Here is a 274,075-nt window from a genome sequence, read left to right as displayed (position 1 = left end):
AATAATAATAATAATAATAATACATTTTATTTATATAGCGCCAACATATTCCGCAGCGCTGTACAATTTATAGGGTTCAGATACAGACATACATAACAAAGAACGTCATTTCACACAATGGGACTGAGGGCCCTGCTCAAAAGAGCTTACAATCTATGAGGTAGAGAGGGTGACACAAGAGGTAGCAGGGGCGGCATTGCTTATACAGTGGTCAGACAATTTTGTGCATTAGGAATTGTGATAGGCTTGTCTGAAAAGATGCGTCTTTAGTTTGCGTTTGAAACTGTAGAAGTTGGGAGTTAATCTGATTGTCCGGGGTAGAGCATTCCAGAGAAGTGGTGCAGCTCGGGAGAAGTCTTGTATACGAGCATGGGAGGTTCTGATAATAGAGGATGTAAGTGTTAGGTCATTGAGTGAGCGGAGAGCACGGGTTGGGCGGTAGACAGAGATGAGGGAAGAAATGTAGGGAGGTGCGGCATTATGGAGAGCCTTGTGGATGAGAGTAATAACTTTATATTTTATTCTATAATGAATAGGCAGCCAATGTAGCGACTGGCACAGACCGGAGGCATCGCTGTAGCGTCTAGCCTGATAGATGAGCCTGGCCGCTGCATTCAGAATAGATTGTAGAGGAGAGAGTTTAGTGAGGGGAAGACCGATTAGTAAGGAATTACAGTAGTCAAGGCGAGAATGAATCAGAGAGACAATAAGTGTCTTTAGTGTATCTCTGGTAAGGAAAGGGCGTATTCTGGAGATGTTTTTGAGGTGGAGGTGACATGAACGTGCGAGTGATTCAATATGAGGGGTGAAGGAAAGGTCTGCGTCAAATATGACCCCAAGGCAGCGGGCATGCTGCCTAGGAGTTATAGTAAGGCCTGAGACTGCAATGGATATATCAGGGACAGATCTGTTAGATGGTGGAAACAGTAGTAGTTCAGTCTTAGAGAGATTTAGTTTCAGATAGAGCGAGGACATGATATTAGAGACAGCAGAGAGACAGTCACTGGTGTTCTGAATGAGTGCAGGGGTGATGTCACGGGAAGATGTGTATAATTGGGTGTCATCAGCATAAAGATGGTACCTGAAGCCAAATCTGGCGATGGTTTGTCCAATGGGGGCTGTGTAGAGAGAAAAGAGCAGGGGGCCGAGGACCGAGCCCTGAGGAACCCCAACAGCAAGGGAAAGAGGGGAGGAAACAGAGCCCGCAAATGATACACTGAAAGTGCGGCCTGAGAGATAAGAGGAGAACCAGGAGAGCGCAGTGTCATTGAGGCCAACTGAGCGGAGCATAGTGAGGAGAAGTTGATGGTCAACAGTGTCAAAAGCTAAAATACAATGAACAAAATAAGGACTCTGTCCTTGCTAAGCACTTCTCTTGCTATTGTATTGCATTTACTAAATTCTGACCATTGGCTTCCCTTGTTACTACTCTATTGGATTACGATTTGGTACTGCTTTGTCTCTATGGTTTGTCTCTTGGCTTGCTGACTCTGCTTCTGTTTCGTTTGTTGTGTCATGTTCTGTGTAACACTCATTCAGAGAAGGGACTGTCACCAAGTTGTCCCTGTCATTAGGACAGTCGTAGCAAATAGGTAGGGACAGGGGTTGGGTCAAGTATAGAACTCACTGTCTCTGTCTTCCCCCTCCTCCCTGGTTTCAGCAGCAGCACTAAGGAATTGCTCAACTAGCAATCCCCTTACCCTGCATTCATGGCCTTATTCTTTGGCAACTGGCAAGATGGTTAGAGAAAATCTTGAAAACGCTGCAAAATGTTTAATTATTTATATGCACAAAAACGTTTAAAAGTTTTATGGTTATTTTCATTGGAAGACCCCCTTAAGTACTTAGCTAAAACATACAAAAATAAATGAGGTCGTTTTAATGTGGATAAGATAATGAGCACTTTAGGAATTAATATTATCCTGATCCATCATATGTAATAACTAAAAATAATGAGAAAGTAGATAAAATTGTTGCGATAAAGATAAAAATAATGTTCACAATAAAAGCAAAGTCACTGCACGATTTTAACCATATGGACAGCTAATTAATAGAACGAAATGAATAAGAGGCTATGAAGGGGTTAAACATATAATGTGCCTAGTTTAATATATGGTCTCCCATGCTGAGCTCCCTTCAATTAGAGGAAATCATTTGAAAACATGTTCGAATTAAATTAGCATTAATGGCGCTAATTCATGTTAATGAACTTACGGTTGGATGAGTAACGAATCCGCACTTAATTACGTTACATAGAAAAGATGCACATGTCAGCAACAGAATACCGGTCCGAAGCATTATCATTATCATAAAGTTATGCCTGAGTGTGTAAATCTTGCTAGGTGAACCTCTAGTAATAGTCTTACACAACTGTGGGTGACCCCTTTATAGTAGATTCATACTTAAAAGGGGTTATGGTTACTTAATTTTTCAGAATGTGTTGCAACCAGGTCTGGCTGTAGATCGGATGGCGTCCTGCTTGTTATGTCACTCACCTGTCATAAGAAAAAGTTGCAGGGTGAAGGACTTGGTGCCCAATTACCGCTTATTGCGTCTTTAGTCCATCCACATGGTCCTAATGTTCACAGATTTGCTACAAATCCTGCTCACACCTCAAATCTAATGACCAAAACTAGCTGCATGAAGATCCATATGATGTTTTAAGGATTATTCCAGTTCCTGTTATTCCAGTTCTGTGAGTCTCTGACCCCCATACGCCTGCTGACAAGTTGTTTGAAAAGTGTGCAGTGTTCATGCAAGTGCTGTGACCCCTTCACTGTTTACATCATACACCAACTGATTCATGTGTATGTAAAACATATCCTCTCCCAAGGTTGCACCTAGCAAAGACTGCGCTCCACAGCAAACTTTTCACTTGGGGGCACCCCCCTGGCATAGTTCTCCCTTTCCTGCCCCTCACACAGTGTAATGCCCCAATACACACTATAATGTCTCAAGGTGGCCTCCAGACAGTATAATTTCCCATAGCGGCCGCTCCACATAGTATAATGTTCTACAGCTGCCTCTCCACAAGGTATTATGTCCTAAATTGGCCCCTGCACACAGTATTATGCCCCATAGTGGCCCCTGCATGCAGTATTATGTCCATAGTGGCCCCTGCACACAGTATTATGCCTCATAGAGGCGCCTGCACACAGTATTATGTCTTACATTGGCCCCTGCACTCAGTATTATACCCCATAGTGGCTCCTGCACACAGTATTATGCCCCATAGTGGCCCCTGCACACAGTATTATGCCCCATAGAGGCCCCTGCATACACTATTATGCCCCATAGTGGCCCCAGTACATAGTATTATGTCCCACATTGGCCCCTGCACACAGTATTATGTCAGACAGTGGCTACTCTGCACAATATTTTGCCTCCAAGAGCTATTATTATACAATGGGATATTTTCAGACCCCAGAGTATAATGCTTAGAGGCCCAGAGAAGAAATCCTCACTGATTTCGGCCCTCTTCAATGTCGGCACAGGTGTCACATGGGCAAGGCCAGCATCGCAATGCAACCAAATCCCACATCACTTTATAGGATGATCCCTATGTGACACTCTTCTAGTGACAACCGTTGGATGCAACTACACATTTCTATATTTCATTCTATACCAATTCTGGAGCATCTTATCTTACAATGCTATGTTGGGCTATTAGGGTGCATTCACACTGAGTAAACGCTAGCTTATTCTGAACGTAAAACACGTTCAGAATAAGCGGCGTCTAAAGCAGCTCCATTCATTTCTATGGGAGCGGGGATACGAGCGCTCCCCATAGAAATGAATGGGCTGCTTCTTTCACTCCGTGCAGTCCCATTGAAGTGAATGGGGAGTGCCGGCGTATACGGCAAGCTCTGCTCATGCCGGAGCGTACACGCCGGCACTCCCCATTCACTTCAATGGGACTGCACGGAGTGAAAGAAGCAGCCCATTCATTTCTATGGGGAGCGCTCGTATCCCCGCTCCCATAGAAATGAATGGAGCTGCTTTAGACGCCGCTTATTCTGAACGTGTTTTACGTTCAGAATAAGCTAGCGTTTACTCAGTGTGAATTCACCCTTACTCTGTTATTCCTCCTGGAACTTTCAAAGAAAACATTCTGTTGTCACGTAATTTGTAGATTTCTAGAAACAATAACAGAGAAACGCTATAATACCAAGTTCTAAGGGAAAGTGCTGTTGAAGTATTTCATAAAGAATATACCGGGAAGTATTTCCTAGAGCAGACATGTCCGGAGTGTCGGCAGGTCCTCTTTAAGAAACATCTATTATATTACTATCCTTTCAAAATCCTAGATAAGGCCTCATAACAATAGTTCGTAGATTAACCTGCCTGATGTTTGGCGCTGCGTTTTCCTTATCTATAGACCGCTGATAATATTTATCCTGTCATCTTCTATGTGAGATTTTTGGATGCGGCGAGCCATAAGATTTAATAAAGAATTGCTTTTTATAAAGAGCAAATGCCAGGAAACTGGTGAGAAATCGCAACGTCACTGTGGAATTGTAACACAGATAGAGCGCTCCAAATAACTTTATTATCAATACCAGACTCATCTGTAGTGACCTTTACTGATGGGAGTGCAGATAATTGATTTATACAGCTGAATAATGAGATATGACATTATGATATCTGCAGCCGTGGCCATTGATTGTATAGTCCTAGGACTCGTGGTGACTATTAGGATAAAGTGCTGGAGGGAACACAGACAATAAGAAAGCGATTGCCGGTAAATGCTGAATGCAATGGAATTAACCATTGGATCAAATATCAAGTAATTCCTAGAACTGTTGTATCGCACCGTACGCTGCCACTGGGCAAATAAATGCCTGGAATTATTATGTGACATCGACTCTAAATACATTACGTGGACAAAAATATTGAACACCTACATATTACACCTAGAGGAGCTTTTATGATATCTCACTGTAAAAACATAGGTATTAGCATAGATTCTGCGCTATTTCTTCTATGGAGTGTGTCTGTAGGAATGTTTTGCCCATTCATGCAAAAAAGTTTTCGTGAGGTTAGACACTGATGTTGGTCCAAAGGACCCAACTCCAGTTGCGTAAGTAAGAATAGCGGGGCGCCGTGGCGATCTTTTAACATGGCCCCCCCCCTGCCTGACGCCAAAGACCCTGACCGACCGACCTTCCCCTGCGTACTATTATGCCCCATAGTGGCCCCTGCACACAGTATTGTGCCCCATAGTGGCCCTTGTACACACAGCATTATGCCCCATACTGGCCCTTGTACACACTATTATGCTCCACCGTATGACTCCAGAGTATAATAATTGGAGACCGAGGCGGATACCAGCATAAAAAAAAACTGTTACTTACCTCTCCCTGGCTCCGCTACACTCCTTGGTGGTGTCGGCCATCTTCAATGACATGTGGGACATCACATGACCCGGGAAGCAGGCCCCTGGTCAATGATGTCAGGGACGCCACACAAGTAGGCCTGAAGTCTACCTAGAGCCCGGAGAGGTAAGTAACAGTGTGTTTTATGTTCCCTTACCTCTCTTCGATCCTCCGATCATAATCCTCGAGGGTCTGCCTAGGCCCCACAAGTATAATAATAGTGTTTGTGGGGCCCGCGGCGTCACTTACCAATCCTCCAAGTAAATAGGACCCATTACTGTCTGGAGAAACTCCAGCCTGTAACGGCCTAGTATAAAAAAGCAAATGCAGCGATAGCGGCTGTTGCCAGGCCCCTAATGTCCTGGGCCCTGTGGCAGCTGTTACTGCTGTTACCCCGGTAGTTATGCGCCTGCCCAACTTGTAATCGCCCAATCATCATTCCAGTTTATCTCCTAACAAAGCCTTTATGGATCTTGCTTTGTGCAGTTGCTGGAATAGAAAAGGGCATCCCCCAAACTATTCCCACAAACCTGAAAGCGACAAATGCCCAAAATGTCTTGATATGCTAAAACAATAAGATTTTACTTTACCGGATTTACAGTAGGAAACCTAGGCCAACCTGTGAAAAACAACCCATAGCATTATTCCTGCTCCACCAACCTTTACAATTGGCACAATGCAGTCAGGCAGGCATCATGCTGCCAAACCCAGACATTTTTAGGGGTTGGCAAATAGTCCAAGGCCATCTATACCTTCAGCCTGCAGCTCACAAAGTCCCATGTTTTTCAGTACCATTTTAATACGTTATTGACATGTCAGAGCCAAACTAGGAATGGAAACTAAGCAAAAATCTGGTATAATGGAAAAAGTTGCATCTGTTTTGTGTTTTCAGCCAGTTCTTCACTTTGATTTACAAAGACGAATACAACACACTGACATGGGAGTAAATCTAGGGCCACACAGCGACTCTGGTGACTCCCATCGCATGACCAAAAGATCGTCGTGTCGCCCTGTGACTCCTTCACTCATCTTTATGAATGGAGTCGTATTCCGATCCCAGGGTTTTTTTGCAGGGCAACATGGCGATCTTTGATCACATGACAGCAGTCCCAGCCAAAGTCGGCATATGTAAGTCCTAGCCTAACCAAGTTCATCATCTTTCCCCACTTCATTCGAGTCCCCCAACTTGGCTTATTAATCAAAGTTAATGGCTCCAAACTTACTTTATGTTCACATCTGTCACAAGTGTCTGCTTTTGGTGGATCCATTAAAAAAAATCTCTTTTCACCTTCAGCTTTGACTTACTCCAGTCCTCCTGTCGCAAAGCATGGAGCCTCAGAGTAAGCCTTGATTCTGCTTTGTCTCTTAAATCTTGCAAACAAGCCATTAATACCTCCTATTGTTTCCAACTCATATTCATTTCTCCAATGCGCTCTTTCCTTAGCAGTGAGTTTACAATATGCTAAGCTCCATACCAACATTATCTCTTACCCAGTGCTTAAATTGGGAAAAAATTTTTAGGGGGAACGTTCTCCCCACTCCCCCCCCCCCCTCCAATTTATGCACCATAGTGGCCCCTGCACACAGCATTATGCCCCATAATGGCCCTTGCACACAGTATTATTCCCCATGTTGGCCCTTGCACACAGTATTGTGCCCCATCTGGACACCCATGAACAATTATTATACTCTGGGGTCTTTTCAGACCCCAGAGTATAATAATCGGAGACCCAGGGGAGGATACAAACATAAGAATCACTGTTACTTGCCTCTCCCTGGGTCTGGTGCACTCCCCGCAGATGTCGGCCATCTTTAGTGATGTAGGGATGTCATATGAGCAGGGCCTTGCATTGCTACGCATAAGGACACAAACCCCGTCCATTGTGACAACGTCACCAAGTAGGTCTGAAGCTTTCCAGAGCTAGGAGAGGTAAGTAACATTGTTTTTTTTATGTCCTGCATTCTGCATCAGAAACATTTCTTTTTACCAGAATGCTTTAAGACTAGAGATGAGCGAACAGTAAAATGTTCAAGATTCGATATTCATTTCGAGTAGCCCCTCAATATTCGACTACTCGAATAGAATATCGAATCCTATTATACTCTATGGGGGGAAAATGCTCGTTTCAGGGGTAGGCAACGTTCGATCAAATTATACTTACCAAGTCCACGAGTGAGTGTCGGGCTGGATCCTCTGAGAAGTCTTCTCCGTGCAGCGTCCCTGCGGCATCTTCCGGCTCTGAATTCACTCTGCCAGGCATCGGGCCTGGGCAGAGCCGACTGCGCATGTCCGCACTACAAGCGGGCATGTGCAGTCGGCTCTGCCCAGGCCCGATGCCTGGCAGAGTGAATTGAGAGCTGGAAGACACCGCGGGGACGCTGCACGGAGAAGACTTCTAAAGGTAGGAGAAGAACCAGCGTTGATTGGTCGACTGTATAGCATTCTGCCAATCAGTGCTGGTTCTGCATCGAACTTTTCCATTCGAATAGCGAGTACAAGTATTTCGAATACCGTAGTATTCGATCGAATACCTACTCGATCGAATACTACTCACTCATCTCTATTTAAGACGTTTTTTTAATTATGCCGGAACTGAGTTCCAATGCATTCCGGCCCAATTTATCCACTGCTCCTACCTAGACTATAATATACTTCCCTGTGGCCTCCCACCTAAAGCTCTTGCTCCCCCTCCAGTCCACCTCCTACTCTTCTGACTGGATAATCTACTTTCCCCCACATTTCTACTCTCCCAATGTTCAGGAAAATCAGTGTAAAATTTTAACACTGAGATGCAATACTGTCCACTTCTCTATTACATTTCCCAATTCCATTCACTATTCCATTGCTCTTAAGAAATGTTTATCTTGTGCTCTTCATGGAAGTCTCTATGATTTCTCCCACACATCTGCCATGTACTATACAGTACATTACACTGTACTCTACAATTGCATCTGTCAAGAGAAACATGAAAGCCCACTTCTTTAGGACAGTCTACATCCTTCAGAATGAAATGTGCAGTACAAACAAATGTACTGAGCTCATATTGAATAGTGACAATTCCTTCCAGAATGGTGATAAATCTGTCAACCACGCAGGCTAAAACAATGTGTTGCAATCTGGAGTTACTAGGAAACCCTTGCTGTGTGTGGGCGAGCATTATCCTGCTGAAAATTTCCAGTTAGAAAACCTGCCATTAGAGGCAACACAAGCGGCCATAGGATGTCCTGCACATATCACTGAGTAGTTAGTTCCCTTCATATCACTACTAAAGGTGACCTACTCTTACATGCAATGGCTCTCCAGATCATCACACCAGCAGTTGGGGCAGTGTGTCACTCCACTGCAAAAGCAAGACTGAAGTGCTCACTAATAGAGATAGGCAAAACTCTCAAGATTCGTTTCTTGTTCGGGTGGCTCAAGTCCCTGATTTGTTTCAAGCTTGATATGAACCACACCTTAGGGCTCGTTCACACGTGAACAAAGGGGCGGATTTCGCTTCAAAATCCGCCCCTTTACAATGGTGGTCTATGAAGTCCGCCGGGCTTCTTTTTTTCCACTAGCAGCGGGCTGCTGCTAGCGGAGAAAAGAAGCGACATGTCCTTTCTTCAGGCGGAAGACGCGGAGCGCTGGACCGCGGCTTCTGGCTAGCGGCAGCACCCTCCTATGTCGGCTCATTCATTTGAGCCGACATAGGAGGGGAAAGCCGCGACCGCAATGGTCGTGGCAGGCGGGTTTTGACCAGAGAGAGTCGCGGATCGCCGTGGCTCTCTCTGTGTCAAAACCCACGTGGGCACCCCACGTCTGAACTAGCCCTTAAATTGGTTTAAAACATAGTGTAGAACACTGTCAGGGCTCCTAGGAACCTATCTATAAAACCTAGTGTAGAACACTGTCAGGTATGCTAGGAACCTATCTATAAAACATAGCGTATAACAGTGATGGAAAACCTTTTAGTGATCAAGTGCCCAAACCGCAACCCAAAACCCACAAAATTTTCACAGAGTGCTAACACGGCAATTTAAACTTTAAGGGGTATTCCCACCTCACATACTCATCAGTCTTTACTGCTGTAAAATCTTCTTTCTTCCTGGTTTCTTGCATTATTTGGTGAGCGGGGTTTCACATGCAACCTGCCGTTTAGCTCTGCCCACCCATATTGGACTATGAAGTACAGGCAGCAGCAACTCCATTCTGTGTTACATACAGAGACTGCCTGTCTCTGCCATAATGAACACAATTGTATTAGCTAGCCTGATAACTGGGAGAACAGAAGAAATGAAAGCAGCTCCTCTCCCCTATCTGATAGCAGGAAGCTAGGTCACGTGGTGTAGACACAGGAATAGCTAGATACACAGGCTCGCTCCCTGCACTTAGCCCCTCCTCCCTCCCCCCTGAGAGCAGCAGATACATCACTTGACTTTTGAGCAGATAAGTCAGGGCTGTGGCCACAAAGAATTGAATAAAGTAAGATGGTGGACAAACAAAGCAGTTTTGCTGAAGCAATGTATTTAGGAAAAGTCTTACATTCACATTAACAAGCAGTATAGATAGGATCCTTGTGATGGGACAACCCCTTTAATACTGAGCGGATTCACAATTGCGGACCACCAATTGCAGTCATGTGAATGGGGCTTTACAGAGCTTTCAATAATATAAACAACTTTGTACTGAAATGTAACGCTATCTGCATTTTGTACTTTGAACAATTAATTTTCACTATTTGCATTGCACAGGATCTGTGTTATAGTGACCGTGCAATGTTCTTACATCCTGTACTAATATCACTTCTGCTATAAAACAGATGCTGTGTGATATAAATAGTGAGGGGACCCCAGACAGTAATATATGCTCTGCAGTGGCCCCCCTAAAGTATTTTATGCTGCACAGTAGGCCCCACACAGTATTATATTCTCCACAGTACCACAGTAGCTCACACACACACACATTATACGCTCCATAGTAGCCCTCCCCAGGATTATATGCTCTACAGTGGCACCCACAACAGTATTATATGCTTATAAATATGCCCCCCCCCCCAGTATTATATGCTCCTCAGTACACTCCCACACAGTATTATATGCTCCTCAATACACATCCTCCCCATCTTATATGCTCCTCAGTATGTATTCCCTCAGTATTATATACTCTTTAATACACCCCCCAGTCTTATAAGCTCTTTAGTACACCCTCCCAGTCTTATAAGCTCTTTAGTACACCTCCCTTCAGTATTATAAAACATAGTGTAGAACACTTTGATACCTGTGTCTGGATAGTGGACAAGGAACCTGTGAGAGCTGCTTTTTTCTTTTCGGAGGATTAAACATACTAGTGATCTGTCTTTACCATCAAGCACCTGCCCGCTGTGTGTGCATACTTTGATGTAGCCAATGCTTTCAGGACCGGTCAATGATTTCTCACCAACAGGTACACTACCTAATAGTAACCCCTGAGAGTCTTTTTACAGGGCAGCAAGGGAAGCACTTGTACTCTCTCTTATGCCATGACCCAGTGTGTAATCCTCACTATATACATTCCTACTTTAGACATTCACATGCAGATTCTTGCAACAACCCAACGTTTCTACCTAGGTGCATTATTTTATTTATTTTTTGCCAATGAGCCTAAAATCAGTTTTACATATGATGATAAGAAGTCATTGCACCTTTTAGCTCTGGGTGGAGGTAAACATAGTTCTTATGGCTTTGAACTATAGGACCATATAATGCTTCCAAACAGTGAAACATTTATAAGATATTCCCCCCACGGTCCCATCCCAGAGGATACGAAATGGAACGTGGCAGATAAGATACAGAGTTACATTAGGAACCCCAGAGGTTGTAAAGAACTATATTACAGTAGTGTGCATGAGCCCCTATTGTTTGAACATCTCATGTCCTATAAATCTTTATGCTTCAGTGTTGAACACTCTGTCCAGTCATTAAACATAGTGATATATTGCTAAGTAGTAAAATATAGATTTGTGACATCGTCCATGACTTATCACCAGTAATCATGGAGACATTAGAGAGATGAGATTGGTTTATGTTGGGATATCTCATTACGACTTTACCACTGCCAAGGGCTCTTGATATATTAAATATCTAAGATAAAGGAATGTTCTGCAGCATCGCCATGGTAGACAGTGTACTCTCTGCACATAAGAAAACAGTCTGTTCTTTGCAGAGATTCTCAGGAGTACCTGCTTTGTGCTTCATTCACTTTTAATAGGTTTGCTTGGCTTTGCCTTTTTTTGGTCCTAGAAATAAATTAATCTCCGCTTAAATGAAGTATGATTTTTCTGGTGTGTGATGTAGGTAACAAGATAAGATAATCCTTTAATAGTCCCACCGTGTTACAGCAGCATGATAATACTGTAATATATTACAGAAGAAGACTCATAAATTGAGAAAAAAAATAGGAATCAATAGCAGCTAAGGAAGAAAAGAAAGAAAGAAGACTTCAGGGTCATTTAGTTTTCTGTGCGGAGTGATCTTCACTTGGTCTGATGTAGATTATACAGCCTGACCGTGGTTGGGAGGAAGGACTTGCGATAGCTCCTTCTCACACTTGGGATGAAGCCGTCGGTCACTTTCAGTGCTGCCAAGTGCCATCAAGGTCTCATACATGGGGTGGGATTTATTCTCCCGCATGGAGCTCACTATAAAAAAAAATATAGTAACAATGCAATCTCATGGATTAGAAGTTAATGGAATATCTGGTTCCTCTCTGAAAAAAGACGTTTCTTAGGTTCTCTTGCTTTTATTTTGGGTCATATACTTGTTGTATTGTACCTTTGTGAAGCCAAGATGGATTTTATTAGTGCAGACAATGGTGGAAACCTGGAGGCCGGGAGGAGTAGTACTAGAAATAAGAGTTGTCACGGCAGCTAGAGGATTCAACCAAATTCTCCAGTTCGCCTCCTGGGTTGGTACAAAGCTGAGGGGTCCTGCTGTGTACCTGATGGTGGTGTTAGCTTTCCCTTAGGGCGCCACCTATTGGTCTTCAGCACTCCGGAGCCAGATGGGAGTTTTAATGTCCATTGTGCTAATACAGGAAAGACAACTCAGGAGACTTTAGGTTGCAGGAAACACATCACACATGACTTTACTTGCAAACCTTGCCCTTGTTCCACTTATCTTTATACAGCACTTTCTGTCATTCTGTCATATGCATCTCTATTCCCTGTCTCAGGACAGTTGTACAGGCTCTCTCTATGTAACCTTCCTCCAAAGAAACTAGGAAATTACTCCAACAACAAACCCCCACATATCTCCATAAATGGAAAAAAAAGTTATTGCTCCCGCAATGCGGTGACACAAAATCTAATTATTTTTCTACAAAAGTAATAAAACAGATAATAAAAACTATACTTATTGGGTATTTGGGTATAACCTGAACCTTACTGACCTAAAGAAAGTCAACAAAATTTAGAATGTAGAAAACAACGACAACATTGCACTTTCTTTTCACATTCTCGAGGAAAGAACTTCATAAAAATTATTTTTATGCCATATTTACCATAATATTTTACCAATGACAAATATAACTTATCCTTCAAAAAAACAGTACATAGATGGAAAAATAAAAGGCATTAGATCAAAAGTGATTATGAAAAAACCCCCAAAAAAACTAGTAATTAGAGATGAGCGAATAGCATTCGTCGAATACCTCGCTCCCATAGGAATGCGTGTAAGCGGCCGAACACCAAGGAGTTAAGCGCAGTGAATATTTGATGCACTTAACTCCTTGGTGTTCGGCCGCTTACACGCGTTCCTATGGGAACAAAGTATTCGATCGAATATTATTCACTCAACACTACTAGTCATGAAGGCCCAAAAGGCCTTGTCATTTAGGGGTTAATATCCGAATGGCAATTCTCTTATGTAATCCAGTCAATGACACAGATGGAAGCCTTGGAAGCAGCTAAGCAAGACAATATATTGCTTTCAGATGTCAAAAACCATAATACAATTTTTGATTAACCACTTCAGTACTGGGCCAATTTCTGATCTAAGACCAGACACAATTTCGTTTTGTTTTTTTTTGTATGTGTGGTTTTGAGGATTCTAACATTTTTATCATTTGGGTTATTCAATTAATTTATGCATCTTTTTTCGGTGACACGTAGGGCTTTTTTTATGTTGCATATTTTTGCATATTTTTTTTTAATTACCGTATATACTCGAGTACAAGCCGAATTTTTCAGCACAGTCTTTGTGCTGAAAAAGCCCCCTCGGCTTATACTCGAGTCAGCAAAAAAAAATATTTTTTTTTTTTTAGGAGGGGTTTTTTTTGACCAGCCAAAATATCAATGTATAGAATCTCCCATAAAACAGTGCAAAAAAAAAAATCTTAAAATTCTAAATCCCTCCTTTCCCTAGAATACATACAAAAGTAGAAAATGACTGTGAAACACATTATACACATTAGGTATCCCTGTGTCTGACAGTGCCCGGTCTACTGAATATAGGGGATCTGCAGTGCTACTGTTCTGTCGGGAAGGGGTTAATAGGAGCACTGCAGATACTCTATATTCAGCCAGGCTTAATTAAAGTGGGGAGAAAAACCCCAGTCCTCAAGCTCAGGGAAGGGGCAGACAGATAACCAAAACACCCCCTCCCCTTCCCCAGCATCTACTGCACCCAAAAACTCCGACCATATGGGAAAATATAAACAAAAGAGGGAAAATATATTGTTTTTTCACTTTTCATTGTTTTTAATTTAATAGTACAAAGTGCTACTAAAAAAAAACTATAAAATAGTTTTTCTTCAGTTACGGTAATTTTTATTTTATATTGTGTTGTCGGCGGTGGGGCTAGAACTCGTGTTATTGGCCTATTTTATTTATTCTTTATTATTTTACTTTAATTTTTTACTTTTCTACTTTTTTCTTATCTTCATTCTATCTTAATTGTTTACATTGTGTCCCCATAAGGCCATAATAGACCTTTGGGGGCATCTGATTTATTTATTTTCTGTGGGGGAGGTTGATTTTCCCTGTAACTGGGGCGGTTACTTATAGCCTCAGTTACAAGAGGAATACAGCCCCCTGCCCATAACTACAAAGCTGATCTGGGTCCTATAGGACCCAGCAGCAATAACAAACTCGGCGGATCATGTGACCGCTAGGTCAGAGGGCAGCCTCATCATGGTGACACCCATAGCTGTATATATAGTGCTTATTGAGCTCCGGTCGTAGTTACTAGAGATGAGCGAGTAGTATTCGATCGAGTAGGTATTCGATCAAATACTACAGTATTCTATATACTCGTACTCGATCGAACACTACTAGCTGTTCGATTCGATGCAGAACCAGCTTTGAATTGGAAGAATGCTATACATTGCCAATCAACGCTGGTTCTTCTCTTACCTTTAGAAGTCTTCTCCCTGCGCAGCGTTCCCGCGTCCTCTTCCGGCTCTGAATTCACTCTGCTTAGGCATTGGGCCTGGGCAGAGCCGACTGCGCATGCGCAGTCGGCTCTGCCTAGGCCCGATGCCTAGCAGAGTGAATTCAAGGCCCGGAAGAGGACGCGGGGACCCTGCGCAGGAAGAAGAATCCAGCCCGACTCTCACTCATGGACTTGGTAAGTAGAATTTGATCGAATGTTGCCTACCCCTGAAACGAGCATTTCCCCCCATAGACTATAATGGGGTTCGAAACCCGTTCGAACAGTCGAACAGTGTGCGGCTGTTCGAATCGGATTTCGAACCTCGAACATTTTAGTGTTCACTCATCTCTAGTAGTTACTGGTAGGTCCTTGCAGAACAAGAGAGGGAGTGCCTGGACGTATATAGTCTATGGGCGGTCCGGAACAGGTTAAAGGGATTTTCTCGCGAACATAATCAGATTTTTTATTTAAAGACAAACATTTTAGCAAATATTGCACAACATCTATGGGTGGAAATGGCATCCACAGGTAACACTGAGTGGGTGAACAAAAACAAGGTCCATTTTTAGTGGCAAGACCAAGCATCAAAATGGGGTCCCATCTGCAAAACCAAAAATCAAAGTCGATGTCTAATTTGGGGTCTCAATTTTTCCTACATATTTTACGAGCAATTATAATGCAGATTCTTTAAGCATTCAGGTATCTATAGAGCAGACATTATTCATCAGGGCTCATTGGTAGCATTAAAACAGAAATAAATATCATAATAAAACTTTCTGTTTTGCCTGGAAAGATTTCCATCAGTTTCCTATCCTATGGAGGATTAAATAATAGAATTGGAGAAGATCTTCATTAGCACCTAGGGAAGGTCTATAAGGAGTTGTGCGCTTGGGTGTGATGTAAAGAATCACTTTACAAATAATCTATTCCCCCCTGACACAACAGAGGGGATTCTGATTCATGGGTGTTAATTAATCTCTGAAGACCCCAATCCACACTCCTCAAATTCTATTACCCTAAATCCCCAGACTTGGTGGGCAGGAGAAATGACTGTATTAGGAATACTCAGAATTGTATTACCGCCTCTCATTTAGGTGATTAAAAGTGTAAATAAGAAATTGATGAAAGTCAGAGATGTTAATAGTTGTCTGATATTCTGAGCCAATGTATATCATGAATATAAATCTATGGTTAGATGAATAAGGTGCCCAGATACATGTCAGAACTAGATAAGCAGGTAACTTATAGACTTGGAAGATCTCATTTGTAAATGCCAAGAAGATGAACATATAGACATATCTGAAAGCTTTTTACTTTCCCTGCCCAACAGCCATGTTTTACAGATAGGATCAGAGAGGAAGTACTATGTGCATCTATATTATTTAAATGGAGAGGCAAGGAGACAGTACTATCTGTGCCTAAACCATTTGACTGGAAAGGCAGCACTATCTGTAGCTACATTTTACATGGAAAGGCATGTGACGCAGGATGCTCTGTGTCGATGTTACTTACAAGAAGCAAAAGAACTACCAGCGCCTACATTATTTACGGAAAAAGGTGGCCAGCACAATCTGTGCCTGCACCACTGGAAGGGAAAGGAAAGAAGGTAGTACTGTTTGTTCCTAAATGGGTTTTCCCATCTCAGTGTTTCAGCAGTTCACCTGTTGTCTCTTCTTCTCACTTCCTGTATCCCCCCCCCAAACGGACACTGAGGTTTCACAATACTTCTGTAGATCAGATAATATGCACATGCTTGTACAGAATGGACTCCATTTGTAGAGTGTTATCTGTGTGTTTACATAGAGAGATAACAGATACTACTTTATCAGCAAACTGCAATTAGCTGAACGTATTGTCCTGCCGACAGAGCAGTAAGTGACCTCACTTGTCCTATCTCACAGGCTATGTTAACACTGTGTAAACAATGGAAGGAATAAGTACACATAGCAGGCAAACAAAGCAGCATTTCTAAAGCAATATATTTAGGAAAAGTCTTCAATTTACATAAACTACCAGTATAAATAGGATCCTTGAGATGGGACAACCACTAAATTATTCCCAGGAAGCATAAGAACTATCTATTTCTACATAATTTATAGAAAGAGGCAAAAAAAAAAAAAAACAGTACTGACCATACCATATCATTATCAGGGAGAGGCAGTAGTATTATCTGCAGTATAGAATCTAAATAATGGATGTATTGCTCCAAATAGCAAGTTGGCTACCAGTAAATCCTGAAATTACCACATTACCAATTTCAGCTGCAACCAATTGCTACAATTGGATATTCCTTAACCCAGTTTCATGCAATGCTCCATTACGAGGTTAGACACTTTGGATTATTGCTATTATTATGTATTTATGGATTTATCTGGCTTATAACAAATGATTTACAATTCAGATGAGCGCTGGCTTCTACATATATAGGAACAATTTTCACCCACCACGCTGTACCAGTTATGCTCTTAGTAGCTGCTTATCGTCTGATAAATGGATTTTCAATGGAAAAGTCGAGGTTTTAGAACATATATATTGTGTTATCAGACAGATGTTCTGTGGGGAATCGCAGCACTGATGCTTTTATTTCTATTTTGAGAACCTGTTAGAGCGGGTTGTCCAAGGAAGACAACTCTTTTCTATACAGCCTATTAGGACATAAAGACATCATAAAGGATTTCTCTGCACATAATCCCATCAGTTTTCCAGAGAGGAGCATTACTATTACTACATTACCTCTGCAGGAAGCACAGAGGTCATGCCAATATGACGTGGAGTGAAACAATCCCTTTAAGGGGGGTAAACTTTGGTCACCTGCAACTCCTGGGCTCCATAGTAGTAGGGTGACTTAAGTTTATGACAGGGACAACTGAGACCAACCAAGTAGTGAATGCAAGAAGCACAGAAAATTATCAGTCACCCATATACTAAGGACAATGGAGAGAGAATACAAATATCCGGGCATCCCTGCTTCTACACTTATCTTATCAGTTACAATGGCAGATAGTTGACTCCTTCAGACTAAATATGAATGCAATAGCAAATATTTTTAAAGGGGTTGTCCAAGTATTATAACAAATTCATGAGTGGGTATAAAACAAAAGTCAAACTCTCCTATCCCTGGTTCTCCATAATACAGTGCTGGTGGTGCACTGGAGCCCTCCCGTTACATACCGTGTTTCCCCGAAAATAAGACAGTATCTTATATTAAATTGTGGTCCTAAATATAGGACCAGTCTTATTTTTTGGGGAAGTTCTATTATGGAGCTGACAACCGGCAGTCAAGCCAACACTTCCTTAGCGGAGCCCCTGCATGACTGCCGGTTGTAGGTAGTGTAGGGGAGGGGGGGGGGGAAGGTATCCTACTTACCTTCCCCATCTTTGTAGTAGCACTATCTTCCCCATCTTTGTAGTGCTGCTATTCGTTGCGGAAGTGGTGGGCAGGGCTTAGCGAGGCTTCTGGCGGTTGCGCCGGAGAGCCTCAGTTCTTGGGCATTGCAGCCGGCTGAACGTTATGCTCTGTGCTCCGTGTGCACAGGAAAGCCAGCTGCTGCCTCTGGAATGAGCTGGGAGAGCTGACTCCCCGCAGCATATGCACAGCGGGCATCTCCCAGCTCATCCTACAGCAACAGGAACAGTGGATACAACAGCAGATTCAGCAGCCGGCATACCTGTGCACACGGAACATCGTGCACAGTGTTCCGCCGGCTGCAATGATTTTTGGGGATGCCTTATTTTCGGGGGTGCCTTATATTAGGCAATGCAACAACCCCCCCCATGCCTTACTTTTGGGGGGTGACCTATTTTCGGGGAAACACGGCAGTAGATGAGGTGGGATGAAGACATCTAAGACACCTATAACCCTACAGTCCCCTACAGTGTTGATCCAGAGTAATGCAAAAAAAAAAAAAACCATGAGGCTTATGTCAATTGCCTCATTTCATGGGGAAAAAATTCCTTCCCGACTCCAATCTGGCAATCAGTATAAAACCCTGGATCAATGTGTCCTTAAAATCTAGAACCCAAAACCCATAACATTGCTCTGTTCGAACTAGGCATCCAGGCCCTTTTTTGAACTTGCTCAATGAATCCACCATCACCACTTCCTGGGGCAGAGAGTTCCAGAGCCTCATGGACTCACCAAGCCAGAAGTGGACAGTGATTTCAGTGCCTATGTGAGCCTATTACTGACGTCAGTGTTGCTGGTAAGGAACCGGCGAGTCATCCGAGTGATGTCACCGATCTCTCCCCAATGTTTGGTCTCAGTGGTCATGTGATCCTCTCCATTTTCGATCCACAATGGGTGGGAAAAGAGACTGGGACTGTTCAACAAAGCAGTGGAGATAAGTGAATCTGAATTTTTTTTTTTTTTTTTGCTTTACACCCACTCTAACCCCTACATAATATATATATATATATATATATATATATATATATATATATATATATATATATATATATATATATATATATATACAGTCCTATGAAAAAGTTTGGGCACCCCTATTAATCTTAATCATTTTTAGTTCTAAAAATTTTGGTGTTTGCAACAGCCATTTCAGTTTGATATATCTAATAACTGATGGACACAGTAATATTTCAGGATTGAAATGAGGTTTATTGTACTAACAGAAAATGTCCAATATGCATTAAACCAAAATTTGACCGGTGCAAAAGTATGGGCACCTCAACAGAAAAGTGACATTAATATTTAGTAGATCCTCCTTTTGCAAAGATAACAGCCTCTAGTCGCTTCCTGTAGCTTTTAATCAGTTCCTGGATCCTGGATAAAGGTATTTTGGACAAACAATTCAAGTTCAGTTAAGTTAGATGGTGGCCGAGCATGGACAGCCCGCTTCAAATCATCCCACAGATGTTCAATGATATTCAGGTCTGGGGACTGGGATGGCCATTCCAGAACATTGTAATTGTTCCTCTGCATGAATGCCTGAGGATTTGGAGCAGTGTTTTGGATCATTGTCTTGCTGAAATATCCATCCCCGGCGTAACTTCAACTTCGTCACTGATTCTTGAACATTATTCTCAAGAATCTGCTGATACTGAGTGGAATCCATGTGACCCTCAACTTTAACAAGATTCCTGATGCCGGCATTGGCCACACAGCCCCAAAGCATGATGGAACCTCCACCAAATTTTACAGTGGGTAGCAAGTGTTTTTCTTGGAATGCTGTTTCTTTTTGGACGCCATGCATAACGCCTTTTTTTATAACCAAACAACTCAATCTTTGTTTCCAAAATGAAGTTGGCTTCTCCAAATGTGCTTTTGCATACCTCAGGTAACTCTATTTGTGGCGTACGTGCAGAAACGGCTTCTTTCTCATCACTCTCCCATACAGCTTCTCCTTGTGCAAAGTGCGCTGTATAGTTGACCGATGCACAGTGACACCATCTGCAGCAAGATGATGCTGCAGCTCTTTGGAGGTGGTCTGTGGATTGTCCTTGACTGTTCTCACCATTCTTCTTCTCTGCCTTTCTGATATTTTTCTTGGCCTGCCACTTCTGGGCTTAACAAGAACTGTCCCTGTGGTCTTCCATTTCCTTACTATGTTCCTCACAGTGGAAACTGACAGGTTAAATCTCTGAGACAACGTTTTGTATCCTTCCCCTGAACAACTATGTTGAACAATCTTTGTTTTCAGATCATTTGAGAGCGGGCTGTCCATGTTCGGCGACCATCTAATTTAACTGAACTTGAATTGTTTTGTAGAAAGAAATGGTCCAAAATACCTTCATCCAGGATCCAGGAACTGATTAAAAGCTACAGGAAGCAACTAGAGGCTGTTATCTTTGCAAAAGGAGGATGTACTAAATATTAATGTCACTTTTCTGTTGAGGTGCCCATATTTTTGCACCGGTCAAATTTTGGTTTAATGCATATTGCGCATTTTCTGTTAGTACAATAAACCTCATTTCAATCCTGAAATATTACTGTGTCCATCAGTTATTAGATATATCAAACTGAAATGGCTGTTGCAAACACCAAAATATTTAGAACTAAAAATGATTAAGATTAATAGGGGTGCCCAAACTTTTTCATAGGACTGTATATAATATTCTGAACTACCGCTTTAAACTAGACATTTGTGAATAAGTTCTATACCATTATACAATGTATAGTATCAGAAGTACGGTATATACAGTATATTGAATGGCCCCTGGAAATTATAAACCCCGGAATCCTGCATAAAATCAAGTGAGCAAAATTTCTGTGGATAAGCAGCACAAATCAATGAAACCAGTGGCGGGTGGATGTGGAGTAAAGACTATATTTAACCATTAACTATCAGTCCCCCTGAAGTGCCAGTCAATGAGAAATAGATGGATCGGCACTCGCTTGCATTGGTCTTTACACAGTTCAATGCCAACCGAATATGGAAAGGAAGGGGGATCTCTACTGCGACTGTTCCTACCCCATTCAACTGCATTGATCATTGACCGTATCACCCCGATTACACAGGATCTTCTACCCTGTGTTTGATCACTAGTCAACTGATCGGCAGCTCTACTAGATTGGGCTAATATTGGGAATGAGTGTTCTAACTCTAATAAGGCATTTGGTGGTACGTTTTCTTGATACACCTCTGATACTTATGGGAGATACCTATGTATGCCATGATGAACTGCTGAGGTTCTGAAGACCAGTGAAGGTCCAATTGGTACTAGGTGGACGCTACGAATAAAATTGGTCATTCAGTGTACATCTAAGCAGCCTTTACAACTATATCTCTTGCTGGTAGATATACTGTTTACTAGGATAAGTTCTGATAAATTCATTGGTTGAAGGTTGCCGTAACCTGAAATCACCTCTTATAGACCTACAATTTGTGTCCTTATCTCACCCGAGTGATGTAATGGCGAATTCATCTAGTGCACATTATAGGGTAATGAGGAGTTATTCAGACATGTCACCTGCTCCATTACATACAGATACTAGCAAATATAGAATCTCTCTCAATTCTATTAAAAACCTGATGCAGCCATATGTGTCCATGGAGACGCTAGGAGTTCACTCCTTGACCTTGTAAGTACATTTATTTTGTCTGCCTGAAAAATAGAAAATAAATCCGTGTTCACGGCTGATACAACAGATGCATTTTTGCACGAATTTAACCACATGGCTACAACTATACAGACAAACTGCAAAAGGTATCACAAGGCCAATTTTGCTCTCTTAAACATACATCAGTCCTTGTTTAGTAATACAAGGCTAGCTTCACATGGGGCAATTTGGAGAGAAATTGGAAGTGGTTTTCTGCATCAGATTGCTCTCCAAATTTTGGCCTTGTGGACATATGGCGGGATTACACATTAACTGACCTCAGACACAATTGGATTAGGGCTCGTTCACATCTGCACCCAGTCTCCGTTCTGCAGGTTTCCGTTTACTGCCCGAAACTGTACAGGAGATGGAAACCGGCAGGCATGGTAAGAAGCTCTAATACACATTAGCTGGTTAGCCAGCTCCTTCAGCATCGGTGAATTTGGCTGATATTCTTTCGTTTCCTTTACTGCTATCTGTACAAGGTACTTCTGGGCTATTTCCACTATTTCAATGGAATAGAGAAGAACACGCTATTTCCAAAAACTTTCTCTTCCAAAATTGCACTTATTTTTCTTTCACTCTTAAATTTCTAAAAATACAATTTAAATAAGTGAGCGGAACAACCCATGTCTCTTAACAACCGTGCCACATCAGTATGAATGTCCTTCAATATTTTTTGACAGAAATGTATGCCACATATTTCTTTTTCCTGGAGTTCAGGCTTAAATGTAGGTGATGGTGAATGAAGGTGGTGGCATCTAACTGGTGAGTCATTGTCCCATTTGTTCATACTACAATTTGTTTTCTAAGGAAGGGTGATCTCTATAAACAAGATCACTTAGGATATATATATTTTGTCAGGGTGTGATCCTAGAGGGCGCTGTAGAGCAACCAAAAACAAGGCTCAAAAGGACTCTAACCACACCCATACCAGAGAAAAGGGGCTCAACTCCAGAGAGGGAGTGCTGCTGATGACCTGCAAGAGCACCATGGACCAGTTAGAGACAGACAGGAGGTCTATCCAAAGAGGACTGGAATCCAAAAGGGGCTTGGTTAAGTTCAGTGCAAGCCAGACTGGTGAGAAAAACTTCAGAAAAGTATCTTGCCCTTGGTAGAATACTCAGGGTTCAAAAAGTGAGGTATTGCCCTGTGTGTGGGCTAGGCCGTTTGTTATTTTTGTTCCTTATTTTGGATTGTATCACCTGATCTGCTGTTTATTTGGCACCCAGTGCCACCAACACCTCTGTAAATCCAGGAAAACCACTACCTTTGATTACCCCCAATTGTCACCATTTGCATACATTCAATCTATTTTATAACAGTTCTAAACATGGTGTAAAAACTGGCTACTGAATTCTAAAGCAAATGATGTCTTTTCAACAAAAAAAAGTTGCATTTCCGCAACATGAGACCTTAGCCTTAAAGCTCTTGCAGGTTATGTGCCCAGCTGTTGGGAGACAACTGGTGACCGTAAAGAAAAAAAAAAACAAGTGGCATAGGAGCACTTCTGTCTTCTCTTTTCCAACCTACACAATGCTTCATGAGCACCATGTCATGAAGCAAGGCAGCAGCAAATAAAGTGAGAGTGCCCCTAAAGCTTTCATGATCATTTTTATGTTATAATGTAACAAAATATTAGCAAATATAAAAGTTAAAAATAAACCTATACAAGTAAAATACAAATAAAGGGGAAATCATCTCCATGCAAACCCAAATCATGGACCCCAGCCACCCAACACTATATTTTTCACAACCACAAAAAAATAGGGCAACCTTTGTAATATTTTATACATGGGTTAAAGGGATTCAATCATTAGAATCCCTATTTCAGATAGCATCACGTCAGAATAGCCTTAAAGAGGACCTTTCATGAGTTGGGGCACATGCGGTTTTATATACCGCTAGAAAGCGGACAGTATGGCTTTCATGATCTGTGCCCTGGGTGAAGAGCTATTGGTGCCGGTACCGTAGCTCTTCACTGTCAGAAGGGTATTTCTGACAGTCAGTCAGGAACGCACTTCCTCAGAGCAGCACCTGTAGCTTTATACTGTGAGAGCGGGGTGGAATGCTTCTCTCTCCTACTGATCATACTCGTACTGTCGGCTTTCTAGCGGTATATAAAACCGCATGTGCCCCAAGGTCCTCTTTAAGGTTATTCTAATGTGATCCTTTCTGAAAAAGGGATTCTATTGATAATTTGTCCTCTACCTTTATATTTCTGCTCCGTGTCGCCATTCCAGTGTAATACCGTTTTTTCCCGGTATGCAAATGACTCTCCATACAGCACAGGGGGAGTCCCCTGTGCTGCCTGAAGACTATCCAATAACACCACCATCTTCTACAGCCACTCCTCTCCGCCACGTTCTTTGAGTAGTCTTCTTCTGCAAGCCTGCGTTTGGAATCTAAATTATGCGCATGCGCAGTCGGCTCTGCCATTGATTTACAGGTTTACAATTATGTTGAATTTATGTACAATGTAAATATATATATATATATATATATATATATATATATATATATATATTATATATATATATATATATGTTATTTCCTAGAGAACCCCTTGAGGATTTATTTCCAACATTATGGGCAGCCTTACACAGACATGTAGTCAGATCTCATAGCAGACCACGCCGCATCCAGCCACTCTCTCTTCTGCTGTAATCTCCTGCATTATAATATTAGAGCTCAGGTCACTAGTGAAGAATTAATCTTGTCAACTCTTACGATTCACACCAATGCCTGCTATGGTACGTTACACATTTTTGCAACTAAAATTTCTTCTGACTGCATAGAAATGAAGGCGCTTGTCATTAGACGATTAGAAACAGCTCAGAGCTGTACCATAACAATACCGCGGGGAAATCTTGTTATTTCCGTGTACACAGTGTTTACAAGTAGCTGTATGATTCCATACAGCGCCAAAAGCAAAAATGTATACATACCCACTGAGCCGGTTTACATGCCACAACTTTAAAACCACCAAAAAGATCCTCAAAGGACAGTCGATGTCTTAAATGTGGTGTGTTCAAGAAAATGACTAATGGCTTTGTTGGGTCAAGACACTGGGGAAGGGCGCACTGGCATTTGTACGGTGGTTAAGTTAACCCCTTGGTTTGTGTTCAAATTTTGATGCGTCTTGCTGTCATGTTTAAATGGTTCCTAGTTCGCCAAAGATTTAACCCAAAATACAATTGTTACTATTCCTGTTTGTATTCCGTTAACCCGAAATAAAATTACTATATTGTTATTGTGTATAGCCTGCGTTGTATTGGTTCTTGTGACTCTTCACTTTAGGGAATTTTGGTAATTTGTCCCCATTCCCAAGCTGGCATGGCACTGGGGAGGTACAGCCCTGGGTACCATGCCTGGATGAAAGAACCTTGTGAGCAGGCCCTATAGTCCAGTGAGAACACAAACTGTGTAGGCGTTGGGACAACATGTTTCTCAAGTGGTTGCCATTATAGAGAAATAATAGGGTTTGTGCTCCCTGACAAGGACAGTCTGTAGTGGATAGTCTGGGACTCCTAATATTACCAAGGACTATAATGGTAGGAGTCCATGTCCCGGCCTAGTGTACAGGCTGGTAAATCTGGCTCACACAGAGACTCTCAGCAGTCTATGGACAACTCTCCCAATTCAGTGTGTACGGATATACTGGTTAGCCACAAAGTGACCAAGTCATTTCTTCAGTTTTTCCATCGTTGCATACCGGGAGCCATAACATTTTTACTTTTTTAGTATCATCATATGAGCGCTTGTGTAATGGCACCATTTTGGGGCACATATGTCTCATTCAGTAACTTTTATTCTCATCTCATTTTGTGCTATAAAACGTTTGGCCGTTCGCTGTGAAGCTTAATTGACCTGATACATTTATTCCCTGGGATGAAGCAATTACATCCATACCAAATTTGTTTAGGCTTTAAAAATAAATAAATAAAAATAAAAAGTTTTACTCTACTTTCTGATTTTTTTACCTTCATATTTTTTTTTTTTTTTTTTTTTTTGCAGGCATTTTTTTCCCCCCAGGTAGACCTTACATTCTAATTGATGCTTTTTTGGGGAACAAAATATATATTTTTTTTTTCTTTGAGGACGACATGCAAAAATTTTTATTTAGATTTATTTATATTTTATTTTTACAATTACAAATATTTTATTACACCGTTGACCATGTGGAGAAGACAGGATTACAGTTGCAACGGATGCAGCAATACTCAATTTTATTAAAGACATTATTTAATTTTTATTTTCCCCAATATTTTAGTCCCCCTTGGGGTCTTGAATCTTTTGACTGCTTACATAATACATGGCACTGCCTTCACAGTGCAATGTATTATGTTTTGTTCCTGTACGGACAATGTATCGGGTGAAAATTTGGTCACTAGTTTTTGGATTTCTTTTAATTTTATTAATTCACAGCATTATTGCACTAGAGAGCCATCAACGCCCCTCGTCTCTGAGTATGTGTACTGAGATGGTTCCATTATAATGTATAACCTTCAGCTATAGCACCTGAAGTAATATCCCTAAACGGTCATAACTCGGGTAAGACTATTACGCTCCATCTGGGCTATGTCCACGGCTTTCACCCTACATCATCTTCTGCCCTGACCTTCATCCCAAGCCAGAACGGCTCGGTTACATTTCCTTTGTACGTCCGAGACAGGCTGTAAAAGGATAATAATAGCAGACGCTCCCATTCATTTTAATGTTTGCATATTATTCTTTGGCTTTAGTGCACCAGACTGTAATGAGAGCCGCTGTGGAAAGGACGCTAATGTGTTATATTTCATCACAGTCGAGTGCAGGAAGCCTTGTGCATAATGAGAATAGAAAGCATTTCATTACGGGAATAAGCCATGCACGCTTTTCAGTGCAAACAACATTTGGCGCATTAATTTTAACAGGTGACGGCTGCCAGCACGGGAGCAGATAATAGGGACAACAGAGCGCGGACTAATAGCTCACCCAATATGAATTTGCTTTCATGTTGCAGTTCTCCTTTATCTAACAGGTGACGGCACTTGGCCCATAAAACGACTAAGTTACCTGGATGTTAAAGTCTCCCTTGTGGACTAAAACTGTCATTCACACTCCGGCAATTAATAGGGAACCAAAATCTAAGAGCGGACAAAGCTTTAATGAATTCCAGCACTTTAATCCAGGTGAGACCTGTCAGGATGTGGGGTGGCAGCTTGTATAATGAACTCCCCACAGAACAGGCAAATGCAGTTCATGACCGCACTTGTCACATTTCGTGAAATTAAAACTCGCCGCTTCCACCTTATTACCATTATTTCTCATGTATTAATGGTCTGATGGAAAGGATTTACAAGGCAAATGAGTTAAAGCAGAAAAGATTAAGGTTCTTCGTACACTACAGCTATGTCTAAGGCGCTGGGTTTTACTTGCTGTAGAAAAGTGAAGCTCAGACGACATAATAACACGGATTAGATGTTATCTATAGAACACCCTTAACCAAAAGGCAACATCTAGAATGCATCAGCAGTGACCTCCGTCCATCCATTTTCTATGAGTATGTCTGGCATTATACTCTCAGAAGGCTTACTATTAGGGGTGGCTGATTATCGGCTTGTAATTTGCTTGTGACCGAGCCAATTTTTTTCTCATCAAATGCTAACCTATGACCTAATGCACATGGCAAAGTCATGGGCATGGATGGAGGATGGAGGAGAACCGCGTGCTTGTGACTCCGTAATATGTAGTTGTAGTCACTTTGAGGAACCGTGGTGTGTCATGGTATAACAGGTACAAGGAGGGTGTCCACTGGACCCCAGCACTTACACACTTGGACAAAATTGTTGGTACTTGTTTAATGAAAGAAAAACCCACAATGGTCACAGAAATAACCTGAATCTGACAAAAGTAATAAATAAAAATTCTATGAAAATGAACAAATGAAAGTCAAATTTATTATTTTGATGATAGTTCCCGTAACTTAATGTTATATTGCACAACCTTTTGAGGCAATCGCTGCGATCCAACGATTCCTGTAACTGTCAATGAGACTTCTGCACCTCTCAGCAGGTATTTTGGCCTCCTCATGAGCAAACTGCTCCAGTGGTCTCGTGTGTGAAGGGGGCCTTTTCCAGACAACATGTTTCAGCTCCTTCCAAAGATGCTCAATAGGACTTAGGTCAGGGCTCATAGAAGACCACTTCAGAATAGTCCAATGTTTTCCTCTTAGCCATTCTTGGGTGCTTTTAGCTGTGTGTTTTGTTTCATTATCCTGTTGCAAGACCCATGACCTGTGACTGAGACCAAGCTTTCTGACACTGGGCAGCACATTTCTCTCTAGAATCCCTTGATAGTCTTGAGATTTCATTGTACCCTGCACAGATTCAAGACACCCTGTGCCATGTACAGCAAAGCAGTAAAGTCGGACACTGATTTTCGTTTCAACAGAATAAAAAAAATTAAAAAAAACCTCATGAGACAAGCCTGGACAGAAATGATGGGACCCCTGAAAATAATGTGACCAAGGAGACATGTTAAAACAAGGTGTGTCCACTAATTAGCATCACAGGTGACTGCAATCTTGTGATCAGTCAGTGGGTCTGTATATAGGGCTACAAGATAATCCCTGTGCTGTTTGGTGACATGGTGTGTACCACACTCAACATGGATGTTAAAAAGGTAAATAGGTTATAAGACCAACTTCAAGCAGCTTTATGTTCCTGTGGCTACAGTTGCACATAGCACTCAGAAATTTAAAATCCATGGGACTGTAGTCAATCTCCCTGGACGTGGCAGCAGGAGGAAAATTGCTGACAAATCAAAGAGATGGATAATACAAATGGTAACAAAATAGCCCATATAAACTTCTAAAGAGATTAAAATGTGAATTCCATACTCAAAAAACATCAGTGTCAGGTCGCATCATCCATTGTTGTTTGAGTCAAAGTAGACTTCATGGGAGATGACCAAAGGGGACATCATTGTTGAAAACAAATCATAAAAAAAGCCAGACTGGAATTTGCCAAACTACACGTTGAAAAACCACAAAGCTTCTGGGAGAATGGCTGATGGACAGATGAGGCAAAAATCGAACTTTTTGGCAAGGCACATCAGCTTTATGATCACAGATGGAAAAATGAAGCATATCTTGTAAAGAACACTGTCCCTCCTGTGAAACATGGAGGAGGCTCTGTTATGTTCTGGGTCTGCTTTACTGCATCTGGCACAAGGTGTCTTGAATCTGTGCAGGGTACAATGAAATTTGAAGATTATCAAGGGATTATAGAGAGAAATGTGCTGCCCAGTCTCAGAATTTGCTCATGAGGAGTCAGCCAAAATACCTGCTGAGAGGGGCATAAGTCTCATTGACAGTTACAGGAATCGTTGGATTGCAGCAATTGCCTCAAAAGGTTGTGCAACAAAATATTAAGTAAAGGGAACCATCATTACTGTCCAGGCCTGTTTCATGAATTTTATTATTTTTAAATTCTGTTGAAGCGAAAAGCAATGTCTGACTTTCATTTGTTCATTTTCATAGAATTTTTTATTATTACTTTTGGCAGATTCAAGTTATTTCTATGACCATTGTGGGTTTTTCTTTGTTTAAACAAGGGGTACTAACAATTTGTCCACTCGTGTGTGTATACTCGCAGTAGCTGTACAGAAAAAAAAAAAAAAATCTAAAGAGAGCATTTTTTTTTTAATGTTTAATCCAAAAATGATGCTCCGCTCAATGTCAATTTAGGTAGCCACTACTCTTTGAGCCTGGTTTTGCTGATCCACTGGTAGTAAAGCAAAACATTCTAGGAGACCATTGTGATATTGGTTGTAAAGGGACATCAAGAGATATTTAATACATCAAGGGATATGTAATACATAGAGGCTGGTTCTGGGTCAGGGGCTGGTTCTGATCATATGACCCAGGTCAAAAAACTAGGGCCCAACATAACGAAACCAGTGGGAATAAATTTAATTTCTCAGACAACCCTTTACCAAAACAAACAAACAAACAAAAAAAACCCTCCCCCCAAAAAACATTAAAAAAAAAATCTACTAATCTCATACAAGAGTGTCACAGTGTCACATACAGACAGTATTGTGATTCAGAAAAACACATCCAGGAAAAAGGGATCCTGAGGATGTAAAACAAAAAACAAAAAAAAAAGTAGATGACAAAAGAGGTCAGAGGAGGATGTCCTCTAATAAACAGGCAGTGCACAGTCAGCCATATTGATATTGACAGCGCACAGTCAGGCATAGATTGATATATTTTTTTTTTTTGAATGAGTGACTTATAGATGACTAAGGTAAAAGGTATTTGTTTTTCTGCTATGACACTTACCATAGCCAGTTTTCTAACATATAGGAGTAAAATTGTGGTGCACATTTGCCGCACGTCTCTTTCTTGGGCCAAATGTACTCCACAAGTGTTCTGCACCTTGGTCGCCACATTGTTCCAACGTGAGCAGAGCAGGGTAGGCTTAACATACTTATTGTAGATCACACCAGTTTTCTAACTATTTTCCATTTTGGCGTACAGGCATTTGCCCGATTTGAGAATGGAGTCTTTTCATGAATCAGTTGTCCCCTGCGCCAGTTGGGGCCCTATAATAAGACTGATACAAAACCCCAGCCTTACTAAATTGGCCGTACTGAATGCACATTAGATAAATGGAAAACCGTGTATGAATGAGGCTTCTAAGACAAAAGGCATTTGTTGTAGCGTAGACTGAATGGGGTGAATTTATTATAAATTGTGCGCAAGAAACTGCGGAATGATATGAAGGTGGATGTTTTGTACAAAGGCTTCTTGCGTCAAACACGCACCTCAATTGTTGGCGTAATTTACTAAAACTGTTTCAACTTACTAGCATGAGCTAGAATGGAGATGTATGACAGATCCTACCTGGCGTAGATTTCCCTGCTGCCGCGGGGGACCTGCGATGGATTTATGAAGACGTCACAGCCTCTTCATAAATCTCTTAGTCCCTGTGCCAGTCGGGCCATTTATAAAGATTGGCATACAATACACCAGTTAATAAATTTTTCCCATTATGATTGTCGAATTCGTAATTTTTTTTTTTTTTTTTTCAGATTTGGCATAAATTATTTTTGTAACAAATTCAGCAATAAAGTCTCTTTGAATTCCTCCTACTAATATTATAAATGCGAAAGTTTGTATGTTTGTTAATCACGCAAAAATGGTTGAACGGATTTGGATGAAAATTGGCAGATAGTTTACAACCTCGATTAGCACGTAGGCTACATTTTATGCCGCTAAATGACATGGCTTCACGACTGTTGCAAATTTATGTTCATATACTATATTAAAACTGCTGTTGCCAGCAGGACACTCTCAGCTAATTGGAGTTTGCTGATAAAGCTCTATGTAAACACACAGATAACACGGAGTCGATTGCGTACAAGAATTTGCATCTGATCTGCTCCAGTGCCGAGACAATGACATGGGAAAATCCCTTTACTACAAACTGGTAGTTTGCCAATTTTAAACATACCGGGAAAAAGGAAATCTAATTTGATGCAAAATTCTAAAACAGTAAGAGCTATGAAGGTAGTCAGAAGTCAACAGAGTTCTCTTTAAGCAGATTCAAGAAGGATTGAGAAAACTAGGCGTCAAGCGGCTCTTACGCCTCATTCACATCTGTGTTTGGTAATCTGTTCGGGGAGTCCGCATGGGGACCCATAGACTATAATGGGGTCTGTGTGCTTTCCGCAAGCTGCCTACATGAATCATGTGGACAGGACAGTAGAACACTAAGTACTTTTCTGTCTGCATGTTCCATGCGGACACCGTGCAGAGAGCATGTGGACCCCATTATAGTCTATGGGGTCCATGTGCTTTCACTGCACACCGCTTGGCAATGCGTTTGGTATTCCATTCGGGAGGGTCCCGATGCAGACTCCCCGAATGGATTACCAAACGCAGATGTGAACAAGGTTTTTTTTTTAGCAGCCGAAACACCGGAGCAGGCGGATCATCAACGCCAACAACACTCATTATATGGCTTCCCAGCTAGTTGTTGAGATGCCAGAACAATCACAGGCATGGTGTGAGGAACAAGTTCAGCAGCAGGAAAGCTTGAGAGCTGCCAAAACACTGGAGCAGGCGAACCATAGACGGCAGCAATTTGCTGAATATAAACGGATCATCAATGCCAACAACACATAGACGAAGTCGCGGGCAGAGGCTATCTTATGATGGTTTGCATTTACTGATACAGTATATGCTTATATAAGATTTAATGTATCAAAACAATTACAAAAAAAAAAAAAAAGTCCAAAGTTTTGTAAAAGTATATATATATATATATATATATATATATATATATATATCCCCATAACTATTCAAGGGATTATGAACTCAATTTAAGAAAAATCCCAGTCTAGTTAGCTGTCAGACATTAGATATATCACTGCAAGTCACAAACTAAAGAAGTGTGAAAGAATAAAAATAGATTTCTGCCACCTATCTACACGGCATTTACTTTACAGTCAGTAATTCCTAGTTTTATAGCAAAAACTTTATAATTTTCGCCTTCTCCAATCGCTAATGTGTTTTGCGAGACACATTAAAAAACAAAAACAAAAAGGTACCCGCTGTTTTAGGCTAAGTTCACATCTGCATTGGAGTCCACCAAAGTTCAGAGAGAAAAGTTCTGCATGGAGGACTTCTCTCTACAGTTTCAGTATAAAATCCGGATGGTCTATGGGGTCCGCAGGTTATAATTGTTTTAGCGGATGGGCTTTCTTTTAAAATAATGACAATGTCTGTTTTTTTTTTTTTGTCTCATAAAAACATGCTTTAAAGGGATCCGATCATTAAAATGCAATTTTTTCTGACTAACATGTATGAATAGCCTTAAGAAAGGCTATTCTTCTCCTACCCTTAGATGTCTTCTCCGTACCGCCGTTCGGTGGAAATTCTGGTTTTCTTCGGTATACAAATGAGTTCTCTTGCAGCACTTGGGGCGGTCCTCAGCGCTCAAACAGCACTAGGGGTGTCCCCAATGCTACGAGAGAAATCTCCAGCACCGCCTCCATCTTCGTCTGGAACGGCCTCTCTCCGAGTCTTCTTCTGGGGCTGGGTTTCTGGCGTGGCCACAAAAAAATGGCCACAAAGAAATGCAGTCGGCTCTGAACCCAGCGGCGCTGGAGATTTCTCTCGTAGCATTGGGGACGCCCCCAGTGCTTTGAGAGAACTCATTTGCATACCGAAGAAAACCTGGATTTCTACTGAACGGCGGCGCAGAAGACATCTAAAGGGAGGAGAATAGCCTTTCTTAAAGCTATTCCTACGTGTTAGTCAGAAAAAAATTTCATTTTAATGATAGGATCCCTTTAAAATACAGGTCATTTTTGGCAACACATTCGCTAAGCAATAAAACACAATAGAAGACCAAAAAGGCACAAACATACAAATCCAATTCCATATCATATATTTTTATTAATCATTTGATGTTTACATCTGCCGAGGGTTCACTGTAACACCCTCTATATATATAGTATATCCAAGTATAGTGATTATATACAGAATAATTATTAAAAGGGGTTGTCCAGTTTCAAACAAATTTTGAAAGAGAAATTATATAGTTTGTATAATGAAAAGTTGTACATTTTTTCCAATATACTTTGTGTAACAATTCCTTACGGTTTTCTAGATCTCTGCTTGCTGTCATTCATTCTGTTACTTCCAGTGTGTGTGTGTGGGGTGGGGAATACATCCACAGTCATGTGATGGACACACAGGTGCATGGCTTAATTGGCTGCCCAATAACGAGCTGTGCATCTGTGTGTCCATCACATGACCGTGGCCTGCACATCACATGACCGTGGCCTGCACATCACATGACTGTGGCCTGCACATCACATGACCGTGGACTGATTTTTAGCCACTGGAAATAAGCAAAATTAATGACAAGCAGAGATCTAAAAAAAAAACAAAAAAAAAAAAACGAGGAATTGATCCACAAAGTATATAATGGAAAATTGTACAACTTTTCATTATATAAACAATAACATTTGTCTGAAACTGGACAACCCCTTTAAAAGGTTAGAAGACTCAAGCTCAGTTTATATGTTCATCTCCCCGCTACAACATTCATATCAGCAGAGGGTCAGGAATATGTAGAACAATCTATGTACGAAATAACATTCATTTTCATTAAGTGTACATGAATAATCCTGCCCCCATGACTGGTATTTCTGACATGCTAGTAATACAATTGGCTAATGCGCAGGTCAATAGGTATTCTATGCTTAAAGTCATTTCCAGAAAAATTGGATTAATAATGCAGGCAGAGATGGGACATGCCACGGCTTTATGGCTGCCAAGCTGTTGTCCCAAACACTTTGATGAACCAAAGCAAAAATCTTACATCTTTTTTCTTCCTGGGCTCCAAAGTTAAGTTTACCCTGTAATATGAAATTAAAAGCAAAAAAATAAAAAAAATTCACCAGACTTGGTCCTTTCGGATGAAACTCACAGTGGTTATTTTTAACAGTCGTTTCAGCCACATACATATTTACATAGATTTAGAAAAAACATGTGAACACAAAAACTTTGCACCGAGAGGAAATATTTCTGACTAGCAATGGAAAAGCCACCACATAAGACCTAAAGGCGTCATCCTGCAACTCTCGTAATAAAAGGTTGGTTACAGCAGGTCTTCTACATACACGAGTAAAACCATCACCGGGAGCCGATCGGTTCCAGATCCAAGAACATTCTGTATTATTGGATGGTTATGGTACAATTCAAGAGTGCAAGACCCAATCGAAAGGCAGCAAAAAATATACAGTACTATCAGTTTTTGTTGGCTCTGTTCAGTCTTCTGTTTTTATGACATTCTAACAATACTACAATGTTTTAGAACCATTTTTGACCAAAGTGTGCCATTTTGAGTCATTTCGGGTCAAGTAGGCTATTGAAACTAGTCTACTGGGATATGCAAAAGAAACGCACAGATTGTATGATGAGTTCTGAAGGATAGAAAGAGATAGCAACGTTTAGATTTCGGTGGATAGGGTGACCTCAGACTTCTGAATCTGGCCATACCCAAACCAGAAGAATTTCCTGTTGAATAGGATTAAAATGACAAACAATATTCTTTCAGTAATTTATAAAAATAGGACATTACAGGACTTAAATTTACTTTATTTGGCAGATTCTTCATCATGGACCCAGGTGTTTTTGCCTTGTTCAAACCCCCCAATTCACGCAATTTACCTGTGCTAGGGAGCAGGCTGACAAAAGTAAAGTCAGCACCTTAGCACAAAAATGACCTATGCAATCAGGGGAGGGAGGGGGCACAGTGACCCCGGATTGGGGACTGTTTCTGACAAAGGGGTCTTAACCATCTGGTCCATGATGAAAAATCTGTTGTGTAAAGAAAGGGATTGTCCATGGTCTAGGGCAGCAATACCCCGCTGGTACTCTCTGGACTTTGTGCATGCAATGAGTGGACAATACCCAAGCAGGAACTCTCTGGGTGAGGGCACAAATTTGGATGTGTAAATCTCATGCTCATCCTTGACAGTATTTGACATGTCGTTCTATTGCCATCACTGGTCTAAAGGCTGGAAAAACAAGGCCACTAAGAAAAGCAAATAGCATATTAGTATCATTAACCCAATGACATTAAGGAGCATGGTGCTGACACCCTTAGGTTGTTGTCCTTTGGGCCTCTGGTTTTACGCTACAAAATGAGGGATACAGTAATAAGGCGTTCTGTGGGCAAAGTAGTAATAGACTCGGTAGGTTAAACAGGGCAGGTCTTCTTAATCCATTTATACATAGCATCATAAGAAAACCTGCAGAATGCAGAGTGCTCACTTATCACAGGTCTGTAGGACATACTATAGCTTACAATGGAAAGATTCCTGAACTATAGAATTACTAGATGTAAAGTACTTACAATCTAGATTTGTATTATATGAAAATTTGCAAATGAGCATAATGTACAATTTCATATATATTTACATACATTTTGCTGCAGCAAATAAAATAAGTTCTTGTAACTTGTGAATAGTTGTGGTTAAGTTATCACATATGCAGGACTCTCCATTAGATCATATTAGTTGCAGTAGTATTAGAGGAATTCTCTTAATGAATGTCACTTGCTTGAAGTCATCAAATTTCAGTGGCTCCAGGTTCCAGTTGCCCAATCGCCACTGACAGGTTTTTTCCCCACAATGTGCATAGAGAGAAGGCTGTCAATCAGTAATGTACATAGAGAGAAGGCTGTCAATCAGTAATGTGCATAGAGAGAAGGCTGTCAATCAGTAATGTACATAGGGAGAAGGCTGTCAATCAGTGGCCGGTGAGCAGGGGGAGCTGGCAGCTAAGGAATAAAGGCTATAGAGCTCAGCTAATAGATAATGATTGATGTATAAACTACTGCATATTGCCAAGGGTGCACCGTCACTACTTTATGCTTTCTTCAGATATGGCAGCATAAACACATAAGCAAGAATCTAGCCATGCAGATAGATAGGTTAGGGACACCTGAGCAATGGGGGCGTTGCAACACCATCATTGCCCCAAGAGCTCATTGGCATATTGAGATAAAACGTTGATATCTTAGCAATGGCGGCAAACGGGGAGAACCCAAACCTACTTATCTACAGGGCAGGGTTTATATGCTGGCTTCTGGTGATAAACTCCCTTTAGCAAGTTGATGCAGTACATTATAGCATATGTAGTATAACACAAACCCTGTACTGAAATTCATCTCACAAAACGCTCCCCAGCACCACATTGTCTGCTTACAATGAAGTCCCACACACTTAGGAGGATTGCCAGGACTTTTCATGAAGCTCTGGAATTGGCTCGAGTATATGGCAGTATGTGAAAAAAGCCAAGTAAAATGGTTTTGTCAATACTTTGTTAATTTTTACAGCAATATGTTCAAATCTCTCCTCCTCCCCTCCAAGTTCTAGAGTATTCTGCCAGTGAGAAACAACATGGCGATATAGACTCATCATTGTCAATTGGAATCTTCTAGTATTGCCAAGTTGACGGTTATTACCTAGCAGCGGATCAATCACTGACCTCTGTGGGAACTTCCTATGAAGCGGTTTTCATCGTAGTGTCTGCTATACCGCTATATATATCCGCTATACTGCCACCATTACAATTTACTTGAAGCACTTTAGGGCGAATAGGTTGTCAGAAAAAGCAATGGCAACAATGCCAACCGTCCTATAAAAGCTTCCGCAATTCTGGCTGTGGAGGAAATAGTAAAGGCGCTTAAAAAGCAATATTAATATATAATATCTTAATGGATCTTGGGTAAAACATTATCAGCCAGGCGGCTGAATCCCAGTATAGGATATAAGGAGAACAAGATGTTAAAGTAGCATCATTGTCTTAAATCTGAATTATCCTAATATTGTAACAAAAAGCTAAGATATGTTGAGAATTGGCACTTGCTATATATAATGGGGTTGTTAGGGATACTAAGAGAAGTTTCAAAAACAAAAAAGGGACACGGTATACAGTAATGGTGCGTTCATATCTTCATCCTTATAGTCTATCGTGGGATCTAAAGAACGGTTTAAACCATAAGGATGGCCTATCTAAAGGCAGACAGCAATGTATCCCAACTTGACCCCCTGATACTATAATGGGGGAGTCACTGGGTATTTATTGTTTCTCCCTGATGTCACCAGCCAAAAAATTCCTTCTGGCAAGAGTTTTTCATTTGTGATTTTGGATTGTGACCGGCTGGACAAGAGCATAGATGTGAAGACAGCCTAAGTATTAAAGGGGCTCTATCAGCAAAATTATGCTAATAGAGCCCTACATATGCGTGAATAGCCTTTAAAAAGGCTATTCAGGCACAGTAAATGTTACATTAAATCTCGGTCCCGTTTTTAAATAAAAGTATTAAAACATATATGCAAAACTTGCCTATCGTGCACCATGGGCGGGGATAAAGGATGCGACGTCAGCTTCGGGCACGCCTACCTCTTCTGTCTTCTTGGAGCAACGCCCTCTGGTTCCGTGTCTTCCGGCTTCTTCTCTTTAAATCCCGCGCCTGCGTAGTAGCGCATCCCTCTGAAGCACTACTGCGCAGGCTCACTCGCGAACTGCCATTAAGTAAAATGGCAAGTGAGCCTGCACAGTAGCGCTTCGTGGGGGATGCGCTACTACGCAGGCGCGGGATTTAAAGAGAAGAAGCCAGAAGACACAGAACCAGAGGGCGTCGCTCCAAGAAGACAGAAGAGGTAGGCGTGCCCGAAGCTGATGTCGCATCCTTTATCCCCGCCCATGGTGCACATTCAGGTAAGTTTTGCATATATGTTTTAATACTTTTATTTAAAAACGGGACCGGGATTAAATGTAACATTTACGGTGCCTGAATAGCCTTTTCAAAGGCTATTCACACATATATGGGGCTCTATTAGCATAATTTTGCTGATAGAGCCCCTTTAAAGGAAAAATCCCCTGACGCTCCAGCAACCCCACTGGTATCTACTGCTGTCCCCTAGTAAAGGTGTTCCAACATGGCTGCTGCAACCTATATGAAATATAGGCTGCACAAGTGACATTAGGGAAGCTGGAAGGTTGTCACTAGAGTACAGTATTCTTAAGAACTTAGAATAACACCCTAAGGGCTCGTTCACACGGGGCAAGAGGAGGCGGATTTTGACACTGAATCCACCTCAGCATCTGCCCTCTCACAATAGAGGTCTTTGACGTCCACTAGCTTTCTTTTTTCCGTGAGCAGTATGTTCCCGCTCACGGAAAAAAGAAGCGAGCAGGGGGCAACACGGTGGCTCAGTGGTTAGCATTGTAGCCTTGAAGCGCAGGAGTCCTGGATTCAAATCCCGCCAGGAACAACATCTGCAAAGAGTTTGTATGTTCTCCCCGTCGTTGCATGGATTTCCTTCCATTCTACAAAAAAAAAAAAAAAAAATACTTGCGATCCCTATGTGGTATAAGAAAAGAAAGAAAAGGAAAAAAGGAAAAAAAAAAAAAAAAGAAGAAGCAAGCTGCCCTTTCTTCAGGCGGATTCCACAGCTGATTCAGCCCCAGTATCCACCTTGCGGCAGCGCCCTCCAGACTAGGCCCATTCATTTGAGCCTACTACGGAGCGGGAAGCCACGACTGTTGCAGCAGGTGCATTTTGGTCCTATTCTGATGCAGCTTCCCGCATCAAAATCAGGACCAAAATATGCGGTCCCATGCCCCATGTGAACTAGCCCTTAAGTATAACTTCCTTTTGTTGCTGGGTAGCTATCACATCCCCTTCCTTCTGACACAGTTTAAAGGGAGTCTGTAACCAGAACCCAGCGTATCACCACAGCCCTGCAGATCGGTAGGTTAGGGTCTCCCAAAATCAAAAACCGAGTTTCTCATTGTGAAACTGCGATCCTAACCTATCTGTGGGGCTGGGTTGAAATGCTGGGTTCTGGTGATAGACTCCCTTTAAAGATAACCCATTTAGTCAGTAGCTAAAGATGAGCGAACACCATTCGAAACAGCCGTTTCGAATAGCATGCTCCCATAGAAATGAATGGAAGCGGGTACGTCCATTCATTTCTATGGGAGCGTGCTATTCAAAACGCCTGTTTCGAATGGTGTTCGCTCATCTCTATTAGTAACAAAAAAGAAATAAGATCTAATAAATAAAGCAAAATGTACAGCAGATCTCAAAGTATTTTAAATAACCAATATCCTGTTAGAAAGATATAAAAAATAAGTTACCTTATTAGTGCGCTGCTTTACAGAATAAGAACATTTCAGCAAATTCAATTCCAGTTTTCTGGTATCATTTAATAGGAGCTGTTCCATTAAATTCAGTGCAGTTGGAATTTTTTCTCTAGCCCACACAATTCCTAAGTCATAAGTGCAGGTAGTTTTGTGTAACAGATAAGTAAGTCTCTCTACTAGGGGGAGTGAATTCTTACACCGTCACTCTGCGATTGGTCATGAGACCACCCATTTGACAGTAGAGACACTTAATTACCCTATCATACACCAAAACTAACTGCACTGGCTGCTCAGGAACGATGGGGGCTAGAGAAAAAATTCCAATAATGCCGGAACCAGTGGAGTAGCAACTTATTGCTGGACGCAACAATTTCGAGTAGGTATAACTGCGAAAAGGACCTCGATAAAGGTAAGACCATAGACAAGCTTATTTCTGTGGTGATGAAGACGGAGGAGGGGGACAAATCAGTTTTTTAGCATTTTAAGATCTCCTATGAAAGAAACATTGGTGGTGGGAGTAAACACTTTAAGGTCCAACATGACAGGCAGTTCATCATGGAGGGTGACCAGAAGAATATGTTCTAACTTGACCTTGAAATTATGCAATTCTCAGTAGCAGGAAAATTCAAGGCTAAGATCGGAGAAATGCAGCTTTGATCATAGAACCTCACACGTCTGGATGATTTAACTGCACTTAAAGAAAGACCAACCATGGAAAATTTCCCTTTAGATCTTTTCGGAACACTGCTCTGAGAGTCCACGACCACCATCTTAGTAAACATTCATGAAATTCCACTTCTATTAAACATCATTTCATCCTTTTCTTTTTATTTTATTTCAAACCCAAACGAACTGGTAACAGTCTGAGAAAAGCACATCGGAGGCAGATCTGCCTGGTTTATACACTTCTGACGGTCAGGAGGGTCCTACGCCTACTCTATAGGCCAGGAGAGAGTCGGCCAGCTGTAAGATCTTTAAGGCTTGTGGGTGTACATCTGAAAAGAAAAACTGCAAACTACCAATATTCTACGGCACAACAAAAAAAAAAAAAATTGGCAGGCACAATGCAAGGTGTTAAAAAAAAAAAAAACTGCACGGCAGATTGCTTGCACCTCTACAGTATTCAGGAAAAAAAAACAAAAAACGTATAAAATAAAAACGACAGCGGCTCCATCTTTGAATACAATGGATATTGGATACAGACTTTTGGCAGGAGCGCCTACATTCTGATATGGTGGATAGTGGTACATTCCTTACACATTGGCAGCACTGAGGCTGCCAAATAGCTTGCACTAGTGCAAACCAACTGAAGGCAAAAGAAAAAAAAAAAAAAAAAAAAAATCTATTGTTCCCTTTTTTAGGACTTTAGATGGAGATTTTCACATGTTCCTCTTAGACGTCTGGACTTTCCACCAGTCCTTCAGACTCCGCTCGCTTCTCAGGGGATGAGTACAAGAAGTTGCAGCAGATGTAGAGAGGAAACACAAGCAGGCGACTGTCCAGGTTCATCACCACTTGTTCCTATAGGAAGAGACAAAGAAATGCAGATAAGATAAGTGTCAGAGCAACTAAGGGCTCGTTCACATCTGCGTTGTGCACTCCGTAGTTCAGGTTTCCGGTTCCTGCCTAAAACAGAGGCAGGAGACGGAAACCTGCAGGAGTCTCTCTCACCCATTCATTTGAATGGGCGAGAAAGCTGTCCGGCCGTGAGCGGCAGTGAGCGTTTTATGCTCTCCGCCGCGAAACCGGGTTTTATAATCCGGACACAGAGTCGGACATGCAGTACTCTGTGTCTGGATTAAAAAATCCGGTTTCGCGGCGGAGAGCCTAAAACGCTCACCGCCGCTCACGGCCGGACCCGGTCTGAGCTTTCCGACTTCTGGCATGCAGAAGACGGAAAGCTCAGAACGGACAGATGAACGCAGGTGTGAACCTAGCGTAAGAGAGAGTAGATGTAGTGAGATGTACTCATGCGACTGCTGCTCTTCTCCTTCCAAGATGGGGAAAAGATGCTACAGGGGGGCAGGTGATGCAAGATGTACAAGTAGTTCATAGGGGTATGGCTAGTAGAGCTGTGGTCAAGACATGCTGTGTCAGATTAGTGTTATTTGTAAAGCAGTCATCCTTTAGGACTTCGAGTGCAGAAAAATCAGTCTATGGTCATGTGATGGACACAGGTGCATAGCGTGTAAGGGAGGGTTCACATCTGCGCCCTGCTCTAAGGTTTCCATCTTCTGCCCGAGAAACTGGACAGGAGACAGAAACCGGCAATCACCTTTCAAACCCATTCATCTGAATGGGTTTGCAAAGTGTCCGTCTGTGAGCGTTTTGTGGTCTCCGTAATGAAACAGATTTTTATTAACCGGACACAAAGTCTGATATGCAGGACTTTGTGTCCGGTTTAAAAACAAACAAACCCGGTTTCGCTGCGGAGACCACAAAACGCTCACGGGCGGACACAGTCTTCTCGGCAGAAGACGGAAACCTGAAGAGACCGGGGCGCCCATGTGAGCCCGCCCTCACCAAGCAGATGTCCGATTACTGCACTGTGACGACCTGTACATTTGTGGGTCCACGGTCAGATTTTTATTAGTCATATACAAACAACATTATCTTGCTGATACGGGACAACCTCCTTTAAAACCATTGCAGTCTTTTTTTTTCAGCGGAAATCTATCATATTGAAAGGGTGTAGCGGAGCGGAGTACTGGGTTTCCCTGTAGATAACAGCTGCTGGGTGCAGGAGAGGCGCTAGTAGACGTGTCTAGAGACCTATATGTGCTACTAATATAAAAGTCATAGGAACATTCCTACTTAATAACTTGTGTGTATAACCGCTGGAATACATTACGAGGTGAATATAAAATTCAACAAAGCCATATGTCAGTGTAACACTTCAATACATCACATAACATGGTGTCTAATCCCAAATCAATACATGCATATACAAACTGCAGGACTCATTCACCGGCAGCTGTCGGCAAAGTTGGGCTTCTGCTAAAACTGCTCTTCTGAGATTATATTAACAAATAAATGTCTGAAACGCTTTAAGTAGTGAACTAGTAGAAATAGTGTCATATAGTGTGATGGACTGTGCCAGGACAAGGCTCATGGAAATATCACTGAGCCTGATGTATTACAGAACAAAACCTCATGGACAGAATTTACAGGATTTTTACTGTTACTAACAAAAAAAAGCTGAAAATCTCTTGTTCAGTATAATAGAACTGTATTTTCCCATAGGTCCTATTACTTAAAAGGCTTATGCCATAAATACACACGGCAATAGGTAGACATTATGCATTTTACAGCAGTTTTGTAATGTATCATCATAAATGTTCCCTCTCAGAAATATCACAATTACCGGCTTGTAATAGCAACCCCTGATGTGCAAAAATGTGCAAGTCATTCTAGTGAGGCTCTGTTAGACGTGCCTGCCACTTAGAATACAGTATAGTCTCTGCTGTAGTGTTGTTCTATCCTACATGATCCATCTTATCCATGTGCCTGATATGGAGGAGGAAAGGACAGCCGGCTGGAGGTTACATTATAGTTTCTCCACTCACTGCTTGAAGGAATCCTACAGTGAGATTAGCCTAAAAGATACAGCAGTCTTGCATTTCTTTTCCCACTGAGGATACAGCAGAAGCTGTTCTGTACTCTAACAGCACATAGGTTTAAACAGAACTTTCACCTGAATAACATACAGGAAAATATACATTTTGAGCACAAGGGGTTGCTATAACATGTGAATAATTGCAGTATTACTGCAGGGATTTTATTTTTTTTATTGATAGCATTGCTTAAAATGCATTTTAGAGTAACTTTCTTCAGTGTACTTATTGTCATTATTGTTGACGGCATTACACATTCAGACAGGATCTGTTACAAATCCCGACACGTCTAGTTTTAGTAAATTTTATTCCCCATGACATTCTGTGGCTTTTTAAAAAAAAAATAAAAAAAAAAAAAATAATAGCTTAAGCATGGGAGCCTACCCCTCCACGCACCATTGTATAATCAGCACATATGTATATGTATATATATATATATATATATATATATATATATATATATATATATATGGCTGTTTATGTGAAAAGGGCCCACACTGTCGATATGGAGTTCTTGGTATCATTGTAACGGTTATGGTGTAACATTGTCCGAATTCTTAAAAGTCTCAACAAATTTGTAAACTTGACATATTTTTAAATAAAATTTTTGCATAAAACAAAATTGTGATTTTTTTACCCAAATATGTTTTGGACTATTTTCTCTATAATTAGTATCGACGATCTGGGCCCTTTTCACGTAAACAGCCACATATATATATATATATATATATATATATATATATATATATATATATATATATCCTATTAATATTATAAATGTGAAAGTTTGTGAGTTTGGATGTTTGTGGGTTTGTGTGTTTGGATGTTTGTTCCTCAATCACGCAAAACCCGCTCGACCGATTTGGCTGAAAGTTTCCACAAACATAGTTAATACACCCGATTGCGCAATAGGCTACTTTTCGTCACAATAGCACACATACCTTTGTGTCAGGACCCCCACAAAACCCAAACTCACACCACCATCTCTGCAATCTCACACACTTTGGACCATAGCAAGCCCCTGACCCCACACAATCACATATACATATACTTTACCACTTTGCCCCTCACCTTAACGATACTCCAGGAGGCGCTCTTTAACACTCCGGAGCAGCCATGTTTGCCGACCCCCACCGCTCTGACAATCCGTGACACCGCCCACCCATGTCAATACCCCTAGGCGGTCTAATAAATGCAAAAAAATTTTGTTTAAAAAAAATATAAAAAAAATAATAAAAAGGATTAAAAATTCAAATCACCCCCCTTTCCCTAGAACACATATAAAAGTTGTTAAAAACTGTGAAACACATACATGTTAGGTATCCCCGCGTCTGAAATCGCCCGCTCTACAAAGCTATACAAATATTTTTCCTGTTCGCTAAAGGCCGTAGTGGGAAAAATGGTCAAAAGTGCTAAACCGCCGTTTTTTCACTGTTTTGATTCTGATAAAAATTTGAATAAAATGTGATCAAAGCAATAACATTTCCCGAAAATGGTAGAACTACAAAGTACACCCGGTCCCGCAAAAAAAGACGCCCTATACATCCCCGTACATGCACGTATAAAAAAGTTACGGCTGTCGGAATATGGCGACTTTTCAAAAAAAAAAATTTTTAACACAGTTTTGGATTTTTTTTAAGGGGTCAAAATGTAAATAAAACCATATAAATTTGGTATCCCTGGAACCTTAACGAAACACAGAATACAGGGGACATGTCATTTTGGTTGCACAGTGAACGCCGTAAAACCAAAGCCCGTAAGAAAGTCGCAGAACTGCATTTTTTCTTCAAATCCACCACATTCAGAATTTTTTCCCTGCTTCCCAGTACATTATATAGAATAAATAATGGTGGTATCATGAAGAAAAATTTGACCCAGGAAAAATTAAGACCTCATATGGCTCTGGGAGCGGAGAAATAAAAAAGTTATGGGGTTTAGAAGGAGGGGAGTCAAAAACGAAAATCAAAAAATGCCATCGACGGGAAAGGGTTAACTTCAAATACTTCTGTCCCAAAGTCACTATGTAAAGTTTCTCACAACACCGTATATATAGCAGCTCAAATACAAAGTAACTTCAACACAAAAGTCTCACGTATTCCCTGAATTACAGCAAAAACAAGATACAAACTTACATTTCATATCCCATACCTTATACACAGTCCGAAAACCTTACCCACGCCTGTATATACCCACTTCTACATTCACCGCAGACGAAGTCGCGGGTACCAGCTAGTATATATATATATATATATATATATATATATATATATATATATATATATATATATATATATATTATATATATATTTTAGCAATTACCCGCGACTTCGTCTGCGGGTTGGCGATGGCGCCGAACCGCCTATATTTCTTGTACTCTTATCGGTGCCCCCAGTATCTTGTCCCCCCATCTCTGCCCCTACGCACACACTATTATGTCCCTCAGTGGCCCCTGCACACTGTATTATCCCCCATAGTGGCCCCTGCACACAGTATTATCCCCGATAGTGGCCCCTGCACACAGTATTATGCCCCATAATGGCCCCTGCACACAGTATTATGCCCCATAGTGGCCCCTGCACACAGTATTATGTCCCTTAGTGGCCCCTGCACACAGTTTTATCCCCATAGTGGCCCCTGCATACAGTGTTATCCCCCCCCCACTATTATGTCCCTCAGAGGCCCCTGCACACTGTATTATCCCCCATAGTGGCCCCTGCACACAGTATTATCCCCTTAGTGGCCCCTGCACACAGTATTATGTCCCTTAGTGGCCCCTGCACACAGTATTATGCCCCATAGTGGCCCCTGCACACAGTATTATGCCCCATAGTGGCCCCTGCACACAGTATTATGCCCCATAGTGGCCCCTGCACACAGTATTATGCCCCATAGTGGCCCCTGCACACAGTACTATGTCCCATAGTGGCCCCTGCACACAGTATTATGTCCCTTAGTGGCCCCTGCATACAGTGTTATCCCCCCCTCCCTACAGCAACCCCGTGGAGTAGCACTCACCTTTGTGTCTCTCTCTCTCTTCTGCTCGTGTGTTCTGGCTGGCTGCCTGCATAGACGTGCTATTTCCTGTGTAGGTTATGTAGCACACAGTGTGTCCTATATGTGGAAGAGCAAGCTGTGGCGTCATAGCAAGCACACGCTGAAGCTTGCTTTTCGTCATACAGCACAGACAGGCAGCTGGCCGTGAAGTCTATGCAGTCAGCGCGCACAGAGGAGCGGAGGAGAGCAAGGTGAGTGTTCGGCCCCCACCCGCCCAGGACACCCTCTCCCCGCCGGTCACCCCCCCTCCCCCGGGACACCCCCTTCCCCCCGCTGCACTGACCTGTATCTGATGGGTCGGGTGCAGCAGCCTCCTCGGCGAAGTGTGTGGCAGCCTGCCATAGCTGCAGCTCCGGGAACCTGTGGGCGGGCGCCATGTTGCTCTCTATGTGACTGCTGAATCGGCACGCCCAAATGGAGGCCTCAACCTATGGTGCCGCAGCCCTGGCTCTATAGCCCGCCCACAGCTGCCATGCACCAATAGGAGGAGTGTGGACACAGCAGCACTGGCAGAATGCCAGCTTCTATAGCCGAGGCTGGAGAGGTGTTTGGAGGGTGACGGTGGCGATTTGGGGTGAGTGACCCACTTTTAAAGTAGCCTATCATTCCTTCCTGTGAAATATCTAGGTGTATGTGAAATTTCACCCAAATCCATTCAGCCGTTTGGCTGTGATTGAGGAGCAAACATCCAAACACACAAACCCACAAACATCCAAACACACAAACAAGAGGAACACACAGCTATTCCAGAATTACATCAAAGGTGGAACATTTTGTAGTGTATTTTTCCATTATAATTTTGGGGGTGACTACAAATCCAGCCCTCCATTGGTTAATAACTTTGATATCCATTGATGATTTTTGTGTGATTTTGTTGTCATCACATTCAACTTTGTACAGAACAAAGTATTCAATGAGAATATTTAATTCATTCATTCATTCAGATCTAGGATGCGTTATTTCAGTGTTCCCTTAAATTTTTTGAGCAATATATATATATATATGTATGAAGAGCTCAACGGAAAAATGGCCTAAGTCCAAAAATCAATATTGTGAGAAAAACGAAATTTAAAGTTTTAGCCTAAAGCAAACGGGCATTATTGTGGAATATATCTATCCAATGTAATCAGCTAATGAACACCGTTAATCCTAATCATAAATTGTATTGTTTATTAAAAAAATTGCAGCTTCATGTATAAATATATATATTATTTATTTAATATTATTAATTAATTACTATTTAATATTATTAATAATTATTACTATTATTTATTATTATTATTATTATTATTATTATTATTATTATTATTATTATTATTATTATTAATTAGTTTAAATTATTGATAGTTTCTAAAATGGAATTTTATTATTTATAGCACTAATGCTGTGGCTCTGAAGGCTAATATCGTCAAATATACCGTAAAAATTATTAAACGATGAAGAATAATAATTACCTGCCTCCCTTTTCGGCGCTAAATATGTGCAAAAGTCGATTTAGAGCCTTTTAAACAATAAGACAAAGTTTTTACACTAATATAAACAACAGACCGGAAGTCACGATTTCAATGAAAAAATGAAGTAAGTAAGTTTGTATTGGACTTAGGCCATTATTCCATTGAATGTAAATTCTTCTGCATTGAAATATATGGACTTAGGTCATTAATCCTAGGTACCTTGTAAACCCAATGCATAGAACGAGGTACAAAGAAGCTTTCTAGGTAATAATTTGAAATATGACAAAATGTGGACTTAGGCCATTTTTCCGTTGAGCTCTTCATATATATATATTACATATACACACATACATATATATCTACGGTATATTACATACTAGCTTTTACCCGCGACTTCGTCTGCGGAACCTTGACTGTGTGCGTGACGCACCTGGCTGGGAACGCAGGCTTGTTCCTTTTTGTTGTGTCCGCAGGGGGGCCTTCCTACCTGCAAGGGTCCATGGATTCTCTGTGCGAACCTTGCGGCCCTCTTAAAGTGTTTACTGCCTTTCCTTACTGGTGCCTGCTGGCCCCCTTTCTCCCTACCCGCTTCCCCTAGTGGTCACTCCTTGCAGCTGCCTCGTGCCCCTTTGCGACCTAGGAACGTGGCAACTTCCCCCCTTAACAGCATGGCACCTGTGTAAGGAAGGCAAAGGATTAGAATGCTTCCCACTGTTGAGCAGCAGGGGGTGTGATAAGGAATGCAAAACATTCCTCAAAGCATTGCAATGCAGTTGCATTGTAATACATTGCATTACTCCTGCTACTGAACAATGGAAAGCTGTGTAAGGAATGCAAAGCATTGTAATCTTTTGCATTACTTTACACAGCTTCCCAGTGTTGAGCAGCAGGAGGTGTGATGAGGAATGCAAAACATTCCTCAAAGCATTGCAATGTAGTAGCATTGTAATACATTGCATTACTCCACACACCTCCTGCCACTCAAGACTGGGAAGCTGTGTAAGGAATGCCAAGCATTGTAATCCTTTGCATTCCTTTATCCCAGCAGCGTCGGGGAGTGTGTCGGCCTGCAGAGGCAGTGAAGTGTGAGAAGGATACTGTGGAGCTGTGAGGGGAGAAGTGCGTAGCCGCTGACGGAATGGCGACTTACCAGTCTCCTTGCCCTGGAGGGCCTGTGGAAGGGCGGGTAGGCAGTGTCCTGGGCCCGAACGGATGGTGGAGACTCAGGAAGGCCTGTCTTAGCCGTGGAGAGCTGGGGAGGTGCGGGAAGGCTCCCACCGGCGTTGAGCAGTGGTGTGTCGGCCTGCAGAAGATTTTGTGCGTGTCCACAAAATGGTGGCGTGCAGAAAGACGTTGTATAGAGGGGGAAGCTGCGCATGCGCGTGTAGTGGGCGGAGTCGGGGAGCGTAAGATGGCTGATCCACAGCCTTGAAGAGGTTTCCCCCTGGACAGAGATGAAGGTGAGGGGTATTGGGTGAGGGTATATTGACAAGTTGTATTGTGGGGTTAGGGGCTAGGCTTGAGAGGCCAATAGGGAGTGTGTGGCTTGTGTGAGTGGTCAAAAATGTGTGGGATTGTAGAGCTCATGCTGTGAGTTTGGGGTTTGGGGGTGTCCTGGGCAAAATGTGTATGTGTGAGTGGAACGAAAAGTAGCCTATCGTTCAATCCTGCCTAAAAACTATGTTTTGTGAAAATTTCACGCAAATCGGTTAAGGCATTTTTGCGTGATTGAGGAACAAACATCCAAACATCCAAACACACATACTTTCACCTTTATAATATTATTAAGATACACACATACATATATCTGACTACATACACATACAGTTTTTGTTTTTTCCTGCAAAAGGAGGAAAGATCAAAAATAAAGACGAGAAAAAAAAATTTAAAAAAAAGGCCATCGTTACAGAAAGGGGTTAAGAGCCACTGACACATTATTCATGTGAAATTAACGTTCAGGACGCATCGTTTTTCAGTAAAGTGGGGTTAAATGAAAAGCATTTACAGCTTACCAAATGAACTTCGATTCTACCATGTAAATCAAATCAATTTTTCATAAATTATGTATAAGATAGCCTTAAGGGTTGAGAATTGGACCTCATGTATGTGACCGGCATGAAAATGGTAAGCAATGCTTAGGCTTCGCCTTCAGCAAAGCTGCCCAACTGTACAAAGCCTTCTTCTGGTGCACGGATATTTACATAAGACATGGGATTATCCACTTTTTAGAAGTATAAAATGATGTGCTGCTACGGTTTAAGACAGGGGCAGATAAGCTACTAAATATTTGACAGAATTCTGTTGTAATTTGCACAGAAAACCTGGCAGACATGCAGGTGCACAACTAGGAAAGATGGGGCCCCCATGGCAAGCTTTTGACTGGGACTCGGCGCTCTCCACATGGTATGACGCCTGCTTTACTGATCTCTCTCACATGATATACTGCTCCTTTATTGGTCCCCGTACCGTACACTACCCTCATTACAGATCTCCCATATAGTAAAGTTCCCCCCCCCCAGTCACAGGCCCCCACAAAAGGACTTTAGGCTCCAGCCTCTGCTTAGGCCTCTAGGGTGACGAATACTGCGTCCTGGTGCGACATCCTAGGCGAAGACAGCAGTGGACCTGAGTGGGGATAGGTAATTGAAAATTGGATGTTACCTGCTCCATTAGATAGAAGCCTATAGTACCTTTGTGGGGGCCTGTGATCGGTCCCTTGGGCTCCGTTTGTGTCCGCTATATTTGTGATCTGTTTTTCTGCTCTACTGGTCCACCGATGAACCAAAAGAATAAACTTCTTCGCATGGAAGTGGAGTGAGTGTAATGTCAATTGAGTAAATGTAGCCCCATCCCTGCTCCATAAAACTAGAACATAATGCCATTTACTAGTCCTATAATTTATGTCATCTCCAGGTCCAGGCCTGCCGTCTCCCTTCATCTTATTAACGCAATGCAGATATGACTCTATAGTTATCTATAGCTTGGCTGCCTAAGAAACCAGAACTGGAACCCGCGATATTATCAGTGAAAACAATACATACCTGATCTTTCTCAAGGCTGAGGATCTGGTAGCCACTAGTCCGACTGCAGATGACTTTACCATTTGCGTCAAAAGACACCAAGCGTAACCTGCGAATACAATGCGTAACTAAATATAATGTACAGGTCAATTCATACACCAAACAGTTTGGCAGCTCTTAGGGCTAGTTCACACGTGAGTATAAGGGGAGGTTTTTGACAGCGGATTTCGCGTCCAAAACCTCCCCTTATAATGGTGGTCTATGGAGACCGCCGGGCTTCTGTTCTCCGCTAGCGGCGAGCTGCTGCTAGCGGAGAAAAGAAAGGACATGTCCTTTCTTCAGGCGGAAGCCACGCAGGCTCAGCCGCGCGGCTTCCGCCCCCGGCAGCTCCCTCCTATGTCGGCTCATTCATTTGAGCCGACAGCAGAGGGTTAAGCCGCGACAGCGATGGTCGCGGCGGGCGGGTTTTGACGAGAGAGACGCGGCTCACCACGTCTCTCTCTGTGTCAAAACCCGCGCGGGCAGTTCACGTGTGAACTAGCCCTTATAGCACCAAACTTGTCTCAGAACTAGTCACTAAGACAGGATCAATGGAAGGAGATCTAGTCCAAGTAAGTATAACATATAGCGAGCAATTGTCCAGTATGAAGATTATTACTTCACCCAAATTTCTATAACGATATCTAAGGGTTAACAGCGGTGGGTATTACAGCTCAGTGTCAGCTGTATCTTACAGCCGTGACTCTCTCCATGGCGCCCACTCGTGAAGTACATTGTAAATCATGGAGCCTTAAAGGGCACCAGAGTTTTCATGAAATATGTGCAGGATTGTGCTGTTCAGTCTGTTCTATGGCTGTATAAGCCTTCATGCATGATGTCCTGACAATTTTTCTGCTAACAGCCACATTATGACTGTCAGAAAACTAAAACGAGCGCAAATTCAGGATATTATGTAACTAAAATAATTTGACAAATAGCAAACTGCTTTTCTGACAATACTCCGATTTGTCGGTCTATAACCAACATCCCATCTGCAATAACACAAGCAGCTAGTCAGAAGTACATACACAGTCTCTTTCATTGCAGACTCCTTGGAGCAATGTACAGGCAGAAAGCACAGGGCAGCAGATTTGTGTATAGGCATGTAGGGGCAGTGAAGAGAAACCTGCCCCTCCACATTCACCATGACCGTGCCCCTCCACTCACTGTGTTCCTGTATTGCTGGTTTCTAAACACAGAAATTCCCCAGTAACAGGGAGTGAAGAGCAACCTAAACAAGAAGGGGAACATCTAGCAGCAGGAGGTTTTTTTGCAGGCTGATTTTGAGCCAAACTCCGCCTCCCATTCATTTCAATGCGAGGCCGCACACTCTTTATTTAATAATAGCAAACAACTTAAAACGTTACTAACTTTTGTGAGCATAAAAAATGTTGCACATGTAAATGTAAAGAAGAGTACAGTATCGACTATAGTTTAATTTCTCCTTCAATAGTGTCTCATCTCTGCCACAAGAGAATTGTATGAATATAAATAGCCAAAGTATATAAACATCATAACTCAACTACGAGTGTCAACCTGATACCATTATGTGCCCTGGGAACAGGCCCACCTCATCTACAAAGATCCTTCCTAGGTTCCTCCATAGATGTCAATCCCCACATTTACTAACAATTGAAGTTTAACCCCTTTCTGACATCTGCTATACTTTTATGCTAAATGCCAAATTTTTAAAGATGGTGGCCGCCATAGCCACCTGGTCTCTGCTGTAATATACAGTGTAGAACCGGCTCTAATGGCCGCAATCAGAGTCGTCGCCGTCCCGTCCCATCCCCCAAGCTTAAAAAAAAAAAAAAATTCTTCCTGCACAAAGAGATCATTGGTTCACTGGTACCAACCTGCTCCTATGACATCTGGGGCCTTTCTGAAAGTTCCTAGGCCTGTCATAGGAATATTACTATTGCAGCTGGTCTATGAGCAGCCTCAATAGTAATTTAGCATAAACATGTTGGTCTATGGGACCTGTAATCAAATGGTTGCAGGTTCAAGCCTGCTAGTGAGGCTAATAAAATAGCTAAGGAAAAAAAAAATTAAAAAAAAAAAAAAAAAAAAAAGAGAAAAACTTAATCTATCTATCTATCTGAGTCCAAGATGTAGCACTCTCAACCTGAATCTGATACCATAACAGCACACTGCAGTGTGATATCACACAACGAATGACACTGAAAGCAATTGAAGAAGAAAGTCATGTTAAAGAAGGCTGCAACTGGGTTTTCAACTCTTTAGGGAAACCAAGTGATTTGCACTTATGACAGCACATACAAGGTTATTTTCTGCATAGGATCCCCTCCTCTAGTAGAAGCAGTAAGACGTTACCTGAATGCAATGTTCCTTTGTGGCTGCAGGCTGACAGAGCCGCTGCATGGCTGATTTAAGGTGTTTCTCTTAAAAATGATATAGCGGTTTGTATACGTGACCAGCAAGTCAAAGCCAAAGTTGAATCCAGTCCATCTCCAACAATACTGAGAAAGTAAAGACAAAGAATGTTAAGAGAGATGTTTACAGGAGATGGGGAAACTAAATTGCAGGTTCCATTGGCAAAAGAGATGTGAAAGGCAGATACATTAATCTTATTAAAAAAAATCTTCATACATAGTAAGCGATTTATTATATATTGTAACCTATACGGGTTTCTAAAGAAATCACATGCATAATGTTTTAATGCCGATGACCAAATACTGAAGCAGCCATTAAAACATTGCACTGAGCTTATAGTTAATGCTGACCACTGTAATACAATGGACAGTTCATGCTGCAGGCACAGGTCGGTGACATGACTTCTGGGTCTCAGCCGTATTAGGTACCACTGATTCAGACGACTATCTGCAGGGATGGGTTGATATGCTGGATTCTGGTGACAGACTCCTTGCACGTGCCATCCATTCCCAAACACTGAGTGGTCTCCTGGATGACTAGAGGTGACTGGCGACTGCTCAGACCACCTCAGAGCTACGGATTGCCCTTGGAGCGCTTGCAGAAGCAGTGCACACTGGATTAAAAAAGTTCTCCTTATCACCCCTGCTACTGCAACCCAAGTAACACTGCAGGGTCATAGTGCTGGCAGATTTCCTTTACAGAAGCTCCATGTTCTGTGGCCCTCACATTAAAGCACAGCATTGCTGTTCTGTGGCCTGCTAACTACTAAATTATACCGTACGCATCATAAATGCCTGATGGGCTCTCGCTGTAAGATTACAGAGAAAGAGCGATGTTTATATTGAGCGTGCTCTTAAAATAGCAATACATAGCAATTTACATTCAAATAATGACCTTCACATAGACGGCGCAGCCATACAATGAATATACCGCAGTTCAAGGCTTTCAACAAGCCTCCATACACTGGGCTATGCAGAAAAATATACAACACTCATTACTGCATATGGAACGTAAAGCGCTCTGCAAAACCAAGCTTATTAGTGCTGGGTGAAAGGTTAGTTCTGCACATTTATGTGTAATAAGCGAGACTGGATGTACAAGCTTGTAATGGCGGCCTGCTTCATCTGAGGACAGATCGATGGCGGCAGACATCCTGGACAAGTATGGCCGGCTGCGGTGACCCATTTCTGTCAGGTGATCTGCATGCCACCCATTTATCTCCCTCATAAAAATCAATATTCTGATAAGTGAAGCATGAAAATCAAACTATGAATGCCAGACGTCTCATGCCGCCCAGTCTGTACATTTCCTACACTGCAAGAAGGCGTACAGGGTTCAGATACGCAATGATAAACTCAAACTCCATCATCCCTTGACATCTCTTTTTTTTATATATATTGGATTCTTTCTTCCTGTTCAGATAGAACACAACTTCTTACAAGACACGAGCGAAAACCTGCTATTATTTAAAGAGGACCTGTCGCCTCTCCTGTCATGTCTGTTTTAGTAAGGATCTCCCATGAAACAGACATGTCAACTCACCCGGGATTTCAGGTCTCCTCACTCTTTCACCCTGCCGCCATATTATTGAGGAGGTTGCCGGATATCCCCAATAAATATTTTTTTCGTTAGGTATCTGCTGGAGCTACATGAATATGTGCATAGCACATCAAATACTAAATGGGCCCTGATTCATTGTTTTAAGTCAATGGATACAATGGAAAAGTTTATATGGAAGAGTTATCCCTGCAATTTGGTGGATTGTGCATTTCCAATTTTAGGCTGAGGCCCCACATTACAGAAACGCAGCTTTTTTTTTGTTGCAGGTTTTGTTGCCTTTTTTTTTGAGCCAAAGCAAAGAATGGCTACAAAAGGAATGGGAAATATAAAGGAAGTTCTTATACTTCTTCCTTCTGCTCAATCTACTGCTGGTTTTGGTTAAAAAAAAAACTGCAGCAAAATCTGCAACAAAAAAAAGGTGCCGATCCGCAACGTGGGGCCTTGGCCTCAGACAGCTTTGGAGCTTACAGAGACTATATATACACACACACCTGATATACATGGCATAGTGTACAGACGTAGCATAGTTAAAGGAGTTGTCTGGTATAAAATGCATTTTCTATACTAATTTAAACAACCTCCCCTGCCTACTTTCTAAATTACATACTTTAGCAAAAAATGTAAATAAAATAAAAGTGTATTTACCCATATGCCAGGCACATTTTCTGATTATGACGTTCCGTTCCCCCGTTTACGGAACGTCACCACTACTCCCCCCACCCCATCATGCTTACCTGTCATCCTGTCCAGACTTCCTTCTGCAGGGATGGCTCCTTCTCTTCTTTGACTCTGCTGGCCTGGTGTTGTAGTTGGCACCCTATTTCTACTGCGCAGGCGTTGGACGCTCCTCCAGCCTACGCAAGAGCCAGCAGAGTCAAAGAGGAGGAGCCGCTACCTCAGAAGAAAGTCTGGACAGGGAAAAAAGGTAAGCATGATGGGGTGGGCAGAGTTAGTTGGGAAAAGCTAGTAGTGAGCGGGATAGCTAGTGAGACAGGGAGGGGGTCTGAGGGAGCGAGAGAGGAGGAGGAAGTAAGAGGGAGGTGGTGCGAGCCAGCTTCAAACTACCATAATACATGGCAGGAGCTAGGACAGCAGGAAGCTACACCAAGTAAACAAATGCAGAGGATGCCAAGAGCTCCCAGAGAAACCCTGAATTTCTGCAGTATGATAACTAAACTCACTGGGAAAACATACAGGTTATACAATTGGGTGTGGGCTGGGTGTTTTAAATTTTTTTAAACAAATTAAAAAGAGGACTATAGAAGAATCTATACTAGGTACACTTTACACCAGGGGTCAGTAACATTCGGTATTCCAGATACTGTGAAACTATAAGGGCCTCCCCATGTACACTATCAAGTGTGTTGTCTGAAAAGACTTTGCAGTGGAATACACTTAGATGACATTCTGAGTGACATCTGAGTGCATTCGGTGATGTAATAACCTCTATGGAGGCTTCAGATTGTTCTATTCTGATCACTTGGAGCACGATAGGACCTGCTCTACATTAATCGGAATAGAATGGACGCCCCAAAGGAGGAGCATCATGTGCTTTAACACTTACTCCTAAACAACTAGCTATGGCTGTCAGTTACAGTCGTACCCTCGCTACAATCTTGATGCTGTGCCAGAACAAATAGGATGATGTACACATATTTAGATAACTTTCCTTTGCGGATGACGCACATATATTTGATACATGTTTTAAAGGTGGCAAAACATGAGATTTACAATAGGTTTTCAATTATAACTACACTCACCGGCCACTTTATTAGGTACACCTGTCCAACTGCTCGTTAACACTTAATTTCTAATCAGCCAATCACATGGCGGCAACTCAGTGCATTTAGGCATGTAGACATGGTCAAGACAATCTCCTGCAGTTCAAACCGAGCATCAGTATGGGGAAGAAAGGTGATTTGAGTGCCTTTGAACGTGGCATGCTTGTTGGTGCCAGAAGGGCTGGTCTGAGTATTTCAGAAACTGCTGATCTACTGGGATTTTCATGCACAACCATCTCTAGGGTTTACAGAGAATGGTCCGAAAAAGAAAAAACATCCAGTGAGCGGCAGTTCTGTGGGTGGAAATGCGTTGTTGATGCCAGAGGTCAGAGGAGAATGGCCAGACTGGTTCGAGCTGATAGAAAGGCAACAGTGACTCAAATAGCCACCCGTTACAACCAAGGTAGCCAGAAGAGCATCTCTGAACGCACAGTACATCGAACTTTGAGGCAGATGGGCTACAGCAGCAGAAGACCACACCGGGTGCCACTCCTTTCAGCTAAGAACAGGAAACTGAGGCTACAATTTGCACAAGCTCATCGAAATTGGACAATTGAAGATTGGAAAAACGTTGCCTGGTCTGATGAGTCTCGATTTCTGCTGCGACATTCGGATGGTAGGGTCAGAATTTGGCGTCAACAACATGAAAGCATGGATCCATCCTGCCTTGTATCAACGGTTCAGGCTGGTGGTGGTGGTGTCATGGTGTGGGGAATATTTTCTTGGCACTCTTTGGGCCCCTTGGTACCAATTGAGCATCGTTGCAACGCCAAAGCCTACCTGAGTATTGTTGCTGACCATGTCCATCCCTTTATGACCACAATGTACCCAACATCTGATGGCTACTTTCAGCAGGATAATGCGCCATGTCATAAAGCTGGAATCATCTCAGACTGGTTTCTTGAACATGACAATGAGTTCACTGTACTCCAATGGCCTCCACAGTCACCAGATCTCAATCCAATAGAGCATCTTTGGGATGTGGTGGAACGGGAGATTCGCACCATGGATGTGCAGCCGACAAATCTGCGGCAACTGTGTGATGCCATCATGTCAATATGGACCAAAATCTCTGAGGAATGCTTCCAGCACCTTGTTGAATCTATGCCACGAAGAATTGAGGCAGTTCTGAAGGCAAAAGGGGGTCCAACCCGTTACTAGCATGGTGTACCTAATAAAGTGGCCGGTGAGTGTATACTAGCCTCTGCCCGCAACTTTGTCTGCGCGTTTTTGGCGTCAATGATCCACCTATATTCAGCAAATTGCTGCCGTTGATGGTTCACCTGTTCTGACGTTTCAGCAGCTCTCAAGTGGGCCTGCCGCTGAACTTGTTCCTTGCACCGTGCCAGGATGAACAAGTTTGCAATGGCGGCCTGCTTCATCTGAGGCCAGATTGATGGCGGCAGACATCCTGGACAAGTCTGTACGGCTGCAGTGACACATTTCTGTCAGGTGATCTGTGTGCCACCTCAGCTGCTCGCTGGGATGCCATATAATGAGTGTGCTGTTGGCGTCGATGATCCACCTGCTCTAATTGCCGCCTAGGTTGCTCAATCCTCCTCAGCTCTGCTTGAAGAGAACTCTGTTGACTTCTGGCTACCTTCATAGGTCTCGGGGTTTTTTGGAGAAATTTGCGACAAATTCGATTTAATTTTTCCCAGCATTTTTTTAAATTAGGAAACTGCCAATTTGGATCAAAGGTGGTTTTCCCATCTAAGTGTCTCAGCACTGGAGCAGATCAGATAATATGCAAATGCTTGTACACCATGGACTCAGTGTTATCTGTGTGTTTACATAGAAAAATAATCAGCAATCTCCAATTAGCTGAGATAAGCTGCAGCCTAGAGAAGTGTAATATAGTATATGAACAAGTCGTGAAGCCATGTCATTTACCGGGATAAAAAGTAGCTTGTGTTAATCGAGGTTACAAACTATTTGCCAAATTTCATCTAACTCCGTTCAACCGTTTTTACGTGATTGAGTAGCAAACACACAAAACTTTCACATTTATAATATTAGTAGGAGGAAAACCGCCGGCGTTTCCGTAGGTATAACTGACATGATGCAATTTCCAAAACGGCAAAAGAGTTGGAAATTGCAGCGTATCAGTTGTGCGTATTTTCCCGCAGTGTGGGGATGGGATTTCCTAGAAATGCCACGTTTTTTAATGCAATTTTACGCCACATGGGACCCCGGCCTAATTCTGATTGAAACCTCTGCTTGAAATCTCAGAGCTCAGCTTCTCTCCCTCCATCATATTCTGCTCTGACAGGTTCACTTTAACAACTCCTAGCGAAGTAAATGGAGAAATCCATAAAAGAACAGTTGGGTTAATTGTGAGAATAGAAAAGAAAAGCAATGTCATTCAAAGACAGCCAATTTGGAGAGAGAAAGCGGAGGCCTTTTTAACGCTCTTACATCTCCATCTTTTGCAAGTCTCCTGCCGCATCTCATACTGTTGTTCTCCAGTTCTTCTTTATTGATTTCTTGAGGGCTACAACAGATAATGGGAAGATTTTGTTACTTAATGTGTGTGGCACAAATGTCATGCAGCAAAAATGACTTTCACAAAAAAACTCTGCACAAAAGGCTGACCCACTTGAGCTTATGCCTAATCTGGGCTGTCAGATCTACCACCCCCCAACACCTATACCCCACAGCCACATCTACAAAGCTGTGCTGAAGTGAAACATACAGAATGTTTTCCTCAGGAGATAACAGCCTTAGTGATCTCCGATTTAACCTACAGTCCTAGTTAATCCGATTATAACATTTTCTTATCAATGGCTTAATTGAAAGGGTAAGACGCAGTGTCCTACTGGTTTGTTAGCAGGCAGAGACTCTATACAGACTTGCATATTCCACACATTTAGTTTATTTGTATGTTATACTTACTTGTATAGCGCCATCATATTCACAGCACTTTAGAGACATTGTCAGTCACTGTCCCATACACGGCTCCGAATCTACATTCCCTATCAGTACGAAACAATTGTGCATGACCATGGCTCACAACTAACAACATACTATCCACCTGTACTGCTCCAAAATGCATACAGTATAGGAGATAGTAGTGATAAGCTCAAAGCCATGTTTATGACTAATTGACCTATAACCCTGGATAACTGTTGTCGTCCTAATTAATTAGGCTGAGTGCCAGGCGGTGAAGAAGTCACACCACTCTATATGTTGGTATTCGTCCCTCTCTCAGCTTAGGAATGTGTGCGGACGCACTTTTTATTAAAACCACTGGGGTTAAATAGTAGCAGAGAAAGGAAGTGATAGAACAACATAAGTTCTCATATTCATTCCTGATTGGTGTGATACATCTCAATCAAACAGAAAAACTTTAAGCAGTGCCAGATATAGCCAGCTACTCCCGGTCCTGCGTGGTAACCGTGGGGCGCTGTCTTCTAGCAGCAAACCAAGCATTTGTAGTGCACCCGTCGCTGAAACAGGCGCCATCTTATCTTATAACATTATACCAGGTTTTGTTTTGTTTTTTTGTTGTTTTTTTTTTATGTAGATTTGTAAGCCCCACATAGAGCTCACAATGTACATTTTTTTCCCCTATCAGTATGTCTTTTTGGAATATAAATCCATGCAAACAAGGTGAGAACATACAAACTCCTTGCAGATGTTTTTTTTGCCCTTGGCGGGATTTGAACACCAAGATCCAGCGCTGCAAGGCTGTAGTGCTAACCACTGAGCCACCGTGTGGCCCCTCTCATTATACCAGTTTCAAGCATAAGCAACTATATCTAGAATTCAACTTTTAAGGATAACAATGTTTTTCATACATTACATGATTATACCCTTCACAGTAGGACTATATATTAGTACACAGAATAAAAATAATAAATTAAAGGTAGTCAACCATCTTACCCCAAGGATATTCAGCTGCCACCACCACGTTATAGAGCACAATACAGTAAAGAACATCATATCTCTGTTATGTACTAGTAGATCACTTTTGGAAATTTGGAGAACAACTTTTATTCTAATGCAAATGAGGCACTTGGTGCACTGAGGGAGGGGCTTAAGATACTAGAGCACTTGTGAAGTAGGATGGATAAAGTCAAGGCAATGGAAGAATAAATTTTCACAGGACAGCTTGCTCAGGCAGGAAATAGTAGGGGTCTTAGGGGATAGAGTAGTGCTCCAGGGAGCAGAAGACCCAGCCCCCAGTGCACTAAGTAACTCATTTACATAAGACTTCAAAGTTGTCTTTCTCCTAATCTACAAGAGTGACATAAAGATATGGTCTTTACCACTACAGATGGTTCCCTTTAAAAATAAGTTTCATCTAGTTTCTAAAAGAGTCCGTAAAGAAATAACATTCCCCGGACCAAGATGACATTTCGAGGCACCAATGTCTGGGTCAGCCTCTAAAGGTTAGTCTATGCAAATCTGTGGGAAGCACAAACGCGAGCTGAAGGAGATTTAGTCTTCCTTCATTTCAGGCTTGTTGTGTGGCTATTCCAGGAAGCTTTGAATTTCTTGTACCATCTATCATCTCCACGGCTCATGAAGTAAAGAGATGTCCCAGTAGCCTAGCAATGAGAAGATTATTCACAGGTGAACCAAGGCGACACTGTCTATTTCTAGCACAGCGGATTCTCCCGCAGGACAGCGCTGAACGCTCTCACACTGCTGGAAATGGAGAAGCTTTGTGAGGCTGATAAGACGCAGAGTGTGAGACAGTGCTGGCAGCCGGGCACAAGGATCCTCATTACAACGCCGCTATTTAACAATGCCAAAGGTATTCCAGGCCACTCAATTATTTAAAGGGACAAAGCGTCGCCCGAGGGTTGGAGGGTTTTGTTACTGAAAGATCAAAAAGGTGTTTTCTTCATCTGGCAAGCAGAGCTCATGTGTTGTGAGGCTTCCCTTTGTAGCGCCAATGACAATGGCTGGTTTTTACAAAATGGATTAGTGTTTTGTACAGCAAAGGACGCAGACTGGTGTTATCTAGCAGAATCGGGCAGTATGGATTATCATCCCATCTTTGATACTTCTTACATTTGAGATGTAGACCACTCACATAGCTACATGAGCAGTTCATGTCACAGTGGTCCACGGAGTCAAAAACGGGAATGGATCTGTCCAAAGGCAACCACTGAACTGCAATGGAGCTGATATAATCTATACATTAGAACAAAGCACATGGGTGTCAGATACACTAGTTACAAGTTGTGCACGTGGTAGGGCCATGGGCTCCACAGGGAGCAAGAGATAAAGCATGTCACAATTGATCCATATGAATTAGAGGCACAGGTAGGTACAATAAAGACCAAAGGTAATACGGCCATGTGCAAAAGGACTTAAATGGGTTGTGCAGGATTAGAAAACATGGCCGATTTCTGTTTCCCAGGTAGTGACATCACATCTGTTGGTCACAATACCAAACTACAGTTCAATCTGTCATTTTAATCAGTCTGAGCTGCAGCATTGCCATGTGGCCAACAGGTGGGAAGTCACTTCCTGAGAAGAAGAAAGCAGCCATGTTTTCTAATCCTGCACAACCCCTTTAAAGCAGACAAATAGTTCCATTTCAGTTGTCAGGATAAGGGGGCGTTCACACTACCGTCGGTGTCCGACATGTAGTGTCCGCTCAAAATCTGTCACGGACACTAGGAGCGGACACTAGCTGTGTCCGTGACACCTGTCATTTATTTCAATGGGCATCGGGTGCGTTCTTTTGCACTCCGTGCCCGTCCTTTCCTGTCCGCAAGTGAAGATGTCCGACTTCTCAAGCGGACAGAAAAACCCTGCATGTAGGGTTCCTCTGTCTGCTTGAGAAGTCGGACATCTTCACTTGCGGACAGGAAAGGACGGGCACGGAGTGCAAAAGAACGCACCCGATGCCCATTGAAATAAATGACAAGTGTCACGGACACAGCTAGTGTCCGCTCCTAGTGTCAGTGACAGATTTTGAGCGGACACTAGGAGCGGACACTGCATGTCGGACACCGACGGTAGTGTGAACGCTCCCTAAGAAATTATGTGTGTATATATGAGTAACACTATTTTTATGGTCATTGTATGACAGCTTTTTGCCACTCTGCGATTACATATAGAAACTACATGTAAACAAATACAGAGGATGCCAGGAGCTCCAGACAACCAGAAATCACTCAATACACTGCTAAAGGTATATGGGTGTACTTATTAACCCATTCCTAGAACTAGCAGACCTTTTATTAAAAAAAAAAACTCAGACTACCAAAGCATTGTGTACATAGAACAGCATCAGGCTGGAGGCCATAATGTAATGAAGACGGGACTGGGAATTGGAGGAACCAGATCAGGATAATTAAAATGCAGATCACCAACTTTTATTACTGTGTAGTATCCATTTATTGGGAATTTTTTTATTCTAAATCAAAGGGTCACTTTAAGATAAGGACTAGCCATAATGTTCATTAATCAGATGAACTTCAGCATCAACATGCCAGGCTAAACTTGCTGATCAGTAAGTCAACAGAATGCAGTTGCAAGAAGTGCCAGGTGACTGCTGGTTCCTGGCTGGTCATGCTATAAACTAGCAGTTTACAGATTACGTTTTTGCCAATCTGCTGTTGCCCAGGATCAATGATCGTTCACATTGAATTTAAAACGGTGTTCAGCCGAAATTGACAAAAATTATTCATTTTGAGCCGGCTTGCAGCTTCTATTTACGTCCACCTTTATACACCTGTGTGAACCAAAAAAGATGTTTTGAGAATTATTTTTTAATTATTATTATTTAAAGGGGTATTCCCAACTCAAGGATCATACGCAGACTTGTAGCTTAAGCTAACTGGAGTGTTTTACCCAATAAATACTTTATCCATCCATCAGTTAGGGCGAGATGAAAACTCCAGCTCCTGTACAAGTATAAAATCTAGAGCTTTATTCCAAACAGCTGGATGTTTCATCCCATGTTGGATCCTGTGTGCACTGTGGCCAAGTGCAATCTCCATGCAGCACATATTAGCTCGTTTCCTTAGGAGCTCCTCCAGGAAGTCTTTGTATAGCAATGGATTAGAACATTGTCTTGAATACAGGAATCTAGCTCCACAATTACGGTAAACTCACCCCGTGTCATTATCCTGCTCAGCACGAAGCATGGTGAACCACTGCTGCTTGTACACGGACGACAACCACTCTGAAATGAGAAACCAAAAGTTTATTTCACAGGTATCACCCACTGCTGGAAATGAGCCCAGGTTACTTATGTTCTTCACACTCAAAACCAGACACATCACGTCGCTTGTTCTATTTACACTAGGGGGTTAATGAGGAAATATTCTTCCATAAAAAATATAGAAAAAAAACAAGAATTAGAAACTCACAAGTCTCATTCCTTGTACCTACAGAACATAACAATATGAGTAAGGTTTACTTCCAGAAAAAAAATATTGCAAAAGAAAATCTACACATACACCACATACTGCAGATTGGTCCCCAAGGCTTGGGAGACATATCTGCCATCCAGGACCCCCCGCTGTTCAGCTGCTTGAAGCTATAGCAGCTTTTGTTTCACAGGTCAAGTTCATCAGTCACATAGTCTGATCACAGCTCAGTCCCATTCGAGTGAACACTCTACAGTGTACAATGCCTTGACTGGTTTTCAGTGAAAATCAACGCTGCGGTTTCGTTATAGAGTTGATCAGCGGGGGCATCACATGTCAGCCCCCTGCCAGTCTTCAATAGATAATCCTGGAAAAACTCGTTAATTAGCAGCATGGACGTTCCGTGGTTAGGAGATATCTCGCAGCACTGGGGCCTGCCTTTGAACCTGGACAAGAGCGACATCTGTATAAATTCAGTACATTGCTCCAGAGTTTGTTTATGGCTTCCACGGGGTACTTCAGTTTCCCCGTACACACGAAAAAAAAAACTGATAATGGCAGGTCATAATAGGTTTAGAATTTAGATTGTGAGCCTCCATGGAAACAGAGCCCAATGTGAGCTATGAATCTATGTATAGTGTGGCACAAGCCCTAAAGGCTAGTTCACACGGAGTCTTTTGGCAGCGGATTTTGACGCTGAATCCGCCTCAAAATCCGCTGCCAAAACCGGCTCCCATTGACTAATGGGAGCCGCTCGCTTCTTTTTTCCACTAGCTAGTAGCAGAAAAAAGAAACGAGCCACCCTATCTTGCCGCGGATCGCACAGCTGAGGCGCGAGGCTCTGGCCCGTTCATTTGGGGCCTAATCCATCGCTGAATGTTCACACGCGGAGTTCATGTAACTCTGTGTGAACTAGCCCTAAGCACCGTATGTGCCTAAATTAATAAAATGAGTGTTGACAAATGGCTGTCATTACACAGATTATAAAAGGTTGTTATCCCGCTTTCTCCATATACTGAATGGCAGTATATCAGCATTGTTATAGGGATTCCTATTCCTCCCTTTGTTCTCTACCTGTGCTATATTCTAGCTTTCATTTTTAATACTCTATTGAAGAATCTGACAGCCAAGAAAACCACAAATGAACAGCGCTAGAGGTCTGAACAAGACAGGAGAGGGACGCTTTGCGAGAAGTAGAGAAGTTATCATTTATATGCAGTTCCGAATCCATAACCGCACTTGACACGAGCCATAATACCCCTTTATCTACAAAGCAAATGTGGATAAAACAGGCCGCGCGGCTAAGGTCCCTTTAATATAACAGAAATCATGAAATTTCTGGAGCATAAATAAAAATGAAAAGGCTGCACTTTCTTTGCGTTGAATTACAGCACGATGAAAACCTGCGCTATCCTCCCGTCACCTCGTCGCCGTCAGTCCCTACCAGTCAAGAGAACACATTACTGCGGTGGAAAAATGACGGGTTACATAAATGTGACCCTTGTAACGCCTTGGTGCACGTACAATAAAGGTTTGCCTTGGAAATATACAAACATGGCATTGTGCCGCCACATAGGAATAAATTATACCGCAGGGGTTAAAGCACAACGCACGGCTGGCACTAATGGAAGAGAGTCTACAAGCAAAATGACTGCTCAGATCACGACACGACACATTTTATTGATAAACGGAAATTATTATTAATATTTTTTTTTTTTTTGTAGTTTTCCAAAATAAAAGGAAGCAAAAAGCAGAAGTGAAGGATGATGTGATTATAGTTTGTCAGGCCTCCAAGTACAGAACGCAGCAGATCGTAAGGAAGGCAACAAACATCTGTCAAAGGCAACGTATTGGATAAGATGTGTTCCTTTTAGTGGCTCACTTAGACCATTGTGTTGGATATCAATGGGGTGACTAAATCAATGCTTAGCTGACGAGGATAACTACTTGGACAGAAAAGATCGCTATTTTGTCAAAAGAAATATCCCGGCTGCTTTTTGTGTGTCTCTTATAGCAACAACCCCTTTTATTCAGACAGCAGCTGGGGTGAAGGCAGAGGTTATGGCGGCAGAGGCTTTTATACATTTCTGAAGAATTGGCTAACAATGTGAAAAAGATGTAAAAATTATTTGAATAAACCGAAATGGAAGGGGGGGGGGGGGGGGGTGAGTTAGAGCCTTCAAAATTGCCTTTTTTTTTTTTTTCCAAAATGGCGCCGCATGAGTGGCAGCCTTGATACAGAGCTCCAAGCTGAGAGTGACCTACTTTCCTTTTACACTCTTTTTGTATGCATCTTCAAGAATCCTCTACTCAAGCAAACTAGCACTATGCATTAGCTAACTATATCGAATGGAAGACCCTGTGGACTATATATTTTTTTTAGTTGTGTCTATTGTTTAAGCTTGGAAGATACCTGCTCGGCAGGACTTTCCTGTGTGTACATGTGCCGTGTTACCATCCCCCCACGAGCTAAGGAAAGCATGGTGAACATGAGGCAGACAAAGCATGGAGGGGAAACCTGCATGAAATTGCAGGCGACTTCTTTCAAGGAAATGTTTTTGGCATCTATCTGTGGAAGATGCCTGCCATCGGCTGAATGGTATTTCTTTCTTTTACTGTGGACACGTGGGACTCTGTTACAGCCTAGGAACCTACCATCCCCACCACCCATGGTTAAAGAAGCATGGCAAGAAAGCAGCATCCCGTCTACCTGGATAGCTTCAGACTTCTGTGGACAGATAGAACACGGACAGCAGTAAGAAGAAAGGAGGAGGGCTTGTGATGAAGCATGGGGTACTCTAAGGATGAGCACTATCAGGAGGGGAGGGGGCATTCCTCCCCACTCACACTGTACTGACTGTAAAGAGCTACGGTACCGGGATCGCTAGCTTTTCACCCGGGCCACAGATCGGGAAAGCCAACAGTGCGCTGAATTCATCGCACTGTCGGCTTTGCAGCAGTATATAGAACTGCATGTGCCCCAAACCATGAAAGGTCCTCTTTAAGGAACAATAGTGCTGATGCAAGATACCAAACTATCAGCTGAGCATGAGATCTCGCTACCAACCACAGGTTATCGTGACAGCTGCATGTGTCCCCCACCTCTGCAAAAAAGCTGATTCTGCCTGTTATATCTACATGCTGACCCCCCCCTCCTCGTGTCCTCCAACCAAAGTCAGGCTGTATTATCAGCATCACTTCGCACAGAGAACTAAATGATCCTGCAGTCTGTCTTCTGTTTCCTTCTTTTAGTTGCCATGACTCCTAGTATCTTTGTATCTGCTATGAGCTTGTATGTGTTTCTCTCTTGCTATATACTACTGTACTTTCCATGATGCTGTATCACACTGAATTTCCCCAGGGAGGGACTAAAAGGATTTTATCTTATATACAAAAATAAACAAACAGATAAGGTGTGTGGTCCTGAACCAGGTCATGAACTGGTTAAGCTTAGTCAAAATCTCTGCTGCAAAACCGCACGTGTTGTCATCCGTGAGGCTTGTACTGATGTAACATTAAAACAACCAGGAAAAAATGGAAACTGTTTTGCCATGTAATTACTGACTGCATATCATACTACCTGCCAATGTGAATACACCCCAATAATAACCAGACTTTACATTTTGTCAGAGCCCTCAGGAGAGTAAGAGGCGAGCTGTAATTGGATCCTATGGGCCACTTCACATAGCCCATCGTCTACACATACGTAATTGTAGAGTACATCGCTGAAATGTCAGGACAGGCTTGAAAATCTAATAAAGGCTCAACTCTGACAAACAAGAGGGCCACGCAGTGAAATTTCCTGAGTTAGCACCTTTGCACTGCGCATCAGAGGACGGCTCCATACTGGCTTCCTATTTCATTTTTCACACATTAAAAACAAGCTGTACAAGCAAACCGCAGACGGGGGCTCGGGAGCACGGCATCAGCCAAAATTGAATAAAACAGGTGTCAGAAGTGGTTCAGGGTTTGTGTCATTAAACAATATCCAGTGACACGAAAACAAGCCCGACGTGTCAGTATTCAGATGTTCGCCGCTGCTGGGATTAAACAGAGGTCTCTTCATTATCATCAGTCCGCCACAAAAGTAATTTTCCGCATTATTAACTCATGACCCTATGGAGATGTGAACAAAGTGTAATGATTGTTGTATCAGTCACAAAAAACAAATGCAGACTTAAGCTCCAGCCATCTGTATTTTGTGGTAAAGGGTACTTGTCAGTGGTTTTGACTCACCCCCCCCCCCCCTCCTCAAACACTCCATTGCTGGTAATAGAACAAGTGATTAAGATTCTACCCATGTGTACATACAAATCATTTTATTTCTACATTACCTCTGCCAGACGCAGTATGCGGATATAACAGGGGCCAGAACATCTTAACTGCCCATGTGCGAAAGATGACAGAGGTTGTCAACCAACCACAAACATGGCAGAGGTTGTCAACCAACCACAAATGGGATTAGACAGCCTGACTGTTCAGGAGACCTGAACCGCATCCTTGACATCCAGTTTGGACCTTCACTTGACAAGCACGACAAGAAGTTAGAATATACTGTACCATGACCATAGTATTAAACATATACCACCTGCATTTACTTCTTATATCAAATAGAGTTACTTCCTACATAGAAGTGTACAGAGAGCAGGTGACTGCTAAAGACGCACCAATAACTGCTAAGCTCTGCTACATTGAGTGAGGGTGAGCTCTTCAAGATAACACACTGCATAGAGCAAGGCAATAAATCAATTAAGAGCCCCTTCCCTCTCCATAGACCACCATAAGTGGCCAAATACATTAGGACTCTAATGCAGATGACAGTCTGAGTGAAGATAAGGAGAGCTCTGACACTGGCTGCCTCTGAATCCCACCGCCTGCCTGACACCGACCTTATGACATTACAGAATTTAAATGAATTCTATCATTAGAATCCTGTTTTATCTAAACCCACATCATAATAACCTTAAGAAAGGCTATTCTTCCCTTACCTTTAGAAGTCTTCTCCGTGCCGCCGTTCGGTATATACTCCCAGGCTCTTCATTATGGTAATGAGTTCTCTTGCAGCACTGGGGGCGATCCGCAGCACTGGGGGTGTCACCTGTTCAGCGAGAAAACTCTCCAGCGCCTCTGCCTTCTTGTTCCTCTCTCCTGTTCGGCCACAGAAAAATGGCCAACTCTGCATGTCAGTCAGCCATTTTCCTGCGACCGAACAGGAGAGTAGAGGCGGAAAACAAGAAGCTGGTGACGCTGAAGAGTTTTCTCGCAGCATAGGTGACACCCCTAGTGCTGTTTGTGCGCTGCAGACCGCCCCTGGTGCTGTGAGAGAACTCATTACCGTAATGAAGAATCCAGGAATATATACCGAATGGCGGCGCAGAAAAGGCTTCTAAAAGTAGGGGAAGAATAGCCTTTCTTAAGGCTATTCCTACGTGGGTTTAGCTAAAAACAGGATTGTAATGATAGAATCCCTTTAAATAGTACAACAGACACCAAAACTACCTGCATCTGTTTGTTGTGGCGGCTAGAGAGAAAACTCCAGCTGTGCTGGGTTCAATGGAGTGGCGCCTATTAACAAATACTAAGAACCAAAGAACCAGAATCGGTGGAGGTGGTGAAAGATCGTCTTTAAATTACATTTCCAGCAAGTCTCCTTTCACATGTCCTTTTTGCGGTGCTTATTTCCTACTTTACGCAGATATACAACCTTACAAAATAAAGTAAAAAACATATAAAAGGACTATGTTCAGAGGAATAATGTGAAGCGCCAGAGACCCAGTGCAAAATATGTGATGAGCTCCTTACCTACCTTGTGCCACTTAGAATAGTGGTATATTTTATCAGGGAGAGGGATCATTGGGCCCGCCTAAGGGTTCAGGGCCCAGCAGTGAACACTACTGCTTCCCCCTCTAATAATGCCCCTGACTGTGCTCATATAATACATCAATATTTCCATAGACAAAGTAAAAGCAGTACGTAATGTGTAATATGTGACATTGTTAGACAAGCCGAGCTGAGAAAACAGACAAGACACTGGTAAACAGAGAAGTGACATTTTATTGTCACCCGCTGCCATTTCAGTGAACCTGTGTTGAAGGACAGTCACACAGTCTAATATTACCTGAAGGGATCAGAGCGTCACGTTCAATGATCCTTGCCGATGCCAAGTCACTGATGATGTACTGCATACGCAGGTGCTTGAATACTGGCACAAAAGGGCAGCCCTGCTCAGTTTCTAGAAAGGTGATGCCGGAATCTTCCAATTCTAAAGAAACAGACTGTATGAGAACGCATTCCCGGGTTCACAGAAAATTCTCACAACAGTGATTAGTACCATCACCTCCAAAACGCAGAGCACTCTTCGGATACAGACACATCATATCCACAAGTATGGCTAAAGCGAGAATCAAAAGGTGACTCCCACAAATTCTAAAAATGATAGTCTATTTCTGTGTGGCATTTCAGATGGAACCGGTGTTTATTTACAGTAGTGTGCAACATAAAAGGGAGTCTGTCAGAAGTAAATGGATTATAAACCTAACCCTAGTAGCTTGGAGAGGAGATTTTAAAGTCTCCAAATATATCTCTGCTATTCCGCCTTGGAGTCCCATTTTCATGTAATTCATTTCATTTACATGCACTTGAGGGGCAAACTGCTTTGGTAATATGCATTAGCTTGCCTGGGCTTCAGTCTCAGCTCTGGCTCCTCAGGAAATCATTTTTCCTCTCATTTTACATGAAAATGGGGCTCCAAAGCTGAATATGAATCCTATTTGAAAACTGAAGAATTAACTCTACAAGGTACAATTTACTACCGATAGACTCCTTTTAACCAGTTCAGTAGCGGGCCAATTTGTGGTCCAGGACCAGACACATTCTAGGTTTATTTTGTATGTGCGGTTTTGAGGTCTGTAAAATTTTTCTCGTATATCTTAGTCAACTAATTTTTGCGTCTTTTTTCGGGGACACATAGGGCTTTATTTTTATGTTATTTTTATTTTCAAATGTGTTTTAATTTTTTTTATATCCAGGAAAATATAAACAAAATAGGAGGGATATTGTGTCTGGTTTTCAAGTTATAATTTTTTTTTTTTATTTAATAACAGAAAAAGTGTCACTGAAAAACTTTATAAAATAGTTTTTCCTCTCCGTTACGGTAATTTTTATTTTGTATGGTGTCGTCGGGGGCGGGGCTATAACCTTTAATAACGGCGTTTTATTTATTGTTATTATTTTATTTACATTTTTTTAAAAACTTTTTTATTATATTTTTTTTTTTTCCAGATTGTGTCCCCATAAGGTGATAAGAGACCTTTGGGGACATCTGATCACTTTTTTTTTTGTACTTGAGGCTGATTTCTCCTATAACTGGGGCTGCTACATTTAACCTCAGTTACAGGAGAAATACAGACTCCTGTACGCTGCTATACACAGTATGCAGAGCTGATCTGAGTCCTGTAGGACCCAGCAGCTCTGGCAGGACACTGAGCCCGGCGGATCACGTGTCTGCCGGGTCAGAGGGCAGCTGATTTACGGCTGCGTCCATAGCCGTGTATACAGCGCTCATTGAGCGCTGTATACACAGCAATCGAGAAGGCAGGGGAGGTAATAAATCTGCCCTGTCTTCTCTCTGGGAGCTCCGGCTGAAGTTACAGCCGGCTCCTAGTGAAAGCAGCTACACGGTCTCCGTGCAGCTGCTGTGTTCTGGTGGACGTATAGGTACGTCCTGGCAGAACAAGGCAACCACTTCCCGGACGTATATAGTCTATGGGCGGTCCGGAAGTGGTTAAAGAGAGCCTGTCAGCAGAACCCAGCAAACTAATGCGCTCTCACAGATAGATTCAAATGACCCTAACCTAGCAGGCTCTTCCCCTTGAAAAACGAGAGTCTTTTTGTCAATATGCAATTCAGCTCTTTGGATAGTCAGGGTGTTGTGGCTCAGTTCTCTGGAGCAATGACAATGCCCTCATTGATCAAAAGAGCTTATCTACAAATTGACAAAATCTTGCCAACAGGGACCCTGATTCAACACTGTTTTATTCAGATGACCTTAACCCAGGGATAGGGAACCTTCGGCTCTCCAGCTGTTGCAAAATTACAACTCCCAGCATGCATACTTGCTTTGCTGTTCTTGGGACTCCCATGGAAGTGAATGGAGCATGTTGGGAGTTGTCTATGACTGTTTCTCCAATAGAAAACATTGAAGATGTGGTGTGATATGATAATGTAGCACTTTTTGTGTGTATGCTAGTCTAAATTGAGAAGATTTACCAACCTTTCCTGCGTTTGGAGAACCAGGCGTCCGCTTCGGTTAGGAGCTGTTTTAAGGAGCCGCTCCAAGAAGGCACTAGTTGCAGGAACATCCACTGTACACAGAAAAATTAAGAAGATCGTTCACACCCATGTGATTTTATTACACACTGCTTAGAACAAGCCTTAAAAGGGGTTGTGGCAACTACATTTCGTCCCTATCCAAAGGTGTGTCAGATTGCTGGGGCCTGGCCACTGGGACCCCTAGCGATCAGAATGGCGAACGAAAGCCCTCTGAACCTTCCCTGTGACTGAAGCATGGGTGCGCTTGTGTCTCTGGCTGCTGGGGGGGCAATCTCCAACAGTCCGCTGAGGAGGAATATAGTTGTGAAGTCCTTTCAACTATCTCCTACATGACCAAGTCTTAAATATGTGGACACCATGGCGGCAAAAAACCCCATGTACTCATAGCAAGATCTGACCACTAAAGAGCAATTCATCATCCCATTACAGGACCATATTCTCCATGTATGGTCCTCTTCAGCCTATTGCTTAAACGTTTTGTCCCACAAACAATATTTATCACACAGGATACAGGATACTGTACATTTGTGACTGCTGGAACCCCCAGCAAACAATAAAATGAGGATCCTGAGTCACCGTGCTGAGAGAAGATATTTGACTCAAGTATTGGTCACACTGTCTGGACACTCTACTTAAAGGTGTTTTTCCAGTCCCAAATCAAGTTTCCATACTGATAATCTTAACACAGGATAGGCCACCAGTATGTGATCCATCGGGGTCCGACACCTGGGCCCCGCACAGATCATCCGTTTTTGCAGTCTCCAGGTGCCAAAAGCTGCTAGTGGCCATCCAGCACTTGCAGCACTGCTCCTATTAAAGTGATAAGAGCGGCTCACCAGCCCCAAGAACGGTTTATTAACATCCCTGAATTCCCAAAGCTATGGGAACTGCCATGATGTGATTCCCCCTTTTGGCCTAAAGGACTCCGATCAGCTTTGCAATGTAACTCAGAAGATTTCACCTCTCCTGTAACTTGGGCTAATGTGTCTGGACACTACCACTCCTCCATCTCAAGTCCTAACCTCGGCCCTGGGACACAAGTATCATCTAAAATCACTAATGGAGAAGGAAAAATGTTAAAAAAGTATCCATTACTTTTTGGTTTACGTTTCCTACGTTTTCTAATCTAAGCATGCCTGTACTCTGTCTCTATTGTGCAAGCGTGAGAAGAACTGATGTCCCGTGCCCAGAAAGTCCGTATCACAGGTAAGTAGGAGTTGAGTTAGTTAGGAATGGCTAGTAGTAGGTACAGACCGGCCAGTACTGAGCTGTTGACAGAACTTTATCATCTTATCTTTAGCTTTTTTGAGTGCAACTCGGGGGCCGGCAGGAGAAGCTTTATGGAGGAATACTAGTAAATCTAAATGAGGCTTCTAGGGATCAGACAATCTATGCAGAGGAGAGAGGCAGCGTGATGTAGTGCTATCCAGACGCAGAGCATAAAAACTGCTATATGTAGCTAGGAAAAGTAGAAAATAGCCTTTTAGTGCATGCTGCTCTGCTCAAAGCTACTAAAATTCCTCAATATCAGCTAGAAACAGCCAGACACAGTTCTCGGCCAGTCCCTCAGGTTTTTGTAAAGTTTTAGGATTTTGATTCCCACTTTAAAATAGTATACAGCTTGTTGAGCTATTCAGGCAAAACACAAGTGAACTTAAAGGAAAAGGAATAACACAAGTGTCAACCCAGCGTGGCGAGAAGTCATTTTACAAAGTTATTCATACCTACATGTTGCAATCTTTCCCAGGGCTGTGCAGCACCTTTGTTTTGATGCTTCCACAGCTTGTTGCAGGTGGGATTACCAATGTAAAGGATAAACGTTACCATTCATCGCACCTATTTACAGCGGTTTGTAAGCCCCCTATTACAATTCCTAAGGCTATTCTTTTGCTTACTGACTCTGCATTATCTGCTGTTTAGCATCTACCACACAACTCCTCCGGGTCCAGATAGGAGGGTGGAAATCACAAGCAGGTGAGGCGTTACCTCCTGTACAACTAGCAGGGGAATACCAGACATCATAAAAAGAGGCTTTAAATGTCTGGTGATGGTCATGTGACTGCACGTAAAAAAATGGCGTACAGAGGCATCTCTGCTCCAGACCGTACACTAGTAAGTGACTAATCTTACATGTGAACCATTTTCACATACATTTTTAAATATCATAAAAATTTTGTGTGGACTTTATGGATTCTCCTACCTTTTTTAAAGCCGTGTACACATCCATCTCTACCTGCATGACAAGCAGATCCGGAGAACAGATGAGCTGTTTCATCATATTGATGCTGCAAAAACACAAGTTAAGAAAAGCAAAAATAAATACTTTAACACGTGCATGTATACAGCATATTCATGTAAAAAGCAGTGAAATGGTCACATCCTCAGATAGTGCACGGTAATATTCATAAATCTGCAGGCTTTACAGCCAGCGTTTTCCAAGGATCCCTTGCTGACTCAATATCTGCACTGAGCTTGCTTAGGCAATTTATATTCCGCAGTCTTCACACCAGAGAAATATATAGAGGGCAATGGAACCGCACACTTATGTACAAAGGATTTGGGTGCTAGCAGACAGAGTCCTGCGACTCTAGTACAATATAGATAAATGCTGCTGCACACCATGTAACATGTGGAGCCATGACTCCACAGTGCACTCTGCTATCCACTAGATCTTATCTGAGGAAGGTCTGTAATGACCGAAACGTTATATGTTTACTACAATGATCTAGTGCTTACTATATGCTTTACAAACTTATTCATGGCATATGTGTACCAATAAATTTTTCACTTTCTCATGTTACATGGTGTGCAGCAGCATTTATCTATATTTCACACCAGAGAAAGATATCTGAACACTAAAATCCTAATTCAGAAGACAGGTGGTGTATCAAAGGGCAACAAAACCAATATAGACAAACTACAAGTTACTAAGGGGCTGGACAATAGACAATTAGATTCACACCTGCGCCCGTGTCCACTTTAGGGAATCCTGCTGGGTTTCTGTCTTCTGCCCCAAGAAACTGGACAGGGGACGGAAACCCGACAGTCAGTTCTCAAACCCATTCACTTGAATAGGCTGACAAAGTGACTGCCCGTGAGCCACTTGTGCCTGTCCATGGCGAAACGTTTGTTTGTATTTTTTAACCGGACACAAAGTCGAACATGCATGGGTTTGAAAACGGACTTTTGGGTTTCTGTCCCCTGTCCCGTTTCTCAGGGAAGAAGACGGAAACCCTCCGGATTGCCTAAAGCGGACACGGGCGCAGGTGTGAAGCCACCCTTAGTAAGTATGAAGACATCATGCTTATATTGACATAAAAGGTCCCCTATTCCTCATACAGGCAGTAAGGCAAAGCAATGGAAATCTGTTTTCGGCCTGAAGCTAACTATGGTATATGAAGAAATGTACAATAGTGACGTCCACCGAGATTCAATAATTCACATAACTCTTACAAATCAACTCCATATTTCATCAGAAGACTACTACTGGGAATTATTGTGTTCCCTCCATAAGAACAACTTATTTTGCCTTTAGTGCTTTCACATCACTCACAAAACTATTACAGTATGTTTCCATCTAAACTAAGAAATACCTGATGAAAACAAGCCCGCAAAATGTTCTCTTAGGTCGGTTCCTTTAATGTATTCACTCTTTCAGGCTTTTCTTGCCTATTTCCCTAGACTCCTAAATGGCTTATGTAGAAATGATGTGAGAGGGCAACCAAGTATCAACGTATAACCAAGTATCAATGTACAACCAAGCCATCGGGCCTTCCAGGAGTGCAGACACAATCCCTATAGGAGCTATAGCAGCGACACTTTAATGTTGTCATTTTTAGAGAACATGTAAGAAAGGGCTGAACAGATTAGACGCTGTAAAAACCCAAGGAAAGGAACAACTCAAGATCTCACAGTTACTGCTGACCTTTAATACTAGATGTCCTTTACGAGATACATAGCTTTAACCTGTTCACCCACCGAAACCTTTCTTCACTCTCTACTTACAGTCTGTGGGTACATTGTAGTTAAATGGGTTGTGCCATTAGACACTTCTCCAGATAAGTCTCAGATTGCTCAGGGTTGGGCTGGTGGGACCTCCAGCGATCGGAAGAACAAGGGTTCAGAAGTTCCTTTGAAGCCTCCTTGTGAATAACGTCCCAGCGCGCTTTTGTAGCTGGTGCTCCATTCGTTTCTGTAGGGCTGCAATCTCACTGAAACAAAACCAGTCGCACAAATGCCCTGGTGCTTCATTCACAAGGAAGCTTTAGAGGGACTTCTGAGACCCCTGGTGAGCAGGAGAACAAGGGTTCTGCGTTCAGACTCCAACAAACTGACACTTATCTGGATAGGGGATAACTATCTCTAAAGGGACAACCCCTTTAGGTGACATAATACTGCATACAATCAGCACTTCGATAAAGGAAGATGCAACTAATGTAACTAATGCAACTTAAAGGGGTTGTCCTATTTATGATCTCTTTCAGTGAAGTAGGACAGGCCCTTTTATTAGACTAGTTTATGGCCTTATCCAGTATTACTTACCTTAGCTCTTTGAACAGATCGACACTTTGATGGGTCATTAAGTTGTTCAGAAGCCACTCAAGGCACCTGGAGGGAGAAAGTAAAGAAGGCGATCATTAATGGAAGACGACTGCAGCATGTGGCGCACTGACACAATCCACAGAAGTTCACGTGAAAGAAGGAAAAATGACATACAGGCCTTGTTAGGGAGGCTGAAAATAGCCAGAAAGCATTGTCGGCAAGGCGACATGTGACAAAGAGGAACATTTAGTGTGGTAACATCCAGGGGATTATCATTTAGGCACTCTCCCAGCTAGATATAGCACATCAGGCCTGTCAATTACTGCAAAAGCCAGGAATAGGAGAGAGGACTCTCTCACACCTAGGAGATTATGTGGGCATGAAGAAGAAACAATCAATGTCTTCAGGATGTGAAGGTTACTCTATAGCAAGATAAGCATTTCTCTTCAGTTCCACAAGCACAGAGCCTCTGAGCGCGGATCCTTGATCATTTCCATTTCCTGTATTGCTCCCAGACCTCCGGTGTTCATCCACGGAACCGCTGCCACCCTCACCCGATCCATCTACCCTGTGCACGCTATCTCAGGATATTTCAGGTGAGAGGGTTTATTTGGTCATTACTATTTTTCTCATGAGACTAGTTTCATTTTCCCTATACAAGGGTTGACATATTTTGAGCGCTCGGTGTCTCTGTCTTTTTGTTTTGCATTCTCCACCGGTCTACGGACCGTGCAAGAGCAAGTGATCTCTCGAATTACCATCGAAGCTCTTTCACTCGCCCTCCTTTGACACCTGGAAGCTGCTCTCATTCAAACCCAATGGACAACATCAGACAATGCGCTGTGAAAAGGGAGGACCTGTTTCTGAAGTATACCAAAAAGGATCCTACTGGCTGTCCTCCCTCCCATGGGGCCAATACAGCGGCCCCCAACCAACAAGGAATTTCGGGTTTCATCTCCAAGGCTGATCTTAGCGATCTCTTTTGGAAATTAGAAAAATTACTAACTGATGAGACCAGACAATCCTTGGACTACAAATTTTTATCAATCTACATTGAAGAGGATTTGATACCTAGAGGCCTCCGCCTCAAACTTGATAGCTCCTTTCCTAATGACCCATCCTTTTCAGAGGAGTGGGAGGCTTGTCTACATAACTGTAGTGTAAATTTGCTTAAATTACTGATTTCAAAACGTCGCCATCTAGCTTCAGGTCTAGATGAACAAATCACACAACTCACACAGGAGTTAGAAATCCATAACCAACACCCTGACTATACAAGGATGGACAATTTTCTCCAAACTCGTATAGCGAATATAGAGAGGGGCATGCTTGAATATAAGTCACGCAAACTCAATAGGGATAGGGCAGATTATAGAAATAAAAACATACGGTTCTGGGCACACAAACCCAATAAACCCATCGGACCCCCTCTTAACATCCAATCTAGGTCCTCTCGCCCGCATCCCTCAACTTCCAAAGAACATTTCAGCACTCCAATTGGTAGGCAGGCACAGCACTCCATCCAGGGTCGCCCCCGTCCCCGATGGACCCCCAAGAATGACATTTCTCATAACATGAGACAACAATCTCTTCTGGGAAATCACAAACCCTCTTTCCAAAAGGAATGGTCTAGATCTAGAATCCCCTCTGACTCTGAGATCCGACCAAGACCAATGCAATCAACAAAAAATCACCCTCAACAATCTATTACATCTTACAGGAGGGTTGCACATCTGAATAAGTCTGCAATCCAAACAGCTGACACACGAGGGTCATTTGGAAATGCCCCTGATGAGGGGACTTCCACCCACACCCACCAGGGACAATCGAACACTGACCCCATGTCAAGTATCTTTACCAAGTTTCCTCTAGCTACCAAATCCACCTCTCTCAATCTTCCTGCCACCCTTTTCAATAATTATATTCAATTAGCTACATCTCCAGGCACGTCCATGTCGTTTAATCATACACCTACTATCAGACATATCACGGTCGACCCCTTGGAAATCTCTATACACCCCACGTCCAATGACACCTCCCTCGTAGAGGACTTGGAAGATTCATTGATTGATGCAGAGGACACCTCCATACCGGATTCACCTTTAACTACAACCCAGATTAATCATTCCGTGGCCTTAGCAGAACAAACATTTCATAATTCATCCTATAACACCAGTATGGTTTCTTTTTTTAGCCCTTCCTCAATGTATAAACAAATCTCCCACGACCCTAGAGGCAAGACCCCCTCCAAACATTTACCACACATCAGAAACCAATCTATTCAACAAAATCACAGACTATTTCAATCCGGTTTCCCACAAAAGAAAACTCCCGGAACCCATATCACAAACCAAAATAGGACCAAACATCTTAGAGGCTGTAGAGGAGGAAGAGGCCTCAAACACAGACGAACAAATAAGTCCGGACAGGAAGAAAACCAAAAATCTAAACAATCCAACAGTATATTTAACCTCTCAAAATACTGCTTAAGCCCCACTCAGATCAGCCTTCTCTCCAGGGGTTTGTCCTTCTGTCCTACACAAAGACCCAACCAGGTAGATTTATTTGTAGATCTAAATACTTTTATTAGACGACTTACACTGAAGCGTCATTTCTCAATAGTAGGAGGAAATCCGGCTAGGAATATAGGAGCTACTACTGCACCTTCTACCAACCATCCGGTATCCATCAATATTACCGATTCAGAGGAATCAAGAACACATGAGCCCCCTCCTTTCAATACTCAACTCAAACCCAAGTCTAGTTTCTATCCGACCTATCATAGAGGAAGCAATATTGAAACTTTCTATTCATTAGTAGCCGCTGATTTCAGACAATTAAATAAACATTCCACCCATGGGGACAATAATCTCACGTACAACGAAAGGAAAGCTTTGAAAACTCAGGGACAATACTGATATCATCATAAGAAACGCAGACAAAGGGAGTGGAATAGTAATTCAAGATCGTGAAACATACGTTAGAGAAGCACTACGCATCCTGTCCGATACACATTACTACTCGCCTTTATCTTCGGATCCCTCGGAGGATCACCTAAATGACTATAACAAACTCATAATGGAAGCCCACAGAAAAGGTATCCTCACAGACAAAGAATTTGCATTCCTCAATGTAAAGAACCCTACTCTGGCAATTTTTTACCACCTGCCTAAATTACATAAAGACGCACAAAACCCCCCCGGTAGACCGATCATCTCAGGTATAAACTCCATCACTAGAAATCTCTCCCAATATATAGATATCAATCTACAAAAATACGTTACATCTCTACAGTCTTATCTTAAAGACTCAGCTAGTCTGATCAATGACCTCCTTCTCATTCAATGGAAACCCACCTATAGATGGGCGACCCTTGACGTCAGCGCACTCTACAGCAATATTTCGCACAATTTAGGTTTGTCCGCAGTAAACGAATTCCTCATTCTTGATTCAACAATACCCACCAAACAGCGCACTTTCATTTTGGAAGGCGTAGCCTTTATCCTCAATCACAACACATTTGAATTTCAGTCCCAGGTTTTTATTCAACAGAAAGGCACAGCAATGGGGACCCGTATGGCCCCCAGCTACGCTAATCTCTTTATGGGCTCCTTTGAGAAACTGTATATCCACTCAGTACACCCCTGGACTACCAACATTAAATTCTATCGTCGATATATCGACGATCTGATTTTTATTTGGGAAGGCACTCTCGAAGATTTCGATGCCTTTTGCACCTTTCTAAATAACAACTCTTACGGGATACAATTCACAGGGAAATCCGATCCAATATCCATAGAATATTTGGATTTACTCCTAGTTGGCGACAAAGATGAGATATTCACTAAAACCTACTTTAAGAGTGTGGACTGTAATAGTCTCTTGCACTTCGAAAGTCTGCATTATTCGAAGTGGAAGCACAATGTACCTTTTGGGCAGTTCCGCCGTATCAGACGGAACTGCACGAGAGATGAGGACTATGTAGTACAGAGTCAGGTATTAGTCAACAGATTTAAAGAAAAACAGTATCCACCTGACATCATTACAACCGCAAGGGCAAAAGCTAGTATCTTGTCACAAAAAGATTGCCTCATACCAGCACAGAAACCTGTGAACAATGATTTCCTCTGTAATTTCATTACAGCATTTAGTTCGTCACACAAAAGTATACATTCCATCCTTAATACTCATTGGCATGTGCTACTTAATGACCCATTTCTGAAGGGAATCCTGCCTGTTCAACCAGGGGTCACCTACAGAAGGGCGAAATCCCTAAAAAACTTTGTAGCGCCAAGTAGACTTAACCCTTTAAAACATAGCGATGACAATCCAGTGACTACCTCACCAGGGAGTTTTAAGTGTCAGAGCAAACGCTGTAAATGTCGTCTTGTAATTGGCCATCAACTCAAATCCTTTATCAGTTTCACTACACAAGAATCATTTAACTTACAATTTCATTTGGACTGCTCCTCCACCTGGGTAGTATATGTACTGGAGTGCCCATGTGGCCTCCAGTATGTTGGGCGCACAACCAGACCCCTGAGAGAACGCATTAGCAAACATAGGTGTAATGTAACAAATGGCTTCAAAAAACATAGTGTTTCCCGCCATGCCCTTTTGTACCATCAGAAAGTCTTTTCCAATTTCCGAGTCATCCCCATCGATAGTGTTCCCCCCTCCACTCCAGATCGCCTCAAAGTCCTTAACCGGAAAGAGATGTACTGGATGTACCGTCTAAACACCCTTCATCCTGCGGGACTGAATATTGCTTCGGAAGATGTCACCAAATAAACACATCAACATCTATCCATTCTTCCACCTCCCTTTCCCTTTTCTCCCCTCCACACATATATAGGTCCAATCCGTTTCTCTCCTCGCTTTATTCCCATTTCTCCACTACAATTCTTCATTCCATCTTTCGCATTAGTCAGTCACATCCCATTCCATTTTTACAGCCTCTAGTCCCTCTCTTTTCTTCAGCAATATACCCATTTGTTCAAATCCGAGTAATCACAATCCAATCAACACAGTCCATACAGCCTCCGGTCACCTTTCCCCCTACATCACATTTAATCTATTTACATGCAAAGGAATAACAATAAATTAACATAGACCCTTTATTTAGGCATCATCCTGGCATCTTTATTTCTAATAGCCATCTCCCAAAATGCATATCCTCTAGCAATTCCATATGTACATTACATGTGATTACTTCTGAATCAATTAAACATATTTGTGGGACCAGATGACCTCACTCAACTGTTTCCCCCGACAGCTCATAGCAAGCCAGCGTACATCAAATTCTGCGAGCTCTAGATGTGTCCGGGCAGAAGCGCGGGCGCATGCGCACTTCGTGGTTCAGGACGCCGTAAGCTTGGCGCCCGAACTCCACGTGTCACACAGTGCGCATGCGCGCTCTCAGGTTCGAGCGCGCGCGACTGCTGTCCCTCACACTATAAAGAACGGCACTCGTTCCAGACGGGCACGCATCTCGCCCGACGTGCCTCTGGTAAGTGTACCAGTTTATTCCTTACTATCCCTCTCTGACAATGCCCCTGTGCTTGTCCCTCATGCCGTCCAATCCATCTTATATGATGTCTATCTGAGCTTGTGCCCTCATGTTTGCCTTGCCTCACCATTTATGTTGACTCTTATGTTACCTAGTTGGGCCAGTGCCCTCATCTCTTGCCATTTATGCCGATAATTTTGGGGTTTATTTGGGCTAATGCCCTCACTGACTGCCACTCATGTTTTTTAAATTAACTTTCATGTTATACTTTGGGCCAGCACCCTTATGTCTGCCATTTATGCTGACTCTCATGTTGTTTAATTGGGCTAGTGCCCTCATGCTCGTCACTCTTGCCATTTATGCTGATTTATATGCCATTAACCTGGGTTAGTACCCCCATTGCCTGCCATTCACGCTATCTATGCTCATGCTGCTCTTTACCTATTGGACTTGGTGTATTTCTGATAAATAGGGACTCCATCTTTCCAAATGAACCCCTATCACTCTACTATTCCATTCACAGGAGCAACATCTGTTTATGCTATTCTAATTTGCACTGTTTGCATAAATCCACTTTTAGTTAAGCAAAATTCCCACTTTTAGTCAACATATCACAGATTGGGTCTAATTCATCTATTCTGACCCCACCATATAGCCATTTTACAACAAGTTGTATACCTAATCACACAAACTTGGTATCCTTACATTTACCATATATAGTGGAAATACTAAATCCATTATTATATGTTTTTAGTGTATGCTTTTTTATACTATTCCAGTTTCTAGGCTTTTTTCAGGCCGTTTATTTTAAGTTTTATAAAGGGCGATGATGTGTGAGTATGCCCTTTTCTATTAGGGGTACTCTTTTATTTGTGATCTCTGTTCATATGCACTTTTGTTTTTGTTTGTTCTATTATACAGTGATTTTTCGCACTTGAAAAAGGATTTTTCGTAATCCGAAACGCGTTGTGCCTACTGTTTTATCCACATTAAAATAATTCCCGTTTTAACCAAATGGTCTTTGAAAATAGCATTTCTCTATATGACCTCTGAGCGCGGATCCTTGATCATTTCCATTTCCTGTATTGCTCCCGGACCTCCGGTGTTCATCCACGGAACCGCTGCCACCCTCACCCGATCCATCTACCCTGTGCACGCTATCTCAGGATATTTCAGGTGAGAGGGTTTATTTGGTCATTACTATTTTTCTCATGAGACTAGTTTCATTTTCCCTATACAAGGGTTGACATATTTTGAGCGCTCGGTGTCTCTGTCTTTTTGTTTTACAAGCACAGAGAGAGACAGAAAGAAATTCCCACTTTTATCCACAAGATAATTTGTCAGTCCTGTACCTGAAAATGGAAAGCCAAATCTAGAATTAAGAACCCCAAAAAACTGTCAAATGGATTTACAGAGGACAAGGGGTAAATTTACGACATCTCCCTTCTGCTGAAACCTCACTTGGCTTTAGCTTAAAATAAAAAAAAAAAAAACACAGCAAAATCTGCAACAGGAAAAGCAGCTTTTCTGCAAACTGTGGCCTCAGCCTTAGGGTGTGCTGAGAATAGTTTGATGCATATTTTTGTTTCTAGACTTTGGGATTTTGCAGGTTTGAGCTGCCCTGGATTTGTTCCCCATTCCATTTCCAGTTTTGAAACCTTTGTAACACTTTTCGCCGTGTACCAGAATTAAGCTAGTTCAAAACTTAAAAGACCTTCAGAACTTTTAGGGTGCATTCACACGGAGTAACGTGCCACGTGACCTGGCACGTATACGCCATGTGAGATTTTGAGCGCCGTATATGCTCCCATTGATTTCAATGGGAGCCTGGATCGTATACGCTGCGTTATTTTGCGGCCGTGATTTTGCGAGACTAACTCCCATTGAAATCAATGGGAGCGTAAACAGCGCTCAAAATCTCACACGGCATATACGTGTCAGGTCACGCGGCACGTTACTCCGTGTGAATGCACCCTTAGTGTGTGCCTGCCACAGCTGCTACTACAAGCAAAATAATTGATTTTAATAGGAATTGAAGTCACTAATCAGACACCATCTTTGCTACCATGGAAAAACAACTCACTTTTTCTTTACAGAGTCTAACCCGTAGACCCCAGCTGCTATAGAATAGCTGCAGACTGTCTGAACGCTGATGGTCTCTTTCATGGTTTCCCCACATTGCTGGATTAAACCATCCTGAAGAAGGAAAAAAAAAAAAAAAGTAGAGAGATAAAATGCCATATAACAAAGATCAAGATTCACATAAGACATGTTCACCAACAACATGAAAATATTATTTTGGCCACCTACAGCACTTCCAATCTCATGTCAAAAATAAATACATTTCTGTATATATTAATATATATATATATATATATATATATATATACACACATATATATATATATATTAATATATATATATATTAATATATATATATATATATATATATATATATATATATATTAATATATATATATATATATATATATATATATATATATGGTACAAAGTTTACAGGAACAGCTCAGTTTCCAATTTACTTCATTACTGGCTGTGCCTTGTCTCATGCTGTGCACTGTTCCTAACTTGCAGGAAGGGCTCAGCTCCCGCTGGCTCCGTCTCTAAGGCTCCTATATGCAGTGTAAAGCCTGTGTTGAAAAAAAAAAAGTCCTTATTTTCTTTATAATAGGCGCCCCACAGTGAGACTCCTTACTGTATACACAAGCCTAGGACACAGAGCCTTATTGCCGTACGCCATGAATGGAGCACAGCATGGACAATAGGTCCTCATACAAGAATATCTAGGATCTGTAAGGAAATAACATGGTACTAAATAACAAGGATCATATCCCTTCTAGATAGAACAAGCTATTATTACTTCCTACACCACTTGTGGTCTCCACAGGAAAAACAGTACCCCCTTGAAAGTACGCCAAATCCCTCTCACCTACATAACTACCTTTTTCTGCACTGAAGCAGGACAAGAACCTTGATTTAGCTGTCTGGGGACAGGTGTCCTTTCCTTGGGATTTAAGTTTAAAAAATTCACTGATATTAGAGGCAGATTCTGTCCCATAACGTGACACTGAGGTCAGCCTCAAACGCCTTCATTTTCTGTGGTCTGAACATACTCTTAAAAGCGTTATCCGCTATTCGAAGGGACCACAACACTTATAAATAGTGCAGACGCCTGCACAGCACATCGCAGCTCTGCATGTAACTACAAACTTATCTCTTTCACTTCTTTGGTAACTTCTCCATGGATTCCTGTTTAGGTTCTGTATCACTGAGGAGAACTACAATTACATTCTATTCACAGACTCCGCAGAGAAGACCAGGTCACTGCTTGTACTGCAATAACCTGGAAATCACTACTATATTGTCAGGTTATGGATCCTGCCTCCGCAGGACTATGTACAAAGTGAAATTGTCACCAAACTTAAAAAGTGTGTTAAAAATCTTCCTTTTAAACCACAATATTCAGGATTTCTGTTATTAATGTAGACTATTGATCCAGGGATCTGTCCAATTGCCATCAGGGGTCAAAGTTGATTTTATATTTTCCATTTTTTTCAACAAAGAAAATTTGGCCTCTGCCATTTATTTAACAGATGGCATGTGTCATCCTTTGGATCAAGCAGGGTTGTCAGGAATAAAAAGGTCTAACGCTGGGTTCACACCAGCGTCTGGTCTCCATTCTGAGGTTTCCGTCTTCTGCATACAGACTGAGTCCGGCCGTGAGCGCTGGTGAGCGTTTTATGCTCTCCGCGGCAAAACCGTTTTTTTTTTAAACCGGACACAAAGTCCTGCATGTCTGACTTTGTGTCCGGTTAAAAAAAATACGGTTTCGCCACGGAGAGCATAAAACACTCACCGGTGCTCATGGCCGCACATCTTTCAAACCCATTCATTCGAAACGGAAACAGAAATCAAAGCGGAGACCCCGGGTGCAGATGTGAACAAGCCCTTATGTAACTACTAAAAGACACTGTGCTGGCTTATAGATGTAGCAAGTACAACAAGCCTGTCTGTGCCAAATATTCTTATTACACATTCTGTGGGTTTTATTAGAATTTTGGAGACACAAAAAACTAGCTTTGTTAAAGGCACACCAATAAACCTTGCCGTGAGGTCACACCGGTTAGCCCCATATGTTTAAAGGGAAAAAAATTACATTAAAAATCCTTTTTTTTTCTTTTTAAAGTTTGTGTTTTGACGAGTTTCCTTGTCAGTTTCTTCTTGGCACCAAAACCCACCTGTTTTAGTGAATATTTGACTTCCGCATGAAATCAGAATTCTGCCTATTGTTCCAAAGTCATGTTATTCCTTCCTGGAATTTACTGACTGAATTAACAACTGCACACCACCATCGTCCCCTGACAACAGCTTGTGTCCCTGTACAGAAGCCATGGTTAAGAATATGAAAGGATTCAGAAATGTTTAGAGCTTCTGTCCTATTGTGGTGACAAGTGGATGTTAAAAGGGAGTCTGAGATATAAAGTAATCTCAGTCCCTTGTAGGGCTGTCAGCACAGTTTACAATGATGGATTTCTTATTCCGGACCGCAGCTCCATTCTTGTAAAAAATGTCCTTTTATTCCTATGCAAATGAGCAGAAAAGGGATTGTGGGTGTGGCTTTCCATCAATGATAGGGATGAAAGGATGATTTTTACAAGAATGGAGCTGCAGTCCTGAATAAGAAATACATCATTGAAAACTGTGCCGACAGCCCTACAAGGTACCGGAATTAGTTCAGATCTCAGTTTTGTGCTGACAGGCTCCCTTCACACATCTGACTGCATTTTATCTTCACACTATCAAGTATTCTATTTTAATACTTCTTGGACCTGCAACCAACTTAAAGAGGACCTTTCATGTGGTCATTAGCGTTGTTAGTTTCGGCGCGAATATCTCCCCACTGTCAGAAGCGCATCATCGCTGGACTGTAAGAAAAGGTTCCTAGATGGGAACAGCCCTTTAACTACAACAGACATGTCAGGAGTGGTGACACATTACACTGAATTTTATCACCATGTGGCTTACCCAGGTTGAAAACAGAGGAGCGTTGTACTTACCAGTTGAAGCATGCATGCAGCTGATAAAATGGCTATGACACGGCTGGGTTTTAGCAAGACATCATCTCTGTACAGCGAGCCAAACGCCACCTGCAGAGCTATAAAAATAAGGAGGGTCAGACAGATACAATAGCTGATACTGACACGTCATTGTCCTCTAGCTCCTATATCTTACAAGCTGATAACGGACTGTACTGAAGAATAAGGCGATAAATACCAACCAGCAAGTCTGCTATTATGGGATCACTAATCTCATACTTCATACACAAGTGGATAGGGTGCAAAAACATCTTTAGAGAAATTCAGTAAAGTCCTTTTCCATTAAATGATACGTACCTCTTCATACCAAACATTTCCTGGGGTGAAAAAGTACAGGGTTGTGTTTGCTTAAACAGTGTCTGCATGAATGGGAATATGTATTTATAGGAGTGAAGGCTCAGCAGTGCATCGCTACTGCCATCTACTGCTCATATATCATATTTCGCTACACACCTTCGATACTCACATCACTACTGTAACCAGTCAGATATCCTGTGCCAGCAAGTGAGAACAAGAATTTATCGGCGGAGGTTCAGTTTTAGAATAGTGCCCCAACTACAACTCGCAAATATTCATATTACTTCCTACGGAAGCTACTGGTAGGGGAACAATAACCTAAGATGATAACATGATATCTAAACCCTCCCAGGCATCTATGCCCACCATTCAGAATACATGATGATCCAACCAGAAAACTGTACTTTGCAGACTGGTTTTCAGAGCCCCTCTTCCATGTGCATGACACAATACTACTGCAAAAAAGTTTAAATCTGCTGGGGACAGTGAAGAAAAAAAAAATTAAAAAAAAAAATTGTGAACTCCCTTGTCCTCATTGCTCTGGTGTCCTCCCATGCGTCCTGGTTCTTCTGCCCTCCTGGATCTCTTATGGCGCTGTGCAGAAGATAATGATTGGCCTCATCTATCACGTGACCACTGAGGCCAATTAGCAGGCTCAGGATGAGGACCTGTGATGTCACAGGTAGAAACATTCAGGCCCTTCGCTGATTGGCCTCACCAATCATATGACCGCTGAGGCCAATCAGTGGCTTCAGCCCGACACCAGAAGAGGCCCAAAAGAGCAAATGAACCGGGAGGGACAGGGCGACACCAGGGATAGGTAAGTACCGTACATACTTGAGTATAAGCCGACTTTTTCAGCACAATCTTCATGCTCAAAAAAGCTCTCCTCGGCTTATACACGAGTCAGGGTCCACAGAAAACTGGAAGGACCTGGAAGGGGAAGTCCTTTAGTGCTACTGCTCTGTGATTGTTTTGTCATGAGGTCATGTGACTGTGATGTCATCAAAGGTCCTGTAGCCACTGGTATGTAACATCTGCAGATAAGGTTGAGTCTAAATCCTAGTAGCTCCGCCCACACCAGAGTCCGATCACATGGTCATGACGTCATCAGAGGTGCTTTAGCACACTAGGATTTAGAATCTACCCTGCAGATGAGTGGCCAGGATTCATTGTGTCTTATGGAAGATGTCTGTTGTATGGAGGAGAGGAAGCTACAGTAACGTGACACACACAGGGACCTTCCTTTAGTTACTCTGCCTAGTAAGGTCAGGCATTTGGGGTTATTCATTTAGTTTCAGTAACTCCATGTACCTCACATTATGTCCCTCATATTAACCCCTGTGTGCCCCATATAAGGTTTACTAATATGTGAGACATGATAGTACTAATGAAGGAGCTTAATTATGAAGATACCCAATTATTACCTCCATATGTCCCACATATCAGTAACTCTTATGTGAGGCACACAGGGGGTTAATGTGAGGGACATGATGGGGTTAACTGCTATTACTATGAGGCACATGGAATTACTAAGCTGCAATGCACATGACCAGACTTTTTATCTGCAATGGTGGATTCCTTCCCTCCCTCTCCCTCCCCCCCGACTTATACTCGAGTCAATACGTTTTCCCAGTTTTTTTGTGTTCAAATTAGGGGTCTCGGCTTAGATTTGGGTCGGCTTATACTCGAGTATATACGGTATGTTTTGTTTTTTTTTCTCTTCACTGCGCCCAGCTTATTTAAAACTCTGGAAAACCCCTTTAAAGACACACTTCAGATTAGTTTTATGGTTTTTTTTGTGTTTGCAAGGTAATCATGAAAGTAGATTCAAAATCAATGGTTGATGCTGTCACACAAGTCGAGTACCAGAGGATGGGTCATCAATTATTAAAGGTGTTATCCAGATTCTAATATTGATGGCTTATGCTTAAAATAGGCCATCAATATTAGATTTGTGACCGCCAGCCAAGATCCCGCAGATAGGCTGCTCAGGGACTCGAGGTATTGTTTACATGCCGGGAGCTGTTCTGCTAACTCACCATATGATTTACCGTGGTGGCTTTATGTACTGCAGTGCGTAGTCCCCTAGAAACCTCTCACTACAAAATCATATGAGCCGTGCAACTCCAGGCATGTAAACATTACTGGGGGCCACACTCTTCCTGAATAGCAGATCTGCTGGGGTGTCAGGTATCAGACCCTCACAAATCCTCAGCCAGTGGTATTAGATACTCAATAACCTGGATAGTCTCTGTGAAAGCTCTCTGAATGGGACACCTGATTGGGACACCCTTATCCAGAAAAAAATTCCATCTGCAATTTCTAAATCCAAAAAGGTTTTAAAAGTGCTTAGAATGTCAAATAAGTCATTTAAAGGCTATAACATGCATGAATCGAATTTTTTTTTTTTTTGTCTGTAAATAGTCTATAAATATTTGCATAGCCATCAAATCCTGTTGTCAGGATCCAAATGTTGACCTGGATGAGAGGCTGTACCTACCTGAAGGTGATTCCTGTTACTGGCAAAAGCCATGGTACCCAATATCAGCTGATCAGTGTGGGGAGGAGGGTTAAAGGGGTTGTCCCATCACAAGGATCCTATCTATACTGCTTGTTAATGTGGATGTAAGACTTTTCCTAAATACACTGCTTCAGCAAAACTGCTTTGTTTGTCCACTATCTTACTTTATTCAATTCATTGTTGACACAGCCCTTGACTTAGCTGCTCATGAGTCAAGTGATATATCTGCTGCTCTCAGGGAGGAGGGGCTAAGTGCAGGGAGCGAGCCTGTGTATCTAGCTATTCCTGTGTCTACACCACGTAACCTAGCTTCCTGTTAGCAGATAGAGGAGAGGAACTGCTTTCATTTCTTCTATTCTCCCAGTTATCAGGTTAGCTAACTCATTTGTGTTCATTATGGCAGAGACAGGCAGTCTCTGTATGTAACACAGAATGGAGTTGCTGCTGCCTGTACTTCATAGTCCAATATGGGTGGGCGGAGCTACACACGAATTTGGGGGTGGAGCTAAACGGCAGGTTGCATGTGAAACCCCGCCCACCAAATGATGCAAGAAACCAGGAAGAAAGAAGATTTTACAGCAGTGAAGACTGCTGAGTATGTGAGGTGGGAATACCCCTTTAAAAGGGGTAGGGAGGCAGAGTGTAGGACCTCCGCTGACACGCTAGCACCCCATTATAATCAAAAAGGAAACTGACTCAATTTGTGTCTGTTTTCCATTCTTCTGAAAGACCAGAAAACAAGGACATACGAAGGTGTGAACGTAGTGCAAGGTGTACATTATAAGGAATCATGTTAGAAAGTGTATTAGAGTTAGTAGCAGATTGTTATTATTGTACTAATTCCTGTATAGTTGCCAGCCTTTCCTGGTACTACTTTAAAGGGGTATTCCCATCTCACTTGTTCGCCAACCTGCAGGATGTGTGCTCTCTTCCCTTCCTGTATTTCTCGGCACATTGGTGGGCAGGGTTTCACTTGCTCTGCTATCTGCTATGTTTGCAGTCAGTAATGAGGGATTGGGGATAAATGAATTACCACAGTATGAAGCTGATAAAGAAGCTAATGTAGCAGAGCTGGATTTGAGTCAGTTTGTAATACATATAGAGGTAACGAACTCCCTATCTCAGCCCTTATCAGCCAAATTCAATTAAACTGACTGATAAGTGGAAGAGCAGTAGATAAGAGCTCAGAAATCCCGGAGGTCTCACCTCCCCCCTCCCCTATCTGAGGAGCTCCGTTGCTTGTCTGTGGCAGAGACATACACAGCTCAGAGCTTCTCTCAGCACTCAGCCCCTCCCTCCCCCCCTGAGAGCAGGCAGCTACATGGAGCAGATAAGCCCGTGGACTGGGCCCCGTGGTCATAGAAACGCATGTAAACAATGAAGTGAATAAATTAAGATATCGGCCAAACAAAGCAGTTTTGATAAAGCAATGTATTTAGAAAAAGGTTTTAAATCCACATAAACTAGCAGTATAGATAGGATGCTTGTGATGGGACAATCCCTTTAAAGTCTCATTTAGGTACATTGCGGCCATCTGCTGCGTTACAATCTCTCTCATGTCATGTCTCATGTCACTTAATTCCCAGAATGAGCTACATAAAGACATCTTGTTGTGCTTACTTAAGCTGGATTTTTTTTGTTGCTTGTGCCACCTATGCCCCTGGAATATATTTTAGGCTCATTATTAGTCCTCTTATCCTAATGAAAATGAATGGGTCGTAAAACAAATGAAAGATAATTAAGCATCAGGTCGAAGACGAGCATTCTGCAAACCTGATACCGTAGTATACGAGTATAAGCTTTATTGACATAATATAGGACAACCTGTTCAAGGTTATGTTCGCACTGCTGTATTTGTAGCAGAATGTGAGGTGGATTCCACATCAAAATGAGCTCCAAAGTCTGCCTGCAACCTGCTTACCATTAATTTCAGTAGGAGGCAGATGCTGATTTTTCTTTGTTTCAGCTAGCGAAAAATATAAGCATCATGCTGATGCTTTATGATGACAACAAACAAAAAAGAAAAAAAAAACTGAAAAAATAATGTCTGCCTGGCTGGTGTGGGATTTGCAGATTCTATGGCAGAATTTAGTCAAGCAGAAAAATTCAGCTTCAAAGATTAATTTTTCAGCTTCTTGAAATTCCTCCATGTGAACATACCCTAACCCCTTTTAAAGGGAGTCTGTCAGGTCCAAAATTCCTCCCAAATTACTACTAGTGCTATGTGAGACACTTTAATAGGAGCAGAAACATGTATTTGTTGTCAAAAACCAAGGCAAAGATCATCATGTTTTTACAGATGATAAATCAGCCTACAAATACATTGGGGCCAATCTGCCATATTTGTAGTGACCCATAGAATTAGTGTAATCTAGTATATACAGAATACTGTACAAAGTGAATGGAGCGCAAAATTTATATTTTTACACTCTCTCTAGCACAGGCAATTTAACATTTTTATTATGGACTTCCCACCTTCCAAACCTCATCGTTTTATCATGTTTCCGTTCACAAAGCCATATGAGGGGACAAATTGTACTTCGTACTGGGTCCATTTAAAGTGGGTTTTGTTTCAAGAATGGTGATACCCCTTACATTGCAGCGCCAATGTGCTGTTGGGGAGAAAGTGCCTTGGTAAGCGAAGACCCCGTAACTATGGCAGCTGCTCAGCTCCTGAGCGGGCGCTATATTTAACTCAACATCCACCGTACCAATACAGTGAATGGTGGGAAAGGGTTGAAAAATAAATAAATAAAACACTAGAATCCCTGCCAGAAAGGCTTAGTAAAATTTGTCAGTAAGCTATAAGTATCCCAAAAAGGTGCCACTGAAAAATATAACATATCCCACAAAAAGTAAGCCCTCAAACACGTATATTAACATAAAAATAAAGTTATGGCATTCTGAATTCTGCCCAAAAAAAAAAAAAACACCAAGGCCCCGTACACAAGGGCACAGAGGGGGCGGAATCCACTACATAATCCGCCCCCTCACAATGGTGGTCTATGTAGACCACTAGTGATCTTTTTTCCATGAAGAGAGCTGCCCTTTCTTCAGGCGGATTCCTCGGCTCATTGAGCAGCACCCTCCGGACTAGGCCCATTCATTTTGGGTCTACTCCAGAGCGGCAAGCTGCGGCTGCCAGTGGCAGGCGTATTTTGGTCCTAATAAAATAAGACCTATTAAGGCCAGATAAGTAAATATGGTGTTATACATTGCATCAATGTTTTAGGTTTTTCTCTAAAACAAGGGGTTCTCCAGGAAGCTATTAAATACTTATTTTCTCTGGGGATCTTAGGGGGTGAACACAGGGAATTGATTGAACTCCTTACGCTAGGTTCACACCTGCGTTCGGGTCTCTGTTCTGTGGTTTCCGTCTTCTGCATGCAAGAAGACGGATACCACAGAGCGGGTCCGGCCGTGAGCGTTTTATGCTTTCTGCTGCAAAACCATTTTTTTTTTAAATCTGGACAGAGTACTGCATGTCCGACTCTGTGTCCAGATTTTTAAAAAATGGTTTCGCGGCAGAGAGCATAAAACGCTCACCGCCACTCACGGCCGGAGATCTTTCAAACCCATTCAAATGAATGGGCTTGAAAGAGTCCTGCAGGTTTGAACAAGCCCTTAGTACCCGTAACCATCACTATGAAGAATTTGGTGTAGGGATGAGGCAGGGGGCCCTGGACAAAAAAAATTATACTGGAGCCCAAAAGACTTTAGTTACGCCACTGGGAAGGATGTTTCACAGGCTCACTGGAGAACACCTTTAACACCTTAGCGACCCAGGACGTAACAATATGTCAAGAGTCGCACGGGGATGTATGGAGTGAGTGCAGGAGCCGAGCCCTCTCCATACAGGGTGGATGCCGGCTGTATAATACTAACTAATAGCTAACAGCACCGCATGCTCACACCGATGGCGGTTGTTAACCTTTTAGATGCCACAGAAACGGGACCGTAGCGTCTAAACTGCACAGGCGCCACCATTTTTCACCTCTCGCTGCCCTCCTGAACGTCACCAGAGGGCAGCGATCAGCTGCTATGACAGCCGGGAGCCTATGGGCAGCCTATGATAGAAGTGTTGGCATTTTGCTATTCATTGCAATACAGTAGTGTCACAGTGAATAGTATGAGCGATCAGACCCCCTTGGTTTCAAGGTACCTGGGGGTCTGATCATAAAAGTAAAAAAGAAAAAAAAAGTTTTTAAAAGTTATTATTATTAATAATAATAATAATACAAAAGTTCAAATCACCCCCCTTTCTCTAGATCAGATCTAAAAGTAAACAAACACATTAGGTATCCCTGCGCTCCAAAATGCCCGAACTATTAAAATATTTATTTCACATTGTGAATGGCGTAACTGGGGGAAAAAAATAATAAAAATAAAATAAAAATAGCCAAATAGCATTGCCTCCTATAAAAAAAAAAAATTGAATAAAAAGTGATCAAACCTTCAGATCTTTCCCCAAATGGTATCAATAAAAACGTCATCATGTCCCGCATAAAAAGACACCGCACCCAGCTCCATACATGTAAATAGGGAAAAGTTACAGGTGTCGCAATCTGCAAAACATTTTTTTTTTCTATTTGGCAAACTTTTTTTTTTTTTTTTTTTTTTTTAAAAGGTATCAAAACATTCCAAATACTATATAAATTTGGAATCTCTGTGTTGTACTGACCCGCAGAATACAGGTAACCTGTCGTTTTTACCAAACAGTGAACACTGTAAAAATTAAACCCTTATGAATTTGGCGCATGCATTTTTTCTGCAGTTGCACCTCATTCTGATTTTTTTCCCAGCTTCCCAGTACATTGCACAGCATATTGAATGGAGCCATGACAAAGTACAATTTGTCCTGCAAACAATAAGCCATCATGTGACTCTGTGAACTGAAAAATGACAAAGTTCTGGCTCTTAAAATGCGAGGAGGGAAAAATGAAAATGCGAAACCCAAAAACATCTGGGTCCTTAAGGGGTTAAGTCAACTGTAAGCATTGAAAGGGATTTCTTATGGGACTCAAGTAAACCATCAGGATGAATCCTACTGGAACAGGACGGCAATGTAAGGCAACTTACCCTCTGCATCAATGTTATGATCAGGTATTTCCAGTTCTATAACATTCATGCTGGACTCCTTCCAGGAACCACAGAACATACTGGAGAAGTATCCAGACTGCAAGAAAAAGAAAAAAAAAAAAAAAAAAAAGTTAAAGTTACATCAGGCACATACCACTGACAAGTTCCTGGACATCTGATCTGCTTAGGACCTATACTGTATAAATTCACACCTATGATTATTCTCTTTAATACTGTCATTTCCATGGAGCTCTTAGAACTCCATTGGGGCCTTTACTCCTCCATCCTTCCCTCTGGATTTCGTTCCTTCTACCCCTTCTTTTGTGTTACTTTTAATAAAAATAAAATTTGAGGAAAACAAAAATGTCAAAAGGAAATGAAGAGTGATTTCTCGATTTCCCCAGCAGAGGTCCTCAGCGCACCACTTCTGCGGCTCACACCCAGGTACAAGTGTATAGCAAAAGTGAAGTGACACAACTATACACCAAATCACAAGGCATGCCTATAAAGAAGTATTTACCCTGCCTCGGGCTTACACACCACATTGTGGCTTTCCGTTACAGAGGAGTGTTGCTAGAGATAGTGTACTTATTCACAAAAGGCCTCCAGTAAACTAGAATAGTTGTTTGTTCAGTCACTTCATGTTCTCTTTTTATTAGTTCAAACAAAGCTTTGGAGACGTAATAGGTTTGCCTTAAAACCGACATGGGACAAAAAAGGCTTCTTATACAAAAGGAATAAAATTTAAAAGAGTCTGTCGGATGTAAAACACATCCCAAACCAATAACATTTAGGCTAAGTTCATATGTGTGCTGGACTCGGAAATCGACAGAGAGAAAAGTCCTATACGGAGGACTCTCCTCTCTGCCGGTTTCAATGTAAAAGTGACAGACAGACAATGGATCCCATTAAAGTCTATGAGGTCTGCTGGTGTTTGCAAATAATCGCTGTTTTGATGGTCGGGTTCTCGGTCGTTTGGATCCCTAGGAACTATATCTAGTTTTACAGATATCTACCTAATCACACACAAATTATAGATATATCAATATCTATCTATGGGGCCCCTCTCCAAGCCCGGATTATATTTGCAGAGAATAGTGGGGGAGGCCAAAGTCTCTGCATACTATTTTCCCTGCTACACCAGCTCTCCGGGAAGTCGTCACCCACTTACTTATTATGCTTACTTATATAGCGCCATCATATTCCTCAGCGCTTTACATACATTGACAGTCACTGTCCCATATAAGGCTTACAATCTAAATTCCCTATCAGCAAGTCTTTGGAGTGTGGGAAGAAACCAGAGTACCTGGAGGAAACCCATGCAAACACAAACATAAAAACTCTGTGCAGATGTTGTCCTTGGCAGGATTGAAACCCAGGACTCCAGCGCTGCAAGGCTGCTGTGCTAATCAACTCTGCTCTACTGCATGTTCATAGAGTATATCAGGGTCTGTTGGGGGGGGGCAGGACATATGAGTAATAAAAGCTTTCATTGTTTATAGTGTCCATCATTTTGACTGTAGAAAGCTGCACTACTGTGTGTATTTAAAGAATCAGTAAGGAAAGCTCCTACCTGGAAGCTTGCCTTAACTATATTGATTTAGTGTCTTAGTCTACTTTTGTACCTTTTTTTTTTTTTTTTTTTTTTTTTTTTTTTTTTTTTTAAATTGGCTAGTACCTTAAGGGTGGTTTAACCTTCTTCTAGATGAATGCTACAGGACAATGCGCTCATTTTGATTTACTTGTCTAATGATATCTAAACACACTAAATAGTGGTTGGTGACCAGACAGGCCCCTTTGTAATTCAGATGTCCACAGTATTGGCTTATTAGTAATGTGAAGCACCAAGGGACTTAACAGGTCCATCTAACCTTGTGATACAGACAGGAAGCACTAACCTGACAGAGGTAGATCTTATGGAGGTTCCATTCTTTACCAAGTGCGCAGATCTTTATGTCACTGTTCTCTCCATTGAGGAAAAGGGTCTGGTAGATATACTTAGATGTACTTTTCAGCTTTTTCCTACAACATCAGATATAGAAATCAGAATTTTATCAGTATAGTTTAATGCCAGATAGTTCACACGGCTCCTGTAACACAAGCTGGTTACATGTAACGCAGCCTAATGGCTTCTATGGGACTGTTGGGACAACAGCAGCCACCATATAAGTGGTCAGTCTCCCACTGATCTACAATTTATCCCTTACTGTGTGAGATAAATTGTATTGGTGGGCAAACCCCTTCAATGTACAAATCTGTTAGTGAAAGGACAAAGAGCAAGTAAAGTGGGAAATGGACAAAGTAACTCTCCACCCTGCTATAAAAAAACAACATCACTGACTAAGCCCATGTACTTACCTGGAGCCCTCTGTGCTTCTGCTTCTGTTGCCCTGTTTGGGTCCCCATCCGTTCTATGACAAAATGGTCACTGACTGTCTCCCAAGTGCTCTCTAAGTCATAGACATGTCCCCCCGTGCAGTGGAGTAGGGGGCATGTCTTTACCGAGTGCAGTGTACAGGTCAGCGCGAATGGAACCGATGGCACGTGGATTAGTATCAGTGTGGCCCCCTCCTGTTTGTATGGGGCTTTAGAACTCAAAGGGTCCATATCATATCTGCAATATATGGCAGCATGTCATGGTCGTGTGCATGGGGCCTTTCAGGGAGCAAAGTCACAATGGCCATTTTGTCTAAGAACAGATAAGAAGCCAAACAGAGCACCGTAAGGAGCAGCAGAAAAATGGAGGGCAACGGGCAATTTTTTTTTCCTCTAGCAGGGTCACTAAGGTTTCTACAGAATTTCAAGTTGTCCTGCTGGGAAAAATACAAACTATTAACCTTAAGCCTTACTCATTTTACCATTGCAAGCTCCACAAAAAAATAAAATAAAAATCTTTCTGTAACTTCATAAAACCTTATGAGTGTACACAGCAGGCTGATATTCCTACAACACGTGGGTGTCAGCTTTCTGAAAATGAATGGGTATGAGGATTAGATTATGACTTTATTTGTACATGTAAGAAGTGAGACAACCGTGTGACAAAACCTATGGCAGAGGTAAGGGTTCATTTAGACACCTCAATGTGTACATACCTACGATTATAAAGCAAACCTAATATTACAGGGCACTCGTGTGCTTGTAGAGAGAACCTGCTAGTTGATATAGTCCTATGATTACAGCGGCATGGGCAGTTCCACACAAGCACTCTCTGCAATGGAAGATGGGTGTGATCTTAGGAGAGGGGAGGAAAGCTGATTTTTCTAAAGTCCCCTCCTCATAATTTATGAAATGTGACGGACAATGTATAGTCTATGACAATTTAATATCCCCTGCCATTGGAGGGAGGGCTGAAGGATTATGACTTAAATCTAAATTTAACTGGGAATTTTACCTAGATTACGATTAATAGTGATTTAGGCCACGTCCCTCTTAAAAGAATATCCATTTTACGCTGGGTTCACACCAGCGTTTGGCACTCCGTATTAGGTTTCCATCTTCTGCCGGCAGAAGACGGAAACCTGTCATGCCAAGTCCGGCCGTGAGCGCCGGTGAGCATTTTGAGCTCTCCGCAGCTAAACAGTTTTTTTTTTTAAACTGGACACAGAGTACTGCATGTCCGACTCTGTGTCCAGTTAAAAAAAAAAAACGGTTTCGCCGCGGAGCACATAAAACGCTCACCGGCGCTCACGGCCGGACACTTTTCAAACCCCTTCAAATGAAGGGTTTGAAAGATGCCGGCAGGTTTCCGTCTCCAGCCCCTGTTTTGTGCAGGAAACGGAAACCTGCAGAACGGAGACCGGGCGCAGATGTGAACAAGCCCTTTGATGGGCTTGTGTTTGGGGAACCTTGTGAGATTTGCCATTATATGCTCTTCAGACCCCAGAGCATGATTATCAGACATAAACTGTGTTACTTACTTTCTCTGGGGTCTGGAGCTGCTTCTCATCTTCTTTAAGCCCCCCTGAATGACGTCAGATAGGCGTTGTCTCACTTTGTGTCTTTGCGTCATCGTTCCCTAACGTTATTCAGAAGCCGAGAAGGCGACAAAGACCAGCACTGAATACCAGGAGAGGTGAGAAACACTGTTTTCATGTTGGCTCACCTCCCATGGGCTTCCATTAATTATACTCTGGTGTCTGAAGAAATCCCAGAATATTATAGCAGTTCCGGTTCAGATGTTTATAGATCGAACGAAACTGCTGGCAAAAGCGTGTGGGTACTGCAGTAACTAAACCGAAATAACAAAAGTGTACAAAATCCATATCAGTTATCCGGACTGATGGTCAGTATTGGGTACTGGAGGCTTTAAAGAAGTGGGCCGCAGTACAAAAGCCCTGCGGAAAAAATGGCGATGGTAACGCATTGCAGTTTTTCCTACAGGTTTCATCTACTGACCTTCTGCTTCCATAAGTTTAACTGACATGCTGCGACTTCCAAAACTGCTAAGGTTTTAGAAATTGCATTGTGTCCGCTGTACGTATTTTTCTGCAATGTGTGGATGGGATTTGATAGAATCCCATCCACTTTGCAGGGACTGTGGAGCCCCGGACCAAAGGTTAGCGGAGATTTCACACTTTTAAACCTCCCTACATGTATATAAAATTATACACAACTGTAAAGTATCCTTTGCGGCACACAACCTACCTGCGAGGAGTATTGAGCAGATTTTCTAGCTCATCTTCCGTCTCTGTGTCACACTGACATTCTAAGCTTCTCTTTCGTTTCCTACATTCACAAGAGCCGGCGGGCTGTGACGAGGACTCCTGGCCTAACAGTCTACTGCTTAGAGTGCCCATCGTAGGTTCCTATTGGGGAAGAAAACAATGACATATGTCTAAATAGGAGATAGACCTGAAAAACGGGTAACAAAGAGCACTAAAGTGGCAAAAGTCATGCAGAAGTCAACCAATAGACCAGACTGTGAATATGAAAAATATTAAAAACTTTCCTTTTCAGTTGTTAACCAAAAGGTCAGAAGGAACATCAACCTAAACACCACTTAACATCTACAGAAAATTCAGATAACTATATACCGTATTTTTCGGACTATAAGACGCACTTTTTTTCCCCAAAATTTTTTTGGAAAATAAGGGTGCGTCTTATAGTCTGAAGGTGGCGCCTGGCATCCGCTCTAATAGAGAGGCGGAAGCCGGCAAGTGATAGACGCCATTACAGGTGCCGGGGCCTGAGACATCGCTGCCCTGTCCTGCATGAAGCCAGCAGCAGGAGGAGTGATGCTATTCCGCTCCTCCGTCCCCCCGCCGCTGGCTTCATGCTGGGCAGGGCAGAGATGTCTCAGGCCCCGGCGTCTATCCCTCCCCGGCATCCGCCTCTCTAGTACAGCGGATGCCGGGTCAGTATCCGTGGCCCCTTCTCCCCCGGGGCCGGTCCCCACTGGCCCCGTACCTGTGAGGTTGCAGGCCGGCTCCTGCGCGGCGGTATCGCAGGAGCCGACCTGTTCGGGTGACAGCCGGGAGCCTAATGAGGCTCCCAGGCCTGTCACGGCTATATTAGTATTGCGGCTGGTCTCTATGACCAGCCGTAATACTAATACACAGAATGTCCCATAGACGGCAATACAGTTGTATTGCCGTCTATGGGACTTGCAATCAAGTGACCGCAGGTTCAAGCCCCCGGGGGGAATAAAATAGTAAAAAAAAAAAAAAAAAAAGCTTTAAAAATATGAAATAAATAAAAGTTCTAAATCACCTCCTGTTTTTTTTTCAATACAAGGTGATCTAAGCAATAGATATTCCCCAAAATGGTATAACTAAAAAGTACAGCTGGCCCCGCAAAAAAAACGCCCTATACATCCCCGTACAGCTGCAGGGTCACCTGTCAATGTGGCCTTGCAGCTGTTGCAAAACTACAATTCCCATATATTAAATATTTTACCAGTTTTTGCTTCAGAATTTTTTTCCCCTATTTTCCTCCTCTAAAACCTCTTATAGCGTCTTATAGTCCGAAAAATACGGTACTTTTCATTTACATTTCTTCAACAAATTTTGAGAACCATGATGTTTATTTTGCCATTAAAAAGTAATACATTCAACAACTTGATTTTCTGGAGGTAAAGGACGTCTCTCAGCAGGACAATCCGTATCAGACTAATGACAGTGACATTTATCCTCAATGACGTTGAGAACAGGGACACCTAAATGCCCCTGTGGCGTCCCACTGCAGTGGTGTGCATGCTCAACATATCTCCTCATTCACTTCTATGCCATTGCCAGAAATTTCCATTCTTGAGTTTCCACAGAAGTGAACAGAGCACTGGCTGGACATGGGCACTGCCACGTGATTCTCAGGGCACTTGGGGACATTCGCTATAGGTCACAGTGCTCAAAACCCCAGCAGAGACTTATTCCCCATCTTATGGACCTGTCCCGAGTTCTCTGAGATGTTTGGAAAAACCTCCATAAACCTAGAAGAACTGATGGAGGGCAAAGGGCCAAATATGGATGGGAATTAGATTTCTCTTTTCTTCATTAACTTCATTTTGCTAATTGACAAAAATAAACTACTAACACTTCAATTTCTTAACGTATTATAGTGTTGGATTTTTTTTCCACCACACTGGCCTAAAACATTTGAAACAGCAAACATTAGTCAAAAGACAATCTTGTCATATGTTTGGCAGGAGATGTTCGATGTCCATTGGATTTCCCAACACATAACACACGTGTGTACGTGGCTCTCCAGATTTGCTTGCTCCTGTCTCCAGGCATTGTCACGAGACAGCTAGCAGGCCGCATAATAAATCCTGATACATGATCCGGCAGAAGATATTATGTATACTTATGTAGAATGGATCTTTATTCACTAAATATACTGATAATCTATCCTAAGAATAGCAGTTCTCAGCCGCTGATACACAGAGAATGGATCAGGAAGCAGACAGCGCTGTTCTTTGAGCAGTGGCAGAACTGAGTCACTGCAGCTCATCCCGCACTCAGGTAAACAGGAAGAAATCTACAGTAGCCAGTCTGTCCATTACTGAGAGAATGGAGCTGTCGGCTTCTTGTAGTATTCCCCTACTGATCCAACACTAAAGACCTCTTCTTAGGAGAGGTCATCAATATTTTGAGCCTGGAAAATGACAGTGGTTTACCACCTTATCGACATCAGTGGGAAGAAACCAAGGCACATTCACACCTGTGACAGATCACACTAGGTCACACTAGCATTCGGGTTTCCATCCTTCTGGTCCATATGGGCACCCGAAAGACGGAGACCCCATCTGCTAAAAAGCGGTTACACATGGAGTCCTTGAAGGACTTTCCTCTGCCGATTCAAATGCAAGTGTGAACCCAGTCTTAGATATACCAGAGTTTTAAAGGGATTCTATCATTAAAATCACATTTTGTGCGAAAAGCCAAATATTCATTACTTTCCACCAAAATATTACAGATGTGTGTTCGGTGTCTAGTGATCTCTCCAGTGATCTTTTCCTTTGGAAAGCTGCAATATCTGCCTTGACTAACAGAACATCCGATAACTGAAGACAAGTGAATATGGTGCTGAGAATAAGCCGGAGCCAAGACACGTCCATCATTCACAGAACACGTCTAGCGGTGACAGAGTGACAGACTGCCATCTAATCTCATCAGGAACGGGAGACATTGCCAAGTATTACTGGAAGACTAGAATTCAGTATGTCCCCTGAAACAATTATAACATTTGCATAGCTGAAGAATTGGCGACTCGCGCTCGCTGCCTCTGTTCACCTTCAGACATAAGACTGGAGAGTGCTTACTTGAACATATTTTGAGTGCTCGAGGGGCTGCACTGAGTATCCATCCCTAAGGCATGTTAGAGCATTGTGACACTACATAGTAACACAACAACAGATGCTACAGTCAGCTCTGCCAAGCATGTAACAAGCATCTCCAAGTGACAACGTTTCCCTAATGCAGTCTATTAGACCAATCCATAAGTGATGGTAAGTATCTGTAAAGTAATATGGAATATGTTGGCACTACGGGAGAACAGAATGTGCCAGCACTGTGACCAGGGGGCCCTAGAAGACGAGACCCATTTCCTGCTACACTGCACCAAATACTCAGCTGTGAGGGCCGTCCACTACCAAAGACTCTCTGCCCACATCCCAGACTTCATATCTGCGGGTGAGAAGAGGAAACTCTACATCCTACTGGGAGAAGAAGAGGCCACTGTGGAGATCTCTGCCCAATACGTGTCCAGCTGTCACCAAACAAGAGGAAGATGAGACTGCACAGACTGTTATACCCCAAATCACCCACCCCACCTAGCGGTAACCAACTAAGAGGAAGATGAGACTCCACGGACTGTTATACCCCAAACCACCTGCCCCACCCCACCATATACCGGTCACCAACTAAGAGGAAGATGAGACTCCATGGACTGTTATACCCCAAATCAGCCACCCCACCCTCTCCCCCTCGACTCCAACTGTATTTTAATATATCCGATCTTGGTATCCTGGTGGCCCTGGTGATCTGGTTATCAACTGTTCTTGGATGGTAACCCTGCCTCAAGAATGTGTTTTTGAGGCCCCCAAGGTGTTCGTCCCTATCTGCAGGGTTTGAACATATGCAATGGTATCTGATAGCCTGGCTGTATACAATGGAGTTCTTTATGTGTTTGGGATGAAAGCTATCCCATCTTAGGTAGGTAGAGCGGTCAATTGGTTTCCGATATAGTGATGTCTCAATTTTGTTGTCCTGTATCTTGATGACTGTGTCCAGGAAGTTAATTTCAGAGAAGGAGTGATTCAGCGTCAGGTTGATGGTGGGATGGAACTGGTTGAATTGTTCATGGAACATTTTCAGCTGTTGTTCAGAACCAGTCCAAATGATTAGGATATCGTCAATGAAACCGTAGTAGGCCAGAGGCCTGATGGTGCAGGTGGATAGAAAGTCGCCCTCAAGCTTGGCCATGAAGAGATTAGCGTACTGTGGTGCCATTTTGCTCCCCATTGCGGTGCCGGTCTGCTGTAGATAGATACAGTCACCAAAAGAAAAGTAACTGTGGGTGAGGATGAATTTTGTCAGTTTCACCACAGCTTCAGCGTTCATACCTCACTTTTCCATGAAAAACTGGCAGGCATTGACACCGTCCTGGTGTGGGATATTGGAGTACAAAGAAAAAGCCAGAGGAAGCTTCGAAACGTCATATTCTGTCATATTATGAGTTAGCCATTAAAAAAGGTATCACCTACTGAAGACTTGCAAGTTTGTTTTTTTTATATTTCATTAAATGAATAAGAGCCACAGAAGCATGTGCCGCAAACTACGATAGAAATAGGACTGTGCAATTTATCATAATGTGTACAGGCCCATAAAAAAGAATGGGTCAGTGTGCCATCTGTGGAAATACAAGGATAGCAAACAGAACCACAGCACGGTCGTCTGCAACCGGCCTTAGATTTCAGAGCCGCTGTCCTTCTGGTTTGTTACTCTAATGCGCCATCGGTCACTGGACAGTGTATTAATAAGGAGGACAGTCCCATAAATATTAACCATTCCTGTTAAATTCACCCCCTGTATGGGACTGATATGTTTAGCTGTCCATTTAGTCAACCTGGTAAGAGGAGATCACTGGGGCCTCTCTGACACAAGATCAGCTCCTCTTTTCCGCACTTCTATGTCCGGGAGAGGTCTGTGTTTCTTTGCATTTACAACCCCCTTATCTGTCTTGTGCTGTCTTCATAGGAATGCCATTGACAGACCATAAGTGACAAAACCACAGGAATCCTCCTTGGAGGGGTCTGCTCCAGACTAGACAGGTAGCGGATCTTATTACAGACAGCAACTGGACCCAAAGAATGCTACTGACTATAATTCCTTGCAGAAATTTTTCCATCCGGCTTTCTGGCCGACTGTCACAGACTCCAAATGGAGTCCCCAACACAAATGTGAACGTAGCTTTATTCATCATAGCCTTCGGGACCAGCCCATAATTTACATAGCCATGCTGTGCCTATAGCAACAACATACACTGCCCATATAGACCAGTGCCCTCAGTGGAGCGCTCATGGCTTAATAAGACTCACACACCTACATGGTGGTCTCTCCCTAAGGAGTGACGATATCCCCTTAACCCCATATAAAACAGGTCAGCAGGAAAGCGCCTACACCATCACTGTCTCCATTACAGTCTACTTGGGTATGACATAAACATGTATACTTAGCCCATACATCCTTCACATGTAACATTACAGCCAAAGACCGTCGTAAAGAAATGTACATTACCATCACTTACTGAAAGGGTAAACCGCGTTGTCAAAAGCAACATTTTACGGAAAACAAAGATGTCATTATGAAAACGGCACAAACATATCTTACAGCAACAACTGTTAGGCGTCTTCCGAGCTCCTCATTAAAATACTGCGGAGCCGCGAACTTCTCAACAACATAGAAAATAATAAGGCTCAGCCTTTTGATCTAAATAAAAGTTCATTCTACACAACAGAAAAATATACTGAAAATATCACGAAGCCTAAACAAGCCGTGCACAGAGATGTCTGCGCTGCCAAGGGCTCCGCAGTGCAGTGGAAGCACCTACACATCTACAAAGGAGCAGGCCACTAAGTCACGTACATGGGCTATGAAGTGCTCAGAAATACGGACATGTACCGTAAAGACAACAGGCACATCAGATTGCATACAATACATAGCATTTTTTATTTTTTTCAATCTAGATTGTGAGCCCTACATAGGGATCACAATGTACATTTTTTCCCCCCATCAGTATGTCTTTACAGAATGGGAGGAAATCCACAAAAACACGGGGAGAACATACAAACTCCTTGCAGATGTTGTTCCTGGCGGGGGATTCGAACCCAGGACTCCACCACTGAGCCACCGTGTTGCCCCACAATACGTAGGATTAAAAGGTATAGTGGCCACAAGAATTTACCTACCATTAGAGATGAGCGAGTACTGTTCGGATCAGCTGGCACGCTCGCATAGAAATGAATGGACGTAGCCGGCACGCCGGGGGGGGGGGATGGGGTTAAGCGGCCGGCCGCCGTCAAAGCGGAAGTACCAGGTGCATCCATTCATTTCTAGGGAGCGTGCTGTTCAGATCGGCTGATTCGAACAGTACTCGCTCATCTCTACCTACCATCACAAACACAGCGCTCAGCGGAGGTTACACTGAAATTATTGGAGTGGTGCACACAATGGCTAACCTGACGGTCCATGAGAACTGGAGAGCCACCACCCAATTGTTATTACTGTTGTGGGTCGTGGCAATCGGACCCAATGATCAGTAAATTAAACCCTTGTAGGGGGGAGGGGGGGGGAGGGCATAATTTCTTCATTCCAGAATACCCCATTAAAGGATTATCTGGGGAATCAGTGCATTCCCCTGCACTGAATAAGCTTTGTTACTAACATACAGCCTGGTCACTCAGGGGTCAGTTTATAACCTTTGTGGAGGACAGCTGTGGAAGTCAGAAATCTCCATCGGGGCACAGGACAGGAGCAGATAGTCATGAAACACTGGAGTGCTGGGGACAAGCAAGTATGTTTTTGGTTGGGGTTTTTTTTGTTGTTGTTGTTTCAGCTTCCCCAGCCTTCTGCCCCACTTCTTAATTTCCTGGACAACCCATTTAATGAATAAACGGACTACGTAGCATTACAGGTTAGGGGTGTGTGCCCGCACAGTCCAAAAGTGTCCAATCCGTGCCAACACTATCCAACTATGCAAGATATATCCCTTTAGTAAGTAGGTTGGCAAACCAGTTGTCAATTTATTCATACATTTGCAGTACAAATCCATTATGGGAAAAGAGAAAGCCAAAATTGTTATTTTATGGGTAATGCAAACTTCTCTGAGAAATTATATAAGAATAACCATTTATACCAGACCTGGGCAATGTACAGCCCCCGGGCCACATCCAGCCCTCTGACTGCTTCTGTCTGTCTGGCCCGCATAGCTTTTGGAAGTTTGTTCAAGGACCTGTGATGACATCACAAGGATAGGCTATGACTCGTTAGTGGGAGGAGCCACACGGGACTGTGTGCTTGCTGCAAGCTGCCGGCAATGGGGGCTGCTCAATGGTAAAGAGAGAAGAGACAGCATGTGTGAGCAAGAGGGAGGACTAGGGGCAGATGTAGGGGGGCAGTTACACTGAATGCATATGGAGGGGGGACATTAAACTAGGGGGCAGATGGAGGGTGACAATTTAAACTGGGGCAACTGGAGGAGGATATTAAACCATGGGGGTAGCCGGAGGGGGACATATCTGCCTGTAGTTGCCCCCAGTTTAATGTCCCGCTCCAACTATCCCCATAGTTTAATGTCCCCCTCCAGCTGCCCCAGTTTCATGTCCCCTCTAGTTTCTGCTAGTTTTGTACTGGGGCAGAAGGAGAGGGATTTAATGCTGTGGGACATTTGGAGAGAAACAAATATAATGATGGGGTGTATAATGTTAGGGTGACTGTAGGAGGATTATACTTTGTGTGGCACATGGAAAGATGATTGAGAATGGGCGGAGTCAGCGTAGAAGTGGGTGGGGCTAAACTTGCCACGGCGCGCATAGATAGCCCTCTAGAACTGTTACAATTTCTCATGTGGCCCCATAGGAAAATTAATTGCCCACCCCTGATTTATACCCTCTATACCAGGGGTAGGGAACCTTTGGCTCTCCAGCTGCTGTGAAACTACAACTCCCAGCATGCTCCATTCACTTCCATGGGAGTTCCCAGAACAGCAGAGCCAGTATGCATGCTGGGAGTTGTAGTTTTGCAACAGCTGGAGAGTGGTACGTTCCCTACCCCTGCTCTATACCATTCTTCCAAAGGAAAAAGGCTATAGAGTTATATAAAATACAGAACCTCTGAATTTCACATAGTCAAATCAGATAAAAAGACGGCTGAAGGCCCCTATTCTGACACACCACTTAAAAGGGAATCATTTCCCATGTCACAAAAGAGATTTCAGCCATCAAAACAGTGCCTTTTAACATCCTGACTGTATTCTTCAAGAATAATGCAGGCTAAGTACATGTCATTGAAGCGCTGTTCAAAGGGAAATTATTCCACATATCTAGTCTTAAAAGGTTCAATATAGCGCGACTCAACCAAAAAAATGAAACCCCCCCCCCCAAAACACTAATTGGATCACCGGGCCGGGAGAGCAACGGACTTGACAACCTCCAAAGCTACGGCTGAAAACCGTCCTCCAGCCTCATCTACACGACTAGCACGAAACCAGACTGTGCGACTGGAAATCAGACCTATTCATCCCAATAGAGAAATATCTGCATGTGCCACGATTCTTACAAACTGCTTTGTTACGTGTGGCGTACACGTAAGTCACATGTGCACATGAGTGCAGAGATATCTAGTGACAACTATATAAATGTGGTTTCACCGGATCATACCACAAAGTCAAATTTAACATCTTGTTTTTACTGCTCAGTTAAAACTAAACCCAATTTTTTTTTTATGGCATGTATGCCCTTTTACACTCCACATACAAATTATTGGGACATGTACACATGAAACCTGCAGGAGCTTTTAGGACATTGCATTTTAAATCCATAAGGTTTAAAGGATCCCATCATTGGGTACCCTTTTTTTTCTAACATGTAGGAATAGCCTTAAGAAAGGCTATCCTTCTACCTTTAGATATCTTCTCCGCGCTGCCTTTCAGTAGAAATCCCGGTTTTCTTCGGTATGCAAATGAGTTCTCTCGCAGCACTGGGGGCGTCCCCAATGCTGCGAGAGAACTCTCCAGCGCCGCCTCCATCTTCTTCCATCCTGGGTTTCAATCTTCTAGGCATGTGCAATCGGCTCTGCCATCAGGCCTCAGGGCAAAGCCGACTGCGCATGCCCATGGACAACAAGAAAATGGCCGCTTACACCAGCTTACTGTGTAGGCAGCCACAAGAAAATGGCCATTTTCTTGTAGCCGTGGGCATACGCAGTCGGCTCTGCCTGAGTCCCGATGGCAGAGCCAATTGCGCATGCCTAGGGTGTTCAAGAAGAAGATGGAGGCGGCACTGAAGAGTTCTCTCACAGCATTGGGGACGCCCCCAGTGCTATTAAAGTGCTGGGGACCGCCCCCAGTGCTGCAAGAGAACTCATTTGCATACAGACGATAACCGTGATTTCTACCAAACAGCGGCGCAGAGAAGACATCTAAAGTAGTAAAAGAATAACCTTTCTTAAGGCTATTCCTACGTGTGATTGAGGGAAAAAAATGTGATTTTAATGATAGAACCCTTTTAATGAGGAGTTGGTTTCAGCTCCTACAGTTCCGGGAAGGCTTTCTACAAGATTGTTGTCCATTTATCCAGAAAAGCATTGGTGAGATCAGACACTGAGGGTGGACAAGAGGGCCTGGCTCACAATTTCTGTTCTAATTCTTCCCAAAGGTGTTCAGTGGGATTAGTCAGAGCTCTGTACAGACCAGTCATCCCCAGCAAACTCCCCCAAGCCAGCCCTATTACCTTAGAGGACACAAAGCCATGAGCACAGAGCTATCATGTGTTTATAAAACAAGCAATTATTTTTGACGAAGATTATGCTTTTTATTTCTATGCAAATGAGCCAAGAGTGCCTTGGGGGCGGCTGAGCATCACAGCAAGATCTTCTTGCTCAGAATGAGGTGTCAGTGTTCCTGGAAGGAATACTGAGTGAGGGGAAGATCTTGTGGTGATGATCAGCTGCCCCAGGACATGACCCCGGTGCCCTTATTAGCTCATGTGCATCGGAAACAAAAGCAATGGTTTTCAAAATCAAGCAGCCATTCTACAAACAAATGCTAGCATTGTGCTGATGGCTCTGAGTGCTAATATATAGGTACTGGGTCAGGTTTAATAACGTCTTTTTGGTGCCGACAGACTCGCTTTAACGCCATAGGTCTGCGATGGCGAACTTATGGCATGCGTGCCGTAGCCCTGATCGCTCAGTAACGGAATGCAGTACAGAATTCCCGGTTAGGGAGCGATCTCGGTTTTCAGCTGTATGTGCAAATGCACACAGGGATTAAAGCTGTCAGTGTAGGCAGTAGGTCCACGCAACCATGGCCTACACTGACTGCAGAGTGTGACCTCTGCCCCGACTCAGGCATGATGATGCAAGTCATCCGCACATGCAGTAAGAAGACAGACACTTAGTGGGACTGCATACTGGGTAAGTAGTTTATACTACTGTGTGGGGGGTCTACTGTCAAGCATATAATACTGTGTGGAGGCCATCATGGTGCATTTAATACTATGAGAGAGCCCACTGTGGAGCATATAACACTGTGTGGGGCCCACTGGGCATATAATACATTGCTGAGTGCATTGTACTGTTTGGGTACCTCTAGGCATATAATACTGTGTGGGGGCCACTGTTGAGCGCATTGTACTTTTTGGGTACCACTGGGCATATACAGTCCTATGAAAAAGTTTGGGCACCCCTATTAATCTTAATCATTTTTAGCTCTAAATATTTTGGTATTTGCAACAGCCATTTCAGTTTGATATATCTAATAACTGATGGACACAGTAATATTTCAGGATAGAAATGAGGTTTATTGTACTAACAGAAAATGTCCAATATGCATTAAACCAAAATTTGACCGGTGCAAAAGTATGGGCACCTCAACAGAAAAGTGACATTAATATTTAGTAGATCCTCCTTTTGCAAAGATAACAGCCTCTAGTCGCTTCCTGTAGCTTGTAATCAGATCCTGGATGAAGGGATTTTGGACCATTCCTATTTACAAAACAATTCCAAGTTCAGTTAAGTTTGATGGTCACCGAGCATGGACAGCCCGCTCTCAAATGATCTGAAAACAAAGATTGTACAACGTAGTTGTTCAGGGGAAGGATACAAAAAGTTGTCTCAGAGATTTAACCTGTCAGTTTCCACTGTGAGGAACATAGTAAGGAAATGGAAGACCACGGGGACAGTTCTTGTTAAGCCCAGAAGTGGCAGGCCAAGAAGAATATCAGAAAGGCAGAGAAGAAGAATGGTGAGAACAGTCAAGGACAATCCACAGACCACCTCCAAAGAGCTGCAGCATCATCTTGCTGCAGATGGTGTCACTGTGCATCGGTCAACAATACAGCGCGCTTTGCACAAGGAGAAGCTGTATGGGAGAGTGATGAGAAAGAAGCTGTTTCTGCAAGCACGCCACAAACAGAGTCGCCTGAGGTATGAAAAAGCACATCTGGACAAGCCAGCTTCATTTTGGATGAAGGTCCTGTGGACTGATGAAACAAATATTGAGTTGTTTGGTCATACAAAAAGGCGTTACGCATGGCGTCCAAAAAAACAGCATTCCAAGAAAAACACATGCTACCCACTGTAAAATTTGGTGGAGGTTCCATCATGCTTTGGGGCTGTGTAGCCAATGCCGGCACCGGGAATCTTGTTAAAGTTGAGGGTCGCATGGATTCCACTCAGTATCAGCAGATTCTTCAGAATAATGTTCAAGAATCAGTGACGAAGTTGAAGTTACGCCGGGGATGGATATTTCAGCAAGACAATGATCCAAAACACTGCTCCAAATCCTCAGGCATTCATGCAGAGGAACAATTACAATGTTCTGGAATGGCCATCCCAGTCCCCAGACCTGAATATCATTGAACATCTGTGGGATGATTTGAAGCGGGCTGTCCATGCTCGGCGACCATCAAACTTAACTTGAATTGTTTTGTAAAGAGGAATGGTCCAAAATGGTCTCATTTTTTAAAAACTTTCTTTTGTCCCTCCTCCCGGGATCATTAGTTCTTACTACAATATTATACTATGGTATAATTGCTGTACTAGTGTTGAGCCCTGCCACAGCGAGTGCAATAGTCATACACTATTGGCAGTCCTGGGAGCATCCAGAAGGTTCCTCACTGCCATAGCAACTAAACAGCTTGGTTGTCAGGTCCCTGCAATTTATTTATTATGCTTACTTACATAGTGCCAGCATATCCCGCGCTTTACACACATTTACAGTCACTGTGTCATATAATGCTCACAATCTACACTCCCTATCAGTAAGTCTTTGGAGTGGGGGAGGAAACCCATGCAAAAACGGGGAGAACATACAAACGCCTTACAGATGATGCCCTTGGCTGGATTCATACCCAAGACTCCAGCGCTGCAAGACTACAGAGTGCTAACCACTGAGCCATCTACCACTGCAATATAAATCAGAAGAGATCCCATAGCAATGGCGCCTACTCCCGATTTACCAGGTGCATTGTTCTTTGGGAAGGAATTTAATGAGGAGTTTATCTATAAGATATAGATATATTAGAGGTTTTTCTCCCGCTTAGGATCTTTTTTTTTTTTTTTTCCTGGAGAGCAGAAAGAACTTTCTCTACAGTCCATACAGATGGAAGGGAATTACAGTAAGGCTGGATTCACACTTGTGCAGTGCAACCATTCGGGGATTTCTCTTTCTGCAATTTTTAGATGGAAACCCAGCAAACCCCATTATAGTCTAGTGGATCCAAAGAACGGAAACCCAAGCGCTGGTGTGAAATTGTCATAACATAGTCTGAGCTCACTGCCATTTCCCACATCCAAAAAAAACTCCATGATTTTACTACAATTGTTGCAAAGTCTAAAGGTGAGTTATTGGTTTATTCCTCTTACATATTGAAATAAAAATGCCAAATGTGCAGTGTTATGGGATAGTCAGAAGACATTAATCAAGAGCTACAAGGCAACTTGTAGTTGTACAACATAAGATCACAAAGTCATAGTACTAGATCACACCTAGAGAATGAATATAGTCGCATTGCAACCCAACACAAGTTGACACCACCACAATGAAGCATCATCACTATTCACGTCCATCCTGCATTCAGCTTGCCCCTGGGAAGTGGTAAAAACTACTCACAGCGCCAGAGTCCACTCACAGCGCCAGAGTCCACTCACAGCGCCCAGGGGATGGGGTGTTTAGTGATGTAGCAGTGCTCAGTAATGGAAGAAAACTCCCCCTGTGCCCCAAGATCCTCATTTCAATAAAGAATAAAAGTGCTTTTTCTACACATCCCTGGGGCTCTGAAACATAAGAAAGGTATGGTTTTTATTAACAGCATTTATAGCACTAAGGGAGTGGTTTAAAGTAGACGGGGGCAGGGATAAGACTCCCTTTAACATTAAAGGGGTATTCCCACCTCACATACTCATCAGTCTTTACTGCTGTAAAATCTTCTTTCTTCCTGGTTTCTTGCATCATTTGGTGGGCGGGGTTTCACATGCAACCTGCCGTTTAGCTCCGCCCCCAAATTCATGTGTAGCTCCGCCCACCCATATTGGACTATGAAGTACAGGCAGCAGCAACTCCATTCTGTGTTACATACAGAGACTGCCTGTGTCTGCCATAATGAACACAATTGAATTAGCTAGCCTGATAACTGGGGGAACAGAAGAAATGAAAGAAGCTCCTCTCCCCTATCTGCTAGCAGGACCTAGGTCACATGGTGTAGACACAGGAATAGCTAGATACACAGGCTGGCTCCCGTGCACTTAGCCCCTCCCCCCCCTCCCCCCTGAGAGCAGCAGATACATCACTTGACTCATGAGCAGCTAAGTCAGGGCTGTGGCCACAAAGAATTGAATAAAGTAAGATAGTGGACAAACAAAGCAGTTTTGCTGAAGCAGTGTATTTAGGAAAAGTCTTACATCCACATTAACAAGCAGTATAGATAGGATCCTTGTGATGGGACAACCCCTTTAACTTTTAATTTAAATCCATCTTTGGGTCTTCTGAAAGTCGAGAGGTAAGTGGTGGTAATGCGGGGGCTGGCTCAACAATTTGTTAAAAGGGACCTGGTTACACCTTTGCAACAAGGATTCAAAATATATACAGAGAGCCTGCACGTAGGGAGAGGCGCTGCTACAGTGATAGGCATGCATCCTATCAGACGCCTGAGGATTCACTTTCTGCCTGCATAGGACTGAACCTCCCACCTCATCTTGGATTTTAATGAACACATTTTGCATCAGAGCAGTGAATGGACGTGCAGGTTAATAACAAATTTCATGATGGATGAAAAGCCTTCTACTTGTTTAACAAAAGGAACAATGATAAAATGAAGAAACTGATCGGTTTTCGTACATCTTCCAGGTGAACAGAGAACGATTTTCTCACATTAAATCAGAAATTTCTGGCTCCGCAGCAGCAAGATAATTTTACAGATGGGTAAACCAAGACGTCAATAAAGTAACTTAGTTGGAGTTAATGAGAAAGAAGCCAGCGGGACACGGACTATAATTTCTGAATTAATTTGGTTGCTGAAAAAAAAAAGACTGCGAGGGAAATGGAGCAAATAAAAATAGATTTATTTTTTTTTTTTTTAATACCTCTCACCCTCACCCCAAAAAATTAATATTTAGGATAGAAATCCAAATGGATGTGCTGTCCTCTTACTTCACATTATATTATATAATATATAAGAGAGAAAGCACCATATGAACTGATATAAACATTTCATATGGAGCAAAATTCAGGTTATTAACATAGTTGTATAGGACACACCACTGGATGTCTACCTCCTATAGGTAACCAATTCAGCAAGAACAAGGTGCTTTGCTATAAAACCAACAACGTTCACCCTTGCTCCTGCTCTGCTACTTTAGGGTCTCGTGTAACCCATTGGTCTCACACTTGGTACTTGTAGTCCTACAAGGTTCTGACCTCACATCTACTCTACACCACTGTCTTTATGTGCAGCCATTTTCTGCTTCCTGTCCATGGTTCAGATACGGCTACCAACCTGACACCTGGGGATCTCTGTACAGGGATTAAAGGGTGAGACCAGGGAATCCCTAGTAGCCACATCTCCAATAAACCAACACAAATCAGACCGAGGCTTATAGGCTTAATCGCATACTTATAGGGTAACACATGACAGGTTACAAGAATACCTAAGAGCAGGTTATCTTCTGTAGATCATACAATCATTCAGTAGGTCACACGTTGTACACACTGGCCCAGATTTACTATTGCAGTTGCTACTAGACACAGTTTTAAACATGGGGCACTTTTGGTGCAATATGGAGCATCACGGCACATTTAGCTCAGGGTAAACTTTTTAGACACGACCCCTGCAGCCTTCAGCACTTCAGCCTGTTTCAGGGACTGCGATTGGGCCTCATCGATCACACAGATTATGTTGAGTTGTGACACACAGATGCAAGAGTCATAATGACACATGACCAGCTGAAGCCCAATCACGGGCCTCAGTGGTTTCCAACAACAGGCAGAAGTGCTAAAGATGGAAGGAAGTCACACCAGAGCCCAAGAGAGGTGAGTAACACTGATGTTTTTTTTTCTTCTAATGTTTGATTGCCCCTCCCCCCCCCCCCCCCCATCACAACAATTATCCTGGTAGATATTCAGGTTTGGCTATTTTTCAGTTAATTGCCCAGCCCTAAACAACTGTGTAGAACTCTGACTTAAAATATGCCTACTAAAATTCCAGCTGCAAGTCTTTGGGGTCTGTCTCTACCAGCTTTGCACATCTACAGACTGAGGTTTTTGCCCATTCTTCTTTGCACAAGTGCTTAAGCTCAGTCAGATTGAATGGAGAATTGATCAGCAATTTTCAAGTCTTATCACAAATGCTCAATAGGATTTAGATGTGGACTGTGACTGGGCCATTCTAACATATATATATTCTTTGATCTAAACCATTCCACTATAACTCTGGCTGTATGTTAGGATCATTGTCTTGCTGGAAGTTGAACCCCCTTCCCAATCTTAAGTCTTTTGCAGCCTCTAACAGGTTTTCTTCCAGGATTGCCCTGTATTTAGCTCCATCCATTTTCCCATCAACTCTGACCAGCTTCCCTGTCCCTGCTGAAGACTATGGCTTGTGCCAAACTGCAAACGGCACTTATGTCTTTCTTCCAACAATGTTTTTTTTCTTGCCAGTTTTCCATTAAGGTCAGATTTGCGGAGTACACGACTTATAGTTGTCCTGTGGACAGATTCTCCCACCTGAGCTGTGGATTTCTGCAGCTTCTCCAGAGTGACCATGGGTCTCTTGGTCGTTTTTCTGACCAGTTATCTCCTTGCTGAATCAAACAGTTTAGGTGTACAGCCATGTCTTGGTAGGTTTGCAATTGGAGAATAAATTTTCCATTCTTGCATGATGTATTGAACAATGCTCCCTGGGATGCTTAAAACTTAGCATATATTTTTATAACCTAACCTGCTTTAAACTTATCCACAACTTTATCTCTGACCTGCCTGGTAAGTTCCTTGGTCTTCATGATGCTGTTTGTTCACTAGTGTTCTCTAACAAACCACTGAGGCCTTCACAGAACAGGTGTATTTATACTGAGACTAAATTACACACAGCCAGACACTATTAACTTCTGAAGGCAATTGTGCGCACTGGATTTTATTCAGGAATATCAGTACAGGGGGCTGAATACTTTTGCACGTCACACTTTTCAGATTTTTATTAAAATTTTGAAAACCTTGTATCATTTTCATTCCACTTCAAGATTATCTGCTACATTGTGTTGGTCTATCACTTAAAAACCCAATAAAATACATTTACGTTTGTGCTTCTGAGGTGACAAAGTGTGAAAAAGTGTGAGTATGAATACTTTTGCAAGCCGCTGTATATTCGTGTTGCCCTGCTCACTTTAAAGAATGCCATCTACTGCATGTTGTGTGCTGAACATAATGGTACACAGCAGTGACATGAAGGACTCTCAATGTATTTAGAGCACGGACAATCGTCCTGTGATTTATGTGACCGCCATACCCTACAGATGACGCCCAGCACCTCTTTCAGTGAACATTCAATTGCAAGCGCAGGAGATTTGATTTATTCTGTGACAGGTACATACAGCTCCAGCCTGCTAATACAGATGGTAAAGCATCCCGCACCAAGAAGAAGGACGTGAGCATTTACTCAAGAGGCAGCAATATACATTATTATATGAGGGCGCCAGCATCGCAGCTCATGCTGTCATGTGTAGGCACAAACGCTGTTACATCTACACCTGTGCCTTGTACTGCATACTAAATACATTTTAAAGTATCAGAATACATAAATTGATCTTTTTTACTACTTTTTTTCATCACTAACAGCATGACATGATCAAGTCTGCAGCACGTATGTGGATTTCAGGGAACATCTTCAATAAAGTTCACAATTTTTCCACTTGGAAACCTATAAAAGGACAGCAGCGGTGAGCATTGTTACATTATCCTCTAGAAAAGGATGCGTGTAGTCAGCTGCAGCGCAAAGTATTTATCACAGTCATATGCCATCTCCTTACACACAAAGGACTGGTTAGACATGTCATAGCAGCTTCACGCGTGAACAGTTTTATAGCGTGTATTGTATTCTATGTCGTGTGACATTGAAGAAAACTGTGCACAGACATAGAAAGCGTGAACCCACTGATTCATCACAAAACAAAAGAATTATTATTAGCCTGCGGTCACATGGTGCTTTTTAAATGTGAAGTAATGAGTGGCACATTTGGTCCAATACCAACTTGGTCCATTCAAGTCAATGTATGGGTCAGAGAAAAGACACATGGATACCAATCTGCGTCAGCCGTGCAGTTTTTACTTACCCGTACACTGCAATCGATCGTGTCCAGGAAATCTTAGACGAAATGCATTGGACTGAACCGCAAAAACGGACAGGTCATCTTCACATCTGTTTCGTGTCCTGGGCTCATGAATGTATGGGCCCGTGAAAGTCATGGATGGTACATGGCTATCATCCACGCTGTTTTACTGATGGGCCTTTAAATGAACACATTCACGTGTATGTAGCCTAAAGTTGAAGCCACAAGATGTGGAAAAGCTGCATTTTGTGTTTAAAAAAAAACAAAGCCTAGTATGTTATATTATGTTATGTAATAGAAAATCAGGTCGTGGTCTCTGAAGAATCACTCAGAATCCAACTGAAAAACTAAATTGAAAGCTTCTGTAAGACACAGAGGAGACGCAGTGAGGTACAGCAGGGCCTCATACATCTCTACAGGTGGCAGAATAAGGTTATGTTACTGCGCTCTTATCCTCTGACCCACAAAGAGGAAAAGCAAAGACAAAGATAAATGTACACTGTCCTCACACTGGCCTGTAGGCGGCGGATTTTACAGGATTAATCACAAACACAATGTATCCGTTTTTTTCTCAGTACAATGGTGTCTTTTATAGAGATAGATCTGTTTCTAATTTATATACACACACTACATATATGTTAATGTTATAGGTGTGAAATATAAAAAACAAACAAAAAACTTGAGTCTTCAGTAGTTGATACCTTTTTTTTAATAACTAATAATGATGACAGATTACAAGCTTTCGGGGCTCTCGGCCTCTTCCTCAGATATATAGGTGATCACAATATTAACATGAAAGAAGAAAATGTTTATCGGAGAAAACTGTCCAATTGTCAGGCAGCTCCAGTATCCAGTGAGGCCCGGTTCACAAAAGCGTTTTGGGAGTCCACTTGAGGACCTCCCAAACGGAAACCTATACGCATTAAAAGTTACCTTGGAATCCTGCGGACCCCATAGACTATAATGAGGTCTGTGTGGTTTCTGCACGAAACATACGGAGAGATAAGTACTGCAAGTCCCCAAGCAGACTCCCTGAACGGAAACCCAAAATGATGATGAATCAGGGTAATGCACCTCTACCCTGGATCCATGATCAGATACTGCTAGGCATGTAGGTGACCTGTAGGATCCTGCACTCTCGGTTGCCGCAGCGAACGTCCCATAAATGCTCAATTGGCAATAAATTTAGCAACTGGGCAGGCCAAAGAAGTGTAGCAATCTGGCAGGGATGCTCTGTTTGGATACTTGTGTATGGGTGAGCATTATCCTGCTGAAATAATAGAATTAGACTTCTGCAAGGTTTAGCCTAACATTTGGGTTTCCGTCTTTCTGGTCCACTTGGACGTCCGAAAGACAGAAACCCTATCCCCTTAAATAGCGGTTACACGAGGAAATTTGCAGACCCCATAGACTATAATGGAGTCTTTTGGGTTTATACTGAAATCAGTGGAGAGAAAAGTCCTTGCAGACTTTACTCTCTGCTGATTTTAAGTAGGACTTAGATCTCCATAGTCAAACGAGTCACTCATGTGATACTAAACAGAAAAACAGAACCAGTATATGCCTACTAAGACAATACGATTCCAATCTGTAGCCGTCCAGGGTTCTCACTCCCGACATCACTGCAAACAAAAGCTACACTGGCTGGCTGGCAATAATGGTACATGTAATGGGCATTGTGACACCACATTGACAACTTTTTCCTAAGAAGACTGGAAACAGACTGGGCAGAGTAATAAAGGTAACACCAATGTCTGGATGCTGGACATGAAGACTGCTCAGACTTATCAGAAGATCAAATCCTCCTCTCTACTAACGGTCTGGCCAGAGACGGTTTGCGGTGTACAAGCATGTTACATAGTCGCTGCTCCTGACAACTCTTAACGGTTAGGTCAGAACTGCCTATATCTGCAGGAGACAGAACTGCATTCAGAGCTCGGCACCAATCCAATATTTCTATCTGGATGCATCTTTTGTTTTTTTTGTTTTTTTGTTTTTTTTTTGGGGGGGGCGGTTGTTCAAATGTCAATAAGGGTAAATATCAGGTAATGATCCCCTGTACTCGCTGACTTACTTATCATTTATGAGCTTCAGACTGAACAGTCACTTGAAAAGGGTTGTCTAGCCGAACAAAAAAAGTAAACATTCAAAAACTTTATAAAACTATTCAAAAGAGTAATACATCTACCTAAATTGCAAAGGCTAAAAACTGCCATAGAGTCCACAGCAATAATGGACATACCGTTGGCTCCAAACCTGAAGCACAAAACACTATGGTTCCTAATGTGTAAAGGGGATTTACTGCAACGCCACCCATGTCACTACTACCGAAATTCTCAGAATGTTAGCCATCGGCAATTCCACTGGTGGCCAAGTGGCTGCAAACTAGCCATGGGTGGCCCTGGCCTTAAAAGGGTATTCCAGCCAGAGCAAGCTGGGATTGGGTGACACCTGCTGATTAGTGGGGGTCTCTACTGTAGGACCCCACCAATTAATAGTACCAGGGTGCTTTGAAGCGAGTGTCAGGACAGACAGCACACAGACCACTCCATTCAGTTCAATGGGATTGCCAGAAATAGCCAAAAGAAAGCAGAAGGTTATTTTCAGTGGTCCCATTGAATTGAGTGGGTTGGCGCTCGCTGCCTGTCCCGTCATTCAGTTCTTGTTATGGGTGGGGGGTCCAGCGGGCAGACCCTCAGCTGCCAATAAATTTTCCCTTTTCCAAAGGATAGAGGGTAACTCACTCTGACTGGGATACCCCATTAAGTGGGTTTTGGTTTTTAATCCTTATGTGTGCTGCATCTGTGATTTCTCCACATCAATGACCAATACAAATCTATGGGCCAGTGAAACATAACAGGATGGCATCCGTTCCATTTGCCATCTGTTTCCCATACACCCAAATACTTTAGATGAACCACGGACAACACATGAATAAGAATTGTGAGCGTTCCAGGATTAACACAGATACCACATGTCCGCAAAATGTGAACATGTCCTTATTCAGGGGAAAGCTCTTCAACAACACCAAGACCTAACCCAGACCAACTCTCTTGTGACAGATCTTCAGTTTCATTACATATTATGTCCCAGGCATCATCTTTGTCACAACCAATGCAAGAAGATTTTGGGTGGTCATATCTAAGAGGGTTCACTTTACTCCCATTTAGGGGCGAGGTACAACCATGATGAAGACAAGGTCACTACTGCGATCCACAACCTACACCCATATGGCTGTACAATATGATGGCTTTATTGAGTAGATGTGCTCCATACACAGAAATATGAGGAGATTTACGGTCAAGCTTGTGTACTAGAACAAGAGAGTAAATGTCCAATATATAGTAAAGCAGTGACCTGAGAAGTTTCACATCATAAAATGTCTCAACCAATGGTGCAAGACTATAGTACCTGCAGAAGCACTAACCTACTGTATATACTCCACGTAGAGCACACAGTATGGATAGAGATATACATTTATATACACAAACACATACAGAAAAGTGGCATGTATAGTAATACACTGGTATATAAACACAAACTGATATAAGATACATATACAATGCATTGTACAGAATAACACACTATTACACAGTATACACAACCCACACACATACTACACAATATACATGGATGTGTATATATATATAACTCTGGTATGTGTATTCTGTGTGCGCTGTATATGGTGTAGTGTTGCGGGTTGTGTATACTGTGTAATAAAGTGTGATATTCTTTACAATGTACTACACCAGACTGGAACATGTAATAATATATTGGCAAGTAATACAAACAAACTATGTATAATTTTGTGGACTTTATTACACTGTGTACACATCCTACACCACTCACAGTAAACACACACACACTATATATAGCACAGCACACATCACAGTATATACACACTATATATAGCACAGCACAGTATATAAACAACATATACTACATACAGCACACTGATACGTAAACACAAACCTATACTATACAACATTGTGGAGTTTGTTATACAATATACTCACACTACACCCCTCATACTATATACAGCCCATCAGACTGCCATATATAATACCTGTATATAAGACATACATACACTACACCCCTCATACTATATACATGCCATATATAATACCTGTATATAAGACATACATACTCCACCACACAGTGTGCAGGACACGCTGTACTTATTACACAGGGTCACTAGTTGGGGGGTCACTAGTTGGGGGGTCACTAGTTGGGGCCACCCACCTGTTTCGGGTCACCTCCGGGATCACACTCCTGGCCGGGGGAGCCATGAAGAGTTGGGAGCTCTTGGAGCCAGAGGCGAAGCCCTAGCAGCCCATGACTGTCCAGGCAGGGACACCCGCTTATCACCCGGATCTCACACAACCGCCGCCCGCTACGGGTCACCCACTCCGCAGACTCCTCCAGTAACACCAGGAGTGCCACCGAACTTATCAGCCACCTATACACCCTCTTTGTAACCACGTTTTTGGCACCCACAGACACCCGGCACACCCGCCGTCGGGTCACCCTATACCGCCTTCGCCACCGTCGGTTCTCCTGACCGTTGCTTTTAACGTTCCATCCGGTCGTGAGCCCCCTCAACCTTCGGCTACTTCCGGAAAACTTCCGAAGCGACTTCGAGCCTGGCGAAAAGAGAAAGGCGAGTCTGCGTCCTGGTGACCCCGCCCACCCCGAGACGTCACAAAGAAAGGGCGGGAAAGCAGAGGTGTAAGGTTCTGTAGCGAAGGAGGCAAATGTCAGTCAGACGTGTGGCTCCGCCTACTGGCCGCCCCCAGTGTGCTCCTTCACCACTGCTCAAGGCTTGTGTAGTGGCTGCGCGGATGGCAGCATGTCCTTGTGTGTTGTTGCTTTCTGCCATTAAAATCTACACACTTATGAAGAAATGTCACAAAAATCACAACACTGCTAAACTGCAGCAGTATATGGCAGTCCAATACACATGGCATCCATTACCTCAGAGACTACCGAGCCACAAGCGCTCCATGTGTGTCACCATAAGGATAGGGCTACATGGCAGCGACTCTTGTTGCCTGACAAAAGATTACTGCATCCACCTGCGACTCCTTCACTTAAAGGGATTCTATCATTAGGATCCCTTTTTGAACTAAGACCACGTCATGATAGCCTTAAGAAAGTCTATTCTTCTCCTACCTATATTATTATGAAATGCGCCGCCGTTCCGGAGTTATTTCCTTTGTGTCTTCAGAAAGCGCAGGGGGTGTCTCCTGTGCTGTCCAAAGACTCCTCGGCGACGCCTCCATCTTCCCCCGACCGCCTCTTCGCCGTGTTTTTGGCCGCGTCTTCAGATGAAAGAGCCAACTGCGCATGTCCCTCGGCCATTTTCTTGGGGCTTCTTACATGAGCATTAGAGATGAGCGAGTACTATTCGAAACTCCCATTTCGAATAGCACACACCCATAGGAATGAATGGACGCAGCCGGCACGCTGGGGGTTCCACTTCCATTCATTCCTATGGGTGCGTGCTATTCGAAACGGCCGTTTCGAATAGTACTCACTCATCTCTAATGAGCATCTGTTAGGCCACAGAAAAATGGCCGACGGACATGCGCAGTCAGCTCAGCTTAAGACGTGGGCCCACGTCACGGTGAAGAGGCGGTCAGGAGAACAAGATGGAGGTGTTGCTGGAGAGTCTTTGGACAGCATAGGAGACACCCCCTGCGGTTTCTGAAGACTCATTTGCATACGGCGAAAAAACAAAATAACTCCGAAACAGTTGTGCAGATCAGAATAATAAAGGTTGGAGAAGAATAGACTTTCTTAAGGTTATTCTGATGTGGTCTTAGTTCAAAAAGGGATTCTAATGATAAGATCCCTTTAAGGGAATGGAGATGCATTATGACCCTCAGGGTGCGAGACTTCTAGTCACAAATAAATCAGCAGTACTCCGTTTTTGGCAACTTGTACAACTCTATTACATTAGGGAAGGAGTCACAGGGTGACAAGGCCATCTTTGGTTGTGTCCAAAGTCACCGTGTAGCCAAAGGGCCTTTTGACACGACACTGAAAATCGGATGTGTGATGGCGGTTTATGCAACATCCGTCATGTGTCCGTTTTTTTGACGGTCTGTTTTTAACACTGTTCAAAGCTGACACACACTATCTTTGTGAAAAGGAACACTAATAATGCCAAATGAATAAAGATTCATTGAGCCATTGAGATTCATGGGTCCTATAAAGGCCATGTGAGGGACATTTCAAAAACAGATGTCACATGACTACTATTCATTGTCATATGAGTAAGGGCTGTCCATGGGCATGCACAGACAGAGACGGATTTTTTTCACAGACATTCGCCCCAGCCGTGTGCATAAGGACTAAGAACTAGAGATGAGCGAGTACTGTTCGAATCAACCAATCCGAACAGCACGCTCGCATAGAAATGAATGGACGTAGCCGGCACGCGGGGGGTTAAGCGGCCGGCCGACGTCAAAGCGGAAGTACCAGGTGCATCCATTCTTTTCTATGGAGCGTGCTGTTCGGATCGGCTGATCCGAACAGTACTCGCTCTTCTCTACTAAGAGCATATAGTCCAGTGGCTCTTACCACCAAAAACTGGCCCACCTGTCTTATCCAGCGGCTGCACAATTTTGCAGGTGAAACAGAGGTTTTAGCTATCTCCCAAATCATGCGTGTGGTGTGGTTTTGGTCATGTGTAGCCCCACTAACATGGTTCTATATTAAGAATAAAAACGTGGTGCCAACACATCGTTATTTTCCACCACGCTTTTCACAAAAAGTCCACAGAGGTTTCCTTTGCCACAATTTCCATATTTATAACTGACATGCTGCGATTTCCAATAATGCAAAAGTTTGGAAATCGCAGCATATCCACTGAACGTATTTTCTCAGAGTGTGTGGATGGGATTCACTAGTTTACGCCACGCGGGGCTCTATTAATGACCTATCCTAAGCATAGCTCATCTAAACCTAATACCTAAGCTGCAGTAACTCAGTTCTGTCACTACACAGAGAACAGCGCTGTCTGCTTCCTGCTCCATTCTCTGTGTATCAACTGTTGAGAACAGCTAATTGATATCTTATATTAGTGGCCTAGCTTTAAGATAGGTCAATAATACTTGTTGCTCAGAAACTAATACAACTTTCTAAGAGATTGTGATTTAATCAGAAAACTTGACACATTTGAGCCGTATGGCCCAGACACCGGCGCGCGCGCGCACACACACACACACACACAATGAATGGCAGGCTTTATTCTTCCTTTGCTAAGATACTCATTGAAAAAAGTTATAGACCGAAACCAAAACGTGTGCGAGATTTACTGCTGTTGTGATATTCCAATAAAGAACTCATTATTCACTTCACTGAGTACCATCAATACTTTCACAAAATATACGGATACACACCTAGGGTAGCTTACTAAGGAGGTTAACCCTTCACCTCCTAACAAATATGGATAATAGTAGGAGCAGTACTGAAGAGCTCGTATGGGCACTGTCATAAGTCAGGTAGTTATATTTCTGATTTGCTAGATTTACCCCAGTGAAGGGTAAATTCTATTACTGTGAATAACAAGATATATACAGTACAGACCAAAAGTTTGGACACACCTTCTCATTCAAAGAGTTTTCTGTATTTTCATTACTATGACAATTGTAAATTCACACTGGAGGCATCAAAACTCAGAATTAACATGTGGAATTATATACTTAACAAAAAAGTGTGAGACAACTGAAAATCTGTCTTATATTCTCGGTTCTTCAAAGTAGCCACCTTTTGCTTTGATTACTGCTTTGCACACTCTTGGCATTCTCTTGATGAGCTTCAAGAGGTAGTCACCAGAAATGTTCTTCCAACAGTCTTGAAGGAGTTCCCAGAGATGCTTAGCACTTGTTGGCCCTTTTGCCTTCACTCTGCAGTCCAGCTCACCCCAAACCATCTCGATTGGGTTCAGGTCTGGTGACTGTGGAGGCCAGGTCATCTGGTGTAGCACCCCATCACTTTCTTTTTTGGTCGCATAGCCCTTACACAGCCTGGTGGTGTGTTTGGGGTCATTGTTCTGTTGAAAAATAAATGATGGTCCAACTAAACCCAAACCGGATGGAATAGCATGCCGCTGCAAGATGCTGTGGTAGCCATGCTGGTTCAATATGCCTTCACTTTTGAATAAATCCCCAACAGCGTCACCAGCAAAGCCCCCCCACACCATCACACCTCCTCCTCCATGCTTCACAGTGGGAACCAGGCATGTAGAGTCCATCCCTTCACCTTTTCTGTGTCGCACAAAGACACGGTGGTTGGAACCAAAGATCTCAAATTTGGACTCATCAGACCAAAGCGCAGATTCCCACTGGTCTAATGTCCATTCCTTGTGTTCTTTAGCCCAAACAAGTCTCTTCTGCTTGTTGCCTGTCCTTAGCAGTGGTTTTCTAGCAGCTATTTTACCATGAAGGTCTGCTGCACAAAGTCTCCTCTTAACAGTAGTTGTAGAGATGTGTCTGCTGCTAGAACTCTGTGTGGCATTGACCTGGTCTCTAATCTGAGCTGCTGTTAACCTGCGATTTCTGAGGCTGGTGACCCGGATGAACTAATCCTCCGCAGCAGAGGTGACTCTTGGTCTTCCTTTCCTGGGGCTTGTCCTCATGTGAGCCACTTTCTTTGTAGCGCTTGATGGTTTTTGCAACTGCACTTGGGGACACTCAAAGGTTTCCCAATTTTTCAGACTGACTGACCTTCATTTCTTAAAGTAATGATGGCCACTCCTTTTCTTTACCTAGTTGCTTTTTTTCTTGCCATAATACAAATTCTAGCAGTCTATTCAGTAGGACTATCAGTTGTGTATCCACCTGACTTCTGCACAACACAACTGATGGTCCCAACCCCATTTATAAGGCAAGAAATCCCACTCATTAAACCTGACAGGGCACACCTGCGAAGTGAAAACCATTTCTGGTGACTACCTCTTGAAGCTCATCAAGAGAATGCCAAGAGTGTGCAAAGCAGGAATCAAAGCAAAAGGTGGCTACTCTGAAGAACCTAGAATAGAAGACAGATTTTCAGTTGTCTCGCACTTTTTTGTTAAGTATATAATTCCACATGTGTTAATTCTGAGTTTTGATGCCTCCAGTGGGAATCTACAATTGTCATAGTCATGAAAATACAGAAAACTCTTTGAATGAGGAGGCGTGTCCAAACTTATGGTCTGTACTGTGTGTGTATAATATATATATATATATATATATATATATATATATATATATATATATATATATATAATAATCTTCCTTTAACTGGAATGCATGTCAGATTGCAAAAATGCTGTCGGTGCTCAAAAATACAGCACTCATCCCCTCCTAAATACATTATAAATAAGAATACTGGGATTTTTGAGGAAAAGAGCCACAAGGAACACATAAATGAATTAATATATGACAAATAACTCAATAAATTCAACAGCTCTCTACTAGAGATGAACAAACACTATTCGAAACAGCCATTTCAAATAGCACGCTCCCATAGAAATGAATGGAAGCGGCCAGCATGCAGACTTTGCCGGCGGCTGGCCGCTTAACCCCCCGCATGCCTACTGATCCATTCTATGGGAGCGTGCTATTCGAAACGGCTGTTTCAAATAGTGTTCGCTCATCTCTACTCTCTAGTTTACCTTGAGGGACAGACCAAAAGTGTGGGTGTATAGGAGTATTGTTTACAATCATCTGGAAGAGCCTCCATTAAGAAATCCCCATTTTGCCCAGCAGAGGTCACTATTTCATAGTAAGCAATCGCTTGGTACTCCAGTAGCATATGAGTTACCACTGATGGTGCTAACCGATTAGTACGGTACAATCACACCCCACAATTGATGTTTTTGGTTTTATTGTGAGGGTTTTGTAGCATTTTGGGGGTCAGCGGTGTTTTTATCAAAATTCAGCATATTCTAGGTTCTGTGTTCTTTTTAAGCTTTGGTTTCTCACTGGCTTCTTTATAGAAACAATGACAGGAAAATGCATGTAAAGAATGATATGAAATAATAACACCATTAACCCCTTTCCCGCTGGTGGCATTTTTCCATTTCTGTTTTTGACTCCTCGCCTTCCAAACCCCATAACTTCTTTATTTTTCAGTTTACAGAGCCATAGGAGGGCTTCATGTTTACAGAGTTCTTCATAATGGTGCCTTTTATTATTCTGTACAGGGAAGCTAAAAAAAAAATTCAGAATGGGGTGGATATGGAGAAAAAGTGCACTTGTGCAACTTTCTTATGGGTTTCGTTTTTACGGCGTTCACTGTGCAGCCAAAATGACATGTCACCTGTGTTCTATTTTCCGGTGCGATTCCAGGGATACCAAATTTATATAGTTTTATTTATATTTTAACCCCCTTAACAAAAATACAAAACTTCTCCATATTCTGACCCCCATAAATTTTTTACAATTCTGTGTGCAGCTATGCTTAAAAAAGACCTTTCATGGTTTGGGGCACAGGCAGTTCTACAGTATATACTGCTGGAAAGCCGATAGTGTGCTGAATTCAGCACACTGTCGGCTTTCCTGATCTGTGCCCCGGGTAAAGAGCTAGCGGTGCCGGTACCGTAGTGCTTTACAGTCAGAGGGGCGTTCCTGACAGTCTGTACAATAAGCGCCTATCACGCTGTACAGTGTGAGCAGGGAGGAACGCCCCCTCCCCTCCTGATAATACTCATCTGCGGACGAGCACTGTGAGCAGAGGGAGGGGGTGTTCCTCCCCACTCACACTGTACAGCACTATTGGCGCTTATTGTACAGACTGTCAGAAATGCCCCTCTGACTGTAAAGATCTACGGTACCGGCACCGATAGCTCTTCACCCGGGGCACAGATCAGGAAAGCCGACAGTGCGCTGAATTCAGCGCACTGTTGGCTTTCCAACAGTATATAGAACTCACATGTAGAAGAAATAGGTAGTCCGGCAACTCTCTGATAAGAAGTAAAAACGCCTAAAAGGTGTTTTTTTAGTTTTTTTTTTCTTTTTTCTTATGTTTTTTCATTTATATTTGTCATGTTTTGGTCATTTTTATGATTTCCATTAAAAGTTAAATTTTACTTGCCGGACTACCTATTTTTTCTACATGTGAAAATATTGAACAGCACCTAAGGAGTGAAGTGCTAACCATGCACCCCGAAGATTATTTTCTCCTAATGAGGTGAGCAGAGACAACTTTTTCCTATTTTTTGAGTATATAGAACTGCCTGTGCCCCAAACCATGAAAGGTCCTCTTTAAAGTGTCTGTTTTTTGTAGTGTCAGGCAGCGCCGCACCTCCCATGAGGCGACCTGAAGCGAGCGCTTCAGGCGGCACTATGCCAGGGCCTCAGGGAGGCATTTTTGCTAACCTAAGCCAGTCCAGGACAAGCTGTCCTGGACAAGCTGTCCTGGACTGGCTTAGCACCGAGCGGTGGTTTGGGGAGGCCACTGGAGCAGCGCTGCTCCAGCAGCCTCCCCTCACGCTCAGGCAGAGAGCAGACAGTCTCCGGGCCTGCTCTCTGCCGGCGAACAGCGCCAAGCCCCGCCCCCTTCAATTCGCCACGCCCCCTCCCCGGCTTTCTGTAGTTCGCCTCGGGCGGCGAAAGGGGCAGGTTCACCCCTGGTGTCAGGTATACCATTTTTGGGAATGTCTATTGCTTTGATCTCTTTGTATTCAATGTTTTACCACCGTGGGTTTTCCCACAGCGCCTTTTTGCTGCGTCCCATCACATGGGTCCTTAGCCTCAGGACCATAAAAAATTTGTTACAATTAATCATTCATATCATTACGGTAAGTCCATAACTAAATACATTTGAGTTAAATCGCATTTTATATGCCGTTGGTGCTCAGAAAAAAATGAAAATGTTCGTGATTTGAGGATTTTCTTGGCAGATATATTTGGTTGGTGCGTGAATTTATTATGCATTGCACACAGAATAATCAGTTTTCTTTGCAGCTACTTACTATATTCGTCCAAAAATGAATCCAATGAATGTGCTCATGTACAGAACCCAGTGTATTGTAGTAAATGGGGTTAATGAGTGAGTAGGTTGCAAATACAGCTGCAGAAACAAACCTTTTTAATGGCAACACTTCTGCAAAGAAAGGAAACCAGCGTTTTTGTTTAAAACCGGAGCATAATGGGCAGAAATAAATAGAAACATAATTGCTTCTCTGGATTATGTGTAGAATAATGTAATTCTGCAGATTTTAAAGCCTGTCGAAATGTCATCAGTTTTTCAGAAATTATTTATCCTTTTAACTCAAATACCACCTGCATGCTTCCGGTTTCTCTTCAGCTGTTTCTTTATATTTTGTTGAGTATTCTAGTCAAATTTAAAGGGATTTTCCGGCCTCAAATGTATTATCTGTAGACTGATTATCTATAAACAGGATAGGCCATCAGTATGTGATCTGTGGGGGTCCAATACCCAGACCCTACACAGATTAGTCTACTGGGGCCGAAAGCTGCAACTGGACAGCAAGCACGTACAGAACCACTCCTATTCAAGTAATAGGAGCGGAACAGCAGCTCTGTCCACTGTGTAGCACTGGTTCTGGGGAATTACAGCACCGCTCCCATTACTTGAATAGTAGATACTGCATTGGCTGCCTGTCTTCTAGCAACGTCCGGCACCCAAAGGCTGCTGCAAAAGCTGAACAGTGTTGGATCCGGATGTCAAATTGTCACAGGTCACAGTGATAACCTATCCTGAATGCAAAAATGCACTGCAATTCCATCCATCTATTATGGAAAAAGGGAGTAGATGGGTTAGTACATCCTCCCCCCCCCCCCCCCACCACCATTGGATGTGTATTGGCTTGATCTGACTAATGCATAGAGGGGCCTTCCAACTAATAATGGCAGATGTCAGGAGAAGGATCGGGCTCTTGGATTTCCCAATCCTTTTGTTTTGGGGGTGAAAAGATGCAGTAAAAGATTCAGGAAGTGTCTATGTGTATGGATGAGTCAGACAAGAGAGTCGTTGTCCCATTGAACATTTTGCTGTTAAATACCTTACCTGTATGGCGAGCTTTACATTAGTCTCACAAGTTAAAGTTAACATGGGAAGAATATGCAAATCTGTCTCCCAAGATGTAAACAGGAAGACAGTGCCTCTGTTAAGCTGCCCTCTATTGGGAAGCACCCTGAAGCATAACAGAGGCACTGTCTCCCTGTTTACATCTTGGTTGACAGATTTGCATATTCTTCCCATGTTCCCTTGCAGTGGAGCAACTATGGCTGTATAAGTCTCCACACACCTGAAAAGGTGGTCTCTCCCTAAAGAGTGACATTATCCCCATAATCAAGTTAAAGTTATACGTTATACAATATTTTGTCCATTCAATGGGTCATTGTAACTGTTGTTGTCAACCTACAATGCCTCAGACACTACCAATCTGCACCATATGTAGCTGAGTGGCAAATCCAGCCAGTCGACTTTTACATTTCACAGGCTATCTAGTAGCGCCTCTCTACAATGTATTGCAGTACTACATGTACAGTACACGTCTTTATCTGTGCGAGAATGAGATACTGTCTTGTACACCAGTTGAGGGTGGCTCCATCTTAATTTTTTGGTATATAGATGATGAAGCTCCTGTTTATACACCAAAAGTGATTTACAGATTCTAATATTTATCACTTTTATGGTATGCTGGCTTCTGCCTGCGACTTCATCTGCGGTGCATGTGCATGTGCATCTGCTGCATGTGCACAGCAGCCCCGGCTATATGCACATCTGTATGGAGAGCAGAGCTAGCTATGGTACAGCGCTGCCTCAGCTCTGCTACATCGGGCAATTCTGTGGTAGACATGGCTGAATGGCTGCTGGTGAAATTTGACATAGTTTGACACATTGTCTTCAGCTTTCACATTATCCTTCTCCCTCCTGTTTAGCTTCGCCCCCCAAATTAGCATGTAGCTCTGCCCACCACATAGCGTGATCCTATGGGATGGCTGAAGGGCGTGTGATGTCATCAAACGTAGTGTGTGTGTAAATTCATGCTTAACAGTCATGTGGTGACGTCATTTACTGGGATAAAAAGTAGCCTATATTTTAATCGGGGTTCCTATCTATCTATGTGCCAAATTTCAGCCAAATTGACATACAAACATACAAACTTTCACATTTATAATATTAGTAGAATAGGATTTAGAGATGTGCTTGACCTGTATTAGTTATGTCTTTTTTTTTTTCAGTTTTCAAGTTTTGTTTTTTACTTTTGGGGTGAGATTTTGGACTGTTGGGATTACAAGGAACTCCAAGATATGTTGTCAAGTTCCTGATCAGGTAATCAATATGAGCTCGGAGAAGAAGTCATAACACACACACACACACACACACACACACACACAGTGTATCACTAGGTTCACACTAGTGTTCGGGTCTCCGTTCTTTGGTTTCCGTCTTCTGCATGCAGAAGACGGAAACCTGTCAGACAGGGTCCGGCTGTGTGCGCCGGTGAGCGTTTTATGCTCTCCATCGCGAAACCATTTTTTATAAACTGGACACAGAGTACTGCATGTCCGACTCTGTGTCCGATTTTTAAAAAAACGGTTTAGTGGCGGAGAGCATAAAACGCTCACCGGCGCTCACGGCCGGACATCTTTCAAACCCATTCAAATGAATGGGTATGAAAGAGTCCTGCAGGTTTCCGTCTCCTACTAAGTTTTGTGCAGGAAATGGAAACCTGCAGAACGGAGACCTGGCGCAGATGTGAACGAGCCCTATCAAATGAATTCTAATGACAGGAAAAAGGTAGTTTAAGTACAGTGTATAGACAGAGAACAGGTTGGACTAGTATAATTAGCAGAACATAATTGGATGTAAAGTTGTAAAATATTTCTGGCGGTTGGCTATTGGATAAGGCACAGTAGGCGCTTTATCTCTTTAGGGCTTCCAGCGGGGGGATGGGTTCTCTTAGACAAGACAAATATGAATGTAAAATGGAGAATACACAAGCTGCCATCCTCCACACTATATTCATCTATATCATAGAAAAAGAGATAAGAAGACATGCTAGGTGCCAGACAACTTCTGGGACGCAGACTTCGTGATAAGAAGCAACAGATTACACACAAGGATATGCAATATATTATCCACATTCCTACTCACCCAAGGGGCCCGCCACACAGAATAACATACACACATATACAAAAGATACATAACATGCATGATAGATACAAAATGGAGGATTACCTCTAACAGGACCTTTGGAACCAATTAGTAGTTATTTTTGTATAAAATTATAGTCTAAAGTTACAATAGTATCAACTTTAATCCATCATTGTGCAGTAACTCTGATACTAACCATCTGTTTTTAAGGGCCACAGTAAGGATTAGATGAGCGATGAAACAGTAGTTTGGAATAGCACGCTCCCATAGGAATGAACGGACGCAGCCGGGGCTGGCGTCCTGCCACTTAACCCCCTGCGCGCCAGCCTCTCCCATTCATTCCTATGGGAGCGTGCTATTCCAAACTACCGTTTCGAATAGTACTCGCTCATCTCTAGTAAGGATACGTTCACATGTCTGAATTTGACGCTGATTTGAGATTCTATCCTGATAAAATAAGCGTCTTGCTTGATCTTGCTGCAGATTATAAGGCTGACCGTAGCTCAGCATTCTGCCACAAGCAGCCAAAAGGCAGAAAATGAAGAGGAATTTGATATCTGAATCAAATTTCTCATCACTTATCACTGTCTGAACATACCGTAAACCAGACTCAGGAGGACTGAAGAGGCCATATCAAGGCCTTGTATATGCACTGAAGCTGATCTGTAGAGGTACCAAGAATTGGATGCCCACAAGGACACCTCATTAATATTCCAATCCCATATATTTCTTTACCCATATGTGGAAGGAACCTTTTACCTTAGGACTACTCTTAGAAATTATGTATTATATATCTGGTATTACCTACCAGTAGGAGCTGGTTCTACTACTGAAAAACCCTACTTCCATTTTTAGAATGGGAGACCTCCAACCCTTTTTGCCTATGGGTGAGCTTTTAGGTAAAAGCTCTGTCTCTACGGGCAGAAATGAATCCCAGTTCATGCAGTTGGAGCTGATGCAGCAGTGTCCATTCAGTCTGTATATACATGGTATATAGCTCTGTGATATATGCATAGGAGAGGAAGCAAGTTTTCTTTTTCTGGTAAAAGTTTAGTTATCCATGGAGAGTTGGCTCTGTAACTCTCACACTGGCTGATCACAATCTTACCGGAGGGCATTTTGTGCTTACAAGCTGTTAAGAAGCAAATCCAGTATTGGGTGTCAAAAAAAAAAAAAAGTTTACACCAAAGTCTATAGAAATGTAGAGACTAGGAGAATATGTTATAAATATGACTCTGTGCACAAATAGCTTTATGTAAAGGCTTCATGAATAAGTTAAATCCCAAATGGGAGAGAGGAAATGAATGTAATTTCCAAATTAAAGTCTACGAGTTTCTAGGCACAATAAAACAGAGGCAGTAAATGTAAAAGTGCTGAATTAAAACACATATAAGAAAAAGAAGTACAAAAGAAAAAATTACATTATTCATAGCTCATTATATACAAACATCTGTGCACCATAGAGAGGAGGATAGAGAGAAAAAGAGGAAATCTGGCAAAACCAACATCACTAACGTGACCTAGTTTTAGGGAAAAACCATCTGATGTAGCATAATGTATGTGAGGGGTCTGCCAGAACAGGGGTCTTGCTTATATAGGAGGGCTATATGCTCTTTCACAGAGTGGGAGAACCTTGTTTAAAGTGTTTTACTTATCTAAGAGCTGTGTACCTACTCATGGATACTGGCACCCTATGGACCATGTTGGGTCTAAAATCAGCATGGTGCAGCAGCTTTATACTAAAGATGAGGCCAATAACTCTTGCCTTTGAATAAGATACATTTTATCTAAGCCAGTGGTCTTGTGTTTGGATCCCAATTCTGACCTTTCCTTTACCCTATGATTTAGCCTTTGCCTTGCACCTTCAGTGCTTCTAGTCAGGCCCATTGGCATACTTACCATGGAGTTAGGGTAAGCAATTGCTATGGGCCTACGGAGGTAGGGGGCGCGCAGGACTCTTTCATATCACTTTGATCTCTGGAAGTCCAAATATGATAGGATCCTTCTCCCCTGCTCTTTTTACTTAGATTTTAAGATACAGTCTGTCAGATATTCCCTCTACCCTGTCAGGATGGCCCCCAAATGTATTTTTGATAATGGTTATCTACCACAAAGTGGGTCATCAGTTTCTGATCTGTAGGGGGCTGACACCCAGATCCCACACAGATCTGTTGATCCAGGTGCCAGAAGCTACTGCAGTGGATGGGGAGCAAAAGCAGCCTGTTCCTATCCAAGTATTAGGAGTGGAGCTGCAACTCCCCAGCCCCATTACTATAGACTGGACATGGTTGTTACTTGAACAGGAGCAGCCTGCTCCTGCTACCATATTCTGCTGAACTAGTGGATTCTGTAAGCAGTTTGTTTGGCAGTGCTGGCTAAACATTTTTGTCTGTTTGTTACACTTGTGCTTTTGGGGTGTGTGGCTGACCTCAATTTAGGCTTGTGCATACCACCCATCTTCCCAAGGCTGATTTTAAATTAGAACATACAGTCCTGTGAAAAAGTTTGGGCACCCCTATTAATCTTAATCATTTTTAGTTCTAAATATTTTGGTATTTGAACAGACATTTCCGTTTGATCTATCTAATAACTGATGGACACAGTAATATTTCAGGATTGAAATGAGGTTTATTGTACTAACAGAAAATGCGCAATATGCATTAAACCAAAATTTGACCAGTGCTAAAGTATGGGCACCTCAACAGAAAAGTGACATTAATATTTCGTAGATCCTCCTTTTGCACAGATAACAGCCTCTAGTCGCTTCCTGTAGCTTTTAATCAGTTCCTGGATAAAGGTATTTTGGACCATTCCTCTTTACAAAACAGTTCAAGTTCAGTTAAGTTTGATGGTCGCCGAGCATGGACAGCTCGCTCTCAAATGATCTGAAAACAAAGATTGTTCAACATAGTTGTTCAGGGGAAGGATACAAAACGTTGTCTCAGAGATTTAACCTGTCAGTTTCCACTGTGAGGAACATAGTAAAGAAATGGAAGACCACAGGGACAGTTCTTGTTAAGCCCAGAAGTGGCAGGCCAAGAAAAATAACAGAAAGGCAGAGAAGAAGAATGGTGAGAACAGTCAAGGACAATCCACAGACCACCTCCAAAGAGCTGCAGCATCATCTTGCTGCAGATGGTGTCACTGTGCATCGGTCAACAATACAGCGCACTTTGCACAAGGAGAAGCTGTATGGGAGAGTGATGAGAAACAAGCCATTTCTGCAAGCACGCCACAAACAGAGTCGCCTGAGGTATGTAAAAGCACATTTAGACAAGCCAGCTTCATTTTGGAAGAAGGTCCTGTGGACTGATGAAACAAAGATTGAGTTGTTTGGTCATGCAAAAAGGCGTTATGCATGGCGCCAAAAAAAAACAGCATTCCAAGAAAAATACTTGCTACCCACTGTAAAATTTGGTGGAGTTTCCATCATGCTTTGGGGCTGTGTGGCCAATGCCAGCATGAGGAATCTTGTTAAAGTTGAGGGTCGCATGGATTCCACTCAGTATCAGCAGATTCTTGAGAATAATGTTCAAGAATCAGTGACGAAGTTGAAGTTACGCCGGCGATGGATATTTCAGCAAGACAATGATCCAAAACACCGCTCCAAATCGACTCAGGCATTCATGCAGAGGAACAATTACAATGTTCTGGAATGGCCATCCCAGTCCCCAGACCTGAATATCATTGAACATCTGTGGGATGATTTGAAGCGGGCTGTCCATGCTCGGCGACCATCAAACTTAACTGAACTTGAATTGTTTTGTGAAGAAGAATGGTCCAAAATCCCTTCATCCAGGATCCAGGAACTGATTAAAAGCTAAGGAAGCGACTAGAGGCTGTTATCTTTGCAAAAGGAGGATCTACTAAATATTAATGTCACGTTTCTGTTGAGGTGCCCATACTTTTGCACCGGTCAAATTTTGGTTTAATGCATATTGCACATTTTCTGTTAGTACAATAAACTTCATTTCAATCCTGAAATATTACTGTAAATCACTGTAGGAGTAAATAAAATATAACTTTTAATAATCTTTCTTAAAAATGGCCTCGATTTATTTAATGTTTTTTAAATATTTTCTTTAAAAAAAAACTGTACTATGACCTCATTGATAAAGGGTAACCAATAATTATTAAGTCAATCCCTGTCTGGTACAGCCATTAACAGTTTCATTCCCTGATAGTGTGCCAGGAGCTAATCTGGTATGCCCCAGTACACCTATATATCCCTGGAACTCTAGATGAAATCAGGTGCGAGGAAATCTAGATACAAATCCCTAGTGGTTCCACATAGGCTGTGAGTAAGGCCAGAGGGAGGTCCTGGAGGAGAAAGCTCTGTGAGCAGTCTCTGTTACTGACAAATTAACCCCCGTATATGATAATGACAGCAGGAGCTATATTGAAACGGAGGATATTCAATACAGTACAGTCTCACGTTCTCACAAGCCGTATTCCACTCAACTAAACCTCACACAATGCCCTACTGATCTCAAGTATGCTCCAATTGCCTATGTTAACATTGTTGCCACTTAGGGTATAGTTACATTAGCCCTATTAGTCTCTATTCATGGGCTACGTATCCTAACTAGATAAATACAATATATGGTCCCTGATGTATCCACCACCTATTGTATAAGTTTTCCCTCACACTTCCCTCAACGCTTTTCGCTAGGGGTCTAGCCTAGCTCATCAGGAGGATGATAATGCAGGAGATGATAATATTTGCAGTTAAAACTGCATTTCCCGCGCCCTTGATGGTAGGACACAGTATCAATATGTGTTTGGCTGTTGCAAACACCAAAATATTTAGAACTAAAAATTATTAAGATTAATAGGGGTGCCCAAACTTTTTCATAGGACTGTAATATGAGTGAAATACACTCCCCTATTCATTCAGAGGCCACAGGTTCAGAGAGAGGAGGCTGTTGGTGGTGCATGCTAGGCAGTTTGGGCAAAGTGTGAAAACTAAGAACCTCATTTTTATATACAGTAAGTATTTGAGGTGGTCCTTGCAAAGTGCTGTTGCAACATGTTATATTCAGATCTGTTGTTTTAGCTACTGGAAGCTACTGCAGTGAATGGCCAATGACAAAATTGATAAGATCAGTCAGGAAATAATTGCCCAATCCCCAGGTGGCATGGATCCCCTCACCAACCGCACTTCAGACTGTCCATTTTCATCTTTTGAACCTGTTACAGAAGAGGAAGTCTCCCAGCTACTTTCTTCATCTCGCCCTACGACCTGCAGTAGTGACGCTTTCCCCTCACTCCTTCTCCAATCTGTCGCTTGCTGTCATGGCTCTTCTTACTAAAATATTTAACCTCTCTCTTCTGGAATTTTCCATCCTCTCTTAAATATGGGAGAAAGGTTGTGACAGGAGAGGCTTAAAGTAACGTACACAACAGCAGTCTTCTATTTTAATGGCTATGTTGGCTAGTTGCAGTAGTTGGCACAATATAATATGGATAGTTACAGAGTAGTGTTGATTCGAATAGTATTCGAAACATAGTTTTGAATACCTCATTCCTATAGGAAGGAATGGGAGCAGGCAAACTGCAAGGGGTTAAGCGCCGGCAGGTCCCATTCATTCCTATGGAGCGAGGTATTCGAAACTATATTTTCGAATACTATTCGCTCATCTCTATTACAGAGTATAAAAGAAGCATCAGGCAACAAATACTTATATCGGCAGATGTAAAAATGTATATTTAATTAAATGGTATAGGAAATATAATCATAAAAAAGAACCAATATACTTTTACTGCTAGCAATACAAGATTGGTAAGCACATGAAATGCCATAATGAGATCTCCTAGTCTGGGAAGATGTTCTGTTTGGAGCAGATTTATTTTCAGTCTTCCCCTCCACACAGTTTCAGGAGAACCTTCCTGTAATCTCCAGAACAGTCCCCCTGGAAAGTAAAGCAAAATATCAGATCATCACACTATAAACAATGTCGCTGAACACAGCAAATAGATTGATTTCTCCGTCTAATGGCTATACAAATGCCTCGGCTTTACCCACCATTCCTCGAGCAAACTCTTCTCTCATCTATCTACCATCACGTATCAAAACTTCTCTTGTGCTGCACCTTTACTTTAGGAGACCGAATTGTACCATAAAAAAGTCTAAGCCATCATTCAGCAGACAATGATAGTACTGCCATTAATAACATACCTATTCTGGGTAAGTAAAGCACAAAAAGCCCAGTACTATCTGAAACAACCATCTGTTCATGGTGTCCAACTATGTAATAGTAGGGCTGTATTTACCTTGGGGGGGGGCTTGCATATGGAAAAGCAAACCTCAATAATCATTCACAGAGCAGGGAATTGGATACCCATGAAAGAACAGTGTGGTCTACTTGATGAGGAGAGTCTAAGGCACCACAATCTGTAAACTGGCAATCTGTACCTACAACATCCTGGAGGTGTAAATCCAGTATGGTCCTTAAAGGGAGTCTGTCAACAGAACCCAGCCGTTGACAGAGCCTCGAGTGAACAGATATTAGGGTTTTTGTTGATATGCAAATACGCTCTTTGACGCAAAAGCATCTTCCTCATTACTCTTAAGAGGCAAGTGGTCTACCTGTCCTTAATGTCCTCTGCCTCTTCCTCCACTGATTTAGACCTGAGCGAGATCAGGTATATACAGTCTGGCCCTGTCAGAGTTTTGTTGCACTCACCGCTGCTCATATTCTCGCTGCGTGCACAGTATATCAGTGATGCTTTCCTGGTCCAAGTCACATGCACCAAGAATATGAGCAGCAGCACTCACAGAATGGATGACTTACCTCTTTAGAGCAACAGCATCCTCCTCATTGCTCCAAAGAGCTCGCATTTGTTTCAGCACAGATATCCCTCCTCTGTCAGAAGGGCAGTCCTTACAACCTTGCATCATCGCTGGACTGTGAGGAATGCCTCCTCCTCCACCTCATCCCCCCAACAGTATTCTTCCATAGCTAGCATTGACTCTTAACTGTAAGTGCCCACTCTTTTGACAATGGAGGGATATTGGTGCCAAAACTAACAGCACTTATATCTCCCGCACTCTGGCACCTTCCGCACCAAGATCAGCTTGGTGTCAGAGGATGTGAGAGTTCCTCTTTAAGCCTCAGGCCCCTTACACATCCTGTATAAGCTATATGCCAATCTGGATTTACGTTAACAGGGTAAGAATTTTGCACTTTTCTGTAAAGAAGATACTTAAAGTGCAAAATATGAGTGATCCATATAAATATGATGAGATTATTGTACAGGGGTAAAAGAACATGTGCACTACTAGACGTGTATATAACAATGATATTGGTCCTTTTAGTACAACTACATATACCATGATCTAGAGTCTCATGCTATGCCCCTGACCAATACTGGATTGCTTGTGTGCTGTGACTAGGACTCTCACCTTGATAAAAGAGTGCAGCGACTTTCCATACATCTTCTTGAACTCTGAGCGGATTTCCAACATGTCGATTTCACAGCGAGAGACCATGACTCTGATCAGTGTGCTGTCATCGGTGCCCAGACCCTATGATGTAAACACATACATACAAAGGCAGATGAGTTGAAACCTATGTTACTGTATTTAAAAAACAAACAAACCATGGAATACTGAACACAAATCCATGCCCAATGCACTTATCCACATAAGAGGTTTTACAATAATATTTAAGGAGTTCTAAAAAGTTTTAGAAACATCTGTTTAAGGCTAAGGCCCCACACAGAGAATTGCTTTGCTTGATACAGGATTTCATTGCAGGGCACATCGCCACCAGAGGGCGCACTGTGTCATAAGTGAGGCACACCCTCCAGCAGTGCAGGGATCATCATACTACAGGTCACTCATGATGAATCCCCCCCAGTATTCCCATTCACTGACTGCAGACAGAGATCTTTAAGAAGGTCAGGAACTGAAAGTTTCATAACTTTATATTATACAGCGGATATACTTTATTCACATAATACCAGTCACACCCTATACAATTAACTGTACATATACACATGGGAATTATTATTACTCATTGTTTGCTTAGCTCAAGGCTTTCTTAAAAACAGAACCAAGCAGAAAGAAGTTATAGGACACAGTTCCTTGTTTTAACATTCCTTATTCATCAAGCCTAAAAAAAAAAAATACAACTTTAGTTATCGTATACATGTTCTACTGAATATATTATGTGCTACATAAAGCATAATATACAGAGTATGTATACGTTATGTATGGTAATAAATAGACCATAGAACTATTCTCTATAAATATCAAATAAAACATATTCTTACTGTTACTAGCCCTTCAAGAATCCTTCTCTAGAGACCTGCAGAAATCTGTTATATTAGGTATAGTGATCTTGTCACTTTACATCCAAGTCAGAAATTTTTGGAGAGAAGTGGGTGAAATGAATATGAATACCATTTTAGGCACCCAGCTTTCCCAGAGCCCTATAATCCAAGTCTGCCTAACCTAATGTAGTGATACAACAAAGGCCACTGTATAACTTGGCTTATTTGCCATCTACGATTTAGCAAAAGGTGATTGGGCACCCAGTTTTTTCTAATTTAATTTCCTGCAGGCACATTGTAAGGCCAGGTTCACATCAGCGTTTGGTATTCCGTTTGGGGAGTCTGCTTGGGGACCCCCCTAATGGAACGCATTAAAAAGCGGTGAGCAATGACAGCACCCGGACTCCATAGACTATAAGTACTTTTCTCTCCGCATGACTTGTGCGGACAGCGCAGAGAAAACATATGGACCTCATTATAGTCCATGGGGTCTGTGTGCCTTCATTGCTCACCGCTTTTTAATGCGTTCGGTATTCTGCTTGGGGACCCCCCGAATGGAATACCAAACGCAGAGGTGAACCAGGCCTAAGTAAGGGGCAACAGTTTCTAAAATAGAAGTTAGCAGATAGTCATTTACATACATTAGAAAATTAGTTTCTGTCTTTTTCTCTACCTTTATTTACCATTCTTCCTTTCAAGACTGTGGCTATGTATCATCTTGTAACAATGAGGGATGGTTGTATAGAAAGTACACAATAAGTAAGTGGAGGCTAGGTTCACATCTGCACCAGAGTCTCCGTTGGACTCTTCCAATATAAAAACAGTGTAAACTGGATGGACAAGCAGACCCTATTCTAGTCTATGGGGTCTGCAGGTAACCGCTGTTTTAGAGGTCCGGGTCTCTGTTGTTTTGGGTCCACCAGGAGAACCTGAATGCAGAGACCCATGTGCAGATATGAACCTAGCCAGAGCTTGCTTTCCTACCATGTTTAGGCTACACGTTACAGAAAAGCTGCATTTTTTTGTTGCAGGTTTTGTTGCTTTTTTTGAGCCAAAGCCAGCAGTGGATTTAGCAAAAGGGAGAAGTACAAGAGCTTCCTATAGATTTCACATTCCTTTTGAGTGTGGCAAAAATTGGAACTAAAAATGCAGCTTTCCACTACATGTGGCTTCAGCCTTAGGAAATGGTGCTTTTATGGCTATTGTGGAAACGCAGCATTTTACAGTCCCAGCAAACCAGATGTCATTTATTCTCATCCACACGTTGTAGAAAAACGCAGCAGAAAAGATTTTTGAATTAAAAAAAATAAATAAAAAAATACGTGTGTGTCTTTGATAAATACACCATTCTCCCTATAGAGTGGGGGCAAATGGAAAAACGTAATGGGGTCCTCTACCTATTGCCATTTAAAATAGAGATATATCTTTTGTATCAATGGGCACTTTGTGGCTCACTTAGGGTTCAGGGTCGGGTAGTGATATCCCTTGTAGCTACACCCTGGATAGAGGTCCTACAGAAAAAGTCACTTTGTCCCCCTTAAACTGGCCATGGTTGACCCTGTCGGAGAGAAGAACGTTCCCTAGCAGAGATACATTCCACACTTGGTAAGTGAGGGTGTTCTATAGAAATCCTTTATAAACATACAAATTAAAATCCATTTTATTTTCTGCAAAGTGATAGAACATTACAGGAAAAAAATAAAACTCCATCCAAAATAAGGCACAGCCCCCTGTCATAGTTGTGTCTCCACACTGACTAATTTCTATCATCCATTATTCGTCCCTCCATGTATCTCGCTCCTCTCCTCATTCTATTTAGCTCTCCCCCCTGCTCGGAGCAGACAGGAGAGCAGTAATGAATGCCAAGCAGAGCCGCTGCTTCTCCACTCATTTGTCACATGTGGTTCAGCTTCACTGGAGCTTAAAAGAGCAAATCCTTCAGCAAGTGAGAAAAATACCCGGGTATTACCAGGAGAAAGTGCCAGACAGTGCGTCCCTCCTGGGAGAAGTCAGCAAAGTGACTAAGGAATTACCAAAAAAGTATCAAGTATTTTTTATTCCGTCATATTCCACCAATCCCATCTTATCCTTCACAGAACAGTTCACAAGTGTATTCTACTTCTAAAGCGGGAACACACTGTAATATGGAAAGGTACAAAATATGTCATATACTGATAATAATGTCAGACTGTATACTCTGTCTGTCTCACTCATGGGCAGGGTGTAATGTTCCCATCTCTCATAAAAACAAATCCATTATGTTCCTATCACTTAAGGACGGTTTTAGAAGTGGGGATTTTTGCTATTACAACGCTTCATAGAAAATGAATCACTATATGGTGCCAAGTGACACAGGAGTCATGCTACCTAAGGCTGAGTTTACACAGGGTTTTTTGGACAAGATTTCGACGTAGAGGCTGCCTCAGAATCTGCTCCATAAAATGGCTAGCCGCGACTGGATGCTGGTTCAGTGCACCGGCATCCAGTCGCGGCATTCGGCTCAAGATTAGACCCAAATGAATAGGCCTAGTCGGGAGGGAGTGTCGCGCTGCAGATGCCACAGTGGATTCCGCCACGGAATCCACTGCAAGAAAGGGGAGCTCGCTTCTTTTTTCCGCTAGCGGAGCTGGATTCCGCTTCAGAATCCGGACCAAAAACCCTGTGTGAACTCAGCCTAATAGAGTGAAGAAAATAAGTTCTCTTGTTATTACGGGTGTAAGGGTGTGATGTAGTAAACAGTAACTAACTTTGGTCAGTAGGTGGCAGCCAATTGATAAATGCCCATAGTGAATTAATGCCGCAAAATTACATGTGCAAAAATACGCCCTCAAAAATACACGTGTAAGCCATTGAACTCAATGGCTTACTACATTTTACACGTGTATGGGCTCATTCACACTACGTAAACGTTCAGAATCAGCGGCGTATAAAACAGTTCCCATTCATTTCTATGTGAGCCGGCATACGAGCGCTCCCCATAGAAATGAATGGGCTGCTTTTTTCACTACAAACACTCCCATTGAAGTGAATGGGAAGTGCCCGCGTGTACGGCTCGGCATGAGCAGAGCTAGCCATACACACGGGCACTTTCCATTCACTTCAATGGGAGTGCTCATAGTGAAAAAAGCAGCCCATTCGTGTTTTACGTTCAGAATAAGCTGCCGTTTAAGTAGTGTGAATGAGCCCTAAAATGGAAAAACTCCTTGTGAAGGCACCCTTATTCAGTAAACTTTGTCCTGGGAATTAAAACACTGCATGTGTCTGTGTGGCATCGTGTACCTGCTGAACCTGTGGGCCAAGCCCTTGGTCCTCTTTCACAGGCATCAGCCCTGATCAGCTAAATAGAAGGATCTGCTGTTATAAAGGACACTTTGTCACAACATATATATTTATATAGCGCGAAAGATATAATGGGAAGTTATTTACATTCTGTTTTTTTGGTCTCACTTCCGTCACTGGTTTACAAATACTGATGCAATGTGGCCTAATGTGGTTGTCTGCCTTAGGGAGCACGTCAAAATATCACCTGTTATGGCATATGTTTTATCAGTGAAACCAAACCCGTCACCCCAGGGGCTCCCCGCAAATGAACAATGCATAGACAGAAGACTATTCACATACACAAGAGCTGTCAACACCAAACATATTAATAGCTGTCTTTATTTTCATGATTTCCTGTGGGAAATATATGAAGGCTACTTCTACGTTTTCCTTCTTGCCTTACAAATCAGTCTATGGCTGCCTGCAGAAGGAGCCTCCCCCCCCCCCCCCCCCCCACTTTCCTGCCCGGTCTGCAATAAGAGAACAGGCACACTAAGCTCCACAATTAAAAAGAAGGAAGGGTATTTTCAGTGCAAAATTTCCACCAAAAGTATATCAATATGCTACCATACTATATTATACAACATATATATTTATATAGAGCACTACCACTTCTGATGAACTCCTTCTTTTACATCACCAGTTGCAGAATTCCCAGAATACTGTATATCAGTAAGAAAGATAAGAAGACAGAAGTTGTGGCCTCTGGATACCAGTTGTCTTGGTTTATAGTAATTTATGGTTCTGTACGGTGTTTATTCTAAGGATTTCACTTGTTCTAATCCATGGAGGATTTCTTATTGATCGCAAATATTGATTTGTTACATGCAATAAAAGCTTTAATTTAGCTGTGAACAACTCACCTTCATGGATTTATATAATCTCTCAGCAAAGTAAGCAGGTTTGCTTCTGCAGCATTTTACTGCAAAATTAAAATACATGTACAAGTTAGAAATATTTCCTGGGGCCAAGAAAGGTGCATGAAATACGATGCATTATGACTTGTACACTAGCTTCCTTTTTTTGCACAAAAATATGCAACTTTTTTTCTATTCTGCACCACTCATACCTTACCCCCTTTTCAGGAAAGTGGCAAGGGCACACAGACAGATGGAACATTGTCCTGACCAAATTTATTATCACTTATGGTATTAATCTGACGCTAGATTCACACTAGCGTTCGGGAACTCGTCCCCCATTCCGCTTAAAATAACCCTGCAAGCAAGACTTTTCTCACCACCAACTATATATACTGAAAATCAACGAAACCCGACGGATTCCATTATAGTCTAGGATAGTCCTGAGGGATCTTTCTTTTTTTCATACATGAACAGACAGATCTCTGCCCAAGTACTATGATGGTCAACGTCGCCTTCACTGTAACAATTTACAGAACAGTGGCACCAAGCATGCATCTGGGGTTTTTCCAGCATGCCCATTTGAGAACCTTAAGATATTAGGACTTAAAGAGGACCTTTCACCACCTCCACCTCATTGCAACCTTCAATAGGCACTGCTCCACTGAAACTGACACCGTTGCAATTATTTCTTGTGTCCCCCATTCTTGGGCAATCATTGCTGTTAATTTCATCACAGTTATACTCTCTATGGTCAAATGGGTGGTCCAGAGTTGGTATAGAAACCCATCCACCTGAGAGCAGACAGCAGAACTGTGCTGAAACTAACAATAATGATTGCTTGGGATTGGTGGGGGATAGAGAAACGTCCAACCATTCCAGAATCAGTAGAGCATCACCTATTGAGGGAAGGAGGGAGTTGGTATTGGTGAATATCCTCTTTAAAGGGATCTTCTGGCCTGGTAATACTGATGTCCAATATTTTGGATAGGTCATTAATTGCAGACCAACAGAGTTCTGACATGCTGGACCGCTACTGATCAGCTGTTTGAAGCGACAACAGCACTTCCCGAGTGCCTCTTATGCCTCACTTGTCCTATTTGCAGCTTACCCCTCGTTCACATCTGCGTTTGGAAATCCGTTCAATGAGTCGGCATGGAGATCCCCCCGAACAGAATACCAAACGCATTGGCAAGTGGTGTGCAGTGAAAGCACTCGGACCCCATAGACTATAATAGGTCCATGTACTCTCTGTGTGCTGCCCACACGAATCATGCGGACATGAAAGTAGATCACAAAGTACTTTTCTGTCCGCATATTTCGTGTGGACACCGTGCGGAGAGTACACAGACCCCATTATAGTCTATGGGGTCCTTGTGCTTTCACTGCACACTGCTTGCCAATGCGTTTGGTATTCTGTTCAGGGGTCCCCATGCGCAATCCCCGAACGGATTACCAAACGCAGATGTGAACGAGGGTTTAATCTGATTTAAGTGAATTGGACTAAACTGCAATACCAAGTATAAACATTATACAATGTACAGTGCAGCACTTGGTTTTCAACCAAGAGGTGGCAGCACTCATTTGAATGCTGTGGCCTCTTCAAAAAGCTGTTTGGAAGGGTCCAACAACAACGTACTAAAATGTTCCTTTAATACAGCTCTAAAAAGTAAAGGTTGTAACAAGCAGATTCATGGCTCCAGTTATGCTTACAACTACTCTAAACATCAGATGTTTATGACATTACATAGATTTTATTTTACATAAGGAACTAAGATAATTGCAGGAGCAATGCTGTACCGATAGCCAGAAGAGCATCTTCAAGGTGACCAGACATCTCAGACTTGATACTGGCCTCAATGTCTTTCTTTGCAATCTTCTTATATTCATCAAATACTAGGGAGGGAACAGAGGCAAGAGTTACATTTAAGCTGTGTGCACACAAACAATAAAAATCCCTTCAGCAACTCTATATCCGAATTCTCAGCACAGTCATGGCAGAATTTATTTTAAGTACATATCTCAAAATCCCCTGCATAGACATAGGGGGCTGCATAGACAAAGACTGGCACTTATTGCTTCATACACAAGCACAGCCTTTGTTAAATTCCCCATATAGTGTCAAAAGTTACTTTTCCAGATGTCTGCAGCCACCACTAGAGGGAGCTTTGGAGGTTATTGCATAGTCTTTATACATTTTATCATGTACCTGTCACTAGATATGGGCCCCTAGATCAGCAGCATCTTTATTGCTGGGGTTTAGGGTCCTACAGCTGGTGACCCCATCCTATCCGCTCTGTCTAAGAGGTTTTTTTTAAGCTTCAGTCTACTGAAGGAGTAGGTAGGTTACCTTTAAGTAAATGTTTCTTGTTTCTAGAGCAAAGAATAGTCAAAAACTTGACTTCATCTGTTCCCCATTTCTTCTCTCCAGCTTCATAGAGGTCCTGAAATAAGATAAATAGAGAGTTACGGTCCATGTTTTCCTGTAGCCAAAGCCAAAAGCGTCCTATGGTAAGATAGAAAAAAAATATGTAGGGTTTTCCACTGAAAGGTAACTCAGTTAAGACCCCAATTTACAATTCAGGAGGGGGAGACCTCTCTTAGCAGTGGTACTATAGAGGATATTACTGTCAAAAGAGGAAAGGTACACGTTTTGGAGTCTACAGGCAAAAGGGTCAGTTTTCACATACTATGAAGAAATGCTATGAAAGATGCCCGCGTTGGATTCGTCACCCATAGGCCATAAAGGAGCCTTATGGACAAGTCTAGCTTTCTGCTCATACCTATGTAGCAAAGTTAACCTGGATACCATTTCTTCTGCAGTAATCCTTGAGTTGACATTTCACACAACAAACCCATTGCAAATATCAAATTGTTCAAATGTAACAAGAACTAAAACATGTGAACAGAGCCTTAGACAGCTATGATGAATAAGCGCCTGTACGTTTCCATTCACTGACAGTAAACAGAATTGGAACAGTGACAAAGCATGGTCACCGAAGGGTTCAGCAAGCTTTATAGGTTTCACCCTATATCAGTTTACCCTGCACCATATGTATCACCAATTGCATATACAGTCCATCCCCAATTTGATTAACATAGGCCAGGGCTAGGGAACCTTGGCTCTCCAGCTGTTGTAAGACTACAACTCCCAGCATGCATACTTGCTCTGCTGTTCTTGAAACTCCCATGGAAGTGAATGGAGCATGCTGGGAGCTGTAGTTTCACAGCAGCTGGTTCCCTTCCCCTGACATAGGCCATGAAAATCTCCTTCACAGGGGTCCGTCTTCCTGTACCCTATCAATTAGATAAATGGGTCAAGGCCCCTTTGTTGTTATCCTAGACACAGCACCATGTATTAGTGCATGGCAGTAGTTTAGTCAAGTGAATAGGAGGAAGCTATAACACCAGGCACAGCTACATCTATAAGGGTGGGATATGCCTTAAAGTTGTCAATGTCAAAATTTGGCCAGCAATTTCAAGTATAGCATGGAGGTATTAAGTTAATAACACCATGTGCCTCATATTAAGAATGTGATCTCACATAAAAGGAAAAAGTGGGATTAATGTTAGACTCATTAACCCCAATGCTGGCTAACAAACATACTTCCTAGGGTCTTTATTTCATGCCATTAGTCTGGGGGCTGGACTGTGGGCAGAAATAATACAGTCCTGTAATACCCCTGTAAGGACCATAAAAACAAGGGATGCACATATATAGAGATAAATACCCTTTATCTACAAGGAAACGTATACTCTGGAATCCTTACAAATGGCTGTAATAATAGCAGAAGTTACAGAAAAGATAAAATGATAAATATTTAATGGCGGTATTAACACGAGCTCAGCTGAAGTTATTTGGCATTACATCTTAAAACGGCCGCCGCTACAGAAGCCTCAAACAATATTAAACCTCCTTCTAATGAAAATTAAAATGAATCCTACAGAAAAGGCTTTTCAATGGCTATAGGATGGAAGAATCACATTCATATCCCACTGAAATTTCCTCCTGAGGTGTTAAAAGACGCACAAGAACAAAGCAAGGACTGTGCTGAAAAGGAGGCAGCGTCTTCACTGAGGAAGATGTTCAATTCCTTGCAATGGGGAAAACTCAGCGTGTGTCTGTAGAAGGATGTCACAGGGTGAATAGCACGATGGAAAAATAACCAAGCAAAATATAGCAGAGAGAAACAAGGAAAGTGTCAAAAACTGAGGATTTTTTTCTAGCGCGGAACAAAAGAGCGAGTCCTGCTGTCTGTACAAACGCTTGAAAGGTCTCACACATTGTGCAGACGGCTCAGAATTATTCAAGTGAGAGCCACAGCTTATTTTACTGACACAGAGCGCAGCACTGAGGGGATGCTATTATAGGTTAAGACATGCACTGCACACTGTATCTAGGTAGAATACACTTACTGTGTTTAGTAACTTTCTAAAGGATTTACTTGTTTTTCTGACGCTGACTTCAGATTTAGTGATGCATTAGAAATTCTGCATGCTGTTCATGAATACAGGTGTCACTCCATACAACATATAACCCTTGTAGGTCAAGTGCTTGTCTAGATCATGGTTTGCTGTATAGCATTTTGTGTGATGTGGAGTTTAAATGGGTTTTCCCCATCTCAAGGATCCTATCTATACTGGTAGATTATGTAAAGTGAAGCCTTTTCCTAAATATATTGCTTTAGAAATGCGGCTTTGTTTGCCTGCCATGTGAACTTATTCTTCCCATTGATTACATAGCATTGCTATAACCACAAACTTGTGTGATAGGACAAGTGACGTCACTCACTGGTCTGCCGGCAGGAAAATCAGCTAAGGTAAATGCAGTTTGGTGATAAAGCATAGTATGTTATCTCTCTATGTAAATACACAGATAATACCGAGTGCATGTGCATATTATCTGATGTGCGTAAGTATTGTGATCTTTCTCAGGCCCGTTCAGTAAGAGGGAGGGGGAGAAATACAGAAAGTGAGAAGAATAGAGTCCAGGCAGATTGCTGAAACACTGAGATGGGAAACCCCTTTAAGGCTAAAGCCCCATGGTGGGCTGCAACCAAAAAGCGCTGCGGGAAAAAAAACCACAGAAATTTTTACAGGACTTCCAGCACAAGAGGTCCTGGAATGACACCATGGGAGTAGTAGTAGATTTTTTCCTCTGGCTGATTTTTCTTTAGCTAGAGGATAGAAAAAAAAAAAAAAAGTAGTGGATACCTTTTTTGATGGCTAACTAAAAATGATGACATATTGCAAGCTTTCGGGACAACTATTAGTTAGCCATAAAAAAAAAAAAAAAAAAAAAAAAAAGTTATCAACTACTGAACACTCCTCAAAAAAATTTTTTTATATTTCATATCCACTGGCTAACACGGTACAAAGATATTTTTCAAAAAAATTGAAAAAAGCAGGGCACTCACCAAGGCAGTTCATGAAGCACTTGCACAGGCAAGCCTGATGAATTGCAAATAGCAGGTCACAATCGTCACTTGATAATGTTACCATCTCCCTCTTGATGTCCTGAACTGAAGTTGTTTTTAGAAGAATGCAATAAAGGATTATTACCAATTTTACATGAACTGCCATGGTGAGTGCCCTGTTGTTTTTTTTTTCTATTTTTTTGGACTTTATGAACTATACATGCAGTGAGCACCCCCAAGACAATGTTATGAGGATTAAAATGAGCAATATTGAGGTCCGACATTAACTGATTGCTGTCTACCAAGACTGGATAAAAGGAAGACTCTTCTATGAGTAAAGTAGTGCTGCTTATATTTTTCTTTTTTAACAAAGATATTTTTCCTTATAGGTCCAGCTGTAAGCTTACCATACGTAACATATTTAAGTTGGCAAAATCTGAAACCAGACTACCTGATATGTATGGAGGCCTCTAGACCCTTCTCTAGCTGCAGATGTCAGGGACAGACTGGTCAAGCATGTTGGATTTCAAGATGCCCAATCCAATTTAGAGAGGTGATTGGAATAGATAGATGTTGGACAGACAAACCTTCATCCATCAGGCATCTCATATGTATGTCTAACTCATCACAATGCCAAATCAAATATATGGAAGGACATGGTCATACCAACTCCCCACCTTATCTAACAGAGGATGATCTGGAAGTGGTGGTTATGATGGGACAACCCATCTTTTAAATATAGTCAAGGCACATACGTTAAACTTACCTACCCAATGGGCCAACTTTGGCATGACCAGCCAACTAGCCCATGTCTATGGGGACCTGTCTGACAAACAGAAGTGTGGCATATGTTGAATTTCACCACCTATTACTTTTATTCTCATGGACGATGAGGCGCCAACAGAGGTGTCTAGCAGTGACTTACTCCCATCTCTTCCTTCACAACACATGAAGGCATGTGTACTGGCATAGGGATTCTTCCAACAGCTATTGAAGGCCTAGAACAGGGTACTCATGCACACACCTACCTTTGCGTCTTGCTTGGCTAGTGAATCATCGACTTTATCACTTTGGTCTCGCCCACCCTGTAGAACAATAAAAATATTACATCCTTAATAGGGTGCTGGATTTTCCTCCAATAACAAAGAACATTCACATACTTTTGCCTAAAGTTTCTCTATATTTATACTGGTTCCCTTTACAAAGTGTGTCGATAAAGTCTAAAGTAGTGAAACTGGTTGGTCCGCAGATGGGCTGAAACATTCATCTAAGACATGTAGGGCAAGGCCTTGGACACAAATATATAAGGTAAGGGTGAAACACAGGATTTAGTAATAACAGATCAATTTTATTATACCTTATGGAAATAATGTAAGACTGTTTCATGGACAAACCAGGGATGAGGAAACAAAGTCATTAGGGAATTATATGTATTATGTGTATTAGGTAGATGGTAATCCCTCCGGTATAATACAACAGGTCGGGGACCAAGGGAGCGTTCTGCAATCCCTCTTTGGGTATTTGTACATGGAAAACCATCACTTCTTAAAGATAACCCTATACAGCAGCTCCTATCATCTATGTTATCTCTTTTGCAACATCTCTAGATTTCTGATGTGCATGCTGAGCCTTAGAAATAATCAATGCATCTATAATACATCTATGTAGTGCCGAGTGTTACCATCAAAAGCCTTGTGGGGTGCTCAGAGCCATGTTCTAGGAAAGCTACACGGACAACAAAGAAGAGGTCTACTGATGCGTAATATTCTAGGTGAGGACCATCTATATTAATGACATCTTCTTTATATGTACGGTGTATATATCATCCTAACGCAGGTTGACGGGATAGCGTTCCGGGCTGATGAAGACTTACAGCAGCTAGAGATACCAGCACTCTCTGGAACATGAAAGAAGTGTCGGAACAAATATCGTCCTCCAGAGACTTGCCGTATTCTGCAAGAGATAAAAGAAGGGAACAGATGATAAAGAACAGACTTAGGAATACCTGGTGGCAACGCAGACTGCTCGTCTTCTACTAGTCTCATGTTATTTATTATTTTTCCTTTTTAGATAAGTCGTAAATTTCTTATGGGTAGGAATAGTCTAATGTGGCCTTGGCCAGGATAAAAATGAAATATTTGATAAATTCTTCTGTGGGATTTTAAGGGATGTTAACTTTTATGGGAGGTTTCCTATAAACTCCGAACCAAATGTTTGTAATTGTGACCATTATTGTTTATGGAGAATTTGTGGATTTTTAAATTGAATACCTTAAACAATTTTATTGCATATACAGCACAGGGGCGTACCTGCCATGAGGCGACCTAAAGCAACAGGCCCAGGACCAAAGCAGGGTCAGCGAGTAAAACATCGGCCAACACTATTTAGAATAATCCAAAAGGCAGTGTCCAATTTGTATAGCACCAGGAGAGGTGAGTAAAAACAACACTAGAAATACTCGCCACTCCTGGATGTCTGGTGGTCTCCGACATCCTCTTCATGGCTTATAAGCCCAGTGCACCCCACGTGACTGCTGAGACCCAATCACAGGATTCTAGGTGGTGACCACGGACACGTGACAGAGGTCAGAAGAGCCATGAAGAGGACTCTGGGGACCTCCAGATGCCACAGAGATGCCCAAGAGAGGTGAGGCAAGGAGAGTTTGTTTTTGTTATTTTTGTTCACCTCCCCCTCCTCTTCCCTTATTATACTCTAGGGTCTAAGAAGAACATATTGCTTCGAAATTTTGGGTTTAATCTAAGGCTAAAATATCATTGTATGGGGGTCAAAAAAGACGCACTATACTGTGTGTGTGGCAAAAAGAAGAGGTCAATATTATGTGTGTGTGGGGGGCTAAATAGGAATAATATACAGCGTGGTCGCCAGTAAAGGGAGAAGTGAACTGTGCGCACAATCTACCATGTGTGGCCAAGTAAGGAGATTTTTTGATCTGCTATGGGGAGGGGGGCAGTTTTCGATTTCCATAACAGAACCAAAGATCATACGCAACAAATTAAATGTGAGATCAGACTGGTAAAGTTGGAGAAATGTCCAGTTCCCTTACTCAGTTTATAAGTGGTGTTGATGTTTCGGATAGCTTCCGTTGAACGAGAAGCCAGAATTTCAATAAGACAACCTTCATCCGTTCCTGCTCCCTATGGGAAGAAAAAGAAATATGTATTAGGCCGGGGATACATGTTGTGTACTCACAGCACTAACTAGTCACTGACTACTAACCCATTGCAGAGTACAATAGCAGTGTTGTGAATGGGATTTAAAGAAACCCCAACCCCACACACACACACACACACACACACACACACACACACTACAGAAGTAAACTCATAGCACAAGTTGGTTTTGTCATGGGCAGGGTCATTGTGCGATCCTACAGCGTACCAAACATGTGAGGCCATAGTTTTAGAGATAGCATTAAATAATGTGTTTTTTGTGCCTTTTTTATTCATCTTTTGTGCAAATTGGGCTTCAACCATGTCACACAATTGGGAATTACGAAAGGCACTACAAATAGAGAATTTTGGATGTCAAAACATTGCATAAAAATTGATTCACTGTCTACAGGGCTTCATTGTGTTTTTTATAGTACATCCAATGTGCCCCTATATTATTTCCACCCCGTGTTACCTTCATGGCTCTCTTCAGTTCCTCCACATCATACATTGTTATTGGGGTGAGCAGGCCCAGGATCACTTTCTCAAAATGTCCGGTGAGTTCAGATTTTAAGTCATCCTCTAACTCCTATACACAAAAAAAATAAATACAAAAATTAAGATTACAATACCAAAAAGCTCAAACAACATAAATTGGTATATAATTTCCACAAAATGAATATTTCACAATAGATTTGATTATACAAGTCGTGACATTTAACATCTTATCTCTATTGTGAAATATATAGATGACCAGTGCTGACTAAAAATCACAATTGTTCCTCTGATGACAGAACTTTTTCCCCTATGACACAGATGACTGCAGTTTACATGTATGCTACATAACTTCCAGGTGTCCATTTAATGTATGTGTGGCCATCCATGATGGTTTCCTAGCAATTTCCATTGCTGAAACCAGCAAGATAGGGCAGGACAGTTCTGAAAAGTAATGGGGGAAAATTCCGTTTTCAACTCTCTTCCATCCTCCACATGTATCAGTAATGGCACCCCAGGTCTCAGTAGTGTGCCACCCGTGCCGTTCTTCCATGGCTCCATTCATTCATTAAATGAATAGGAGTCACAGAAGCACGGGCCGCAAAATAGGACCTGTCCTATCTGATGTGGCCCGGACACGGCACCGTGAAAAATCAGAGTCGTGTGTACAGGAACATAGAAAAGAATGGGTCAGTGTTCTCTCCGTGAACTACATGGACAGCACACTGACCCACTCATTGGCCGCCTGCAACCGGCCTAATAAAAAAAAACAAAAAACACACAAACACACTATACCTAAAATAAGACAGTCCACAAGAGTACACTGGATTAGAAAATGTTAGCTAGAGACGGATTCCAAATAATCACCAGAATTATAAATACAGCTCTGGAGGAGAACAAGTTATACAATTTATAAAAAAAAAAAAAAAGAAATTTGGGTTATACCATATTAAACAGTGATAACACTTGCTAAATCACTGATTTCTCCACCGGTAATTTTAGCCATATGACTATTACTAGCCGCTGTGACCCTAACATGACAAGGTCCGCAGAGTCCACTGGAGACCTCTTCCTCCGGCTACTTGATCCTGATCTTTTCCTGACATTTCATTGCTCTGGATGAAGTCTGCAGTGTATCCAGAAAGGTTACAATGGAGGAGAGTGGTTAAATGGCAGAAGATATATTTAGGTAGTACTTGACTTCTATCTAGTATCATCATCTCAGAAAGAATTATCATGATATGCATGAGATGATCCTTGTCACATTGAATCCGTCTTAGATCAATGGTAAAGAAATGGACATCTGCAAGTTACTATTTGACAGTCACATTTATTCAAACTTTACTTCCGAGTCTCCAAATAGAAATTATGAAAATTTCTATTACCTAAAAATGGAAGAATTCCATTTTAAAATCTCTTTTACAATCTTTATTAAGGAATTGCATTATGGGCAAGTCTCTCCTTTATCATTAGGGGCAGTCTACCAATAGGAAATTGACTAATGTATATGGCGGCCTAGAACACACTATGGCACTAAAATCCTATAAGCGCCTTTCTGAACAGTCCATTCCCGGTTAATGTTGGGTGGGCCCATGTTTGGTTTTGCTTTTGGATAAGGATAACTCTCTGCGATCTTACAACAGCTTTATACGTCTATTAGATTGGATTAAAGGGACTAAGCTAACAATTTCATGGTTGATAATTACTGGTGGATTAGAGGAGAGATATAATGACGCCTTCCATTAGCTATTGCAGCCCAAGGGACTCATTTGCTGTTACACAGGATGCATCTGGAGAGGAAAGACTTTCCCAAAGTGGAATCTGTCAACAATGAAAGGGTTAATCAACAAACCCCAGTACCAGTGGCGTAACTAGGAATGGCAGGACCCCGTGGCGAACTTATGAAATGGGGCCCCCCCGACTGACGCTGAAGACCTCGACCAACTGCCCCCCCCCCCTGCATTTCTACGCACACTATAATACATGGCCCCAGTACACAGTATTATGTCCCCATACTGGCACCAGTACACAGTACTACGTCCCCATACTGGCACCAGTACACAGTACTACGTCCCCATACTGGCCCCAGTACACAGTATTACGTCCCCATACTGACCCCAGTACACAGTATTATGTCCCCATACTGGCCCCAGTACACAGTATTATGTCCCCATACTGGCCCCAGTACACAGTATTATGTCCCCATAGTGGCCCCAGTACACAGTATTATGTCCCCATAGTGGCCCCAGTACACAGTATTATGTCCCCATACTGGCCCCAGTACACAGTATTATGTCCCCATACTGGCCCCAGTACACAGTATTATGTCCCCATACTGGCCCCAGTACACAGTATTATGTCCCCATACTGGCCCCAGTACACAGTATTATGTCCCCATACTGGCCCCAGTACACAGTATTATGTCCCCATACTGGCCCCAGTACACAGTATTATGTCCCCATACTGGCCCCAGTACACAGTATTATGTCCCCATACTGGCCCCAGTACACAGTATTATCCCCCATACTGGCCCCTGTACACAATATTATGTCCCCATACTGGCCCCAGTACACAGTATTATGTCCCCATACTGGCCCCAGTACACAGTATTATGTCCCATTGTGGATACACATGAACAATTATTATAATCTGTGGTCGGTAATTAAATAGGGCCCGTTACGGCTGGCGTTACTCCAGCCAGTAACGGCCTATTTAAAAAATGAAAAAAAAAACAAAAACGCAGGGGTAGCGGCTGTCGCCGGGCCCCTAATATCCCGGGCCCTGTGGCAGCTGCTACCACGGTAGTTACGCCACTGCCCAGTACCTTGTATTGTAAACTCCCCTTATCACACACATACCTTTATAGCTAAAGATTGCTTCTGCGTTTTTTTAGGAAAAAAATAAATCAATATAAATTTCATAGTATGCAAATAAACTGCCAGACTGGGTTCACATCTATGTTGGAGTCTCCACCGCAGAATCCACTAATAAAAACAGCAGTGGGAAAATGCCTCAATGGCCCTGAATTATAGTCTATGGGGCTCACAGGTAACATTTACTTTAATGGACGGGATCACCAGCTTTTGGATCCCCCTGAACAACAGAGAGCTAAATACTAGTGTGAACCTAGCGCAAGTGCAACAATGGGAAAGTGTCCGAGTCTAGATGGGCTCTACTAATGGAGCTGCCTCCTAGCCAAAAAACACCACCCAGTTCTGCCCCCAGACATTTGATTGACGGCTTCTGGTTTGTTTTTAGCATAGAGGCCATGGTCAGACAGAATTGGTAAAGCTGGTGAGTGAATTGCTAGGAACGTAAATATGTAACAAATATATATCAATAACTGTATATCATCGTTAACATGAATCATTTATTTTGAAGCTCGGGCCAGAGTCCTTAACTTTTTCCCCACTCTGACCGCACAGTCCTGGTTGCAACACAGCCAGGGGGTTGTATGGGTTTAACAACACTGGGAGCAGGGGCGTAACTACCGCCGTAGCAGCAGAGGCAGCTGCCACAGGGCCCAGGACATTAGGGGCCCGGCGACAGCTGCTACCACTGCGTTTTTGTTTTTTTCTTAATAGGCAGTTACCGTAACAGGCCCTATTTACTTACCGATCCTGGCAGGGCCGGGATCAATAAGTGACACCGCGAGCCCCACAAACACCATCATTATACTCAGGGGGGTCTTTTCAGACCCCCGAGTATAATGATTGGAGGCCAGGGAGAGGTAAGAAACATAAAAAAAACACTGTTACTTACCTCTCCACGATCCGAGCATGCTTCAGGCCTAGTCATCTGACGTCTCATGACCTCAGCCTGTGTCCCGGGTCATATGACGTCTGAAGTTATTGAAGATGGACTACAGCGGAGCGTAGGAGCCGGGAGATAGGTGAGCAACAGAGTTCTTTTTATGTTTTTCTCCCCCTGGGTCTCCGTTTACTATACTCTGGGGTCCTTTCAGCCCCAGAGTATAATAATTGTTTATGGGTGTCCACAGTGGGGCATAATACTGTGTGCAGGGGCCACTATGGGGAATAATACTGTGTGGAGGGGCCACTATGGGGATAATAATTCAGATACAGGAATGGGATTCCTGTTCTCATAACCAGTCAGGCCTCCAATAATCAGTATAGTAACCACTAAAACTTGGGCTAAACCCTTTAAAGCTAATGCAAATTATTGAAACATTCTAATTGTATGAAGTGGAAAGAAGCATATGGAGCAACACTGTAAGGTGCATAACTCCTTTAAGACGTCTGCCCTGTAACTGCAGCTCCTGAGCAGTTCTGTTCATGCCAAAAAGGTAAAGTCTCACCGGCCATCTCTGCCACGTCAATTATGAGGACGGATTTCCTGACTTCACAGCAGTAACACATCCATGACATACTAAACTTTTCCACTCGCCACATGTTTAACCCCTGCTCCATTTGTCAGAATTGTATAGCAAAACGCAGTTTACACAGTAAAGGTAGACTAGAGATGCCACACTGAACTTTATCCATAAGTTAACCCTCTCAATACAGTTACACAAACTCAGCGAGTCCCACTCAGATGTCCATTGCGCCTGATGTGCTGGCATTACTGACTCATACCTGACAACCCCAGTCTAGTTCCCCAGCAACTGGACGTCACAGTCGCCCTTCACTAATTTTAGATTCCACAACTCGAGCTACCAGCTGTGAATGAGCAGCGTGCAGGGGAAGCGTGTCATTCAAGGAGGCGAGAGCATGAAGAAATTGTGACCTGGAAAGATGGCGTGATTAGACATTGACCGACGCTAACCCAGTGCCGCCTCCCCTTTAGTTACTGTAATTTCTATAATTGCACGTTACAATGCACATCATTGGCTGGAACGTCACAAACCCACCTCTAGAGGTAGAAAATAATGGAATATAAGAAGATGACATAAGCGGAATCATAAAGGGGTTGTCAAGGACTAGAAGAAGCTTTATATCCCAAGAAACAGCGCCACCTTTGTCTATGGGTCATCTGTGGTATTGTAGTCTAGCTCTATTTATGTGAATGGAGAAGATCTTTATACTTATGACCGTATACAACAAAAATAAACATCTTTTCACCAATAATTGCCCCCACCCTTCATCTCTGGGCAAGAGGACCACAAGTTGTTTTCTCTCCTTCCTTCCTCTAGTATAAGGGAAATGTAGTAAGACACTCTCATCCTTTTTCTTTGCCAGAAACCTACACTTGAGCCATCCTCCGCTGCCTATAATATCTATAATGCCTTATATACCCAACCGTATATAAGGTATTCAATGGAATAGGATTGTAAGATCACCTAAGGGTTGCCATACACATTATATGCACCTCGACCAAATCAGACAGTTTCAACAGTACTGGTTAAGTCTCTAGTATGCAGTATATGGGGTCCCCCAACAGCAAGTGTCAGGATAGAGAGGAGTCAGCCATTTTGGGTTACAAAGTACTTGGGAAATACTGTATAGGAGGATTGGAAGAGACAACTCAATGCTTAGGTTTGCCATACACAAGATACCAGTCTAAAATGTGGCCAGATCACAAATATCTGATAAAGAGCTCATATGTATTGCATAGTATAAAGCCAATGCTTATTTTAAGTCTCTTGTTCTGATCCATCATGAAGAACTAATGCAATGACGGATGGAGGTGGAGCACATTCTGTCTTCCATCCTCTTAGTTTAATATTCAGATGGAAGATGAAGTTCTGCATGCATGATTTTACCTTCCATGTAAAAAGATAATGAAATAAATCTTTCATTTTGTTTGTTTTTTTACATTGCAGTGAATGATGACAGCTGCAGAGACAGTGCTCCATCTGCATCTATCTTTACAATTACAACAATGAACTTAAAAACTAATATAGCATCGATCACAAGGGTCTTCAAATAAACGGATGTGAACTGAGACGCAAATGTCAATACATAAGAGTACATGCATACAATCAGGATTATGTACGGACTTTGCCTTGTGAATTCCAATGTAGATATCCATTTGCAGTAAAGTCATGCTGGGTTCACATCTGCACTGGGCTCTCCGCCAGGGGACCCAAACATTGGACTGCGAAAATGTTTACCTGTGGACCACATATACTATGAAATATTTTTTAGATTCTGAATAATTCCTGACTCAGCCCAAACATAACAGTGTAGATGGGAAAATAATGTGTGTCCATGTTTTACTAGGCTGACCTGTGCATAAACCAACAAGCAGGTGGAGCACTGTGAGAACTGTAGCATAACAATAGCTTCCCCATGTATGCACAACTTGTTATTCTTGGCAGATACTATACCAAAGGCCATTTACACAAGGTTTTCCTTTTTATTACAAAAGGTGATAGGACCAAGCATGGGCAAATTTCATCCACTCATCTACCCAACTATGCAAGCTTATACTTTACAATATATACCATGGCATCTACCTAACTTATCTACCATCATTATTATTCTTTTCAAGCAGGAGTGTTGCAATAATAATAGTAATATTATTGGAACGCCACAATAATGGAATGGAAGTTTGGAATTTCCTGTAAGTCTACAATGTGGTTCCAAATAATTATTTTATAAAGAGACATACAGTATACATACACACCCATAAATTATATATATTTGCACGGCAGAACCCCATCTCCCATTTGGGGTGGCTTACAAAGCAGAAAAATAGTCCAGTCCATCAGCAACCATATAATGCATGATGGGAATCTACTTTATTCAAACAATAGCATCACACACCGCGTATAGACCCATGTTAGGTCATTACGTAGTGTGTGATGCTATTGTTTGAATAAAGTAGATTCCCATCATGCTTTATACGGTTGCTGACGACTGGACTATCTCATGTGGACTATAGAAGTCTTACCTTTCCAACTGTTGTCTTATAAGCAATTTTTACTTCCTGGCGTTGGGCAATGGTTCTACTTGCGATCACATCAATGATAGCATCTTCATCCGTGCCTATAAACAATGCAGGGAGATTGGTATAAAATGGAGAAGGCAGTTTAGGGATTGTCTCATTGCTAACCCACAAACCAAAACGATTGCATAGAATTCATCTTAATCATAATGTACCTATATCAATAAGATCTATCAGCAGATAAGGAATATTCACCATTACAGTCCTGCCACTTTAAGGTTTATTACCATTGGCACTATGAGACAATAGTTATGTTTGTGCTGGGTCAATAGTAAATTATAGACTCAGTGGCCTGTGCAAATGCCATTCATGCCCACATTCTTTCAGTAGCTGCTATACACACATCCATCTATTGTCTACAAGCTGTTCCACATCCTGACCTATACACTATGAAAAAGAACGGCAGCATCTCTGAATGTACATGCCACCACTAAATGTATCAGCTCACACCACAAACTGTAAGGGCAGGTTCACATGGTGGAATTTGCAAAAGAATTTGAGGCTTCTTCCACCTTGGATTCCTCTCCAGAGTCTGGACCTGTATTTTTCGTGGAAGAAAGCTGATGCAGAGATTTGGGTTTGCTTCCTGATGACCTCAGAAAAAAAGAGGCTAGTCAGCAGCAGTCTCACGCAGCGAGTTCTGCGGCTGAATCAGGGAATTGTGGGAAGATAGAGCAGGATGCTTCTTTTTATCAGGGTCTGAATCAAAGGCCTATTTTGGCTGGAATTTACAGCGGATTTTGAGGTTTAATCCATCTCAATATCTGCTGCAAATCCATTCACGTGAACATACCCTAAAAAAAAAAAAAAAATTACAACTTTGCCAAAATACAAGTAGCTTTTGGCCACCTATACTCCTATAAAGTAAATTTTGCGGTATATGTACCTCCTACACACACACACACACACACACACACACACACACACACACACACACACTGCTCTGTCTGTTCAAACCAATTCTGGATTTTGACAAAGTCTATCGTTAAGGTGGCCATATACACTCACCGGCCACTTTATTAGGTACACCATGCTAGTAACGGGTTGGACCCCCTTTTGCCTTCAGAACTGCCTCAATTCTTCGTGGCATAGATTCAACAAGGTGCTGGAAGCATTCCTCAGAGATTTTGGTCCATATTGACATGATGGCATCACACAGTTGCCGCAGATTTGTCGGCTGCACATCCATGATGCGAATCTCCCGTTCCACCACATCCCAAAGATGCTCTATTGGATTGAGATCTGGTGACTGTGGAGGCCATTGGAGTACAGTGAACTCATTGTCATGTTCAAGAAACCAGTCTGAGATGATTCCAGCTTTATGACATGGCGCATTATCCTGCTGAAAGTAGCCATCAGATGTTGGGTACATTGTGGTCATAAAGGGATGGACATGGTCAGCAACAATACTCAGGTAGGCTTTGGCGTTGCAACGATGCTCAATTGGTACCAAGGGGCCCAAAGAGTGCCAAGAAAATATTCCCCACACCATGACACCACCACCACCAGCCTGAACCGTTGATACAAGGCAGGATGGATCCATGCTTTCATGTTGTTGACACCAAATTCTGACCCTACCATCCGAATGTCGCAGCAGAAATCGAGACTCATCAGACCAGGCAACGTTTTTCCAATCTTCAATTGTCCAATTTCGATGAGCTTGTGCAAATTGTAGCCTCAGTTTCCTGTTCTTAGCTGAAAGGATTGGCACCCGGTGTGGTCTTCTACTGTTGTAGCCCATCTGCCTCAAAGTTCGACGTACTGTGTGTTTAGAGATGCTCTTCTGGCTACCTTGGTTGTAACGGGTGGCTATTTGAGTCACTGTTGCCTTTCTATCAGCTCGAACCAGTCTGGCCATTCTCCTCTGACCTCTGGCATCAACAACGCATTTCCGCCCACAGAACTGCCGCTCACTGGATGTTTTTTCTTTTTCGGACCATTCTCTGTAAACCCTAGAGATGGTTGTGCGTGAAAATCCCAGTAGATCAGCAATTTCTGAAATACTCAGACCAGCCCTTCTGGCACCAACAACCATGCCACGTTCAAAGGCACTCAAATCACCTTTCTTCCCCATACTGATGCTCGGTTTGAACTGCAGGAGATTGTCTTGACCATTTCTACATGCCGAAATGCACTGAGTTGCCGCCATGTGATTGGCTGATTAGAAATTAAGTGTTAACGAGCAGTTGGACAGGTGTACCTAATAAAGTGGCCGGTGAGTGCACATTGGACAGAAGTAGGCTGATGGTTGAACATCTATTCAGCAAAGAATCACCTGATGAACAATTGTTCCACCAATGGAGCCGTAAACATTTAGTCCATATTAGCCTTTACAGTTTGTGAACTGTTGTAGGTTTCATTTTACAATTGTAACACGGACTTTCTAGCACTCACCAATCCCTTTCATGGCTTTCCGCAGTTTTTGGACATCGTCTGCTGCGTTGAAGCTTGGGTAGGGTTTGATCGTTCCCTTAGGTCCAACCTGTAAATATATACATATGAGACAATGACCAGTAATAACTTACAAGACATGAAATCTGACAGTACTGATGCTAAATATTCATAAGAAAGTTGCTTTGGCACCTAAAAAGTTGCAATTATTTAGCATCACTTCCAATGGAATTAGTCACAAGTGGGGTTTTTTGGGCCAGCCTTGCCACATTTCCAAAAGTGGCCAGGACAGTCATAATCAGGGCTTCCCCTTGGCCAGATTCATTATCATTTACAGCATAAGCGGAGTACATAACATTAAATCTATGGCAGCCCGATAGATATGTGCCTAGACACAAGGGTGCCGAGGGGGAGGGGTCGAATTCATGACGATGCAAAGTCTGATCATGAATTAAGAGCACCCGCCACCAATGTAAGGGACATCAAGACCAGCAGAAAATACAGAGTTGGGGGTTGTGAAGGTTTATGGGCCCTTCTGCATTCAGAGAGGACTTGTGAATGACTATTTTTGTACAGGTCATGCTACACTTATTTAGTAGCCCTTGGATTTAGACTAAAGCTTATGTATATTAGGACTTACGGGGGGATATTAGGGGTCCATACAACTAAAACAGTGTACAGTATAAAGAAGTTTAATATTGTTTGTGGTCAGGCCTCTTACAGGAGATTGTAAATCCTTCTATCTGCCCTAATCCCAGACAGACATCATTTCCCTACCTGTATCCTAGAGTCTTACATCACCAGCCTTAGTTTACCTTCGGGAATAGCAGTTTGTTTTTGCTTTGAATAATAAGGAATCCCTGTGGCGCTCGGTTAGAAGATCCCTGGGCGCAGCGTGCGGCTTTTGGTACATGACTGACAATAGCTTTCATCTCTGTGGTTACATTACTATGCTCAGATTTCAGGCTTACAATGACGCACACAACACAATACGGCTTGTTGCTGGATTTCCATATGTAAATATGGCTTCCTTGACACTATAGGCAGAAGCTTCCAATACCGTCTTCTGAATAATGAAGTGTGATACACTGTGACTGGATCATCATAGGACTGGTACTCAGACCTTATTGAGTTATACAGGTTCTTCATTCCTATGAAACGCTCAGTGCAAATCTAGGGCACACCGGTATGAAACTTAGAGAGACTTGGCGCCAGTCACATGGTACACAGAAGACCTGAATGGAGTTTGCACTGTAACTCATGAATACAATCACTAATATGGGGGAGTGCACATGTAGGAATTTGAATCCACCTCCAATCTGCCTCCCATTCATTTCAATAGTAGCTGATTTTTTTCGGATAGCAGACTTTACCTTTAAGTTAACCAGTAATTGGAGGCAGTGTTGTGACCACCAGTTTAATTTCACAGTACAGTTGTGGTTAAAGAAGACAGTACACCACCTCCATAATCCCAAACTCTTTTCATCCTTCTATAGGTGCCCCTCCACCAATTCCAGGATAGTTAGAATTTTTCTCTAGCCCTTATTGTTCCCGAATGATCAGTGCAGTCAGTTCCAACCTCCAATATGCTAATCAGCCTCTCTACTGTCAGACGGGTGGTCCTAGGCAGGAACAGACAGATTGGGACCGCCCAAGTAAGAGAAGAAAGAAGGAAGATTTCAGGGTCATTTAGTTCACTCCGCACAGAGAACTAAACGATCCTGAAGTATTCCTTCTTTCTTCTCTTACTTAGCTGCTATGGATTCCTAGTATATCTTTTTTTTCTCAGCTTATGTGTGTCTACTTCTGTAATATATTACTGTTTTATTATCCTGTATCTGTATTACTATGCTGCTGTAACATACTGAAATTTCCCCACTGTGGGACTAATAAAGGATTATCTTAACTTATCTGACAGTAGAGAGCCCAATTAGCATATTAGGCGTGAAAATTAAAGTACCGATTACTCAGGAATGGTGAGGGCTAGAGAAATAATTCCAACTGTGCCAGAATCAGTGGAGTGCCACCTATTGCAGGACATAAAGAGTTGGAGTCAGTGTAGATGGTGAAAGGTCCTTTTTAAGGTGTGGTATAGCTATAATACAGTAAAATGCAGACTTTTTACCTTAAAATTTTAGGTAAAATAATAAATAAAAAAGGATTTTAAAAAAATTAAACATCTGTTTAAATAGTAAAAAAAAAATGCACCAAAAAAACATGCAGGTATTTTTTCCAATGCAGTTTTTAACCATCCTGTGTGAATAGATTCTTGGAGAAGTGTAACTATAATAAATCAGATGTGATCAGTGGAAGGAAGAATGACTGGAGAGAGATTTGGTGGAGCAGGTGGAGGCTCTGCACAATCTATTTACCTGCAGTAATAAAGATATTGATCTGACAACATATGGGGATACATGGGGAATACTTACTGCCGCCATGATTTCCTAGTAATGGCACACCACAGATGATTAGACAGATGTCAGCTGCAATAAAAACAGATAAGAATTAGTTTACTTCAGGGGAAACCGAATGTTTATTTCCACATCTGATCAGCCAGAAGCATAAAGAGCAAACAAAGCGTGTCTGCCTGCAATATCACAAGGTGTCACAGAGTCCCTGGTTACCTGACTAGCCATTAGCACTGAGGATGTAGCTTACATTATACCATTGCATTCCTACTAAAGTATCTGTATAGGCAACGTGTGAGCATACAGTGACTGAGGCCAAAGTACAGTAAAGGATAGGGTTAATAAAACTGTGCAATGATGAATTTTTTGTTTGTGTTTTTCTTTTACTTGCATGCATTTCTGGCGGAAAAGAATCTTTGCACGCAACAGGACTTTATTTAAGACCATTTGGCTTTTGTAGGTTATGTTTTACACCACACAGCAAGCTGCAGGAAGCCCTTCGACTTTTAAAGGGCTCTATCGTTCAGAAAACGGATTTTGAGCGAAGCGTATGCCCGAATAGACTTTAAAAAGGCTATGCAGGTGCTGCCTCCAGTTCTTCCAAAGACCCCCCCTTCTCAGTAAAAACGATATGCTAATGAGGCTTCATGAGCACCCTGGGCTTTCCCCAGGGCCAGTGAGCACCCCCTGCGTCATACCTCAGTAACGCCCCTCCGTGGCTTGTGCTCTGTGATACCCTTCTCCTCCTCACTTGCTGTACCGTCTACATGCTCTGTTGTCTAATTCCTGGCACTTCAAATCCCATGCATGCACAGTAACACTCTGTTCTGAGCGCTACTGCGCATGCCAGAGGGCCATTTTGGTGTAGCGCACTAAAGATCAGCATAGTTAGCAGTATGTTGAGTTCTATAGGGTGCTACAAGAAAATGGCGCTCAGAACAGAGCGTTAGGGTGCATTCACACTACATAACGCCAGCGTGCATCACAGCCGTACATGCCGGCGCTACAGCAGGGCTGCCGAACACTTCCCATTCTTTTCTATGGGAGCCAGCATGCGATCGCTCCCCATAGAAATGAATGGACTGCTTTTTTTCCCATTCATTTCTATGGGGAACGCTCGCATGCCGGCTCCCATAGAAATGAATGGGAAGTGCACCCTTACTGTGCATGCATGGGATTTGAAGTGCCAGGAATTAGACAACAGAGCATGTAGACAGTACAGCAAGTGTGGAGGAGAAGGGCATCACAGAGCACAAGCCACAGAGGGGCGTTACTGAGGTATGACGCGTGGGGTGCTCGGTGAGCCTCATTAGCTCTTACTAGCTTTACTAAAACGGGGAGGGGATCTTTGGAAGGATTGAAGGCAGCACCTGCACAGCCTTTTTAAAGGCTATTCAGGCATATGCTTAGCTCAGAATCCATTTTCTGAATGATGGAGCCCCTTTAAGCTTAGAAGATTGATCATAGTGAAGAAAGAAGGGCTGGAGACTGAGCCATTAGAACGGCATCCTGCAGCTTTCCAGTTACTGGGGCATGCACAAAGCTACTGCTCTCAATTCTGACCAACAACAGGGGCAAAGCGATCCTGGGAAAGGTTCTTTCCCAGGATCTTCATATCACATCTCTAATAGAGCTGGAGGTCCATGTACTACTTATGACTACATTTAGAGGAAGTTGTTGGCTATAGTAGAACCAAGAACAACAAGGGGGGGGGGGGGGGGAGAAACCTGTATGTTGTCCATCTGGCTTCTACCATGATGCTGATGGAAATAGGAAATCACTCAAGGAACCATAAGAAATGTTCCTGGAATGATTTCCTTATGAAAACATCATGTGTGGTTTTCAATGCGGAAATTTTTCCCTCTCCCAAGTGACAGATAAGAACACTACAACTAAACCATATTGTGGCCAAAAATTGTTGCACACGTCGTGGGTGAATGAGGACCTAAATGACTAGCATTGCTGATAGGACATGTCTAAAAGGTGGAATAATAGTCGACCTGGGACCTCAACCAAGTCAAATTTGGTGCCAATGGGTTGAAGTTAGGGCAGTCCAGACCAACTGCCTTGAACAGAGGGCCAGCAAATGCAGGACTGTCCTGCTGTCCCATGACCAATTTTTGTCTGTTTTTCTGGTTTGACAAACCCTTTCTATGAAGGTTGAAATTTACGGCTATATGAAATGAAAAACAATTTCAAAACAAGTTATATGAAGGATAAGACGTCAAGGGCTAAACTTAAGACATTTACATAAAAATGGCAACCATTTGCATCACAAATAGCCCCAAAATTATCCCACGTTCCTTATTTGTTTAGTACTTGGGATTCTCCTATACATAGACGCTCCATATACACTCAGAACATAGACTTCCTGACTCAGATTATCGGGAATGCAAATAAATGGCGACATTACAGATCCAGGAATTTTTTTTTGCTAAATTTGACTCATTTTTGCTTATCTTGATCTTTTCTGCAGGTAATTTACATACTAGACACCTTCCTTGACACCTGTCTCTTCCATCCTCAGCCTTCTCACCTACTTTCTACCTATAGGTAGCATTCTATATCCCGTGAGGTTTAGTTTAGTTTTTCATATTTTAACAAAATTTTTCAGCGATCCCCTAGGGTTAGCAGTTAACGTGTAGCCTCAGACTAAAGGGGTTGTGCCACAATAATATTTATCCCTTATCCATAAGACAATGGATAAATTGCTGAATGTTAGGCATCTGGCCATTGAGACCCCACCATTCCTGAGAATGGAGTGCGTTTTAACCCATTGTGAATACATCCACACCCATGGTGCTCCGACCCCGGTGGAGATCCAAGGAACATGTATTGAGATAGTCAGGACCTATAAGTACCTGGGCGTGCTCCTCAATAATAAACTAGACTGGGCTGATCACCTGGAGGCGCTGCACAGAAAGGGCCACAGCAGACTCTACCTGCTCAGGAGGCTGAGGGCCTTCGGAGTCCAGGGGACACTTCTTAGGGCCTTCTTCAACTCTGTGGTTGCCTCAGCCATCTTTTTCGGTGTGGCCTGCTGGGGAAGCAGTATATCAACCAGGGACAGAAATAGACTTGACAGGCTGATCAGGAGGGCCAGCTCTGTCCTGGGGAGCCCCTTGGACCCAGTACAGGTGGTGGGTGACAGAAGGATACTGTCTGTGGTGACCTCCATGCGGGGGAACAAATCCCACCCCATGTATGGGACCCTGATGGGACTTGGCAGCACTGTAAGCGACCGTCTGCTTCACCCCAAGTGTGAGAAGGAGCGCTATCGCAGGTCCTTCCTTCCAACCGCGACCAGGCTGTATAATCTACATCAGACCAAACGAAGAGCTCTCCGCACAGAGAACTAATGATTATGAGGATGACCATGAGGTCTTCCTCTTTCTCTTCTGTTTTTCCTTAGCTGCCATGGACTCCTAGTATATCTTCTCTTCTCAGCTTATCTGTGTCTACGTCTGTAACATATTACTCTGTATTATCCTGTATCTGTATTACTATGCTGCTGTAACACACTGAAATTTCCCCAAGGTGGGACTATTAAAGGATTATCTTATCTTATCTTATGGTGCATGCAGTTGCGCTCCCGCTGGCATTGACTTTAATAGCAGTGCTGGCAGTAGTTGGGGTCTCAGCGGTCAGACCCCCACTGATCAGCAGCTTAATCTCTATACTATCGATAAAGAATAAATATTATTCATGACATATCCCCTTTAAAAACTGCACGTGATTCTCTTTCCAAGTAGCACTGGATAACACGTGTACACGGTGACCAGAGCTGGATCCTGGCAGTGCAACTCACATGGCAGAATCTTGCGGGAAAGAAAAATGACAGTAAAACAAGCAAATGGAAAAGCTCCTTGGAGCCGGCAGGACACAGACGAGTGTTTGTAATTTACATTTGGCAAGATTTCTGTCTCTGGCAAGGATTCTGAACTGCTCCAGTGTGGTACAGCAGATCTAGGAGGGGCGCAAGGATCTCATCAATTAATGGCACTTTTCATAACGGGATAGATCTCTCTTGTGACTATGGGAAGCCTAATGTATAGGTGCAGCTAGGTGAACACCTACATTTATTGCTCTGACTCTTGTGCAGGAAATCCTTAGAATCAGAACCACAGCCATTATAAGCACGTCATCCAATAAGATATTAAAGGAGATTGAAGGGAAAAAAATCAAATTACACAAGTGTGTCATAAGTCCATTTGTAAACTAGAGGTGCTTATTTATCTCTCTTTAGACCCTATAACTGCAGTCCCACCCAGTGCTTGTGTATTCTACTATACCCAATCTCTATTTATATAGTCGGGGCTTAGCTCCTACCCCAACAAAGATTATACTGTACTAATGGCTGGAACTCTTTCTAGAAGAAGGCAGCCATGTTCTATAATCTCATACACTCACTACTGCTGAATACAACCAGCCATGACTGTTAATACTATCTTTAATAATAATTAATAGTTCCACAGTGGGGAAATTTCAGCATGTTACAGCAACATAGAAATACAGATACAGGATAATACATTGTAATATATTACAGACCTAGGCACGCATATGCTGAGAAGAGAAGATATACTAGGAGTCCATAGCAGCTAAGGAACAGAAGAGAAAGAAGGAAGACTTCATAATCATAATCATTAGTTCTCTGTGCGGAGTGATCTTCGCTTGGTCTGATGTAGATTATACAGCCTGGTCGCGGTTGGAAGGAAGGACTTGCAATAGCGCTCCTTCTCACACTTGGGGTGAAGCAGACGGTCACTTACAGTGCTGCCAAGTGCCATCAAGGTCTCATACATGGGGTGGGATTTGTTCTCCCACATGGAGGTCACCACAGACAGAGTCTTTTTGTCACCCACCACTTGTACTGGGTCCAGGGGGCTCCCCAGGACAGAGCTGGCCCTTCTGATCAGCCTGTCAAGTCTATTTCTGTCCCTGGTTGATATACTGCTCCCCCAGCAGGCCACACCGAAAAAGATGGCTGAAGCAACCACAGAGTTGAAAAAGGCCCTAAGAAGTGTCCCCTGGACTTTCTGTGCAGCGTCTCCAGGTGATCAGCCCAGTCTAGTTTATTATTGAGGAGCACACCCAGATACTTATAGGTCCTGACTATGTCAATGAATGTCCCTTGGATCTCCACCGGTTGGGAGCACTTCTCAGTTTACTAAAGTCCACCGCCATCTCCTTGGTCTTCCCAGCATTAATCCTGAGCTGGTTCTGCAACAAAGTCCCGGTTTAAGTCTCTGTATTCCCTATCATCGCCATCAGTGATAAGGCCTACTATTGCAGAGTCATCGGAGTACTTCTGTAAGTAACAGCTGGATGAGTTGTGCCTAAAGCCAGCAGTGTACAGTGTGAAGAGAATGGGGAAAAAAAACTGTACCTTGTGGTGCCCCCGTACTACAGATCAGAGTGTCAGACACACAGTCCTGGGCTCTCACATACTGGGGGCGGTTTGTCAGGTAGTCTAGTATCCAGTTGGACAGCTGATGGTCCACACCACCAAGGTTCAGCTTCTCCCTCAATAGCCCTGGCTGAATAGTGTTGAACACACTGGAGAAATCAAAGAACATTATCTGCCTACTATTGTGTAGATCTACTACGACTTAGACCTTCACAAGACCTCTGAAGGTGGCATCTAGCATCAAGACACTTGCAGCAGATCCTTCATGTCCTACAAGTTGCAAATCGGACCCTATGGATCATTGAGTCTTGGGCACCCATTACCCTGTTGCTGTCCTTACTTGAAAATTTTTTGGCACATATCAAATACTCCAGATGAGGAAACTCCACTCAAGACCTTGTGTCCAGTTGTCATCCATCACAATTAAGTCCTTGTTGAAGTCGATGTGGACCCCTACAAAAGGTCCCAAGCATCCCCCCCTACTCATTCCATGTTACTACCCAATTCATGACTACAGTGAGGAGACAAAGACATTGAATGTGACTAAATATCATAGACCAGTAGAACTGGAATATCAACTGTGAATTACTCGAGAGTGGTATTTCCAGTTTCTGAGAGATGGTAGAACTTTTACCTATAACCGAGTTATTTACCTTCATCAATTTCTGCCCATAAAACTCAAGGTGAAGTCTGTACCAGCATGGCCATACCTGTATTGGCGTGACAGTGACGTGGACACGTTTTACTTCCCTTTCATACATGTTCTCCTACAGCAGTAACAACCATTGGAAGACAAGTTAGTTTTCTTTTGCTCCTACATGCAGAAGAGCGTGAAGGTAAAGTAACGCTTTCTAGGCTCGAATAATGGAGATTAGGTTGGTGGAAAAAAGTAATTAAAAAAATAAATAAAAATTGTGGTTGACCTTGTTTCACCTCTGGAACATAACAACTGACAACTCAAACAGTCACATATAGGAGAGGCAGTCACTCACGTATGTGGCCCTTTCCACAGAAGGCTATAGGAGATGTGGAGACAATTGAAAAAGTGACTTCTAGCTGGCCATACACATCATATGAAGGTCAGTCGAACCTAACAATTTTGGTGGGGCCCACTGATCATCTAATGTGTATGGGGCCTCCTGACTCTCCTCTGAAACACAGGAATAGCAAATAAAACAAAAAGGATCTTCTTACTAGGGGTATAATGCGCCCCAACGCATGTTTTGCAAACTCGTAGCTTCATCAGGGTATCGCAACCTATAGACTTTGGGCTCATTATAGCGTGCAACTCAATGCTGCAGTGCGGGAATCTATATCTCCTTACAAGACTTGATCTACCACCCTACCCGTGTTCTCCATCTTGAAAACGATCACAGACATAATCCTACATAATCCAAACCTCACATCCATTTTTCCAAGACTTTTCTCACGCTATGCCATTTTTTTTGTGAAATAGACTACCCCAGACAGATAATGGGGTTCATTTCCAATATGTTTCAAACATGCCCTAAAAACTCATCTCTCTTGGTCTTGGCAGACCTGTCACATTCCCTAATCTCACTATTCTTCCTTCATCCCCTTCTACATTATTGCTCAGAAGCCGATCCCTGCATCCCGCACTCCATGTACATCATGTATATGCATGCACAGACTGTAGCCTGATAAGTGACTCATACAACTTTATTATATATACTGTACTGCCTTATTCTCTTAAAGACGATAGGGCCATTGTACTAAACAAGCACCTTAACGTTTGTGTCAACCTTATTTCCTGAAAGATTGCAAGCTCTTGTGATCAGGCTTTTCTGTAGTTGGTTGAATTGCCTGAGTTTATTAGTACAAGTACCTTGTGATCTGTACAGTGCTGCAGAATAGGTTGGCGATATATACTGTAAATAAAGATTATTCTAGACAGTTATGCAATATTTTGATATAAATATATGGTTTTCTAAGTCTTGTATTGTTCAACCTTCCACATTAGGTATTGTATGGCAGAAGATGACGTTTATGATGCCTCCACTACTAACACTATAGTTAAGCTTTTAATTGCTTCAACTCCAGGAAATGATACAACCTGTACCTGGGGATTCTGAGCTGGTTCCATCCCCGGGTCACATGATTGGAACCTGCACCCCACCCCCTCCCTTCTCTCCTGTTTTCACATGAAGTTACCTGGGTGATGGTGATGGCAGATTACAGTAGGACCAGCCCACAACTACAGTACATGTGATAAAGGGAGAAGAGGAAGGGGGCTGGTTGCAATCATGTGACCTGCGTTTGGACCCAGCCTGGAATCCCCAGGTTCAGGGTGAATAAATCCAGGAGGAAGCAAGTGAAATTGAACTTCCCTGGACAACCCCTTTAAGAACATAAATCAGAGGTCTCTACTTATAATTTCATACAAAGTTTTACAGATCCACATGGGTACCCAAAAACAGAAACCCTGTCTGCCTAAAAAGACTATAATGCACTCCCCCAGGTTTCTGCTGGTGGAGACTCCAACACAGGTATGACTCTAGCCTAGACTACTCTGTGGCATTAGAGATATGAAATTCAAGCTACTTCTAAGGGTCCTTGCATTATCTACGCTGCACATCAATTATAAGGAAATACAACTTCTTAGAAAACTAACAGATCATGAGATTAGAATGGGGAAATGTGTTATTTTAAAGGGGCCCTGGGAAACTACTGTGTGTGTAGTACATGAACCTTCACATATATAAAGTTATTGTATTTACACCTTTCTGTTTCCTTACTAGTCAACTTACTGAGAAAACTGCCTTTTCTATCTTAGAGTCCATTCACACAGAGTAAATGCACGCTCATTTTGGCAAAATACACGTGTAAAGAATACACGTGTAAAAATAGGACTCCCATGGATTCCCATGACTTTTTTTTTAACACGTGCATTTTGCCAAAATGAGCCCGCGTTTACTCCGTGTGAATGGACCCTTAGGGTGCATTCACACTTCGGATATGTTCAGTTCATTCTGAGCATAAAACACGTTCAGAATCAGAGCGTACAAAGCAGATCCCATTCATTTCAATGGGAGCCGGCATATGAGCGCTCCCCATTAAAATGAATGGGCTGCTTTTTTCCCTATTGGTTTCAATGTAATATGCGCGTAATACATTGAAACCAATAGGGAAAAAAGCAGCCCATTCATTTCAATGGGGAGCACACGTATGCCGGCTACCATTGAAATGAATGGGATCTGCTTTGTACGTGCTGATTCTGAACGTGTTTTGCATTCAGAATCAGCTCAGCGTATACTTAGTGTGAATGCACCCTTACAGCTGTCTGTATTCAGCAGGTACAGCACAGGTGGAGTCCAGACTCTCCTAAATCACGTTCACTTGGAGCGCTGCTAAGGAGAACGTTATTCTTAATAAAATATATTAGAAAAAAAAATGTTTAGCATACATTCTGCTGTATATGTCTCTGCTCAGGATATCCTCCTGTGGATATGCCATGAATGCCTCATATGGGAATACCCCTTTAAGAGATTGTCCCAATGAACGTGATAAGTGGTTGACTGCTCAAGAAACCACCACTGGTTGAGGTTTTGGAAATCGCAGCATGTCAATTATATCTACGGAAACGCCAGCAACTTTCCCATAGATATAATTGCAACAGAAAGTCCGCAGAGGAAAACTCCATGAACTTTCTGTTCAAAGCGCTGCGGTTGTTCCTGCAGCGCTTTAACACGGTGTTCCCGGCCCGTGGGGCCTTAGACTTTATGGGACTGATGGAGTCCAGTGGAGGGCGATCTTCATCAGTCCCATAGAAAGGAGAATGGAGCAGCAGCTCACATATTTGAGGACATGTTGCAATTTGCAAAGCTGTTGCAGTTTTGGAAATCGCAGCATGTCAATTAAACCTACAAAAACAGTTTCCCTATAGTTATAATAGTAGCAGAAAGTTTCTGTCAAAAGCGCTGCAAGAAAACCGCGATGCGTTGCTACCATATTTTTTTCCGCAATGCTTTTTTTGTTGCGGGAGGCCACGTGAGGCCTTAGCCTAAAAGAAATATTCAATCTACTTGATGCATTTCTTCTGGACATCGATATCACAGCAATTTTTTTATAATGTGATATCAAGTCTTTGTGTAGCCCCAGCCGAATTCCTGTTAGAAATGTAAGGCTTAATTGACAACTGGGTGTCATCAACGTGTCCCAATATTGACTTACAGGGGAAAGGAACATGGGCAGGTTAGGCGGCTGCATACAAGTCACCCCCACATTCCTATATAGAGAGGACCCAATGCCATGACCCAAATAGAGAGAAGACTCGTCTCCAAGAAGTGGTTGTCCTCATCATTGCATGTGAGCAAGGAGGACAAAGATTATACCTGAAGTTAGAGTAAGCCTAGATACACACAACCGAATATCCTGGGCTGAACAGTATGCAGGGAGCAGCACTCCTAGCAATATAGTCATCTATGAAAACTGAAGTGTACGCCAGCTATAGACACCAGATTTATAAGAACTATCTTATCTCATAATACTTATATAAATGAACATGAGATTAGACAAGACTTGAATCGTTCTTCATTCTTCATGTTACACCCTTATGTTTGTACTGCTGCATAGAAAATCCATAAGGGCAGTAACAAGTGTCATATAAAAGAATGGCGCTCCTATGCTCAAGAGGTGGGAGAGTTTATTCTAGATACAGTCTCAATAACGTCAATGTGTAAACCCAACATCATAGCAAATAGCACAGGATAAATGGAGGCGTAATATAATAATATAAGATTTCAAAGCCATGGCGGGCAGAGGTCAGTGATCCATCATTGTAATAAACTTTTTCTAAACATATATGCCAACCCAATAAAATAAAAATGCTATTAATAGTAGGTCACATCTGCTTGTGCACTGAACTCCAGGTCAGTTTCATGAAGCCACAATTGAGCAAGTATTTACAGTGTACACAGACCACATTGCGGATCCATACAGGGATTTCAACACAGTCACAGAGCATTGAACCTGTTATAGAAGTCTCTCTCCACCCAGTGTACTGTCCGCCCCGAGGCATTCACCACGTAGTACACTCAGCCACACCTAGTACTGAGCAACAGTAACACAATCATACATAGTGTGTGCTATACAGCTATATGGTCCACAGGTGATTTCTTCATTATACATGTATATAATTACAAGCTATTGTCTCCATTGCTCCAGGTTATGTTACTGGTTCATTGATGCAAAGCATAGGAATGAAGTTATATTTGGATTATCGGAGAGGTGGCTGCTATGTGTCCAGTTTAGCGCAGGGCCCATGTTGATCATACTCCCCATCCTTACAAGCCTGAGCACCTACCTGTGAACTGTACAGCTATCACTATTCTAGGGTATATTCACAAACTGCAGTTAAAACCGCATCAGAAAAAACTACATGTTGTTTCAATTAAGTGTTTAACATGTTCCACGTGTAAAATTAGGAACGTGCTCCAAAAGCTGCACGCCATCTATTCTGATACCGTTTTAACTGCACCAAGCCCGACGGTCTGAATGCATCCTTATAGAAGCACAGGAACAAATGCACCAGATTTTTTGCCTTATGGATGTGAATGGACTAAGGGAGTCACACCAACTCATCTTTTGACATAGCCTTACCTATGTTAACATTTGCATCGCTCAATGTTCATGTCCACCTGTTGCAAAGTCTGCAAAGTATTCCTTTGTGGACTCTGCTTCCATCATAACTACAGAAAAACCACCATGTTTCCATAGGTATAACTATGTGAATCGCAGCATTTCCACTGCGTGTATTTTTCTGTAATGTGTGGATGGTTTAAAAAAAAAAAAAAAAAAAAACTAAATAAAAAAGTGTAAACCAATAAGCAGTTTTTATTATCTTTCGACAGATCACAAATACTAATTCCATGCGGAGACACCAACACTGATGTGAATCCAGTCTTAGGCCGGGGCCTCACGGACCGGAAATGCTGCGATTTGCCCGCAGCGGAGACACTGTGGGAAAAATTGCAGCGTTGTACAGTGCAGGCAAAGTGGATGGGATTCATGCAAGTCTCATCCCCACTTTGCGGAAAAGATCGCAGTGCAGATACACTGCGATTTGCAAAGCCGTTGCAGCTTTGCAAATTGCAGCATGTCAATTATATCTACAGAAACGCCGGCGGCTTTCCCATAGATATAATGTTAAGAGAAAGTCCACAGAGGAAAACTACGTGAACTTTCTCTTAAAAGCGCTGCGGAAAGAACCGCAATGTGTTCACGCAGTGGTTCTTCCCGCAGTGCTTTAGTGCTGCAGATACGGCCCGTGGGGCCTTAGACTGAGGCCCCACATTGCGGAAACCCAGCTTCTATTATTGCAGTTTTTTGGATCCAAACCTAGGAGTGGCTACACAAGGATTGGGAAGTATATAGGAGGTTCTTATACTTCTATCATCTGCTCAATGCACTCCGCAAAAAAAAAAAAAAGCTGCATTTCCACAACATGGGGCTTCAGCCTTAAAGTCTCTGTTTGGGGCCTCCAGCAGAGAGTCCCTCAAAAATCCAAGATGAAAAAGTTCTGCAAGCCCAAATTTTTTTGTCCTGCGATGTCAGGGAAAGCCCATAATGGACAACTAACAGATTCCACTACCGTTAATGGGATCCTTTCGTTTGTGATCTGTTATTAGAAGGACCAGATTCCATTCTTCCGGTCCTGCAACGGACTAAATGAAGCAGATGGGAACACACCCTATGATATAAATAACCAATTGTGCACCCAGGATATTATACATGGCACAGGAAATACAAGAGTGATTTGGGGTTAACCTTACTGGTGCACAACTTCTGCGGTCCTCAATGTATGAGGTTCACTATACATCAGTCTGTAACACATGACAGCAGAGCGCTCGCACTACTCACAGTTTTGCACGGCAGTCACATGACATTAGAATCACCTTCCATAGAAACATAAAGTATCGGAAACAAAACTGACATAACTTGTAACGTACAAGAGTGGCTTTGTGTGACTAGTCGCTTTACAGAAGAAAAGGCAGAATGCTACAAAGGTGTCCTTAATACTAATAGGTGCACGTCCAACTAACTGCATAGTCACCTAGTGGGATCTATGTGACGGTGAAGTAGAGCTGGGTTTGTCACAGTTTACAATAATACAAGTAATTTTCTATAGTACTAAAAGTAAGAATACTGCACAAATACACTTAAAGACATAACAGAAAGTTACAACATTTCAGCTCTGCTACATCTTATAGACTTATATTTCATAGACGCTACAGTATATGTTACAAAGTTACCCAACACAGCTTCCCAACTGTCTGTAGATCTGACACAGCTGTCACACCAATTGTGCAGCTGTCAAGCCCCCAGACTCACCTCAATGGATGCCAGGCCCAGCACAGGAACACTTCTCAGATATACACGGCTTATAAGTGAAAGCTGCCTGTTGGGGTGGTGACTGCTCTCCCAGGCCTGGGTGTGGTGATGGGCGTCCCTCCTACTACACAGTTCCTCTGGTTTTAGGAATGTAGATGATCACACAGCGCTCAGCTTCCTGGTTATTGTGGAACTGTAAGACAAAGATCGCTGGGCTTTGTGGTCTCACAACATACTCCATTCGACTCTTATACATTGTGTGACATCTTTCGACTTCTTTTACAAACAGGGCAACATAAACCTTTGCTTTCTGCATATAAAAACGTCATACCCCGCTGTATTTTATATAGTTTTTGTTTTTTGAATTATGGTTGTATGTATTTTTTATGATGAAGGTCTTATAGTAATAAAAATTAAGGAAAATTGGTTGGCCACTAAAGCTGGCGACACCTTAGGCTTTATACTGCCATCTGGCCAGAGATGTGCAGCCGACTAGGCCAAACATAGAATCTACAGAGATCGTTCCAACATCCAATCCATCATTCCCTGTATGCCAGTTTTCAGACGTACAGGGATGATATTGTGGCACGTTTGGCACAGGGCTATTTCTTGAGCCAAACATGTGCCACAAGCCCTGATCCACAACGCGATCACGTCTAATTGCTTGAATGTAGGCTGTGAGGGTTGGTTCACACTAGCATTTGTATTCCATCCAGAAGGAGTCCACATGGATACCTCCCAGACGAAATACAATCGCAATTGTAAGGGCTCGTTCACCCGGGGGGGAGGAAGGGGGCCGATTTTGGCACCGAGAGTGCCGTGGGGAGCCGTTTCACTCTCGGGCCAAATCCCACTTGCCACGAACATCGTGGTCGAGGCTTTCCCCTCCGGAGTTGGCTCAAATGAATGAGCCGACACCGGAGGTTGCTGCCACTAGGCGGATGCCGCACTGAAGAAAGGGCAGCTAGCTTCTTTTTTCGGCTATCGGCATCATGCTGATAGTGGAAAAAAGAATGCTAGTGGTCTCCATAGACCACCATTGTATGGAGGCGGATTTTGAGGTGAAATCCACTGTCAAAATCCGCCTCCTTGCCCCCGTGTGAACTAGCCCTAAGCGATGTGCTGGAAAAGCACACGGACCCCATGGACTATAATGGTGTCCGTGAGCTTTCGACGCGGTCTCCGCATACGGAGAGGAAAGTAGATCACAAAGTACTTTTCTCTCTGCATGTTTTGTGCGGACACCACGTGGAAACCACACTGACTCCATTATAGTCTATGGGTCCATGTGCTTTCATTGCTCACTGCTTGTCAATGTGTTCAGTAGTCTGTTCGGGGGGGGGCATGAGGACCCCAAACGGAATACCAAACGCAGGTGTGAACCAGGCCTAATTGTAGTATAATACTTCAGCACGCCAAAATTCAACGTATGAAAAAACATTATTCCATAATCTTCATACAAAAAAAAAAAATTAAACACACAGCCAAAAAAAACAGAGCATCTGGATATTCGATGTCAAAGTCCGAACGTTTCATCTACATGACATCCGATGTGGGAGATTTATGAGCACGGTATAAAATAAAAAGATTTGTTGTTGCCCATAGCAATCAATCGCAGCGCGATTTAATTTTCCCATAGAAGTCTCAGAATACAATGTGATTGGTGGCTATGGGCAACACAAACTAAAAATGGAGAACCATTTACGGCAGATTTGGGGGGTTTTAGTTGGAGATGAAAGTGAGGCATGTCGCACTTTTATCTAAAAAATAAAATACAGAAAGCCATCAGAAGCGGCCTTCCGTTTTTATTTTAAGATTGGTGTCAGTGATGACGTCAGGGAAGTCTTTTGTTCTGATTCTTTGATGGATCACAACAATGGATATTATAAAGTCAGTGTAAAAGAAGCCTGACACTGACAGAGAGCAATGCGTGTCATCTCTCGTGTATTCTTATCATCATAGAATAGAATTTAATGTGATGGCTCAGAGACTTACTGGAAAAACAAAAAGTCTAATAATAGGCCATAGAGGAAAATACAGAATACATTTACCATGTTATTTATGCTGCAAACTTCATGAATGCTTAAGAAAAAAACTGAAGATATTTTGTTTTTGTACGTTTATTCCCTCCAAAAATGTTTTGTTTTTCTGGAATTTTACAAGGGAACACTAAAAAATAATAATAAAAAAATAACCTGCATTGACCTACTGACCAAAATCCCTGCTACTCCTGGGGTCCCCGGCAGTGATGACGTCACATACATAAGTCACATGACCTGTACTGACCAAAATCCCTGCTACTCCTGGGGTGCCCAGAAGTGATGACGTCACATACATAAGTCACATGACCACTGCAGACAATCACTGGCCTGGGCAGTCACATACTGTACATGCAAGAATCACCACTGAGGTTAATGACTGATACCTTTAAATAATCCTACTAATATTATAAATGTGAAAGTTTGTGTGTTTGGATGTTTGTGAGTTTGGATGTTTGTTCCTCAATCACGCTAAAACGCCTGGACGGATTTGCGTGCAATTTTCCACAAACATAGTTTTCCCTTAGGATTGAGTCATAGGCTACTTTTGGTGCCACTAAACAACATGGCTTCCTAGCAGGACACTCACAAATGCAGGACTCCTAGCCCCAGCTATAGACTCACACACACTACATGGCATTTCCTGCCTCAACCTGCCTGCACACTCCTTACTGTCACCTCAGGAGTAGCTCTCACTCTACTCACTCACATTTACATATAGCTTTCCACTTTACATACACAATACAACACATCACATTGTAATTACATGTATCTCCTATCACTGCTATATACAGTACCTGATACATATATACTCCTGTACACAGGCTGTATATACTATATAATTACATGTATTACCTATCACTGCTATATACAGCGCCTGATACATATATACTCCTGTACACAGGCTGTATATACTATATAATTACATGTATTACCTATCACTGCTATATACAGTACCTGATACATATATACTCCTGTACACAGGCTGTATATACTATATAATTACATGCATCTCCTATCACTGCTATATACAGTACCTGATACATATATACTCCTGTACACAGGCTGTATATACTATATAATTACATGTATTACCTATCACTGCTATATACAGTACCTGATACATATATACTCCTGTACACAGGCTGTATATACTATATAATTACATGTATTACCTATCACTGCTATATACAGTACCTGATACATATATACTCCTGTACACAGACTGTATATACTATATATTACATGTATCTCCTATCACTGCTATATACAGTACCTGATACATATATACTCCTGTACACAGGCTGTATATACTATATAATTACATGTATCTCCTATCACTGCTATATACAGTACCTGATACATATATACTCCTGTACACAGGCTGTATATACTATATAATTACATGTATCTCCTATCACTGCTATATACAGTACCTGATACATATATACTCCTGTACACAGGCTGTATATACTATATATTACATGTATTACCTATCACTGCTATATACAGTACCTGATACATATATACTCCTGTAGACAGGCTGTATATACTATATAATTACATGTATCTCCTATCACTGCTATATACAGTACCTGATACATATATACTCCTGTACACAGGCTGTATAACACATCACATTGTCTGTATCACAACATACACAATATAACACATCAAATCACATTTGCGAGCCCACCAAACTTTTTAAAGCACTTTTACAGTTTCACACGTCTGTGTCCGCCCAATACTCAACTCACCGCAGATGAAGTCGCGGGTAAAAGCTAGTAACATACACTCACCGGCCACTTTATTAGGTACACCTGTCCAACTGCTCGTTAACACTTAATTTCTAATCAGCTAATCACATGGCGGCAACTCAGTGCATTTAGGCATGTAGACATGGTCAAGACAATCTCCTGCAGTTCAAACCGAGCATCAGTATGGGGAAGAAAGGTGATTTGAGTGCCTTTGAACGTGGCATGGTTGTTGGTGCCAGAAGGGCTGGTCTGAGTATTTCAGAAACTGCTGATCTACTGGGATTTTCACGCACAACCATCTCTAGGGTTTACAGAGAATGGTCCGAAAAAGAAAAAACATCCAGTGAGCGGCAGTTCTGTGGGCGGAAATGCGTTGTTGATGCCAGAGGTCAGAGGAGAATGGCCAGACTGGTTTGAGCTGATAGAAAGGCAACAGTGACTCAAATAGCCACCCGTTACAACCAAGGTAGCCAGAAGAGCATCTCTGAACGCACAGTACGTCGAACTTTGAGGCAGATGGGCTACAGCAGCAGAAGACCACACCGGGTGCCACTCCTTTCAGCTAAGAACAGGAAACTGAGACTACAATTTGCACAAGCTCATCGAAATTGGACAATTGAAGATTGGAAAAACGTTGCCTGGTCTGATGAGTCTCGATTTCTGCTGCGACATTCGGATGGTAGGGTCAGAATTTGGCGTCAACAACATGAAAGCATGGATCCATCCTGCCTTGTATCAACGGTTCAGGCTGGTGGTGGTGGTGTCATGGTGTGGGGAATATTTTCTTGGCACTCTTTGGGCCCCTTGGTACCAATTGAGCATTGTTGCAACGCCAAAGCCTACCTGAGTATTGTTGCTGACCATGTCCATCCCTTTATGACCACAATGTACCCAACATCTGATGGCTACTTTCAGCAGGATAATGCAATGCCATGTCATAAAGCTGGAATCATCTCAGACTGGTTTCTTGAACATGACAATGAGTTCACTGTACTCCAATGGCCTCCACAGTCACCAGATCTCAATCCAATAGAGCATCTTTGGGATGTGGTGGAACGGGAGATTCGCATCATGGATGTGCAGCCGACAAATCTGCGGCAACTGTGTGATGCCATCATGTCAATATGGACCAAAATCTCTGAGGAATGCTTCCAGCACCTTGTTGTATCTATGCCACGAAGAATTGAGGCAGTTCTGAAGGCAAAAGGGGGTCCAACCCCTTACTTGCATGGTGTACCTAATAAAGTGGCCGGTGAGTGTATATGTATATGATACGCACGTATCACATTGAAAGCAATAGTTAAACAAGCCTCCCATTGAGTTCAATCGGTAGCACATGTAAGACGGCACCCATTGAAGTCAATGGGATTCTATTTTACATTGCGCACTCTGACAAGTGTTAACGTGTCAGAATGAGCGGAGCGTTACTCCGTGTGAAAGCAGCCTGACAGGGGTGCTGGCTTACCAGACTCTAGACTAGCACTTTTGCTATGTCTTTCCGATGGCGCAGATAAGCAGTGGGTCTCCATTGAATCAGATCTGCTCACTGCCCACCTTCCCTCTTTGCCCTGGGTTCCGGCCCACTACCACCCAAAACATATCAAACATAAATTCCTGTCAGCGCTCTTTCTTAGGGTTTGGGATGCGACGTGCACTGGAGGCTTCATCGTGAGGGTTATGGGTCCCATGAGTCCCCTCTACCGCAGCCTCATGTTCCCTCCTGCTGGCTGCTCGGTTGATAGATTTCTATGTTGGCGCAGTTGCGACAACGTGAGACCGGGCCAGTTTGCCCCTTCCTCCCCCTTGAACAGTTTTGCATGTCTCTATCTTATATGTCTCTTTGCCCTGGGTAGAATATGGCCAGCTTCCTTCGAATCCCATCCACTTTGCAAGTACTGTATAACGCAGCAATTTTTCTCACAGCATCTCTGCCGCGGGCAAATTGCGGCGTTTTCAGTCTCAGCCTAAGCAAAAAGTTAGAATCCAGTGACATAAAGTGTGTGTCACTAGCACGAGATCAGATACAAGGAATTTTGGCTTATACACTGTCTACCAATAAGTATTTGGACACCTGTGGTCCAAGTGGCACGAGCGGCAATTACAGCCTCAACCCTCCGGGGCCTGCTTTGTACAAGTCCTTGTATGACGGCTAGTGGTATTTTATTCCATTCGACTAGGAGAAGACAGGTAAGTTCTTTCACCGATTTTTGTCGGCTGCTGCACCCCTCAGTTCGGCAATCCAACTCGTCCCAGAGGTGCTCGATAGGGTTCAAGTCTGGGCTCTGGGCAGGCCAGTGCAGTCGGTTAACCTGATTGACACTATACCAAGCCATGGTAGACCAAGGTACATGACAGCTGGCGTTATCATCCTGGAAGTAACATTGGTCCGACCCATAGAAGCGCCATAATGTAGGAAGAACACTGTTATCTAAAATAGTGCAATAGGTTACAGCGTTATGTTTCCCATGCACTGGGACCAAGAGTCCCAGTCCATACCATGACAAACACCCCCAGACCATAACTCCACCTCAGCAGAACTTTACTGGGTGTTCAAATACTTATTGGTAGACATTGCTTACTGAAGCAGAAGACTGAACATTTGTCCAATCACTACTACTCTTGAGATCAAAACAGGTAATCCAGAAGGGGTCACGTAGACGGGAGACTTCAGGGCTAGATCCTCTTTAGGTCAATGCTATAACCCAGAGGTTCTCAAACTTATTTTGTCTACCGCCCACTTCGAGAATTAATTATTTTCTAGCGCCCCCCCCAATTTTTTTTACTTTACTACATCTTAAGAATCACAATCGCAGTCATTACGTTAATAATTAAATTATGTGTGTCATGTGAAAATAAGACTTTCTGATGAGGGTAATGTAAAGAATCGAGTATTAAAAACTTGCTAATGACACCACTCACAGTATTCACCACTGCACGTACAGCACTTTACCTAGTCGCTAAATTCACTTGTTTTCGTAATATCGTTGAATGACATGACTGGCTGTGACATGATGGCGCGTGCGCTTTTATATGAGGCAGCGGGCGGGCCTAGTACTTTCAAGAATGGACTAGAAACTTCTCGCTTCGCATTGGAGCTTACCGCCATCTATGGTACAGTTTGACAACTTTTGGACAGGAAATGGTTACTGTCTAGTCCCCTAGATGGCGTTACACGAGGAAACGCGCGTTAAGTGTAAAGGAGCGGTAAAGTTTGTGTTAACAGCAAAAAAACAATTTTAAAGGGGTAGCCTCATGAAGCTTGATCTGCCTTCTAAGCTGCCTAAAAATCTTCTTTCTTCCTGTTTGCTCGCGTCAATTAGCCCCACCCCCAAATTAACGTGTAGCTCCGCCCATCACATAGCGTGATCCTATGGGATGACTGAAGGGCCTGTGATGTCATCAAAAGGTCCTGTAGACTTGGATTTCCCTTGTATGGAGTTTCCTAAAAGGCCTGGCTCCTCTGCCCACTAGCAGCCTGCTCTATATAATAAAGCTTTATCCTAGTGAACAGAGAGACCAGGTCCTTTAGCCCAGTAGGATTTAGACTGCTTTATATAAGAAAGCAGCACTTATTCCACCCCCCACCCCCCCTCTATCTCACAGCAGGGAGCTAGGTGATGTGTATGTGATGTGTATGTGTGGTGCAGACACAGGCTGGCTCCGTACACTCAGCCCCCCCACACACACACACACAGCAGGGAGCTACGTCATGTGGCTCCCTCAGCAATGAGCAGGGGGCCAGGTGCTAGTGTCCATAATGAAGTGAATAAAGTAAGATAGTGGACAAACAAAGCAGTTTTGCTGAAGCAGTGTATTTAGGATAAGTCTTAAATCCACATTAACCCCTTAAGGACACAGCCCAAAAGTATGTTAAGGACCAGGCCTATTTTTTCAAAATTGACATGTGTCACTTTAAATGGCAATAACTTTGAGACGCTTTAACTTACACAAGTGATTTTGAGATTGTTTTCTCGTAACACATTATACTTCATGTTAGTGGTAAACACTAATCAATATTTTTGTATTTACTTATTAAAAAAATAGGAAATTTGATGGAAATTTGGAAAAAATTGCAATTTTCAAAATGTGAAATTCTCTGCTTTTCAGGCAGATAGTTCTACCACCCAAATACAGTAATAAATATTATCTCCATATCTCTGCTTTATATCGGCATCATCTTTTGATTGTATTTTAATTTATTTTGGACGTTACAAAGCTTACAAGTGTAACAGCGATTTTCCAGATTTACAAGAAATGTAACTATGTTTGTTTTTTTGTTTGTTTTACACTTTATTTTTTTTTTTTTTTTAAAAAACCCTTTTTTACATTTTTTTTTGTGCTGCAAGCACACTAGAACCAGCGATCAGAGAGGATCGCTGGTTCTATACTAACTACAGACTGCAATAAACCTGTATTGCAGTCTATAGAGGAAGCTAGCTATGCAGATGCATAGACTAGCTTCCTCTCGTCCTGGCATCCAAGGGGTTAACCCTCCCCCCATCGGAGCTCACTCCGATGGAGAGAGGGATTAAGGAGCAGCGTGTAGCTGTAAATTACAGCTAACACAGACTCCTTATGCAGCCGGCAGCATGCTTTATAGCCGGCCAAACCCCTAAGGTGCCATGATCACTATGGGGGGAGGGGGTCGGTGCAATCACCGTCCCTGCTGCTACAGGGGAAGCCTGGCTGTCAGATACAGCCAGCCTCCCATGGAGATCGCACACGCTCTGCTTCTGAGCCCGTGAGATCTCCATCACGTACAGGTACGTGGAAATGCGTGAACTAACCACATTCCCTGACGTACAGGTACGTGATTTAGCGTTAAGGGGTTAACAAGCAGTATAGATAGAATCATTGTTATGATACCACCCCTTTAAATTAGCCATCGTGCCCCTAAACCGCTTCAACGCCCCCCAATCTTCTCTGTGCCCTTTACTGCCCCCTATAGGCCTCCAGCGCCCACAAGGGGGCGTTATCGCCCACTTTGAGAAAGACTGCTATAACCAGAAGTTGTGGTAAACTCATTGTGAAAGTCTCATTCTTTCAAGGAGGTGTAATGCTGTCCTTCCTGTATCTGTAAAAGTCAAGTTTGTGTAAACCAAATTTTTAGGTTCACGTCCAGCAAAACATTATATATACAATATATAAATAAACACACACACACTATATATATATATATATATATATATATATATATATATATATATATATGTTCCGGCAGCGACTCAGCTGCAGAGAGTCTGCTCATCAAGGGAGGCTTAAGAAGCCAGCTCCAGCAGCAGACTGTGGCAGAGCTTGGCTGGAGAGCCAACTGAGAAGTTATATTTTTATATTTTTGGAGCTGTGTCCTGAATGATTCTGCTGGCTTTTGATTTCTGTTACTTTAGGTGAGGTAACCTATTCTATGATTAGTTAGAGCCTAGCCGGGCAGGGATTTATTTTTGTATTGTTTCCTTTTGTTGCTGCACTATATTTTTGTGTGAAAATAAAACTCTACTTTTGTTTTGGACTAAAGAATCGGGACTTGTGTGTCTATGCCACCCCACCTAGCAACCCCAGAATCTGACTCTAGATAGATAGATAGATAGATAGATAGATAGACTGTATATCTATATAGATACTACTATATATACGGTACAGACCAAAAGTTTGGACACACCTCCTCATTCAAAGAGTTTTCTGTATTTTCATGACTATGAAAATTGTAGATTCACACTGAAGGCATCAAAACTCAGAATTAACACATGTGGAATTACATATATACTTAACAAAAAAGTGTGAAACAACTGAAAATCTGTCTTCTATTCTAGGTTCTTCAGAGTAGCCACCTTTTGCATTGATTCCTGCTTTGCACACTCTTGGCATTCTCTTGATGAGCTTCAAGAGGTAGTCACCAGAAATGGTTTTCACTACACACGTGTGCCCTGTCAGGTTTAATAAGTGGGATTTCTTGCCTTATAAATGGGGTTGGGACCATCAGTTGTGTTGTGTAGAAGTCAGGTGGATACACAGCTGATAGTCTTACTGAACAGACTGTTAGAATTTGTATTATGGCAAGAAAAAAGCAGCTAAGTAAAGAAAAACGAGTGGCCATCATTACTTTAAGAAATGAAGCTCAGTCTGTCCGAAAAAATTGGGAAAACTTTGAAAGTGTCCCCAAGTGCAATTGCAAAAACTATCAAGCGCTACAAAGAAACTGGCTCACATGAGGACCGTTTAAGGAAAGGAAGACCAAGAGTCACCTCTGCTGCGGAGGATAAATTCATCCGAGTCACCAGCCTCAGAAATCGCAGGTTAACAGCAGCTCAGATTAGAGACCAGGTCAATGCCACACAGAGTTCTAGCAGCAGACACATCTCTACAACTACTGTTAAGAGGAGACTTTGTGCAGCCGCAGGCCTTCATGGTAAAATAGCTGCTAGAAAACCACGGCTAAGGACAGGCAACAAGCAGAAGAGACTTGTGTGGGATAAAGAACACAAGGAATGGACATTAGACCAGTGGAATTCTGTGCTTTGGTCTGATGAGTCCAAATTTGAGATCTTTGGTTCCAACCACCGTGTCTTTGTGCGATGCAGAGAAGGTGAAGGGATGGACTCTACATGCCTGGTTGCCATCGTGAAGCATGGAGGAGGAGGTGAGGGGGTGCTTTGCTGGTGACACTGTTGGGGATTTATTCAAAATTGAAGGCATACTGAACCAGCATGGCTACCACAGCATCTTGCAGCGGCATGCTATTCCATCCGGTTTGCGTTTAGTTGGACCATCATTTATTTTTCAACAGGACAATGACCCCAAACACCTCCAGGCTGTGTAAGGGCTATGCGACCAAAAAGGAGAGTGATGGGGTGCTACACCAGATGACCTGGCCGCCACAGTCACCAGACCTGAACCCAATCGAGATGGTTTGGGGTGAGCTGGACCGCAGAGTGAAGGCAAAAGGGCCAACAAGTGCTAAGCATCTCTGGGAACTCCTTCAAGACTGTTGGAAGACCATTTCCGGTGACTACCTCTTGAAGTTCATCAAGAGAATTCCAAGAGTGTGCAAAGCAGGAATCAAAGCAAAAGGTGGCTACTTTGAAGAACCTACGAATATAAGACAGATTTTCAGTTGTTTCACACTTTTTTTGTTAAGTATATAATTCCACATGTGTTAATTCTGAGTTTTGATGCCTTCAGTATGAATCTACAATTGTCATAGTCATGAACATACAGAAAACTCTTTGAATGAGAAGGTGTGTCCAAACTTTTAGTCTGTACTGTATATATATATATATATATATATATATATATATATATATATACACTCACCGGCCACTTTATTAGGTACACCTGTCCAACTGCTCGCTAACACTTAATTTCTAATCAGCCAATCACATGGCGGCAACTCAGTGCATTTAGGCATGTAGACATGGTCAAGACAATCTCCTGCAGTTCAAACCAAGCATCAGTATGGGGAAGAAAGGTGATTTGAGTGCCTTTGAACGTGGCATGGTTGTTGGTGCCAGAAGGGCTGGTCTGAGTATTTCAGAAACTGCTGATCTACTGGGATTTTCACGCACAACCATCTCTAGGGTTTACAGAGAATGGTCCGAAAAAGAAAAAACATCCAATGAGCGGCAGTTCTGTGGGCGGAAATGCGTTGTTGATGTCAGAGGTCAGAGGAGAATGGCCAGACTGGTTCGAGCTGATAGAAAGGCAACAGTGACTCAAATAGCCACCCGTTACAACCAAGGTAGCCAGAAGAGCATCTCTGAACGCACAGTACGTCGAACTTTGAGGCAGATGGGCTACAGCAGCAGAAGACCACAGCGGGTGCCACTCCTTTCAGCTAAGAACAGGAAACTGAGGCTACAATTTGCACAAGCTCATCGAAATTGGACAATTGAAGATTGGAAAAACGTTGCCTGGTCTGATGAGTCTCGATTTCTGCTGCGACATTCGGATGGTAGGGTCAGAATTTGGCGTCAACAACATGAAAGCATGGATCCATCCTGCCTTGTATCAACGGTTCAGGCTGGTGGTGGTGGTGTCATGGTGTGGGGAATATTTTCTTGGCACTCTTTGGGCCCCTTGGTACCAATTGAGCATCGTTGCAACGCCAAAGCCTACCTGAGTATTGTTGCTGACCATGTCCATCCCTTTTTTTTTTTTTTTTTTTTTTCATTAAATGTAGATTGTGAGCCCCACATAGAGCTCACAATGTACATTTTTTCCCTATCAGTATGTCTTTGGAATATGGGATGGAAATCCATGCAAACACGGGGAGAACATACAAACTCCTTGCAGATGGTTTTCTGCCCTTGGCGGGATTTGAACACCAGGACTCCAGCGCTGCAAGGCTGCAGTGCTAACCACTGAGCCACCGTGTGGCCCCCATGTCCATCCCTTTATGACCACAATGTACCCAACATCTGATGGCTACTTTCAGCAGGATAATGCAATGCCATGTCATAAAGCTGGAATCATCTCAGACTGGTTTCTTGAACATGACAATGAGTTCACTGTACTCCAATGGCCTCCACAGTCACCAGATCTCAATCCAATAGAGCATCTTTGGGATGTGGTGGAACGGGAGATTCGCATCATGGATGTGCAGCCGACAAATCTGCGGCAACTGTGTGATGCCATCATGTCAATATGGACCAAAATCTCTGAGGAATGCTTCCAGCACCTTGTTGAATCTATGCCACGAAGAATTGAGGCAGTTCTGAAGGCAAAAGGGGGTCCAGCCCGTTACTAGCATGGTGTACCTAATAAAGTGGCCGGTGAGTGTATATATATATATATATATATATATATATATATATATATATATACACTCACACACACACACATGAAATATATATATATATATATATATATATATATATATATATATATATATCTTCACATTTTATTGATGACACAATGAAGTATAATGGAAGTACAGCGGGATCCAATGTATTGAAGCCCAAGAAAAAAGACCCCTGATGGCGCTCACAATGTCTTCAACACTCAAGTGATTGAAAGTAACACCCTTTATTGATTAGGCGTTTCGAGTTTTTTTGTGTTTGGATACCTCTTCATCAGATCTAGTTAAGTTAACAATAAAAAACAGAACAGAAAACCAATAAATAAATAAATATAAAAATAATTATAAATACATCTCATTAAAAGTTAAACAATCTATAAGTCCATAGTAATATATTACTGTGTGACAAGCTATATCTTTCCAATGTTTGTACTGAATTGTAGACACTTACATACTGTATATATAATACAAATAAATATTGTATAGCCACAGATGTCTATAGTGACAATTCATCATAATCCCGAATATATAATACAAAAAATAATTCATAGCCATGGATTGGTATGTGGGTATAGGGTGGATGATCCATAAAAACCTTTTTAAAAACTAGGTGCATATGGCACTTTTAGATAAGTGGTACTTTTTTTTCTGATAAGTATTCACATGCCCTTAGTCTACAGCAGCCATACATTAACACCATATAACTCCTCAGTACTATGGAACCATGATAGGGCACCCATTGATTTCCATTGGAACCATACAGCACTTTTGCACACCTCTGTGATATACATAAAGCACCAAATGATGGCACCTAGGTACATGGAGTCAGTGTTGAACTGAGGTCCCTGGGGCCCACCGATAAAATTCATTCATACAGCTCGTGCAAATATTACTGATACTCATTTACAAACTCCAATAGTTCTGGTAAGATACTTATTTTCAGTAGTAGTATCTTGCTGCTTAGCCCTTGCTTCTGGCTGTTTCCACCCTGGTGTCTTGTCACTAGTCTGCTGCCAAGCTCTTGCCTTGTACGAGGACCCTCTTCGCTTTGTGAGCTGGAGATATGTGCCCACACAGCAGCAGACCTCTGGCCATAACCGGGCAATGTCAAATGACTGGTGAATGTTCTCTGCAGAACATTAAGATGGGGCCCAAGGAGGATACTGGTTGGCCTCTGCATCTGAACATCATCACCCGCCCAGTGTCTACAACAGGGGTGGGCAATTAATTTTTCCATGGGGCCACATGCGAAATTGTAACAGTTCTAGAGGGCTATGTGCGTTGTGGCAAATTTAGCTCCACCCACTTCTCTGCTGACTCCGCCCATTCCCAATCATTTTTCCATGTGCCCCACAAAGTAAAATGCTCTTACAGTCACCCTAACATTATACCCCCCCACATTATAACATTTCCCTCCAAATGTCCCACAGTATTAAGTCCCTCTCCTGGTGTCCCAGTATAAACCAGCAGAAACTAGAGGGGACATTAAACTGGGGCAGCTGGAGGCAGACATGTCCCCCTCCAGCTACCCCCCCATGGTTTAATATCCTCCTCCAGCTGCCCCAGTTTAATGTCACCCTCCATCTGCCCCCTAGTTTAATGTCCTCCCTCCATGTGCATTCAGTTTAACTGCCCCCCTACATCTGCCCCTAGTACTCCCTCTTGCTCACATATGCTGTCTCTTCTCTCTATCATCCAGCAGCCTCCATTGCCGGCAGCTTGCAGCAAGAACACAGTCCTGTGTGGCTCCGCCCACTAACGAGTCATAGCCTATACTGGTGATAGTGTCAGGATACGGAGTCGCCGCGGTCTCCTTGCTGCGCGGCGTCTCCCTGGGAGACGTGTTAGGAGTTCCATTGGGTGTGCTTAGGTCATTAAGGGTTAATCTTTTCCTTGCTCTCAGTCTCCATGTCATTAGCCATCAGGTGTGTTTTCTGCTGCTATTTAAACCCCACCCAGGCATGGATCCTTGCCAGCCATTCACTTTGTGTTTCCTGGTCCCCCTGCTCAGTCTGATTCCCTGTCTGTTTGTTTTCCATATGTCTCTTGGTTTTTAGACCCGGCTTGTATTTTTGACTCTCCCTTGTCTTTTGATTCGGTACCTTTATTATATCTCCTGGCTCGACCTCTTGCTCGTCTGACCTCACCTTCTCTTCTGTGTCTTGCTGGGACTTGTGGTCCTCCCTGGTTCCATGCTGTTAGTCTTTTGTTTTGCATTGCAGTTACACTGTGCTTTCTGTTTAGGTGTGACCCCGTGACTCCAGTCCCTAGGACTTTCAGGGCCTCCTCTCCCCTTATCCTAGCCGCCGGATAGAAGTGTCAGGAGCCTTGGTAGGCGCACTTCAATTAGGAAGTGCATTGGTCTGCCTCATCTCAGATACTACAGCATAGTCATAGCCGCAGGGCCTACAACCCCTTTTGTCATTAGTTGCACAGTGTTGCTTTCCCAGCTGTGTCACTTTGCACTGCCTGACCCTGACTCCAATCCTTACAGATAGTCTGTGATGACATCATCACAGGTCCTTGAAAAACCTTCCACTAGCTATGCGGGTTGGATAGAAGCAGTCAGAGGGCCGGATGTGGCCCCCAGGCTGCACATTGCCCAGGTCTGGTCTACAATATAGTAAAATAAACTGGGCACTTTCAGTTCTTGCCCCATTCCTCTTCACACTGTACACTGCTGACTTCAGGCACAACTCATCCAGCTGTTACTTACAGAAGTACTCCGATGACTCTGCTATAGTCGGCCTTATCACTGATGGCGATGATAGGGAATACAGAGACTTAAACCGGGATTTTGTTGAATGGTGCCAGCAGAACCAGCTCAGGATTAATGCTGGGAAGACCAAGGAGATGGTGGTGGACTTTAGTAAACGGAGAGGTGCTCCGACCCCGGTGGAGATCCAAGGAACATGTATTGAGATAGTCAGGACCTATAAGTACCTGGGCGTGCTCCTCAATAATAAACTAGACTGGGCTGATCACCTGGAGGCGCTGCACAGAAAGGGCCACAGCAGACTCTACCTGCTCAGGAGGCTGAGGGCCTTCGGAGTCCAGGGGACACTTCTTAGGGCCTTCTTCAACTCTGTGGTTGCCTCAGCCATCTTTTTCGGTGTGGCCTGCTGGGGGAGCAGTATATCAACCAGGGACAGAAATAGACTTGACAGGCTGATCAGGAGGGCCAGCTCTGTCCTGGGGAGCCCCTTGGACCCAGTACAGGTGGTGGGTGACAGAAGGATACTGTCTGTGGTGACCTCCATGCGGGAGAACAAATCCCACCCCATGTATGGGACCCTGATGGGACTTGGCAGCACTGTAAGCGACCGTCTGCTTCACCCCAAGTGTGAGAAGGAGCGCTATCGCAGGTCCTTCCTTCCAACCGCGACCAGGCTGTATAATCTACATCAGACCAAACGAAGATCACTCCGCACGGAGAACTAATGATTATGAGGATGACCATGAGGTCTTCCTCTTTCTCTTCTGTTTTTCCTTAGCTGCCATGGACTCCTAGTATATCTTCTCTTCTCAGCTTATCTGTGTCTACGTCTGTAACATATTACTCTGTATTATCCTGTATCTGTATTACTATGCTGCTGTAACACGCTGAAATTTCCCCAAGGTGGGACTATTAAAGGATTATCTTATCTTATCTTATCTTATCTTAAATAATCTACCCAGTATATTATACTGACACATAGTCTGGTTTAGATCATGTACAATGAATATAACCTAAAGTGAGCGTACTGTGCAATGTAATGACGAGCCTGCGCCCCTATGGCTCAGTGGGCCAGCAGAGGAGTCATCTGTTCACCTGTGGGCCAGACTGAGCCTGCTTGGAGTGGTTGTAGGAGGCAAACAATACCCCCGTAAAGCGTGCCTTCAGACTTTATGAACCTACACTTATTTGTTAGCAACTCCCTGATACAATTTTATTATTGAAATTAAGAACAATAAGACCATAGGAAAAAAATGTCATCTCTATGCCAATGGCCCATGAACTTGTTGCTAGAATGAAGGATACGGCTTATGGAATATTATGTCTATGAAATAAAAACAGCCTGTGTCTACTAAGCAGTAAGCAATGGTGCAAGTTTAAGGGATTGTCTCATTAAAATCAGTTATCCCCTATCTATAGTCACGAGTCGGTCAAAATGTAAAAATCCAACCTGTCTTGTGTTTTTGATGCATTTCTAAACACACTTGAATACACATTGTATAAGGGGCACCTTCACAGGTTACAAGACTCTAGAGGTGTTGCCTGGTTATTACATATTAATTTACCCATTTTAATATTAATTAGTTTATTCTAATTGCTTGGCTCATGTCATTATTTCTCAGTCTGTTACTCATTACATTGTGCTGTCTATAATGTATTTATAAGAGCTCACCAGGAAATACCCTAAATGTGGACGCCTGCCTGCCCGGAATGAATACTGCATATGCCTTATCAATTATTTATGTGCACCATTCACACTGCCTCAATTATCAAATAGTTTTTCTTGAAGATGTTATTCTTTGAGTTTACAGTCTAAGAAATTTACCTTTTTTTATTGCGAAATACATAGGGAGGTAGAATTGCCTTGTGCTATCTTAGGGTCCATTCACACGGAAGAAGTTGGCGCCGATTCTGGTGCGGAATCCGCATCAGAATCAACGCTGAAAAAAAAAAGAAGTCTCCCATTGACCTCCATGGGTTCCGTTTTCCGCGTGGAACCCATTGAAATCAGTGGGAGGCTTTTTTCCCATTGATTTCAATGGGTTCTGCACAGAAAACGGAACCCATGTAAGTCAACGGGAGGCTTTATTTCCACGCTGATTCTGACACGGATTCCGCACCAGAATCAGAGCCAAACTTCCTCCGTGTGAATGGACCATAAAGGAGCCAACATGCGCATCAACATTTTTGTCCCTAACCAATGCCAGCCTGCCTACACAAGGACCCTAGGTAATCTATTTCCTAATAATAATAATAAATTGTATTTATATAGCGCCAACATATTCAGCAGCGCTGTACAATTTATAGGATTCAAATACAGACAGAAAGATACATTACAAAGAAAGTCATTTCACACAATGGGACTGAGGGCCCTGCTCGCAAGAGCTTACAATCTATTTCCTAGCGTGCTATTGCCGGTGAAGATGTTCTGAATGTCTTCTTCTCTGTCTGCTGTTCTACACTCTGCTGCATGTGCATGTCTGACCCCAACTATTGAACCTGTGCCTGTCCTTTGCTCTCGCATAAATTCTGTCCCCTTGCCAGGTCACCCACAGCAGGACAACTCTCCTTGGTAATAACCCAATGGTCCACTGCAGCAAGGTCCAGATCCCTATATAGGGTTAAATGGTGAAAATTAAGACAACGTCCACAGGAATAGCCCAAAGTTGGGTGACATAGTAGGTCCACACCCATTGCTTCCTAAAGCTGTTCTCACCAGATAAGAAGTATGGCCTTACACTGAAATACAGCAGCATATGGCTCAGGTAGGTATGAATGTGGGAGATGTGCACATCCAGGCCGCACTCCCATACAAAGTACACATTACACTTTACTAACAAGTCTTTTCACACATGCTCCTCTGGCTGCACCTACAAACTAGTTATATATTTTTGGCAACGGCAAAGAAATGTGCAACGTATTTGAGTAATAGCCATATAGGCAGCCAGAACAGCTCGAAGCAAAAGTACAACCCTGCATTACATCAATAACTTCATCAAATATTAACAGGACTACTAAATGAATGTCCACCTCGCTGCAAAGCCGATTTAACGTAGAACTAAACTATGTAACCCAACACTCCGGCCTTGTATGCTGGGTACAGGTATTACATTACTGGCTTCTCATAATGTCTTTTGTTAAGAGTTAAATAAAGACCTGACTATATACAAAACTGTGTCAGCCATGTCTGGCATATCAAGAAAAATAACAGAACACTACTCCTACCCCGATTAGTCCAATACAAACTCGCCACCAGAGGGCACTCTATTACATTCATGTTAATCCTGCCCTAGAGTACTTAAATGTAATATTTCTATTAGGTATGACCAGGGCCGCCATCAGGAATTTTGGGGCCCCACACAGCCTAAGTGTCTGGCCCCCCCCCCTGCCATTTTTGCTTTGCGCGCCGCGGGAAATTTTGCCCCACCCACTGTTATGTTGACTCCGCCCACTCATTAATTTTCCATTTGCCCGCACACTGTATAATCCTCCTACAGTCACCCGTAAATTATATGTCCCCCTCCGTCTCTCCCCTAGCTTCATATACACCCTTCATCTGCCCCCAGATTCATGTCCCCTCCATCTCTGCCCCCAGATTCATGTCCCCTCTATCTCTGCCCCCAGATTCATGTCCCCCCATCTCCATATCTCCCAACTTTTGAAGAACTAAAAGAGGGACAAAATGTGTGGCGCGCTTAGCGCGCCGCAGCAAATTTAACCCCGCCCACTTTTGTGTTGACTCCACCCACTCGTTAATTTTTCATGTGCCCGCACACAGTATAATCCTCCTACAGTCACCCGTAAATTATATGTCCCCCCTCTATCTCTCCCCCAGTTTCATATACACCCTTCATCTGCCCCCAGTTTCATGTCCCCCTTCCATCTCTGCCCCTAGATTCATGTCCCCACATCTCTGCCCCCAGTTTCATGTCCCCTCCATCTCTGCCCCCAGATTCATGTCCCCCCAGATTCATGTCCCCCCTCCATCTCTGCCCCCAGATTCATGTCCCCTCCATCTCTGCCCCCAGATTCATGTCCTCTCCATCTCTGCCCCCAGATTCATGTCCCCACATCTCTGCCCCCAGATTCATGTCCTCTCCATCTCTGCCCCCAGATTCATGTCCCTCCATCTCTGCCCCCAGATTCATGTCCCCACAGTGTCATGCCGTCCCCTCCTTCATCTGCCCCAGTGTCATTCCGTCCTCTCTTTCATCTGCCCCCAGATTCATGTCCCCACAGTGTCATGCCGTCCTCTCTTTCATCTGCCCCCAGATTCACGTTCCACCTCCACATTAAACTTACCTTCTCCTCCGCTCCCTCGCCGCTCTCTGCGCGTCTCTCTCGCTGACACATGCGGCTGAAGGAAGGAGCTGACACGGGTCAGCTCCACGCTTCGCCGCTGGGTGTCTCTCTCGCTGACACATATGCGGCTGAAGCGAGGAGCTGACCTGTGTCAGCTCCTCGCTTCGCCGCTGCCGCCTCTCTCGCTGACGCTGACATGTATGCGGCTGAAGCGAGGAGCTGACCTGTGTCAGCTCCTCACTTCGCCGCTGCCGCCTCTCTCGCTGACACATATGCGGCTGAGCCGGGTTCCGGTTCAGCCTCATATGTGTCACCGAGAGAGGCGGCAGCGGCGAAGTGAGGAGCTGACACAGGTCAGCTCCTCGCTTCAGCCGCATATGTGTCAGCGAGACAGGCGGCAGCGGCGAAGCGAGGAGCTGACCTGTGTCAGCTCCTCGCTTCAGCCGCGTTATGTGCTCAACTCAGATCTGTGTCCTCTGGACGCAGATCTGAGTTGAAACAGGACATATAATGACTGCTGCCGGCGCCAGGGGGCCCGGGCCCCCCCCATTTTAAAATTTGGCCGGGCCCCTGACGCCAGTAGCAGTAGTACTGGCCTATTGGCGGCCCTGGGTATGACAACAACTATTCATCACTGATAACATGAGCCGTATACATAAGAGTAAAGCCATCTGAAATTGGGACTAGATAGCTATTTTATGCATATGTGGGGGTCAGTAGCATAACTAGGAATGGCGGGGCCCCGTGGAGAACTTTTGACATGCCCCCCCTCCCCGACTGACGCGGAAGACCTTGACCGACCCCCTCCTACGCATTCCTGTGTGCTCTATTATGCCCCATAGTGGCCCCTTCACACAGTATTATCCCCCATAGTGGCCCCTGCACACAGTATTATGTCCCTTAGTGTCCCCTGCACACAGTATTATCCCCCATAGTGGCCCCTGCACACAGTATTATGTCACTTAGTGGCCCCTGCACACAGTATTTTCCCCCATAGTGGCCCCTGCACACAGTATTATGTCCCTTAGTGGCCCCTGCACACAGTATTATCCCCCATAGTGGCCCCTGCACACAGTATTATGTCCCTTAGTGGCCCCTGCACACAGTATTATCCCCCATAGTGGCCCCTGCACACAGTATTATCCAAATCGTGGGCCCCTGCACACAGTATTACCCCCCCCCCATAGTGGCCCCTGCACACAGTATTATCCCCCATAGTGGCCTCTGCACATAGTATTATGTCCCTTAGTGGCCCCTGCACACAGTATTACCCCCCATAGTGGCCCCTGAACACAGTATTATCCCCCATAGTGGCCCCTGCACACAGTATTTTCCCCCATAGTGGCCCCTGCACACAGTATTATGTCCCTTAGTGTCCCCTGAACACAGTATTATCCCCCATAGTGGCCCCTGCACACAGTATTATGTCCCTTAGTGGCCCCTGCACACAGTATTACCCCCCCATAGTGGTCCATGCACACAGTATTATCCCCCATAGTGGCCCCCGCACACAGTATTATGTCCCTTAGTGGCCCCTGCACACAGTCTTTTCCCCCATAGTGGCCCCTGCACACAGTATTATCCCCCATAGTGGCCCCTGCACACAGTATTATCCAAATCGTGGGCCCCTGCACACAGTATTACCCCCCCCATAGTGGCCCCTGCACACAGTATTATGTCCCATAGTGGCCCCTGCACACAGTATTATCCCCCATAGTGGCCCCTGCACACAGTATTATGTCCCATAGTGGCCCCTGCACACAGTATTATGTCCCATAGTGGCCCCTGTACACAGTATTATACCCCATAGTGACCCCTGCACACAGAACAATGCCCTATTAGTGTCCCAATACAGTGCAATGTTCCTTAGTGGCCTCACACTATGCTATATTTAATGGCCTCTACTTGGTATAGTGCCCAAGTGGTGGTATAACACATTTGTGCCTACACACTGAATAATGCCCCCATATAGAAGTGTCTCCTCTGCCAACCCGTTTACCAAGCTGTAAGGGACCCACATGAACCCACCTCCTTAATGACCCAATCTCTATCCTGATACAGCACATTAGTGGTGGAGCAGGGATTGGAAATTGTCCTTGCAGCTTACACCACAGCATACGTTTGTTCTCCATCACTACTATTTTTGCAAAAGGGTCAGTGTTTTTCATTATAAAGGGGCAAGGAGAGAGGGGTCCGGGATTCACGTTGCATTCCTCCAGTTGACTACTCCCAGTCCGTATGATAGCAATGATAAGTTTATGATGCAATAGATAGCACATGGCCTGTCAAAATGGAAAGTGGACCCTCAAAACCTCAGTGCAATGTTCTGAAGGCGGTCAATTAACCTCTAGTGCGCTTGGTCCTCTTCTAAAGAACAGAGGGCATGGAGAGGACCACTGTAGATGAAAAGCACTTCAGGGACCACCTCCAGAGCACTTGCAGGACCTGCAGCCCTGGATAAAGTTAATTTTTTGCAATCATGATACCATCAATTACTAAGTCGAAATACCGGATCTGTATGGAAAACCATGCAGTGGCAAGTCATGTGGCTACTCCTCAGCATGGAGCCGCAGGAGACTTTATATTATGCTGTCCAGCCTTGTGTACACTGCACCCCCTCCTGCTATATATGATCCCAGCCTAATAGCATACAGGAGAATCCCAGAATCTACCATACTGGGATGGCTGAGAAACTTGTCAGTATTATTAGATTAATAGGTAACTCAGTGGTCATTGTGCAAACCTAACCTATTTGTGACCACTGGTGCAAGCTGGAAAATCCCATTGTAATGGCACCCTGACCTCTACATGCCAGGCCGGTCATTGCCCTGAATCTGTCTAGAGTAAAGAACTGGAAGCTACAACTATGTACACATGGTCTTATATGTCAGCTTTTAGACTGAGCTTCAAACATGAGAGTAAGTCAACAATTATGTGACACCATTTCTGATGTGAATTATTAACTAAATGGCTTCAGGACAATAGCAAAACTTCCATGGATGTCTGGCACAACTCCAACATGTCTTTACTTGCTGTTCATCATCATCATCATCATCATCACATTGCCATGTATAAGATACCAAAGACCTTGCAATAAGCCTTCTAAGGACATTGCAAGAAAGTGTGTTCAGAGCAAGTTTGTTGTAAAAACTTAAAGAAGTTGTGCAAAGTTGGTAACTTGTCATCTGTGTCATAAGTGTTTAATTGGTGGGGGTCTGATGTGCCTTGTACAGCAAAGTGAGGGTCCATTCACAGGAGGAAAATGGCACTTTATTTGGCGCTGAATTTTCCACGCTGAAAAAAAAACCCTCCCATTGATTTCAATGGGTTGTGCTAGATTTTTTTCCACTAGCAGAATTTTCCTATAGTGGAAAAAAAGCTAGCTGCACCCATTGGAAAATTCAGCGCCAAATAAAGCGCCATTTTCCTCCATGTGAATGGACCCTAAGGCAGCAGCTGTGCAGTTGCTTTACTGCTCTATGCATTTCAATGGGACTGCCGTTGGACATAGAGAAACCACAGTGTTACCGCCCACTTGGCTATTTTACATCAACACTAAAGGGAATGGAAGAATGGATTAGGATAAACAAAACAACAAAATGCTCAGGGTGACGGCTCCTATCAAATGATGTATATCATTGGGCTTTACAGACCTCGTCACAGGTCCTCTTAAGCTAAATAATGCACCCATATAGAAATGTTGGATTGCTCCAAAACTCGGCATGATGTTATATCTCTTGCAGGTACAGAAATGATACAGGTGTGGTCTGAGTAGACATTGGATCTTGCAAGACTGCATGAAAGCGCTTTGTCGATGCCTTATAAAAAGGCTCTCAGAGGCTACTTTTGGGTAGTGTACCTCTTGCTGAGAGAATGCTGACTGCAAGACATGCCTCTACAATGTAATTGCAGACATTTTGCACAGTTCACAGAGTTTGAGAGGCGGCATATCATGGACTGAGAGAAGCAGAATAGTTGTTTTCAAGAATTGCCCATAGTCCACTACTAAGGACTGGAACAGTATGCTAAAGGGTAGAAATCCCAATACAGGTTCTGCTTGGGATCCAACAAATGTTGGGTTTGAGTATCGAGACATTGTGGTTAGCTCTTCACTCTTGCCTATGTTGTGGAGCGACACACTACCCTAATGGATGGTGTTATAATCTGGGGAGCCATTGCATATGATAATCATATTCACATGGATGGATTGGCGGATATTGGTCCGGAGAGTGATGTGGGAAGCCGCGTCACAATAGGGCCAAAATGCACCTGCCATGACAGTCACGGCTTCCGACAGTGCAGGCTTCCCCCTCCAGATTAGGCTCAAATGAATGGGCCCAGGTCGGAGGGTGCTGCCGCGAGGCGGACGCTGGGGCTGAATCAGCTGCGGAGTCTGCCAGAAGAAAGGGCAGCTCGCTTCTTTTTTGCCTGTTGCCGCTCACGGAAAAAAGTAAGCTGGCAGTCTACATAGACCTCCATTGTGAGGGGGCGGATTATGATGTGGATTCAGCGCCATAATCTTCCCCTCTTGCCCCGTGTGAACGAGCCCTTATAGCTCAGCAAAACATTCTGCAGCCACATGTTCTGCCTCATGTCAGGGCTTCCAACTGGCATTTTTTATCAGAATAATGCTCGCCCGCATACAGCAATAGTTTCCCATTAATATCTCCAACAGATGGCTACACTTCCTTGTCCTGCCTGGTTGCCACATTTAGCATGGAGCAGCTTGGATGCCAGTTTTGGCAATCTACAAGTATCTACAGGCTCGGCTGCCGGCTGAAACATTTGAGGGCAAAAGTGATATATTAATGTTTTTGTCATTGATCCTATATTTGAATTTTTTTTTAAATTTTTAAAAACTTTAAAGGGCCTTTAAAAAAAAAAAATTAATAAAATTGCTTATACCATAAAAATACTACAATGGAGGGATGCGTAAAAGTAGAAATAACCTTTCAGATACCACATTTGGGGTCCTGTTTCCGTGACCTGGCGGCTGTGGCTCCCAGTCAGCCCCTGAGTGGGCCACCATATTTATAACCAACATCTGCCAAATAGGATGATGGATGTTAGCAAGGGGTTAAATGCTAGAAGACAGAGATTGACTTTAAGGAGTGGGCTGTATAAGAGCACATCTTTGGTGCGAGCTATGATTCACACATAACTTGTTATTGACCTGGCTTGTCTCAGTTACTGGCTGATTATTATTCTTGTATTGCTAATTGCTGTAAAATTGCTTACCAAGCCTTTAAGACCTCGCTTTATGCTTCTTGTTATGCACATTACTTTCCCCGCTACCTACACGAGACTATTTGTGGACCATAATCTGTGAATTTCATGTAGCATATTCCACAGCCCTATGAAAACGAAGACTTCATACACAGAAATAGAGAAAAAACAACAACCGTTAAAGAGATGAAATGGCCCATTTTTAACTATTTCCATCCATGCCACATTTTTTCATCCATTTTCCATCTGTACTTTTTTGACATCTGTCCAATAAAAAAAAAATTGAATGAATTTGATTGGTCTTTTTTTAACCAGCCCACTGATCCATTTCTGGTGGCCATCACTTGGATGCAAATCGATTTTGGCACATGTAAAGTATGACCCCTTTATTTGTATTGGGCTGGACATGGACATGTATTGGACACAAAATATTCATTGTCGCTACAGATTTCATCTGGAAAAGCCACAGATGATTCCCAATGAGGTTAATTCACATGTGGTACCTCTGGCACATCTACAGCAGAACTCCAAGTATTAGTCTATGATATTTCTGCTGCAAATTTCTTGAAAACATTATGGTTTCCATTACTACTTTGGATATTGAGCCATGTCCCTAAACCATGAGTCTATGGTTATCATATTTACATTACTTCATGAATAGATCTGTATTTTAGCCTCCATTTTCTTTGGCTCTGTTAACATTTGCACTAGTATTTCTGTTACTCTGTTCCATTATAGGAGGAGAACTATGAAAGTACCCAAAGAGCAGTGTTGGACTGACCTTCCAACAACCCCTAAGAAATAGATCATAGTACCCTCTAAATGTGGCCGGCTTTCGCTGAATCATTATTGTATTAGAGCTGGTGGTGAGTCCAATACTGATGAAGAAGACAACAATGGTGCTCAATGGACCTCATTGATTATATTTTTTTGTTTATCTTGAAGCCCAGCATTTTAGTGGATATTGGTGCACATTTTCCGACATTTATGACCAGATTTGCAATGGAGATTCCTAATGGAACACAGACTTACATACCTGCAATAGAAATATAACTGTAAGGGAAAACTAATTGTGCAACTCCCCTAGCGTTGCTGCTGGAACAGGGGAAGAAGGGGAAGACAGACTGTGAGCCCTAAACTCGACCCAGTCCCAGTCACTGCCTAATTGCCACGCTGTCCTAATAACAGGAGCAATTGGGCAGTGATCACTACTCTGAAATAAGTATCACACAGAACAAGACAGGACAAAACAACACAGAAGCAAAGTCAGCAAGCAAGGGTCAAAGCCAGAGAGACAAAGCAGTACAAAATCATAATCCAAAAGAGTAGACACAAGGGAAGCCAGAGGTCAGTAATACAATAGTAAGAGCAAGTAGGAAGCTAGTGAGGACAAAGTCCCAGGACAGAGTCAAAATAGCCAAGAAAACCTGTGTGGGCTGATGACCTGTATATAGGAAGTCCAGGATCTACCCCAAACTTGATTGGTAGACAATCACATAAGCAAGGCTAAGATTAACTATTTGATGGACAGAGGGAAACGAGGTGTAGGAGATGGGTGTGGTGGAAATTCAATCACACACCTCCTGCGCCACAGCATGCGTACGGAGGGTGGTGCAGAGACCCGAACAGGCAGAGACATTACAATAACTTTATCTAGTACATGTTTACTGTACTTATTTTGTGCCTTATGTTATGTTTAGTACATGAATACTTTTTCATATGTACAGTGCCCTTAAGCAAGGGGTTAAAAGACACAGATGACCTATCATTAGTATAGTTTGTCAATATCAGATTGATGGGTGGAGCAGCATACATGTGTATGGGGCAGTCGGCTGACAGCTGTCTAGTATGTATGGCCAACACAATGACAGCAGTGGAAGCCTCAGAGATCTGTGACCTGTGTGACCTCTGATAACCTGATATTTTACTACTAGCTCTCTCCTATCTATTACACTAGACACAGACATGGAAATCTACACCGGCTCAGGCTGGTTTCAAAAGGATTTATTGAGATAAAATATAGACATATACCAGCAAAATAACAGCATGTAAGTCAACCGAAATAAAATAACACATACCAGTGGTGGTAAAAGCAGCAATGGAAATATACATGAGAAAATCGACACACATTCTTCTGTACAATAGTATAATAAGTAAATATATGGACTAATGTCTTTATCCAACCTCATCTAATATGTAACTATAGATAACTATGTAAGTACTGTAGAATAATATGGGTAAAAAGGAGGACCACCAAAAACAAATAACGGGGAATAAACTGCGCTATAGGCAATAATCTGGAGAGGGGGATATAGGGAGTGAAGATGATGCTGCTGCTAGCGCCTTGCCGAGGAGCCGAGGAAGTGAAGCGAGAACGAATGTCACCTATTATTTCATACTTTGCTCCTTTCTCATTCGGCATTGTATAGAATACCTAGACAATGTGAGAAATGACGAATTGTTTCATACATTGCCAGCTAGTTTTAGGCATGCTATACAATGCCGGATTTCATACATTGCCGGTAACATACAGTATATAATACACAAAGAAAAAATTGCAGAATTTAAGGCGTGCTTCATTTTACTTCCCATACCTCGTACAATCCATTCTGTAGGACAATAGACCATTCTGCTTTCATTGCAGCTTCTGATACATGCAGAGCAATCGATCAGGAATCTATAATGCTATGTGACGGTCACATCTCTTAGTTTGGGGCCATTGAATTGTGATGATAAAGCCGTGAGGGGGATAGAGAATGGTTTATCTGTTACTGAGGAACGGGACTTTATTGACTGCTAATGAGGTAACTAATCCATCTTACATCGAGGGTGGAGGCTCCTGGCAAGGCACCAAATGGATCCTTCTGCGCTGTGAATTGGCATTGTTTTCTGGAGAATCTGGATGACTTTTAATGGATAACAGAGACAAACTGTGAAGAGATAGCTAGAGCCACCTCTGACCTGAGTGGGTGTATGTAGGATATGTAGGACAGAAATCCTCAATTATGAATCGGAAGAATTGCACTTTCCAGTTTGCTGTTTTATGTTTGTCCACCATGATTTTGATCCAACAGATTCAATCACAATATATTCTGCAATCAGGGGTATAGCTGTTTAGGCTGTAAAGCAGCGCCACACCTCCCATGAGGCGACCTGAAGCGAGCGCTTCAGGCGGCGCTATGGCAGGGCCCCAGGGAGGGCGGCATTTTTCTTACCTAAGCCAGTCCAGGAGAAGCTTTCCTGGACTGGCTTAGCACGGAGCGGTGGATTGGGGAGGCCGCTGAAGCAGCGCTGCACCAGCAGCCTCCCCTCACGCTCAGGCAGAGAGCAGGTCCTCTCCGTGCCTGCTCTCTGCCTGCGAATGGCGCGAAGCCCCACCCCCTCCGCCACGCCCCCTCCTCCCCGGGAGGGGGGCGGCTTTCTGTCGTTCGCTTCGGGCGGCGAGAGGGGCAGGTTCACCCTTGCTGTAAAGATAGCAATTGCTACCAGGCCCTGGAGCCTAAGGGGGCCCATAGGCCTCTCTACAACTTAAGAAGATATTAATATAATATATATCCCATAGTAATTGGTGGCCCTGTTATATATTTTGCAACCCAGGTTAGAATTGTTCAGGTTGTTCAGGTTAGAAATACAATGCGTTCTGCCCTCGACTGCATGCTCCAGACATAGTCAGCTGTATACCTATATAGTTCTTGTCATCAGCCCTGCCATTTGCTTATGTTTGCCATTGGCCCTAAATGTTACAAACACATATAAGAATTAAGTTATCAAGCCCTGCACTGGAATAAAAGCTCAGAGCAGACGTGTTAGACTGAAAATCCTTTTTATACAACTGTATTTGGGTTGAGAAATACGGTCCCTGTGTCGGCCATATATCTCAGACCGCAGGCCCCTGAACTCCTCCACTACAGTCACATAATACAAAGTTTGAGTAAAAAGCAGAGTAAATCCTGACAGGACTCCTAGGAAAGACAGTGAGAGTCCTGATTACCCCACCGCCACACAGAGATTAAAGGGGTTGTCCAGGATAAAATGAAAATGTAACCCAATACTATTCACCCTTCCCCCAACTAACTTCTAACTTACTTACTTTAAAAATAAAATGTATATTTTCCAAGATCGCCGAAGCAGTCGTGTGACTGCCACAGGCACATTTTCTGATTTTCCATTGACCTTCTGTGTCCCTGTTTCAGGAAACAGAACATCACCAATACTAACCACCTCCCTGCCCCATACTTACCTGTCTTCATGTTCTCTTCTTCTGGGCATGCAACGTCACTTCCTTCAGGGGGGGCTGCGCAATAGAGCCATTGTCCACTTCAGTTCCATTGCGCAAATGCTGGCAGTTGTGAATAGGAGGGCTGGGCCCCCCCACGCCAGAGCAATAGAGTCGAGCAGGAAACTGCCCATGTAAACAAATGTAGAAGATGCCAGGAGCTCCCAGAGAAACCCAAAAATCACTCCAAACACTGCTAAAAGTATTTGGTTGCTCTAAAAAACTTTTTTTTTTTTAAAGTAAAAAAAAAAGTATTTTTGCCCAGAAAAACCCTTTAACAATTTTCCCTGTATCAGCGTATATACACAGAAAGCTGTCAATCATCCGGTGTGGGAGGAGTTATCAGGACTCTCATTGTTTCTCCTAGGAGTCCAGTCAGGATTTACTCTACTTTTTAACTCCTGCCCAAACCATATGAATCTATATATCCCAGATGTCAGCTCCTCGCTCCTCTCTCTCTCTTTCCAATCCTACTTGTACATAGGAAACCATAAATTCCCACAGGTCACCTTTAAATGACAACATTCTGCTGACTGCAGCTGCCACTGGTGGTGGCAGGGGATTTACTATGTTAAAGGGGTTCCTTGACTCAGAAACTTATAATTTACAGCTCAGCAGTGATCTGACTACTGAGACACCCAGAATAGGGTAGTCTGGCTCCCAGTTCTGAATGGAGCATGAATTGGACTGGTGTGCCAGTGCTTCTATTGTCGCAAATGGACCGCTGGAGATAGCCAAATGCTGTGCTTTGGCTATCCAATTGAAATAAATACGGGAACATGTCTGGCCTCTGCTGCATTCAGAACGGGGAGCAAAACACCCCGATTCTTGTGATCAGTGGGAGTCCCTGCATAGATTGGAAAACCCCTTTACTAGTTATAGAATACAGTAAGCTCCCCCTAGTGGTGACTATGGGCAGCCAGAACTTGTTTTATATCAATAACTATGCTCTGTGTCAATAAAAACAAAGCACTCCACTATAAATATAGAATAAAAAATGCATCAATAGAACATTTTGACCCAATTTACAATAAATATAGTATATACGGGCAGAAAGATGGATAATCCATTTATATACAGTATATAGTAGTCTAATGGCTTCCCTAAATCAAATCCTGATTGAAAACTCTTTACTCTTTAAACCGTATTTTATTACGCCATAAAACCTAGTACTATAGAATGGAATTTCACTTATGTCTATGAATCTTAAAAGTCCGTATTAATACAGATGCTAGTGAGGTTGCTTGGCGGTAAGACTGACCTTGAAGTAGAATAAGTTTGTATATATACCGTGTAGTGCGCCATATAACCATCTACGTAAATAAATGACCCACAGTATCTGGGAAACATCTCCATTATGTCTCACAAATCACCTACAACATGAACCATAAAAACTGTCACGTAATAAAATAACAAGATTCCCTTTGACGTGATATTTTCAGCAAAGGGAGCAGAGAGGTAATATCTCAGCCTGTTATCCCTCTTCCATTTCACACAGTGCAGCGGCTTCAAACACTTCAATATTCGGCTTCCACATGACAAGTGTTTCATTTAAAAGGTTTGGAAAGGTCAGGTCTATGAAGATATCCGACAGAGAACTAGAGCACGCCATCAGCCCGTCTGCCAGCAAAAGGCAGGGATGATATCTTAGGGTATACAAATTATACAGTGCAAATCGAGTACAGCCTGAATATCATTTAGCTACGTCTGCTATGTCGATTTACTTTGCCTACCTATTCTGGATAATTTGTGTGAACTGCAAGTAATCTAACGCTGCCCACTTGTGTCATATTGTACAATTTCATGGTAGGAAAAATAGTTCTGCGCCCAATAATATATAGCGGGGGGAATTTATTAAGAGTGGCATTCTGTACACTAGTCTTAAAGAGGACCTTTCACGTCCTCAGGGCACATACGGTGTAATACACCGCTAGAAAGCCGACTGAATTCTGCACACTATCGGCTTTCCCATTCTGTGCCCCGGGTGAAGAACTAGTGGTGCCAGTACCGTAGCTCTTCACTGTCAGAAGGGCATTTCTGACAGTCAGTCAGGAACGCCCCTCCTCACAGTAGTGTCTATTATGCTGTACCGTGAGAGGGGGCATTGCTTACTACCCAGCCATGACGCTGAGCGGTGAGGAACGCCTCCCCTACTCCTGATAGTGCTCGACCATAGACAAATACTGAGAGGTGTTCCTCATCACTCAACGTCATCACTGTACAGCAAGGAAAGCCCCCTCTCATAGTACAGCGCTATAGACGCTACTATGATGAGGGGCGTTCCTGACAAACTGTCAGGAATGCCCTTCTGACACTAAAGAGCTGCGGTAAAGGCACCAATAGCTCTTCAGTGAGGGCACATTATTATTATTAATAATAAGCATGAGGAATGCTCTAGCTGCCATATGTGGCAGCAGTCCTGTAGAGGAAGGCCAGGATCACGACCAGACTCTCCAGCTCTTAGGGCTGGTGCAGTACAGAGGAGGCCTGTACAGTGAATGGTGGTTGTAGTGTTCCCCAGGCAGGGACATAACTTGAGGGGGTGCATAGGATGCAGTCACCTCGGGGTCCAGGAGCTTTATGGAGTCCATAAGCACTACCATCACTATTAAGATTGCAGCTTCTATGTGACCCATAAGCCAAGGAGACCCACAGATTACCCTAACCACACTAAGGTGGATTAAACTGCTTAGCACCCGTAACCATCACTATCAAGAAAACACTGTAGGGATGAGGTAGGGTCCCCGGACAAAAAATTGCATTGGGGCCCCCAAGACTTTAGTTACGCTAATGCCCCCAGGGCACTTCCTAGTGGTAAGTCTCCCTGATCCTGATGGTGGTTGGAGTGCCCTTGATGATGAGTGCAGGATTAAAGGGGTTATGCAGAAATTGGACAACTCAAGGAGAAGGGCAGAGAAGGTCAAACATTAAAAAAAAAATCATACTTACCTGTCCCTGGTGAGTCTGGTGTCAGCGCAGACCGTTTCTTGCTGTCCAAACAATGGGTATCACCAAATTCAGACAGGCTTCCTCTTCTTGACAAGGACTATGTTTTATCTCAAGAAAAATATTTTTAAAAAGAGGCGGGTACAGGAGGAAGTATCTACTGGGTGACTCCCCTCTGGCTTCTCCCCCTCCCCACTGCTCGGCTTGACTGACTTGTCTCTCTCTAGTCTCACTGCAGTGTTGCTGAGTAAAATGCAGTCTTTGTAATGAGGAACCCCGTCTGTATTTCATGCTGCCCATGGTTTGGACAGCATGAGACTGCTGTCAGGTTCCCTTTAATGTTACAAAGCTGAGAAAATATAGGAGATTATTGTACCTACAAGCAATTGTGTGGCTGCCAGCAGATGTTCTGCTGATATTAATAATGCTCGGAGACGTCTATAGCTCAGGGGGAAGTCGTGATGGATAGCGTCAATACAGAAGATCTAGGCAATTGTGATGCTGGCTGACGACCTTCCTATTGCAGAATGACATAGGATAATAATGGACATGATGTAGCTTAGATTACCAAGGGATTCATTCTTCTCCATAACTGGAAGATTATCACATTTATGTTATCCGGGCCCTCGATGTATCTGAGCACACTGATATAGTTCATGAGGCCTGACTTTGTGTTCACACAAGGCACTTTTGCAGTATCTGTGCTGCTAAAAAAAAGTCCCAATTTCCAAAGCTAAGGCGGTCCTGAGATATTTCAGGAAACTATACAGTTAAATGTTTAGGGTCCTTGGCTGAGCTTTGTGCTCTTTCACCGGTTGTCGCCAATTTCTGCCTCTCCCAAATTATCTGGAGATGGACAAATGACAGTCTATCAGGTCGTCACCCGCGCCTGCGGCCAAGCCATAAAACATGGAAAATCTGACAACTCAAAGGACACAGTGCTAAGTGGAAAGCTACAGCCCCTTCCTTCTAGCAATTATCAGGGGTCTCAGCGCCCAGACCCTCGGCAATATAAAATGATTTGTCACTATGACATGTATATTAAAGTGACAGTGACTCTTTAATGTACAGGCTACAACACTTGCAGAGTAAGGCTGGCTGCACATGGGGATATGGACTCTAGGACCAAACCCTGAGCCGGGACGTGGACTCTCAGCATCACAGTGACCTATGATATTAGTAATTTATGCATCTCCGAGGGACTACTGTCTTGTTCTGTAATCGTGTTTTTTGCATAGGGACGGTAGAGTGCAGAAATGCAGGGAGTATTGGCAGCACAGTGGTTAGCTTTGCAGCACTTGAGCCCTGGGTTTGTATCCTGCTAATGATGACATCTGCAAGGAGTTTGTATGTTCTCCCTGTGTTTGTGTGGGTTATCTCCCATACTCCAAAGACATACAGGTGGGGGTGGGACTCTGAGTCTTGGGTTTGGTTTTGCATCTAACATACTGAACCTGCCCATGTTAAAGGGATCCTATCATTAAAACACAATTTTATTCTTCTTCTACCTTTAGCTGTCTTCTCCGCGCCGCCAATTCGGTAGAAATCCCGGTTTTCGTCGGTATGCAAATTAGTACTGTCACAGCACTGGGGGCGTCCCCAATGCTGCGAGAGAACTTTCCAGTGCTGCCTCCATCTTCTTCAGGAACGGCCTCTTCACACGTCTGCTTCCAGCGCTGGTGGTCAAACTTCTAGGCCTCGGGCAGAGCATGACTGCAGCCACAAGAAAAATGGCTGCATACTCAGTAAGTGACCATCTTTTTGTGGCCTGTGGTTGGCTCTTGTATTAATAATGCCCCTAAAAGCCCTTATATAAATACTGCATATCATTAATACGAGGGGGGGTTTATATAGGTGCTATTAGGGGCATTATTAATATAAGGGGGGTATTATTAATAAAGGACCTTTCATGAGTTGGGGCACATGCAGTTTTATATACCGCTAGAATTCAGTGTACTGTCAGCTTTCTCAATCTGTGCCCCAGGTGAAGAGCTATCGGTGCTGGTACCGTAGCTCTTCACCATTAGAAGGGTGTTCCTGAAAGTCAGTCAGGGACGCCCTTCCTCATAGTAGCACCTTCAGCGATGTACTGTGACAGCAGGGAGGAACGCCCCCCCTCCCCTCCTGATAGTACTCGTCTATAGACAAGTACTGGGGAGACGTTCCTCCCCGCTCACACAGTACAGCGCTATAGACGCTGCTGTGAAGAAGGGCGTCCCTGACTGACTGTCAGGAACACCCTTCTAATGGTGAAGAGCTACGGTGCCAGCACCGCTAGCTCTTCACCTGGGGCACAGATTGAGAAAGCCGACAGTACACTGAATTCAGCGCACTGTCGGCTTTCCAGCTGTATATAAAACCGCATGTGCCCCAACTCATGAAAGGTCCTGTTTAAGTGGCTATGTGTAGGTGAGGACAATATGGGTCGGGTGCCTGAAGAAGTGGGGAGTCAAAGATGTCTGTGTTGCAAACTTTAAAGAGACAAATCACATGCTGGAAGAAGTGGTCATGGCAGTCCAGAGGGAAGAGATGTGAGTGATTCTCAAGGGAGATAAGCCATTGTCAGAGGTCACTGTGAATAGCTTATTCCCCTCTCGTGACTGAGAACACGTAAGCTTGGCTGAGCTGAGTGTGCATGTGAATAGGAGTTTGTTCATTATAGCAACAGCTATCTAAGGTGAATGACCAGCCCAAGAACAAATGCTATATTCACACGTACATGCACAAAAATGGCCGACAAGTGATAACATGGTTGGATTTTTCATGGCTGTTTTGCAACTGCGGGGCGGATCTTTCACAGTCTATTGATTGATTAGTGAGAACAGATAAAAGTTAGACATGTTCTATTTTGTGATGGTCTGTGGTGCTTAATTTTCCACTACGAAAAAAAATCAGATAGCAGAAAAAAACCTGCTACTGCCTCCCATTGAAATTAATGGATTTGAGGTGGGGTTAGAGGAGTTATCCGGTTTTAAAATTTGTTGGTCTATCTTTAGGATAGGCCATCAATATTAGATCTGCAGGGGTCCGCTACCTGGGACCCTCATAGATCACTGGTACCAAGACAGCGAAGCTCTCAGTAATGTATGGCGAGTGCGCACTGCGGCTACAGTTTGTACGGCGAGCAGTGTGGCTTGTGGTATGTAAACAATACCGAGAGCAATGCTATTTCGGTACAAGTGATCAACTGGAGTCCTGTCTCTTGGACCCACGCAAATGTAATATCGATGGCCCATCCTAAGGATAGGTCATTACTATGCAGAAATAATAATATCTAAGTAATCCATTTAAAGCTGTTGTTTCTATGAGTATAAGTTCTGTGCTTATATGTATAGAATAATGCCACTAATATTATCTTATGTTTTGCATTTCTCATAAAGGATGTATTTCAGGAACAGCTCATCTTAGATCTGGAGGTCATATTTCTGCATAATACTTCTTCATTATTTCAGCTTCATTTAGAAGCAGCCTTACAATTACCTAGGATGCTATGGAGAACAATCAGTGTTGCATGCTGACATCTAGTGGACGCTATTAGGTATAACACTTGAATTAACATGAAAAGAATCCAGCTATTAAAGGGGTTATGTAGAGATATAAAAAGCTTTACCAGCACATTACCTTTCTGATATATATGCAGGTCCCCTGTGCTCAATCTCTTCTCTTGGCACTCTGTCTCTTTGTGACGTCAGCTCTTCTGTGAAGAAGGAACAGTACGAGTTCCGAAACGCGTAGCAATGTGATGCTATACTGCATTTTTCGTGAAATCTCTGTGGATATGATGACTTTTTAAAGAATAAAGGTTATTTTTTAATATATCCTTGCCTGGTCGGTGCTGTAATTACTTTTCTTTAAAGATGGCGGTCGCTCTGAGCAGAGGGACCTCCATAGCCACCTTGTCTCCACTGTATTGTACAGCAGAGTCCTTTGAGCAGGCATTGAATTTTGTGAACCCTCTTCCAACGTTAATTGTGGCTCCCCGTTGGAGGAAGACTCCTGTGTGGTAAAATTGCGAGGACCATCCTGTTCCTATGGCATCCAGGAGCCTAAGGCCTAAGGCCATGGGGTTTTTTGGTCCGGAAACCTTAATACGGGTAGCTGCGACTCGTTGCCGGTGCACTGCATCGGCATCCAGTCATGCACACTGCTATGGATTAGGCCCAAATGAATGGGCCTAGTCGGGAGGAGGGAGTATCTTCAGGCAGATGCTGCAAAGCGAATCCACCTGAAAGAGTGAGCATCTCGCTTCTTTTTTTTCCGTGAGCCGTGAGCAAACGGCTCCTGGAAAAAAGAACTGACTGGCTCCCATTGATTTCAATGGGAGCCGTCTTTTTTGGTCAGGATTTTGAGGCCGATACGGCCTCCAAATCCTGACCAAAATACCCCTTGTGAACTTAGCTTAATGAAGGCTCCCAGGACTCTCATAGCAATATACTGTAGCTATTGAGATTGGACTATGACCAGCCTCAATAGCTCTGTAATTGCAATACAGTCTATGACACATGAAATCAAAAGATTGCAGGTTCAAGACCTCTTGGGGGTCTAAGAAAATAATTAAATGTGATACGCGCGTATCACATTGAAAGCAATAGGGAAAAAACCCTCCCATTGATTTCAATGGGTAGGACACATATGCCGGCACCCATAGAAATCAATGGGATCTAGTTTTTACGCGCTCATTCTGAACGAGTTTTACGTTCAGAATGAGCGGAGCGTAACTCCGCGTGCAGGCTCCCTAAATTTAGTATCCCCGGAATCATACTAACCCATAAAAATACACAGAAAGGTGATCTCACCAAACAATACAATTTTCCAGGTGACAATCCCAGTTTATAGTACAATTCCTAGTAGGTATATGAGAATGGATCAGCATTGATGTCTATGACATACGCTGCACATGTATGATCTGCATTGCTAAAAGCTTTAATAGAAGATGAAAGGACGACTTCTATATCCTTCTCCGTCAGACTTCTCGCTAATCTCTGCTCTGACTTCTACCAGCTGATAAAGGAATTTCTCAGATCCAGGGTTTATCTTTAGAAATGGGGACAAGCAGCAGGACCTGTTTTAATGCAAATCTAAAAATGAGTAAAATTTGCAAGTAGGTCAAATGCTATCTTTCTTCTGAGTTGGTGTCTGACCATCTTACACTAGGTGTCTCACAAGTCTGTTTCTCATGCAAAGTTTATTTCTTAAGGGTTCTGCAAGGTGATTCTAGGCAAGAATAATACTGGAAATCCTAAATGGACATTCACACGAACAAGGACATCATGTAGATGTGAAAAACAAAGCAACAGGTAAGCAAATAAATAAAAGGAAAACAAAATAAAACTTACAGAAGGGGCAACACGGTGGCTCAGTGGTTAGTACTGCAGCCTTGCAGTGCTGGAGTCCTGGGTTTGAATCCTACCAGGAGCAACATCTGCAAGGAGTTTGTATGTTCTCCCCATGTTTGTGTGGATTTCCTCCCATTCTACAAAGACAAACTGATAGGGAAAAAAAGTACATTGTGATCCCTATATGGGGTTCACAATCTACATTAAAAAAATTTACAGAAAACATCCTTCAAACATTGGGGGCAGTGGAGTAACTAGCAGGCATTAGTCGCATGTAAGATGCCACGAAGTGCAGAGTTGTCCGATTTCGAGAAAGGGGTAATTGTGGGGTACCACAGAAATAGTCGATCCTTAAGGGACATAGCAAGTGAACTGAATTAGCCAAAATCAACAGTGGCCTATGTGATTACGAAGTGGAAGGTGAACAGTGATTGTCAGAATGTGCCCCGAGTCGGCAGACCCCCGAAACTGGGAGATAGAGATCAACAAGTGCTGGCCAGAGAAACCGCACCCAACCGATGGCTCACATACACCAGGAGTGTCACCAGGCATCCGGGAGTATTGTGTCCATCAATCCCATCCGTAAGGAAGCATCTGCTGGTTCTACCAACTATTGGATAGGAATAAATGTTTTTTTTCTATTCTACCACAGGTGTCCATATACTTATTGGTAGACAGTGTAGACACATGCCATCATGGATGACCATATTATAGGTCCCATATCTTGACTCCATGCCGTGGGTCTTTTATCTTATTAACACTTTCCAACTCCGATGGCAGTATGGCGGATGCAGAAAAGCTGAACTACTGCTTTGTAATAGAAATTTCTGTGTTGGGGGGCGTGGCTAGCCGTGTATGGGAGCGGACGCATCTCCTGGAGCTCTCCGTGTCCTCGCTCTACATCTTACATCTACCGGCGCCATCCTGCTGCACAAACTTCTGGGCTGCCCTGAGGCTTTCCCCCGAGCCTCCGTCTGCTAAATTTGGGCGCCATCTGCCAGCTCCTGCGTGGTCCCGGGCGGTTTTGGATCCTGCGGCCTACTACACTGCTTGTGTCCGGCCGCCATCTTGGCCTCGCGGCCTACCCGGCTCCTCCAAATCTGCGCGGTGGCCTGACTGCAGCGGCTTACCTGTCTGTCTGTTCGGTCCCTCTTCATCCCGGTGGAGATCCTCTGGTGCCTCCTGGTGTTCTCCGTCTGCCGGTCTCCCCGTCTGCAGCGCTGCCTCCTCTTCATAACGCTGAGGCCGCCATCTTGGATTTGCGGCCCACCTCCCGGCTGGCTTCTCTGTAGGTGGTTGCCTCCTGTGGACCCTGCCTGCTGCTCTTCAGTGACCTGGCTCGGCGAGGTCCTCTGGTGTCCCTCCTCTGGTCTTCCTGATCCTCCTGCAACATCTGTGGAGACGTACAGCCTGCTCCTTCTGGAAGGCTTCACTGTATTGGGCCCTTGATCTACCTGCTGCCTGGCATCCCTGCATTGCCTGAAGTGGAGACACCTCACCCCCCCCCCCTGCTGTCTGGCTCCTATCCTGACATTTTCTGCTGGGACATTCTGCTACCTCTGTGAGTACTCCCTGCTGTTTTTTTTTTTTTGGACTTTCTTATCCTCTTCAGAGACATTCTTAGCAGGGAATTTTTGTTATTGTGAGCTGCAGTGGTGTGAAGGGAGTGCTGAGCCCCTACTCCACCATCAGGGGGGGCTCCTCACCTTCCTCCACTTGCTATGTGTTATATGCTCTGCAATATATCCCCACGGACCTAGCACTTCTCCCACTGCTCTTATGGCACCTCATGGGTACCGGGTTTGATTATGGAACTGTGTGACCGCCTCATGTAAGGCCTGGTGATACTGCGAGTGTACCTTCATTACCCTCTATGGTCGCTTCTCATTGTGATATGTCCAGAAGACGTCCTAACACCTCTACTGCTTCTTCCCGCACCCCGGGCCGCTCTCTTACTCACTCACCATCAATTTCTACCTTCCTGTCCCGATCTGGAACCTCGGCTACAGGGTCTGGCACTGATGACATGGCTCCTCCATCTCCTCCGCTACGCCAATCGCAGCCACCTCCTTCACTGTCTGCCACCCTCCCTGGACATGACATGCAATCCTTGGACTCAACCTCCTTGCCCTGCTCGGCAGCCCATATTGCCTCTGCGGACTTTCAGCTACTTCGGGACCTTATTCAAGCTCTGCCCACTAAACAAGACCTGGATGCTGTAGTTTCCCGAATGGAACAATCCCAGGCACAGGCCCTCGGTGCGATCCAGTCTGATGTGTCTCAACTTACTACTAGGGCTGATGCTACTGATCAAACACTGTCCTCTCTGGAACAACGCCTGTCCGCAGTGGAGAGCAATCAAACCCACTCTGAGGCCCGTCTCCAGCATATTGCTTTGCTCCTGGATGACCAGGAGAACCGGGGTCGCAGAAATAATATTCGATTACGAGGAGTGCCAGAAAAAGGCCCTCAGGATGATCTGATCAGCCGTGTTAATACCATTTTCAATATGGCGACTCAACGCCCGCTGGATGCTACCTTCATGATGGACCGTGTGCATAGAGTCCAACGATCTGGCCCGCTTGACCCTGCTAATCCTAGAGATGTTCTGTGTAGACTACATTACTTCACAGACAAGGAACACATCCTGAGGTGTGCCTGGGATATGGGATCGGTGCCTTTTGAGAATGCCTCTGTCAAGCTCTATCCTGACGTCTCATCCCGCACTTTGGCTATGCGCCGTGCCCTTCAGCCGGTGTTAACTCTGATTAAGGACTGTGGAGGTTCCTATAGGTGGGGTCATCCCTTCCATCTGATTGTTCGTGCTGGCTCGTCCTCGATTGTTGTCCGTTCCCCGGCGGACTTGCCCGATTTGTTTGCCTCCCTGGATGTGCGCCCTGTCTCAGTCCTGAACTGGCTTGCTCTGGATTCCTCCCGCCCTGCTGTATCCAGGCGCGGCCGCGGTTCCAGGCATTCTTCTTCGGCTGCCTCTAGAGAGAGACCTCGGCGAAACTCATCTCCACGACGTCTTCCAATACCGGGTCCGCCTGGGTCTCCGCTCCGCCAACCAGATCTCTCAGCTCAGCTTCCCATTGAAGCATGATTCCTCATGCCGCCGGGTTTTTGATCTGTTCACAGGATGGTGCTAATATCCTTTTATGCTGAGTGGTCTCGGACTTGTTTTGTGGTTTGTGGACATTTTCACTGTGTTTATTCGGTCCTGTGGCTACTCTGTTCCTCTTGATCCTGTTCCTGATGGGCTTTATAGATGGCCCTTGTTGTTGATATTGCTGTTTTTTTTTTTATTTTATATACAATGTTGGACCTTAGAGTCACTTTGTAGCCCCGTGCTTCCTATCCCGTTACACTTTGTTGGGGATAGAGGCATGGGGTCTTCCTTACCAGGTACACTCGTGGTGCTTGCGGGCCCACTTCTCCCCCCATCTTTTCTTACTCCCTCACTCCTTCCTGTTTGTTGTTGTGCCCCTGGCTCATTTGTCTAGGGGTAGTTAGATTTGTTCTACTCTTGGTTCTTTTTCCCTTTCCTTTTTCCCCCCCATACCTTTACTGCTCTCCTTTTTCTACCTTCTTATTTTTCTCTCCCCTTTACCCTCCTCAATTCTCCGTCCTCTCCCCTTCCTTCCTCCCTCCCCCCTTTTTTTTTTTTTTTCTCTTCCTCTTCTCTCCTAGGGTGTGAGCTGGGAAAGCCCGTCTCCCTCCATGCCTCCGCTTGACCACCTTTCCTCCATCACCGTGGGTTCCCTCAATGTGAGAGGCCTTCATAGTCCAGAGAAGCGCTCCGTACTCTTCAATCTGCTCAAAGGTAAGCGCCTTCATGTTGTGTTTTTGCAGGAAACTCACCATTGCTCTACCAAGCCATACAAGTTGACTAATGCTTGGTTTCCTCATGCATATCATAGCTCTTCTCCCGACCCGAAATCCAGAGGGACTAGTATCTTGATTTCTCGCTCCCTGCCTTGGGAACATTTGGAGACTCGCACTGATTCTGAGGGGAGACTTGTTATGGTCAAGGGTCGTATCTCCTCTCAGCTTTTTACTTTTGTTTCTTTGTATTTACCTAACTCGGGACAGGGTCGTGCTCTTAGTTCTTACTTGGGGCTGTTGGACGGCTTTGTGGAGGGCTTCCTGGTGGCGGGAGGTGACCTCAATCTGGTCCTAGACCCTTCATTGGACTCTTCTACTGGCGTCTCTTCTCACCCTTACTCACTCATCAGGAGGGTTAAGAGGGATCTTCATTCCCACCAACTTATGGACTCCTGGAGGTTACTCCATCCATTAGATAGGGATTACTCCTATTATTCTCCGGTCCATCACCGATATTCTCGTATCGACTACCTCTTTATCCGTCACCAACATCTTCATTCTTTATTGGCTGCAGAAGTCGACAACATTACTTTCTCCGACCATGCTTTGGTTACTTTGTCTGTTTCCTTGTCCTCCCCTATTCCCTTCCAGCGTCAGTGGAAACTTAACGCGTCACTTCTTGATGACGCAACCATCTTGGATGACATTAAGACCCGTTTGGGGGAATATTTTGAGAGGGAGGAACTGTCGGGGATTGCTCCTCCAATGGTGTGGGAGGCTCACAAATGTTTTATCCGGGGTATCCTGTTGCAACATGGTTCCCGCTTGAACAAGGAACGCCGGGCTTGCATTGAATCTCTGCTGCAGCGGATCCGCTCATTGGAACTTCTTCATAAACGCCAAATCACTCCTGATGTTTATTCTCAGCTTGCCAGCGCCCGAGAGGAATTGCGTATGCTCGTCACTGATAGGGTGAAGGGTACTCTAGCTAAATGTAGACGTCATTTTTACGAGTTCGGAAATAAGAGCGGGCGTTCCCTAGCTAGGGCCCTTCGGGTTCAGCAGTCCTCCACCTATGTTTCATGCATCGGTTCCGCCCAGGGTACTCGATTACACATGCCCCTCGATATTGCGGCTGCCTTTCGGGACTACTATGCCTCTCTGTATTCTGTAGACTCTGGCCCTTCTCCTCTCCCTGAAACGGAGTTCCGAGATCGCATTCGTTCTTATCTCTCCTCCTCTGGTCTCCCGTCGCTGTCCCTAGAAGACTTGACGGCCTTGGAATCTCCTATTGTTGAAGAGGAAATTTCTTTAGCTGTCTCCAGTATGGCAACGGGTAAGGCCCCAGGTCCAGACGGCCTTACCTTGGTATACTATAAGAAACTTGGCCCTGAACTCCGCCCCAGACTGTTAAAAGTTTTCAATTCTCTCACTGATGGCTCGGCCCTTTGTCGTGACTCCCTGCGTGCTCACATAGCGGTTATCCCCAAACCCGGAAAAGACCCTCTTCTGTGCTCTAACTACCGCCCCATTTCGCTAATCAATGTTGACCTAAAAATTTTAGCCAAGATCCTTGCGACCCGTTTATCGCCCTTGTTAGGAGATATTGTTCACCTGGATCAAGCTGGATTTTTACCCGGCCGTGAGGCTCGAGATAATACTACCAAAGCTATCAACCTCCTGTATGGGGCTAAACAGTCGGGCTCTCCTCTCATGCTTCTTTCAACTGACGCTGAGAAAGCCTTCGACAGGGTCAACTGGCGGTTCATGGAAGAGACCCTGTTACATATTGGTCTTGGACATCGCATGATGAGTTGGATCATGGCTCTATACTCTCTCCCTACAGCGATGGTCAGGGTGAACGGTTTATTGTCCCAGTCCTTCCCTATCCGAAATGGCACTAGGCAAGGATGCCCCCTCTCGCCTCTCATTTTCGTCCTGACTCTTGAACCCTTCCTCCGCCAAGTTCGAGCCGACCCGAACATCTCAGGCGCTGCTCATTCTTCCCGTTTGTACAAAGTGGCGGCTTATGCAGACGACTTGCTGTTTTTTCTCTCCTCCCCGCATGTCTCTCTTCCGGCTCTGATGCTCGCCTTTCAAGTTTACTCGACCCTTTCGAATTTTAAAATCAACTTTTCGAAGTCGGAAGCCCTTAATGTGACCCTTTCCTCCCCGGCGGCCTCCTCCTTGAGTCAATCTTTCCCTTTTCATTGGGCCCCCACTTCTCTCAAATATTTAGGGGTTTATCTTACTCCGAACCCAAAAGATCTCTTTCGTTGCAACTTCCCCCCACTTCTGGCGTCTATCAGGGCTGATTGTACTCGATGGTCCACTGGAGCCTTTACTTGGTTCGGGAGATGCGCGATTTTTAAAATGAACATTCTCCCTCGTCTTCTCTACTTGATGCAGGCGCTTCCCATTCACATCCCTCTGTCTTTTCTTAGATCCCTCACTTCCGTTCAACTGAAGTTCATCTGGTCGGGCAGACCCGCCCGAGTGAGCAAGGCTTTTCTCTTTCGTCCCAAGAGTTGCGGTGGTTTATCGCTTCCGGACCTGAAGTCCTATTACTTGGCTACCCACCTGACTCGTGTCGTGGACTGGTGTAGGCATGCTGTTTCTAAACCTTGGGTCTACATCGAACAGGCATTCTCTCCGATCCCTTTGCAGGTTGCCCCTTGGTTGGACTCCTCCTCATTGTCGTCTCTCTTTTCTCACCCTACCCTTGGTCCCACGCTTCGGATTTGCTCCAGGGGCCTTGTTCGCTCCACTCTCCTCCCTAAGGATTCCGCTCTTTTTCCAGTGCTGGGCAATCCTGCCTTTCCACCTGGAATGTTTGACCGAGTTTTTCGTAATTGGCGCCGTCATGGGATTTTCCGTGCCTGTCACTTCCAGGACGCAGGGGGATGGACTACACTCCTGAACTCCCAGGCCCCTCCTGAGCTGCCCCCTTTGGATGCTTGGCGGGGGATGCAACTTCGTCACTTTTTACATTCTCTCCCTGCTCCTGCAGAGTTCCGCGTCGAACCTACCCCCTTGGAGAGGATTTGTGTTGGTGCTGGCCCCCTCCGCCACTCCCTCTCGCTTGCTTACCGGATCCTGGTTGAACCTCCGGAGGATTTTGTTCCGCCGTTCTTGCTGAAATGGGAATCTGATTTGTCCCTTTCCCTCTCTCAGGAGCAGCGTAAGCGCATTTTTCGCCTTTCTCATGCTGCTTCCATCAGCTCTCGCCACCAGGAGGCCAGTTACAAAATCTTGTCCCGATGGTATAGGGTTCCTACGAGACTCCATGCTATGTTTCCTCAGGTCTCCCCATTATGTTGGCGCTGTGGCGACGAGGAAGGCACGCTGCTACACATCTTTTGGTCCTGTCCTGCCCTTTCGTCCTTCTGGGAGGGGGTCAAACGGATAACCCTCCAGCTTACTGAAACTTCTCACCATTTGGGCCCTGCCCTGTTCCTTCTTAATCACTGTGAGTCTTCTGTAAAGGTCTTTAAGCGTTCCCTACTTAGATTCCTGATCCTCGCTGCCCGGGCTTGTATCCCCCTTTTTTGGAAACGAGTGGATCCTCCTCCTCTCTCCCTCTGGATTTCGAAGGTCAACGAGATAATGCGCATGGAAAATCTCACGTCTTTCCTGCATGGCACGACTGAGGCGTACATCAAAACCTGGTTCTACTGGTTCAGGTTTCAACAGTCTGCAGAGTACCGGACGCTTCTGGGCTCTGACCCCTCCTCTGATTGATACTCTTGTTGTTCGTCTCATGTATTTGACCAGTGGTTGCTCCCGAGCCCTTCCCAACTGGCTGTGGTATGGATGACCTGGCGAGTGCTCTCACTGGTTTCCTGACTGCTCACACTCACCCCTACCTACCCTTTCTCCCCCCACATTTAGTCCTCTCCCCCATCCAGCTGTCCCACTAACCCCCTCCCCCTTCCCTTCTTTTTTTTTTTTTTTTTTTTTTTTCCCTTTTTCTTTCTTCTATGTTGTTTTCTTTGTCTTTAATTTTATTTTTTATTTTTTTCGATTGTATTTTGTGTTGCACTGTGTGCTTTTCCTGTTCGCAGGGCGGGTGTTCGCCCTGTACCTTGTACTTGTTTTTTCTTTTCTTATTGTAAAAAATTTTCAATAAAAATTTGAGTTACAAAAAAGAAATTTCTGTGTTCTGCTCTGTCCATTGGGAACATGGACACATATGCAGACCCATGGTAAAAGAATTATATCCACCTGTCAGATGTATATACACCCTATAGCGATCTGGGGAACATTACAGTATAATTTTGGTATACAAATATATAAGATGGTACCAAGAGGTGTGGATAGGCATATGTCCAGAGTGTCACCAACAAATCACTGAACCTTGACTAGATTATTGAGATATAGGGCTACGGCCACAAACTGATACATGGCCCAAATATGATGTGAACAGTCTAATCCTATGAACATGTACAATGGAGGATATTCATCTTATTACATTATTATAAGATAATACCGTGCATGGAATTGATGTCAAAATTGTTTTTAAAAGAAATATGTAAAACTTTGCTTGTGAAGAGGAAATTATGTTATTATAGTATTAGCTATAGATTATAACACAATGATTCTGTAGAAAGGGAGCAATGAGAAACAGATCGCAGGCGAAAGGTTTATTAAAATGGATGTTTTCTGTGCTAAACAGCTTTGAAAAAAAAATCCCATCTGTAAAAATCTTCAGCTGTGTCTTGCTGGAAGCGCTGCAAACTTAATCACTTATTATCTTGTTAAAATTCGCCCCCTGCCTTGTTTGCCTGCAGTATAACTCAAAGCTGAGAAAATCAGACACGAGATCTAATGCTGGAGATTAGAACGATGAATTACTAACTTAGTTTCCTTGGATGAATTAAAGGGAAAGCAATATTAAAGGGAAACCGTCACCATGTACCCGACATCATGATATAGACCAGAAGTGTGTATATATATATATATATATATATATACAATATATATATATATATATATATATATATATATATATATATATATACAGTATTATACAGTATAACTTGTAACTCATTGATAGTGTCCCATAGTCATCTCTGAATGACGGCTGTCAGTCACTGATAGGACCGTCCCCTGGACTCCAAAGGCACTGAATTACCATAGATGTAAATGAATAAATAATAATTTATACTGAATGATTTCCCACAACTACATGGGTGAATCGGTGCGTACCAAGCCAAGTTCCACCTGAACATTCCAAATTGTTTATTTTTTTACAAAACCGAAAAAAGGGAGATTCACCTCAGGTGAACTAAAATGGCCACCGCATTAAACGCTGGGGTTTCTTCACATCATAAAGTATAATAGATGGAGAACCAGGGAAGGTGGAAAGAATGAAAAACATTCATTCTCCCCTTCACTTACCCCACTTGGGCCTCCTTGTAACATCTCTGCCTGTTCGGGACTCTGCGCCTCCCTCTGCTCGCATGCTGCGGCGCAGGAGGCGTGCACAGTTTGATAACTTGCTTAAAGTTTTTTGTTGCATTGTCTGAACACTGTCCTATTCCTTCACCTTGTTAATTGATTTTCCACCACACCCGTCTCCTTCACCTTCATTTCCCTCTGTTCCTCTAAGAGTTAAGTTTTGTTTTACCCCGTGATTGACAGCCTGCCTTCCTATCAGGTTCAGGGCGGGTTCTTCCTCCCTATTTATTCTTGGTTCGCATTCACATTGTTGCTTGCTATTGCCTCGTGCTTGCTGGCGTTTTCTCTTGCTGTTTTGTTACCTGAATTCTTTATCCTGACCTCTGGCTTTTCCCTATATACTATTCTTTTGGACTTCGATTTGGAACTGCATTGCTCTACTGTTACCGAACCCTGGCTAGCTGACCTCCCTTTGTTGTTGTTTGTCTTGTCGGCGTTTTGTGTGTCACATATATAGTAAGGGATCGTCTTCTAGTTGCCGCCTATTACCTAGGATAGGGCCTGGCAAGAGGAAGGGACAGTGGGGGCTTCAGCTTAGGGCTCACTGTCTCTTGTGCCCCTTCCTCCAGGGTTCTCCAGCAGCTACTGGGGAATTGTCATCTACGCACTGGGGAACTGCTGTCTGCACTTTCCTAACACTCTTCATGGCTTCCGGTACTCTCCTGGTGATGTCCGACGCTCTTCTGTGATGTCATCAGCCTGAGCTCACTGCTGAGGACTGAGCGGTGACATGGACACATCGATCAGCATGACAAGGAGGAGTTGTAACAAACTCGTTTGACCCGAAACAAATCAGGGACCTGAGCCAATCTCTATCCACAACCCTGTATACTAACCTGCTCAGCATGTTTTGTGCCATAATTTATAATGCTGGCGTATTAGACTATTGTTCAGTGTGACAGGTTCCCATTTGGGTACCATGGACTAAAAACATGTACAGAGAAAAACTTATTTATGCTGCCCTCAATAGCCAGTGCTGTGATGTATCTGTCTGTTCACTGATAATTATTTAGAGTTAAGGTAGGAGGAGGCCTAACATGAAGCGCCTGGGCGCCAAACAAAAACCTGTAGTGCCCTGGGAGAACAATGCTTAAACCTGGGGTTCCACGTGGCATAAATGCCACAGATTGTCCACGGCAGAAACAAATGCAGCATTTTACAGTCACAGTATAGTGGATGGGATTCTAGTAAATCCCACCCCCACCTTGTGTTAAAACGCACACTGCGGAGACGCGGCAATTTCTAAAACTGTCACCGTTTTGGAAATCGTAGCATGTCAATTATACCTATAGAAACACTGGTGGTTTCCCTATACGTATAATGGAAGCAGAAAACCCGCAGAGGAAACCTTTGTGAGCTTTCTGTCAAAAGCACTATGGTAAAAACCACGATGAGTTGCTGCTGCGTTTCTTCCAACCGCGCATTTTTGCTGTGGGATGACATATGGGGCCTTAACCTAAGAGGCTGTTTTAACAGTATAATTACACTTTTTTGCATGTATGATGATATTTTCTGTTTTGACCTGTTGGTGCCAATGTGACTGGAGCAAGCTAGATGGAGCAACTCTTTGGCTTAGACCATTCTAGTTAAAGGGGTTGTCCCATCACAAGGATCCTATCTATACTGCTTGTTAATGTGGATGTAAGACTTTTCCTATATACACTGCTTCAGCAAAACTGCTTTGTTTGTCGGGGGGGGGGGGGAGGGAGAGAAGGGGCTAAGTGCACGGGAGCGAGCCTGTGTATCTAGCTATTCCTGTGTCTACACCACACCATGTGACCTAGGTTCCTGTTAGCAGATAGAGGAGAGGAACTGCTTTCATTTCTTCTCTTCTCCCAGTTATCAGGCTAGCTAATTCAATTGTGTTCATTATGGCAGAGACAGGCAGTCTCTGTATGTAACACAGAATGGAGTTGCTGCTGCCTGTACTTCATAGTCCAATATGGGTGGGCGGAGCTACACACTACTTTGGAGGTGGAGCTAAACGTCAGGTTGCATGTGAAACCCCGCCTACCAAATGATGCAAGAAACCAGGAAGAAAGAAGATTTTACAGCAGTAAAGACTGATGAGTATGTGACGTGGGAATACCCCTTTAAGAAGAGGACAGGCAGTCTTCCCTGTCCTAGGAGAAGACATGAGTTAGTTAGCTAGAGTCAGGAATCAGGCTGCCTAAGGGTGCATTCACACTGAGTAAACGCTAGCTTATTTTGTAGAGTAAAATTACACTTGTAAATTTTGCTATCCCATTGACTTCAATGACATTTTACAGGCGTATTTTTTACAGGCGTATTTTTTACAGGCGTATTTTTTACAGGCGTATTTTTACACTTGTAAAAAAATATCATTGAAGTCAATGGGATAGCAAAATTTACAAGTGTAATTTTACTCTACAAAATAAGCTAGCGTTTACTCATTGTGAATGCACCCTAAGTTCACAGAGAGGAATGTGAAACTGATTTTGAGGCAAATTCACATGAATTCCAGTGTCAAATTCTGTCCTGAATTTGCCTAATACGGCTGCAGGACCCACATGGCAAACAAGAAAAAATATTGAATTTGTTTCAGGCCAGGTCTGGCAACCTTTGTGTTACCCAGTGGCGTAACTACCGTGGTAGCAGCAGTAGCAGCTGCCACAGGGCCCAGGACATTAGGGGGCCCGGTGACAGCCGCTACCACTGCGTTTTTTTTTGTTTTTTTTTTAATAGGCCGTTACCGGCTGGAATTACTCCAGCCAGTAACGGGCCCCATATACTTACCGATCCTGGCAGGGGCCGGGATCGGTAAGTGACACCGCGGGCCCCACAAGCACTGTTATACTCGGGGGTCTTTTCGGACCCCCGATTATAACGATCGGAGGCCCGGAGAGGTAAGAAACATAAAAAACACTGTTACTTACCTCTCCAGGCTCCGCGCAGGCTTCGGCCTACTTGCGTGACGTCATATGACCCGCGACGCAGGGCCCTGTCACATGACGTCCCGGAAAATGGCCGACGGAGAGGAGGGGAGTCGGGAGAAAGGTAAGTAAGAGAGTTTTTTTATGTTTGTATTCCCCCCTTGGGTCTCCGATTATTATACTCTGGGGTCTGAAAAGACCCCAGAGTATAATAATTGTTCATGGGTGTCCACTATAGGGACATAATACTGTGTGCAGGGGCCACTATAGGGACATAATGCTGTGTGCAGGGGCCACTATAGGGACATAATGCTGTGTGCAGGGGCCAATATAGGGACATAATACTGTGTACTGAGGCCACTATGGGGCATAATACTGTGTGCAGGAGCCACTATGGGGACATAATACTGTGTGAGGGCCACTATGGGGACATAATACTGTGTGCAGGGGCCACTATGGGGACATAATACTGTGTGCAGGGGCCACTATGGGGACATAATACTGTGTGCAGGGGCCACTATGGGGACACAATACTGTGTGCAGGGGCCAATATAGTGTGTGCAGAAATGCGCGGGGGGGGGGGGGGGTGGCGGCGGTGGTAGGGGTCAGTTGGTCGAGGTCTTCAGCGTCGGTCGGGGAGGGGGGGGGGGGGGCCAAAAGTTCGCCACGGGGCCCCGCCATTCCTAGTTACGCCACTGGTGTTACCTATACCCTGCAACTTGAGAGAGACTTCCAGACCTCAAGAAATACTAGCTGACCCAGAGAGAACCATCTACTATAAATGTCTGCTCCAGCCCAGAGGTGTCCTACGATGTGCTTCCATCTTGAGGAAGATTGTTTGCCAATTATTGAAATGCCTGAATGAAATTACAAGTGCCAACTGTCCCTTTAACCCTGCACCTATATACATCAAGGACACCCCAACCACCATCAGGCAGGAGGCTTTACTACAGGGTGTGTCCTGGAGAAATTTCTAACACCTACCTACATAGTGCAACTCCTTCATACTGCACCAGCCCAGGGGAGTGACAGTGGTAGAGACTACAGTCATATGAACCCAACCATGACTGACTATTACGCCTATCCTCTGTAACTCCTCCACTGTGTTTCTGCACCCCCACTTCGCACATGCTATTTACAATACTGGTATCTTCATAAGTTGCAGAAAGGCCTTTGGGCCCCCACATGCTCCAGAGCCCAATAGCCATTACTACTTCTGCACCTACTCTGCACCTCAGTTCTTGGCGGGGTCCTCTCAGCCGCAGCTCTCCCATGACCAGAGACCCCATAGTATCTGTGTGCGCTGCCTCTATCTGAAGTGCACCTCTGGCTCCATCTATATATGCATGTTCCCATTTGCCATAATTAGTCACAGTCCTCAGAATCGGCTCCTGGAGAATGACTTGTTCTACAAATATTGTCAGTGTGAGCATGTGCTGATCATGAAGAACCCATGTGATATTTCTCAAGACACAGTAACCAACATAAGACAGTAATGTGATAGGCAATAATATTTACACCATGCATATAAGTAAACATATACCAGGCTATTTACTAACACTTCTATGTCATGTGTCATGAGGACCAAAAATACATGACAAATAATAAGCTCCAGTGCAGTGGCTATAGACTAGGAACTGGGGCTAATAAATTGGGCAGTGGTGGGGGGACACTTACAATAACTTAAGAGAGCCATAAGTAGATATGACCGAGTTAGATGACATATTATATCTGCAAAATGATGTCACAACATTTAAAGGGTTGCTTCAACTTACTTTTATTATTTAAAGGGATTCTACCATTAAAATAAAAATTTTTGTCAAACACGTAGGAATAGCCTTACCGATTCTACCACTAAATTGTTTTTTTTTTTTGTGTGCGTTAATCGTCGGAATAGCCTTTAGAAAGGTTATTCGTCTTTTACCTTTAGAAGTGGTCTCCGCGGCGCCGTTCCTTAGAAATACTGGTTTTAACTGGTATGCAAATGAGTTCTCTCGCTGCAATGGGGGCGGGCCCCAGCGCTCAAACGGTGATGGGGGTGTCCCCACTGCTGCCAGAGACCTCTCTCCAGCGACGCCTCCATCTTCAACAGCAACCGCGTTTTCATCCGGCTGGGGTCACACTCTGCTCAGTACGCAGTACGCTTCTGTAGTTCCTGTAGTTCTATGGAGAACTACAGGAGCGTACTGCGCATGTGCACAAGAGTGGAGTGTGACCACATCTAAAGGTAAGAGACGAATAGCCTTTCTTAAAGCTATTCCGACGTGGTAATTAGAAAAAATGTTGGTTTAGTGGTAGAATCCCTTTAACCCCTTCCCGCCGATGGCATTTTTTGATTTTGGTTTTTTCGTTTTTGACTCCCCTCCTTCTAAACCCCATAAATGTTTTATTGCTCCGCTCCCAGAGCCATATGAGGTCTTAATCTTTGCGGGATAAATTTTTCTTCATGATGCCACCATTAATTATTCTGTATAATGTACTGGGAAGCTGGAAAAAAATTCAGAATGGGGTGGATTTGAAGAAAAAATGCATTTCTGCGACATTCTTACGGGCTTCGGTTTTACTGCATTTACTGTGCAGCCAAAATGACATGTCCCCTGTATTCTGTGTTTCGGTACGATTCCGGGGATACCAAATTTATATGGTTTTATTTACATTTTGACCCCTTAAAAAAAATCCAAAACTGTGTTAAAAAAAATTTTTTTTCTAAAAGTCGCCATATTCTGACAGCCGTAACTTTTTTTAGATGTCCGTGTGCGGGCCCGGGTGTACTTTTTAGTTCTACCATTTTTGGGAAATGTTATTGCTTTGATCACATTTTATTCAAATTTTTATCAGAATCAAAACAGTGAAAAAACGGCGATTTGGCACTTTTGACTATTTTTCCCTCTACGGCGTTTACCGAACAGGAAAAATATTTTTATAGATTTGTAGAGCGGGTGATTTCGGACACGGGGATACCTAACATGTATGTGTTTCACAGTATTTAACCACTTTTATATGTGTTCTAGGGAAAGGGGGGTGATTTGAATTTTTAATACTTTTTAAATTTTTAATTTTTTTTTTTACTTTTTAAAAAATTTTTTTTGCATTTATTAGACCCCCTAGGGGTGCTGAACCCCAGAGGGTCTGATCACTAATGCAATGCATTACAATGCTAATTGTATTTGTATTGTATGCTAATGCATTGTAATGCATTGCAAAAAATCATCATTTCTTTTGCAGGCTGCATAGACTAGCCTGCAAAAGAAAGAGATTGCAGACCGGCCGAGAGCCTTTAACAAGGATCCCGGCTGTCATAGCAACGTGACGTCGGCCCTGGAGCTTGCTCCAGATGTCGGCGATCACTGGCAAAATGGCGGCCTTTGACCCTGGCGCCGGAGGGGTTAATGCCTCCTATCGGTCCGGGTTCCTCTGCCACATCAGAAAAGACTAGTCGAATAAATGGCACCTGATAGGTGGGGGGGGGGGGGGGGTGTCACAGACTTTGTATTGGGAACCAGGAGCTTTAAGTTACGCCTGAGAAGTTTTATTGTTTGCTAATGTCTGGAGATTGTTTACCGCGCAGCTTATACCGCCACTCCTGAGAAAGTCATATCTCAGAGTTTATGAAGGCAGCGCCTCTGGCAGTCACATAGTGTTACCTTCTGATAAGATGTATGTGTTTATTTTCCCTTGTAATAAAGTAATATGAAGATTGGAGGCGAATACGTTTAATGGCGGTTATGACAGCCGCGATGCTAGAAGCAGGGGATTAATGAAATGGCGTTCTAGTGGCTGACAGTTTGTTATGCGGTCTAGTCATCTGTATTTTCAATATGACAACCCGGAGGAAGGAGTATTATCTATGTTGCATTTGCAGCCTTTTCTATAAAAAAAAAAAAAAAAAAAATAGTGAATTTACAGGCAAGTCTAGTCAACAACTCTGAGCAAGCAAATATGGCGTGACAGCAGCTTCCACAGGAAAGCACTTAAGGTGCCCATACACCTTCAATAGCTGTCTGCCAAACGCTTTCTTCCTCCTGACCTTCCGTAAACATGAAAACATGGCTCAGCCAGGATAAAATTTGTCATCTGTCAGAAAATGTCAGGAGACCCCATATACATAAGATCCAGTTCCACAAAAATCAGCTGGCTCAACTAACTTTTTTCTTACGTGTATTAGGTTTTGGTATCAGATTAGTGAGTATTTCAACACCCAGAACCCCCACCGATCAGCTGTTTCAAGAAGCCGCGGCAATCAGATAAGTGCTGTGGCCTCTTCATTGCATACCAAGAACAGCACCCAGTGCTGCACCTCTAATGAGGCAAGGTGAGGCACCCGCCTGGGGCGGCGGACCAGAGGGGGGCGGCACCCCAGGCAATTTTTAATGTTTTTTTAACTTTTTTTATTTGAACCAGAGCAAGGAGAGCTGCCGCTCTCATTGCGCTGGTTCAGACATCTACGTATCAGCGTAGGCAGCGTCATCACGCCGCCTATGCTGATATATAGACGTCTGACTGCCGAGAGAAGAAGATCGCGGAGGCAGTGGGAGAAGCAGCAGCAGCGCGATCGGTAAGTATAATAACATTTTTTTGTTTTATAATAGGCTGCTACCTGCTGGAGTATCTCCAGCAGGTAGTGGCCTATTTACCAACCTCCCCGGACCTGATCACTGCCGCCCCAGCTTCCCCTTGTACTATAGGCCGTGGAGGCTGGCAGTATATAGGCCCGGGCAAGGCTGTGATCTCACCGCCGCTATTATTATACTCGGGGATCTTTTCAGAGTATACTAATCGGAGCCCCAGTCGTCTGCAACCAGCCTAATTCTGAGAATAGATCACTCACATCATAGTCCTTGGGAAAAAAAACTTGTTACACAATTAGCCCTAATGCCTTTCATTGGTGAGACACTCAGGTGAGAAGAGTCCTATCATAGCACTGAGAGCCATTCACCAGGAAATTCAATAACAAACCAGTCCCATTGCACCATTTCCTAAAAAAAAAAAAAAGCCATTTTAGAATTATGCAAATAAGGCTCAGTAACAATGTTGGCATTTCAGAGGCTCCAAGGGTTGCTTCTCCATTCTTGACCCTCTACCCCTGTGCAATTGATTGATAGCTATGACCTTGTCATGTCTCAGCTGGAGCCCTGTCATGCACTTGAGCCTTATTTGTATGTTTGTAGAAGCTGCGTTTTTTTGGTGTATTTATTAAGGTATGACAGGTCTCACCATAATGTCACACAATGCAATACGGATAGTTTGATATCTATTTCCTGGTGACAGATTCACACTAGTGTTCAGGTTTCCATCTTTCTGGTCCGCTTGGAGAGCTGAAAAACAGAAACCCAATCCGCTCAAAAGCCTTTATCGTTGGGTTTCCGCTTGGATTTTAATGATTTTATAAACAAACCAGAGGAGAGGAAAGTCCTTTCAGGAGGTTGCCAAGACAGAATAAGGGTGCATGCACACTGAGTAACGCCGGGTGTGTATGAGAGCCGTACACGCCGGCATTACAGCAGACTGCCGAACACTTCCCATTCACTTCAATGGGAGCGCTCGTAACAGCGGCGTTTACGAGCGCTCCCATTGAAGTGAATGGGAAGTGTTCGGCAGCCCTGCTGTAACGCTGGCGTGTACGGCTCTCATACACGCCCGGCGTTACGTAGTGTGCATGCACCCTTAAAGATAAATTCGTATTTGTATCCCTTCAACATTACAGACTTTTTTTGTCCAACAATGATACCCAATGGACACCATTACTCTTAAGGGTGTCCCGTGGCATTCATTGTTGAATTTGTTCTTTAGATGAATCCATCTTTACTGTTCAGTCCATTCTTCTGTTCCTAGACAATGCAGATGTGAACTTACTCTAACAACGTCCTTGCATACTGCAGTGTAAGGGTATATAACGTCCACTAGAGGTCATCTGTCTAAACAGAATATACAGTCCTCAGCTATGAATTTGCCAAAACAAATAGGAAAAGTTTTGTAATTATAGAAATCACGAGATTGATAGAAAGATTTTACATATGCAAATAATAAATCAATGGAAACAAAATATTCAAAGCTTCTTGATTTATTCAGTATTGAGTATGGGCGCCACATGCAGAAATCCACATACTTACATACCTTGGCATGTTGTCAATGAGGTTATTAATGGTTGTCGGAGGAATGTTATACCACACCGAATACACTTGGGCATGCAAATAATTAATATTGGCTGCTTACTGCTCCCTTTGCAACTGCTGACCAGTGATGTCCCAGTTTTTCTCGATTAGACAGGACATGGTAGCACGTTTCGGCCACACAGGCTGCTCATAGTAGCACAAGCAACATGGGTCCTGCCATTGCCTTATGGGACACTTTGGAGAAATAGCTGTACCACTGAGGACCATGATAACTTGTGGAGTGAGTGGCACATCTAGGTGGATACCTGACTCGTATCCCAATATCTTGAAATCACCTTCTGATGATTTGTGTCGATACTGTTTGCTGCTCGAGGCTTGAGATGTGACACCCAATTTCACTTGCAGTACAGAATGGATCATTATGCTCCGTTCTTCCAATTGAACAATCCATCCGTACAGAGGTTTTCCTCCGCTCACCTATCGCTGTCATTCTAGTTCGCTGTTTTTCTCTCAACCACCGGGGCACACAACATTGAACAGTGCTGACATCTCAGCCTAGGTGCGTAGCAATCCGTCACAGTGAAAAATCCGGGTCTCTGAGTTCAAGGACTCTGCTCATCTCAGTTTGCGACAAGTGGCGATAACTGGCACGCCGATGAACTCGAGGCATCACACAATCCTCCCACACCATTTCATCAGATTTTTTTTACGCTTTCAATTTGGCTTTTCTGCCCCTCTCACATATCACAGATTGGAGTTAGGTGTTGAAAATTTGACAATTTGCAGATGTTGCGGCACCTGCTAATTCCTCGATTTGCAGAACCTCACAGCTTATCCTTCTCGGTGCTGCAATATCAATACTGAGGAGGCTATGATCTATCAGTTTTATCTCATTTCCAGGATCAGGCAAATATGCAAAAATGCGTATCCATTCTGTAACATTTTCCAATACTTTGTCATGGGTGCAGTCCTTGCTAATTGTTCTTAATTGAAGGATATTATTAATGAATATTCATTATAATCTGTATCTGCCCTGATTCAGGTATCAGTACAACTGGGTGCGCCTAGACGGCTCCATGCATAATATGCATTAACCTGCTTAGCTAGAAAGTGTCCTCGGAAATCTGCTGACTGCTGGAAGTAACTACTCTCAAAACTTTAAGATTAGCCGCAAAGCTTGGAGGAATTGGAGAGTTTTATAAGACGGTAATTTTATAAGTCAACCTAGAATGAAATTTACCTCCGTCCGGTAGAATTGGCACTCGCAAAACTGGGGCAGCCATCTTTTAACCCCTACATGGAAATATGGGAACTCCCAGTGACATGCCCAGGTTGTGGCCTCCGAAGCTGTCTCCTGTTGGCAAGAAATCTGCGATGATCTGGTAAAGATTTGCAAGACCCAGATCAATAATAGGCAGTAAACAAACAGAAAGTGGGACTAAATAGGGGGCAACACGGTGACTAGAACTGCAGCCTTGTAGCACTGGAGTCCTGGGTTCGACTCCGGCCAGGAACAACATCTGCAAGGAGTTTGTATGTTCTCCCCGTGTGTGTGTGGTTTTCCTCCCATTCTACAAAAGACATACTGATAGGGAAAAAAATGTACATTGTCATCCCTATATGGGGCTCAATCTACATAAAAAAAAAAAAGTGGGACTGAATAAGAGAATTGTGTCAGGGCCCCCATCAGATAGGGGCCTCCCCCCAAACTGCACCCTGTAGTGACTGTTACCACTGTACCCATTATAGTTATGCCCCAATGTCAATTACTCATACTTTCCAGACTTTTCTGCCCAATGATGACCCCTTTAATACAGAGGCATGGCCACCGATCATGTGAAGAAGGTTATCAGCCCCTATTATGGCAAAGAGGTCCCATCTATTTTTCTAGGGACCCCTGTATAGGTGCACTCCTGTACGCAGCCAATATATCCGCCCCTGGTTACATTGACATAATGGGGTAACGGACAATACACACAATCTATTGGACCTGTGAGCGCCGTCCTGCCCTTTTCCTCTGCTGTTTCCCCGGTTGACACAACTGGTGCCTTTGAGACGTGCTGCTCCCCATACCTGGTATCATATACACCTTAGTACGGAGTTGTGAACGCTGTCACAACCAAACCAGGTGAGAGGCCACCAGGTCTGATACATTCATTACAATTATCCAAAAAGGTGAATCGACTATCTACACCAGGGGTAGGCAACCTTTTCTGTTCGGCGTGCTGATTTAAATTAAAAAATCAAAGATGAGGTCCTCGGAGTGCCGGGCAATAATTGTAAAGCTGACGACACCTAGACTAAAGTCATATAGCACAAACCGCAACATAGGGGTGCTGTCATACTGCGCTCCCAGTCACATGCGCTTACCGCTATTTGCCTGGATACACATGTTCTTTTCCTTTAGAAGCAATGTAAGTACATGCGTAACCCACAATTAGTGGTAATGTATGTGAATGGGAGCAGAGTAAGGTCATACCTGTAAAGAGCTGACACACAATGTACCTGTATGCTCCATCCAGTCCTCGGCTGTTAGTAACTTCAGTATTCTGTAAGGGAGCGTTCACACTACCGTCGGTGTCCGACAGCTAGTGTCCGCTGCTAATGTCCGTTCAAAATCTTGTGCGGATATTAGTATTGGACACTAGCTGTGTCCGTGACATTTTGCATTGATTTAAATGGACACCGGGTGCGTTCTTTTACTGTCCGTGCCTGTCCTTAACTGTCCGTTCACAAAGATGTCCGACTTTTCAAGCAGACAGCAAAACCCGACATGTAGGTTTTTCTGTCCGCTTGAAAAGTCGGACATCTTTGGGAACGGACACTTAAGGACACCCACGAACAGTAAACGAACGCACCCGATGTCCATTTAAATCAATGCAAAATGTCACAGACACAGCTATTGTCCGCTGCTAATGTCCGCACAAGATTTTGAACAGACATTAGCAGCGGACATTGTCTGACGGACACCGACGGTAGTGTGAACGCTCCCTAAGTGAAACGCAGATTAATTTGTCACTTTTAGTTCCTGGCGGTGCAGTAACAGCAAAACCCCAGCCAGGAATTAATGGATGTCACACTTTCAACAAAGTGGCCGCACTGGTGCCCAGGAACTGGATTTGGCTATAATTGCATCTAGTTACAGTGTCACCACCCAATAGAATCACACTAAGGCTGGGGCCCCACATTACAAAAATGCAGCTTTTTTATTGCAGATTTGGCTGCGTTTTTCTTTCCGTCAAAGCCAAGAATGGCTAGAAAACGAATGGGAAATATATAGGAAGCTTCTTATATGTCTCCCTCCTGCTCAACCTACTCCTGGCTTCGGCTAAAAAAACCCAGCAAAATCTGCAACGAAAAAAGCTGTTTCTGCAACGTGGGGCTTTAGCCTAAGGCCCCCACGTTGTTGGAATACAGCTTTTTTTGTTACATATTTTGCTGTGTTTTTCTGAGCCTAAACCAGGAGTGGATTGAGCAGAAGGGAGACGTATAAGAAGCTTCCCATATATTTTGCATTCCTTCTGTAGCCATTTTTAGCTTTGGTTGAAATAAACCGCATCATAATCTGCAACAAAAATGCTGCGTTTCTGCAACATGGGGCCTCAGCCTTACACCTCCTGCATACAAATGGCACACATGTGGTTTTCACTGACCTATACATGAGTCCCCCTTTGACAACAATAACAAAGGATTAAGTCCCGCCCTTCCTATTTCCGGTCGAAGATCTCTTTCCGGTTTTGAGAGTTTGCCATGTCTAGCAGGGGTATAGGCATACTGTTTCGTGGTTACGACGAGCCTGCTGCAGAACCTCATTTGCTAAATGCTATACAGTATATATATTCATTTGCCGAATGCTATATATATGTATAGCATTCGGCAAATGAACACTGATTCTGCAGCAGGCACGTCCTTGCTACAGGCAGGCAAGAGTTTTTCTCATTGGAATGAATAGTCCGATGTTAGACTCCGCCTCCTCAGACGAGCCTCTGGCAGAACCAGCGTTGATTGGCCAAATCACTGGCCACTGGCCAATCAACGCTGGTCTATTCATTTCAATGAGAAAAAGTCAACTGGTAACAGCATACTTACCTGCTTGTAGCAAGGACGAGCCTGCTACACAATCAGCCTTCATTTGCCGAATGCTATACACTGTATAGCATTCAGAAAATGAGGTTCTGCAGCAGGCTCGTCGTAACCCGAGGACCATACCCTGAAGTACATACCCAGCCCTGGTTAATTCACTAAGGAACAGGAAGTCTTCTTGCCGCCCTTCCATTGCGCATGTGCCAACCGGAAGTTCGCAGGGGGACTCATGTATACATTAAAAATGAATTCAAAGAGCTGCAAATGCAGACAGATATAGGGGATGTACAGGACACATATAGGACCTGCTCAATAGTTTTCAGCTCTTCAATTTGGCCCAGATACACAGCCACAAAAAGAATGGCTGTATATATGGGTCCATTGAAATATATAGGTCTGTACTTTATCCACAGTTGTAGATAGAGTCTGGTCATGTGCATTACAGGTTAACTCAATGTGCCTCATATTAATAGCAGTTAACCCCATAATGTCCCTCACATTAACCCCCTGTGTGCTTTACATAAGGGACACTGATATGTGAGACATAAGGAGGTAATAAGTGAATATCTTCATTATATAGGTCCTTTATTAGTACCCCCATATGTCTCACACATCAGTAACCCTTATGTGAGCCACACAGGGTTAATGTGAGGACATGATGGGGTTAACTGCTATTAATGTGAGGCACATGGAGTTACTAAAACTAAATTAATAACCCCAAATGCCTGACATTCATAAGAATAGTTAGTAACACACACGTACCTGGTGTTTTTACTTTCACTTTGCTCCTCTCCTCAGGGCTGCAGACGGCAGGAGCTCCTCCTCACATGTAACAGCAGCTCCAGGGAGCCCTTATCCTGTGCAGTGAGAGGCTCACCTCTGATTGGTGGGCAGGGAGAGAAGGGGGCGTGTCCTACACCGCAGCTCTACCAGAGCACTGAAGGGACGCTCTCTCTCTCTAAATTTTAGTGTGAAGTCTCAGGCTGGCTGCCGTGCCAGCAAAATATGCCTCGCGTGCCAGTCTTGGCACGCGTGCCAGGGGTTGCCGACCCCTGATCTACACTATAAAGTGTGCTCGGTGTTTTTCTATCTTTTGCAATACACACAGCCTGGCAGACTATGTATGCCGTCATATCTGTTAATTCTCAGGTAAAGCTTCTAATCTACGTTACATCACGCACACCCACATACCCACACTAAGGTGAGTTTTATGGGCAACCAGTTAAACTACCGCTGTGATGTCAAAATGAAAAAAAGATATTCTGGGCTGTTAATGGTTAAAGTAAAATGTTATTTCCGTTCCAATAGAATTCAGTAACTTTACAGGAAGCGCAGATCAAAGCATACTGATGACTGAAGGGACCTGTCACCACGCCTGTCATGTCTATTTTAGTAAATTCTGATACTGCCTATTCTGGAACATCTTTTCTTAGAACTTTACATTGTGCTATTCCTTTGTAACTGAAATTTATATTTCCATTTCCAATGTCATATGGATGTGTCCTTACATAATCTGTCTCTATCACTACTGATTAGACAGTGTCAGAGGGTGCAGAGACGCGCCCCCAACTGGCCACACCCAACTGTCAATATATTCGTATATTTCTAGGAGGAATAACAGAGGGACGGCACAACATAGATTTATAAGAATATACGTCCCAGAATAGTTATTCTATTGTTTGTTATCAGAAATTGAGCGTCACCATTAAAAAGTATCAACTACTGAAGACTCATTTTTTTTACTTTTATCTGCTGGCTAAGGCCCCTTGCAGATGACAATGGCCGTGGTCAGTGTGCTATCTGTGTATTTCCCGGATAGCACACTGACCCATTCTCTTCTATGGACACATAAACACAACCGGGAATTTCACAGTCCCATGTGCGGGCCAATACTCTGCTCATATGTCTGTCCTATTTTGCGACCCATGCATCCGTGGCTCCTATTCATTTAATGAAAGGAGCCACGGAATCACGGGCCGTGCATAGGAGGCACATGGGGGGCATCCACAAGTCTGTCCATGTGCCAGCCATGCTTTTAATTCATGGCAGACCGGTTGCAGAACGGCCTTATACTGTACAAAGTTATATTTTTTATTTGAATACATACACACCTATATAAATCTAGTACTTGTGATGGTTGCCATTCTAAATAATAGAAGTCAATGAGCAGGTCAGGTAGACTATTAAGTTATTTTAAGAAAACAGGCATGCTTATGGTTCTTGTGATCTTACATTCAACGCTGGTTGTATCGTAAATGAGGCTGTAGGTTGTAATATATATATATATATATATATATATATATATATATATATATATATATATTAGCATTACCTGCAACTTTGTCCGTGGCCCCCCACCCCCTGCGTGCCCCACATGCAGTGCTGCCTTTGCCTTGTGGCCGCAGTGGGCCCTTCCAACCCCAGTGCGCCCATGGATCCCCATCTTGCGCCCCGCTGGCCCCCTTCCCTTTCTTTCCCCCCTGGCCCCCCACTTTTTTCCCTATCCGCTCCAATATTCCCTCGCTCCGTTCTCTCTCTCCAACCCTGAGCCCACTTCCCACCTCACCCCGTGCCCCCTTTCCTTCCCTACACCCCCCTTACCCTGTGCCCTGTTTTTGCCATCTCTAACCACCCCCCCACCCACACCTGCGAACCCGGCTCCACCCCACCCCGGGCTCCCCGTGCGCCAAGGTTACAGGGGTGCATGGAGTTGGCAGACCATGCAGCGCAGCTGCTGCGGCCATGCACGGTGCACGGCAAAAGTAAATGGCGAGTGTGGGAGTGCAGCACAGTTCCCTGTACCCCTTCCACCCCTGGGGCCCCGGCGGACTCACCACTCCACGTCACGCGCCAGGCTCCAGCAATGCCGGCAGGTGTGGCTCTCAGATGCCGGGGCATGCACATCAGCATTTTCTTCCTGTGAGTGGGTGCATGCCAACTTGTGGGTCTATAGCTCCGCCCACGCAGTTCCTGCACCAATCGGAGCCCCGCGCATGACGTGGTGACGTCAGCTCAGGTCCTTCAGCCCTGTTTGTTCCGACTGAAAGTCACTGCTGCTGGTGCGGCTGTCTGCAGAATGTGGGGTGAGGCAGCCGCAATCTATGCCGGCTCAATGCTGCTGGCCGACATGGCAGCGGTGCTCCGAGTCGGGAGCCGCCGTCATTTTCTCGGGCAGAGACTTCCTCAGTGGTACCGCCCACACAAGCCCACCAACGTATCAGGCCGCTCGGCTTCCCCTGCGGCTCACCCCCAGACTGCAGCCAAGCAATTGCAGCCCCGCTGAAAGACCTGTGAAGTTGTCATCTCAGGTCCTGCAGCAGAGCCGGAGAGCACTTTCGCTGATCGCGGTCGGCATTCTGGGTGAGTGTGGGACCTAAAAAGTAGCCTATGTTTCCTTCCTAGTGAATATCTAGGTCTGTGGCAAATTTCATGCTAATCCATTCACCCGTTTTTGCGTGATTGAGGAACAAACATCCAAACTCACAAACATCCAAACCCACAAACTTTCACATCCATTTACCCGTTTTTGCGTGATTGAGGAACAAATATCCAAACTCACAAACATCCAAACTAACAAACATCCAAACACACAAACTTTCACATTTATAATATTAGTAGGATATATATATATATATATATATATATATATATATATATATATATACATATGAAGAGCTCAACGGAAAAATGGCCTAAGTCCAAAAATCAATATTGTGAGAAAAACGAAATTTAAAGTTTTAGCCTAAAGCAAACGGGCATTATTGTGGAATATATCTATCCAATGTAATCAGCTAATGAACACCGTTAATCCTAATCATAAATTGTATTATTTATTAAAAAAATTCGGCTTAAGTGCAATCTTATGCTAATATTGTCAAATATACCGTAAAAATTATTAAACGATGAAGAATAATAATTACCTGCCTCCCTTTTCGACGCTAAATATGTGCAAAAGTCGATTTAGAGCCTTTTAAACAATAAGACAAAGTTTTTACACTAATATAAACAACAGACCGGAAGTCACGATTTCAATGAAAAAATGACCAACGAGAGTGAAGTAAGTAAGTTTGTATTGGACTTAGGCCATTATTCCATTGAATGTAAATTCTTCTGCATTGAAATATATGGACTTAGGTCATTAATCCTAGGTACCTTGTAAACCCAATGCATAGAACGAGGTACAAAGAAGCTTTCTAGGTAATAATTTGAAATATGACAAAATGTGGACTTAGGCCATTTTTCCGTTGAGCTCTTCATATATATATATATATATATATATATATATATATATATATATATATTACATATACATATATATATATATATATATATATATATATATATATATATTTAAAATCAAACTTTGCCATACAATGCCCATACAATACTGGGAAAATGTTACTGCCATACCGTACCCATATAATACTATCTTATACTGTACCCATAAAACTTTCATTTATTTCCCACACAATACTTTTGGTTTCTATATTTTAAGACTCATTGAGGCAGGTAATGGAAACAAGGTAGAGGCTTATAACTGCCCACACGGTGAGCTAAAGCTGATGAAAATGAATTACCTCAACCACAGCAAACATTCATCGGAGGAATAAGGAACAATTGTTTTAGCCAACTCATGACACACCAGTGTACACAATGGAAACAAGTCATTCTTATAGAAGATCTTTGGTCTACATGTTCTCAGAATATTGCCAAAAAGATTGCTGGTGCTTCACCTTATGCCACTGAACATGTATTGGAGTGAATGTAATGTCAATATGGAGCCATTTGTGCAGAACAGCTGTCCTGAGTGACCGAACCACTAGCCTAATGCTGTCTAATGTACATGGTCACTTTTACTATCTGCAGAGAATGCTAAGCCTCTGATACCACCTCCAGAAGCAGATAAGGGAGAATATTACCTTTAGGGTACATAGAAAATAGGCATAGGCACCTTTATGGAATTGCTAGTTAAGCAGTCATGGATTGCATAAGGCAAGGTATTAACAATACTGGTGGCCCCTCAGATATTATATTTTAATGTCCCCCTCCTCTTTGCCCCTTAGTATAATGTCCCTTTTCCACTTTTCCCCCCAGAGTATAATGATCTCTTTTCCAGGTTGCCCCTACAGTATAATGTCTCCTGTCCATGTTCCCCCCAACCCTCTCCCCCCTTCAGTTTAATGTCCCCTTTCCAGGTTGCCTTTGCCCGAATATCAATCAAATAAAGAAAAAAAAAAAAACTCCCGATACTCACCTTTCCCCCTTGTTTTCTATCTCTGCTGCTAGGAGCTTCAAGGAGGAACAGGTGTGATGTAAGTGATGTCACTTATCAACCCTCCTGACAACTCCCTGCATCACCATTGTACTCCACTTGGAGCTGTGACATAGCGGTGCAGCCCGGAATAGTGGGACAGCACTCTAAATGCAGTACTGTCCTGTTGTCCATAGGGGTCCCCCACTACCATAGGGCCCAGTGCAAATACATTGTTGACCCCAGTGGTGAACCTAGCCTAGCCTCGCTGCTGCCTGAGATGGATGATAGAAAGACACCCCCCAACCCCGCCAATGAATACTAGGTGGAAGGGGGTGTGCTAGTAGTAACATTACAATCGCTCATATTTCCTGTCTCTTCCTTTTGGACCGCCATGACCACCCAACCCACATTGTCCTCACCTACACAAAGCCCCTTAAACAGTGCCCCTTATTAATAATGCCCCTAATAGCCCTTATATAAATAATACCTGTTAATATACAAAGTGCCCCCTCCTAACAACCCCTTAAAATACCCACAACTCTGCTAAAAAAAAAAAAAAGAAGTTATACTCACCTGCCTGGGCGCCCTTTAGACACCCGGCGTCTCCTATTCATCACCCAGGATAACAGTGCGCAGGGCGTTTGCGTATCAGCGTAGGAAGCGTGTGACGTCATAGCATTGCGCCACCTACATAGAGAAGATGTTTTGTGTCTGTCTTCTCGGTGTCTTGTAAACCTCAGTTTAGTTTAAACTTGATCAGTGTCTTGCAGGGGAATCATGATTTTTCACATTTTTCATGTTTTTTTTTTTTTTTTTAAATAGACATTTGGGGGCATTTATCTTTTTTTTTGCTTATTTTTCATGTAACGGGCCAATAGATAAGGAATGCTGCCTCTATCGCTCTTACTCCAGAGTATTTCCCAGCCTCTGTGGTCACAGGACCGTTGGATCAGAGGAGAGTTGCATCATGGCCGCTCCCATAGCTTCCAAGGGCTGTATTTTGTATTCACTGAAGATGAATTAGAGAGGAGAATTGACCAGTGTGATCCTCTAGGCTGAGATGACACGGTGCCAAGTCGCTGTCAGCCATTGCCATACCACCTTTGACTAAGTGATATGAAATAAAATAGCTGCTAGGGTTACTTCATAGCAACTAAAGTTTTTTTTTTTTTTTTTAAGAGGGCTGTGAAACAATGTGCCCATAACAACAAGCCTGACAATACAGGGGCATTCAGCTCAAAATTGCACTGGCAGGACAGCTATAACATACGGAGGCCTGGCAGTACTTTTTATATATTAATAACATAATATTCATTGGATTTAAAAAAAAAATAAAAAAAAAATTAAGTGAGAAAATCTCTCACCCTGCGATAAGCCCTGTCTCCTCCCTGTCTTCCTGTGATGTCATTTCCCGTGCTCCTAGCCATTCTGTAGCCGGTAATGGCACTGCAGGGAGGCAGGAAGCTTTGTATGGCAGGTAATCCTGCAGCATAGACAGACCTAGAGATGAACTATATCATGCAGATTTTTTTTCTTAGTTTACAGGTTAGTGTCCCTTGAGGCTAAGGCCCCACGGGTCGGAAACACCGCAACAATCGCGGCGTTTTACGGTAATTGCAAAGTGGATAGGATTCATGTAAATCCCATGCCCACTTTGCAGTAAAAACCGCTGCGCGGACACCTTGCGATTTCAATAACCGGTACGTTTTTGGAAGTCGTAGCATGTCAATTATATCTACGGAAATCCCCAAGGATATAATGGTAACAGAAAGTCTGTGAAGGAAAACTCTGTGAACTTTCTGTTCAAAGCACTGCAATAAGAACTGCGATGCATTACCGCCACGGTTTTTCCCGCAGTGCTTTAGCGCTGCATATCATCCCGTGGGGCCGTAGCCTTAAAGGGAGTCTGTCACCAGGAAATGAGTTCATGCAAGCGAACACACTGCTAGATACCTTAGGGTCACCCGCATGTACTGGTTATTTTCATTTTCCAATATGGTCCTCTGTTGCAAAGATAACGTTATAAAAGGCAATATGCAAATGAGCAGCCTGGAGCACCGAGGGCGTCTCTGAAGCTCCACACTGGTCCTGTCAGCTGCATTTTGATTGGCCGCCTGGTTGCTGCTCCTACGAGAATACGAGGGCCAGGTAGAGATGCCAAAATCTCAACTGGCCCTGTATTCTCACGGTTGTGCTAAGATTTCCAGTATCGGCGCATGCACACAATCGCTTGCTTGCTGCATGAGCCAATTGCTTCATTCATTGCTGCAATCTCAGAGAGTACAGGGCTAGGAGAGATTTTGTATCTCTATATGGTCCTGTCATTCCCGCATGAGCAGCCTCTAGGTATCCCATCAAAATGCAGCTGGCGAGAGCAGTCTGAAGCACCGGGGACACCCTTGGTGCGCCAGGCTGCACACTTATATAATTGATTTTATAAAGTTGTCTTTGCAACGCAGGACCAAACTAGAAAATGAAGACATCCAATATATTCAGGTGACCCTAATGTATCTAGCATGTTGTTTAGTTGCATTTACCCATCCCTGGGACTCTACCAGTCCTTATGGTCCAAGCCAAGTCACAACACTAATGTACAGCTTGTCAGGCTCTTTTCCATTTGCTTCTCATTGTGTCCTCTATTTTATATATTTCTATAAGTAATAGTGGCAATAAAAGATTGAAATATTCTGCATGACTGGACATAAGGGAATTGTAATGAATTTTGTGCTACAGCATACATCACATCAAACAATGATGTAAGAAGGTTCACCATGTCTCCCTGTGATCGGTGCTGGGATGATATCATTTCTAATATTAGAGATGATGTCATTGTCATTATATAGAGTAGCTATGATAAATGGACGGCGTACGTATGGATTCAGTGTGACCCTCATGCCATTATGCCTCCTCTCACTAGCGTATGAATGTCCATTATGTTGAACATGCTAAAAAAGAATTCAATTCCCATACAAATGTGTTTGGCCGTGTAACACATTGTGCAGCCTACAAGCCACTCTGCATTGCCCTACTGAACTGAGACAAACATTCATTTATTTGTTGCCTGGAGCTTAGCTCCTAAATCTGATGTACCAGAACAGAATGAAATGAAGAAAAAAAAAACAGGAAAATAAAAGAGCTGAAAAATCTTGTCAATTAAAATAGAATTAATTCAGTAATATGTGGTGACATTACCGTCAACTCCATACCATGCAAGCAGTGATTAACAGTAAGCTGCCGCCGTACAGCCTTGTTACCAAGGATCCTATCTATCTATCTATCTATCTATCTATCTATCTATCTATCTATCTATCTGTCTGTCTGTCTGTCTGTCTGTCTGTCTGTCTGTCTGTCTATCTATCTATCTATCTATCTATCTGTCTATTATCTATCTAATAATAATAATAATACATTTTATTTATATAGCGCCAACATATTCCGCAGCGCTGTACAATTTGTAGGGTTCAAATCCAGACAGAAAGATGCATTACAAAGAAAATAATTTCACACAATGGGACTGAGGGCCCTGCTCGCAAGAGCTTACAATCTATAAGGTTCACGTTAGACATTGTGATAGGCTTGTCTGAAAAGATGCGTCTTTAGTTTGCGTTTGAAACTGTAGAAATTGGGAGTTAATCTGATTGTCCGGGGTAGAGCATTCCAGAGAAGTGGTGCAGCTCGGGAGAAGTCTTGTATACGAGCGTGGGAGGTTCTGATAATAGAGGATGTAAGTGTTAGGTCATTGAGTGAGCGGAGAGCACGGGTTGGGCGGTAGACAGAGATGAGGGAGGAAATGTAGGGAGGTGCAGCATTATGGAGAGCCTTGTGGATGAGGGTGATAACTTTATATTTTATTCTATAATGAATAGGCAGCCAATGTAGTGACTGGCACAGACCAGAGGCATCGCTGTAGCGTCTAGCCTGATAGATGAGCCTGGCCGCTGCATTCAGAATAGATTGTAGAGGGGAGAGTTTAGTGAGGGGAAGACCGATTAGTAAGGAGTTACAGTAGTCAAGGCGAGAATGAATCAGAGAGACAATAAGTGTCTTTAGTGTATCTCTGGTAAGGAAAGGGCGTATTCTGGAGATGTTTTTGAGGTGGAGGTGACATGAACGTGCGAGTGATTCAATATGAGGGGTGAAGGAAAGGTCTGCATCAAACATGACCCCGAGGCAGCGGGCCTGCTTCCTAGGAGTTATAGTAAGGCCTGAGACTGCAATGGATATATCAGGGACAGATCTATTAGATGGTGGAAACAGTAGTAGCTCAGTCTTGGAGAGATTTAGTTTCAGATAGAGTGAGGACATGATATTTGAGACAGCAGAGAGACAGTTGCTGGTGTTCTCTATGAGTGCAGGGGTGATGTCCCGGGAAGATGTGTATAATTGGGTGTCATCAGCATAAAGATGGTACCTGAAGCCAAATCTGGCGATGGTTTGTCCAATGGGGGCTGTGTAGAGAGAAAAGAGCAGGAGGCCTAGGACCGAGCCCTGAGGAACCCCAACAGCAAGGGAAATCGGGGAGGAAACAGAGCCCGCAAATGATACACTGAAAGTGCGGTCTGAGAGATAAGATATCTATCTTTCTCCTATCTATCTATATATCTACCTATCTATCTATCTATCTATTTCCTATCTATCTATCTATCTATCTATTATCTATCTATCGCCTGTCTATCTATCTATCTATGATCTATCTATCTATCTATCTATCTATCTATCTATCTATCTATCTATCTATCTATCTTTCTGTCTGTACTACTATGCATTATCCCACCATAATAGACACGACCCATAATCATCCGCTATTATTATATCTCACATACATAGTATCTCTATGCCACACATGTATATGAGCTGGATATCCAAGGATCACTGTTCGCCACTGAAGCTCCCATCTGGGGATATGTTCCCATTAAATGGGTTAAAAGGAGAGTAAGCCATAAATATTTGATTGGTGGGGGGCAACAGCTAGACCCCACATGGGTCAGCTGTTCAGAGGTGCGCCTGGTCAGTGTACTATACAGTGCACAGAGCTAAAAGCACATAGCTTCATGCCCCCAATACTGCAGCTCAGCTTCCATTGCGTTCAATGGTATGGAGGACATGGAGCCAGCTGCTTCCAACTCTGTACACTGTATAGTACAAAGACGTCAATAGAGCTGAGATTCAGTTTTACTAGCCAGCTCCTATACAGTTTACAGAGCCATCTGCTTCCAACCCTTTACACTGTATCAGACACACCCCTGAAAGCCCAATCCCTGCGGGGGCCGGCTTTGACATTCCCAGATATTTAAGTCCTATCCTAAGGATAGGCCATTAAAAGAAGCTGGAAAACCCCTTTAAGGCTAAAGTCCCATATGAATGCAAATGTGGCTACAATCTCATTGTCCTTGATCATTTAATTCAGCAAACTACTTGAACCATATAAAGATACGGTATACAAATTTTTGTGTACAGCTTTCAGTACAGTTGAAGCAAAGGTATAACATTTCAGTATACCAGTCAAACGTATGCCAATGGGCACTAATTTGGCACTTGCCTGGCCAACAAAAGTGAATGGATTGATAAATACAAATTCATGTAAACTTTATAGAGAAAGAAATGAGAATAAAGTCTACTCTGTGGACACGCAAGGACACATGCAGCTATTCATCATTATGCTGCAGCGAATGAATGGCCCAAGCACTTCCTGCCTGAGAAATCACAGGCGCGGTGTCAGATGGAAGGGAATGTTATAGGAAGCGTCCATGAAAGTGCTTCTTGTCAGGATCATGGGAATGTCTGTCTCAAACATGGATGACCCAAGGAAACAGCATCTATATAGGATTCACATTCATACTTCCTGAGTCTGGGGCCTCTTTCAGAGCTGCAACTACAGACCCTTCCTGCAAATCAGAAACTATTTCTGCGTAATAGCCTAGCACATATCCTTGTAGGATATTCATTTTCTAGTTCTATTTTACAGCTGTTTGCTCTGGACAAAAGCTCTGCTAAGATCATGACTCCTTTTTAGAAAGTGGCAAGAACAGAATAAAAAGCTAAAAAAAAAATTCACAATCCCTCAGTTCCCACCAGTTTTCTGGTGTGATATGTACATTGTAATGTTGAATGGTAAATATGGAGAAGGCTCGGGAGCAAATAAGAACTTAGATGTTGTGCAAGTGCAAAATGTAAGCGGTTACAGTGCACGGGGGCTGCAATCTATCATGACAGCCAGGAGGATATTGAAGACTGTCAACAGAATCTGCCATGCAGATCTTCCATTCTGCAACAGATCTTCCATTGCACCCTGCCACAGGCACGGTGCAACTGAAATGTAAACAGAAGCATAACTCCTGCACACCCCTGAGTGCAATAGATATAAAGTATATTGCAATACAATTTTTAATCTTAAGGAAACTTGACACAAAAGTAAAAAAAGATTTAAATGGTCACTATCTTCTCAATAAACTTTGCATAAATCATTAACACACAAGGTTATACTAAACTTAGTGATATATCTTAGTAGACGAAAATGCTTCTTTCTGCTCTTATAGGAATGTTTTCCAGCTCCTTATTCCCCAAATATGAGTTTCACTCTGAAAATCTCTGCTATATCCACATTACAGGTCACAAGACTTAGATTACACATATCTATAGAGGTCTATGGAGAGGGTAGTAAGAGTGAGCAGGAAGTATGCTACTAAAATTATACATGTGAAAGTTTTAATAGGTATGTACTGGATATACCAGTAAAAAAAGTAAAACGCGCTCACTCAGATCAATTAAAAACAAAATATTGTATTTATTCAGATGACGCGTTTCGGGGTTTTCTTGGAGTCACACAGGTTTCCACCCCTTCATCAGATCAAATGACTTGAACAGCCGTCTAAACTCATCCAAGTCCAGAAACAATCCGGAGTGCCAGCGAGTGTGCGTCTCTTACAGGCAAAACCCTTTTTATCTACTATTTATAGTAGATATTATTAGGTAATTTGTTTTATGGTTGTTCTACTTAGGTAGCAATTATATATAGTCCAGTCATGTTAGGTCACTGTGCACAATACAATGTAAAATATAGACTGTAAAATATAGACCATTTAGTATTAACCGGTTAAGGACCGCTGGCCGTAAATTTACGGCCAGCAGTCCTGGTCTCTAAGACCAGCCGATAGTAAATTTACGGCCGGTCTTCAGAGACTCACTAGGCAGGGGGTGGGGCGGGGGGAGGGCAGGTATTAGGTGTTACTAACACCTAACCACCCCCTCAACAACGTTCAGTCGGACTCAGTTCCGACTGAACGTTTTAACCCTTTCGATTGTGCCGTGAAACATCACGGCGCGATCGAAAGGGATCCGCTGAAGATTGAAGCTGATCGGCACCCCCCTCGGCGAGATCGGGGGGTGCCGATGTCACTAAAAGGTAGTCTGGGGTCTGGCCAGTGACCCCAGACTACCGGAGCCCCCACATACCTGGTTGACCCTGCCGACCGATGGAGGAAGTGAGCGATGTGTCTCACTTCCTCTGTAGCTTGCAGGACACGAGCAGGTTCATGTCCTGCTCGTGTCTTGCAAGCTACTATACAGAATCAGTTGGTGCTTTCATCAAAGCATCAACTGATTGAAGTGTCCTAAATGGACACATGAAAAAGTTAAAAAAAAAAGTAAAAAAAAAATAAAGTGTATGAAAAAAGTAATAAAGTTATAAAGCCCAAAAATCCCTTTTTCTCTATACAAAATGAATTATATAAAAAAAAAGTACTAAAAATTAGTAAAAACAATGCATATTTGGTATCGCCGCGTCCGTAACAACCTGTACAATAAAACTGAAATAATATTTAATGTATACGGTGTACATATGAAAAAAAAAAAAACGGAAAAAAACCCGCCGGAAGTAATGATTTTTCACCATATCACCTTACAAAATATGCTATAAAAAGTGATCAAAAAATCATATGCACCCCACAACAGTACCAATAAAAAGCGCAGGTTGTCCCGCAAAAAATAAGCCCTCAACCAACACTGTCAACCGAAAAATAAAAATGTTACGCCTCTCAGAAGATGGCGATGCAAAAAACATTGATTTATGTCCCCAAATGTGTTTTTGTTCTGCAGAATTAGTATCGCATAAAAAAATACTATAAATGAGGTATCGCTGTAACCGTACTGACCCGCAGAATAAAGACTACATGTTACTTATACTGTACGCTGCATGGCGCAAAATTTAAAGGGTACAACTCAATGCCAGGATTGTTTTTTTTTTTTTTTTTTTTAAATCCAGCAAGAAAGAGTTAATAAAATGTATTCAGTATGTTGTAGGCACCCAAAAATGGTGTCATTACAAAATACATCACATCCCACAAACAACAAGCCCTTATATGGCCATGTCACCAGAAAAATAAAGAAAATATAGCATCTAGCAATGTGAAGACAAAAAAACCCAAAATCGCCAAATCATTAGAACACAACTGGCTGCGGCAGGTAGGGAATATATCAGCTGTGCGAGAGAAGATCAGTGGACACCCCAGATTTACAGCTTATGAGGGAACAGACACCAGAAGTGACCCCCAAAGTGACCCCCAGAGTGACTCCCCCAATCATAGGAGCTACTGGGACATAGTAGGGAATTTGGTGTCTGCAATGTTCTCCGCACAGCTTACATATTCCCTCTTCGCCATCCGCCGTGCAATCACGTCCGGATACTAATACTCACTACACCCCCTGATAAATTCTTTGAGGGGTGCAGTTTTCAAAATGGGGTCACTCCTTTGGGGAATCCACTTTTCTGGTACCTTACAGGCTCTACAAACATGACATGGCGTCCAGATACCAAACATCTGAATCTGTACTCCAAAAGCCTCATCGCGCTCCTTCCCTTCTGCGCCCTGCTGTGCGCCCAAACTGCAGTTTATGACACATGTATGACACATGTATGACACTGGTGTACCCGGGATAACGGACGTAATGTCATATGTGGGAATAAACTGATATTAGGGCACAGCCAGACACAGAAGGGTTATTGGGTTTTTGGAGCACAGACGGTTTGGTTTTTGGATGCCATGACACTTTTTCACAGCTGAAACGCCAGTAAAGTGGAATCCCCTGATATGAGACCCTATTTTGGAAACTACACCCCTGAAGGATTTATCCAGGGGTACAGAGAGCATTTTTAGCCCCCAAGTTTTGCTATAACTTATTATCCATAAATGAATACGAAGCTGATTGTGAAAATGACCATTTTTCCAGGAATACGTCATTTCTGTGCGTAATATATTGTGCCCGACTTGTATCAGAGATGAACGCACTGAAAGCTGTTGTGCCCGGGATACCACCCGCTTACCAGTTTTTGGAGTGTCTCTGCTGACATAAGTTGGGCACAACATATCGGGTACTGAAATGGCGAATATCTGGAAATTTTTCATTTTTAACTTCTCATTATCAGTTGCGATTTCATTTCTGGCAAAATTAAAAATATGGCACTAAATGGACGATTCATTGTGAAAAAAAAGTAATTTTTCATTTTTACGTCCCAATGTTAATAAAATCTGTGAAACAGCTGTGAGGCCAAAATGCTCACCAAACCCCTAGATAAATTCTATGAGTGGTGTAGTTTCCAAAATGGGGTCACTTATAGGGGGTTTCCACTGTATTGGTACTTTAGGGGCTCTGCAAATGCGACATGGGACTTGAAAAATATTCCAGCAAAATCTGTCCTTCAAAAGCCAAATAGCGCTCTTCCCATTCTGAGCCCCGCCATGTTCCCATACAGCAGATTATGACCACATATGGGGCATTTCTGTGTTCAGGAGAAATTGTTTAACGAACTTTAGGGAGCTTTTTCTCCTTTATCCTCTTGTGAAAATGAAAAATTTGCGGCTAAATTGACAGTTTATTGGAAAAAGAGTAATTTTTCATTTTCATGCCCCAATGTTAATAAAATCTGTGAAACAGCTGTAGGGTCAAAATGCTCACTCTACCCTTTCATATGTTCTGTGGGGGGTGTAGTTTCCAAAATGGGGTCACTTTTAGGGGGTTTCCACTGTATTGGTACTCTAGGGGCTCTGCTAATGCGACATGGCACCTAAAATTATTCCAGCAAAATCTGCCATCCAAAAGCCAAATAGCGCTCTTTCCATTCCAAGCCCCGCCATGTACCCATACAGCAGAATATGGCCACACATGGGGTATTGCCGTGTTCAGGAGAAATTGTTTAACAAACTGTGGGGGGCTTTTACTCCTTTATCCCCTTGTGAAAATTAAAACTTTGGGGATAAAGTGACATTTTAGTAATTTTTCATTTACACATCCCAATGTTAGTAAAATCTGTGAAACAACTGTAGGGTCAAAATGCTGACTATACCCCTTGATGAATTCTGTGAGGGGTGTAGATTCTAAAATGGGGTCACTTTTGGAGGGTTTCCATTGTTTTGGTACTCTAGGGGCTCTGCAAATGAGGCATGGTGCCTGAAAATTATTCCAGCAAAATCTGCTGTTCACACACCCAGTGTCGCTCCTTCCCTTCCATGTGCTGCTGTGTACCCAAAAATCAGTTTACGCCCACATGTGGGGTATTTCTGTGTACGGGAGAAATTGCATAACAAAATGTGAGATGCATTTTCTCCTTTAACCCTTTGTGAATGTGTTAATTTTAGGTCTAAATGAATGTATTAATGAAATAAAATGAAATGTCTAAATTTCACTTCCATATTATGTTTATTCTTATGGAAAACTTAAAGGGTTAACAAACATCCCAAATGCTGTTTTGAATAATTTGAGGGGTGTAGTTTTGAAAATGGGGTGATTTATGGGGGTTTCTATTATATAGGCCTTTATAATTCCTTACAGAACTGAAGCGGTCCCTAAAAAATTGGTTTGGAGAATTTTCTTGCAAATCTAGAAAATCGCTGTGACACTTGTAAGCCTTGTAACGTCCAAAATAAATTAAAAGACAATCAAAAGATGATGCCGATATAAAGCAGAGATATGGGAGATAATATTTATTCATGTATTTGGGTGGTATGACTATCTGCCTGAAAAGCAGAGAATTTCACATTTTGAAAATTGCAATTTTTTCCAAATTTCCATCAAATTTCCTAGTTTTTTTTATAAATAAATACAAAAATATTGATTAATATTTACCACTAACATGACGTATAATGTGTTACGAAAAAAACAATCTCAAAATCATTTGTGTAAGTTAAACCGTCTCAAAGTTATTGCCATTTAAAGTGACACATGTCAGTTTTGAAAAAAAAGGCCTGGTCCTTAACATACTTTTGGGCCTGGTCCTTAACCGGTTAAATAGAGATGAGCGAGTACTGTTCGGATCAGCCGATCCGAACAGCACGCTCCATAGAAATGAATGGATGCACCTGGTACTTCCGCTTTGACGGCGGCCGGCCGCTTAACCCCCCGCGTGCCGGCTACATCCATTCATTTCTATGCGAGTGTGCTGTTCAGATCGGCTGATCCGAACAGTACTCGCTCATCTCTAGTATTAACCTCTTCAAGACCGAGCCTAAAAGTACCTAGATGACCGGGCCTCATTTTTCAAATCTGACATGTGTCACTTTAAGTGGTAATAACTTTGAGATGCATTAACTTATCATGGTGATTCTGAGATTGTTTTCTCGTGACACATTGTACATCGTGTCAGTGGTACATTTTGGCCAATATGTTTTGTCTTTAATTATGAAAAAATAGGAAATTTGGTTAAAATTTTGAAAAAAATGCAATTTTCAAACTTTGAAATTGCATGCCTTTCATGTAGAATGTCATACTACCCAAATTACTTCATACATTTAATTTACCATATCTCTGCTTTATATTGGCATCAAACTTTAATCACCCTTTCATTTTTTTCAGATGTTATAAGGCTTACAAGTCAAGCAGTAATTTTCCAAATTTTTAAGAATATTTCCAACACACATTTTTCAAGGGACCAGTTCAGTTCTGAAGGGGTCTTAAAAGGCCTCTCTATTAGAAACCCCCATAAATCACCCCATTCTAAAAACTTCACTCCTGTAAGAATTCATAACTGCATTTAGGAAGTTTCTTAACCCTTTCAGCATTTCATGGCAATTAAAACAAAATAGAGGTCAAATTTACAATTTCAATTTTTTTTCACTAATATTTTCATTTAGCCCTAGATCTTACACATTCACAACGTGTTAAAGGAGAAAACACATTCTAAATTCTATTAAGCAATTTCCCCCAAGCATGAAACTATTCCATGTGAGAATGTTAAAAGATGTACGGGCACACTGTAGGGTCCAGAACAGAAGGAGCGCTATTGGGATTTTGGAGGGCAGATTTTGCTGGAATCTGTTTCAGGCACCATGTCACATTTGCAGAGCCCCTGAAGTGCCAGAACAGTGGAAACCCCCTCAAAATAACACCATTTTGGAAACTAGACCCCTCAAGGAATGTATCCAGGGGTATAGTGAGCACTTTGACCCTACAGGTGTTTCACAGATTTTTTTACCATTGAGACATGAAAATTTAAATTTTTTTTTTCCCTAATATAATGTCACTTTAGCCCCCAATTTTTTATCTTCAAAAGGGGTTAAAGGAGAAATTGCAACCCACATATTGCTACACACTTTCTATTGAATGCAACAATACCCCATATGTTCTGGTATATTGATATACGGACACATGGCAGCTCTCAGAACGGAAAGAGCGCTAATTGGGTTTTGGAGGCCAGATTTTGCTGGAATCATGATCAAGCACCATGTCCCATTTGCAGAGCCCTCTAGGTGTCCAAACAGTAGAAACCTCCAAATTGTGACCCCATTTTGGAAACTAGACCCTGTGAGTTATTCATTGAGGGGTATAGTGAGTATTTTGACCCCATAAGTTTTGAAAAAATTTGTGTCAAACTAAAATTTTTCATATTTTTTACACAAAAGTGTCATTTTAAAGGCAGCTTTTTTCCCCATAACACATGAAAATAAATAAAAACACCCCAAAATAGATGGCCCCATTTCTCCTGTGTTCAAAAATGTACACTTTGTGGCCTTAATCCTATGTACGGACGCACAGTAGGGCCCAAAAAGAAGGGAGCACCAACTGGGTTTCAAGACATAATATTTGCTTCTAAATGTTTCAGACCCATTGCGCATTCAAACAAGATTTGAGTTACCAAAACAATTGAAAACCCCCATAAATGACCCTATTTTATAAACTAGACCCCTTAAGGTATTCATTGGGGGGTACAGTGAGCATTTTGACCCTATAGCCATTTCACAGATTTTAATAACCTTGGGATGTGTAGGTGAAAAATTACTAAAATGTCCCTTTATCTCCAAAGTTTTCATTTTCACAAGGGGTTAAAGGAGAAAAAGCCCCCCCACAGTTTGTTACACAATTTCTCTTGAACACGGCAATACCCCATATGTGGCCATAATCTGCTGTATGGGAACATGGCGGGGCTCAGAATGGAAAGAGCGCTATTTTGCTTTTGGTGGGCAGATATTGCTGGAATAGTTTTGAGGTGCCATGTTGCATCTGCTGAGCCCCTAAAGTATCAATACAATGGAAACCCCTCAAAAGTGACCCCATTTTAAAAACTACACCCATCAAGGAATGTATCAAGGGGTATTATCATTCTGAGCCTAAAAATGCTTCCCAAAAATTAATGCACAAAATGAAAATTTAAATTTTGAAAGAAATATGCCTTTTCGGTGCCCAATGAGTTGCACCCACTTTGTGCACTCCTAAAACTATTAAGGGGCCATCCCGGGTAGAAAGAAGTTATATATGTGGGTGTACACTGCTGCTTGGGCACACAGCAGGGCTCAGAAGGGAAGGAGCAGTGGGCTTTTCAGCTTTTGGTGTACAGATTTGGAGGGGTTTCCTGACGCCATGTTGTTTTTGCAGAGCCCTGGAGGTGACAGTAATTTGGAATTCCCCAACAAGTGACCCCATTTTGTAGGGGAGATTTTGGAGTCTCTACAAATGCGACATGGTGTCCAAACACCAACAATCTAAATCAGCTGTCCAAAAGCACATATCGCTCCTTCCCTTCTGCGCCCTGCTGTGTACCCAAGCAGCAGTTTATGCCCACAGGTATGACACTGGTGTACCCCGGATAAGGAACCTACTATAAATTTCCTACTATATCTCCAGTAGCTACTATGTTGGGGGGGTCACTAAGGGGGGCAGTTCTGGTTTATTTTCCGTCGTAAGCTCTACATCTGGTTTGTACCCCAGTATTCGCTCGCACAGCTTATACATACCCTTCCTGCCGTAGCCAGTTGTGTTCTTATGATTTGGTGATTTGTTTGTTTTTTTGTCTTCACACTGTACAGGCTATAATTTTTTTTTATTTTTCTGGTGATGTGGCCGCATGAGGGCTTGATGTTTGCGGTATGAGATGTATTTTGTTATAACATTTTTGGGTGTTTAACATATTGACTTACTTTTATTAACTCTTTCTTGGTGAATTAAAAAAAAATCCCTATCAATTCTGGTATTGTGTTTTGCCTTTAAAAAAAATTTCTGCAAGGCATATAGCATAAGTAAACATGTGACCTTTATTCTGCGGGTCGGTACGATTACGGCGATACCTCATTTATATTGTTTTTTATGTGTTACTATTTTTGCAGAACAAAAAATCCATTTGGGGATGTAAATCAATTACTTTTACATCACCAACTTCTGAGAGGTATAACATTTTTATTTTTCGGTTGACAGAATTGGTTTATGGCTTATTTTTTGCGGGACAACCTGTGATTTGTATTGGTACTGTTTTGGGGTACATGTGACTTGATGGCGAAAAAACATTACTTTTGCCGGGTTTTTTTGCGTTTTTTTTTTTCCGGTATTCACTGCGTAGGTTAAATATTGTTTGTTCTATTGTACAGATTGTGACGGACACGTTGATACCAAATATGTATTGTTTTTATTAATTTTTTTTTTTTTTTATATCATTAATTTTATATAAGAAAAGGGAATTTGGGGGGGTTTATAACTATATAAAAAATTTTTACACACTTTCTTTCTTTATTTTTTAACTTTTTATTTAATTTTTTATTTGTTCTATAAGGACACTAGAACCAGCGATCAGAGAGGATCGCTGGCTCTATGCTATAGACTGCAATACAGTGTATTGCAGTCTATGGAGGAAGCCAGCTGATACAGACGCATCGGCTGGCTTCCTCTATACCTGGTAGGATCAACCAGGTACTGGGGGCTCTTAGCAGCCTGGGTTCACTGGTCAGACCCCAGGCTGCAGAAGATACTTATGGGCACCCCCCGATCTCGCCGCGGGGGTGCCCAGGGGGCACTTTATCTTTGCTAAGCCCCTTGGATACGGCGGTGATGTTTCACCGCCGGCATCTAAGGGGTTAAAACCTCCGCTCGGAGACCAGCTCCGAGCGGAGTATATAGAGCACAGTGTTAGCTATCACATATAGCTAACACTTGCTTCCGATGCCGCCCGCAGGATCATCTAACCCGCGGCGGCATCGCATGTCAGGGAAAGTATGTTACTGCAACAAACTTTCCCTGACATGGCCGCTACATGATCGGGACCTGAATCTATCAGGTCCTGATCATGTCTCCGTGGACCCCAGCAGCCATTAGCGCTGGGTCCACGGAGCTCCCGACCCTCGGGGAGACCCGATCCCCATTTTAAAAGGGGCCGTTAATTAACGTCGGCGCGGCACAGAGCCCAAGCCGCGCCGACGTTAATCTACAGGGGCCGGTCGGGAAGCGGTTAAAATACCATCATATGCTATGTCAGTAACCTACGACTTTTACGTCATTTCTAGTTGGCATTTTAAAAGACTTACGTATGGAGTCTTGGCTCGTTATCCCTCGGAACTCCTCGTATACAACTCTAAGTTCTAACACACATGCGCGGTGTAGAGATCTCCTGTGCATGCGTGTTTACTTCACGGCAGCCAGGAATTCCATCTCGTTGCTGTGGACACGATATGCGCATGCGCAGTGTAAAATCATTCTGCGCATGCGCACCCGGCTCGCAGCGGCCGGGAATTCCCTTCCATACTAGGAACACGGCAGAGAGTAACACCATGCATGCGTGTAGTGCCAACCTCGCGATGGCAGCGAGGCGTGGCACGAAGTGTGCGATAATTTCGCGGATTTTTTGTTGATTTAAAAGACGCTGATCAGCGTGCAACCAACATTGCATGTTGTTCAGCAGAGAAATACAAGGTATTTACTGTATATGAATATTTCACTTCACCCTATTCTGGGCCGTATTTTAATTCATGTTGTAATTGACTTGATTGACCTGTTTAGGAACTCTGCACCACTATATATATATATATATATATATATATATATATATATATATATATATATATATATATATATAATGGAAACTATCTAATATATGGAAGGCTTTTATTATATGGAAAGCTTTTTATGCATTTTTATGTGACATATGTTCTCTATGGGGTTTTGCTTGTTACATCCAACCAGATAATACTTTTGATTGTGATGAATGCGACAAGTTATACTAAAACACCTGTTAGTCTATAGACTAAATTGTCAACTATAACAGCCTTTGAATCGACTTAGTCAAAAATGAAAAAGAAGCTCTTTGCACGATTCTTTTTTCTATTTTTTACTAGTTGAAAATTCTTTTAGTGTAAAACATATTTTCTGTATGTATCTTTCTAGATCTGATGAAGGGGTGGAATCCTCTGTGACTCCAAGAAAACCCTGAAACGCGTCATCTAAATAAATACAATATTTTGTTTTTAATTGATCCGAGTAAGCGCGTTTTACTTTTTTTACTGGTATATCCAGTACATACCTATTACGATTTTCGACCTTTGGTCGTAAGTTTAACGCTGCCATTCATACTCGGTATATCTCAAAAGAGATTTTATATACATAAAACTGAATTTTCTCGCCAAAGCGAACTTTCCCTGCTGTTCTGAAGATCTAAAAGGAAGCGCGGTTTTTCTTGTCTATATATATATTTTTTTGTACATGTGAAAGTTTGTGTGTTTGGATGTTTGTTACTCTTTCACACAAAAACGGCTGAACGGATTTGGATGAAATTCGGCAAATAGATAGTTTGTAACCTCGATTAACACATAGGCTATTTTTATTTTGGTAAATGACATGGCTTCACGAATGCTATGAATTTATGTTCACATGCTATATTACACTGCTCTTAGCAGCAGGCTGATAAAGCCTGGTCTGTTATCTCTATAGGTAAACACACAGCTAACCCCGAGTCCATTGTGTACATGCATTTGCTTATTATCTGATCTGCTCCAGGCAGTGTGCTGAGACACTGACATGGGAAAACACCTTTGTACCAAATTGGAAGTTTGTCAATTTTAAACATGTCTGGAAAAAGAAAATCAAATTTGTTGCAAAATTCTAAAACAACAAGAGCTATGAAGGTAGCCAGAAGTCACAGAGTTCTCCCCAAGCAGAGCTCAGGGGGATCATCGACGCCAAAAACACACTCATTATATGGGGTTCCAGCGAGCTCCTGAGATGCCGGAACAATCACGGGCACAGCACGAGGAATTGACAACAGCTTGACAACTGCCGTAACGCCGAAGCAGGCAATGCATCGACGGCAGCAATTTGCTGAATATAGGGGGATCGTCGACGCCAACAACACACAGACGAAGTCGTGGGCAGAGACTAGTAAGAAATAAGGATAAGCTCACGCTACTGGAGCCTCCACTGTTTGGTGTCCATATGCATTTACTCTCATTAGCAAAAGTAAACAAATATAACAGGGCCCATCAGATTGTTTAAATCAGCGTCAATGGGCCTTTGACGGATGAAAATAATACATATTCACAAGAGTAGTGTGAATGTTCCCTAACAGTAGAAAGACATATTTAATCTGGTGCTGGAGCTAAACAGGAGCTTTTTTTAATCACAACCAAAGTACTTTCCTTATATAGCACAGGTGTTAGGAGCAGGGCTGGAGCCTCTGCAGCACTGTGTGGAAGCTGACGGCCCTCTCCTTCTTGCGCTCTTGAGTCCCCTGCTTCCAGGTCTCAGGAGGCAGGCTGGAACCACCATAGCGATGTGCGGGGGTTGCCGGTCTCCTCCTGAAATGGACGTGGGACTTCCGGTTTTTGGCATAGTGTCGGTCCGGAGCCTATTTAAGTAGGGTTTTGGCTCCGGACCGCTGCTGGCTATTTAATTGTACTAAGTGTCCTGTTTGCCTGTGCTCTGACCTTCTTGCCTTGATCTCTGACCCTGCCTTTGCCTCCTCATTTGTGTACTGTGCCTGCTCCTGTTTATGACACCGGCTTGTCTTTACACCTCTGCTTCCTGAATACCAATTTTCTACTGCTCTACCTCTCCTGTTACCAACTCGGCCTGGCTGACCATACAACTAGGCTTTGACTATGTGCTGCCACTTGTTGACCACCTGCCATAGCCTTTTGATCCTTGGACCTGCACCGCTAGCAGAAACATCTGCTGGTAAGAGATCTCAATGTCTGGTTTACTGTGATTTGTGGTGCACTGAGTCTTTTACATTTCGTGACCCGTATCACTTTGCCCAGCAGTGCAACCAAGTCCATCTCCACCATCTGGGGATCCGGTGAACACCATTGTGGGGTTGGAGCAGGTGCGGCCTGGGGGGTGTTGGACACACAGCGCCAAATTTACCATTTTGATCAGTGTATCTAGTACTGGTGTAATGTCTCTACCTGATCGGGTCTCTGTGCCACCCTCCTCTTGCAAGCTGCGGCGCAAGAGACGGGCTCTGAACACTGCTCTATTACCTATCCTCTTAATTGAATTTCCACCACACCCATCATCTGCTCCTTGTTTCTCTCTGATTATCAAATGGTTAATTCTAGTTAACCCACACAGGCTTGCTGGCTATTGTGTCTCTGTGCTTAGACTTTGTCCCTGCTAAGCTTCTCTTTCTGCTATTATTGTATTACTGATCTATGACCTTTGGCTTCCCTTGTGACTATTCTCTTGGATTACGATTCTGTACTGCGTTGCTCGACTGTTACCGCCCTCGGCTAGCTGACCTTCCTTTGTTGTCGTTTGTCTTGTCTGCATTCTGTGTTGTCACATATATAGGAAGAGCCCCAGGTGAAGAGCTATCAGAACACTATCAGGAGGGGAGGGGGCGTTCCTCCTTGCTGTCACAGTACAGAGCAATAGATGCTGCTGTGAGGAAGGACGTTCCTGACAGACTATCAGGAACGCCCTTCTGACTGTGAAGAGCTATGGTACTGGCACCGATAGCTCTTCACCTGGGGCACAGATTGTGAAAGCCGACGGTGCGCCGAATTCAGCTCACTCTCGGCTTTCCAGCAGTATATATAACCGCATGTGCCCCAAACTATGAAAGGTCCTCTTTAAGGATCTTTCAGAAACGCATCAGCCTGGGCAGTGTTTTATCATGATGTCCATTGAATTATGATTAGAAGAATAAAAGTTATGTTTTATCTATCAACGTGCCGGCTGGATCAATTTTTATTGTTGGAGCCATCTGTTTGCCTCAAGCCGGAGAGGTTTGGATCAGTGCTGTGCACTATAGGATTGGGAGTGGAATAAGGACACATGAGGAGACTTCTCTTGGAAGGGCTGACTATTTTTTCCTTTCCCTTTTTGAATGTGCTACTGGGGAATTGCTGCTCTAGCAATTCCCTTACAACTGGTTTTCACTATAGGCTCAGAACTGCATCTGTTATCCTAACAACAGGTCAATACTTCTCGCCTCTACGTACTGTATGCAGGGTTTGGCAGCTACTCTCCAACCACCAGCTCAGAGTGAACTGAGATAATTATAGATAGAGCCTGCAGAGGGAGAAACTGCTGAAAACTGTAAATTATTATTCATACAATGTCCAGAAATAGTGTTACTCTTCATGTACACACATTTTACTAATGAGTTATACCAAATTTAATGAAAAGTTGGGCACACTTTTAAAACAAATTCCCCATTTTCTATATAAAAATAAATAATAAAAAATAGCGACTTTTAATTGTAAAATTATTTATCCCATATAGTGAACTTCATTAAAAAAAAATCTCTTTTGTATTAATTTTTTATATTTTTTTTTAGTAGTAAAACATAACAAAAGCTACATGAATTGTGTATTGCCATGATGGTACTGACCTGCAAAATAAAGATAACTTGTCCATTTTACTACACAGTGGACACTGTAAAAATAAAACCCAAAAGAGGGCGCAATTGCATTTTTTTCTACATTTCACCCCATAAACAATTTTGACTGAAACGAGATGAAGCATAGCTTGACTTGTGACAAACTTCTCTGCTTCCAGCTCAGGCCTCGTTCACATCTGTGTTGGTAATCCGTTCGGGGGAGTCCGCATGGGGAACCCCCTGAACGAAATACCAAACGTACTGGCAAGTGGTGTGCAGTGAAAGCACATGGACCCCATAGACTGTAATGGGGTCCATGTGCTTGCCACAAGATGCTTTCGGTAGTCCATTTGCGGGGTCCTTTAACGGATTACCAAACGCAGATGTGAACTAAGGGTCAGTACTAGTAAAGTTCTCAAATGAACAGGAGATTGACACTGGCCTCAGGTGAAAACGGGTGCTTTGGCGAATGCAACCATACCAAATAATTGGGAAAGGAGGAGGACACTTTCAGTATGTGGAGGGTTTAACCCCTTAGTGACCAGCCTGTTTTGGACCTTAATGACCAAGCCAAATTTTTGAAATTTGCCCTGTGTGACTTTATCAATGAATAATTCTGTAACAGTATATTGCATCCAAGCGATTCTGATATTGTTTTTTCGTGACATGTTGTACTTTACTGAGAAGGTAAAATTAGACTGATATAACTTGTGTAAATTTATTAAAAAACTCGCAAATGCTGAAAATTTTGAAAATTTTTCAATGTTTTCCATTTTTAGCTGCGATATCTCACATATACACAATAATACAGGGCAAAAAAGTTAGTAGTTATATATTTCCAAATGTTCCTTTTGTGTTTCAAGCATATTTGAGATAATTTTAGCATATTTGAGTAACTTAGACAATTTACAAGTTTATCAAGTTTATAAGCAAATTTTGGAAATTTTGAGTGTGTGATTTTTTCCTGTACCAAGCTATGTTTGCAGACAGGAATAGGTGGCATAATGACAGAAACTCCCATTAAATGACCCAATTTGGAAAACTAGACCCCTTCAGGTATTCTTTGAGGGGTATAGTGAGCATTTTGATCAAACAAATATTGTTTTGCAAGAATTATTACAAATGATGAAAAAAATTTCATTTTCATTTTCTTCAAATATGTGTCATATTAAAGCCAGTTTTTTTGCACACAACACATCAAAAAGAAGAAACACACCCCAAAATATATCACCCCACTTCTCCCGTGTTAAAAAATGTTCACTTTGTGGCCTTAGTCCTATGTACGCACATACAGTAGGGCCTAAGAGGTAGGGAGGGCCAAATGGATTTCAAAACACAAATTTTGCTTGCAGATATTTTATGTCCATTGCACATTCAAACAAGATTTGAGTTACCAAAGCAATTGAAAACACCCATAAATGACACCATTTTATAAACTAGACCCCTTAGGGTATTCATTGAGGGGTATAGAGAGTACTTTGACCCTATAAGTTTTGAGAAAATTTGCGTCAAACAAAAAAAATTTCATATTTTTTACACAAGTGTCATTTTATAGGCCGTTTTTTTTGCACATAACACAAGAAAATGAAGAAAAACACCCCAAAATAGATGACCCCATTTCTCCCGTGGTCAAAAATGTACACTTTGTGGCCTTAATCCCATGTACGGACGCACAGTAGGGCCCAAAAAGAAGGGAGCACCAACTGGATTTCAAGACACAATTTTTGCTTCTAAATGTTTCAGGCCCATTGCGCATTCAAACAAGATTTGAGTTACCAAAACAATTGAAAACCCCAATAAATGACACCATTTTATAAACTAGACCCCTTGAGGTATTCATTGAGGGGTATAGTGAGTATTTTGACCCCATAGGTTTTAAAAGAATTTGCGTCAAACAAAAAATTCTCATATTTTTTACACAAAAGAGTAATTTTAAAGGCAGTTTTTTTGCACATAACACATGAAAATGAAGAAAAACACCCCAAAATAGATGGCCCCATTTCTCCCGTGTTCAAAAATGTACACTTTGTGGCCTTAATTCTATGTACGGACGCACGGTAGGGCCCAAAAAGAAGGGATCACCAACTGGATTTCAAGACACAAATTTTGCTTGCAGATATTTCAGGCCCATTGCACATTCAAACAAGATTTGAGATACCAAAACACTTGAAACCCCCCATAAATGACCCCATTTTATAAACTAGACCCCTTAAGGTATTCATTGAGGGGTATAGTGAACATTTTGACCCTATAGCCGTTTCACAGATTTTACTAACTTAGGGATGTGTAGGTTAAAAATTAGTAAAATGTCCCTTTATCCCCAAAGTTTTCATTTTCACAAGGGGTTAAAGGAGAGAAAGCCCCCCACAGTTTGTTACACAATTTCTCCTGAACACGGCAATACCCCATATGTGGCCATAATCTGCTGTATGGGGACATGGTGGGGCTCAGAATGGAATGAGCGCTATTTGGATTTTGGAGGGCAGATGTTGCTGGAATAGTTTTCAGGTGCCATGTCGCATTTGCTGAACCCCTAAAGTACCAATACAATGGAAACCCCTCAAATGTGACTCCATTTTAAAAACTACACCCATCAAGGAATGTATCAAGGGGTATTATCATTTTGAGCCTAAAAATGCTTCCCAAAAATTAATGTACAAAATGAAAATTGAAATTTTTAAAGAAATATACCATTTCGGTGCCCAATACGTTGCACCCACTTTGTGTTGTCAGAGACCTGCACTCCTAAAACTATTAAGGGGCCATCCCGAGGGTCAAAAAATTATATATGTGGGTGTAAACTGCCGCTTGGGCACACAGCAGGGCTCAGAAGAGAAGGAGCAGTGCGCTTTTTAGCTATTGGGGTACAGTGTTAGAGGGACTTTCGGGGCGCCATGTTGCTTTTGCAGAGCCCTGAAGGTGCCAGTAAACTGGAATTCGCCAAGAAGTGACCCCATTTTGTAGGGGAAATTTTAGGGTCTCGGCAAATATGACATGGTGTCCAAAAACCAACAATCTAAATCTGCACTCCAAAAGCACATAGCGCTCCTTCACATCTGCGCCCTGCTGTGTACCCAAATGGCGGTGTATGCCCACATGTATGACACTGGTGTACCCCGGATAACGGACTTAATGCCATATGTAGGTAGAAAGGCTGTTTGGGCACAGCCGGGCACAGAAGGAAAGGAGCGCTATATTGGTTTTTGGAGCACAGTTTGGTTTTAGGACACCATGCCACTTTTGCAAAGCCCCTGAAGTGGAATCTGCAGACATCTCACCCCATTTTGGACACTACCCCACTGATGGCATTTATCAAGCGGTGTAGCGAGCATTTTAACCCTTGAGGGTTGCATTTATTTGGTTTCCAGAAATGAAATTGCGGCTGATAATGAGAAGATAAAAATGAAGTTTTCCAGAGATTCGCCATTTCAGTATCTGATATGTTGTGCCCAACTTATGTCAGCAGAGATACACACTCCAAAAACTGTTAAGTGGGTATCCCGGGCATAACAGCTTTCAGAGCGTTCATCTCTGATACGAGTCGGACACAACATATTACGCACTGAAATGACCGATTTTTGGAAAAATTGGCATTTTCACTTCTCACAATCAGCTTTGTATTCATTTATGGATAATATGTTATAGCAACACTTGGGGGTTAAAAATGCTCTCTGTACCCCTGGATAAATCCTTCAGGGGTGTAGTTTCCAAAATAAGGTCACATATCAGGGGATTCCAAATTACTGGCGTTTCAGCTCTACAAAAGTGTCATGGCATCCAAAAACCAAACCGTCTGTGCTCCAAAAACCCAATAACCCTTCTTTTCCCTTCTGTGTCCGGCTGTGCCCTAATATCAGTTTATACCCACATATGACATTACGTCCGTTATCCTGGGTACACCAGTGTCATACATGTGTCATACATGTGGCATAAACTGCAGTTTGGGCGCACAGCAGGGCGCAGAAGGGAAGGAGCGCTATGCGACTTTTAGAGTACAGATTCAGATGTTTGGTATCCGGACGCCATGTCATGTTTGTAGAGCCTATAACGTACCAGAAAACTGGATTCCCTAAAGGAGTCACCCCATTTTGAAAACTGCACCCCTGAAAGAATTTATCAGGGGGTGTAGTGAGTATTAGTATCCCGGACGTGATTGCAGAGGGGATGGCGAAGAGGGAATATATAAGCAGTGCGGAGAACATTGCAAACACCAAATTCCCTACTATGTCCCATGATTGGGGGAGTCACTCTGGGGTCACTTAGGGGGTCACTTCCGGTGTCTTTTCCCTCGTAAGCTGTAAATCTGGGGTGTCCCCTGATATCCGCTTGCACAGCTTATATATTCCCTACCTGACGCAGCCAGTTGTATTCTAATGATTTGGCGATTTTGGGGTTGTTTGTCTTCACATTACTAGATGCTATATTTTCTTTATTTTTCTGGTGACGTGGCCATATAAGGGCTTGTTGTTTGCGGGATGTGATGCATTTTGTAATGACACCATTTTTGGGTGCCTACAACTTATTGAATACATTTTATTAACCCTTTTTTGCAGGATTTTTTAAAGAAAAATCAATCCTGGCATTGCATTCTACCTTTTAAATTTTTCGCCATGCAGCGTACAATATAAATAACATGTGACCTTTATTCTGCGGGTCGGTACGGTTACGGCGATACCTCATTTATAGTATTTTTTTATGCGATACTAATTCTGTAGAATAAAAACACATTTAGGGACATAAATCAATGTTTTTTGCATCGCCATCTTCTGAGAAGCGTAACATTTTTATTTTTTGGTTGACAGTGTTGGTTGAGGGCTTATTTTTTGCGGGACAATGTGCGCTTTTTATTGGTACTGTTGTGGGGTGTATATGACTTTTTGATCACTTTTTATAGCATATTTTGTAAGGTGAGATGGTGAAAAATCACTACTTCCGGCGGGTTTTTTTCGGGGGTTTTTTTCGACGTTCACCGTATACATTAAATATTGTTGGAGTTTTATTGTTCAGATTGTTACGGACGCGACGATACCAAATATGTATTGTTTTTATTAAGTTTTAGGGTTTTTTTAATATAATTCATTTTTTATAGAAAAAAGGAAATTTTGGGGCTTTATAAGTTTATTCATTTTTATCAGACACTTTATTTATTTATTTTTCACTTTTTATTTTTTACTTTTACACTTTTTACTTTAGGACACTTGGATTAGTGATGCTTTGATAAAAGCATCACTAATTCTCTATTAGACGCTGCAGGACACAGCTGTCAGTGTCTTGCAGCGTCTGGAGGAAGTCAGACGCAGGGGCTGCCTGCGTCTGACTTCCTCTTAAAGCGGCAGGATCAACCAGGTATTGGGGGTCTTTTGGAGCTTGGGGTCACTGGCCAGACCCCAGGCTCCATGTTAGAGACATAGGCACCCCTCGATCTCGCCGCGGGGGGTGCCGATTCGGCCGGCACCGTCACGGAACCGCTTCAGTTCCGTGATCATGTTTGATCACGGAACTGAAGGGGTTAAAACCCCCCGATCGGAGCCCCCTCCGATGGGGGGTAATGGAGCAGGGTCTTAGCTGTCAGATACAGCTAAGATCCGCTCCAATTACATCGGCACTGACAGGGAATCCTTCCCTGACTGCCCGACGTAATTTTACTATAGGGCAGTCAGGAAGGACCTGTCAGTGCCGACGTAATTTTACTATGGGCCGGTCGTTAAGGGGTTAAAGAATCCCTCAATTTTCAGAAAACTATTTCTGACATGTCACAAATTTTGATCAGTAAAGTTCCAGGTGTTCAGATTGGCACCGATTTCTGAAACACTGTAGCCATTTATGGCTCTGATCAACTTTCTTCAGAGACACGAGAAGTGTGTGCGGTCTCCTATACTTGCTATGGGCTGATACATTATTAAACCCACCTCTCCAAGGAGAGACAAATACAGCTGATGGGGCACAATTCTCAGCAGGTACACTTCAAAGGGAGTCTGTCAACAGAGCCCCGCATATAAACCTAGGCCTCATATAGATAAGGTACGATCACCTGAATCAACCGGTGTTGCCTGAGACATTGCTGTTTTTGTCAATGACAATTGTAATATTTGTAATGTGATTTTTCTCACACGTGGCACTCATAGTGCAGGGAGCGTTGTGGAGTAGGGGACTGCTGTACCGATGTTCATCCCCAACACCCACATGGGTCAGCCAATATACCTACCAGTATATTTTTGGCATGTGACAGAAAACCGAACTACTGAAGAAACCCACACAAACACATGGGGAATGTGCAAACTCCATGCAAATGATTCCTTTGGTCAGATTTGAAGCTGAATCATTACTAACCACTGAGCCACCGTGCTCATGAAAAAAATGACTGCCATCAGGGTCAAGATGTTAAACAGTAAAAAAAATCATCAGCCTTGGAAATATTGTAGATTCCCAAAGACATTTGATCTCTGCAGATTCTACTGACAGTCTAATGTCTAAAGATGGATTTTCCATGTCCTTTATTATTGATACCTGGCGGCTATCTGATGTTTATTCTCTATACAAACACGTGATGTTTTCCATCAGGCTCTTTAGACATTTTGATGTTCCAGGACCTTTTAGCTTTATTTAATCAGCATAACAATGTCAAATAAAACCTGCACCATGTGACTATAACAAACCCATGAATATTTAACACGTGTTTTATTACATTCCTTGAAGGTGTGGAACAAGATGATGAATATCAAAAATTCAAATAGAATATTCTAGATAAGCTCAGTACTTATTGTTTCATACAGATGAATCAGAATGGACCAGGATAATGGAGGCCCGGAGCGATAAATTGATGTGTCAAATAAGGTGTAGTGAGTTGTCCTAGTGTATCACCTATACATCAAGGATAGGTAATACAGTCCTATGAAAAAGTTTGGGCACCCCTATTAATCTTAATCATTTTTAGCGCTAAATATTTTGGTGTTTGCAGCAGCCATTTCAGTTTGATATATCTAATAACTGATGGACACAGTAATATTTCAGGATTGACATGAGGGTTATTATACTAACAGAAAATGTGCAATATGCATTAAAGCAAAATTTGACCGGTGCAAAAGTATGGGCACCTCAACAGAAAAGTGACATTAATATTTAGTAGATCCTCCTTTTGCCTCTAGTCACTTCCTGGAGCTTTTAATCAGTTCCTGGATCCTGGATGAAGGGATTTTGGACCATTCCTCTTTACAAAACAATTCAAGTTCAGTTAAGTTTGATGGTAGGCCGAGCATGGACAGCCCGCACTCAAATGATCTGAAAACAAAGATTGTTCAACATAGTTGTTCAGGGGAAGGATACAAAAAGTTGTCTCATAGATTTAACCTGTCAGTTTCCACTGTGAGGAATATAGTAAGGAAATGGAAGACCACAGGGACAGATCTTGTTAAGCCCAGAAGTGGCAGGCCAAGAAAAATATCAGAAAGGCAGAGAAGAAGAATGGTGAGAACAGTCAAGGACAATCCACAGACCACCTCCAAAGAGCTGCAGCATCATCTTGCTGCAGATGGTGTCACTGTGCATCGGTCAACAATACAGCGCACTTTGCACAAAGAGAAGCTGTATGGGAGAGTGATGAGAAAGAAGCCGTTTCTGCAAGCACGCCACAAACAGAGTCGCCTAAGGTATGCAAAAGCACATTTGGACAAGCCAGCTTCATTTTGGAAGAAGGTCATGTGGACTGATGAAGCAAAGATTGAGTTGTTTGGTCATACAAAAAGGCGTTATGCATGGCGTCCAAAAATAACAGCATTCCAAGAAAAACACTTGCTACCCACTGTAAAATTTGGTGGAGGTTCCATCATGCTTCGGGGCTGTGTGGCCAATGCCGGCACCGCGAATCTTGTTAAAGTTGAGGGTCGCATGGATTCCACTCAGTATCAGCAGATTCTTGAGAATAATGTTCAAGAATCAGTGACGAAGTTGAAGTTACGTCGGGGATGGATATTTCAGCAAGACAATGATCCAAAACACCGCTCCAAATCGACTCAGGCATTCATGCAGAGGAACAATTACAATGTTCTGGAATGGCCATCCCAGTCCCCAGACCTGAATATCATTGAACTTCTGTGGGATGATTTGAAGCTGTCCATGCTCGGCGACCATCAAACTGAACTGAACTTGAATTGTTTTGTAAAGAGGAATGGTCCAAAATCCCTTCATCCAGGATCCAAGAACTGATTAAAAGCTACAGGAAGCGACTAGAGGCAAAAGGAGGATCTACTAAATATTAATGTCACTGTTCTGTTGAGGTGCCCATACTTTTGCACCGGTCAAATTTTGGTTTAATGCATATTGCACATTTTCTGTTAGTACAATAAACCTCGTTTCAATCCTGAAATATTACTGTGTCCATCAGTTATTAGATATATCAAACTGAAATGGCTGCTGCAAACACCAAAATATTTAGAACTAAAAATGATTAAGATTAATAGGGGTGCCCAAACTTTTTCATAAGACTGTATATGACTATAATGGGGTTCGTCTTCTGTCAGGCTTTTTTAAACTGATCTGAACAATCTTTGTTTTCAGATCATTTGATAGTGGGCTGTCCATGCTCGGCGACCATCAAATTTAACTGAACTGAATTGTTTTGTAAAGAGGAATGGTCCAAAATACCTTCATCCAGGATCCAGGAACTGATTAAAAGCTACAGGAAGCGACTAGAGGCTGTTATCTTTGCAAAAGGAGGATCTACTAAATATTAATGTCACTTTTCTAGTGCCCAAACTTTTTCATAGGACTGTAGTTCCACTGGGATCCGTGTGTTACACCGTGTGGTCCACGTCTTTATAGATTGAGTCCCCTGACCCAAGCTATTTTTTAGAAATATGAAAATGAGACTCAAGTGGAATGGGGAAGTGTCAGAGCCTCTAGGTGCATGCGTGGGAGTTCAGCAAGCATCAAACTTGCTACCTCTTGTGTCACCCCCTCTACCTCATAGATTGTAAGCTCTTGCAAGCAAGGCCCTCAGTCCCATTGTGTGAAATGATTTTCTTTGTAATGTATCTTTCTGTCTGTATTTGAACCCTACAAATTGTACAACGCTGCGGAATATGTTGGCGCTATAGAAATAAAATTTATTATTATAACTAACTTTAGGATACGAAGAAACTGTCAATCAAGTGTACAGGAGTGACGATTCAAACCTAGAGATGGCGCCCTTGGCGATTTTAACATACCCCCATTGCAGTCAAGCCTTATTTGCACATTTTCTGGAAATACCCTTTTCAAAGTAATGGTGCATCTATTAGTCTATAATGACGTTCTATATTACGCCCCACAGATATCCTCTATAGTCTCAAACTAAAAGAAAAAAATGTAAAAAAGTACACTACAATATTGATGGGGGTAACACTGCTATGCGGGAAATGTTGCAGATTGGTGCGGTCTCACCATTGGGGTTACTGAAAATCATGAGAATGGGGGAGTTTAGTTCTCGGTTCTGAATGGTAGGACAGGTGAACCTCTGCTCCATTCACTGCAATAGGGCCACAGAATATAGCTGAAATACAGTGCTCCAGGCAGCCCCATTGAAATGAACTGACCGGGGAAGGGGGGTGGTTGGCATCTTTCTGTCCATCCATTCACTCAGAGAGGGGTACTAACCACCAGTCAGATTCCCATCAATCTGCAACTTAAAGAGGACCTTTCACCGATTTGGGCACAGGCAGTTCTATATATTGCTGGAAAGCTGACATGGCGCTGAATTAAGCGCACTGTCATCTTTCCCGATCTGTGCCCTGGATAAAGAGCTATCGGTCCCGGTACCGTAGCACTTTAGTGTCAGAAGGGTGTTTCTGACAGTTAGCCAGGGACGCCCTTCTGCCTCGTGGCGCCTATCGTGCTGTATTGTGGAGCGGGGAGGAACTCCCCCCTTCCTCTCCTGATAATACTCGTCTATGGACGAGCACTGTGAGCAGAGGGAGGGGGGAGTTCCTCCCCGCTCCACAGTACAGCACAATAGGCGCTGCTGGGCAGAAGGACGTCTCTGGCTGTCAGAAACGCCCTTCTGACTGTAAAGCGCTACGGTACCAGGACCAATAGCGCTTTACCCGGGGCACAGATCGGGAAAGCCGACAGTGCACTGAATTCAGCGCACTGTCAGCTTTCCA

General features: G+C 43.0%; 2 protein-coding genes across 2 annotated transcripts; both read right to left on the bottom strand.

Annotated features, from left to right (window-relative positions):
* Window positions 1-40,660: 40,660 nt before the first annotated feature.
* On the bottom strand, window positions 40,661-122,370 carry GMCL1 (germ cell-less 1, spermatogenesis associated). Its single transcript, XM_075273038.1, has 15 exons — window positions 121,974-122,370; window positions 99,844-100,004; window positions 97,098-97,221; window positions 95,200-95,296; window positions 87,261-87,358; window positions 84,266-84,378; window positions 76,674-76,739; window positions 74,332-74,416; window positions 72,073-72,163; window positions 69,919-70,062; window positions 63,544-63,613; window positions 58,882-58,957; window positions 53,063-53,208; window positions 50,711-50,798; window positions 40,661-41,068 (listed from the first exon to the last, which is right to left on the bottom strand). Exons 2-15 carry the CDS (start codon window positions 99,993-99,995, stop codon window positions 40,940-40,942), a joined length of 1,479 nt encoding a protein of 492 aa, XP_075129139.1. The 5' UTR covers window positions 99,996-100,004; window positions 121,974-122,370; the 3' UTR covers window positions 40,661-40,939.
* Window positions 122,371-138,532: 16,162 nt separating this feature from the next.
* ANXA4 (annexin A4) lies at window positions 138,533-178,952 on the bottom strand. Its single transcript, XM_075273052.1, has 13 exons — window positions 178,854-178,952; window positions 166,118-166,171; window positions 163,692-163,779; window positions 161,244-161,338; window positions 154,369-154,482; window positions 153,788-153,878; window positions 152,597-152,676; window positions 151,752-151,808; window positions 147,657-147,750; window positions 147,107-147,202; window positions 145,313-145,371; window positions 140,257-140,379; window positions 138,533-138,763 (listed from the first exon to the last, which is right to left on the bottom strand). The coding sequence occupies exons 2-13, from the start codon at window positions 166,124-166,126 to the stop codon at window positions 138,704-138,706; spliced, it is 966 nt and encodes a 321-aa protein (XP_075129153.1). The 5' UTR covers window positions 166,127-166,171; window positions 178,854-178,952; the 3' UTR covers window positions 138,533-138,703.
* Between the last annotated feature and the right edge of the window lie 95,123 nt (window positions 178,953-274,075).

This window comes from Leptodactylus fuscus, chromosome 5, assembly GCF_031893055.1.
Source record: "Leptodactylus fuscus isolate aLepFus1 chromosome 5, aLepFus1.hap2, whole genome shotgun sequence".
NCBI lineage: Eukaryota > Metazoa > Chordata > Amphibia > Anura > Leptodactylidae > Leptodactylus > Leptodactylus fuscus.
Note: the sequence above shows the minus strand (reverse complement) of the source record. Positions and strands in the feature narration are given on the sequence as shown.

Bases quoted from the DNA above. Each gene is read 5' to 3' on its own strand.
- GMCL1 (XM_075273038.1), bottom strand. From the start codon at position 99,995: ATGGGCACTCTAAGCAGTAGACTGTTAGGCCAGGAGTCCTCGTCACAG. The intron at 76,740-84,265 runs GTGAGTTGTTTT...TTCTCCCTCCAG, and splicing joins TTAGACTCTGTAAAGAAAAA to GTGCCTTGAGTGGCTTCTGA. The intron at 58,958-63,543 runs GTGAGTTTACCG...TATCTGTTGTAG, and splicing joins GAGCAGGATAATGACACGGG to CCCTCAAGAAATCAATAAAG.
- ANXA4 (XM_075273052.1), bottom strand. The intron at 153,879-154,368 runs GTAACACGGGGT...TTCTTCCCATAG, and splicing joins AACTGAAGAGAGCCATGAAG to GGAGCAGGAACGGATGAAGG. The intron at 151,809-152,596 runs GTAAGTCTTCAT...ATTGTTCTACAG, and splicing joins TGCTGGTATCTCTAGCTGCT to GGTGGGCGAGACCAAAGTGA.